The following is a 288,358-nucleotide window of genomic DNA, read 5'->3' on the forward strand; positions in this document are numbered from 1 at the left end:
TGTCTGTCCTGGAACTAGCTCTGTAGATCAAGCTGGCCTTGAACTCAGATCTACCTGCGTCTGCCTCCTGAATGCTGGGATTTAAAGGCACATGACTGCAATGCCCATTCTCTATTTCTAACTTGGTGTCCTTGCTCCAGTTCTTTAAGGTGGGATATAGGAATATTTTAACTGGATATTATAACACGTTTCCTGGGACCTTCTGGTCAGATGCCCTGGGACTTGTGTCTGTATCTACTACATATTTATAGGAGTTTCAAACTTCCTATATGAAAGAAAAGCAAGAGCTTCAAATTAAATTTCCCTTTTTAAATTCCACCAAAACCAGGTGCTTTATCTACTTAAGACTTCATGCATAGCTAAGAGCAGAGAGAGTCCCTTCCCCCAAGACAGACTTTTTTTTATATAACCCAGCCTGACCTCAATTTTGTGATCCTCCTGCTTCAGCCTCTGAATGGTGGTGATAAAGGTGTATGCCGCTCTACCTAGCCCTATTCCAGTGGTTTTTCCTCCACATACCACATTTAGTTTGTGTATTTGTAACCTGGATCTTATGGACAGAGGGCCTGCTCTTTCCTCAGTTTTCTAGGGAGTATTTGCAAAACCATGAGAACTGTCAGCCAGCAAGTGGAATGACTTTCTGAGGTAGTGTAAGTACCGAGCAGTGGACGTAAGGGTGAGCTGAGGGATCCCAGGGTTTTGCTTTGATTCTCAATTCCATAAAATAAATACCATAAATTGTCTTGACTATGTGGAATCTTCAAGATATCTTAGCTGACCACCTGCAATGCTCATTCACTACATTTCTTTTTCTCTCTCCTCTAGTTGACACCCAAGTCCAGCAATATTAGTCCTCTCCATTCGTTGTGCCTCTTATGTGGATTTCTGTCCTTTCTAAGATTAGCACTTGACTCAGCTGCTTTCTGAGACTCCACTGGTCACCTATCCCAGTAGTAGGAAGTGAATAAGAATGGGTCACAATCTTCTTCTTCATCATGACTCTCCCTTTCTACACTTGAGGAGTTGTACCGTTTATACATGGTCATCTGTGTTCCTATCCTCTCCTGGGTGGGTTCTTCTTTTTACTTCTTGTTCTTTAATTCAGTAGATTCTTTGTGTCAGGCATGCTGGTGACATGACACACATGAACTCACAGTGGCTGCCACAGCACACACAAGACAAAATCAAGGCAGCAGAAGTCCCAACATGGATGGGGGAGGGAGTTCTAGAGTCCCTCCCCTAGCAGAGGAGCTATTGCTCCTGATGGCTACTGGGAAAGATAGATAGATAGATAGATAGATAGATAGATAGATAGATAGATAGATAGATAGATAGATAGAGTCTTCAGGGATTTGGTCCCTGAGGGCCACCCATCTTTGAGCAGATTATCTTACGCACATGTCCATGCAGGTAGCACCAAGTGAACTCAGTGGGTTTTTAAAAGATGAGGACATGAAGTTAGGAATAAGTAGGAAGAAAAGGGGATGGACCGGAGAGCAGAGAGGGAGGCATGGATTTGATCAAAACCCATGAAGTGCATATGTGAGATTCTCAAACAATAAAAAAGGAAAACTTTAAAGATATAATGAGTGTTTAAAAATCTATAGGGTGTTGCTATGTTCCAGCTAGTTGGTAGCTACATAACCAGGTAGAGAAATATTCTTAGTCTGTATTTCCCCTGAATCACCTTGTGATAAGAATTCGCACCAGGGAAGTGAAGATAACCACTCAACAGGAAATTGTCAAGTAAATTACCATCGGTAGCAAGTGTAGCTCCATTACACTAAAATTCTGAGAACAGCATAGAATTTATTTCAAAATTTATCATCATCATGATCATTGGCTTCATGACAATAACCACCATTACCATCATTACCACTGGCATCATCATTACCACCATCACTAGCACATCACCATCACCAGCACAGTCACTACAGTCACTACCAGCAGCATCAACACCATCACCATCACCAACTGTTGGGCATCAGTGAGCTTAGCTCAATGCCCCCAGATGAGCTGTTTGCACAGGTTTCCTGAGAGCAAAATATCCTGTGGCTTAGTTTGATTTCTGTTTTCCCGCCTGGTGTGGTAGGGACTTCCCAGGTGCCTGACCTATGGCTATGATTATTTTTTCCTGTTGTTTTTCACACAGCCTCTAGTATATATTGCTGGTCCCCCAGTAAAGCTTTGGCATTGTCCTTATTGAATGACCTAAGTCTGTGTTTTTTGTTAATCCCCCAGGCCTACACTCAACAAGGTATGGGTGCTGTCAACCAACAATAACCCCATCACCACCGTCACTAGCAGAAGTTTCTCAAGCTCTCCCCCACAAGTTTTAATAATGCTCCCTCCCAAACAGTAAATTGCTGTTAGTTACCAGGGTAGATTGTGGTCTCAAATCACATGAAGGGACAAGAAAACTGGCATTCAGCCACCCTCTCTCCCATTTGGGAGCTATTTCTGAGGGGTTGACTCAACTTCGGGCTTTGTATGGGCAGAAGAAATTTCCTAAGAACAAAGACAAAGATATCTGCAGATATCTCGCCATGGATTGCTACTGCACCATTAGATAGAAATGTGATGTTGAGCTGAGGTCAAATTGCAATGATAATAAGAATCATAACTTTAGCACCAAGTCAATCATAAAGATGCATTAAGTAGATTAAAGTAGTCATCCACTCTTATCCTAGGCTCTTATTTTAAAATTCCAAGTTGGGCTACGTTCCGGAGAAACAGCATTACCACATTCATTTTAACAAACATTAAAATAAATATAGCATTATTTTTCACTCAGTACTTATTTCAGGCTCTGTCAAGCAAACCACAAGTGACGTCAGGAAATAACCTCCTGAGTCTCATTTGCTTCTTATAATTCCGAAGATCAATCCTCAGGCATGGTGGTGAATTGGATGACCTATGTTCTTCATGGCAACGACACATACTGTGGGCTGCATTTACTTTGGAGTGTATTCAAAAGCTGAAATTATAGTGGAAAAAAAAAAAACCCTTGACTCCTATTATAATGTCAAACACTGGTAGAAACATTTGGACTTCATCCAGAAAAATCAGTAGCTGCTCCAGACACAATAAAATACTACACAAGAAAAATAGTCTACACATCTTATGATTTTTAACAAGACTATCAGAGTATTGTATACTGTACAAGGGAAACATGTTTGCTTTAAAACACTCTAAGTGTATCCGTTGCTTTTCAATTTTCTGGAAAACAAGGTGGTGGATAGAAACCTCTGAAAAATAGTGGAGTTGTAGATATCATGAGGTTGATTTGTTTAGGAGCTGCAAAGCTGCCTCCAGCAATGAAGGACACTTATAGAAAACTCAAATTTTATTCCCAGTTCCCTCATGAGATGAGTCACAATTGTTGGTAATTCTAGTTCTAGGGGAAGTTGACAGCTTCTCCTGTTCTCCTCCAATATTTGTACAAACAGGTACATAGCCTCTCCCCAAATACATACAATTAAAGGTAAATTTTAAAAAGATGTATTAGCTTATGAGCTCACATTGTAAGTGTAAACAATGGAAATTCACTAATTTAGTTAAAATAGATTAGCTGTGTCCCTTGATCTGTTTTGTTCAATGCATCAAGTAAGTTGAAATATTCAAAATATTATAAAATTCCACTGGTTCATTTGCCAACCAATGAGCCACATTGGAAACCTTTCATTTAGAAAATTAAAAGTTAATGCACATTTATATGGTTGATTTGCATACCTGACAGAACCCCACAGAATACATTTTGGTTTTAGATTTATTTATTTTATGTATGTGAGTACACTGTTGCTGACTTCAGACACATCAGAAGAGGGCATAAGATCCCATTACAGATGGTTGTGAGCCACCATGTGGTTGCTAGGAGTTGAACTCGGGACCTCTGGAAGTGCAGTCAGTACTTTTAACAGCTGAGCCATCTCTCCAGTCCAAAAATACATTCTTTATCCTGCCTGTTACTCTACCTGTTCCTCTTTAACTCCTCAGTCTTTCATCCCGCTGCTCTTCTACTTAAAGCAGCAAAATCAGTTTTAGTATATCTATCGATAAGTCTCTTCTGATCCTAGAGACCATCACATTTTTTGTGCATTTTATCACACTGCAAATGAGTTGCCTGGTTATGAAAAAATGTCTAGAGGAAATTTGGTTTTCTCAATAATTTCTCTCCCCTCATGAATATCTGAATCAGAGGTTTTCTGTGATTTATTAATGTGCAGTATAATTGATAAACTCATTGATACTATAAAGCAAGCTTGGCAACTCCAACAGTCCACTCTTTATTATAAATCTTAGTTTCCTAAAAAAAAAAAAAATTATTAGGAACACCAGCTTGGTAGGAGAAAAAAATTCTCAAGGAAGTATAATGATTCTTCCTGTCCTGGGCCAGGTGTGAGTTAAGGATGTTGAGAGTTAGGATAGGAATAAGATCCACTTATTAACCCAAGGAAAGAAGAGTACAAATGCCCCAACTCTTGAGTGTTAAAAGGGAACACCAGTTACAACAAGTCCATGGGTTTTTAACCAGTGTAGCCTAATAGAAGCATGATGTAAGCTTCAGAAACAACTCAGATATATGAATTTCAATGTTCTTGTGGGACCATTGGAAAAGTATAAGGGCATCATAAGTGTGTGTGTGTGTACCGATGAAATTGTCAAAGAACAAAATTAGCTTAAAAAGCAAAAAGTAGCAGGTAAGTTAATTTCAATAGTATGGTGGTTGGCCCAAAGTCTATAAAATGCAATTGTTATTAATATTTAGCAATCTCTTTTCCATACTAAGCCTTTACAAGGAAGTGTGAATTTTACACTTATGAGATATTTTAAGGGTCCCCAGGCCATCTTTGCTGGCCAGCTTGGGTCTAGACAATCTATTAAATGAGTCAAATTGCCTTTAAAATCTTTGTAGGCTCTTTGACAGCCAGATCAAAGCCCTGGCTAAAGTTAAGATACTGAAACTTTGGTTTTACTATTGTGAGTCCCGATTTCTTTCATTTATGCTTAGAACTCTAGCCATCTAACAGTCATTTCTTTCTAAAGATGATGTCATCCAATTCAATTTTCTATACTCTTGTTCATTTAAGCATGTGTTAATAGCACACAGTGCACCCGACACACATATATCCTCTGATTCCCTATAGAGTCCTAGTCATGAGCCCCTAGGAATTGCTTGGGAAAGTAGAAAAATATTTTAAGTATAATTTTGTTTTGACACAAAAATTAGTGTTAGTATGTTCTGCTTTAATATATAATCTATCTTAAAGTGTAGAAAGGCTATGTAGAAGCACCTTGAAGGCCTTTATGTTAGACCAAGGACAAAGAAGCAAGTGGCTCTCCTGTGTGGAAATACCCACTGTACAAGAATTCTTTATTTTTATGTGCTGTGGACCTTTGGCTAAGTTTGGATCAGAAAGGAGACCGGGTGCAGTCTGATTTTCTCTATAAGAAACTCAGGGTAATCTATAAGAAAGCTTCTAGACCAGTATGTTGGTTTATCAAATTTATAGCATACAAGGTCAGTCAATATCAGTGCTGCTTCTTTAAGCTGACAATAATTAAAAATTGAAAACCAAAAAAAAAAATCAATAAAACCATTTACATAAGCTAGTAAAACTACAACACACTTAGGGGATAATCTGACATAGGGTATGTAGTGGTTTGAACCAGAATGGTTCGTTCCCATACATTCATATGTTTCAATACTTGGATCCTGTTGGTGGAACTATTTGGGAAGGATTAGGAGGTGTGGCCTTGCAGGAGGAGGTATGTCACTGGGGGAAGGCTTTGAGGTTTAAAAAGATTCCTACCATTTCTGGTGTGTGTATCTCTCTTTACCTCTTGATTATATCTCAAGATGTAAGCACTCAGGTACTGCTCTGGCACCATGTCTGCCTGCTACTGTGTGTGCTGACATAATAATAGTCTTGGTCTCTAACCCTCTGAAACTGTAAGCCCCAAATAAAGTCTTTCTTCTGTAAGTTGCTCTGCTCATGATGTCTTTGCACAGCAATTGAAAAGTAACTAAGACAGGATGTATTCAGAAATCTAGGAAACTTTGCTGAGAGAAATGAGAATTTGGAGGATAAAAATAAGAATAGATATTTTGCACCCAGCTCAGAGAGTGCAAATTTTTAGGGTGTCTGTTTTATCCGGGTGTATTAATGTAAGGCAAGTCAAAATACTACCAACTTTCTTTAAAAACTAAGAGATGATTTAAACACTCCCCTGGAAATTCAAATGACCCAGGAAATATAAAGCAAATATGGGAAGCAAGAATAATACTGAACTTGAGAAGTCAGCTACTTCCCAGTAGGGTTAGGAAGAGAAGAAAGCATTGATAGCATGTTTACCTCCAAATATCTTCACATGAAAGCATCTTAGTTGTATTGACATTCAGGAAAAATAAGATAGACTGGTATACATGATCTAAACCAGCAAATACCCAATGGGTTGAGGCCCATTTATATTTACTAGGTATGGTCAAAGTCAGTTAGGTAGTGAATGGTCCTTGGGATATGTTAGAAATAACTGCATTCATACTTGATAAATACAATTTTATTAACTGACATGTTTTTTTTTAATCTACTGACTTAAAGCAAATAGGAAAATGACCAGAGATTTATACTTTTTCCTATATAATTAATATCATTGTGTACTCCTCCAACTGAGTAGATAGGAGATCACTGGTGGGAACCTAGCTAAGACAGCTTCTACTCTATATTACTAAATAAGGGTAGAAGGAACAAAGGGCTCACTTATGTCTTCCTCTGTCTGGGACTTCTTGCTTATTTTAGACCTAGATAGTGCTTGAAGTACAATGGGACATTTTCTAAGAACAGTAAGAACAACAGAAAACTGAAGCTATCACCCATTCCTTCTTATGTTAGGAAATTTCCCATCATTGTTCCAAGAAGGCAAATTCTTGGGAACCATACTGCAGGAAATGCATGGTTTCGCTACATCAATGCCACATCAACCACAATGTCACACAGTGATGGCCAATGGCATCTCTGACTCAGCATCTTTCCTTCCTGAGTAAAGCTTGGCTCTTTCTAGAGAAAAAAAAAATTGGTGACTAAAGCTATGTTTCCTCTTGTAAAGATTTCTCTCTATGCTTATGAAAAATGAGAGTAGCAGCAAGTGCTACTTATAAGACAGTAGGTTAGTGTTTAGGCATGCTACTGTCTTCGAAGAGAATCATAACATTCTTGTGTGACACTTATATGTTGGGAGATGGAAGGAAATTTGTTACTGTCTGAGTCTGTACCTTCAGTATAATTATTTAGGATATGAAAAAAAATTGAGGCAGAGTCTCACTGTATAGCACTGGATAGTTTGGAACTTGCTGTGTAGATAAAGCTGGTCTCAAACTCCCAAAAATCCACCCATTTATGCCTCCATGCCACTATGCCTTTAGAGACATTTAAAAATAATAGTAAGGGAGACAAGCAAGTACCATGTTCTTCTTCTGCACTGTCAAGGTCAGCATCATCCCTGTCTTTTCTAGAATAGATACTTTGAAAATTTCAGGTTGGGTGCTTTGAAATTCCATCATTTTTTGTGCTGCCCATCACACTGTCTCCAAATGATGGTAATATGTTCCTTCTGCCTTTTCTCAGCTATTGTTTATATTCTCTAGTATAATTCATCAGGAAAGCTGGCCACAAGTACTTGCAATGTGCCTTCCACAGCTCCTTTTCTATCCTGATGGATCTGGTCCATGATTACCTAACCACATAAAGGTGTCCTGATTATAGAAACTTTTTTATACTGGTTAAGATGGAGACTTGTCAATGTCACCCTGACTAGATTTAGAATCACCTAGGAGATACACTTCTGGGTATGTCTTTGAGAGCATTTCCAGAGAGACCATCATGACTCTGGGTGGCATCATCTTATGAGCTGGGATCCTAGACCACATAAAAGGGGAGAAGGTAGAAGCCAGTTGAGTACCAGAATTCATCTCTATGCTTTCCAACTGTTGACACATGTGACTAGCTGCCTCACCCTCTTGCAGTCCCAGCTCGATCTGTCCTTACCATCACACCTGGCCTACTGTGATAGACCAAACTCTCACACTGTGAGTTAAAAGAAACTTGTCCTTCCTCTGTCAGGTATTTTGGCACACCAATGAGATCAGTAGAACATATATAGTAGACTACTTTGTGGACCTTGCCCACCTGGTTTCTATGGAGACTGTATTCCTTAAGGTTAGTGTTGCCTGGACAAGACTTGGGTGCAATGTTGGTCAAGTAAAACACAGAGAAGGCTGCACAGGAAATCCAGCAGCAACTTATGTCTCAAGGATCCCAGAGAGCAGCCTAGCATGCTTTCTGCCTCTCACGGTCAGTGGGGAAGAGGTAGTGGCTGGTGGGCTCATATTCAACCAATAGAGGGGGAACAACAAAGAAAGGCAGGAGGAGGGAAAGCTGTGGGCAAAGGCCTTTATTGGGGCGCAGTGTTATCCAACAGGGTTTCTTAATAGCTGTTCTGTTTTCATCAGTTACTCAATCATTAGTTTTACAAATTGATGAGTTTTTACTGAGACATTTGCATGCAGATTTGCATGCAGATGCATATCTTGCTTTGAGAATATGCATACATACTACCTTCCTCTCCTGTGCTCTCTTCTCCCCTAACTTCTTTGTTTTCTTTTGTTCCCCTGAAGTTGATCCTCTCCTTTCAAGTCATCATTAAAAAAAAAGATCAATTTCACATATAAGAGAAAACACACACTCCTTTCCCCCATGTGTCTGGCTAATCTCTCTTAACAGGGCAACCTCTAGTCTCTGCAGTGATTACTAATTGACTGGGTTTCCAACAAATAGTCACAAGTGTGCGGTGGTCACACTGACTGAAAGCAGGTAACTACATCACATCTAAGCCATAGTTGGGGCAGTGGCCAGTCACTGTCCCATAGAGAGATGGTCACCAGGAGGCAACTGTTCAAATAAAAAATATACTGACGGACCAAATGGGAACCCAGAAGAGGAGGAGGAAACTAAAATGTATTAGTACTGACCATGTCCTGATCTTAAGAGGGAGTTCAACTTGTGTTCATAAAAGGTACTGGAACAATATAAAATTACAGGAATTTACCATCATGCTACTGTCCCTTCCACTAACCCCATGACATGCTTCCTCTCTAGGTTCCACACTTTTGCAATGTAAGACGGCCATATGGAAATCATTTCAGTACTATATATGGCCTGGCTCCCAGCAGACTCTGGGTCTTTGCCATGTTCCATTTGTTTTAAATACCATTTCACACACAGTCTGTGTTTGGGTAACTTCCATGGAGCCTCAGTGTGCTGAGCACTTTCTTTGAAAACTTCCCAATGGACAGTAGAAATGGGATCAAGTCTCCCCATACATTACTTTACTTCCCTGACAATTTTACAGTTATTTTGGAAGACCATATTTTATAAAGATGCCCATAGCTGTCTCTCACACCCCACATGGTCCTATTTATTTTGTCCCTCAAGAAACTAGAGTTGGCAGCAGAGGTTAAGAGACTCAAATTCTTTTCCTTTGAATTTAGTAGCCAGTAGAATTGCATAGAGTGCATGGATTTCCAAGACCAGGTCAGGAAAAGCCATGTTTCTTTTGTCTATTCTTTGAAATGCTGGCTCCAAGGGATGCCAGAGATGCCCTGTACAGGACAGTTATCTCTTAGCTGTCATGCTAGAGAGGACATGGTGTCAGTGTTCCCAGCAACAGCACAGAACGGCCTGCAAGAATGTTGTCAAGCAAATAAGATTGCTCCAGATAGCCCAGCTGCAAACACTGAGCCACTGCAGCCATTGAATGTCACTATTGACACCCAAACACCCTGGCCTCTATGCCCTGCCCAACTTCCTAAGATACACAGCCATGAGCACAATCAAATAGTTGATGGAAGCTTGTAAGTTTGGGGATAATTTGTTACACAGCACCAGAAACCAAAATACTATTAGCTCAAAGGGTGTTCACTCACTTGAGATGTAAGACCTCACACTGTAAAAGCACAAAGCAGGGGCTTTTATTTCCCCCCCTTTCTTGCCATAAAACAGCATTTGGCCCATGCCCAATAGAATAGATGAAAGAGCACAGCAGAAAGATGATCGCTCTCTATTTTGGCATTTAATGACCTTTATCTTACAATTTGAGTTTGGTGACTTTGTTATGGATAGTCAGTGTGTCCAAGACCCTGCTTTTCATCTCTGTGTTCCTATGCTATTAGTCCCTGCTGTGCTTGTTTGGACCATTGCTTCCTCTAGTGGCTAAGAAAAAAAAAGCCTTGCATGATGTGAGTCTCCTCAGGAGAATCTATCAGTTGAAATTGCTGGGATAGGGAGAGCCCAAGACTAGAAGGAGGTGAGAATGGCCAGAGGCAACAGATCTTTGAAGCCCCTGAACTTGTGTGTGCTTGCTGTGACAGGGCGGTGCTAAAGCCTTGGCTCCCAGGAAATTCCTGGGAGGTGGGGATGGCTTCTAGACATAGGTCCTGGTGGAAGGTTCTGATCTTATGGGAGATGTATGTACAAAGGGAACTGTGGGACCCAGGCCTATCTCCCTTTCTCTGCTTCTGATTTGAGTATGTCACTTGCTTGTTCCCACAAGGGCAGCTGTATTGCAATCCTCATCTTGGGGTGACACAGCCAAGAAGCATGCTTGGCCTCCAACACTGTTCTTCTCATACGAACTTAGCAGTCTTGAGCTTTTTATTGCAGTAATGTGAAGCTGACAAGTGAAATGAACTTAATAAGGGCATATATCTGTTTTCTAGAACATTCTGCCATTCTTCCCATATATCCCCTGGTCATAGGAAGAGAAGAGACTGAAGAAAGGATACAGTCAACCCCACCTTATGTGTCAAGTCCTCCTCAAGAAGCACAGGGCAGGGAGTGAGCATGGGGCATAAATATGAAGATACTGTGTATCTATATACAGTCTAGCCTAGGCCAGAGGGAAGGGTGGTTTATCAGGTAAAAGGGTTTGCCATACAAGCCTGCTGATTTGAGCATCATATAAAAAGAGAATGCATATAAAAAGCCGGATGTGGTGGTGTGAATCTGTAATCTCAGAACGTCTATGGAGAGATAGGAGGAGGCAACAGGAGAATCACTCAGAAGTTCATAGGCCAGCTAGCCTGACATAGTCAGTGCAGTATTAGAAAGCGCAAGAGAGACCCTGCTTCAGCAAAGTGGAAGGCAAGAATCAACTACTAAAAGTTGTCCAAGTATCTACACATTCATGCCATGGAGTATGTACCCATCCACCCCAAAACAACCTCCCCACACTCTAAATAAATATGTGATTGAATAAATTAATTTGCTAATGAAAAGTCTGATTCATTGTCCTTTACGACGGCTGACTTTTCAACTTGACTGGATTTGGGGTCTAGGAGACACACCTCTGTATGTATGTGAAGGTGATTCCAGAGAGGTATAATCAAAGCGGGAAGAATCACCCATAATGTGGACCGCACCATCCCATGAGCTGGAGTTCCAGACTGAATAAAAATGGAAAAGAGGGAGAAAGAGAGCTAAGTATTAGAATTACGTGCTACTGATTCCCATCTGGAAATTCAACTTGAACAGCGTGCCTGTCACCATTACTACCATGGTTAAGTATGTCCTCGAAGCCATGAGTCAAAATGACCACTTTCCCCTTTAAGTTGCATTTGCTTGTCAAGTATTTTGCCACAGTAACAAGAATATTAAGTAATGCACACACACACACACACACACACACACACACACACAGAGAGAGAGAGAGAGAGAGAGAGAGAGAGAGAGAGAGAGAGAGAGAGAGAGAGAGAGAGAAAGAAACTACTTACTTATCACATTTCATTCCGTTGGGCTTGATGGTGAATACCTGTAAGGCCAGCACTTAGAAGGAGACACACAGTAGTTCTGAGGCCAGCCTAAGTTACAGAGTGTGGCCTATTTAAAAGAAAAAGAAAAACACCTTACTTTGTACAGGGTAATTTTGTGCTGGAGTAATTGCTCCAATTACAGAGGCAGAATATAAGAGAGAAGAGTAAGGAATGTGGGAATAACAAAGTAAAAAACATGATGAAGAAAAAATGGTGCTGGCTAAGTGATCTGAACTAGTAAGCTTTTTCTTTCAGGATCTTATAGATCTGAACCGGTAATAGCTCGCAAGGTAAATATAATTTCTAATTAACAGATGAGGGAAATGATGTCCAAAGAATTTGAATAGTAGCTGTGTATGGTGGCACCTTTAATCCTAGCACTCTGGAGGTAGTGGCAGGCAATCTCTGTAAGGTCAAGTCTAGCCTGGTCTACATAGTGAGTTCCAGAACAGCCTAAGTAACTCAATGTACTCAGTAAACTTGTCTTTCTTTCTTTCTTTCTTTCTTTCTTTCTTTCTTTCTTTCTTTCTTTCTTTCTTTCTTTCTTTCTTTCTTTCTTTCTTTCTTTCTCTCTTTCTTCCTTCCTTTCTTCCTTTCTTCCTTCCTTCCTTTCTTCCTTCCTTCCTTCCTTTCTTTCTTGCTTTCATTTCTTCCTTCCTTCCTTCCTTGCTTCCTTCTTTCCTTTCTTTTCTTTTTTAAAGACAAGTCTGGCTGTCTCTAAATTCCATGTTCTCCCTATTCAACAGAGATGATTGCTGAAAAAGATCCAAACACCTCACATGGACCGGCGTCCCACAGGCTTATTTGTAAGCCAAGGGCCACTTTGATTACAATGCTATACAGAACTGAACCCCCTTCTGTAGCATTTATCTGTATTTGACCCCTGTTCCCCTTCCTCAACACACTTTTATCTGAATGTCTAAGCAGAGCCAGGATCCCCTAACTAGCCTGGATGGGGCCCAGTGCCTGGTTCAACAGTTCAGTCTGCAGAATTCAAAATACTACATTCAAAACCTTACATTTTACTGCAGAGAAGATGATAAGAGTAATGCAGCAGATGGCTCCAAGCTGTAAGTTACTCCATACCCAAGAATGCATTTATTTTGATCTCAGTAAAAAAAAAAAAAAGCTCCCTCAGAGCCATCTGGTCAACTTCTTCAGTGGTATTGCTCATAGCAGCCCTGTGAGTTGAACTGGCTTTCTTAACGTCATATGACAAAGTGTGCATATGAGAACTCTGTTTACCAAGGCAACACAGTTAATGATTGCTTCACTGATTTCAGCAAGTTATAAAGGAATGACGGACCAGAACCAAGTGTCTAGGTTCTCTATCAATTTATCCTCAGGTTATAAGGAATTCTGAGGCACTGCATAACCTTGGGCCTATGCTCTCTTGAAATCAGGTTTGGGTTCCTCAAAGCATACCCAGGGTTCTATTACTGACTGATACATTCCAGATATGCAAAGCAAAGGATTGATTTCCAGAAACTTCTTTTAGGGGCTTTTATTTTAATTTTCTGATTCATCAAATATTTTCTTGACCTGATATTGTGGAGTACTCAAGTGTGCCCACCCAGAGAGCAGCAGGTAGTAGAAAACATGACCATGACTTAAAATATTTGCTGGTTCCTGAGTGTTTGTTGCTAGGCACATTTAATGTCATTTTCTTTATTTTCAGCTCAAATTATATAATACGAACTGAACATGCCCAGAGACATTCCTGTGCATTTTTATCTTGTAAAGATGTACTGGAGCTAAAACATGACTCAGAATTTGCTTCCTAAATTAGATAGCCTCAAACTAAGCATTATCAGGAACGCTAATTATTCCTTAATAAAGCCTGCTTAGTAATGTGCCTAACTGCAATGTGTTTTCCTGTGTGTATGAATGTATGCAAGCTCTTGAATAAGATCCCACACTTTCTTTGTTGAAAGCATTGTTTTGGAGATAACTCTGATGCTTTCCTTACCACTGTGGGCAGTACCTCCTTCTCTACTCTCATGTCTTGACCATTCTTGTTTTGGGACTGAACTCATCAAAACTCAAGTGCAATGTGTTGTGTGCACTTACACATTCCCGAACTACTAGGAAAGTACACAGTCAGAAGATACCTGTTATAATAGGCAGTTGCATATATAATTTCAGTTATGGATTTACTCTTATTTCTTATTACAGCATGAACTTTAAAGCCTCATTGTAAACTAGACATTAAGCTACATAGCATAAATAATCAGTCCTATTTCTCAGGTTTAACTCACTTAAGGTATCTGGTGGTTATATAAAGGGTATGTCTTTCAATAGGTCTCTGTCATTTTCAACTTTTGGAGAGGGCAGAATACAACTGTCCATGGCATATATATGTTGATTTTTTAGTTCAAAGTTAGAACACATATATTTATGTGATATATAATTATGATAGCCAACAGTTTCCATATAGACTACTGTACCAGTAAGTGGCACTTTGGCCCTTAGGTCTGAACATACTTCACACGTTCATCCACCACACTGGAGAAAAAAATACAAATAAAAATTCTACCATTTAGAGTATGACATAAGAAGGCAAATAGTATTCTCAGACCTGAGCAGTGGAGCAGCAGACTCATATGTTAGGATAAAAAGCTCCAGACTTCCTGGGGGGGGGGTGAGGGTGGTGGTGGTGGTGAAAGTTTATATTCATTCCAATGGAGAAAAAAAAGAACATTAGGAAAAATAGGAAATGAGCTTAGGGAAACAAAACATCAGCTCTCAAAGACAGAGAACTGGAGGTTGTGGAGAAGGAGGGAGAGAAGGGAAAAGACAGACCAACCAAACCAAACCCAAAGAGCCTGCACAGCGCCTGATTTACATAATCTATCATGACCAACACAGTTGTGTACTCAATGGGTTTGGTGTCATTTGCTGGGAACTAAATTGAATCCTATCTTCGTGGTGTTGGTTACTTGCATAAACCATTGAGATGGATCAGACTTCATGTTCAGTTTCCTTTCTTGCTAATGAAAGGTCAGAATGTGCAAGAACATTCTCTTGGAACTAAAAGAAAAAATGAAAATATACTGAATTATATTTTAACAATCTATTTCTCTGTCTCTGTCTCTCTCAGTTTGTCTCTGTCTGTCTCTGTGTCTCTCTCTGTTTGCCTCTGCCTCTGTCTGTCTCTCTGTCTCTCTATCTCCCTTTCCATCTCTGTCTCTCTCTGTTTCTCTCTGTTTCTGTTTCTTTGTCTGTCTCTGTCTCTGTCTCTCTGTCTCTGTCTCTCTATCTCTCTCTGCCTCTCTCTGTCTCTGCCTCTCTCTGTCTCTGTCTCTCTCTGTCTCTGTCTCTCTCTGTCTCTCTCTGTCTCTCTTTGTCTCTCTCTCTCTCTCTCTCTCTCTCTCTCTCTCTCTCTCTCTCTCTCTCTCATTAAAATCATTCAGAATGCCCTCAAATCATAAAGTTGAAAAAAAGAGTCCGAGGTATAATTGTGGCTTGATAGTTGAGTGAGTTACAAAATGAGTCAGGGCAGCAGCTATGGTATTAAAGTCAGCACTCCTCAACTTTGATATCTCAGTACTTTTCCAGCCTCCAGGAATTCTCCATCAACACCCTCATTTGTGGTCCGCTGCCACGGTGGTCACACTTTAACAGGCCTTACTTTATTGGATCTGTACTTTCTCTGCCTAACCAATGCCTTTCTCACTTGACTTCCAACTTCTAGTCATTCACCACATGAAAATATCAGACCTAACAAGCAGATTAGATGAAAACTTCAGAATAATAGCCACTCAGTATGGAACGTGCCATCGGTGTGGTGTCCGTGTAGCATATATTATGGCAAAACCCTGGTAATTGCCCGTCTGGTTTAATTTTCAGCTGAGCAGAGGGAAAATTCTTCTGAGGCTGTACTCTTTTCCTCTGTTATTCCTATTACGAGTATTCCAAACTGGTCAGGGAACCACATAAACCCTTCACTCCGGTTTTAAACTTGGCAGATTTTCCCGGGTTGGCTGCCGTAACCCTAAGGTAAAGCCGTCTCCCCGGCTCAGCTTTCCAGGGTTCTGACATTTTCGTTAGAAATGAATTTCTGTAACCTTTAGATCATCCAAAATAGGAGCTTGCTATGAAATGATAGGGTAGCTAAGCCCCAGGATAGAGAGTGGTATGACCCAGGGTGAGGACGCTGTGTCCTCGTCATCCAGTCAGTATGTGGCTTCAGGAATAAATGGGCTTCTTGCATCTTTTGCGATGGTCTTCCCACCAAACAGAGAAGGTAGTACGGTGGCTTGAGGGCAGGAACTGGGTTTTGCTCTCTCACTTTGGTACCTGCTGAAGCCATCAGCCTCCAACCTGAAGTCTGAGAAGTGAAATAAAAACCCGATGCTTTTATTTTCCAGACCTGCACTAATGATGCACTAGCAAGCGTGTAGGGCATGAGGATTCTGGGATAATCTTATAACACCAAGCACCAAGGTATGTGACTATGGTAGAGGTGCTTACAGGAGATTCTATGACCAAGTGACTCACATGACATCCATGCTGTCTTACAGCTCTGGAGACTAGAGGAACAAACAGAAGGCCTGTACAGCACCGCATCCTTTAGAGGACTCTGAGCGTGAGCCTGCCTCCGGGCCCTTTTCTACCCTTTGGTGGCCTGGGATTGTGGATGGAATTCTCTTAAAGTCTTCACCTCCCCTTCTCGAAGTATGTGTCTGGCTCTATGCTTAAATTTCTCCTTTGGCATAGAGATACCAGTTCTATTGGACTAAAGCCCACCCTAATGTCTTCAGCTTACCTTGACCCTGTTCCTATGTAAAGACAAATTTCTATTGCCAGAAGTAAGACCTCAGTCTTTTGTAAGGATCATATTTCAGTCCACATCAGAGTTCTGTTCAAATGGAGAAACATTCCAGAGACTCTGAACCTGCACAGTAAACTTCACCTTCTCTACTTACTACCCTGTTCCAAGTCAAAAATCTCTGCTGTTCAGCTGTCACGTTTGAACTGTTCCACAAGCATTTGAGGGACCTGTTTTGACATGAATGCCAACTCTAAATGCTTTCCCAGAATGTCTGTGATCCTTTTCTCCAGGGAAATATTGGATTATGTTGGTGACTTACATGTTTTGAGACAAAGGTGCCATAGAAACATATGTCATTCGATAAATATTTTGACTTTATTATTTTGAGTATGAGTGTTTTGCCTGCATGTATGTCCATGTACCACATATGTGTAGTGCCCAGAGTGTCCAGAAAAGGACATTGGATACCCAAATTAATTTCAGATGGTTGTCAGATCCCATGTGGGTGTTCGGAATTTAGCCTGGGCCTTCTGGAAGAGCACCTGTGTTCTTAACCACATAACCATCTTTTAAAGCCAGTAATAAGTATTTTTTATTCCCATTTCTTTCCTTCTGGAGCTCTGTGTGTGCATACACACACACATACACACTCATAAATATATACATATACGTACACACACATAAAGATACATACATACACACAGACACACATATATATACAGACACATACAAGCACACCTACACATACTTGCCTTCCATGAGAATTACAAATCACTAAAAAAGAATGAAATGTGAAACAAAAGAATAGAGGTTTTAGAAATCTGGTTTCCTTGGAGGTTTCCTTGGAGCCACATCCAGGTTGAAGGGAAGAAGAATAATTTTTTTTTAGAGGACACAGGTTGTGGGGGGATGCCTGAGCTACATCTTAATGTGCATGCAGCTGGATCTTTCTAGACAATGATACCAATGCGGAGAAGGAGGCCAGGGAATGGCAGACAATACTAGACAGGTGAAAAGATGGTCCATAAAATTCTGAGTATTAGGAATCATAAGTGAATAAGAGAAGGGCCATTTCTAGGTCTCGGGCTGACTGCGAGTGTTTTTCATTTCACCGGGTACAGTCAGGTCAGGCTGCTGCCACCCAGTGCCACAGGCTGCACAACTCAAGCAGCAGACCTTTGTTTCTCACACTTTTGGAAGCTGGGAAGTCTGAGAACAAAGCAGCAGCAGATCTGGTTCCTGCTGTGGGCTCACTTCCTGGTTTGTCTATGGCTGTCTTCTCTGTTCTTCCCTGGCACTCATGGTAAGAACTCCAGTCTCTTCCTCTTCTTACAAGGTCACTGGTCTTACCACTGTACACAGAGTACAGGACCACTGTTATGGTACCATCTAAACCTAATCTCTCCCAAAGGCTCAACCTCCAATTATTACCTTGGTGACCAGGGTTTCTGTATAGGAATGAGCAGGGAAGACGGGGGAAGGATGGACAGAAACATCCAGTCAAAGCACAGTCATCACTGATGTAAGATGAGAAATGGGATATACGGTTCAGAGCTTTTTGTACACCCTCCCAACCCCCATACCCATGGACTGGACCCCTACAATCCACAAGACTCTTTCTACTCAAACCCACAACCAGTTAACAGGACTCCAGTAATAGTTCCTCAGATGGTCTAAGCTTAGATCTATCTAAGACAATCTTTGGTTGTTAGTCATACAGAAACTTCTCCAGAAACCCGCTGTTGTGCCCAGCGTCCAATGAGCAGGAGGCAGGCACAGTGTTAAAGATCATAGCGAGCCTTGGGAGAATCATGTCACTCCTAGGCTGATACCACAGGTTCCCCCCAAGTGCTATGGGCAGTGTTAATGTCAGGCAACAGACATGTTCTTCCCCATCTTTTTTTTTCTGTAACTCTCAGTCCCATGTAATCTACATCTGCTACTCAGGTGAGTGTAAATGTTTCAGGGCTGAAAGTTTTTTGAGGGGAGGTGAATTGACATTTATTTTCTATTTTTTTTATGGAAAACAATTTTCAATATATTTCAATATATTCTGATCACTATTTTTTCTTTTTCCAGATCCTCCCCACCTCCCCACCCATCCAACTCCATTCCTTTTTCTCTCTCTTTAGAAAACAATCAGATGAATAGAATGGCGAACAGTCCAGAGTTAAAACATACCCGCCCACACACTCCACACATACTTACACATACACACTTATATACACGCATACACACACATCACACACTCACACACACTCATACACACACACATACATACACTCACACATACACACATACATACTTATATATACATACACACACTCACACATACATACCACACACTCACACACACACACATACACACACACTCACACACACACCACTCATACACACACACTCACAGGCACACACATACCAAACTAAACCCCGCAAAATCAGAAACCATGAAATACAAGCAAAAGACCAGTAAGGTTTTTTTTTTTTTTTTTAAAAAAAAAAAGGAGCTCAAATACCACTGAGTTAGTTTTGTGCTGGCCTTCTACTGCTGGGCATGGGGCCTGCCCTTAAGTGTGGTTTATATACCCAGTGAGACTCCGTTGGAGAGAATTAATTTTCTTCATGAGCAGTTGTCAATTGAAGATAGCTTTTTTGGTTAGGGATACAAGCTAATGTCCTCTTACACCTCCCAGTGCTGGGATCCCATCTGGCTTGGGCCTACACAATGGCTATGCATGCTGCTATAGTCTGTGAGTTCATACGTGTGTCAGCCCTGCAAAACACTGCTTCCTTGGAGGATACTCCGCCCCCTTTGGCTTTTACAGTCTTTCTGCCTCTCTGCATCGCTCCCAGAGCGCTGAGGGAAGGGGTTTAATGAAGGCATTCTCTTTGGGCTTGAGTGTTTCAAAGCCTCGGACATTGTGCTGCCGTGGGTCTCTCTCTTCATCACTCTCATCTGCTGCAGGAGAAAGCTTTTCTGACGGTGAGCTAGATGCTGACCTATGAGTATGGCGGAATATTGCCAGAAGTCATTTTATTGCCGTGTTCCTGTAGCAGAACAGCAGTAGTTGGGTTACCTTTAGCTCCACAACCTATTGAGTCTTAGGTTCGTGGCCACCTGAGCAGTGTCTGGCTTCTGTCTCACAGAGGGGCTTAAATCCAATGAAATGAGGGCTGATCTTTTGTGAATCTCCAGGAACTGAAACAAAAATGGGCGGAAGTATAGATCTCACTAGTTGCATAATCATTTGGTATATTTTTTATAAACAAAGCCTCAACGTTCTTTTACATCGCTAAGCCTATGAGAAGGAAGAGACTGATGTCATTTGTTTCTCATGTAAGTCATCAGGAACCTCAGCCATCTCTTAAACCTTAGGAAAATACCAGTTGCATGTGCTGTTTGTCATCTTTGAGCATAAACCAGTGTTGGTGGGACAGAGGGGTCTGGTTAGAGAACGAAAAAGACACAGTGTACAAGGAAGATTCTATGTACCAAAGAACAAGGTCACTAATGAGGTGGTGTGGTTAACCAGAAGTTGGCTTTGAGCATGGAGATTCCAGGCCCTTGAGCAATGTATTTCTCCTGATCCAAGTCTGTCTGTCTTGTTTTCAACTCCTTGCCTAGTGGTTTGTGGGCTGAACTGGCTGCTGGGCCAGTACTAGGGGCTAAACACCCCAAAACACTTGAGTCTTAGCTCGCATCCCCCTAGAGAGAAAGGAGAACAGGAATCTCACAGACCAACCTCTGGAATGCAGCATCATTTCTGAACAGGAAGGGAAGCTTTTTAAAAGTGCTGCCTACTATGGGTCCCTGGGTGTTTCCCTGAGATACAGTTGGTAAACCCAGAATTCTAAATTTGATGGAGAAAACAATCACTTGGTATTTATAATAAGAACTAAATGTTTTTCTCTTTTTTCCACACACAGCCATAGTTATTTAAAGGGGTCATTTATGGTTTGGATCCAAGCACAGCATGAAAAAAATAAAGCACGCACTCAACGGGCCACCAGTCCAGTAAATTCTATTGGGCATTTACTGTCTTCCTGGGATTACAAAGAACTGTTGGATCCACTTGTGTCCTATGATGAGCTCATAACCAGTCTTCAAGGCAGAAAGGCTCTTAATGGTGTGTCCATCATCCCTGTGTCTCCCACACCTCCCATTGTATTTATTTAGTAAACTCTAGGTGCTCTACAAATATTTGTCAAGTCCATGAGTGAGGTCAGCTTCTCAGAAGGAAGGCAAGTACTTTCCAGGTGAGAAGTGACTGGGAATGACTGTGCCAAAGAGACGGAATGTCAGCAATGTATTTGGAAAGAGGTAGGGCTCCACGCAGTAGTGGGAGGAGCCAGGGAAAGGGTAGCTCCTTCAGATAAGGAGACATAGTCGAGCCTGGAGACTGAGAGGCCCCGGGCATTTTCAGGAGACAGAATGGTTGGTGTATGAGGGACGCAGAAATAGGAGAAAGTGCTGAGAGGGATGGATTGCTTAGGAGGGAGAGGACCTGGGATACTCAGAGGTGTTGCTGGGTATGAGTACACAGAGCCCTGAGTGCTGTCATTGAATGTGCCCTTCATGTTTCAGCTTTAATAAAAGAAGGAAGGAGACAGACAGAGAGAGAGAGAGAGAGAGAGAGAGAGAGAGAGAGAGAGAGAGAGAGAGAACTAGCATTGAAACAGTGTAAGGAAGTATTGATGCTCAGAAATGGCTCCCCACAGCTACCCCTTGGACTTAACTGAGGTAACTCTTAGAGGGCTTTCTCTAAAACCAGATTATCACCTGAAGCCCAGATCCAACACAGAGGAACATGTCCTTCCGAAATATGCCAACAAAGGGACACAGAACTCACTCCATGGTGGGGAACCCTGAAGTCAGCCATTACTCAGAGTCCTGGTGATATGTGCCTCAGGCCATTATCAGTGTTTAAGGCCCATTGTTCCTTCTTCTAGAAATTATTTATTCATCCTCTGAGTTAGCATGACCTTCATTGCCCCTCCCTCATGGAGACAGTATGGTATGGAAACTTCTAGATTTCTTTGTACTTTTGGTACTTATCTTCTCATGATGCCCCAATGCACAAAATAGGTTAGTTTTTCTCCCTTTCATATGTCTACAGTCAGCTAATTTCTAGGTCTTACATACCAACTCTACAGAAGGGAAAGAGAATTCTCCGGCCCCTATAGGTTCAAAGGTAATGTGGGCCCAGATGGTGTCATTCCTCCTTCTGCCCTGAGAAGTTAAATGATCTTAGCAAAGCCCTACAATCTAATAGATGTCCAAACAAAAATGTTGGGGAAAAAATAGGTCAGAAGACATGGAATAAAGAAAAACAAAATTCCTAAAATTAGATTTCTCAATAAGGTGGTTACAGGAAATTACTTATAAGGCAGACAGAAGGGATAACTTTTCTATAATTAGCTTTTCTATCCATATTGCAATAATATTATTCATCTTCTCTGGGATGACCAGTCAGCCTCCCACCCCTTACTATGCTATTAGCTGTTTTCTTAGTTCCCTGTCCTTGTTGCTTTAACAAGATAACTGACAAGCTGCAAGTTAAGGAAGGGAGGGGTCATGTTGGCTCACAGTCACAGGGGATACAGGTCATCATGACGGCAGGAACCCAAGGTGGCTACTCACATTCAATCCACAGTGAAGAAGCAAACAGAGACCAGTGCTTTTGTCAATCTTACATTCTCCCTTTTATTCCAAGGTGTCAGCACAAGGAAGGGCAGTGCTGTTCTTTAGGATGGGTCTTTGCTGTCTGGGAGCTCCCTCACAGACATATCCAGAGGCTTGTTTCCCGAAGGACTTTGGATTCAGGCAGGTTGACTGTCAGCATTGACCAAGACAGGTGATCATGTCTACATCTGGTCCTTTGTCAAGTTCTCCCACTTGGGGCATGCTGGGACCTCCTCTTTCTCTGGGGGCTCAGCAGATAGTGCCCTTCATGGCTTCTAGGGAAACTCTGAACTGCAGTTTCCTAGAAGTTCTTCCTAACTACCTCCTTAGCTGCAGACAGTGGACATTCTCAGTGTCTCTTAGTCAACCATGGAAACAAATGTACACACACACACACACACAAGCACACACACACACACACACACACACACACATCACCACCATCACTACCACCACCACCACCACCGCCACCACCATCTTCCAAAAACCAAGTATTACCTTTCAAAATTGTATTCTCTATTTTAATATCAAAGACTCTGCATGCTTTCTTAATATCTATCAGCCTATGCTATGCTAATATAATTCTCTTCCATAGCATTTACACTTCATATTTATTAATTCCTTTATTCCTACTGAATGCTTCTAGTCTCTGCTAAGGTGGGCCGTAGGCCATTGTCTGCCCCTAAACTCCCAGCTAAGAATCTTGGGGTCAGTCAGGACCATCAGTCAGAGAAGAACACATAAAACCTTACAGATGCCTCTAGAGGCTGTTTGGGGACTTCACATTTCTGAGGGAGCATTTCAGAGAATCCCCTTGCTTTAGAGGAAGAAGTCAGGATTTATAAGCCTTTTGTGAGACAGCCACACACTTTCCTTATTTTGTTGGAGATGGGGGCAGTGCACCAAGTATTGTGAAGGGCGTTGACTTACTCTACTCTTCCAGTTACAATGACAAACTTCCCGTTGCATTCACAAGTCTTAGAAGTTTGAAGAAAGCAGAATGTAGGCCATTGTGCAATGATTTTGGAAGGATTCTCTGAGTCCAACGATAGAGCCAGAAGAATGAGTAAGCCTGGAGTCGAGGGAATGGGGCAGTTCTGGGTAAAGTAAGAGCAAATGCCATCAGGGCTTCTATATGGCCGCTTGGGCAAGGAGAGAAAAATTTAGGACATATGAGCTCTGCAAAGGCAGCACGTGGCCATGCATTATGTGCGCATGCACGATAGTGCACGTCCGCACACGATGCTGTGTGAACAGTAATCTTTATGTGCACACCTTGCCTTTACAATACTTTTAGCCTCTTTCCTCAATCTGAAAGGTATAGCCTGAGTATTATTAGTAATGATACAAGTTTCTCACATGTGGAAAGTACAGACGACTTAAAAGCTGTATTCCTGTCTTTGCACCCTTAAAACATTGACAGGCTCTGTAGGCACTTCCTTCTGGAAGGGTGGAGCATGCCTCTCACAGTAACGTTGTTATTGCATTTAAAAGTATCATTTGCTTAAAGTAACTGCTAAAACATGCCCTCAGCACCTAGAGGATGCTATGTTTCAGCACTTAACACTCACTTGCTTCCCCAAGCATCTTCCAATGAGGCCCAGGCTCTGTGATGGGTTAGTTAGCTGGCTCTACTTTGATGCTGCTAAATCAACAGGAAGGGCGGGGGTGGGTGTGGGGGGAAACTGCTGATCAGGGGTCTAGGAATGCAAGCAACTCCTTTGGCTTCCTGCTCTGCCCACAGAAGGGATCATTCAGCAAAGCCAACCCCCAGCTTCAGGCGACATAGCCAGCCCTTCCCCCTTTTCCCTTCCTTTTGGTGAATACCTCATAGTGTGGGATACCATGAAGCTGCCAGGCCTTTCTCAGAACTTAACCCTAGTGGGGGTTCTGTTTTATGAAGCCCGGTGGTCTATGGCTATTGAAGGAATGTATCTTATGGGATCACAAGCATGGTGACAAAAAAAAAAAAAAAAAGGAGGTTCTATGTCCAAACTTCCCTTCAAGGAGCCCTTAGAATGGTGAATGAGGAAGCTTTAAAAAAATTTTCTTTTACCCCCTAACAACTCTTCTTACATGCCTAACCGGAGTTGGGACCTATCATGACCTTTTCCCATGGGATATCACCTAATCCCCAGTCACCTATAATATACGTATTATTACTGTATTTTAACCCAAACCAACCTGAAATTTGCTAAACATAGACAACTTGCTTGAGATGTGTCAGCTCATAAACTACAGTAGTTTTCATCTGGGTGTCACTAGCTCTTCCTCTGTATTGAAGGAAGGTGTGACTCATCTGTCAATTCACTCTTTTTATAGATTGCCATTAAATGAGTGGTTGCGTGACTGGCTCTGGAAGCACACACAGCCCTGAGTAAGACAAGTTAGGGCTTTGTTATATGCTGACTGCTGGAGAGAAAATTCACAGATAGAGAATGTACCATGGGTTCTGTTTTCTGTCATTGTAAGAAAATACCTGAGATAATCAACTTATAGGGAGAAACTTCATTTTGGCTCGTGGTTTGAGAATTCAAGTCTGTGATCAAACAGGTGTGTAACTTTTCCCTCGTGTGTCCATGACAAGGGGCCATGGGGCACTTCAAACTGCTCCCTTCATGGTCAGAAAGTGGAAGAGGAGGGAAAGGTCAGAAAGAGGAGGAACTGGTCAGAGTTCCATAAACAAATGCATAATGACAATGACCTAAGGACCTCCCCCTTGACTCCATCTCCGAAATCCCCACAGGAGGGACCAAGCATTTAGCATGTGGGCCTTGAAGAACATCCAGCATCCAAATCATAGCAAGTACTATAGGGGGAAAAAAGCACAACCCAACAACAAGGAAATGGTGTATTTCTTATGACTGGACATAAAAATGACTCCGGTCATGTCAAGAGCAATTTCCAGAGCTCTGGAAGCTGTCACAGCAGCTCTGATGATACTACAATGTTCCCCCAGCCAGCATAAGAAGATCTCGTGCCAAAAATGGTGTGTATGAGTTTGTGGGAAAACCTTGCCCAAGTGGGAATGTTACCACACAGATGGATGGGATGGCTCAGGGTTACTGATTTGACCCTGAGCACCATAATTACTCCCACCTTAACTGAAAAATCAGCCTCTTTGCTTGCAAGGGGTTTTGCAAACTGATTCCTCCCAATCTGGAAGGCATTTGGAGTGTCCCATGAGGAAAGAGCTATGTAACTACGTGATTACTTGTGTTGATTTCATTTACTATGACATGACTGAGAGTTGTTGGGGGAAGCCTGCTACCAATGAGCAAATGAGTTTCCAAAGATGTGAAAAATTAGCATGGCTAAAGATCAACCACAACGTCGGGAGGCTGACAGACTCTCAATGTGTCTAAGCTGTGTAAACAGACACTGCCGTAGGAGCACGAGTTAGAGATCTGCCAGGAAGGTGGCCCCATCCTTTAGGAAACAAGCCATGTAATAACAGAACAATGTCCTTTGAGAGGACTACATGCCCCAGAAGCAGCAAGGTTTGCTAATATTTCATTTGATAGAGGATACAGAAGCTTCCCCATCTAAGTAGTTTTATCTAGTTTTCTGAGATACCTGGACATTCAGACAATGTGTGAGAACCATTGTTGGGACAGTTAATAAAACTGAGTACCCTTCATCTAGAGGAAGATGAAACTTAAAAGGAAATTAATTTCATTCAAGATCTCAACACTATTGTATTCCATACTCTGACTGACTCCATTTGAATGCTGCCCAGGGTTTACGCTGCTTTTGTTAACAAATAAAGTTTAACTCTATAATGAATTAAAGTGACAATGGCATAATGATCATTTTCTTAAATCTTATCCAAATCCATTGTATGCCATCTGAGCAAAATAACTTCTATTTTTTTGAATTGAGTCTATTAGCCAGGACTGCTCCTTGGAATCATGACCTGTCTTAAGAACAAGGCTGAGTGTTGAGGTCACTCCACAGGTGCCAGCTTGGAACCTGGTACTATGGTAGCCTTCCCAGTTTGGGTTTCACTGAACCAAGCCCCTTGTTGGACGTTGACCATAAGTTTAGCTGTTACTTCCCTCAAATAAAGGGTATCTTTAATCTGTGCCTTCTAGGGTTTGGGGACAGAGTGATGAAGGTAATACAGAACAGTCTCTACCCTTTCCCATGTGACCTTTCTTATTTCCAGTGTCCTTAGCTCTTGGGAAGGAATTTTTGTGCATGGATAGTTGCTCAGTGTGATGTTTTTGTGGGAGAAAGGCTCTGGAATAACCTATTCTGCTTTCCCCAAAAAGAACAGGTTGAATTCAACTTCTCTTGAAGAATTTCTGAAGCAATTCGGAAGTTTGATTTAAGTAAGACTTGGCGTAAAGAGGTCTCATAAATACATACTTTGGCTAGCCTTTTCTCATTGAAATTAAGGTCAATAATGGCAGGCAAGATATAGTAAGTGAGCTGATCTAAGCAGGCTTTAACCAAGATGGTCAGGCAAGGCATGCAGTTATCTGGGGGAGCAATTTGGTAGTACTGAGCAGATTCTCATGGCTGTGTGACACCACCATGATGCAGTAAGAAACCATGTGACCTTTGGCAATTACAAGACAAACAGTCACTTCTTAGGGTCACTAGTCAACAAAGTATCTCTTTTTACTCACAGACAGCAATAACTTTTTTTTCCCCATAAGGAGAAGTCCTGATCCAAGAAACTTCACTGGCCAATTCTAGCATCACTGAAAAAACACATCAGTCCTTTATTAACTTTTGAAACATAACAGATGAAGAGGGTTTGATCCATGGGGCTAGATTTACCTGATATCGAACCAGACAGAAATATCACAAGGAAAGAAAACGACCACAAACTATGTGATATTAGACCAAGTGTTTGCGTCACTCAACCCTAGGGATCAAAGCCAAAACCCAAAGCCAAGAAGTCACAGAGACAGCGAGGGCCTCCTAGCAGCAGGGGTTTTCATTCCAACACCGATGCTGATCTATGAATGGCCACAAGTAGTCTCCAGATCTGGGAGATGTTCCACTCCCATTCAGAGATGCGGTATACCAAGATTTCAAAGCTTCTCGCCTTTTAAGGAATTTTACTAATTTGTGTAACTCGACTCACTGTTGAGTTGAGCAAAATCAGGATTTATCCATTTCCACCAATATAAAACCTCCCTTCGTTATCCTCCACCAACGCAGGACTCTGAACACTTCACCACTTCATGTCAAAATCTGGACATGGGCTAGAACCCTTGGGAACCCATGGCCAAGAACTGGCCAGAACCTAGTGAAGGCTCAGCAGTTGGTGGTTCTCCCCACCAAGGCTGCTGAGCTCAGTTCCATTCCTGGAACACACATGGCAGAAGCAGAGAACCCTGCAAGCAAGTTATCCTTGGACCCACGACAGAGTGGGCTGTGATGTGCGCGCATGCGCGCACACACAGGGAGACTTACTACATAAACGGGAGAAAAAGTCTGAAATTTTCATTAGCGCTGCTGCACAACACATGATCACAGTATAAAACTTGTTTCAATAAGGTGGGTGCATTTTTTACCAGATTCAAGCTTAAAGTTCAACATTAGACTCAACTGATTGTGTCTCCCTGACAGCTTTATGAGAATGATTTAGGGAAGAAGAGCGTCTGTGTGTTCAGACCGCCTCCAGATTTTCCTGAGCTTGGAAAAACGGGATGTTTGGGGATGTCAAGATGGAGACACTTGCTGCCAAGCCTGATGACCCGGGCAACCCATGTTAGAGATGAAAAAACAATCGGCTCACTCCTAAACGCCGTCTTCAGATGTTCACACATGCACATGCCACACACATGTATTTCCCCTGCCCAGCAATAGATAAACACAATAAAACAACCGCAAGCTGTACAGTTACTAAGACTCTATTTTCACTCTCGTGCTAAACCCGAGGCTCTTGGAAACGTGAAGAAGCAGTGTGAGGACTCCTGTTTATATTAGATTCCAATGTTCCAGAGAGGTATTGCTAGCAACGTATAAAGGAGGCACCTCTGTATCATGCCTTCCTAAAGGACTAAACTTGCTTTTCCAGAAAATATACACTACACCATTTATATATATTATATATGGCCGCACACACACACACACATACACACACACACACACATATATGTATATATATATATACAGGATACACTTAAATCTCAGCAGGTGAAGACTCAGGAACATAAGGAAACTTTGAACTCCTGTTAATTTTAATGACGAGGGATTTCAAAAGAGACCTTTGTAATCCCTTGGCAATTTAGAAGACTTCTCCTATCTGATAAAGAGTCAGTTTAAGTCATTGGCATTTGCTACCATAATCACCGGGGAATGTGAAGCGAGGCCTCAAAAAGCCCCATTTCCCGCTTTTGCCCCTGAGATTAAGAGCATCCAATGAAGCAGTTATTGTGTTTGCTCTGGGACCATGCAACCAGGTAATCCCCACCGGCACCATCTGGACAATCCTCACTAATTCCATTTTAAGACTAAGAAGGTGAGGTCTGCTAATCTCTGGCAGATCTCTTATCACGTGATCAGATCTCTACCCACCCACAAGATTCTTCTTCCTACTAATGCTATATGTATAAAACACTGGAAAAACAAACAGATGTGTAAGAAAGACCCAACCAGCAGAAACTCGTCAAGTAGGAAATAAAGCCCGCAGATCATTATGGTGAGTTTATGGTTAAAAATGGGGACAACTGAAGCTGAGTGAATGGTGGGAAACACACCTATCTATTAATGTCTTCAGGCTGTAAAAGCAGAGCAAAGACCTCGCATGAAGGCAAGAATGCAGAGGGAAGCTGACCAAAGAGCTTTCTATGGAGGAACGCCCCCCCCCCCCCCACCAGACGGCACCAGGAGACTGCTCATTTTATTTTATTGCACAATAAAAAGGAAAAATGGAGAGTTTTTTTTTTATCCCCACCCCAAATGGACCAGGCATGCTCTGTGAACTCACTCACAGAGAAGCCGACATATTTTAGAGCGGACTTGTCTAAAAATAACTTGTTTCATCAGTTCTGGGACATTCTTTCAGTCCTCTGCCAAGAATCCAATTAATGTGTGTGGCTTCTTTTCTTCCAGGAAGTTTTATGGGATCTTTATATCTTCTACTCTTTTATAAAGAAAATCTGCACCAAGTCTGTATGAAAGATAGCTGTGCATCTAAGATGCTGAATCTCCTGTGGCAGCTACTCAATTCCCAGAGACTCAGGACGTTCATGGAGATTAACTCATTCATTTAAACTGCTCTTCAAGTACCGACCAGACCCCTGGTTCCTCAACTACACCCCCCCTCCCTTTCCCTGTCCTCCCCACCCCTCTCCTCAGCTCCAGCCCAGCTCATTTCTGCCTAACACTGATACTTCCCTGTGTCTGGGAGGATGGCAGCAAAGTGGCAAATGGAGAGACTAGGAGATTGGCCCCACCCTGGCTTCCATCCTTGCTCCAGTGTCTGCAGTTAGCTACCACGATATAGTAGATAGGAGAAGTGGTCTTTCTAGGGCACCAATTCCTTCCTAATTCTACAACTTTAATGATATAAGTCATATGAAATACATAAACTGGATGCCCATGAACTTCAAAAACAGAAGAATTCAAAAATTCTTTTCTTCCAGGAAGTTTTATGGAATCTTTACATCTTCTACTCTTTTATAAAGAAAATCCACATCAAGTCTGTATGAAAGATAGCTTTATTGTTGTTTTTCTTTTTTTGTTTCCCCTTTTTAATTTAGAATCTTGTTAACAATACATTATACCATCAGTAGAAAACAAAACAAACAAAACAAAACAGCCAGTTTAGAAAATAGTGTGCTAATTGCCCAATACTAGGGAAAACAGGTACCCTCGCTGGACTCTACTGGCAAATCCAGGTATGTCTTGAACTCTAGAGTCTCCAACTCAGATGGAAGCATTCAAGTAAACAGTGAGGAGTTCCAGGTGTGAGTTTCTGAGAGGTACCGCCTCTGAGGAGCCTCTGAAGTAGCCATGGACCTTCAGTTCATCCAGTATTGCATGGCCTTGGGGTTAACCACTCGTTTTTGTTTGTTTGTTTGTTTGTTAGTTTTTGTTTTTTGTTTTTGTTTTCCTGAGGAACTATGATAGTTTGTCAGCCCCAGGATTAGTGGTTATAAAACATTTTCCATATTGTTGTTTATCTAAGTGGGCCAACTTGGGCTGAGACTCTAAATGAAAAAACTATTATATATTATATATCAACCTTAAAGGGAGCATCTCTGACTGTTCATTTAGAAGAGTATCATTATTACTCTATCAAACCCCTCAACAGCATTAGCTAGGGATCCTGTATCACAGTGAACTTGCATGGGGGCTCCCTTATCTGGAATAAGGCAGTGGTGATATTGAGTGGATACACCATTGTTTCTCAGCTGACGTTCTTCCTTAGGAGTGTGACCTTCTCCTAGAAAGGTTTACTTACTCATCAATAGCATCTTGAGGGACCCCCTCATCCATCCATGCAGCTAGCTGATTCAGTTGTTTTTTTTTTCTGTAATAGATTTTTAGGTATAATCTTTAGCCCCTTTATCTTAAGCCAGAACAAAAAGCAGAAAATCATGAGCAACCCCTGAAGCTTAATTATTTTCTAGTTCTACTTTCTCCATCGCTCTGTACAGTTCTAAGAAGAATCACTCTATTTACCCTTGTTTCCTTACCTCGGTGTCCTTGTCTGCCCACTTCAACTGGCTTCTGATCTTTCTCACCACTGAACTTCCTTATGCCCACCCACTGGCTGATTTCCAATTCCCACTGTCCTTTTCCTCTCCTGTACACTCTATGCCTTGATCATCACTTCTTTAAGACACACCTGCAGCTGGGTGTGGTGGCATACACGTGTGCTTTCACTCTCACTAGGCTAACAGAGATGGCTGTGGCTATTAAGCCACACTTAATATCTATAGTCAGTTCCAAGACAGCCTAGGCCACATAGGAGAAAACAAACAAACAAACAAAAACAAACAAACAAAAAACGCTGTATCAAAAAGAGCAAGACAGGACTGGGAATACAGCTCAGTGACAGAGTGCTTGCCTAGCACATGCAAGGTCCCTACGTTCAATTTACAGCATGTACATACACAGAGAGAGGGAGGGGAGAGGATGGGATGGAGGGGGAAGAAGGAGAGGGAGGGGGAGGGGAACAGAAAAGAAAAAGGGAGAGGGGGAGGGAGGGAGGGAGGGAAAGGAAGAAGGAGAGGAAGAGAGAGATTGGGAGAAGTCATCTATATCAGAATATACTCTAATCAAGATGGTTTCCTTCCAGTGGCTTGGGCATTGTTCTCAACCTCCTTGGGAGATTATTTTCCTCCCAGGAAGCTTCCTTAGATTCTAGACCTTCCCTGGTTCTCTTTTGCTTTTGGTGACCTGGTCCAGTCATTGTAATTACAGAGGAATCATGCTGAGCTTATGTGCTTACCCACCAGGTTTCTGCTCTGCCTCGAATCATTCCCACTTCCAGTTCTCACAGCGATCTCAGTTTCAGACTCAGACTGGAGCCTAACAGTGAATGTAGAACTAGTCATGGTCTCCCCTGAAGACACAGAAAATGCAAATCATGCACCCCACTTAGAATGCATATATTAAATTGTGTATAAATATAGCAAATGCAGGTGAGGGTGTTGGTGGGAGTGTACATTTATAAATGGAGAACACCCTGGAGCTCCCTTACAATATGTAAAATAGGAGCGCAAGAGAGATAGATGGCTGAGTGGTTAAGAGCACCGACTCTCCCAGAGGACCTGAGTTCAATCCCAACACCCACATGGCACCTCCCAGCTGTCTGTAACTCCAGTTCCAGGATGCCTAACACCTTCAGAGAGGCATACACACAGGAAAACCTCCAATGCACATAAAACAAAAATAAATTATTTAAAAAATATACAAAGTAGAACCAACACAAGATCTACCTATCCTCCTTCTGGGTATGTATTTGAAAGAAATGACATCAACATATCGAAGAGATGAAGTCATGCCTATATTCATGACAGCACTAGTCACAATATCTAAGGTTCAGCATCAGCCGGGTGCCACCAACAGAATGGATAAAGAAAATGTAAAACACACACACACACACACACACACACACACACAAGAGTTGTATGCAACCATGAAGAATGAAATATTGTCACTTGCAGGACAGAACTAGGAGACACTTCTCCTAAGTGAAATAAGCCAGACCCAGCACAACAAGTACCATGTGTCTTCTTATATGTGGAAACTAAAATGCAAACCATTTTGAAAGAAAAATGGGGGTGATGAGAGAGTCAGACATGTCGGGGAAGCGTGGAAAATGTGATTGGGTTTGCTCAGTGCACACTGCAGGAGTTTATGGAAAAGATCTCACGAACACCATTAGCATGTACAGTTAACACCTGTTCATAGGGCTTTAAAATGGTTCTATTCTAGTTCCCATCATCTCAGAAAATGACACAATGAAATTGTTCTGCCACAAAAAAATAAAAACAAAAAAACAAAAAACAAAAAAAGCCATCCTCAGTTCTCCCTACTGTTATCATGCCCCCCACCCATTGACCAATTATTACTGCCCCTATTTTTATTCCTGGGACAGGTTTACTTGTCCACTTCTATACTTCTGCCTGTAGTGTTGCCTTCCTAATCAAAACAGACACCATCCCACCTCTGTCAGCAGTAATGTCCTATTGTCCACCCCTGTTCTCTCCATATTCTCTCTCCCTAAAATGGAATGATTTTTTAAAACTTGAAACATGCTGGGCAGTGGTGGCGCACGCCTTTAATACCAATACTTGGGGGGCAGAGGCAGGCGGATTTCTGAGTTTGAGACCATCCTGGTCTACAGAGTGAGTTCCAGGACAGCTAGGGCTACACAGAGAAACCCTGTCTCAAAAAACAAAACAAAACAAAACAAAAAACAAACAAAAAACAAAAAAACTTAAAACACACTCTATTTTGTTCCTACTCAGAAAAATCTTGGAAAAGCTTTGGGTAAGCCCCGCCCTCTAACTTCACCCCTGATATCTAATCTTGGGTTTTGTTGGTTGGTTGTTTTTGGATTGTGTGTGTGTGTGTGTGTGTGTGTGTGTGTGTGTTTCCCCTATCCTTATTCTTTCCTCTTCACTTGAAACATTTCAAACACTTCAGTCCTTCAGCTTTTCAGAAGTAACAGGACTTTTGTGGCGGGACCAGGTCTTCCCAAGCCTTGGGAAAACGCATGCTGTTGCGAACTCTGCTGGAGTTCACTGTGTCTTGGTGCTCTTCAGAACTTGCTAACTTTTGATGGTGTGGTTCATAGAGAGCAAGGGCTGCATCTGGTCATTTTGGCTTAGTGCCTGGCCCTTGGTAAATGCTCAGTCAGGATGTACTGAGTGAGTGGTAATCTGACTTTATTATAGATCTCTCTCTGTGTGTCTCTGCCTGTCTCTGTCTCTGTGTGTGTGTATGTGTGTGTGTGTGTATTGCTGTGCATGTATGGTGTGCACATACGGGTGTGCATGCCCTTCGTGTGATCAGGGGACATCCTTGTGGAGTCAGTTCTCTTTATCCACCTTTATCTGGGATCCAGGGATCAAGCTCAGGTCACTGGGCATGTGTAGCAAGCACTTTTACCCAGTGAACCGTCCCTCTGCACCCTCATCACAGATCTTGGCTGCCACAGTTTGAGTTTATTCCTTTATTCACAAATTGTAAGGTAGTTTTATGAGCTGCATTATTTAGGGTCAGAAGCGGTTCTTGCCCCGAAGAAACTATAGCATGTTGACAATGAAAAAAAAAAATCCAATTTCTGTTCTTTCTGAGGTAGGATAGAAAGTGAGGGAAAATCAAGAGGGTATGAAAAAGAAGCCTCCAGCATGGAGTCTAGTTTACCTCTGTTCTTGATGGGGCATCAAGAGGCACAGAGACACAACAGAGAGCTGAAACTACTGACAGAGATGTGTGCTCTCCTTGAAACATATCAGACCAGGATGCTAAAAGTGACAATTGAATGGCCTGTCCTCCTGTAGGGACAGGACAATCACGACCTTGGCTGTTACCGTATCATCTCTCTTGTCTCATCCCTAAATCTAAACAATACACCTCATAAAACTGCCTTGCAATTTGGCTTACAAAAGAAAATTCTTAGGTAAGGAAAATAAGTAAATCAGATCATATGTGTTTGCTTAATTTTAAAATTCTTACTTAATTTCAAGCTTTGCTTGGTCTCTCAACCTTGTTGTAAATTCTATTCCATGAGCAATGTAATATAGAAAAACCACAGGATCGTATACACAGCCACTGTGGAGACACTCAGACACAATTCTGTGGAGAAACCCATGCTCACATCTAGGGCTTCTCTACTGTCCTCTTTTTACATGACTCTCGGTCTAAATACTTGGTCAATTCACTAACTTTGATTCTCTCTGCCTCATCCTAAACTTTATATTTTTATTCTATATAGTGGAGAGGGGGCATCTATGTACATGCAAGTACAGGTGCTTGAGGAGGCCAGGAAAGGGTCTTGGATGTCCTGGGACTGAAGTTATAGGCTGTTGTGCACTACCTAATATAGGTGTGAGGGACTGAACTTTGGTCCTCTGAAAGAGTGGCAAGACTTGAGACAATCCCAGTACTTGGGGCAGGGGCAGGCAGATTTCTGAGTTCAAGGCCATCCTGGTCTACAGAGTAAGTTCCAGGGTAGCCAGGGCTATACAGAGAAACCCTGTCTCAAAAAATCAAAAACCAAAACCAAAACCAAAACCAAAACCAAATAAAATAAAATAAAATAAAATAAAATAAAATAAAATAAAATAAAATAAAGAAATGCTTTTTCTGTGCTATGATCAAGAATCTGGCCTTACCTGAATGGAGGTCCCTAAGGGGAAAGAGAACTCTTCAGACTACTACTATTGAATTGGACTTTGTCCTGCCGGTCCCCCAACTACTGACATGTCTATATCTTTTGGCAATTATTAGCTATATGATAAATATTTGCTGCAATGACTGAATGAATTCATGGCATTCATAACCTGACAATCACTTCTTTCTCTGAGATGCATTACAAGCTGTCACAAGACAGATATCACTACTCCTCAAGTAATTGACCCAGGGGAAGGTGTATTCATTTTTTGTGACCATCTATAAATTCTGAGATTCCCATGGGAATCTAGAAAGAATGTAGAGCCCTTGAGATCACCCACACAGGAGATGCCAGGCAGAGCTGTGTATACAGTTGGTACTCAGTAGGTAATGACTTTCCTCTTTCCCACTTTGGTCAGCTCTCTGTGACAAGACTTGACATGCTCCATTGTCCTTTGTGGACTGCCCAGGCCTTTGGAAACGTGGTTGGTGTGAGGATAGCAAGAGGCAGCCCAGCCTCTATGGTAAAGTAATCTAAAGGACAGAGCAAGGAATGTTGCCTTAAGAAGAGTGCATCTACTTAGGCACACAGCTTCCATTAGAAACAAATCAAGTAGAAACAGTGCACAGGTAAAGCCATTTTCTTCTTCATTGCTGAATCCTTTGTCCAAGTCAACAGAAGGCAGGCTGTAGGCAGTTTGCTGTCTCTGAGCAAGTGTGTGAAGGAAACTGAGCACACTGCTTTCAGAGGCCTCCTTCCCTTTTCCCCTTCCCCATTCTACCCCCACCCCAGGCCCTTTGTCCCCCATGCTGAGGCCAGAAAGTCCACTGTTCCCAGCTAAAATTTTCTCTCAAGAAGGATCTGAAACTCATTTGCATTCAAATACAAATGAAGATTGCAGCTGAGAGAGGGTCACCTCCATGCCTGCTTTATCTTAAATGTAGCAATCTTTACAACTAGCTTCAGCAAAGAGGGAGGTTCTTAGGATCATAACCTGCTAGCTGGCATTTTAAAGATGGATCCATGCTGGGAAATCCCAAAGCCCCATGTGTTTGGGATGAGATATATCAGCCTTATTTTTTGAAGGCACAAAGAATAAACAAGGATTAGGTTAGAACTCAGACTGTCAGGTGTGGCATCTTAATTTCTTTTGGAAGGAGGCATAGGCCTGGCTGGAAGTCTTCACAACATTTGAATTTTAAAAAAATCATATAACGTATGCCCATGATGGCAACCCCAAATTCCAAGATGGCTTTCACAGCATTAAACCTCCAGAAAACCATTTTTGTATAAAACATTGAGGGATCAGTTGTGGAGAAGAGTCAATTAGAAAAATTAAAGAGAGCCTCCTGGCAGTTCATGCCCGCTTCAAGAAGAGGTGGGTGCTATTTGAATTAAATCTCACTTCCTTGTAGCCTCATTTGGAAGGGTGAGTCTGACTTTGGTCTCTCCTCAACTGTCAACTGTAACCATTGCAGAAGAGCGTCTCTTTCCTCTCTGAGCCATTCTGTCCATGGAAGACAAGTTCACTGCCCTATAGAACAGTGCTGAGCATGTCTTTAGAATCTGTACTCTCACCAAGTTTATACAGCAGTATTAGCAACCTTTCTAATAAGAATGTCTTACTTCTCTGTGTGGAAGTTTCCTCCCTGCTGGCTAGTGTTCATACAGCCCAACAGTACCAGAAGGCTTCTGGGGGAGAAAAGACAACACATTTCCCAACTGTGGTCCTTGTGTGCTATAATACTGATTTACCACGCAAGATCTTCATGCTAACGCAATAGTGGTATGGTTGTTTAGGGGGCAACCAATCACTTTCTAACTGAATTGGAAGCTTGCTTTCATGGTAGGGAATGCATGACTGGTATTGTAAACCTGCCTGAGGAAATCATAGCTAGTAGGAGATAATGTTCTACTAAATGGATTGTAGCTGAACTGCCTCCTAAATATTTATGTTCATAACCAAGGCCACTGATGCCCTCAGTCTGGGTCAGAGAATAAGTCACTATTGAGTGTTCGGCCCTAAGCAAGAAATATGTATCACTCCTTCCAAGGCTTAGGGAACATCTCAGAATGGGGTGGAAGGATTGTAAGCAAGAGGATGGAGAACGTTATAAAACACTTCCTTCTGTATACAGCATGGCCACAGCCATTGTGAGCACACGGCATCTACGGCTACCTGGAATAAGACCCACAAAGATATGAATCGATGAATGAATGAGCAAATAAACAAACAGAAGATATAGGGTAGGAGGAGAACTAGTTGAGAGAAAGAAAGAGAGTCACCAGGAGTGGAAGAGGAATGGAAGGGTAATGGTAGCTGAATAGGTTCAGAATACATTCTAGACGTGTAAGAAATGATTTAAAGAGAAAATGTTCACAGTACTATCATTGTGTTATCAAATTCCTACCAAAAAGTATGTATCAAGAGATTGTACTACCGTCTAAGTATTAACATGTCTTTAAATAAAAAATTCGATAGCAAGCTGTTGATCACAATTTTTGAAGCCCCCATTCGATTTGGGCCAGGCTGCTCTTTTGACCTCCATTGATAGCATGTCTGACCTGCTTTTATGTTCATTATGACCTGGTGGATCCTGCTTCTCTGCTGGCCTCCATCTCAAGGATGCTGCCTCATGGTTCCCCGATCCCAGAATCTATCTCTCCCAAGTGTTCACATGACTCAAAAATCTCCTTCTCCTATAACAGTCCTTCGGGATCACCCATGCTACTTGCATGTTTGGGCTCATGTTTGGGTTAAGAGCACTGACTACTATTCCTGAGGTGCTAAGTTCAATTCCCAGCAATCACATGGTGGCTCACAACCATCTGTAATGAGATCAGATGCCCTCTTCTGGTGTGTCTGAAGACAGTTACAGTATACTTACATATAATAATAAATAAATCTTAAAAAGAAAGAAAGAAAGAAAGCCCTTGGCCCATTCATTTTCTCACATCTCTGGCTTTGGTAAGTACTTGGTCTTCTTGCCCCCTGTTCACTGTTGTGTCTAGATAGCAGTCAATGCGTCATTAGCTTTCAGTTAGCATGTGGCACAAAACCAAGTCTTTCCTCTCTTGAAATTCTTTCCAGGCTTTATATCATCCTTAAAATCAAGTATTCATTTCTTGATTCCCAAGTGCTTTAATGCACTCACTACACTATATTTATTATTATAGCAGTTAGCATACTCTATTAAAACCACTAGCATGGGCCTGTTCTTCAACCTTTCATCCTGAATGTGAAGCATGTGGATTTTTTTATGGAAGTATTGATTGGCATCATGTAGGAGGTTTTGGCTTTTTTTTTTAATATAGAATATAAAGCCTGGCAATAGAACTACCAAGGCACAAGAATCTGGGTTGAGTTGAATGCTCACTGAACCATGCACACACCTCCTAGTTACTAGTAGAATAATATCAGGCCCAATGTGTATCAGAGGAACTAGGCAGCATTCCACTGCATCTTTCATGGGCAGCTCAAGTTGATAGTATTAAAATATTAACTATTATTATCTGTTAATAACTATTAACTGTTATCCCTCAAACAATATTCACCTTCATTTTCCACATGGAATGAACGATTGGCTTCCATGTTTACTGAGGTGAACTCTGAAGATGTTCAGCCTGAGGGGAAGAGCCTTTAGGCAGCCACCTTGCAACAACCTGCTTAACCTGCCCAGTGGACAGTGGAGGAGCCTGATTAGAGAGAAAACCCAAATGCACTGAGAGTGTAGTAATGACAAAAGTTGATCTCCAAATGGTTGCAGGGAGAGTCGGGGACAACTGCTAGCCTCCTACTTAAGAAATGGCGGTTTAGATGGCCTCACAATCCCAGGAATAGACTGATCGTGGATCTCAGGATCTGTTTTGTGTTGGCACTCCAAAACAGATCGTAGATCTGGAATACATTGACTGCTTACTGAGTCAGGATCCCACTCCAAACATTGTTTGCATGGCCCATTCCCACTTACACCCTACTGCACCCCTCCCAGACTGTTTCACCACCTGACCCTCCTCCTTAAACCCGTGCCTCCTCCCTGGGTACAGATTTCAATCTTAGCTGATAACTGGGCTTCCTGTCTCACAGAAAAAGCAGAAGCACTCTGAAGATAATATAGATGTGCATGAACCTAAACTTCCATTCCCACGCCTGAACGCTGCCTCTCTCCTGATTAGAAGCCAGCCTCTCTGCTGGCTTCCTGTGTCCGGCTCCCTTCTGCCAGTTCAGGAACTCCATTCTAACAGTCCCATCTGCCCCTCCAGCATCATTAAACTGTCTGTGTCAGGGGCTGGAGAGGTAGCTGCCAGAGAGTGTGTGAACTTTCCGTTAGAGTGCTTTTATCATTCGGGAATATTAGGTCTCTTGGCTAAGGGAGAACAACCCCTTTCCCAGGGCAGTCACCTCCTTTGTCTATCACCCTGTTCTTCTGCTGCCACTGGCAACAAAACTTGATTGCTTAATTTTTGCTCTTGCTTGATTTATGTGACATGGGAGATTGAATGCAGAGCCGTGTGCATCTGTAGCCCTGATTTTTAGTCTTCTGAAACCTTGAACACACAGCACTGGGTATCTGCCTCAGCTTCCCTAGGACTAGGTTTATAGGTACACACCACCGTGCCCTGCTGCAAATAATTTTTGACTGTTTTTTGGTTAAAATATAAATATAGTCTTTCTTTCTCTCCCTCTTATCTCTCCCATCTTCCCTCCCTCTAGCCCTTCTCATGTCTCCTTGAAATCCCTCTCAAATGCATGCCTCCTTTTTCTGTTACACACACACACACACACACACACACACACACACACACACACACATATATGAGTACATACACATGTATAAATGAATACATACACACAAACACACACACACACACACATATATATATAAAATCATGCTGAGCCTGTTTAATGTTGCTTGTATGTGCGTGGTTTCAGAGCTGACCACTTGGGATTCAATAACCAATTATGGAGCTCACTCCTTCAGGAGACACATTCTCCCTCTCTAAACAGGTTACTTATAATTCTTCATCAATAAGTGTGTGGAGTTCTGATACATTTCCCTCTTCTATGTTGGTGTGGTCATTGGTTTTGTCCTTCTTCAGGTCTTTTTTCTGGCAGCCATATTGCTACGGTATCTTGGGTGGAGCTCTGTCTGGGAACCACAGTCTCTCAGCTGACTTCCTTGGCCTCTGGCCATTAAAATCTTTCTGCCCCTCCCCCTTAATGATCCTCACGAATTGCAAATGCGTCCATTCATGGTCCATCTTCAGTGTTTGTGTTGGTCTTCCTTTCTTGCAGACATCTTTGAATTATCACACCTGATTCTTAGGCATCATTTGCCTCTGCTGTCCATGAACAACTCCCCTGGGACACTGTCTCTTACATCATCCCAGAAGTCTGATTCTTATACTTCTGTCTCCTGTCATGACTTCTTCCATAAAACCCCACATTTATATATTTATCCCCATTCAGTTTCTAATAACCACCATCTCCAAATGAAATCTATAGTCCCATCCCCACTAAACTTTCCTTTGGTCATCTCCTCTCTAGAAATGGCAACTCCATCTTTGAGTTTTCTGGAGCCACCATCTCTAATCTGAATGAGGCTTTCCTTTGCTTCTCAAATCTAATAGGTCTTAGTGTTCATGTGTTTGATCATAACATCCTTAAGCCTTTCACTACTGCCAATCTGCCTTCATTATCTCTGGCTCTGACAATCTTGGTAGCCTCTAAAGTACAAATTGTATCTTATCCTTAAAACATGCAGTGACTCCACATCATACTCATGTGTCCACACCTAACACTGTCCCCAGTACCCACAGACCCATGCCACCCACCCCAATCTTACCCTTGCTGCCTCTCTTATTGTATTTTCTTTCTCTTGATTCTTGCTTCATACTGGTAATCTGAAGATTCCCTGCAGATGATACTAGCATTCTCTCACCCTGGGAGTCCTTGCTTCTTTTTCCTCTAGCCGTGTTTTACCCTTGGCTTGCCTCAGTGATTTATTGTTAAAAAGACTTTCCCAGAGACTCCATAATGAGCACAAGTTTTCTGTGATACATGCCTACCCTAATCTACAACAATGATTCCATTTAGTATAAGGAATGTTTTTTTTCTGATTTTTCAACATCAGTTGTGTTACCTGGGTATGAATTTCACAAAGATAGAAATCAGCCTACTTCGCTTGTATCTCCGGCACATAAAAATAATATCAGGCACAGAGTAGGCTTCTATAAATAGATGTTGATTACATGATTAGATTAAAATAGTATGTATTAAATGTCTCAAAAATGTTATGAACATGTAAATAGGAGTTGAATGTTTAGGGAGGAGAAGCTCTTAGATTGGGAATTGAGAAGAGCATTGATCAGTGACAGCAAAGTCAGTTGTGGGGAAAGCAAGAGAAACAGGAAGACAAGAAAAATGGAGGAAATAGCAGAAGAGGAGGAGGAAGAGGAGGAGGAGAAAGACATTGTAAAGGGGTAGGAAAGAAGTCACTGGAGAGAAGATAGAAGATTGACCACGAGAAGATTCAAGACCACAGGGCAAAGAAGAGTGTTGGAGAGGAGCTGTCAAGTAGTGTTCCTGCAGACATATAAGGTGAGAGAAAAGGGCAGGCATCCATTGGTTCACCCAAAGTAGTTTGGAGACTTTGATACTTCTTAGCAACCAGAGAGTAACCAGAGAATGACCAATTCTCTCAGGAAGCTGTAATGAGCCCTGTTAGTCCATTTGAATATGGAATGATCAACATGTCTGTTACCAAAGTTAACTGTCAGTGATGGGGATGTCAGGAAGGACGTGGCATCTCTTAGTTCCTAAGGCATATGCTGGATATTTTGCATATATATGCTGGATGTTTGGTTCTCAGAGTGACCCATTAAGGTAAGTGTGGTTTTCCATCCAACCTGTGTGGGAAGTGACTTGACAAAACCTCTTACAACCACCAAGGAACATGTTATGCAGGTGCATCAGTCGTCCTCACTCTGAGACCACCATTTGTCAGCACTGACATCATTTGGAAATCCTGCCTCATAACAGGCACTACTGGTTTCTTGTTCAACAGCTCCTTCTTATTCCCTCTGAAGGAATCTGAGCTGTGTTTGGGCTAGACTAGGTTTGTGGTCCAGAAATCACTAGATTCTTTGTCTCTATGATGCAGAAATTGGCTAGCTAAATCAAGTTATACCCACTTCCCTGCTTTGTGGTTGGCTGGATTTGGAACAGATTTGTGACACATTTTGAGCTCGTCAGAGTTCAGAACAGACCTGCTAAGGAATGAGGGTCCGAAGGCAAGAACCTCTAGGAAAGGAATCCTTTCTTAGAAACCACAGAGGATGGGGTGACTCTGCAGGTAAGGATGTTTCCTGCACAAGCCTGATGAGTTGAGTTCAATTCCTGGAACCCACAAAAAGGTGAAATGAGAGAGGAGAGAGCTGATTCCACAAAATTGTTCAATGGCCTCTACTTGTGTGTTATAATCACAGATACACATTATACACACATTAATAATAAATGTATATTTTTTACAACATTGTAGTGGTTAAGGAAATACAAGTCAGTGGTAGAGTACTTTCCTAGCATCAATGAGGGCTCAGCTTCAATATCTAGCACTACAATGACAAAAGTCTTTTTTAAAACAGTATGCAGAACCTCGAAGATAGGAAGGTCTGTTGTTGTTGTTGTTCATTTATTTTCATTTGGATACAGATAAGAATGTGCTGCCTAAATCTATTACAACTGCTTTTCAATCAGGAGCGAATGAAGAACTAGAGAAGCTAACATACTTTTACAGAACTAGCAAATTAGCCCATGGCCATCCTACTCACTCCCGAGCTCGGCCGTAAGGCAGCAGATTCATCTAATCCATTGTAAGTTGAGTGTTTACCAATCCAGAACCAAGACCTCTCCCTGAATAGTCTCACCAGTTCAATACCAGTGAATAGAGAGATGATTGCTCAACATGTGTGTGTGTGTGTGTGTGTGTGTGTGTGTGTGTGTGTGTGTCTTCATTGATTGCATGAAGCCTTTGATGTGTTTCAGGGTAAAAATGAACACAGCCATTAATTAACACAATAGAAAACCTGAGAGAGAACACCTCATGGGAATTCTTCCTATAATACAATGGAGCCCAGAAAGAGCTAGAAATGTGAATACTTGAGTGACAGAGTACTTGAGTACTTGAGTGACTTCAGTGACAGAGTACTTGAGTACTCCTGTAGTGCAAAGAGACCCTGGTTTTGATCCCTGGCATTGTATGCATGTGCATGCACATGGACATGCAAGTGCTCTCTCTCTCTCCCTCCCTCTCTCTCTCTCTATCTATCTCTCTTTCTCTCTCTCTCTCTCTCTCTCTCTTTCATACACACACACACACACAAAAAAACTATGGACACATAACTCACCCAAGAGCCTATTTATATATAATAATTTTTCCACCACTACAGCAGATGGTCTCCAGCAACAATATGCTAGGATTCCCTGTCAATTAGATAGGCATTTCCTCCTATGTGATAAACTAAAATAGAAACCAGCTTTTGTCCCTAGTTACTGAGATTGAAAGCCAAATCGGCCTATTAGAGCACTCTCTTTGAGTTCCATCTTGGCCTCTTGAAGCTGTGTCCTTAGCACACATTTTTATAGGGCACATCGGATGAGATTTCCACAGAAGTATTTCCTTCACCAAGATGGAGAAGGTGGCAGAGGCAGGCTTAGGGACTCCAAGGGAATGATTTACTTCTGGATCGTGTTGAGAGTCATTTTTTCCCAGTTAAGGAGACCACCCCTACTCCCACGTTCAGGGCTAATGCAGCTACATAAACATTCAGTTCAGACCTATCTACATTAGTTCTTCCAAAGGCTGATTGTCCTGTGTGGTTTGTGGGAGAAAGATGTGGTCCTTCTTACTGATAAAAAATGGTATAAAATGTGAATTTCTATAGGCTTGGGTGGCCTCTTTTGTAAAAATCAGCAATTAGAGTCTTGAAGCGCTGAGTGTAATTACTTAAACTCCTCGAGATGCCTGTGCTCAGCGTTAGCCCTGGGGACCATTCTCTTCCCCTCCCTTCCCCAACCCCACTTTCATCTGACTGGAGAAACCTTGCTGTGACTCTGCTATAGTTCAGCATTGGTATGTGCAGGGGTGAACCAAGAAAAACTGCTTTGCCCAAAGCCCTCCTCTGAGATAAGTGGCCACAAGTGATTTCTTATATACAGATGCATTTTTATCCCTTTGGTCTAGGGAGAAGTTCAAATCATATGTTTCTTTGTTGACTTTCTGTCTAGGCCACCAACCCATTACTAGAAATGAGTGTTAGAGACTTGAACCAGAGTTGTACCGTACCTGACTGTCCCTTTATAGCTATTTAGGTTTGAATATCTTCTATGTATTCTTTAGCAGTTTTGTGCAGTATAAAAACTGTCTTGATCATACCCACACTTTTATATGTATTAATACTTGATTTATATAGTTAGGTGCCCTGATGTTGGCCTTATAGTATTTATGGTTGCTAAAATATCTTGCTAAATTAAATTCTTTCAGCATACAGTAACCTTCCTTGATTCTTTTTGTGTGTTTTTATTTAAACACTATCTTTTGCCACTATTTCATACCTTGTTACTTGCAGTTGATTCTATTGGATCCCCATGGTCCTGGCTGCTAGAACCAGAAAACCTAGTCAGTTGCGAAGACAGTTATCCATGAGCTATCCCACAGCAGGACACATAACCCAATGGATGACTTCTACCCAGAAAGAATAGAACAGAACTTCTAACCCTGAGCAGGCTAAATCAGATCCTCTCATCAAGGAGATAGACATATAAATGGCAACCCAGTCCAGGATCCAAGAGATCTCATAAAGGTGCCATTGGTGGACACCAAGAGGCAGGGCACATGATGAGGAGAGCCAGTGGGGGAAGCTGGGGGTGGGGTATGAGAAGTATTCCCAGTGGCCTTAGACATAGGAAGTTTTCTATTGTATTACCAACAGAGTCTGACTGTTAAGCAATAGATAAGACGGCAGTGTCTGCAGCTGGAACAAAGTGTTACATCTGGAAGGCTTGGTTTAAGTTCATTCAAACCCTTGGCTCTCTTCTAGAACATTCTTCTTTGATCATAAATTGTCATTGGCTAAGAGTCTGGTTATGCCAGGTATTGCCCCTTGAGTTTAACAAATGTGTTTATCAGCTTTGTAACCTGGGACAACTCACTTACTCTCCAACAATATTCCTTGTCTTGTTTCCACATGTGACAGGCAGAATGACAGCCGTAAGTGTGTCCATGTCCTGATTCCTATAACATGCAAATATGTGACCTTCCATGATGAGATTTTGCAGTTGTAACTAAATTAGAGACCTGGAGATGGGCATCTCCGCTATTCCTGTTAGTCTGGTATCCTTGCATAGGTCCTTAAAATAAGATTCAAATTTCCCTAGTTGTAGTAAAGAGGAGATATGGCCAGAAAAAGGTGATGTGAGAGAAAACATAGAGGCTAGAGGCTATAGAGATGGAGGAAAGTGACACTGAGCTAAGGAATGTGGAAAAGAGGTGGAAACATTTTCCCCCATCTAGAGAAGAGGAGCCTTGACATGTCCACAGCCTAACTTCACTTCGTTAGATCTGTGTTGAACTTCTAACCCTCAGAAATATAAGATAAAGAATATGCCCTGTGTTAAACTGCCAGTTTATTGTAACTCAATATAGGAGTACAATAAAGCGAAACATTATATTAGATCACACTGAATATAGAGGATGGGGTGAATCACCAGGAAAGGACTATTAACCTGAATAGAGATACCCTCATTTCTGATAAGCACAGTAAAGAGAGCTTATTGCACATTAGAAGACCCTTGTGAACTATTTAAGAACATGGCGTCCCTGAGCTAAAAACTAGAGTATGTTCACAAATACCAGTTTCCCTCTTGAGCAAGAATGTCTGAGTGCTTATCACGGTCAACCATCTTCCGGACTCTAAGTGACCCTAAATGCAATTTGGCATTTGGGCCAGGACAATGGGAACTTTGCATGACTCAGTCAGAGAATAATGCAAAGCTGTTTCCCACGAAACCACTTTGATCTATGTGGAGTCAAATATGTGGGTCTATCATGTGATAAGCTACTGCCCTAGAGAGGGATAAAGAGGGCAGATTTTTAGTAGAGATCTAAGTAGTTTCAATCATGATTTTTATCAAATACTTACTAGACTGTGTTCTCCAACCCAAGGGAACCACCCAAGAGTATCTGCCCCACACACGAATAGATCCAGCAGTTCCACAGTTCAGCCAAGGGGTCTGATCAGGATCCTAGGTGAATTTGATGAGGGATATCCAAGGACTACATTGTAAAGTTTTATTCAGTCAGAGATGAATAAGTAACAGTTTATGTTGGCCTTAGCAGCCTTGCAACCCCGGAGATGAAGGCACCATTGTGACATTTTGTGATAAATGAAATGATCCTGATAGAGGAAAAGATAATCCTTCAGGACATGGGGTATTGAGGAACATGGCCACGTTACCAGAAGGAGAAAGACGGAGGGCTTTCTAAGCTAGGCTATCATCATGAGAGGTCACCAAATACATGAGAACAGTGTGTCACGTGATTGAAGGTGAAGGGTACTGGTGAACTGGGGTGGGGGCGGGGGTATAGGTCTCATGAATGATAGTCAAGTCCTTAACCACTGAGACACGCTGTGGCCCAGCCCTGTACAGTACAGTATAAGCATAAACCCTCTCTAGCATCTCCATCATCTGGATTACCAAGAATGAATTAGGAAGAACAGGGGTGCTGAGAGGCATGGATCCCAATGAAATGAATGCAGGGGAGGAGAAGGGGAATGGAGAGGGAGACGCAGAGAGCGTAGCAGTCAGTGTCAGCAGAAAACTGAACTTAAAGGGAGGCAAGAAGACAAAGCCAGCAGAGAGTGCACCACAGAGGGATGCGTGCAGGGAGGGTGCAGACAAAGGGCTTTGTTTCCGTGACAGGGAACTGACAGAAAGAAGAGAATAGGTTGGATTCCATTGAAATTGCTATTATCTTATTCTAAACCATTCCAAGCAGACTAAACAGAACAAACAGACGCTACTGGGGTTATTAGTTAAAAATATCTCAGTTTAAAAGCAGTAATGATTTCTCCTGAGATGGTGATGGCGGAGTCAGAGGGATGAATGAGTCGGATGAAAAGGAGAGGGGAGAGACGGAGGGGAGAGTGGACATGTATGCCAAGCATAGCACCTGGCAGTCCCTGGGGTGGCAATCGGGGTTGGCAGATGTGGGTGGCAGAGAAGAAGAGTGTTTTGACTTTTTTTAGTTGCACAGTCAAGTAGGCAAAGCAGGAAAATCTAACAAATGGCTCTATGAGATAAGAGTGATTGTTGGTATCAGGACCTCTGAAACCTGTGACATCACATAGGCAGCAGGGCAACCTGCACATCTGTTGCCAAGGCAACAGCCACCATGTTCCAGGAATCCACTTGGCTCACCTCCCACCTTCCCCTGTGACCACATCACCATCCGTATAGAAGGGCCCCTCTGATCCCTCACTCTCCTCCCCTCTTCTCTTTCCTCCACCATCTTGCCCTTTCCTCTCTCAATAAACCTCACGTGGAACTGTTTGGCCTGGTGTGGTCTTTCTAAACAGTGATCTTCAGTGCTGGATCTGGGAATCTCTTTTCAGAGCTGACACAGAGGGATTGCAGTCTTCATTTCTGAGTATTGAAGACAAACGAGCAGAGGCCAAGGAAACAGAGGAACTCAACCTTTCTAGCCCTTGAAAGCAGCAATGCAGCTTTGGCCTTTCCTAGTCTCAAGAATAAGTTGCCTTCAGGTGAGACCAGAATGGCCACTGGGATCCCTTCTCTCAGAAATAGGGTGTGACGGTGTCATTTCATGCTGTTTAGTGGGGCTTCAAGGGCAAGACTACAATGACACTGTATATGCACAAGACTGTATATGCATGACTGTCAATTCATGATGTTGCGAATGTTTCCATAAATACTTGGAAAGGGTCCCAGTGGATTGCATCTGAAACAGAAAGCAAGGGTTTGTTGTCAGAAAAAGGCACAAGAGAACTGAAATTAGGGCAGATGGTCAGTAGAACTGAAACTTGGGTTTACCAGATTAGCTTGTTACAAGAGGAATTTATTAAGTGTGGGGTTTTAAAATTTGATTTAAGAATTATAGAAAAATCATCAGTAACAAGATATTGGCATTTGTTTTTTGTTTTTTGGAGGGCTTTTTGTTTTGTTTTGTTTTTTTGTTTTTTTTTTAATCAAAAATGGTTACTATTCAGTAAAATGATTTTAAGAAAATGTAAAGTGTTGGAAGTTTAAAATGCTGGCCATTTCACTGGAGAAGACCTGTCCATCAGTAGTTGGCTTTCAAATCCCATACAAATATCTGTACATATGTCATTATATTCACTTTGCATATATTGTACAAAGTTGAATTACAAACTACTAAAGGCTAATTTTAGAATGAAAGTGTTCATACATCTTTTTATCACGTTAATTCAATGCTGTATTTTTTTAAAGAAACAAAAAAAGTACAGAAAGATATTAAAGCAATAAAGCAAAAACAAGTTACAAAGAAACTAGTGTTTGCTAGATGCCCGAATGCAAAGCAAACTGCTCTGAATACATCAGAATCCTTTAGACTCTCACCCTTTGTCTCTTGTATGTCTGCTTTCCTCTGCCCTTGCTTCCTCACACACTGGCCTCTAAGCCAGGAAGGACAGTTTCATCTTTGCGAATGTCACTTACCCTTAAAAACCATTCCTGAAAATGGTGAGCACTGGTATCCTTCTTAAGGAGTGATGTTTGATGTTACGGCTGAGAGGAATAAAGACCAGACAGAGTGATTAGTATAGTTCAAGACATAGGACAGTCTCCCAAGCCATAGGCAATGTTTATACGGAAGAGACGTTGATTTGGCAAGTGGATCTACAGTTGGAAAGTCTACAGCTTGAGCGCCAGCTCCTTTTGGTTTATGGGGAAAGCCTTTCTGTAGCATCCTAACCGGCTGGAGGCTATTGTTGTGGGAGGTAGAACACAGTGCTAGCCTGAGCCTCTCCTGTTTTTATGAAGCCATTAACACCATCAAAGGGGACCTTTCCTCAAAGCCTCAGCTAATCTCAACTACCTCCAAATGACCAACACTCTGAGAAGCTGACCATTAAGTTTCTAATACACAAATCTGCCCCAGCACATTCTGGCAATGACAGTACTGAGCCATGATCTCTTTTAGGGGACGGCTTATCTCACGAAGCTATGTCTTCACCGAGATGGAGTCAGTGCCTAGCGGACCGAGGCATCACCAATCCGAAGGGAAACATCAGCGAGCAAGCAGGTACACATGGGCATCGAACGAGCAGAGAAGAAGCTGGAGCTTGAATTTAGCTTTCCTCAACTAAAACAGAACAGCCCAACACTGTCTGCCATGGATGAGCAGGGATCAGGTAAGAAAGTGAAGGAGAACTTCGTTGTTGATGAACTTGCCAAACCAAAGCTTGAGATACTTACTTGAATTCTTCAGCGGGAAGCTATGCGCATGCGCACGTACACCTACACTACACATGTACTGCTCGACTAGCCCTTTTTTTTTTTTTTTTTTTTTTTTTTTTTTTTTGGTTTTTCGAGACAGGGTTTCTCTGTGTAGCCCTGGCTGTCCTGGAACTCACTCTGTAGACCAGGCTGGCCTCGAACTCAGAAATCTGCCTGCCTCTGCCTCCCAAGTGCTAGGATTATAGGCGTGCGCCCCACGCCAGGCTACAACTAGCCCTTTTATCTCAAGCACTTATCTCTGTTCCTTTCCTCCTCATTGCATACATTTGTCCCTTAGATAAAACATGCTTGACAAAGTCAGAGCAGCTGTCTGGGGTTAGCACCCACATAGCAGAGACTTGGAAACCATTTCCTTGTGTTCACTGAGATGTCAGCCAATGGGACAGCACCAAGAAACCAATTAAAGCGGCCAGGGAGGGTGCTTACACATAGATGGAAATGTAAACGCTGTCTTTATCACACGAGTGGTTAGAAATTTCTTGCTTGGGTTTTTTTTTTTTTTTTTGAGACCCATCTGTAGTTCATAAATATTTTTGACAAGCAGCATTACCTGCCACTAATCAACCAGAAAAGAAACAAAACAAAACAAAACAAAAAGATTAACAATCCAAAAACCCAAGTAAGAAACCACATACAGAAATCCTATATCTCATCAACTGTGAAAAAAAATTTGTTTTTCTAAAAATATTCTGATGTATTTTTTGGACAAATTCTCAGTTCATCAGATGCCTAAAAAGAAGCGTGCTCTCTCTCTGGTCTGAAAATTGCAGCCGAGGGCCAAGGAGATGGCTCAGTAGGGAAGTGCTTGTCTCCCAAATGTGATGAGCTGAGCTCAGATCCCCAAGCCCCCGCATAAAAACCAGATGTGGCTGCTCATGTCTGCGATGCTAATGCTAAGGGGTGGTCAGGAGGACCAGGGGGTTGGCATCTGGTCAGTCTAGCTGAACTGATGACCAATAGGTTCAGTGAGAGATCCTACCTTAAAACATATGTTAGGAAGTGATAAAGGAATATACTCAACTTCGGCCTCCGATCTCCACATATGTACTCCTGAGGAGGCACACCTGAACACACACACACCTGAACACACACACTCACGCATGCACACAGGCATTTATATTCTCAGCATCTCAACATAGAGAGAACCAGGCATCTAGATATAAAGAAGGATCACTTCGTAAGCTACAAAAGCCAATATTTTCTGCACACGCTGCCCTCACTTTTCCAGTATATCTAGTGTAGCACTGATTTACAAGGAGACTCTGATGACATTTGATACACTAGAAATATGTAAATTACATCTCAATGTTCAGACATTTAAATTACATATCATGATTAAATGCCTAACGAAGAAGCAATCCTTTAATAATGAGAAATGCATACAGGGATACTTAGAAAAAATATGTACATGCCTTTTCCTCTGCCCCACAAGTTCATTATGAAAACTCTGTACTATTAAACAACAACAACAACTTGCCGGGTAAGTAATCTACTCAGAGCCCAGATGAGATCTGGATACCTAGCATGTGTTTAAGAATGACTTGTAAGAGGGTGTTATCTGATTCACTTCAGATACATGTGGGAGAATAGATGGAGATGTTAGGTGTGGATGTGTTTATAAATCACTCTGCAAGTCTTGAGCTTATTTGTATTTCTCTATTTGCCCAAGTGGTGTCTGTTTATGGGTAGAATATCTTCAGTGAGATTCTTGCAATCTCAGGCTGGGCTGGTTTACTACTGAGGATCCCTCATAGAAAGTGGGGGGGGGGGGGTAAGGAGAGTCATGGGACACTCTTGAGTGTCTAGCTACTTCTCCCAACCAGTTTCATGAACTTCAGTCCTAACTGCATATGGTTCCAAAGGTCTCAAGGAGGGGCAGAACATATGTGCAGGTAGAGAAGGACTAGGGGAGGGGTCTGTATGTACACAGCCCTGGGATGGCCATCATCCATGTTGAGTACAGACCTTCCAGTGTGGCTGCTTTAATCTCACCCACATGCCTGCTCCCTACCTCTCATCCGTGCTCTGTAAGTTACCCAAATAAACTCTCTGGCTCCCTAGGGTGAACTCTGGATTGTCATTGGATCCTCATGAGGAAGGAGGGTGGGAGGTCCTTCTTCATGGGGGAATTCTCACCATAGCAGCCTAGCACTAAAGAGGAACACCAAGCATCCATGCATGTTTAAGAGCGTTGGTTGTTCAAATACTCCCTCTCTTTTCTCTTGATCTGCCATCTCTCCAAGTAATTCCCTAGGCAACTCTCAGGAATAGGAAGCCGGAGGAGGAAAGAAGAAAAAGTGAAAGCCCAGGTCAAAAGATACAGAAGAGACCCAGATAGTAACACCAGACACTCTCGTGGTCCTTGTTTTGTGCCAGATGCTAACCCATTCAATACTCAGAACACTCCATGACGTTTCCTGCTGCTCAGAGGAGGATGTGGAGGCACAGAAGTGTGCAACATAGAACAGAACTCTGGTCCTGTGGCCCACTTACCTGCCCCTCAAAAGTAGAGAAGAGGAAAGGGGGTTAGGGCTAGGTAGCTTTCAACTCCCCTCCCACTGGTTCAAGTGTTTTATTCTTACTACATTGTAAGTTGAAGATTCTACAGTGAGGACATAGCCACCCCTAGGTCATTACCTATTGTACTCCACAAACTCCATAAATACTCCATATATGTCAGAATGTTCCATGTCAGTTTACAGGAGAAACCTTCAAAGCAAATGTAGTTCATATAAACAAAAAATACCAAACCCAATGGCTTTTTAGAGAGCTTATATTTTCTTGCAACGCAGCCCTAAAAGGCCATTTCAAGTGAATTTAAACTCAACATCAAGATCACTCCTGTCTCAAACCACAGAAAAGAGTACAGAAAAAACAATTAGTTTTGTTACTTTACTCAAAATTACAAAGTATCCCCAGCTTATCGGACAGTCTGACAAAGAAAGCATAGACGAATGAGAAGGGGAGAGAAGAAAAGAAGGAGGGAGGTGAGAAAGAGGAGGAGGAGGAGAGGAGGGGGAGGAGAAGGAGAAGGTGGTGGTAGCAGTACAGAGCGGAAATGAGTTGAGACAACATCGCCTCTCAGCAACCGGAAGGAAAAGCCCCACATATGCACAGGCCACGAACAACCTAAGGGTGCGGTTGCTCAGTAGAGAAGAGCTGTCAGCTGCCCTTAGATGCAAGCCAGGGAGCTGCAGAGAGACAAACGTAAGGACGGAAGGACACAGAGGGACTAGTTCCCATCCTTGCCTGCCTACCCAGGAGAGATCAAGGTGGCCAGGGTCACAGGATGGTCTATCCACTGCGGTTCTGCCTTCGGGTGAGTGCCAGCCACTTGCTGTGGCTTGGGGTGAGGGTAGAGCTGGCATGCATTCAGATTCTTGCTTCCTGTGCTGGTGTCAGACATCCGGCCATGTCTCCAGTTAACACCCCTTAACAGTGGAGGGGAGGGTTCAGCCTGCCGGAGGCAGTTTGACTTGGAGCAGACCTGGAGTTGCTGTTTCTAGGTCACGTAAGAGTCTGATGATTTCTACTGTTCAAATTTCAGTGCTTCCTGGTGTGTATATACAGGAGTCCTCCCTTCCTGCTGCCTTCACAGAACTTACCCTGGAGGAGATAAAGCTCTTAGATTATTTCAGTCCTTTAAGCATAGATTATAATCATTTGTGTCTATGACATTTTCAGTCTCTCTCCGGGTGGGGCAAGAAATTATGACTGATAGAGTCCTGCCATATGTCACCAGTAAGTTAATTTATTTAACAGCTATCTAGAGTGTGCTCACAATTGCCAGCCATGTTTTAAATCAAAACCTATATGGAAGCAAGCTTCTACGGTAGGAGAGAAGTAGACATGAATTTATATAAGGAAGGAAGATTTGCTTTCTTCTATACTTCAAAGTTCCTTTCGCGGATAGTCTGTGAGTTAACTTGGCCTATTAGCCAGAGAAAATAAATTTAATTATATGTTACATAAAACATAGACAACTCAAAGCATCAGACAGGTGACTGAGGCTCATGTATAATCCTTGACTGCAGGGAGTCTGGATTTCTAGCAGGTGTTGGGACAATAACATGGTAATGAAGAGAAAAGCCTGCATATCCTTGATGTCCAGGGGAATGCTAGTCGCAATGAGAGGAAGGTAATGTTAACTCAGACGTATCCGGCACCTTCTCCATGGATTGATTAGAGTCTCTATTGATTTAATACTTTTCCTGGTGCAGACAACGAGACACTCCTAAGTGAGATTTTAAAAAACAGATGTAGTTTCTCATATGAATAAGCAAAGGTCAACGCTTCCATTATCTATTTCTTAAAATAGCCCCTCAAAATAGACAACATGTCATAGGGGCATATTTTAAATAGCATATCTTGGTGGATTCCTACAGTCACATTTTAGAGGTATTGTGTCTTGAACCCCAAATGTGATGAAGGCCAGAATATATTCTAGGGAAAACTGAGCCTGTCTTGGAATCAGTAAGGCTCCATAAGGAGCATGGAGATGAAAACTGGGTAAAGAGCAGGGGTTCAGGTGGCAGTCAGGAGTGGGTGGGTGTGAGGGTGTGGGTGTGTGAGGGGGTAGAACAGAGGGATCAGTCACACAAAGCTCTGAGAAGAGAGATCCACTGTCAGATGAAGAGAGCATAGAGAGAGGGGAAAGTCAAGATTGAGCAGGAATAGGGGAAGGGGCAGGTGGCATTTAGGATGCTGTAGGTGGCAGTTCTCAACCCCTTTGTTGAGGAGGTCAAACATCCCTTTCACAGGGTTGCACAGCATATCAGATATCCTGCATATCAGATATTTCCAATACAATTCACAGCAGTAGCAAAATGGCAGTTATGAAGTAGCAACAAAAACAATTTTATGGTTGGGGTTTACTACAACATGAGAAACTGCATTAAAGGGTCGCAGCATCAGGAAGGTGGAGACCCACTGCTGTAGGCTCTGTAGGGTATCTGTGTGGTACAGCCTCTTCTCCGGCAGCCATGATGAACAAAATAACACAAGATTACAGCAAGCACTAGAGATTGCATCAAGGGGTTGCAGGGAACAAGGAAGGCTGCTGCTGGGGTCATGTGATAGAATACTTTGCAGTCAAATCGTGTTGTAACAATGAGCTTTCCAATGATAAAAATGTATGGGACAGTAATTGCCTAAACCAGCAGCAGGTGACCACGAAGTACACTCAAGTTGAGTATGCCAGGCTTGGATCTGGTTGGCAGTTGGTTCACTCAGTACCTCTCTGCACAGATGAATAGTTGTAACTGTCCAGAAGCCATGGATGAACTGGGTTACCTGAAAGGGAGGCTGGAAATGAAAAAGGACAGGTGTGAGATAAAGATGAAACCAAGGCAAAGGATTCTGATCAAGGCTCAGAAGTTTATTAGTCAACACTGCGTTTATATAGGGAAAACCCACAGTCCACCCCACCCCACCCCCATCCTTTGTTTCAGCTGGATTGAGTTGCAAAGCAAGCTCAGCGGGCAGTCTGTTCCTATAAGAAATTGACTCCACCTTGGTGGTTAAAGTTCAACTGGCAAATGCTTCAGGTCTATTTAGCCTGCTCAAAACTGGGGGAAGGGCACAATTACTGTGGTATAGGACTGTCTAGTGACTGTGATCTAACCAGGGGCAGGACTTTTTCAGGCCCATTAGAATGTGATGGGGCTGAAATACATAGCCTATCGCTGACAAACATTATTTAGCATGTGACTATTATCCAATGGCCAACTGCCCTTGACCTGAAGCATTTTGGTTTTGAGATCCTCCTATCTATTCAAGGGCTGCAGTTGTGGGTAGGGGTGGGTGGTACTCATCACCCGTCTGATATCATCCTGGAAAGAGACCACATGAACAACCTTAGGAAAAGCTCCTTGTGACATGCATGACACATTTCTCCAAAAGGACACATCCTGCTACAAATGCTACCTTTCCTTTGCTGATTTGTCTCCTCCACAAATCATTTGAATGAAATTTCTAGAGTATGAAACAGCATTGTTTTACATGGTACAAGATGGCAACTTGGGTCTTAATCCAGATGATTGCCATTTCATTCTTTTGATTTTAGCCTCATGTATAATTTTCAGTGTGTATTAGCATGGTCTGTTTGGCCTCATCCAAAAATGCACATGGCTACATCTTCCTCTCTCTCTCTCTCTCTCTCTCTCTCTCTCACTCTCACTCTATCATCTATTTATCTATCCTAGGATATGAGAGAGACAGAGAGAGAGAGAGAGAGAGAGCATTTAGTAACTAAAAATAAATGCAATCTTATGATATATCTTTTCTTCTGTGACTTGGTCTTTGGGTCAACATTGTTTCCAAGGGTTAGTTATATTGATGTAGATCTCTATCAATAATGGATGTGATAGCTTGGTGGTGGAACTTGTAGGTAGCTAAAGATCAGAGTTTTACCTTTAGCCCCCAGCATATGAGAGAGACAGAGACAGCCAGACAAAGAAAGAGAGATAGAGATTGATTTTGATTGATTGACTGATGATTGCTTGATGATTAATGTTCACAGCAGCATTCTAGCGATGAACTCATGACAGTCTATTGACTGTGAATTTACAGTGTTAAGCAACTGGCAAGTATGCAGACTCTGAGTTAGGATGTCAAGAAAGTGCAATGACTCTCAAATTTCTCCCTCTCAGGCATAAAATACTGTCAGCAGAGATATAAGGCTTAACCTGAAGGTAGAGACAAGTTTTAGGAGCCAAACATAGCCGCACATCTGTTTTCTTGTCCTGGAGAGGGAGACAGAGAGCTTGAGGGTAGCCTGAGCTACTACTCAGTGAGATCCTGTCCAGGAAAAGAGGGAGAGGAGTCCAGGAGGGGAGGGAATGGATCGCTTTAAGTAGACATCAGGAGGAGATGAATTAGAAGCTGGGAAGACAGAGGAAGGAGTTTTGAGAGGAGAGATGAGATCTAAAATGGGAGGAGAAAAAAAGGGAGAGATAATGAAACGTGAGAATGTGAGAAAGATAAAGACTGCACCCTGCCCAACCTGTGCACATTTGAGGAAATTAGAAAATGAGGAATTTGCTGTTTTTCTCATCCACTTCCCCATCACACAAAAACCATAACCCTCAGTGAAGGGATCCACGTAAGGACCTCCCTTCTCAAAGCCCAGGCTGGAGAGCAGCAGATGAGGTTGGAAGTGCTGGTCACTCTGCTTGATGTTAGGGAGAGCCAGGTCTCCTAATGTGCTCGCTTGGGAGCTTCCCATTAATGTGTTCACTGCAGTGGCCTATTCCTGCTGCCCTGGGGGCTGTCCTGCTATCAGGCCATCATCCAACCGTATGGTCCGTGGACCTCTAATAACCTTCTGACTACTTTCCATGACTCTGAATTCCCCACCCACAGCCTCATTTGCAGTGAGAGGAAACATGTAGAGGAAGCGAGACTGTGGGTGGCTCTGTGTGGCCCTGGGAAGCAGAGTGGTAAGCCAGAGCCTCAGGTCACACCAAGGGACACAGCTTCAGCAAGTCATAGTCATGGACTGACCAGGGGCTGTGGCTCTGGTCACTGCTGCTGCCCAGTGTCATGAGAGCAGATCCGAACACATGGAGATGGGCACAGGATCCACACTCAAAACCAGTGAGTGTGTATCACCTTTAGACCATTAGAAAGTTGAAAAGTCTTGATTCGAGCCTTTGTAACTTGAATACCATCTTATATGTGCACACTGTGGGGGTCGGGAGAGAGGGGTTTGCTTTAGTGTAGGACTGACAGGCCTCAAGTAAGTAGGATGCTGCATTTCAAGTCCAAGGCCTTCAGATCTAGGAAAAAGAAACAACTGACTGTATGAGCCCCTCCAACATCCCTACATTATGGGTAGCCATCTTAACATATTCACAATCTAATGGTTTAAATGTAAATTTTACAAGTACATCCAAAGTAAGTATTGTCAATGTAGCTTTGGCCCTAACCAAGTTGATATATAAGATGACCAGTCTCAGATACTGTCCTGCTTTTCTGAAACTTGGTAATTATTTTCACAGTTGTTGAGGGCTTACTATGATTCAAAGAATGTTCTAGGTCCTGGGAATGTATCATGACATTGACAGACAAGCCCCATCCCTCAAGCAGATCATATACGGAGGCAGAATAGAAAGTCCAAGAAAAAGTAATTGAAGTATTTATGGTAAATTTCACACCTCCAGAAGTACTGTGAGTTAGGCTAATGTCAATCAAATTTAAATTGTCCCTGTCAAAACAGATTAGAATACATTAAGAAAAGAAGCAAAGTTTTTTTTTTTGTTTTTTTTTTAACTTTACCCACTTTATTATCTATCAGGGACAACAGGTCTAAGGGACATGAGCGTGGGAAACACATTCTAACACCTACACACAGCATGGTGTCCATTACATCGCTTTCCGTGGTACTGGCACACATAACTCAGCTGTAAGGGACCATGGGAGTGACCAAGTCACATGCAATTGTATTCAAATTAAAATGGTGAGTCATCTGTGCACACTTATTTCATGTTCTTCACAATGTATCTATTTTTTTTTATGACCATCCAGTTAAGGGAACTACCTCGAGGTGATTGCTCTAGGGAGACAGAACCCCTGGAGAGTGTGTACAGGTTTCATTTTATTAACCTCATTTCATGTGTGTGTGTGTGTGTGTGTGTGTGTGTGTGTGTGTAAGAGAACAGGCATCAGAAATGGAGGCATTAGCCCAAGTTCTTCAGAACTGGGGATCTATCTGCTTACAAGGCTTGTGTCTGTGCTGCCCTGCTGTGAAATGGCACACATGGCCATGGGCATGGAAACAGCAAAAGAGATCAACCCTTCCTTAAGGAATGCGGTGGTGGTCGGCGGCAGCAGCAGGCCACCATCTGCTCTAGCTTAGCTGCTGACCCCAAAGGTCCCTGTGGTAAAGGCATTCGTTGTGCCACTGCAAAGGTGGAACCTGCAGGGGTGAGGTTATCCGAGGGAATCAGGAGACTGGAGGCCTGCCCTTGAAGGGGAGCTGGGGACCCCAGGCATTCCTTTTGCTCCCTGATCATGAGGCTGGTGGTTCTCTTTGCCACACGCTCCCACTATTAGATGCAGCCTTGTCATGGGCCCAAAGCAGCAGCAGCATGGCTAAGCGTGGGAGGGGCTGGTTACTTTTCTGATCGCTGTGGCAGAATACTCAACAAAAGCTTATGGTTCCAGAGGGGATGCAGGCCATCAGGGTGAAGGGGGTTTGGCATCAAATGTGGCTCTAGTAGAGGAGGCAGGGGCATGATTGCATCTGCAGTCAGGAATCAGAGAGGTGACTGCTGGTCTCAGCTGGCTCCCTCCTGTTCTCCCTTTCTCTTCAGGCTTGTACCTCAGTCCATAGGAAGTGCCACCTACATTCAGGCTGTGTCTTTTCACTTTAACTAAACTCAGAAAAAAACTCTCACAGGCAGACACAAAGATCTATCACAGGCAGACTCAAAGACATATCACAGTCACACATGCAAAAATGCTTCACAGGCTCATGCAGAAAAATGCATTATAGGCACAAGCTAAGATATATCACAGGTGTACACAAAGATATATGACAGGCATATACTAAGATATATTACAGGCATACAAAATGATATATCACAGGTACATGTTAAGATATATCACAGTCACAAATGAAGATATATCATAAACACATTCTCAATATATCACATGTGCATCCTAAGACATGTTGCAGGCACACACAAAGATATGCCTTGTAGGTGATTCTAAATCTGGTCAAGTTGCTAGTGAAGATTAATCATCACAAGAACTGAAAACTCTGAAACCTGAATCAAAATAAACCTTTCTTTCTGTCTAGTTGGCTGTCTGAAGCCTTTTGTTACAGGGATGGGAACCTGAGTGGTACTACACCCCAAAGCTTCAGTCAGGATGGGAAGACCACAGGGGTGAGACTGCACACCAGCCCACTTCAGAGTGGCATTTTAGTAAAGAAATGACGGGGATAACTGACTGCTTATCATCTCCAATATCCCTACTCTCAAGCATCTCTCCTATTTGAGTGGCACAGAGAACACGCTGATGAGACAAAAATCACATTTAAGACATACCTAAGTATTCTGCTAAGTAAGAGAAACTAAACTGAAGAAGCCCTATACTGTGTGATTCCAAATATCGGGCATTCTGGGAAAGGTGAAACCACAGAGAGATGAAAGCTCATTGGCTGATAATGGCTAGCGAGGAGAAGGACGAGGGGACACAGAGGACTTTAGAACACGGCAGTGGCTTTACATGATGCTACAGACGCACCACTGTGAAGCCGGACGCTGACATTGGGGCAGCTCTGCCCCAGTAGGACAGAAACACTACTCTCTACTTTCCTTGCACCTTTGCTCTAGGTCCCAGATTTCTAGTAGAAATAGCTTTTACTTTTAAAGAGCTGAGCAGCCTCCTTGGCATTCTCAACAGGGGCCAAGAACACAGTCAGGCCGTTAGCACCCATGCTTGGTCCCTTCTTGTCCTAGTTGGTTTTACTGGATGGGGTGCTTGGTGGTTTATTTGTTTGTGCCAAGGTGACAGAATCTAGAGGTATCTGAGAAGAAGAACATGCATTTGAGAAAACGCCCACACTAGATTCAACCGTGGGCAAGCCTATGGTACATTCTCTTCACTGATAATTGATGGGGGAGGCTCCAGCTCACTGTGGGCGGTGCTACCTTAGGACTGGTGGTTGAGAAAGCCAGTGAGCATCAGCTCCTGCCTCCAGGATCCTGCCCTGTTTAAGTTCCAGCCCGATTTTCTCAATGATGGAGGAAGATGTGAAAGTGTGAGTAGGAATGAACCCCTTTCTCTCCAAGTTGCTTTTGGTCCTGGTGTTTTATGGCAGCAATAGAAACCCTAACTAAGACCTCTCTACCCAGAAAGACCCTTGAGAAACAAACAGCTGCAAGGCTGTATCCCTTGCTCATTCAGATCTAGCCCCAGTTCACCTTGCCACACCAGCCTCCAATCACAGTGCCCTTGTCACCCCATCGCACACTCCTCTTCTAACCTATCTTTCCCAGCAGGGGACACAGTAAGCACCTGTGATCTGTTTCCTCTGGGCTGTCAGTTACATGGTTATAGGATCCTATCCTTTTCTCCTTCTGTATCGACATATAGGAAGTCCTGAAGTGAATGAATGCAGGAGCAAGTTAGTGAGTGGGCGAATGTCAGAAGCTATGTCTCTAAGACAGGGAAGAGGGCTCTCTGCTCATAAGAAACGGTCCAAGGTAGCCTTGCTACAACAGGACTCAGAGAGGAAAGGTGTGAAGAAAAGGGAGGGTAGAAATGGGGTGGGGTAGGGGCGGGGCATGAGCAGAGCTCTGTGAACTTTAGGGGGCGCTTGTGAGGATGCAGGAAGACAGAGGTGGGATCTGGGATCGCCCTTTTCTGCACCTTGCCCTGAAGGGCAGGAGACCAGGCAGTGGCTGAATGATGAGAAAGATCTCTCTCCATCCAATTGTGCACACTGTTGCCAAAGTTAGACTTTTCCTGGGGAAAAGCCGATGTTGCCCTCCTCCCGTGTTGGAGAACAGCCTGTTGGATAAACAAAGTTTCAGTGAAGAATATCTTTGGACCAAAGATTTTGCAGAGAAAAATATTGCTGGCTGCTTGCTTTGACTTTCGGAAAATGTTAGCAACGTTTCATGCAGCCTCTTACTCCAACCCTGCCCAGCGCGCAGGCTCCTGGTTTCCATCAGGGATGGTGTAGCAGAATCCCCCTCCTGAGCTGAGTTTCACAGAGTTGCTATTCATCACTTCGCGGCACCCTTGGAAGTAGTCCCCGAATACTTAGAAAGGTACTGGGACTCTGTCTCATGTTTTCTCTCTGCTGATTTTTTTTTTCTGAGTAGCATAGCAGAGTGACCTGACCCTAGTACTCCTCAGCCTTCTGTAGAAGCCCTAGAACTCCTGGGTTTCTTCCTTTAGAAACTATGGCCATGAAATGCAGATGCCAATACCTGCCAGTAGGATCCTAGGAAATTACACTTTTGCCATTTCACTCTGGAGTAGTATCCTACTGTTAAAAGTTAACAGAGGACAGGGGGAGGAAGGGTTGAGTGCCAAGCTTAAGTCAGCAAACCCAGTGACACCCCCAGTATGATGCCAGCTTCCCTTTAGATTTATGTATTTTATGGGTAGGAGAATTTTGTCTGTGTGTATGTATCTACATCATTTATGCACCCGGCGCCTGTGGAGGTCAGAAGAGGGGGTTGGATAAGAACTGGAGTCATGGATAGTTGTGAGATCCTTGAGTACCAGAACCAAACTTGGGTCTTCTCTAAGGACATGTGCTCTGACCCACTGAGCCACCTTTCCAGCCACATGAGGCCAGTAGTTTTTTAATGATCTTTTATATCTATCACTATATGCAACAAAAGTCTAACATGTAGACCCAGAAATCTTTAAAAGTGGAATGGGATTACTATACAGGCTTATTTTATGCCACGGACCTTGTCAATACTCTAGAAATTTCAAGTGACTTTGTTATTTTCATTATTAACAGCAGACTCAGGCATCCCTTAATATTATATTGACATGTGTGTATATTGGCACACATACTAATGTCTATATGAGATTCTGTGATTGGGGGGGGAATGGAGAACTATTAAATTTTTGTGTTTTCTTAGTCACCATTCTACTGCTGTGAAGCGAGATCACAGCCAAAGCAACTCTTATAAAAGAAAGCATTTCATTGGAGGCTTGCTTACAGTTGAAGGGGGTTAGTCTGTCATGGAAGAAGGAATGGTGGTAGGGAAGGCAGCAGCAGTAGCTGAGAGCTACATCCTGATCTGCAGGGAGGCAAGTGTGTGTGTGTGTGTGTGTGTGTGTGTGTGTATGTGTGTGTGTGCATGTGTATGTGTGTGTGTATATGTGTGTGTGTGCATGTGTATGTGTGTATGTGTGTATATATGTCTGTAAGGTCTGTGTGGAGGGAGGGAAGGAGAAAGGGGAGCTAGACCTGACATGGACTTTTGAAACCTCAAACCCTACCCCCAGTAAAACAGTTCCTACCACAAGGTCATACCTACCCCAACAACCATCAACTGGGAACCAAACATTAAAATATATGAGCCTATAGGGGCCATTCCTATTCAAACCACCACACATGTTAAGAACTGTTAAAACTTTATAGTAAGTCTCAGATCTTTATTGTTTGCTTCTCTTGTTCATTTGGTAACCAATAATTGCCAAGATAGAGCAGAGAGTAAAAACATTTTCTAGGCTCCATGAGACGCAACAGCGTGCCCTCTGCCTGAGGAGACCCCTTTCTTTACAGCATGGGAAGAGTCAGGAAGTATTCTGCAGCAGTGTGCACTGACACATGACGGCTGAGGCTCAGAAGACGGACAGCACCAAGGGAGCTAGAGTAACTGCTGGTGTGGGCATGGGAGCCAGCAGTTTCCCAGGTTCCTACTGCACCTCTGCCACACCTGTGTCATGCTCCCTGGAGCAAGTCAGGCTCTCATCTGCAGAGGATGTGACCTAACCCCACTGGGTAGCACACAAAAAGCGCCTCCAACTATTTCTGAGATGTTAAGATGCTGGTTTCATGTTACCTTGTCGGAGTAAGTGAAGGCCTGGCAGTGCAGTTGAATAAAAGACAAGGAGGTAGGCTGGGGAGTATGGCTTAGTTAATAGAGTGCTAGCCTACCATTCCCAAGACACCCCTGCCAGACTCAATTGCCCAGAAGCATATAAACCAAACATGGTGATAGGAGTCTGCAAACCTAACACTCAGGAGGTGGAGGAAGGAGGAGCAGAAGAACTTCAAAGTCATTCTCAGTTACATAGTAAGTTTCAGGCCAAGCAGGGATACAAGTATTTGACAGAGAGAGAGAGAGAGAGAGAGAGAGAGAGAGAGAGAGAGAGAGAGAGAGAGAGAGAGAGAGAGAGATTGCATCAGAGATCATTGAAAACAAGATGAAGTCCAAATAGGTCGACATCATTAAGTTCAACTCAGCTCAGCCTCAGTAAACAAAGTCACGTGCTGTCTGGAGCAGCTGACACTAACACCAAGTAGAATAGAGGAAGGGCTCTTAAAGCAGTTTTGTTCTCATACAGACCAACTTGTAGATCAGTCACTGGTCCCCAAGAATGCCCTTGGGACTCTGCACTGTTCTGAGAACTTGTGAGCCCAACCCAGGCACGGTGATCACCAGCATCAACTTTTTCAAAGGGATTCTAGTTGGAAAGCTACTGGGCTCATTTGTTGTGGTATTGGCATGAACCCAGGTTGTAGTTTCTGCTGTGGGATTCAGGACTAACGGGAAAGATTTGGTCAAGTAGACTGTCAACATTCACAGCTCTTTTAAAAAAAATGTATCTATTAAGTGTATCTGCTTTCTCATGAGCACATGTATATGTGCTGTAACGTGTGTGTGTGTGTGTGTGTGTGTGTGTGTGTGTGTGTAGGTCAGAGAACAACTTTTGGGTGTCAGCTTTCTCCTTTGACTATTTGAGGTTTGGGGCTTAAATTCAGTTCACCAGGTGTGGTGCTAAGTGCTTCTGCCACCTGGGCCATCTGACCAGCCCTCAACACTGACAACTCTTGTGTGCTAATGAAGAATCATGAGAATAAAAAGTATTACTGGATTATGTTCATTATCTACAAATCCGGCAGATCCTCATTGCTTTGTCCTTCTTGACTATGTCTTTAGGCTTCTAGCTCGCCTCCAGCCCCATCTGTCTCCCTCTCAAAGTGCAAACATTCACTAAGGACCAGGGGAAGAGCTTAGTGCCAGGCTGCCCATGAAACTATTACTGTCATGGCCTGTCTCACTCACCAAAATATTTGGGAATAGTCAGCAGCTACTGCCTCTGACCACACCTGGGAAAAGCCCTTGTGAGGAGCTTCCTAAACTCCAGAGAGTTCTGACAGAGATACCAAACTCCTACCGCTCTATGGGGTTCATATGCAGATGATGCCAAAACGACTAGTAGTGACATTACAGACGTCTAGTGAGTCATTTGTTCAGTGGGTATTGCACACGCTTCCAATCACATTGCCATAGATGGAGCTGAGTCTGGCCTCCTGGGGAGAGCTAAAACTCAGACTGGAATTATCATAAGACTTTCCATGGGAAACCCTCAAAGAGAAGCAGAACGTCTTGCTAATTGTAGTTTATTCTAAATCTTAGGGCAGTGTAGCATTCATGAAGAAAGATCAGAGGGTTTGAATGCCAGTCATTGGTGGGGGACTCTCTGAATAAGGCAGGCATGGCAGCCTCCCTCAGTGAGGAGACAACTACGCTGGGAGCCCGTCAAATTGCCTTTCTCTGAGATGCTTTCCAACAGTAAAAATTGTTAAAACATATTCGTGCAGGCTGTATATTTCAAAAGTTCAACCTTATAATCACTTCCACCGGCACCCACACTGCCCCGCCTAGATTTTCAACATTTCCTTGATGCAGCGTGATTACAATGGGAAGGAATGCTATTCTTCTCCAGCCACAGAGAAGGATTGGTCTTCCTTTGTCTCAGAAAATAAATCACTGCTTGTGTCAGAGACCTTGACCTAAATCTTAATTAATGCCCGTGGCCTCTTTAGACTACTGTGTACAAGTTAACCAGAAGAATTAAGTGGCCACAGAAAGGAAAAGGCCTAGATTTTGATTCACCCTTCATGGGATTTATTGCAATGCCTATTCTGCCTATAATTTAGCTTTATTAAGTTAGGTTCTTGGGGTAATCCTTTCGTCTTAATGTTCAGTACAGTGAAAATTGGGTTTTTTGTTTTATGCTTAAGTGTCCTAGTTAATCTTGGCTCTAATACACGGCACTAATTTAGCCACAACATTGACTTAGTATGTCGGAGTGGCTCCTGTCTACAATCCCAGCACTTCCAAATCTGACTCAGGAGGACTTCTACAAGTTCAGGTCTAGGTTGGGCTACATATTGAGTTCTAAGCCATGCAAAACAAGAGTGAGGCCCTGTCTCAAAACAAGAACACAAAAATAATAACTGACAGCATTAGTATATCAATTATTATATTATTTATCACATGTAATTTAATAATTATATGAGTGTATGTTTGTCTCATTAACCTCCATCGCTGTATTGAATTTTCAGTGGACCTAGAGATTGTTGATCATATTCTTCTCTTTACTGATAATGAAACCAAGGAGACTGAGGTGGGAGGCCATTTGGGTAAAACTTTGTGCAGCAGCTGTGACCAGAACCCAGGGCTTCTGGCTAAGGATTTGTTCAAAGAGTTCAGCCAGTGACTAGGTAATCTCTTTACCAGGGTTTGGGCATTATTTACATCTTTGGTATGAATCCACTGATTTTCTTCAGACTAACTCCCGGGAGTCTTCCTTTATTGCAGTGTCTGACATTTCACCTCTCTCCCCAATATCGGCTACCAGAATTAACCTGTGTGAAAATCTTCCATATGTGTGAAGTGTCCCTTGGAGACTGCCAGCTTTTCTTCCTAAATCCTACACTGTTTCCCTCTCCCTCTTTGTCACTCAGTATGGTGAAGGTGTTTTCTCAAGTGCCCATCTTCCACAGGTTCCCTCAAATTTACTTTATCAGAACTGGTCTATCAGGGATGGATTTGACTCCATGGCTGCCAATCACTGTAACTCGAAGCTCCTGGACTTTCTGTTCAAAGACCATGTTTTATAGTGTGAATGAGCTCAGCTTTCTAGAAGAGAGAATTTCAGGGAGTAGACGGAGCTGAAGGCGTCTGTCTTTCCTCAGCCCCACTGCCTGCCACTCAGACAGCCTAGGTTATTGCAAGCTTGTGTCTCTCTGCAATATCATCATTATCTTCTCCTAATATGGGTCCTCACAGACGGAACTGCAACAGAACTAGTTTCCCTTTGGGAAAAAAAATGCAAGAATAGGTCCATGGGAGGCTGAGGTCATTTGGTTTTCCTCCATGGAAACCGGGTATCTCTTTATTAATCAGAAGGCTTAATCTGATTAATTAATCAGAGGTATGAGGGGAAATTGAGAAAATCCCCGCTTCAGTAGACTGAACCTTTGTGGTAAGAAAGTGTGTCCAACTGTGAGTGGGTAATAGAAGATTTGGTCACCATAAAGTGTTCCTTCTGAACATCCAGCCTGCCACTTACTGTTCCTTACAGACCCTCTAAGCTGGTATCAGAAGCCAAGAGATAGAGCATTCGGGAATTTCTTTTGTCTCAGAAAGAATTGGCCATAATAGATATCATTGAGACATAAATCATCAGGGATTGGGAGGAGTTCCACACTATAGCTCTCCCTTTCTTCAAAGCTATTTTCATTTCTCAGGAACATTGGCCAGTGGACTATTCAGTGAGGAGGTGGAAGGGATTGGGAGTGTGCAGAACGATGTAGCTATAGGTCATTAGGTGCTCTGAATGTTTAAGCAAACAGACTCACAGCCATCCTATGAGGGAGGTAGCGTTCCTACAGCTTTAGAATGTACATCAGGGTTATAAAGTCATCCATTCTGCATAGGTCCATATACTGGTTAGGTCAAAGGCCTGTGTGTAGGTTCTTAACGTCTTCATGAGTTAGCTTTCTCCCCTTAAAGTAATGCCATGATTACTTTAAATCACTTTATATAGTAATGTCGTACACATGTGGGGAAGTATACCCTGAGGGACCACCCTGATCTACAGTGACTGGTTGGAAAATGCACAGGCTTCAGCATGCAGTGACACCCATAGTTAAGTCCTGCTATATCAAAAGGATACATACCAGGATCCGCAGAGGGAGGAGACCTGGCATCTTCTGCTGGGAATCCTGTCCTGGGGAAACATGCAGGATGCACATGCCTCTTCCAACAATGACTTAGGTAGGATATGGAATGCTGACTCCTGGGAAGCTCATTAGAGAGACTCAGTGCCAGAGGATTGATTGGGGCTGGTCATTTAGACACTCTCTGTCTTAAACACCACAATCCCAGACTCTTGGGGAAAAAACCAGATTTTTGGCCTAAAGCACCTTGTTTGAGCACATAAGTGAGTATATATGGAATGGTGGGAGTCTTCTATGAGTCCCAGATGTAAGCTGAGGGCCAGCCCTACAAGCAGGGCTTCCTGAGGACACAGTCTCAGGTCTGTGTGTTCATGCCTTTCTGCACATTGCCTCATTGGATTGTTGGGAAATTAGATGAGTATGCATTCTTACGACACTACCTTATACTTGAGAAACTCTAAAACTTCTTAAGGCATTACTAGTAAATACAACAGAAACAGGGAGATTTGAAATTGCCACAAGGCCACAGTTAGCTAACTAGAATTTGAATTCTCATTTGACTGACTAAAAAACCACCTGTCCGTGCATCAGTTCACTCCACTCTAATGAGAACAAAATGGCCTCCTTCTTCAAACCACCACAAAATGGAGTTGGCCACTCACTCCTCTCTCAGGCTTTCAGTGGAAGATTTTAAATATGGGTGATGGTGTTGAGTGCATAGCTTTCTCTAGGTATAAGCAATATCACATTATAGTACAGAGTCTTCATTGCACCATAATTCATTGCATTCATAGTTAAACCTACTCCGAGTATGTCCCAGATTGATTTCAGTTTGCTCTGATAACATCATGGCCTAAAGCAACTTGGGGAAGAAAGGCTTTACCTGGCTTACACTTCCAGGTACAATCCATCATTGAGGGATGTCTGGAATAGAACTAAAGCAGAAAGCATGATGGGATGCTCTTACTGGCTTGCCTACTGGCTCATACTCAGCCAGCTTTCTCATACAACCCAGGACCACCTGCCCAGGCATGGTATCACCCACATCAGTCAGCAGCAAGAAAATGTCCCATAGACCTGTCTGCAGCCTGTCGGATCCAGGCAATCTTCCAATTAAGACTCCCTCAGATGACTCTAGGCTGTGTCGAGGTGACAGCTGAAGCTAACTAGAAGAGAGTCGATCTATGAGCTACAACTTTAATGAACCAAGAAAGCATGTTTTGGACTCTGTACCATCATTAGTGATGCTTTCCTGATGCCCCTTATTTCTCGAGATATGTATCCCAGATGCCTCAAGAATTTCTATTAGTAAGATCTAGAGGGTAGATCTTTCTGTGATAAACAGAAATCATTCAGCTATAAAGCATTTTAGGCCTAATAATTCCTTCTTCGCCCCTTCCCCTGTGGAAGCCATGATCAATTTCACTTATTATGAGATGGCTTCTGTCTCATGTTTCTCCAGGCTGGAGGGCAGCAAAAGTACCTGTGTTAGAGTTGTCTAGAAAAACAGAACTGAGAGAGTGAATCACCTTCCATCCCGTGCCTCCATATGTATATGGGATCTCTCTCTCTCTCTCTCTCTCTCTCTCTCTCTCTCTCTCTCTCTCTCTCTCACACACACACACACACACACACAATTTATTAGAATGGCTTACAAGTTATGGTCCTACAATGGTTATTCACCAATGGAAGCCCAAGAATCCAGTAGCTGTTCAGTCCATAAGGGTGGATTTCTCAGCTCGTATTCAGTACATGCCAGAATCCCAAAGAAGTATGCTCTAATGCCAGTGAAGCAATGAACTTGCCAATAAGAGGGAGGGCAAGCAGGCAAAGAGAGAACGTCCTTTATATAAGCTACCACAGGAAGGTATGGCCCAGATTAAAGGTGGATCTCTCCACCTCAAAAGATTAGGATTAAAAATGGGTTTTCCCACTTCAGACAGTTAAGAAAAAGTCTTCATAGGTGTGCCCAGGTGCTTGGGTTTCAGGTAATTCCAGATATAGTCAAATTGACAAGCAAGAATAACCACCCAGTACCCACCAGCTATCTCAACTCTAGGCAACAGTGGGACAACTCAGCCTGGCCGTTCCACAGAAATACCTTCATTAAAATGATTATAGTCAATTGAGAGAGAACTTTTGTTAAAAGCCTAGGAAGCTAGAAGGAGGGAAAGGGCTAGAAGAATCCTTTAGAAGGAAACTTAAAACTTTTCTGAAAGTGACTTCATTAGAGAATCACTGTTATCTGGTCACAGAGTATGAAAAAGCAACTTCAGATTAATAACTTATAACTTCAGATTAACTTATAACTTAATAATTTATAACTTCAGATTAATAACTTATGTTAATGTTACCATTATTAAGCACTATGCATCTATCTTTTAAAAAGCAAAGATTTTGTAAACCTCTTAGTAATTTTTATTTCCTTAGAATCTAGATTTAAACATGGCAGATGGCCAGTAAAAATCAGTTCTATTGATACACAAACCTCAAAGCACTCATCTTTGGGTTCTGTGGTGGATGATATCCCAGGTAAAGAGGTATCTATTTTCTGGATAGCTCTAGTCAGCCCAGAATCACATCTTGACACCTACATAAATCACTTCCTTTGGTAAGAAAAGTGTGGTGGTTTGAATGAGAACGGCTCGCACATTTGAATACGTATTCACCAGTAGAACCGTTTGGGAAGAACTAAGAAGTGTGGCCCTGTGGGAGGAGGTGTATCCCTGGGAATGGGCTTTCAAAAATCCACCACGGGTACAGCGTCTCTCTGCCACTGTCTGTGGATGTAAAGCTCTCACACATTGCTCTTGTGCTGTGCCTGACTGCTTCCCACCATGATGATCATGGGCCAACCCTCTAAAACTGTAAATGATCCCCCAAATAAATACTTCCTCTCATTAGAGTTGCCTTGACCATGGTACCTTTTCAGAGCAATAGGACGATTCAAATGGAATGGTCCAGTATATAATTAGAATGAAAACATGCATTTGAACTCATGCTATGTGGTGGTCATAGTACTGGGTGCTCATATCTGGGTCCTGGGGTGCTCCTGAATGATTTAAGATGTGTCAAGTCAAAGTAAGATGGAAAATGCATCAGAAGCAAAGGAAAAGAGAGAAATGAGAGTTGAAAATGAAATGATGCTGGGGTTAATTCAGATTACTCTAGCATAGAGTCACAGATTTATTTTTTGAGGCCAGAAGTACTTGATCCAGGTGCCACTGTGGTTAAGGTCCTGCTCTGGGGTAACAGGTGTTACCTTCTTGTGGTTGTGCTCTCACATCTTAAAACTGCAACAAGACAGATGAGAGATCTCTATTTTAGTCTTGTGATCAACGCACAAATCCATTCATGAGGATTCTAGCCTCATGATGTAACACTTCACAAAGGCCCCACTGCATAACACCAGCATGCTAGTGGTTAGGTTTCAATGATGAATTTTTGAGAGATTCAGTCTATTAAAGCCACTGCAATGCAATTCATTGAGATTTATTTTTCCTAATGTGCCTTCCAAAGATTCCCTGGGTATCTATAACTCTGCCTTTGCTTGGGTTAATTCTTATGTAGTATTACCAGGCTCAGCCTTCATGTGTATACACATACACATGTACACACACACACACACACACACACACACACACACACACAAAGCTTGTGTCTTCTGGATATCATTTCCTGAACTCTCCAGTCCACTCTAACCACCAATGGTCTGGCCTTCCATATGTTACAACTCTCCTCCCTGAGTGGGTACTGGAACAATCTACTCTCAAAGAATGGGAACTGGCAGAAAGGTGCTTTCAGAGCAAGGAAAAGAGGCTCACAGATCTAGTATTGCACGTTGCAATTCATTGATCAACCTACTGACAGAAATATGGTCCTAGTGTGTGGCAATGCCAGGTAGGTCTCTACTATTTGAGTCAGAAGAAGGTATATGTGTGTTGGTTAGGATAACTTCAGTGACTTCAGCCAAGGCAGAATGTACCCACTCTGCTTTGAGAAAACATTAATGTTGAATACATCCCAGAAGTCAGCATCCAGTTGAAATACCTTTAATGACACTCTAATCGTTTAACCTGCTTACATTTTTCTAAGAGACAGTGCAGAAAACAGAAAAAACAACTCTGACATCTGTGGGATAATTGTGGTGGTTCTGACACAAGATAGCTGTCCTCATGTCAAATTGAATCCGGTTTCTTTGTGAATCTCCCCTGTGTTGCTCTCTTTCCTTCTGGATGTTGTGAGGGACTGAATCTTGTTCTATTGTCAGTGTCATGAAACCACAAAATTCAGAGCTGGGAAGTGTCTATTCAATGACACTTTAGTAAATAAATAAAACCTACTGCCTTCTGGATGGCTCAGAGTGGTTACTATACATCCATCTACCATGTTGCATGGAAAGGCTTGTTGTCCCTTGGTGGTATAAAATGAATCTCAAGGTATCAAAGAACAAAGGGAATGAATCAACATCTCTACCATGAAAACATTTTCAAGGTCAAGAACATGTTTAGTGGAGTGGATGGCCACCTCATACAACAAATCTACCTGAAGTCCAAGATAAATGGTTCAGGTGATTTGCAATTTGATATAAAAGAGAAGTCTTTTCAACTCTGCCTGACAATGGATGAAGTAATCTTTGTGGGACAGATGTAATTATTCCAGTCTGCAAGAACATGAGAAAAAGGTGAAATTTGCAAAGAGTTAGAAGTTAACAGTCACTCTATCCTGACTTACATATAGTTTTTTTTTAATTGTATGAATTTGTCAGGAGCTATAGCTCTAGGAATATACGGCCTTGCAAATACAGAAAGAATGGGCAGGGTCTGTGCTTTCAAACCAGTTGGGAATATCCTCAGCCTGTCTGAAAGATGGGTAGAAGCTTCCCCGGCCTCTTCTTCAGGGAAAATCTGAGCACAAAAAATGCTGTTGTTGGATGCCTCAGAAAAACCCATTTGCTTTTGAACTCTTTCAAGTATAGACGAAAGGCTTTAGGGAAAACCCTGAATTGCTTCTCTAGCTGTTTTCCTACACAGGGATATCTATGGCTTCTTTCTCTTAAACCTGCCTTGGTCGAAATGCTTGCTATCACCCTTTCAGTAAGGGCCCTCTCAGGCCCTTCAAGATTCTTAGGGCCTGCCACTTCGCATTGTGGGAATTTTCTTCTCTCTCTTAGAGAGCTCTCTCAAGCTCTCTAAGCATTTTGGAAGCAATACATGTAAGAGTTGGGTTGCAACTGCAGATGTCCCTTACAACAGCATTTGCTTCTACGCCACCATTGGAATGACAGTCTGCAAGTTCTGCCTCCTTCTGCCCTACAAATGACAACGTGTACTGTAAATCTCAAGAATTCAGCCTTGCTTACACTCTGTTGTATGAGTGTGGCCCTGGCTTTCGGTATCTGGCTTTCCTCAGACTCTTTCAGAGAGAACTGTTCCAGTTCTCTCATAGGAACAGTTCATTTAAACTGTTCATAGGAATGCACACATTTTAAGTCAGAAAAAAAGTCCTCATATCAAGAGATGATTTAAAAAAATATATCTGTATGTGTTTTGTGCTGATGTTCCCATGCACACACCACAGCATGGATGTCGGAGAACAACCTTGGAGGTTGGTCCATCTCTTCCGTCTTGCTTGAGGCAGGGTCTCTTTTTCTGACATTGTTTTGTATTCTCCAGGCTAGCTGACCCACTGGTTTCTGAAACAGCTTTCCCTTTTTACCTCCTATTTTGCAACAGGAGTGTTGCAACTGCAGACATAAGCTACCTTGTTCTTTCGAATGGGCCCTAGGAGTCCAAACTCAGCTCCTCAGGCTGTTGGAAAGAGCTTTCACCTCCTGAGACATCTCTTCTGCTCAAGAGACAGTTAAGAGTGATGGGGAGGTCACATTCCTTCTCTCTCCTAAGTACCTGTTCTACTTACTACCCACAATGCTTGTAAAATCCCATGAGATTTCCCACTAGAAGACTACACATTTTCCCTGGAGGATGACCTGTCTCTCTAAATGGCTTCCAAGGAGAAAAACCTTCCCAAATTAAACTTCTTGAAATCTAACATTTTCCTGTCAGCAGATTTGGAGATGATTTTTGATACATAAAGATTATTAACACAGAACCATGAAGGTTCTGGTAGAACTGGGCCTATTATAATCACATGCCGATAATCCCAGAACTCAAGGATTGGGGACAGGGAGGATTATGAATTCAAGGCCAAACTGAGGTACATAATGAAACCTCATCTCAAACCAATAACAAAAATCCACCCTTCTAGAGTTTACAAAGCCAAGCCAACTGGCCCGCTTATAGCATTAAGGGGAAGTGCATTGGTCACCCAACCACTAAGTGGCTGTCCCTTAGCTGTTGAAATGTCACATCTGGAGGTGGAATGCGGAACCCACTGTGACTGTCTGGGTGAAAGGGCAGAGAAGGCTGGGTTTTGCTTATGGGCATAGACTCCGCCCTTCCCTTAAGCAGATTTTATAGAACTAATTTAGAAAGGATCACGAAGATCTCCACAAGTAGAGGATCTAATTAGAACCAAAACCCTTCTCCAGGGGGGAACCAGATAGATCCTGTTTCTTAGGGATCATCAAACTATGCACCAGCAAATTTACTGTCAGGGAAACAGGATGAAAGAGAAAGACTCTCTTTGAAATTTTTCTTACTGTCATTTGTGTTTATTTGGGGGATGCCATTTCTTATTTCCACCCGTTACGTAAAAGCTACAAAAGCCACGTAAGCACCATTCGAATGTTCCTCTAGAGCTTGGATCTCATGCTCCTTATTTAGTGGTTAATAATGGTCAGTGGTTTCTCTTCCTTTTTAACTTTATTTGGGGTGTGTCTGGCCTTGAGGTCTGGGACATGGCCATAAGTAGGTCTCTGTAGTCCAAGAAGCATTTCTTCCCCTAATGGAGACAGTTGGAGAGACAATATTGTGCTGCCTGCAGCCTTGCCCACACTGAGAACAAAAACAATTGACGGGATGTGGGATGCTCAGAGTCCCTGGTGCAACCACTGTAGTGGATTCAGAGATCATTCCAGAAGAACACTGTAAGCTTAGGAATAGGAATGAAGAGATACAGCGACCAGAATGCACTTGTGTAATAATCCTACAAATTTATTTAAAAACCAAAACACTACAAGAAGATTTTTTTTAAAAAAAGTCAGAAAGGAATTTGTGGATGAGTCATAAATAGAAAGTTATAAAGGAAAATGGAATTTGTAGAAGATCAGGCAGGATTGGCCAAGGGCCCGAGAATAGGACACAGCCACTGTTGGTGCTTTGTGCTCAGTGCAAAGTCCTTAATGTTAAAAGCAGGAAATCCTGTTGTTCCCACCCATATCCTCAGCCAAGGTCCCATGAGACTGAGTGCCTCAGAGCCAAGAGAATCAGGTCTCCTGTGGTAAAGGATATAGTCTATAGTCTTCGGGCAGCTGACTGCAAAGAAAAGATAAATGCTTGAGGTGATGGGTATACCAGTTATCTGGTTTGATCATTATATCATATTTTAAAATATCTCACTGTATTCCACAAAAAATGCAGTTATTATTAAAGCCGGGGCTTCTGTGTGTTTAGCAAATGTTCAACCACTAAACTGCACCTCCAATCTTCTCCATTCTTCACCAGTAATTTACTAAGTACTATATATATTAGGGTGAGGTCCAAAGGCAATGTTATGAATGACATGAAGAGACCCACACTAGATACTCAACTGAGTTTAGGGTCTAAGGTGGTGCTCCTAATGGCAACTGACAGCTTCTGAAAACAGTTTAAATGTCTGCACATATCTGGTCTTGCCTGGCTCTACTCTAACAGAGATAGGGTTGGATGAGGCAGCAGCCCCCCTTCTTACAATCCCCCAGGATGCATGGAAAGTTCAAGATGTACCAAACATGGTGTTAAACAATGGTTTCTGTTGGTCCTTTTAAAAGTGTGAGGAAAGCAATCTATCATTGATGAGAGCTGATGAACTGACATTTGTGAATAATTTATATTCATGTCACCTGAAAAGATTTTTTTTTAAAAAAAAAGCCAACAGAGATCTCTGGTTCCAACCAATTCTTGTAAAGCCCACATTCACAGGTGTGTGAAGCCAGCACTGTGTTTTTAAAGCTCCCCGGATGGCCTTAGGAGCCACCAGGTGCAGGAACACTGGCCTATAGGAACCCCTTGCCAACAAAACAAAAAGAAATCATGGAATTCTAGAGGGAGGGCCCACAAAGAGCAGGAGTTCCCCCAATTTAAATATGTAAGTCCCATTTTTTAAAAAAAAGACCCTTCTCTGGTTGTGACCGGAGAGGTTGCTCCATGTGCTGCTTTTCTGCAGCAGCCCCCGTAGCCCTTTATGTAGCCCTGCATCTCCAAAGGCCTGATCGAAACACCCTGAGGGCCCTGCTGTTACCCCTCTGTACACCCTTATACATTAACGATGAATCATAATTACCTGATTATGAACCAAAACCATGTGACTAGCCTTCCAGATTTGCTGGAAACTAGCATTTCCAAGACATAATATATTGGGTTTTTAATCTATCTATCATCTATCTATTTGTCTATCTGTTGTTTGTGCCCTGGACTACTCACTGCCTGACACTACCTGCCCTAGGGGTTGGAGGTGAGGTGGCACAAAGTCAACGACACAGACTCTGAAGCCACAGCAAGCTCTCTGAACACTGCTGCAAGCTCCTTTAATACCCTCTACCCACATCCCATTGGTCCCAATAAAGCATCTCTTCTAAAAAGCAGTTCCTGATTGGCTGGCCTTGTCTGCACTAACAGGCAGTCCTCAATTAGGTCCTCCTGAAGGAGATGCTTTTTCATCCCCTCCCCCCCCCCAGTGTTTACATAGAAGTAGCCTCGCTGGTCCTGCTCTCTCTCTCTCTCTCTCTCTCTATATATATATATATATATATATACATATATATATATATCTTGTCTGTCTGCCTATGTATGTATGTATGTATGTATGTATCTATCTATCTATCTATCTATCTATCTATCTATCTTGTCTGTCTGCCTATGTATGTATGTATGTATGTATGTATGTATGTATGTATCTATCTATCTATGGTGTGTGCATGCGCTGTATTGTAGGAGTGGAAATCAGAAGACAGCTTTCAGGAGTTAATTCTCTCTCTCTCTCCACCATGTTGGCCCCCAGGGAATCAAACTCAAGTCATCCAGCTTGGAAACTAATGCCTTGACACACTTGAGACATCTTGCTGAAATCAGGCTATTTAGTTTTAGACCAGAGATACTCTAGGACAAATCAGGGTGAGCTGGTCACTTCAGGTCATAACTTCTACCAACCCCATAGTTGTTGCCTTTAGGAAAATTCTTTATTGTACCAGGTGTCTTAGTTAGGGTTTTACTGCTCTGAACAGATACCATAACCAAGGAAACTCTTATAAGGACAACATTTAATATTGGGTCTGGCTTATAGGTTCAGAGGTTCAGTCCATTATCATCGTGGCAGGAAGCATGGCAGCATCCAGGCAGGCATGGTGCAGGAGGAGCTGAGAGTTCTACATCTTCATCTGAAGGCTGCTAGTGGAAGACTGGCTTCTAGATAGCCAGGATGATGGTATTAAAGCCCACATACACAGTGGCACACCTACTCCACCAGGGTCATACCTTCTAATAGTGCTACTTCCTAGGCCAAGCATATAGAAACCATCACACCATGTTACTAGAAAAAGAGTTGAGATTACTGCTGTGTTCCTTTGTAAACTTGATTCTTTGCTTTGAAAGATCAATGCTGCCAATGGCTTTCAAAATCATTTCTATTGTCCCATTATGCCTGCATTCATGTGTTCTCTGTCTCTCAAGTCTTTCCATCTAATGATATCACATGTATACAAATTTGTGACATATGTCATTATATCTTATAAAAATCTGTATATTATACACTGAGTTGCCAGTAAAAGATATCTAGTTTGCAATGCCCTGAATAAACATGGGAAGTACAGTAGTTCATGCAATAGAAAGGAGATGATTATAAAATGCCACAAGTGGTCAAATGCAGACAACTGACTATGTGGAGCCCAGCCCCAGTTGATATTTCTGTAGTACAACTCTTGCACCTAAGGCTTAAGGAACCTTACAGAAAAAGAGATAGAAAGACTCTAAGAGCCAGGGGATCAGGAGGTTTGCTTTGAGATTGTTTTCTATATTGGATGGGAACTCTCAACAGTATGGTTGGCTAGACAAGGCATAAATGGTGACAATACCAGTTGACATGCCAACATCATGTCCTAGGGAAATGTCATAAGGCCCCACTCCTAGACAACAAGTTATAGGCAATTAATGACTACTAAGAGAGGGAGAATCAGGGTCATCTATTGGTTATCCAATACCAAGTGGTCAGCCATAAACACACATATAAGGAAGCAACACTAAAAGGATTCAAAAGGTTGTATTATATATTTCTATGTATAATATTTCTGTGTATGTAGATGTGAAATGGGAATAATCGTCTTTAAGTTTCTGGCACTGTCAGGTACAGGTTCATCTTGTCTGAATTTGGCCTCTTCTGCCTCTGCTCCCTGAGATGATTTTTGGTCCCCCCCCCCTACTGGTAACAATATGGTAGCTGCAGTTGTGTGCACCTAGAATCCTCCCAGAAGACCAACCAATGTCACCTTACTCCCAATACCTTTTGTAAAATTACCTAAGTTCATCTTCTTGAGATAGGATAAAGCCAACCTAGACAAGAGCAAGTCCAATTACATTTATTTGGGGTTTCATAATAATGGCAATCCATAAAAACAGAGATTCCCACAGAATTGAAGATGTTGCTCAGAGGCTTTACAAAATGGCAACTGTACTTATTGCTTTAATCCACAATGGGGTCAGTAATTCCATTGGTTGCTATTCTGAAATGGTGAGGTAAATTTGGCTGAAGTGTCTCTGACTCAGCCTCTAGTAGATAAAAGAGGGGGCTTTCTCATAGGTCAACAGAGACTAAGAATGTTACAAAACCACCTCATGTGGAGAAGCTGCTACATCCATCTGTAGCCCAATGCAAGGTTTCAACTCAGAGGTATCTGAATGACAATGGCCTCCCAGAGAGAGATGAGGTGACATGCCCACCAGTCCAGCACTGAGGGGTCTGAGGAGAGAGGATCTTCAAAAACAGGCAAACCAGGGATACAAGTGAAGACCATTTCCCCCCCCCCCTCGTCATAAATAGTGACTTCCTAATTCCATTTTAAGCCTCCCAAACAAATGCCATTTCATTTTAATTTATCTTGTTCTCAATAAACCTTCTTTGAGTTGACTTGTGCCCATCTCTAAACCACTTTCTGATGTTGGGACAATTTAATATTCTGATGGGCTACACGATGGCCTTTCGCCAACACCATCAAACATAGACTTAGAACATCGCGTTACATCTCCCAAAGGCAGTCAGAGTATGGTTCTGGAAATGAGGGAAGACTGAAGCTGGTTAGGTAAAAACAACTGGTGCCAGGGAGTCCTGGGTGGACTTAATGGAGCCACAAGCCAATGCCAGAAGGATGATGATTTTATCACAGTGTGAAGTTCTATTTCTTTCTCCTTCGTTGCCCCACTGAGATCTAAGTGATCATCAAATACCAGGTTCTGTGGCTCCAGGGTTGTCGTCATCAGGTCTAATTTTAAAGATGTGCCCAGCATTTAGATGAAACTGGAGAAGTCCCAGGGACAATGTGACTCCATCAGGATAGTGAGGGGCCCTTAAAAGTTGGGGACAGGAGACTCATACCCCTTGTCTGTTTTTGGTTGGTTTCAGCAGGGTATATGACATGGGATTTGTGTTTTTTTTTTTCTTTAGTGTGTCCCATAGAAAAAAGACTAAAAGCTGCACAGCACTATTTTTTCCCTCTTCCTTCCTGTAAGTCATGCACAGGCCAAGTTTGCTTTGTTTAAACCACTGGCTTTTGAGTTGCTAGACAAGTTCAGACGGAGTTGTTTGTGTTATTCTTCTAGTCTGCAGTTAAGCCAGAGGGAAAGTAATCCTTGTGGCTAATTTTCAGTCTAGATTTATCCCTTGTTAATGCTGAAACTTTAAATCAAACCAGTGAAAATATTGGCTCCCTTAGACCCTCAAATTATGGACCCCTGTTATTCTTCCTGCCTCAACATTTCAGACCTTTTCCACCTTGTTAGATTATTTTCTCTTCTCTCATAGGAAGGTGGCTCACTTAAGCGTTTTTCTTTCCTTCTAAGTCACCCTGGCTCTTTTCCAGCCTGCCTTCTGCCTTCCCAGTGCTGAGGATGTAACCCTCACACAGTGGGCAAATGCTGTATGACTTAGCTGTCACCCAGCCCTCCTCCCTACAAGCTCATCTGTTTTAAAGGTAGATGTCAGAAATATTATTTCTTAAATTAAGAAGCATTTCAGTCATTTGGACTCTAGAAAGTAATGAGACTGCTGTGTCCATTTTCTAGGTTTCTTTAATGAAGTCCCATGGCTCGGGAGGACAAAAGTCTGACACCAGTAAGCAGACAGAGCCATGTTCTCCCATAGAGCTTCAGGGAAAGTCTCCTCTCTCTTCTGTCTCCTAGAGGTCCCCAGGTTCTGTGGCCTGTGGCAGCATCATTTTGACGTCTGTTTCTGCCTTTCTAGAGCTACCTTTTCAGTTTCTGTCCTCACATACTGTTAACCATCTCCCCATCCTGCTACGACAATAACTAACAGATTAGAGCTGGTCTTGATGACCTTCTATTACCTGGATGAGATCTGTAAAAAGCTGTGTCCAAATAAGGTCATATTCACAGGGATTTGGGATTAAAGCTTCAATTCCTTTTGGGAATGGAGCACAGATGAAGTCTTCACCATGTAGCTGTGAGAATGATGAGAGAAAACCAAGAGACAGAACTCTGACTCTTCAGTCTTGGAAGGAAATGGATTTTGATAGTGGCAACTGTTTTACAATATAGACTTTTAGTAATATATATGAAGTCGTATGCCTTATATATCTACAAATTTTATCTGTCAGTTATACTTCAGGAAAGGTGGAGCTGGTGAATGGATTTCACTTCTCCTATGAAGACTTTAGGATTCCCTGGGTAACATCCTCTCGCCTAACACATTCCCTTTCCACTCACAAACACACTATATTTTGCTGTGCATCCTAACCGCATAATTAACTATCTCCTTCCTGAGATGGGTAACAAGATATTGCTTAATATCTTGGTCATGTCCCTCCATCACCCACTATGTTATCTGGCACACAGTAGGAACTCAATAAGTCAATAATCTGATGCTCGTGTTACTCTAATAATCTTGCTAACTGGCTGAAGGCATTGACAGAAATGGCAGGCTACAGATCCCTAAGATCCCTTGCTCTCTGAGGATCTCTGAGCCCATCTTTCTGTTCCCACAGTTAGTCACAGAAGAAGTTACCAAGACCAGATGATGACACTTCTGCTTGGGCTACATAGGTCTACGATTTCAAATCAGGGTATTTGAAAGAGAAACTAAACAAGGAGAAAAACATAGCTTTGATGAGCCAAGAATTGCAAAATGTCAAGTTATGTCACAGTGATCCCCGGGGACTTTTTTTGGCTTGCTCGGACTATCAGATGCTGTATATATGTGGGTCAGCCTTGTACATGGACTCAGGACAAATGTATGGTTTGAGTGTTCATCTGACCTCTTTCCCTTATGTCTGACCTCTAGAGGTCAGGCTGACACATGACAACCTTGTCTTCAATGATTTTGAGATGCAAAAATGCTGGCCATGAATAAACTCATGTTTTCCGAAATGGTGGAACCCTTGACTTCATTGACCATGCAGAGCCAGCTGTCAATTCATGTGTCGTTTATTAGATAAAGCTTCAGCCTGGAATATCAAGATGAGTTTGCACCCATCTTGTACACATCCACTAGTCTAGAACCAAGAAACACCCTTGGTTGAGGCAATCTATCCCACACTTACACAGAAAGGAAGAGCGTATTCATCCCCAAAGTTGCAGCTAGGAGAAACCATGAAAGGCCTAGCATGGTGATCTTTGTGCCTTGGGGTTTCTATCCTTGGCCCTTCTTGTGGCAACACAGGAGTCCTACGATGAGCTGTGGCTTTAAGGAAGAGATGGGGAGGAGCGAAAAACAGCCTGGGTGAGGTTGGTCCACAGAGATGCATGAAGGGCAAGAAAAGAGAGTGGGGCAAGGAAATGGAGTTCCTTATGCAGAACCAGCAATGGGGACATCTGACTGACCCTTCTCCTTACAGCTCTCAGGCCACTGTTCATGGGATGACACTGGCTGACCAGAGACTTCTATGCTAAAGAGAGCTCACTCTTTCAATGTGGGCAGGCGAGAGCTGGGACCCTACCAAGTGTTAACCCTGACCCATCACCTACAGCACTCACTGGCAGAGTAATCAAAGCAAGTCAAATAGGGCTTGAAAAACTATTCTCTGATACTCCAGGGCTCCTCAGTTCCTCCCTCTGGAGAGACCAGTTAGCCACAAACAGATGACAATCTCTATGGAGATATGTCAAAGAAGAGAGTCAAGTGTTCTATGCTTGTGAATTCTAGTGTGTCCATTATAACAAGATTGACTCTACTCTGTAAACAGAGGGGACTTTGAACTCACCCTGGGGGCCACTGAACCTTTTTATGGCCATACAACAAAAGTGCACCTCAGATATTTACTTCCTTACTAAACAGCATTGCTCTGCTGGGTGTGTCCTTAATGGTTAACACTGGCCTCCATTGTTCTGTGTTTCCAAGGCTTTCCCATTATCACTTAAAACAGGGCTGGGAGAGTCTGCTGAACCAGGACCTATTACAGAACGCTTCCTTCTGTACAACATAAAGGGTAGAAATCCTGAGACAACAATGAATGCTCATTGGATGACCACTAACTAAAAGTTTTCACAGTCCAAGGATGGAGAGATACATAGGCCAAAGCAATCGTTAGACAACAATGAATGCTCATTGGATGACCATTAACTAAAAGTTTTCACAGTCCAAGGATGGAGAGATACATAGGCCAAACCAATCGTTAGATACAGTAGATTGTGTTAAGCAGTGATCAAGACCTGGAGGAAGCTGTATGTGGATGTTATGTAAGAGACTTTAAACAAGGAGCTCCTGGTATCCCTGAAGGTATGGGGTCAGTACCACCCACTAAAGAGAGTAGGTTCTGAGGTTGCCTTTGAGCAGTAGCAGTGGTAGGTGACAAACTAGGGGCAATGCTATGAGATTAACCATCTGTCTAGTGTGGTCTTCTGAGTTTAGCTAAAAGCACCTTCCACCAATGCACTGGTTTCATGCTCTATTGACATCTACAAATTGATGCGTGTTGTACTGTGTATGATCTACTCAAAGAAGATCCCACCCTGTTTCTATGGGATTGAAACGGAGGCCATGATCATCCTTCCTCCTCCAGAATGGAGCTTGTCTCCTTGGAAACTGGGGAGCAGAAGGCAGGAGGACCACAAATGATTTCACTCTTGGCAAACTGAGTTCCACTTGCACTTGAAGCCACTGCCCCCTACGGCTGAGACCAGGCATCGGGCATATGCTGGCTCTAAATGAGGAGCTAGGGTGGGTGAATGGGTGGGTGGGTGGGTGAATGGGTGGGTAGGTGGGTGTAGGCATACATTTTTTGCAACCTACTTTTAATAAGGGTTCAACCTCTCCTCTAGTCCACTACCCAGCAGAGGTAGTGGAAGAGAATAGGATATGGGGGAAGTGGACCTATTCAGCAATAGTTCTTTGGGGGCGAGCTCAGTCTTCTTGGGCAGCAGTTCAGTCCTGTAACAAACACTAAATATGATCCAGAAGTTGAGGACCAGTCCTCTAGAAAGGTAGACACCAGGCAGCTGTAGTTCACTCCTGAAGAGACCACCAGGCTTGCCCACTAGCCTGAAGCAAGCAATGGTGGCATTATCATGAGTTGAGCCCAACAATGCTATGCAAGGTAAACCAATACATGGGCTTCATTAGAATAACAGTGCAGAGCAAACCAAACCAAAGCTCAGTGCTCCTCTCCCACTGTCTGTGAGGGTCTTATTTGTACTACTTCATCAAAAGTCCTTCCACATGTCTGCTATATCCAAACACCCTTCCACCTGCATCTGCTTCAGGAAAACAGTCTTTCATGTGTTTGCTTTATACAACATCCTTTCACCTGTGTGCTCCAGCAGAACATCATTTGACACACAACTGACTTTCCAAAGAAACTAGAAGTTTCTACTTCAGGTGTGTGTTTCTGCAAAATCCCCAGAAGAACACACACAGGTATGCACGCTCGTGTGCACAGGCACCCACCCCCCACCCCACCCACAACACATCATGTTTATTATATTCACACCTGATATCTTGGTGTCCAATCGCTACATACTCCTCTGCTGTCCTGAACACCAAGGTCACCTCTTACACAAATAACTGGAAACCCTAAAGTCCTGTCCCATCATGTGAAACTGCATACTGTCAGCACAAGTCACAAATGGCACAGTCTCTCCCTGTGAAGTTTTCTCGGCTCAGGTTGAAAGCCTTAATCAGCCTGTCTTCTCTGGCTGTCATCCCTGTCCTGACTCCTGCCTGAGAAATCTTAGATGCTCCCCGACTGGATTTCTTCGTTCTCTTCCCTCAGAACCTTCGCGTTAACATTCATCTCGCTCCCAGCTCCTAACCGTGCTTCCTTACCTGATCGGCTTCCTGGGACCTCTTCCCAGGCACTATCTTTCAGGCCCTCTTCCCAGTCACCCTCTTTCAGTCATGAAGAACCCTTAGAAACTCTATCTGTCCTCATTAATATCACCCCCACTTCCATGAGAATTCCCCAGATTCCTTTTATATAGAAGGAGCTGGCTGCTGGCATTTATAACTCTAGAGTCAAAAGGCCTTGGAATGAGAAGCATGCGGACACCCCTCCTCCCACTCTGCCTCAGTCCCTTGTGTTTTCTTAAACACTGAATCTTTACCAGGAAGGAACAGAGATTTATGAAAGGATTGTGAGCCAACATGAAGAAAAGAAAGGGTGTGTGTTTTGAGTGTGTGTGTGTGTGTGTGTGTAAATGAATGTGTAACTGTGTGTAGATGCACATGTGTGTGGAGTCCAGAAGTCATTCTTGGGTGTTGTTGCTCAGGCCTCATGTCTCCCTGGGATCTGAGGCTCACCCAGTCAGGCTAGACTAGCTGTTCCCTAAGATCCGCCTGTCTCCACCTCTCCAGGCCTGGGATTGGAAGCATGTGCCACAGTGTTCAGCTTTTCTACATGAGTACTAGGAATTGAGCCTGGTCCTCATGTTTGTAGAGAAAACACACCACTAACTGAGCTGTTTCTCCAGTACCAAGAGCGGGACTTTATGTGTGTGTGTGTGGGGGGGGGGTGTTGAATGATGGACAGGAAATAAAGAAGAGGCAAAGTCTCCATTTTCTGAGTTTCAGAGGTAGGAGGTGTGCTGAGGAGATGGGGGTGTGGCCTGCCACACGAGAAGGCCTTGGTCCCGAGCAGAGTGGGATGGCATGTCACCAGTGGAAACTTATGTGAGGTAGAAATCAGAGACAGCAGGTGTCTTGCAGGAGGTAACACTGAAGCCACCCACACGAGACTCCCGCGTGTGACCTTAAAGGTTGGACTCATTTTGCCAAAAGTTTGGCCAGAAAAGACCCGACCTCACCTAAAACACTAGGGGGGGCAGGGGCTGGGGGGAACTCAATGTGCTCTTTTGTTTGAGGCGTGTGCCACTCAGGACAGGAGCGCGTCTCTGCGAGCAGCCGTTGCTATGTTGTCTCTGCCCTCTTCTGAGCCACCGTGAAGCACTCCCTCTCCGTGATAACCATCTCCAATGGGCTGTGCTTTAAGGAGAGCGGGCCAGGTGGATCGTTTTTCATCTGTCTGGAATTCAGTGCTAAATGAGGTGCTGAACTCCAGGGCTCCCTTCATGATCTAGTGTGTGCATTACAAGGGCTTATCACACATTTTAGAGCCAGAGACATGCCCGGCTTAAGTGTCGGGAGATAATGCACTTGAGTGTTTAAACACATTAATGGCCTTCAAGAACCAGGAGGGCGGGTGGGGCCCTGGGCAGTGGTGGCTGGGTGAGAGATGGCGGTGAGCTCACCCCTACCTCCTGCCACTTAACTCCACTTCTAGACCTTTCCTTTATCTAAGTCCTCAGTACCTGCCTGTCTTCTAATGAATAAAGCACAGAAATGGGTCTGTGAACATTGACCGTAAATACCCAAGTTCATATCAGAGGCCGGCTGAAGCACCTGACAAAGGCTGCTGGCACTGTCCCTGAAGCTTGTCTCTATGTGGCCTTTGACTTGCCCCTTGCTTCCTGACTTTGGATTGGGCAAAAAAAACCTGGTTTCCAAAATTTTGCTGTATGTGACTGAATATTCGGTAACCTTAGACTATGCCCTCACACTGGCATATAATAATAGTAAAAATCAATTATACTTGCCATTTCTTACTTTATTCATTTTGCTTCTGTGAGATTTACTGAGCCACTTGTATATGGCAGGCACTTAATATGATAACAATGAATCTAACCGGCCAAAGCCTTGTCCACATGAAAGTCACATCCTGGACTGGGTATGGTGGTGCATGCGCATGCCTGTAATTCCAGCACTTGGGAGCCTGAAGCATGGACTGCATGACATCACCACCAATGACAAGGTCAAAAGAAAGGAAAAAAAATCTTTCTGCATTATGTGGCATACAGTTTTACCTCCAGCTCTCCAGAGGCTAAGACCAGAGGATTGCAGGAGTTAGACATCAAGGCAAACCTAGGTCACAGCTTTGGGTATAGAAGGAGTCCCTATCTCAAAAGCAAACAAACAAACAAAGAAACAAATTAAATACTTCATCTCTTATATAATGATATGCCCCAGTGAGAAAATTAAAAATAGAAAATACTCAAAAACTGGAATCCCCCTCTTAGAAGGTACTTCTTGACCTTGTTATGACATAATTTATGTGCTGTAAAACTCACACATGTGAAGTATACAGGTTAGTGAAAAAAATATATATATGTAAACTTTTGACCCAGTTTCCAGTACCAGGGATGTAGAGCAGGCCTCAGATCCGATCAGAGATGCTTTGGTTGCCTCTGCAGCCTTCACACCACTATAACACCAATGGTCATTTTGCCTGGCAGGTTGGTGTCGTAGCACTCAGGGTCCAACACGGAATAAGACCGCTGTTGTCTTTTCTCCCGCTGTGGCCTACATAACACCTTTCGTTACTATGGAAACTAATCATAAGGGAGGACAGTTTCATGTTGGTCCCAACCTGGTTCCTCTGCAGCCCAACTGTGTTGTGTCTTCAGCGACAGGTATAGCCAACCAAAAGGAACAGCAACAGTCTAAAACCTCTGAGGTTTTCCAGACCAACAACTCACAAGAAGTATCTCATACCTAGAACTGAGATTTCATTTAATAACCCACGTCTTCTGGGGAAAGCAGTACCTACCATGCAGGGTATGTTTGTGCAAACACCTTACAAGGCAACTGTACTTTTTAGTTAGTTTATAAAGTAGTGGGTTTCTATAGGATTTCCATACATCTATCTCTGGCTTTGGTTGACCCAACATCCCATCATCTCTTTTTTCTTGTTCCTAATTAGTAAGAATTAACTTATCTATCACACATTGGTGCCTTTCTCTGTAATTAATTAACATGTTATAATTATAGGAATATACAGATTCCTATAGGATTTTTAAAATCCTTTCTTTTCAAGATGACATTTGGTCCAGCACAGGACCTGTTTCTTTTGACTATTCATTTTTTTCTCACATGGGAATGCACTTCCCACGTTTATTATTTGTTGGCACGTCTCATTTAGGACTGAAACCTGGACATTGCTCCTGGGATCTGCACATTGGCACTTCCCAATAGAACTTCCTCTCACCTCACGTCTCTCCTCTTTACAAATTTGACTCCACCGGCTGTTCACTTTCCAAGTTCTTATACATATTCATTTCGGTGTGTGTGCAGGTATATACCACAATACCGGTCTGGAGGTCAGAGGATAATTTTCAGGACTTGGTTCCCTCCTTCTCCTTACAGATCCTGGGGGTTTAACATGGCAGCAAGCCCCCTCACCCCCTGAGCCATGCCATTGATTCTGTGTTCTCAAAGCTATGTTGTCTTGTGTGTCTTGGCCACCTTTGTAACAGCTTGTGGGGGCCGCCTGGTGTGACCTCCGTCACAAGCAGCAGTCTGAGAAGAATCCCTTTATGTAGCAGGTTGTTTTGGTTTGTTTATTTTTTTCCTTTTACATGCAAGACATGAAGGATCCTTGCAGGAATCCAGCAGAGTATCAGTGGGAAGAGCTAGAGGTAGGAGCAGGCTTAGCCCCTTAGCAGATCAGTGCGGGGTCTGGGATGGGGTGGGGTGGATAGCAGGGAATAGAGCAAGGGAAGGAACCAGTTTTAGGTGCAAAGAACAGAACCAAAATGTCCCTTCAAGCCACACTAAGAGAAAATATTGTTATTTCTTTGTGTCTTCTCAAAACCAGGCAGAAACATTGTTACTCGTCGTTTTTAAACAGACCCACACACCCACCCACTTTACGTGTTGTATTTCCCTACCCTACCAAAGAACTTTGTAAAATTTGCTTTTCAAGCCATGGGCTGCATTTATTTAGCAGACCCAGGGAACAGATGAGAAAAAAGCAACAGAATGATACTTAGTAGGCGGTGGCCAGAGGTTGGATGACTAGTTACTAGAAGAGAGAGAGAAGCTACAACACCCAGAGGCTAAACACTTGTTCCAGAAGTGTTTGCTCGCAGCAGGCACAACTAACTGCTTCATCCAATAGATGACAAGACCAATAGGTGAAGAGAGGTTGTGTAAAATCATAACAATGGTGACAATAACCCGTTTGGAGAGGAAAGGCATAGCCCCAAGCGCCAAAACTGCCTGAGCAGTCATCAAAGTGGATAAACTGGCCCTTAATGAGATCCTCAAAGGATGTGGTAGGTCGGGCGAAAGCTTCACTAAATACAGCTGCAGGCTGCCAAAATCCCCAGCCTGGATCATGAGCAATGGGCAGAGACTAAGAGCTCAGTGGGGAAGGAAAGGTCTCCAGGCTGTGGGAGGCTGGCCCCAGGCCAGGCTCTGCACCTGCTGTCTTCCCCACATCCTGGGAGGGCGCGCTGGTCCTCCCTCCGACTGACTCCCTCCACCTTTTCCATAGCGAACAGAGCAGCAGAGAGGGGGTGTTTTCCAATGAAGTCATCGATACCTGTGCTGAGGCGGAGGTGGCACATAAGTCCACTGGAGGTGCATTACGAAACTTAAGTCATTTCTAAACCTTCAAAAGGCATCATTGGGGGAGGTGTTGGGAAATGAACTGACTAATTAACTGGGGCCTTTTATGTTAGGTTTGGTTTGAGTTCCATTGGCCAGTACAGTTTTCCTATGCCGAAGCCTGTTTACAAGTAGATTGGAGTTGAAGCACAAGTTGTACGGTTACTGTTACTTTAAAATGGGGTCTCAGGAAACCCATGCTTCCATCAGATTTGCTCTGTAGTTATGAATGGGCTTGAATTTGTTAGCCTCTCGCCCCTCTCTCTGCCTCTCCGGGGGCGGTACAGGTGTGCACCACCGCAGGCTCGTAGACTGTGGAAGCCAATGTGTTTTGATGACTCTCTCTGTACCCACGAAGGAAGCCTCGGAACAATCTATGGGTATCTCTTCCACTCAACACATGTCTGTCTTCCCTAAATTCTCTTCTTTGCCCCAACCTTCCTTCTTTCCTCTTTTCAATCTGTAAACTGTAGGGCTCATTTCTACCATTGCTTGCGGGGTTTTCATGTTTGTTTGTTTTGTTTTCATTAGGATAAACTACAGAGTCCGTTTTATACTATTTGACTAGAGTTAGCATTCAGTTCCCTTATATAAGATGACATTTTCATAAAATGTAATGCATCCTTCTGAGTCGAGTACATCCTCTCTGAATTACTCTTAATACCTAATACAACGTAAGTGAATTTGAAACAGTTGATCCAACTGTGCTGTTAAGGGAATGGTGACAAGAGACAAGTATGATATGTCAGCACCCATGCAGGACATTTTCAGAGTGTCCACCCACAGTCACTTAAATCAAGGGTTGTGGAACCCCAGCCAAGAAGGGAAGGCAGAGCTCTCACATTCATTCTGCCAAACAGAAATTAAGAAATGTGTCTTGGTTGAAAGCTCCACTCCCCAGACATTGACAGTACTGAAACTCCACCCCCTCCTAAAACAAGCATCCATGGACACGTGTTATTGTCTATGTACCTGGCTCAGGTGTGCTTAAAGCACAGCACCTGTGCCCCGGTCACTGTAACCTCACAGTGTAGCCGAGAAGTCTGTTAAGGAGGGAGTGAGGCAGATACAGTCAAGTTAGTCACAGAGTTCAGGGACTGTTGGGGTGGTTTCTCAGAGAAGGATGAGTGTTTTAAAAGGAAGAACACTGCATAGTATGCTGTTCTAAGAACACCTGGGTGTACCTTAGTGTCATGGGACAGGTGTGAGCAGTGCCCGCCCAATGAGCCCTCCTCTGTCCTAGAGGGAATGGGGAGACACCAACACGTTTAGGGGAGAGTAGGTGTGGGAATGGTTCGTGGTCAAAGTATTCCTGAATGGGTGGGCTGCAAGTCTGAGATAAGCCTGGGATAGAATATGAGACCATGGATACACACACGCACACACACACACACACACACACACACACAGAGAGAGAGAGAGAGAGAGACAGAGACAGAGACAGAGACAGAGACAGAGACAGACAGAGACAGAGACAGGGAGGGGGACAGACAGAGACACAGAGAGAGAGAGAGACAGACAGACAAACAGAGACAGACAGACAGAGTCAGAGACAGAGACAGAGACAGGGAGGGGGCAGACAGAGACACAGAGAGACAGACAGACAGACAGAGACAGACAGACAGAGTCAGAGACAGAGACAGGGAGGGGGACAGACAGAGACACAGAGAGACAGAGAGCAGAAAGAAAGGCAGTGAGTTCCCTGCGCCATCACTTGCTGTACCCAGCATAGTTAGAGCCTCCTTAACCTTTGAGTTGGAAGTCTGACCCAAAACCAGCCCTTCCAGCTTCCAACATGAAGGTAATGGGACTCACAACTTCAGTGGAAGCAAGATCAAAGGAAGCTCCAGATCTCACTGCGGTGCTCTCTGAGGACAAAACATATATTAAGCAGACTCATGAAATGGTGGACACTGCTATCACATGGTTTTTTTGTTTTTCACATTTACATCTTTCATCCTAAAAACTCATGAAAGACATGCTGCTTCTGGTTCTTCCTTGGGCCAGAGACAAGGCTTTTCATGTATGTCAACCTAACAATCAGCCATTGCACCCTGAGACTTGGAGCCGACCAGCTGGAAAACAGCTATTATGGTGTTTGAACTGGAGTGCTGTCCCAGTGCTGCTCCCTCCCCAGCGCATGCGCCTGGACTTGCCACCACCGCAGAAGAAGGCCCCTGCTACCCATGGGGGTATTGTGTTTCTCTGCCTGCTTCTACACCAGCAGGTAAAATATCTTAGGTCAAACACCAATGCATTAGAGACTCACACACGAGGACCGTTAGCCCCTTATTGCACATAAGAGTAGCCCTGTGACATGAACTCATTGACTTAGGTTCAAACTTGTCTGGCATCCCGTGTAGAGAGACTGGAACAGGGGTGTATTATGAAGAACAGGAAGGAGATGAATCCTGCTAGAGTGTTTTCAAGAGACTGGTTTTGAGCTTGCCTATTTTTGCATTCAGTATGGTGAACTGTCACTATCCAGAAACCTATGTAGGCTCTAGTTTTATAGCTTTTAACACTGGGGTAGGAAGTTTCTAAGTCACACATCCCAAGCACCACTACTACATTGCATTAAGTAGACTTACATGTCCCTACCCTACTTCCATCCCCTTACAAAAGAAATCCTAAATGTCATCAACTACATCAGACTTAGCAACCCTCATTGTCAGAAGCACCCCCACACTATAGAGTGGCAGCTGTCTCTTCTCCAGCCTAGGTACAGACTGAGGGTCACCGTTGCTACCGAGTCCTGTGACAGAAGATTACACTACCTTTTGCTACTTCAGGAAAATCTCCAAATTCAAATTTTCATGCCTGATTTCTATTCATTGCACATGGCTTTCTAATTGGTGTAACTTTCCCCCCTAATCACTAAATATAGTTATCATTAGGTGTAAAATCATCTGCATGCTTCTTTTGCTGTACCGAATTAATTTATTTACCATCCCTGCCTGACTCACCCTGGCCATGTACAGACTTGAGAGTTACAAATGAATTCTCTCACCATCAATTTTGTAAGCCCTACATCCACCACAACTTTGTCTCTGTAGGGGGAGGAAAAACATCCTCTGTGAGGTTCCCATATCTTATCCTGTCAACTCAGTCTCTATCCAGCCTTCATACCAATCAGTCAATTCAGCCCTCCCTCCCAGAAGTTCCAGTGTGAGCTGCATAGAAAACACGTAGGGAGAAGAGGTTGGGCTTTGATTTGGTTTCGTGTGGCCCAGTTTTCGTTCTCCATTGCTGGAAATGTGTAGATGTGGCTAGCTGCTGTGATTAGCGATTTCTCTCTGAAAATCTTTGGGCGTCGTAATATAACCGCCTGTCTATCCAATGGATTGGGGAGAAGATGGGCACTCATCATCAGCTCCAAAAGGAATACTTTGCCAAGAAGGCACCAGCAAAACCCAGAATAGCCTGGAAAGTGACTCTGTAATAAAGTACATGCCAGACCCTATGGGACACCCTCAGCATCTGAAGCATCACCACAAGCATTGGCGCACCTGCCTGGTCCTTTATAAATAATGAGAGAAAGAAATGGGCTTACGTACCAGGAGGCAACATAACATCTCAGCACTTGCAGATCTGGCCTGAGAGCTACACACAGATAGACCGAGAAGAGGAATCAGGTCTCCTTTGTTTTTGCTTCTCTTTGACTTTGGCTTCCATAGACATGCTTCTGAATAACAGTGTTGGGATTTTAACTTCTGTCCTCAGAAGAGTTTGCACACTTAAAGCAAGCAGAGGTTGCCACTCCTTCAGTCTATCCTAGGAGATCATCCCATGCCTTTGTGATAGTTCATCTTTGGTATCAATTGCACTAGATTAGCATCACCTAGGAGACACACATTGTATACTAGGGTGTTTTCACACTCTAGAGGCTTAGCTGGAGAAGGAAGCAACCTAAATATGAATATCACACCCTCATGGCCTAGGGTCCTGGAGCAGACTTAAAAGAGGACATGTGAATACCAAAGTTCATCTCTATATCTACACTATGGGCAGTCCTTCCCCATCAAGAAGGTCTGTATCCTCTCATCGTGAGCCAAAGCCAGCCTTCCTTCCTTCAGTTTCTTTTGTTGGGTATTTGGACAGAGCCATAGGAAATATCCCCATCTTTCAGCCTGCCTCTTACTCAATCTCACAAGACCCCTTCATGAATTTCCAAGTTCCCAGGACTCTCTGTTCTGGTCAAATAGCTTTCTAACCCATTATCTCTATTGACTTAGCAACTTCTGTATGTGAGTCAAAGGCCCAAACTCTCCCCCAAAGTTAAAGTCACATCAACATGGACAAAAATCTTACCTATAGAAGTAGTATATAATTACAAGATTTCAACTCTAAAAGAGAAGAAGAGCTGACCAGAGGCGGGTCATCTCTGTGTGATTGTCTCTTACATAGACTTTCACTGCTTAACAGAGAAGCTGCTAGCCGTATGTCATGATTAAGATTTCCTGAATTAAAATCACATAAGGTTAAAACCCAGATCTCCAGTCACACTTGCCATATTGGAAAAAGTTGGTAGCCATATATCTAGTGCCTACCATAGTTAGTGAACATTTCTTATGTCAGAGAGAGGTCTGCTAGGAGGTGTATACGGAGACAATGACCTTCTTGGTCTAGGCAGAAACCAGCCATACCTCTTAGTCACACATCTCAACTTTGGCTGAATAGTTTGAACTAGATCTTTCTTTGTTATAGGAGGCTACCGTGTGTGGTGTAGAACACTCAGAAGCATACTTGACATCTATTCCCTTGCCCGTTAGCAATGCATAACTCTCTCAGTTACAGCTATTGAAAAATGTCTCCATATCCCCCAGAGGGCAAAAGTGACCCCAGCTGAGAAACTCTGCTAAGATGGCAGAGGCAGCAGAGGCCAGGGAGGACTATGCGAACATGCCTCTGAGCCAGAGTTCAGGTTTGTGAACACTAAGAGGTGAAGACATGTGGGGGGTGGGGCAGGTCAAGCTCATTAGGGGTGCTCTTAGGGGTGCTCTTACAGTGCATCGGGTGAGAAAGGGGTCAGAGTGATAGTTATAGCCAGAAAAGTAGTCTTCCCTTGACTCTGGGGCTTTTCTTGATGCCAAAATGTCATGTATGTCCAAGCGCTAAGAAAAGGGCAGGGAAAATTGTAAATACAAAGAAATACAGCAAATAAGGTGGCCCAAGGGACAGATTGCAGGGTGAGTCAATTTATTCCAGTGAAGGTGAAGGGCCTTGTGTCCCTCTGAGATTTCCTCTGCTGTGTTCAACTCTCATATCCCCAAATGGCCATTTGCATATTCAGTGACCATTACTGCCTCATCTGCAACGTGAGGGCTATAAATTCCAATCCCAGGAACAGGCTCATTAAAATGTTTGCCATTCTGTGGGTCTTTGACATGTGCTGGGCCACATTTGTGTATTTGTCCCTTGGCCCGCTTGAGAGCTTAGCACTTCTCCCTGACCCAGGCAAGATTTTATGTGCTCTGCATTCCTTTCAGCCGTGACATCATGTGTGTATCTCGCCATGGGATGCTGATGCGAGGCACAGGGAAGACTTAGCAGTCTCCAGCAGCAAATGGTTTTCATTATTTGAGATTTGAAGGAAATCAGGTTCTGAAATATTTATGGTTAGCGACCCCCTTCGTGGTTCCTTCCCGTCCTGACCTCTCCTTTCAGGAGCCCTCTTGGAGACACGGAGAACCCTCTGCCTGCTCCTCATGGGACCACTAACTCACAGCAGAGCTGAGCCAACCATGCCGTGGGAAGACCACAGGGAAGCTTATTTGCCATACGGACCTGGAACCGAAGCCAGACCAGGGTCGTGGCTCAGGGAGGCTGAAGGCCCACCCTGGCGGCGGCGCGCCTGCATCAGAGCCTTAACTCAGGTCCTTTTCACTTGGAGGATGATAGCAGTGATCTCTGAAGGAAACAAAGACAGTGATTCAGCAGTTGTGATGGTACTGAGATAAAAGAGAAGCCATCCCACAACAGACTGTGTGTACTTGAGCCTGCGGTAGGATGAGTTGATGGCTGCCTTCTGCAGAGACTTCTACTTAGCTTGTTTTCAAAGAGTTGTGGGAACCGACATTCTCCACTACTAAAGGGTGTCCGTACAAAGTTGTCCAATATAACCCCAGCCAGTTTCCAGTAGCCAAATAGTTCCTTCTACGAAACAACTAAAGGTGGTTCTTAGATTCTTTTATTTTTCTCGTGGAAGGTGCTTTTGACATTTTGAATGGATACGTTTTCATTATAAGGGTGTCGTTGAGCATCCCTAGATACTGAGCAGAAGTCGCTAAGTGCTGTACTTCCCATGCATGCCTACACCCACCCACATTTCCCAACACACTGGGTGGATAGCACATCACAAAGTTTATTGCCTTCGAAACTCGAATCTTAATGCAAGTCATGAGGCATTTAGCAAGAGGTATGTCCTCTAGAAAGAGGCATTTTCCTCTTTCTGCTTTCTGCTTTCTGCTATTGTGAATCTGTGGAGATGCCCCTCCAGGCTACTCATTCCTTGCCCCATAGTGAGATCATACGGGTGGAAAAGAGGAGGCGAGAATGAGCAATTGCACAGATATTTCCATTCCCGCTCCCTGATCATATCCTAATGTGAATACACCCTAAAGAATTCCCCTAGGGGTGGGGCAAGAAACCTTACATAGGAGGGAAATTACCCCAAGGCAAAGCCTCCTCTGCCTCTGCAGGCACCTTGTCCAGGTGCTTCTGTCTCCTTGCTGGCTCTTTTATTTCTAGCTTCTCTTTATGTCTATATGTCACAGAGACAGGAAGGGCAGTAGAGTTGCCAGGGGACCATAGACATTAGAACTGGGTCTGGGTACAAAGAGTGACATCCATTAATGTGCTTTTCAACTTCAAGATGGAGAGGTCTATTGGTTACAAATATACTGGAAAGGATCTCAAAACTGCCCACATCTTTCAGAAGGATAGTAGAACTACTAGATTTAAAAAAAAGAAACCACATATATTAAAGTGTCAGGTTTCTCTGTGTTGGTTTGGTTTTCATTGGTTTGTTTTAGCTATAACTACATCAGTATTGGGCAGTGGTGATCAATTTCTGCTGACTAGTGGTCTGATTAAGACAACTTCTACTTGTTATAAATAACTTACTTGATGTGATTGTTCTGAAGCAAAGAGAACTATGTGAAGACCTTCCAACAATGGCAGAAAGGCTAGGGACATCTCAGTCTTTTTCTTCGAAAGAAGTTGAGACCTAGCAGCATTGATTGGCTTGTTGGAGGTCATACAAGTGGTGTACTATGACTGCCGTGACCATGCCATGACCAGGACAGTCCCCACAGGACCCTGTTGTCTTGGATTAACCATCACTATGTATCTTTGTCATTCTAGAAGGAGTTCTAGTTTGGAGGAAAAGTTTGATGTCACTCTGCCTCAAACTCAAGGCCTCCTAACTATGGATTCGTCACTTTTCCTGTTACACAACTCTTCTTTCATTTTCTGTGGTTCTCAAAATGGCCCCTCCTGTCTGAGGCCATCTGTCATGCTTTTGCCAATTAGTCATTCTCAAAGTTTTGGTGACTGTAAGTGACATCCCAAGTCCAGACTTCCTAAACCACGGGTCCCTTTGTTCCTGAGAGGATAAAGAAACAAGAGAACCACAGGGGTGGCATCAGCCGGGCACCCAGTAAACCCACAGCCTTGACAGCCCTAGACAACTCTCCCTGTGCGCCTTGTCCTTGGTGACAAAGGTTGGGGTGAGTAGATGGTAGGGAAAATGGTGATTTTTTTTAATATGGTGATTTTGTTTTATTTTTAATGAAATGCACACAGAGTTGAAAAGAAACTAGATATAAAATCCCACCCATTAGGCTCTGAAAGTCCCATATGTCCAATGACTCAACATGAAACTCATAGGCTGGTAATACTTTGAAACCCTCTGTGAACAATAAAAGCTAAGTATGGGAAAGGAAGGGTTTCACATATACACAAAGAAAAGAAAGATAAAAAGAAAGGGAAAAAAAGGATCCTTTCTCATCTGCCCAATGGAGTGGAAGACACCAGTGTTCTGAATCTATTTATTAATGCCACCCTAATGAATGTCCTACACATAATGTGACTTGGCAGAGTTTCTGTAGTAATAAGCCAGGAGGAGCCAGCTGTGAGCCGGGAACACCCACAGCTGTATACTTGGCTCACACCAGTTCTAGCGCCTCTGAAGCAGACCTTCTGATAGCCAAGGTCTATGGGATGTGGGAGCAACTTGTTGAAACGAAAACCCATTCTATAGAGAACTGGAAGATAAAAATGAATCCCTTATAGCCTAAGGGTCTTGGTAATGCTGCTTAATTAAAAGGGTGATATTCAGATGAATCTCTTTCTAATGAGCACTCTTCCTGACAGCCTTGGAAATAGCTACACAGCAAACCTTATTTAATCCAGGCTCAACAACAGTCTTTGCTGCCAGCAAACCTGGGTTTGACCGGCTTCTACTGACAGGGAGGAGGTGAGATCCTGAGTAAACCTCTAAACCTCCCTTAGCTTCATCTTTCCAGCTGCACCATAAAGTCATTGGTCCCCACCAGTAGATACTATTGTTATTGGAAAGGGGAGAGGGAATAAATGGTGCATATATAAAGTGGTCAGCATAAAGTCTAGCTCACCTGCACCACTATTATTATTTAAACAACCATAACTTTGGAGATCAAGTGCCAAGTATTGCATAAGACACACATGAGTGAGGCAAAAGGCCTGTCTGGAGGATCCTGTAGCCCAGGGGCAGTGGCTGATAAACACATGGATATTTATATGGGGATTCTAAAGTAGAATAAGGAAGACAAGATCAATTTTTAGATGCTGATTTATTGATTTATTTACTGACTTACTTAAAGCTCAGCCTATCTGCCGAGCGTGATGTCACTTCCTACCTGAAACAGAATGACCCAGGGAAATAGCTGAGACAATGGGTCATTGTCCTTAAGCTGCTGACTGCCATGTCCACTTCTGTAAAGTCTCACCTGCTCGGCCTCCCCGACCCCTTGTGCTTTAGAATATGAAATGAGAATACAGGACCCGGGATTGAAGCATCTCCTCCCTGCCGCTCCCCTGGGTGTCAGAGCATCTAGTCTCAAAAGATTCTCCCAACAGTTCCAGGCAGTGGGGGAAGCGCGATAGTGTTTAGAAAGATGACATTGATGTTTCTTAGCTGTGGTGATTTGTGTTCACTTTGAGAGAATCGTGGATAACTACTCTCCACATACAGAGGACGATGATCGTAAGATCCCTGCTATTGAGGGACTTTTACCTAAGTGGATGGAAAAGGCGATGACCAGCTTGGCTCTGGCTCAGCCCTCGAACACATTGTGACTCACTCTGAGAGGGGAAATAAAGCCTACTTACTATTGCTTAGATGTATCTTCCAGTCCCCTATAGAGCTGGGGACACCATGGAATTGGGAAGCATGATTTCCTGAGGCCCAAGCACCTGATCTGGGCTCACTTGGTCATGAGTGGTCATGGTCTACCGAGAACTTTGCCCATATTGGAGAGGAACTTCTTCTTCAGGCTTCTCTCAGGATTCCTGCTTATCTGAGTGGGAAGATTTTTGTTTTGGAAGTTTCAGTACACAGTTTAACTACCCTCATTGTGTGTGTATGTGTGTATGTGTGTGTGTGTGTGTGTGTGTGTGTGTGTGTGTGTTTGCGCGCGCATGAACATATGTGTCTGTCTTTCTCTCTTTGTGTATCTGTCTGTGTTTCTGTCTGTAAGTCTGTCTGTCTCTCTGTGTGTCTGCCTGTCTCTCTGTGTATATGTGCCTGTGTGTATGTGTCTGTCTGTCTTTCTCTCCCTGTGTGTCTGTCTGTGTTTCTGTGTTTCTGTCTGTGTTTTTCTCTGTCCGTGTGTCTGCTTCTTGTTGGTATTCTGTCTAAGCTCCACCCCACACTTACCTGGCAACAGCCAGGTATGCCCCACCCCATAGACCTGGCCCATTATAAAAGGGGCTACTTGCCCCTCCTCCTCTCTCTCTCTCTCTCTCTCTCTCTCTCTCTCTCTCTCTCTCTCTCTGCCTCTCTAACTCCCATTCTCTACCCTGAATAAACTCTACTCTATACCATGTCTGTGTGCGTGTGGTCCCTCACGGGGAAGAGGAGCCTAGGCATGGGCCCGCCTGGGCACCCCCTTCCCCCACACCATCGAGCAACATTCTCTAAACCCCCTTCTCTCTTTTTAAGCCCCCTTCACTTCTCTCTCTCTCTCTCTCTCTCTCTCTCTTTCTCTCTCTCTTTCTCTCTCTGTGTGTGTATGTGTGTGTGTGGGGGAGTGTATGTGCGCGCATGCGCGCACGCTGGGAATTGAACCCAGAGCATTGAGCATGCTCAGCAACAGCTCTGCTACTGAACTGTGACTTGGCCCTTTCAGCACTTTATATTTTTGAGACAAGGTCTCACTAAGTGATGGAGGATGCTGTGGACCTTGCTGGCCTCTATCTTGTGGCCTTCCTGCCTCAGGCTCTTGAGTAACTGGACTCACAGGTGTGCAGCACTAAGCTTAGATAAAGCCCAGATTTTGGGTAAGGATTTCTTCATGTTGAGGTTTCTGCCCCACAACTTGATCTTTATTTACACTGACTTCTTGTATAAAACAACTGTCTTGTTAGGAATGGGTCGTAGAACTTGGCAAGATGATAAGTTTGTTTGGAGTGTCACTAACATCAGTCCAGGAGCTGGGGCCCTGAACCTCTGAATGGTTTTAGGGTGAATGAGTCTGGTTGTTCAGAAAACAGGTGAAGAGTGAGGAATTGGGATCAGGCAGGGAAGGAGCTGGAGGAGATGCACAGTTACAGAAGTGGTTTGGGGCCAACTCAATGGGAGACTTGAAGCCAGGGTGGCAGCAACCCAGGGCTGTCTTGATGAGAGACACAGGTGCTGAAGGACTTACACCTCCGCATCTACTTCCTCACGTGCGCAGACTGTGCTTTGCCCACAGTCTTGTGACTTGCTATTTTTTTTAAAAAAATTATTTGTCATCTAATTAATGCCACTCTAAGTAAAAGAAAATTCAAAAACATTGTTAGTGTGAATCTTTCCTTTCATTTCTACAGTATCGGTTCAAATGCAAACAAAGAAGCATTGAACCCATATGCTAAATGGCCAAAAAAGATACATGATTTGCATATTCCATTCTAACTGGAACAATGGAAATTCCTCAGAACCAATCCGACTGCTTTTGCTTCACTTCTGTTGTTTTTAATTGAAAATTCATGCACTTTATTCCAATCACAGTTTCCCCTCCCCCATCTCCTCCAGGATCCTTTCTGCTCCCCCACTCAGCCAGCTCCATGCCTTCTCCCCTTCCCCCACCCCCACCCCCACAAACACACAGGTCAATAAAATATTTCTTCTTGATCTAAGCAAGTGCTACCCAGCAAAAGGGACGAAGCTGGTCTTTATGTCTTCCGTTTCCAGAGCTATCCCTTGACAAAGGCAGGCAGTACCAGGAATAAGAATGAGATAGGACTTCCTGATGCTAAGATAACCACTGGCTTCCATATTGGAGGTCAGTTTTTATCCCTGAATGGAAAGTCTGGCCTCCTGGGGCAATCAGTCTCCCTCTCCCTCCACAGCTAATTGTGATGTCGACAAAACATACTTCTCTTGACTTCTCCTTGAAGTCCATGGATTTCCACACGTGGTGAATGCACAAAATAGGGTGCTTGCAATGATGCTCTCTATAAATGGGGTAGCAAGGCAGCATAGGCAGCGCAGGCATGCATTTTCCTTGTACATGTTCCCTGTTTCTGCACATGTTGCCTTGTTCCAAATTCACTTACTACATACACTCAAATAGAAGAGTAGTGCTTTCTTTCTAGTTTTTTCAAAAACTTGTGTTTGTGTGTATGTGTGTGTGTGTTGCTGCATGCATGTATACACACACACACACACACACACACACACACACACACACCTGATTCCATGCATAGTCTTACAGCTGATCCTTGATGTGGGTGAGTCAGCTCCAAATGCATAGAGATACCTTTCTTGTGGGGCCAGCACAAGTGCTGTGTGAGCCATCAAAGCTTCCTAGTCATACCACCATTGAACTTCCCAGTCATCAGCATATGGCCATAGAGGCCAGAGGCAGATGACCCTGGAACTGAAATTAAATGTGGTCATGAACTAGGAAATCCAACTTGGGTCCTCTGGAAGAGGAGACAGTGCTCTTAACTGCAGAGCCATTTCTCCAGCTCCCAAAATAAGACTTTTATTATGAAGGCAGACAACCCTCCAGCCCACCAAAGGGTACTTATGGAACAGCACAGGTGGCCTGCTTTGAGGTTGGCTCTGCCCACAGGAAGGAAGCATGCATGGAAATAGGAAATGGACTCTGGAATGTACAAGATGCACTTGGAAGGAACACTAGTGGCTGGCCACCATTCACATAGAGGGATACACACAGGAGGAATCTGTGCAGCCAGTTCCATTGACTACAAGAGGACCCCCAATACAGGCCATGCCAGTAGAGAGGACACACGCAGAAGTGAGGAGATCAAGTGAATGAAGAGCTAAAGAAGTGGTTTCATTAGTGCTGTATCCTGGAAATTCCAGGGGAAATTGATTAAATAGAGATAAGGATCAGGGGAAAGAAAGATGCTGGTTGGGCTAAAAAATCTCTTAATCAAAAAATGCTTGAAACCCAGAGTGTTTCAGAGTTTCGTACTTTTTTCATCAATTTGTACATATTTATGTAATAGAGTGTTTCTCTGGACGTAGGACCCAAGTCCAAACATGAATTCATTTATGTTTTCTATACTCCTTAAACTCATGGCCCGAGGGGTAGCTTTATACAATGTTTTTAATAACTTCAGGAAACATGAAACTAAAACATACAGCACGGGATGTTTTAGCCCCTTAGAAGTTTCTAGATTGGTTGCTTTGGGTTCAAATGGGAGATGTTTCTCCTGCACTGGCCAGAGATTTTCAGCAATCTGTGGCTATGTGGATAGGTTTTCAGATACTGAGGTCTCTCTGTGCCACTTCTAAAACTCTTGAGGAGTGCTGGTACAGATGTGGCTCTTCAAAATGTCAATCCTGTTGAAAAATTCTGTTCCCGATCCACCTTTCCTTATTCTATCCTTAGTAAGAAACCAATATAATGCCAATAATATAGCAGCCTTCTTCCCTTGTGGAGAATCCTACCTCTGCTTTCCAAGGGTTTTCATTGCAGAAACAGGCAGGAAATAGGTGACCTAGACAGTGGCTAATGGAAGGCCATCAACTAGCCAGACACCAAACCCTACTATGTATCTGTGAGGTTTTGCAATATAGTAACTCTAAGCTGTCCTGGGGGATTTTTTACAACTGCATGACTCTGTCCATCATGCCACACACAAAACCAAGAGTCTTTTGTGTTAACTTAAAACAGACTTTCTTGGCCTCAGTCCTGCTCACATTTTGGGTGAGATAACTATGGAGAAACATTATCCTATGGACTGCAAGAAGTTTATACAGCACCTTTGGCTTCTGTGCTGCTTGAGTGGTTGTTTGTTTGTTTCTAACTTGACACAGCTAGAGTCGTCTGGGAAGGGAAAATCTCAACCTAAAAATGCTTTAATCATTGTAGAGAGAATCTCTTGTATACTGTATGACTGTCTGTATGACCTGTATCACCTGTCAATAAAAATCCTATGGCCTATTGGAAGGGGTAGAATAGAAGGTGGGACGTGGAGTAGAGCCAGGCATGAGAGGATTCACTGCCCATGTCTATGAAGGAGGACAGAGTTGGGCAGAAGTAAACAGCCATGTGACAGAACTTAGAATAGGATAACGGCATGATTCACTTATGAAGTAGTTGGGGAACAGACAAGGCTTGTGGCCAAGGTATTTGTAAATATAACAGTCTCAGAGTCGTTATTCTGGGAGCTGGGGCTCCCAGCAGACAAGCCTGTAGTGCATTTTCTTGATTGATGTGGTGGGGTCCCACCCAGTGTGGGAGTTACTACCCCTAGAAAGCAGTCATGGGTACTATCCAAAAGCAAGCTCAGTGAGCCATGGAAGCTGTCAGTGGGCAGCAACCCTCTGAGGGCTCTTCTTCAGTACCTGCCTCTAGGTTCCTGTCCTGCTTGGGTTCCTGCCCTGACTTCCCTCGATAATAGACTATCATCAGAATAAGCCAGACAAAGTCTCTTCTTCTTTATATTGGTCTTAGTCATGGTCTTTATCATTGCAGTAGAAAGTAAACTAGAACAGAGGCTACCCAACAGATACCAATAGCAAATCTTTAGTGCACTGCAGGATAGTCATGTCACTGAATATTGCCAGATGCCACCCTCTGTGTCTATGCTTCTCAGGAACACAGCTGAGGACATCAATGCTTTTTATAGTAGCCAGTGTCTGCTTTCTGAAAGCATCTCTTTATTACCTCAACCCCCCAGCTACTATGAGTGGCAAGCCTCCTTGCACTGGGCCCACACAAAGAGAGTTACATCAGCATCTAAATATCTAAAGTACACACACACACACACACACACACACACACTGTTCTAGTCACTGCTCTGTTGCTGTGAAGGGACACCATGACCAAGGCAACTCTTTTAAAACAAAGCATTTAATTGGGGACTTGCTTACAGTTTCAGAGAGTCAGTCCTTTAACATCATGACACAGGAACAGCAGCTGAGAATTACATCTGATCAGAAAGAGTGGGGAGTACAGACAGACACAGAACTTACTTACCATGGGCTTTTGAAACCTCAAGGGGACAATTTTCCTCCAGTAAGGCCACACCTCCTGATCCTTCTAATCCTTTCATATAGTGCTACTCCCTTTTGGTTAAACATTCAAATATATGAGCCTATGGGGGACACTCTTACCATTCTTATCCAAATCAACACACACACACACACTCCTTACTTGAAGCCTATGAAAGTTTTTGTTAACACACTCTCCCTTTTCTAGCTCTCTAGAGTAGTATATGTTAATATTTGGTGATAGCTTGACATTAATCAACCTTATCACATGTGTTGTATCATTTAATTCTCAAGCAGAAAAAAATAATTTTAGTAAAGTAGTATGTCCATTTTTACAGATGGGAAAGGAAACCAAGAATTAATAAGGAACTTGTCCAAGATCACCAAGGTAGAGATGGATTTGAACTTGAGCTTTAATTTTTCTCATTTTTATTTTATGTGTATGGGTATTTTACCAACATGTATGTGTTTGTACCAGGCACATGCCTGGTATCCATGGGGGAAGAAAAAGCATCAGAGTACCTGAACTGAAGTTATAGGTAATTGTGACCTGAGGATTGAACCAGGATCCTCTGAGAAAACAGCTAGTAGACTTAACTGCTGAGCCACCTCTCCAGCCCCTTGAACTTGAATTTTTTTCAGCTACTAATCTAAGACCCTTTCATTTCAATGGACATTTCTGAAGTTGAGTGTATGTGAATGGCATCAAAGGGTGCATTTTGTGTACAACGCACATTCCCAGGTCTCACTCCCAGACACTAGGTCAGCAGGATAGAACAACGCTTAAAAACCAAGACATCAACACACCTGTCTCTCGACTCCAGAGCAACTGGTCTGTAGAGGTTATAGTAGGAGTCCTGAAATCCATTTCACTATATAAAATGGCAACATTTTAGACAGCCACTGGCAAACAAAAGATTGGGAGAGAGATGAGATTGATTGGAGAAGCCAAGAACACTCTGGCAATTCGGAGTTAAAAGAGTTGATACTCTCCTTTCCATTTCATCCTGGCAGTCTTAGACAAATGTCTGACAGTGGCAATACCTTGCTGCAAATGCCACTCCAAGGGAGATGCCCCTTGCTTTATCCTGCTCTTGTATAACCAGGCACATGTGGTCTGCTGGCTGGTTCTCCAGTAGGAACTCAGGCTTCTGTCAGCTCCCTGACAGTTACTCCTAAGGCACTTTCTTTGGCTTACTTTCATTACTGGACACAACCCCATAGCAATGCATTTATCCAAAGATGCTTTAAGAAATCCTTGGCCTTCCATAGAGTCTTTCCCTAGAATCATGACTTCTGTTTGGATTCCAGAAGCCCTGGATGAGTCCCAACGTTGGATGTCTGGTCTGGTCTCTTTAGCTTTTAAGTAGGAAGGCAAAGCCAGGGCTGGGAGATACCCTGCAGCAATGTGACTTCCAAAGAAGAATATCAGAGCCTAATAGTGGTGCTTGCAGCTCAGAGTCCATTAAAATTCAATAGATCATCTAGGGCCTCTCTCAAAGTTTAGATCTAGCCAAGGGGAAAAGATTGTCCGAGGCAAGCTTGTGTTTCAAACTCCAGCCCTTCCAAGTCCCCCAAGAGGCACAAAATAAAACCTACAGATAAAAGCCTTTGCTCAGTGTACCCATTAGTTGTTTGCAAGCAATTGTATGTCTGCCCTGCAACCCTCCCCAGGGTCAGGGCACTTGTAAATAAGCATCTGTAATGTGACACACCCAGCCTTTCACCCACCCAGCTTGCTGGGAGTTGGGTGTCTCTGACTTGTGATTACATCGCTCTTCTTTCTCCAGCCACTGCTGCTGGTGACTCTGCCTCTCATTTGATGAGTTGTAGCTTCCTGGATAGGTCTGTGGCCACTCCTGTGACCCAGATTGGAGCACAGCTGCTCTACTTAATTGTTCTTCCACGAGTTCGCCATCTCCAGAGAGCCAAATCCTGTTCAAGACTGTACTACTAACCCAGCCAGGCGGGTCAGATGAAAGACAGACTGTTGACTCACTTGGGAACTAGAGCCCTAGAGATTGAGGTTCTGAAGAGACAATCCCATCATCTGTGAAATCTGCATATCTCCTCTTTCCCTGGGAGGTAGGGAGCTGGAAACTGAGTTCTTTGCCATTATGCCACTGGTTGCTGAATTATAATCAAAGCCTGCTGTGTATGCAAGGGGGACCCATGCCTAGCTCTAGGATAAACTTTCCAAGAAGTCTTTGCATGGTCGAGATTTCCCTTCCTCAGCTTCTTGCTTCTCTTTTGTCTTCTCCACCTTCTCCCACACTGCAGATCAAACCTAGAGCCTCTCACACGCAAGAATCAGCACAGAGTTCTTCTTTAATGAAGAAGGAAAGCTGAGACACTGTAAAGCCATAATGTGTGTCTTAAATCTATGTAAAATAGGCAAGGAGCTGACTTGTCTGCCTCACCCCAACCCCCTTTTTGACCAAGTCATAGGTCATCCGTGCAGACTGCTTCATAACCATGAAGATGGCTCTATCAGACTCCTCTCCTCCCTCACCACATGACCATCCTAACAGCCTTCCAAATATCCTTATGTCTGGGAGGGACAGGGAGAGCCATGTTCTGCTTATTAGAAGATTTCCTGACTCAATGGAATGCACTATTTTCCCTATTTGTGAGCCATAAGAACAGAAAGACAATAAACTCTAGTGGGACAACTGCACATTCCCTGTGAAAAACAAACCAATGTCCTATGATAGCAACGCAGTAAATGGCATAAGCCCAGAATAACATTTGTGTTTTATCTTGAGAGTTGGATATGGTGTCTCATGTCTAGAACCCTAGCACTTGCAAGGCTGAGGTGGGGAGGGGGGCGTTGCTGAGAATTTGAGACCACTCTGCACTATAGTGAGAATCTGTCTTAAAAACAAAAACAACAACAACAACAGAAGCACACAATATGTTTCTTGACACTGGCCACAGCCTGAAATGGGACCTGGAGTGGAGTGGTCTCCTTGAGTGGTGACCAGAGGCATCATGGGAGCTGGCCACTAGAGGTGCTAGTATAGCCTACGGAGGAGAGGATGATGGATGATTGTTTCTTTTGAATGACAAGAACAAAGGAGCCTCCCAGTAGGGACTTCAACCTTCTGGAGTCAGACCAGACTCCAAAGTGAGCTATAGTGACAGGATTTAGCAAAATTTGAATAGTGTTTCTTAAATGTACTTAACATATAAAATATTTGCTGCTTCTCTGAAATTCACATTTTATTGGGTGCCTCATGTTTATCTACCAATACTCTCTGGGCAATCTGAAGTAAATGGGACTATTTTTCCTTCAAGGTCACATTTGGTGGTGAAGGTGAGACATGCATGCTATGGAATCTATTTCAAGAGAAGTGGCAACCAACCTTAGCGAGTTGTGAACCTTAGCAAGTTGTGAGCCAGTTTTCTCTTTCACAGGCAGGTTGAACCCTTGAACTTGCTCTTCACCAAGGAATATGAGGTGGGATGGATCTACCTAAAATCAGGGCAAGAATGTCCTGCCTCATGCCCAATGCTCCCCAAAGGTTGGGTTGGCTTCCTTCCTGCCTCACGGAGTTGGTAGCTGCCAGCTGAGGTGGATGTAGCTGGAGATGCTTGAGAACCCAGGTCTGTCTGACACTTTCCTAGAGGGTTTATGAGGTAGTGGTAGCAGACAGGACCTGGGCATGTTCAAGGAGAAGCAGTCTCATAGGCTTTCTTTATTTAGACTCATCTCTGATGAACTATATTTCTGAGAAAAGAAAGTTATCAACTCTGGTGGTAGCCACTAGTTACCCCAACTCTTTCTCTCTCTCCCTCTTTCTTTTCTTCCACCTTATGCTTCCCACCTTGTTTCTCTATGGTGTTTTTCTGTTGTTGTTGTTGTTGTTGTTGTTGTTGTTTTATGGGTGGTTTTGCTAACATGTAATCTGTATATCATGTGCTTGCCTGGTGCCCACTAAGGACAGAAGAGGAAGTCAGATCTCCTAGAACATAGACATGATGTTGAGCTGCCATGTGGGTGCTGGGAATTGAACCCAGATCCTCTGGAAGAGTAGCCAGTGTTCTCTACGTATAATCCTGATGGACGGGAGCATGTTGTTTGTCATGGCATTGCACCAACCAGACTTTTCACTGACAATCTCACAGGGTGTGGCAATCTCTGATGGGACCGATTCCTGGGACTTTCCTGGCCTGAGGATGGAATGTGTGTGCACACTTATTTAATGAGAAGATAGGTTTCCCCATTGCTGTTACTATCAGAATCCTTAAAGCAGAGTTGTTATTGTCCAACCCACCCAGCAATTTGATGTTAGAGATGGAACCCATGGAGTGTTAGGGAGGGTTCTGCCGCTGAGCTTCTCACACAACTGTTTTAATTTCTGAAATACAACAGAACAGGTTAAGATTATTTTTGCTGCAAATAATAAAAGAGACTTAACTCAACTTGTTACTGGGTAAGAGAGAAAGGAGAAGAGGGGAGAGGTAGTAACTGTAGGGACAGGAATACATCTTGTGGTGCCACAGTAGGACAGCCAGACATTGAGGATAGCACTCAAGGGCCTGGAGACCAGAAGTCTGCAGAACACTGTTCCCCTAGCCTGCTTGCTCTGAAACATTTTCCTCTCCCCTTTGTTCAGCCTTTGACGTCAATAACAGATGTTAGCTCATACCTACCAAGGTCATGTTGGGAACGAAATGAGTGAAGGGCTGTGTCTGCACACATGTACCTATAAACATAAAACCTTACTATGGTTTTTGGCCATGAATGTGGAGCTAGTGCCCATCCCTAGTCAGAGGACTTGGAAGAGTAGAGCTCAGTAAAATTTTCTGTTTGAAATGAGAAACCTCTCAGCTCCATGTAAACAAGGCAAATCTTTGCAACATGGGTGGATCTTCCAAATGGCGCCTGCACAGGTATATGAGGTTGTTTATCTTTGCTACTTTGGTATGATGACAAAAGAAAGATAATAAAAATGGCACAGAAACAAAATGCAGCCTAACTGCCCAATAAACCTGTGTGCTAGTCAGTCTTCTATTGCTGTAAAGAGACACGGCAACTCATAAAGGAAAGCATTTCACTGGGGGCTGGCTCTCAGTTTCAGAGGTTTAGGCCATTATCATCATGGCAGTGAGCATGGCAGTGGGTAGGCAGAATTAACTTAGCATATTCAGGCAACAGGGAGAGAGAGAGAGAGAGACTACCAGCTTAGAATGGACGTTTTGAAACCTTAGAGCCCACCCCCAGCGACACACTTTCTCTAACAAGGCTATGCCTTTTCATTCTTTCAAATAATGCCACTCACTCCCTCATGGCCAAGTATTCAAATCTATGAGCCTATGGGGGGCATTCTTCTTCAAACCACCATACTGTTGATTAAACTACTCTGGTGATTTTAGGATTATCAGAGTATCATGGCAGAAATAAATTAGCTATTAACTGGACAGATCCTCACCTCTGTTGTTGCTTTTTTCCAGGTCCTTTCATATAAACCAAGTCATCCAAAAAGCTCTCTAGTAGAAAACAATGACTTGATACTGTTGCTTATGGTTTTTGAGCTAAAGCTCACTTGGTAGCCCAGGGCGGGACTCAATATATAACCCAGGCTGTCTTCAAACTCATAGGAATTCCCCTGCCTAAGTATGCTGATTGCTAAGATTGCAAGTATAAACCATCGTGATAGAATCAAAACAAAACATCACAACAGAGCAAGTCCAGAAGGCATGTGCATGTAGCCATTTTCTGTTGAACACACTAGTTGGCTGTTGTTGCTTGTTACTAATAAATGTTGGGTGTGGGGACATCCTCTTGGAGATAGGGGAGGAGGAATGGGATGAGGAACTATTGGGGGCAGAACGGGAGGGGAATAACGACTGGACTGTAAAACAAAGATTAAAGATAATAATAAAAATAATTAAACAATAAAATAAAATCTCATTTGTAATATCCAGAAAGACAGATTTCAGGGCCCCTCTCGGGAACATATTTCGATGTCATTTTAGAAGAGTGGGCTCTTCTTTTCAAAACGTAAAGACAGCATGGTCAGGGACTCAGCTGCCAAGTCCCTGGGTAACCTTACCAAGGGTTTGGTTTCTAAGGGCAACCTTAGGCTAGCAGATGCTCCTGGGTAATAAGGAAGTAAGGCAAGCCAGGAACCTCGACTTCTATAACCCCAGAAATTATATGACAGGTATAGTTCCCCATGTCATCAGGTCGCAGACAGTTGAGCAACAGCCTGCCTCCCCCCTGCTTCCCAAAGCCAGTGAGCTCCTGACCTCACCCCCACTTCCTCCTTTCACCATTACTTCTTTTTTTTGATGAGCTGTATTTTTAATTTTCTGCCCTATACCACACTTGACAATGGAGTCCATATTTCCTTTGTATCTCTCACTGTTAACCCAGGGGCATCTGGTGTCTGTCTCCACCATTCTATTGAAAGGACCTCCCCAAGAACACACATAATCTAACTGTAGGATTCTCCCTTCTTGTGGTTTATAAAATTCCAGGACACTCTGAACCTCTTCCTGCTCCTCTGACCCTTTCTGCACTATACCTTCTTGGAACTGATTCAGACTTCTTCTGCTACATTGATCAGGATTTTTACCTCCTTGGGAAATTGAATTTTCATAAACAAAAGCAACCAGACAAACAACAATAGCAACAAACCAAAAAGCTATTTTTCTAAACTTTATCTCAACATTCGACAAAAATCCCTCACTTTCTCTTTAAAATAGTGAAAGAGTCCTCCTGGTTGTTCACCAAGGCTTAGGGCCCAAGGCCAATGTGGATAAAATGGCTGAAGGGACACCCCATATTTTAACTTTTGTTCTTTTTATCAGTCAGGACCCAGGGGATGACAGGACCTTCTGAGAAAGACCTATAATGGCTAGCTCCCTCCATTCCTTTCTAAGCCCTTCTTGCCAGCATCATAAGCACTCTTCCTTCAGAATCGTGCTCACTAAGCTCCATGACTCTGAAGTCTACATTTCCACTGGCCACATCTCTCTAGATCCCAGATGCATGTGACATCCTCACATGAAACCCGAATGTCACATGTCCTATTAAGTCGACCACTGTTTCGTAGGCTTGTTTCTTAGTTTCCCTTTTCACAGTGACACCAGACTTCCCCTGATCTCCTGAGCCTCCTCTTGTGAGCCCTTCCCCTTCTTTCTAATCATACTCAAACTCTTGTCTTTTCTCTTCTACTTGTTAATCTGGTTAACAATCCTTTCTCATCTGGATGAAAGCTGTCCCCATGGCAAAATCTCTCAAAACTCCTACTAGACACCATGGATGGTACCAAGCCTCATATATACTGTGTTTGTTCGTTTGTTCTTACACACACACACACACACACACACACACACACGCGCGCGCACACACACACACACATGCCTGTGCTAACACTCAATTCACAAGCCGGACACAGTGGGAGATGAACAACAGCGGCTAAAAATAAAATGATTCTGCTGTGATGGGACTTGCCTAAGACACATGAATTGTCTATTTCTGGAATTTTCCACTTAACCTTTTAGTGCTTTAATTGACAGCATGGGTAAAGGGGGACAGCTGTACTCACATGACTTCGTAATGGATATCTCTCCGCCTCCACTCCGGGACTTGAGCACTGAATGAGGCGCACATCTGGAGCAGCTGGGACTTCAGGAAACCCAAAGGTCTCGGCAAAGATGAGTCAGAGGCCTAGTCAAGAAAAAAATAAAAATTAATAGCAGATGAATGAGGGAGGTGATGGTCAGCATGCAAGAACTATACTGGAGTGCTATGTGCTACCATATCTTCTCTTCTGCAAGATTCCTGCAAAGACCAGGAAAAGAGCCTGCATCCAGAACCCAGTAGGATACCACCTCAGAAACTTGACAACCAACTGTAACCTTCGACCACCCAATTTTCACTACCGCCATGACTTTCTTCTTGCCCAGGCTTTGGCACCAGTTTATAATATTTTGCTGTTTGTAAAGAATGTTAAAATGTGAAGTGTTTTGTTGCTATGCCTCCAGGGTGCAGAGTCCAATGCCCAGGCAGAGCTGCCTCTTCTTTGCTTTCTCTATTAAGTCTTCCCCAGTGAAAACAAAGAAAACCCTTGTTTTGTAGACATTTAAAACATACCTGAGGATTTCCAATTCACTGGAAAGCCAAGCATCTCCAAGGACCCATCTATAAGAGCTGAGGTCATTTGAAGAGCTGGATACCGACAAGATCTAAGCTCAGTTAAATGGAGCCAAGCCACCCATTTTGACTGTTTAGCCAAATTCAAGTATGTCCAATGCATTAGAATACTGAATCCTCAACAAATTCTCCTTTGGCGTGACCTGACAAGATCCCTGGTATTTATTTATTATTTTTATATAAATGGAAAACTTATATCAGAACTGGGGAAACTTCCACAGGTAACTAGGTTAGAGTGCTGAATGGGACCCAAGAGAGTGCGCAACGGCATCTTCCCTGCCAAAGAGCAACAAAAGATTTGACTTTCTGCTCTGCACACAGGTGGCTGATGGACTGTTTTACGACGGGGATAATTATCTCTGTCTTTCTCTCTTAGTTACCTACCAAAATAAACTGTGCAAATCCCAACATATTAGAAAGACTCCATCATCAGCTGGCAGGCAAAATCTTAGCAGGGCTCCACAGCCCGGGGAATGAGATGGCTAAGGAAGTCAGTCAACCTATGGTTCAAAGGGCCTGTGTTAGGTCGAGTGAGGTGCTCTGGGGGGTGTATTCTTCCTCCTTTCCTAGGGGACATAACTGATTCCCACATGAGGGTCTTTCCTGGCATCTTTGTTGCAAATGTAGCACTGGTCAGTCTTTATTTCCTCATAGTACCAATTCTTTAAAGCAGGTCAAGCAGAGAGCTGCATTGGATTTATGATGTTCAACTGGGAATGTCCCGTGATACAACAGCATTGGAAAGAGAGAAAGAGAGGGACTCTTGGCTCATGATGCTTTTGCTAGTGTTTCAACAATTATATATCCAGATACAGGATTGAAAACAGATTTTCCTTTTCTTTGTTTTTCTTTCTCTTTTCTTTCTTTCTTTTTCTTTTCCTTTCTTTTCTTTTTTCTTTTCCTTTCTTTCTTTCTTCCTCTCTTTTCCTTTCTTTCTTTCTTCCTTCCTTCCTTCTTTTTTCTTTCTTTTCTTTTTTTTTTTTTAATTTTCCATGACATAGTTTCTCTATGTGTCCCTGTCTTTCCTGGAGCTAGATTTGTAGACCAGAGGATATCTCTAGCTCAGAGATCTACCTGCCTCTGCCTCCTACATGGTGGAATTAAGTATCCACCACTACCATCCAAGAACAGATTTTTATTTGGCTCCTTCATTTTATGTATAACAAAACTGAGGCCCAGAAATGGCTACATTTCCCATGTCCCACACTTGGAGTAGATCCAGGGCCTCCAGAATTATACCTCAGTCTCTTCCTGTTGTGATTATCCTCACACTTCTGCAAGGGGCAGAAAGAGATCATAGAAGGCTGGAGGACATGGCCTACCTAGAAGCTCCCTTTGGTCCATATCATCAAGGACCTTAATGTAAGGATAAGCCATCAGGTAGATCAGACATGCTGGGGGAGATAGGGAAAACATATACTTGGTATCTGTGAGCAATGGAGTAGGGAAATATGGGCTACAAAAATTCAGGAGCTTAGGTAGAATGTGCTGAGGGAGGAGGCCATGAGAACCATCTTCTTCAGTCTTTCTGTTAACTCATGGAAATACCCATTCACAGGCCAATACAAGTCCCTGCTATCTTGCTTCAATGCCCCCAGCATGCTAATATAGCCAGACATTACAGGCAAAATGTTACCTTCTCTTTTATTTACTCCTCACAAAGCTCTCAAGAGGCAAATGTTTCTATTATACGTTCGTAGATGAGGAGATTAAGGCTCTGAGGGGTCAACAACTTCACTTGTAAGAGATGGCAGCTACTAAATGGCCAAGGTCAGTGAGTAAAACCCTCACACAGCTTCCCAGGGATAGTTTCTTAGCATCCAAAGAAACAGGGAGTGGGACATAAGGCACATAAATTCATTATCTCCCAGGGTGGGGGGCTGGAAGTTGGAGGTCAGTGCCTGCTGGGATTGGTTTCCTTTGGGAACTAAGAGGGTAAAAACTGTTCCAGACGTCCATCCTGGGCATACAGATAGATGGTACACCTCCTCCTGCCCTATCCATTCATCTCTGGTTTCCTCTATACGTGCACATTCAAATTCTCCATTGTAATAGTATAACCTCTTCTTAATTGGTGTATCTGCAAGGACAGTTTCCAAAAATCCATGGCTATCCCCAGGGGTTAGGTCATCAATATAGGAACAGACCAAATGGAGAATTCAGCCCTCAGCACTGCCTCAGTCCCTGTTTCCACAGAGGCCGTGTGAGAAGAAGTCAGACAACCAAGTGATCCCAGACTCCTAAAGTCAATCTGAGACTATAGTATCCTAATGCCATGGGAACAGAGAGAATGTCTCTGAGTAACTGGTGGAAGAGTAGCTTGGCCCAGGGGTAGGTGTTGCGGACAGCTTCATCACAGGTCAGGGAGGAGTGAGTTTGGATGCAAAGTGAATCCACGTGGAGAAGGAAAGTTGAGGAAGTTTGTTTCTGATGACATCCGCTGTTCTCTTTTTCTTTCATTACTTTTAAAAAATATATTATACTGGGTTACACAAGACTATTTTTGTGAAAGCATACAATTGCATTTTAATCATATTCATCCACACTCCCACTCTTCCCTTTTGCATCGCCTCTCCCCGTTACTTTCCCTTGATTCTTTAAACAGTTTGCTTCTACTGTCAGGACATATTCACATACATGTTGGTATGTGTTTATATGAAATCTAGAAGGCACAAGCGAGAGATGTGGGAGTCAAGTCCACCGTGGGCGGCATCCACTTCCTAAGCAGTTGGTCCTGGGCTGTATCAGAGAGCAGGTAGAGCAAGCCATGGAGAACCATGGATTCTCCCAGGGTTTCTGCTTTAGTCTTTGCCTCCAGGTTCCTACCTTGAGTTCCTGCCCTGATTTCCCTCAGTGACAGTCTGTGACATTGACTGCTTTAGGCCATGGTATTTTATCAAAACAATTTCCATGGTGGCTAGACTAGTTTGTGTTTCACTGGCAGTGAATAACAATTCCTTTTGTCTTTCTCCTTCCCAGCCCATTGTGTCCACAGTGATGCTCTGGGATATACACGTAGCTACAGAGTGTGTCAGGTCCATGTTTCTACAGTGAGATACATGAGACAGGGTGCTTATAAAGACAAGAGGGTCTATTTACACAGTTTTAGGCCTGAGTGTAAGATCAGGAGCCCCACTGACTTGGTGAGGGTGCACATCATAACAAGAATTGGGTTGGAGTAAGTGCTCATATCTCTAGCCAGAAAGCAGCAAGAAAGGGTACCACGATCCCCCCACCAGAGAGCACCCCAATAACTTAAAAACCTCCTGCAAGCCTCCCCCTCACCTCCCAGAGATTCCCCTCTCTCCCTGTAGCACAGCATTGGGAAATAAGCCCTTCTATGGGAACCTTTGGGAAACATTTAACATTCAAGCCTGTGCCAGTCCTTTGCATATCTGCACAGTGGCTGATCCCCTAGATCCATGTGCTCTGCTCTGTGGCTTCTAAAAAAAATCACAGTACCAGCAGGATCTGTCTAGAGCTCAGACTTTATCCCCTAGATCTTCCAAGACTCCACATCTTCCCTTAGCCGCTGTTCTTCAAATAGCCATGGCTATTAGGATAAATACGGTCATTGCTATTTTGAATCACACTTATAGTATGAGCACATTGCTATTTTGTATCACATTGATACTCTGTGTCTCCCAGTTACTCCAATCACATTGAGCTCCTCATGCACAGGGTATATCTGGAGATGAGGAGCCTAGAAACTTTTCAGAAAAAGAAATGATGACATATTATAGCTATTCCTAGTACAAAGTGGTTAAAGCTAAAAAGAAATATATGCCAATATAAATACTATCCCATGCTGGTGGAAACATGCACTGCTCTGGAAAACATACCCATTGAAGTTAAAAGTATATGCATATATCATGTAGCTAGCTAGCTATCTCTCAGCATTTGCACAATACAATAGGCTTCCTAGAGCAGTTCAGTGCAAAATGGCGTAGCACTAGAGAAGATTTCACTGTGCACCAGTAGGGACGTGGATAGACATGGCTGCTGTGTTCACATGCTAGGATAATCATACAAGTGCAAGTATGAGCTGTAGCCATCAGAAATAGCATCAACGAATCACATCAACCCAATCTATGTGATAGCTGGTCTGTTTCTGCCAGGTACACAGAGGGAAAGGCAGGGAAGAGACTGTAAGCTGGGAGAGATAGCTTTCAGTAGGTCTGCCACTGAGAAGGAAAAAAAAAATCAAACAGAATTGCTATGATCGCTGACTGGGGACCCAACAGTGTGTTTTTGATACTACTCTATTTATGTGTAGATACAAGATTTGTGACAGTTATTATATGTAATTAATTTTCCTTTCCACTTTCACTGTGCTTATGTGGATTTGCCTATATGTGGTGTGTGTGTGTGTGTGTGTGTGTGTGTGTTTCTGGCAGACATTGTTGGGAGCCATAAAATAAAATATATCATGCCTGATAGTGCATTTTTTCCAATAATAAATCTGGAACATCCGTTCACCCCACCCCTCCAATAAAATTGGGGGGTTTAATATAAGAGGATACATTATAGTCCTATATACTTAAGAACTATAGCTTACACCAAAAAGCTAGTAAACAAAACTTCTGTCTGGCTTTAGGACTATTGGGGAATTTACAGCTTCACGTCGGAATATGTGACACCAATGGTCCCCAGCCCAGCCACACATGTGAGCATCCCACTCCACGTTCCAAGAGCTTTGGTACCCTGGCATGCACTTCCCAGCCCTCATGTCTATTTTTACCTTATTATGCCCCCACCCCACCCCCACCCCCAGGAAGGTGAGCCAGAGGTGAAGACCTGGAAGTAGCCCAGGATTACTGGGCTGGAATTACTAATGTCCTCTGACTCGGCACATGGTCTTTAAAAGGGAGCATGGTCTCCACATTCACACCACCTCTTGGCCACAGACTCCTTCAAAAGGTGCATGGCTGGAAGAAATTCAGAATCCAAAACCCAAGGCCCTATACAGTGTCATCCTTATCTGGGGTTAAGGGCAGTTGCCTTTTACGTGTAAAGAAAATTCAGCAGAGAACCTTTGTACATGTCTAAAGTCCCAGCTGGGCCACGGGCTGAGGGAGACAGACCACAAGCTCCAGGCCAGACAGCCCTGGGAACTTAGTGAGGACTGATTCAGAAGGAAGGAAAGATGACTAGAAATAGAGCTTATTTGTAAAACATTTCCCTAGCATGCACAGGGCCTAAGGTTTAAATTCTAGTACTAGAAGGAAATTTTTAACAATACATGCATGGGGATTTCATTGTAAATATCCAGAGTGCCCGCATCACTGCATGCCTTCATTTGGGTGTCAGGTATGTTTCTTATAATCTAGTAAGCTCTACTTCTGTTTTGCATCAACATATGTCATTTGCATTTACACACACACACACACACAGACACACACACATATACACACCCAACACATAAAAATATAATTATAGAATTCCTAGTACTGTGCACTATGACTTCCCCCAAACAGAACTCAGCCCTAAGTGATTGCCTTGTAAACACACAGTTTGGCGGCTGAAATGTATGCAGGTGTGAGAGCATCTGTAGGGAAATAAACAGGATGCTGGGAACCTGCAACTCCCTGCTGGGTCTCGGCTCCCTTGGGCTGGAGAAGCTTGGTTAACCATGCATGGGTTCCACAAAACAAGGAAGTCATGGGCTGTTATCCCCTTGCCTTGCAAGTGTCTCAGAGGAAAATGCCCTTCCCACCTCCTCGCCAAGATGAGAAAATACTGTGTTAATGAAACCAAAATTCAGAAGGTTGTTCCCAGCCACAGAGAAGTAGTGGGGAGCAACTCCCATTGCCTTCTGCTTGAAATGGAAAGCTCATCTTCCTGTGAGGGAAGCTGTGTGGGGTCAGGAGGCAGTGAGCTTACCAACTACCGTAGGCCAGACCCCTTCCTCACTTTTCCACTCCAACACCTACTTCATTTTGATTTTGTTCTTGACTGGGGAAACTCTTTCCTCCTACAAAGATTCAGATTGCCAATTCTCAAACATATTTTTAATATTTTTCATAAATACAAACATTGAGAGAGATGCATGTACACAGAGACAGACAGACAGACAGACAGACAGACAGACACACACACACCCATACACACTTAAAACTGATAACTGCGGCTATGAGGAGATGAGAAAAGAAAGTGACATTTTGGCTAGCACTAGCCCTCTGGATACCCAGTTCATTTTTCTTCCAAATTAAAAAACAAAATCAGAATTTAAGCTTTGCATCTCAGCTATTTAGAAGCCACATTTCCAAACTATTGTTTTTCCCTCTTTGTGAGGGAAATCTGAAAAACACATGGCTTGAGTGATCTTCTCAAGCTACTGGTAACAGGTAAAGCAGGAACTGGGGGTGGCTTCAAATAGATAAATGCGGAAACATGGGATGTCAGTTTAAAGGAAGACCCCAAGATGTAGCAGAAGGCGCGGAAGAGCAGAAAGCAAGCAAACACTATGTCTAAAGCCCTGGATCATCTCAAAAAACAAAAGCAAAACCAACCAACCAAACAAACAAACAAAAATAAAGTCCTGGACCATGGACAGCGAAGAGCCCTTGACTTCCGTTCCTGATGATAAAACTTACAACATGCGCCTACTGCTCAAGACACACCTAATTTCCATCCTCTTTTTTCTTTGTGTTCTCTCTTGGCACCCTGCATATGTGGCCAAGGTACCTGTCACTACATGACTCACTTTGCACAACCAGAGTGTGAGCTGCCTAGGGGCAGGACTGTGTTATATGTATCTTTGACATTTAAATTACGTGTAGCAAGAACTTTCTATGGCTTTGTGCATCCATTCTTAAATGAGTGGTGGATTCCATTCGTGATGCTGTGGATTTGACTTCCCCCAACATCTGTGATGTGATCCTTCAACAACAGAAATGTCTCGACCCGCCGGGCAGTGGTGGCTCACGCCTGTAATACCAGCACTCTGGGAGGCAGAGGCAGGTGGATTTCTGAGTTCGAGGCCAGCCTGGTCTACAGAGTGAGTTCCAGGACAGCCAGGAACACAGAGAAACCCTGTCTCGGGGGAAAAAAAAACAAATAAGAAATGTCCCCACCCATTCCACAGTTGTACATGCCTTTGCATTTCTAACTTGTGTCTTCAAGGTTAGTGAACTGTGAGTCTCCAGCACCAGACGCTGGCAGAGAAGCACACCAGCATTGTTCACGGGGAGCTATGACAAGGAGGACACAGGCCAGCAGACTACAGCCCTGGGACCGTCCTGGACATCCAGAGCACCAACGCTCCTTAAGGGAAAATGTGGGCGAGGGTGAGTACTGACAGAGCACGGTTTTGTGATTCTCTTTTTCTCTAGTGTCATGGGGCTCTATTCTTCTCACAGCATGTGATGGATGGCGTGCCAAGCCTGGAATTGAATATTCTGAAGTCTCTGAAGAGAAAACACTAATTATAGGACGTCAGGTGTTCTGTTTGGTGGTTTTTCAGAGATATGCTGCTATGCACAGGGAATCTTCTTCCTAGAGTCCCTGTTGTCTGGATACAAGTGGGACTTAGGAGAGCAGGTACTTGGGCAAACCTGGAAGTCTCCAGACCTATTCAAAGAGGCAGCTTGTGTATGTGATCTTTCCTGCACTGAGCATGTTGGTTGGTTAACAATATTCATATTAAAGCACGCCACAAGAAAATGAACTCTAGGATAGTTCAAATTAAAATGATCCACTCACTGTTCCTAATATCCCAGGCTTATGACACTGCTTGGGAGGCTGAGGCAGAAGCTCAAGACCCACCTGGGCCACAGAATGTGTTCAAGGCCAGCTGAGGAAATTTAGCAAGATTGCTTCAAAGTAAAAAGAGGGCTGAAGTGGCAGTTCAGTGGTAGAGTGCTTGACACGCATGAGGAAAGCCCTTGATTCAATCCCAAGACATACTACACAGATAGACAGACAGACAGACACACACACACACACCTACCCCAGACCACACACACACATCTTCACACCACCATCACCACATACATACTACAAACACATACAATATACCACACATAGAGAGAAACAAACATACATGCATATACACACAACACCACACCACAAAGACACACTCTGCACCACATACACACCACACACACTACCCAACACAGCACACTTACACACCATTACTACCACATACACAACACACACACACACTACACACACAGATATACATACATATATACACACAATACACCATCATCACATATACCACTCACACACACATACACAACATGTATATCATATACCATACACATACAACATACCACACAGAGACATACACACACACACACACACACACACACCACCACCACCACCACCACCACCACCACCACATGCATACATAAAATCAATTAATCTATCTAAATATGGAATCCTAAAGGCTCTTAGGAATAAGTAGGAAAACTTCTGTGTGTTTTCTTTTCCTCCTGTGTGTTTTCTTTTCCTCCTCTTGAAGGAGGCAGGAATCATTGCCTGGTGCGATGACACTGGGGTCAGGGATCTACCCTTGATCTCACTCTCTTAGTAATGTCATCCAAGAGCCAGCTGCTTGACCTCTTCGGTCCCCTGTCTCAGACCTTATAAAATGGCTCTAGGAGAGTTAGTTGGAGGCTGAAAGTAAAATACTTAAAGTGTTGCACTTTAAAGGAAAAGACTGCCCCAGAAGTCATTAAAAACCACTTGAATTTTCATACCACCTCGGTGTTTTAAGATAAAGCAGCGACTTTCAACAGCAATGGCTATGATTTCCCAGACATGAAATTGTCTCAGCTTTAAGCCGTCATGCTGGAGTTGAGAATGAACAGGAGTTGAGAACAGCTCAGGGAAAAATGTTTAGCCAGGACCGTCTTTTGGGAAACGCTCTGCTGACATCATAAACACTCTCCAAACGAAGCTTCCTTCAAAAAATCCCAGTAAAGGAAAGCCGGCTCCGAGGTCACCTGTTCCACTCTGACATCAGCAAGCAGTGGAGAGGTCACACCACACCTGCAGGGCCATCTGAGGGCTGCAGAAGGGCTAGGCACCTCTCTAGGCCCAGTCTTGTTTGATTTTGATTTGTTTTTCAGAGAGCTGGGAGTTAAACATTTACCCAGGCACACCTGGCGACCACAAGGAGGCTGGCTCAGAAGGGCTGTAAACTGCAAACTGCTTTGATTGGCATTCATATTCTGCCGCCTCAAAGGCAGGCAGGAGGCCCGACCATTGGAAAGGCCAGTTGTGGTTAGTCTGAAGACAAAGCTAGACCATACTTCACAGAGACAAAAAATAGTCCACAGACACTGGCCTTCCTTCTCTAGGAGATACAAGTTCAGTGCAGAGCCAAGGTCAACATTTTCTCTGTATACTTAAGTCTGATGAAGAGGGGGATGTGCCTGTCATGTCCTAAGGAAACTTCATTTCCCCAGACTCCAAAGGGCAGCCCATATATCCAGAAATGAGCTCAAGGTGGCAGAGAAAAGCCACTGTTTCCCAACAACTTGTGAAATCAGTTCCCATCAGCCAAAGAGAGTCATTTTTACTTAGCGCTGGCAGAAGAAACGTATGGCACCTATATGCACATCAAAACCTGTGCTGGCCTGCAGCCTCTCTCAGGATCGCAAGTACCTACTTGTTACACATGTCAGAGTTCATGCTAATATCCTGGCTCTTCTCACCTCCTCCCCCCCAAAACTCCCTCCAGCTTTCCTCCTCCCCACAGCTACTCATTCATCTCCTAACCCAAGAGATTCTCAATTCTTTCTTTCTTTCTTTTCTTTCTTTTCTTTCTTTCTTTCTTTCCTTCTTTCTTTCTTTCTTTTCTTTCTTTCTTTTTCTTTCTATCTATCTATCAATCAAACGATCTACCTATCTACCTACCTATCATCTTCTATCCATCCAATATCTACCATCTATCTATCTATCTATATCTATCAATCATTTATCATCTATCAATCATCTATCTACCTATTATCTATTTATCTATTCTCTCTCTCTCTCTCTCTCTCTCTCTCTCTCTCTCTCTCTCTCCCCTCTCTCTCTCTCCTGCTATCTCACTGTCTCTACTATTCTCTCCTGTCCTGTTTCCATAGCCCTGGCCATGTTCCGCTTACTTCTTTGCTTTGGACTCTTCCAGATGCCTCTGGTAGTTCTCTCGCTCACATTTCCAATACAAATCTTAACCGTATGCAGCAGTCCTTTGGCAGTTTTTTTACTATGTTCCCCTCACTATGTTCTCCAAAACCCAGGAGAGGTGCTCATTGATCCCCTTTCAAGGGCCCAGCCTTTCATAACCAAACCAAGTTGCTGACTGACTCATATAAGGTATAGATCGCTTGTTTCCACTGCCTTGTGCCTCCCACCACATTCAACTCCAAATATCAGACTCCACTTCCTCAGCTGCTTCTCTTCCACCTGCTCTAATCATCCACCTCTCCTCATCCGCTCGGTAAGTGTACTCTGGGACTCTCTGGCTCCTGGAACCTGCTACAACCTCCTTGGTACCCATCATGTGGAAAGGCTATGTCTCTCCTTGTCTGGCAGCCGGTTGCTGTGTGCTTCTCCACTGTGACTGGGGCATCTCTTGGATAAGTCCCCTCTCCCTATATTGGAATCCTCCCTCTGGCAAGTTTTCTGGTTTTGACCTTATTCCCTAAATCTCCCCCCCATCTTCTCCTTGCTCTGTTCCCGGATCCCTCCCCATCGGACTCTGGGATCAGATCTGGAGCTTGACTCGCCCGCTTTCTCTAATCTCTTTCCCTCCTTGGACTCAGAGAGACAGTAAAGCCTCACTGTCCTTCCGCAAATGCCTTGGCCTCTGTATATGCAGCTCAGTGGCCAAACCCAGCACGCTTGATCTTCACATTCTTGCAGATTATAACAACTTCTGCCTCTGTACGAGCCAATGATCTAAAAACATCGTTTATCTCTGAACTTCCTTTGCTCCCTACTTTTGACAGTCCCACAAATCCAAGCCTTCCTGGGTCTCCACTCACTCTGACCACAGGGATTCAAATCTCTTCTGGGTGTGCCTAATGTTGAAATGTCATCACGTGCTGTTCTGCCCTATATAAAGCAGGGGTTATGACCTTTCCTCTCTAGATGCAAGCATGCTTGTTTTAAACTTGTCTCCAAAATATCTCTCCTGGGTCAGGGTGCCCACCTACCTGACTCTGACAGAGAGAAGGAGAATAAGACAGACTAGCTCCCCTGCTCCAGAAAAGCAAAAGCAACAAATAAATCAACCAATCAATGTTCCTCCCCAAAACTATGTACTTTAAAATCGCATAGTAATCCATTCCCCACAGGAATTACTGCTGCTCATCCCATATTCCTCTTGGTTTTGTTAACGACTCTTAAAAATGAAAAAGAATAACTACCGGTGTTTAACCCTGCTGACTGCGCCCCTTGCACACAATGCAGAGGTGACTGTACACATGTTTTTTAATCATCCTTTAAAATATAACTATTCGGACATCCTTCGAAGGATGTGGAGATGCTAGCTAGTGAGAGTTACTATCCTGCTCCCTTTAACCTTCCGGTTTCTCCTGGGCAAATGAAAATAATCCTGGTTTTATTAGACTTTTACAAGTTTAAGCCAAAGAGGATGCTTGACCCAAAAAGGCATCTGAGACGCGCTCGTGCACACTCTTCATTCTGACTCAAAGTGCTCCCTGGCAGCAATTGGCTGCAGTTGAGGCAGAAACAGAGGCTCCGCCTTCTAACTTGAGGGAGAATGGTTCACAAATCTTAGGTACTCAGCATCACCAGAAAAGATTGTTGGAACACAGACCTGCAGACACTACCCATTCATTCTCAGAGACTCATCCACAGCATCCTGGCTGGGGCCCAGGAATGGACCATTTTAGCAAATTGGGTGTCGTTTGCTAACATGCAGAAAATCTGAAGGCTTTCTGTTTGAGGCCGTAGGTACTAATCTTGTCCCCGATGCTACATTATCTAAGCTCCATTAGTTCCATGCTGCGAAGATGCCTACAGACGATTCTCCTGGCCTTGGCTTCATGGATTTTGTGAATGGAAGTAGGTGTGCATCACAACGCATCTCGAAAATCTCTTCCTCTTACACAAATATCCTGTCTTCCAAAACTGAACCACATGCAGGTCATGTTAGTTACAGAATGAAACTAATTCTCTTTCTTGTCCTCTAGTTTTGCTGAGGTGTAAGTCGGCCATGAAAAGCTATTTAGTACAGACAGGATTCCCTTGGGTTTGTCTGCGGAATGGGAAGCATATTTAAGAATGGAGTTGCCTTGCAGGTGTGAAGGTAGCCTGTTAAGAGGCACATCTGGATCAAGGCTTCATCCTACTCTCAGGTGGCACTGCTGAAGGGTTTCTATGTCTCATTATGACTCACAAAGTCCAGCTGTGGAAATTTCCCATCAGCAAGACAGAGCAAGGTCCAGGGAAGGCTGTGGTGCAGCAAGTGACCCTGAAGGGCCAATGAACTTACTCTCCCTGATTGAGCCCCAGCTCCTGAGGGCTCACAGCGTCCTCTGTGGCTTCCTTTCCCCACAAATAAGCCTCATTTATTCGAAACCCTGAAGCTTTAGGGAATCTCTTGAAAATGGTACTTTTACTCTGTCAAAATATGGCGAGAGAGAAATTGTGTAGAACAGACATAAGTTGACTACTTTCCCTGACCTATCAACATCCACCCAGCCCCAAGTCACTTTCCACATCATGAGAGAGATCCCAGAGGGACTCAGCAGTTAAGAGCATTGGATGCTCTTCCAAAGGACCATGGTTCAGTTCGAGTACCCATGTGAGAGCCTGCAATAATCTTAAAAATGCCTGACTCAATGGATCCAATCCCTTCTTCTGGCCTCTAACCACATAGTGTACAAACATATATACACGTAACACACACACACACACACACAGAGACACACACACACACTAAAGAAATAATATATCTTAAAAAATTCCTAGAAGCAGTCCAACAAAAATCCTATACTCACTGAGAACTCTACAATGCCCTCATGATCACCAGCCCTATATGTATATCACCAACCGGGGGATGGTGACTCCTCTTGTCCTTAGATTTATATTCCTGATAACAATATTGACTCTGTATCTCTCTGGCTTGGTAACAGGTGTTTTGGTATCGTTTCTTCATGCTTTGTCTCTATTCCTTTTTAAAAGTGTCTTCCAACTTAACTCCTGTGTTGAGACATAGACTCATTGTTACATTAGAAGGGAGTGTGTGTGTTCTTTCCCTGTCTCACCCCCAGACTTCTCAAGTTTTCGTTGGTTCATTTAGAAAAAGCGTCTTTGTGAACATAGTTTATACATAGTGCTGTCTATCCCTATTCTAACTTTTTTTGATATTTATTTATTTATTTTATATATCTGGATACCCTGTAGCTATTTTAGACCCATCCAAAAAGGGCATCTGATCCCATTACAGATGGTTGTGAGCCACCATGTGGTTGCTCGGAATTGAACTCGGGACCTCTGGAAGAGCCGTCAGTGCTCTTAACTGCTGAGCCATCTCTCCAGCCCCTCATTGTAACTTTTATCTTTACCCTATACCTTGCCATTCTTTAAGTACAGCTGGAAGGCGCATTAGTCAGGGTAATGTCATGGTAAGTTGCGGTAACAAGCAAGCCCTACCATCACAGTGGTTCCACATAATGCAAATGAATTCTTCCTTGTAGGACAGCACATGACTCTCGTGGTCAGCTATACCCAGAAAACCGGGCTTCTTCCACCATGTGGCTCTAGCTTCTCTGGGTCCCTCACTTCCAGTAGTGTTGATGAAATAGCAGGCGAGGACATATCAGGGATGAAGGCTTTAAACTCAACTCAACGAAGATAGAGAAATGGGCAGGCATGCAGGTGGCAAGATGACTCAAGACTCTGGTGTTTTCCAGAGGACGTCTGACCTGGCGGCACTAATGCTTATCCATAAGTGGTCATAAAGAGCCAAATATGGTTGACCCTTCAGTCGAGATCTTTATCTCTAGGGCTCCAGGTTGAGAAAGTCTACGATTACTCTATCCCAAAGTCACAGTTTCCAGGCAGCGCCTGTGGGTATGAGAGCTGGACAGATGCAAGAAGCAAGAAGCAAGTGTCAGTAGCAAACTCTAATTATGGGAACTGCATCCTGCTTCCTAAGGGAGGTAACAATTACTGCCGGGAAAGCAGAGAGAAAGAGAAAGAGAATGCATGTGATGCTTCGCTCAGAGGCCGTGCTGCCTCCGAAGGTTCGTGTTTTGAACTTGATTCTTTGAAGATAAGTTTAAAGGGTGGAGATACGGCTTATGGGAAAGATGGTCTGAAGGGAAGCTTGGCTAGAAGCCATCATGTGGTTTGGGGAAAATGAGTCCGGAAGGGTTGTCTTCAAGTCGGATAAAATGTGAAAAGAGACAGAGGCTTCCAAAAAGCAAGATAAAAGCAAGGAAATGGGTGTGAGCCTCCAGGGTCTCCTGGTGGAATCTGAGAAGGGTCTGGGAGAGAGGCCTCATGTGTGGCAAAAATCCATACATCCACCTCTCCTTCTCCACATCCGCCAGACCCAGGCTGTTAGTTACATGCCCGTGTTAAAGAACATTTCTGAATCCTCATTCACCATCAGAGACTGTGTACATCTAGAGGGTCACTGTTTTGTCTTTTAAAAATAAATAGGTTTTTTTAAAAATACTTATTTATTTGGCGGCATGGGTTACCGGTGTGTCATAGCACACGTGAGGTCAGAGGACAACTTGCAGGAGTTGGAACTATGTGAGTTCCTTAGATTGAACCCAAGCTATGAGGCTTGGGAATAAGAGCCTTTGCCCACAGAACCATCTTGTTGGCCGCATCGATAGGCTGTTTAGCCTGGCTAGTAAAAACCTGTATGTTACTCATTTGTGTGTATTATATGTGTAAGCATGTGTGTGTGTGTGTGTGTGTGTGTGTGTGTGTGTAACAGAATCACAATATATATCACAGGCTAGCCTCACACAATCTCTCTGTATTTATTTCACAAATTCTGGGGTTGAGAGCACATGCATGATAGGACCTGGTTATACTTTCCATACTTTTAAGGCTCTTGAAGAAATTATTTAGCATTCTGACATCTCCTATAACAGATAGAGAGGGGAAAAGTTAAAAAATATTATCTGCCACTTGTCTAAAAATGTTAATACAACCTGTACATTTCTTAACATAAAGTTAAATAACAAGCCAGGTGTGGTATCACATGCCTGTGATTTCATTACTGAGGAGTCTGAAGCAGGTGGATTGCCCTGAGTTTGAGATTGACCTGGGTCATCAAGTGAAACCGTTCTCAAGACAAATGTACAAAAGTCAAAATAATAATAATAATAATAATAATAATAATAATAATAATAACAGAAAATAAGTCTATAGTAATAACCAATTACTTTATTGTATCTTTCCCAATTTTCTTTTTATATATCTTCATAAATCTATTTCTTAGATGACAAATCAAGTATAAGAAACAGCAAACCTCTGCATCTCTAGGTCAGCCAACCTCACTACTCAGGCTTCTACTCCACTGCCTGCTTTCCATGCTAACTGTGCACACACATGCATGTGCACACACCTTTGAGTTCTTTCGGGATACCCAAGCCACCTGCCTTCTCCCCATGCCTCCCACCCTCAAAACTAAGATTCAAGCTCAGACTGTGCCATACCCAACCCACGCTCAGAAAATCCCATTAATCTTGTTGGTTTCTAAATGACTGCTAAAAAAATAAAAATAAATGGGCACCCCTGTTTCCCCCAAATGACAGAGATAAAGTGCACTTTAGAAACAATGAACTTACAGAGTTAATCTCATAAAATATTTATACAAAATGTAAAGGAGTTAGAGAGACAACCTTAATCAGTTATGGAAGTCAGCCAAGAAGCCACACATCTCAATGTAAAATAGAAGAATGTAGAGTCAGGCTTGGTGTCAGGCATCTGTTAACTCTAGTGTTCAACAGGCAGAGACAGAAGTATTCTGACTCCCAGGCTAACCTTGGCTACATAGTGAGACGCTGTCAAGAGAGAGAGATGGACTGGGAGAGGTCTCAAACTTTAATTATGGAGCATAGTGGGGAGGACTTGCATATGGTTGAAAGTTAATGAGCAGAAAGTCAGTTGGCTGATTGAACAGTTGATTCACCACAAAAGTCCTGTGAGGATCAGAGAAGCCCTAGATGCAGAGTCTACCCACATGTGCCTAGGAAAGATATCTTGATGCTCCCGTTCTTTGAAACACTGTGTATCTATCTACCCTATGGTCTAGATCGCCTTACATCACCAGCAGTCAGATTTTCAGATCTCTCTTCTGACTCTGCAGATATCCCAAGTGTCACCAGAGCTGCAAAACATGCTGGTCTACTCACCAACTGTGTGTATTACCTTAAATTAATTTCATTCTTCTAATGCTGGGTCCTGATTCCTTTGTAAGCATGCATGCCAACCAAATCTGTTTTATGAGCCTAAGAGATCTCAGGCCATTGTGTACTCCTCAAGATCAACAGAACAGTAAGAGATAAATCCACCAGAGCAGACAGAATGTTGCTTAGCAACACATCAGCCCTTCCTCTGAATGAGACTTGGGTCATTGTGACATCATCATATTCAAAGGTGGTTCTAATGCTAGAGCTGACTTCAGTGTCTGGATAAGACAGTTACTGTATAGCAAGCCAGAAACAGGCTGTGGGCTAGAGGATGCACCATTTCAACAAGCCGCTGTATCTGTGACTCCGCCATAGACAGCTTCTTCAATGGCAGCAACAGAGTAATACTTCCCAGGTTTCTCCATACCTCCTTCCCTCGCAATGGCTGTTAGGTATGAAATACAGTGATAGCTCATTGCAAAACCCAGTCTCCAGGATGAGTTACATGATCCCTCTCACCTGTTAGGTAATGGTTGTGGTAAGTCTTACCCTTGTGCCTTCTCCAGTCTGCCACTGACCCCAACTCTCTTTATTCTTGCCTGTAAAGGCAAGAAAAAATAAGTTCTAAGGATTACTCATAAAAAATAGTAGATGAGAGGGATGGTAAGCCCTATGTGCCCTGATACACACAGAGAAATACTACCGTACTGCAGAAATGCCATCAGTACCAACCATAGAAATAGAACAAGATAATGTGTGGAGTGAAATAAACCAAGCATGTTGTGAGACAAGGCAGGTCCAGAGACACCAGCTGAACCTTTCACACTCACGAGCAAGCCCAAGGAGCTGATCTCACAGAAGTGAAGAACACTGCCCAGTAGAGGCTTGGAAGGCTGGAATCTAGGGAGGAGAGATGGAGCCAGGATGGTTGATGGGTTGAGAGAGGAAGAATAACAGAAGGGTCTACAGCACAGCTGGGAACTGCATCTTATAACTAATTAAAGATAAAGAAAACCCAGTAGAGACAATGTTAGATGGACCAAGCACATTGCTATGTGTTTGAGGTGGGCAAGTCCATTATGCTGATAGGACTGTGGCCCATTTGCGTACTTGTACTGAATCCTCAACACTAACCCCATAAAAAGGAACCAATAGATGTCAATTAAAACATGGGCCATTGGGATGGGGAGATGGCTCAGCTGTTAAAGGCTAGGCTCACAACCATAAATAAATAAACAAACAAATAAATAAATAAATAAATAAAGTCACATGGATTTGGGAGGGATGGGAGAGGGACTTGAGAGGGTAGAGGGATGAAAGGAGTTAGAGTAGGGAAAGGCAGGGCGGAAGTGATGTATATGCAGCATACTCGTGTATGAAATCCTCAATAAGTATCATCCATGAATTTTTAAAAAAAGCTTTAGTTAAGTGTCTAGGAGGATTCTGAGCCCTAGTTATGCCAGAGTGTCACATGCAGACTTGGGTACCAACATTAAATACTTGTTCTCTTTAAAGAGATCTATTGAAGCACAATGGCTGTGCACGAAGATACTTGGACAAAGGGTTCCACTTTTGTAGTGATACCGTATGTCAACACCAGTGAAACTGACAACTCCATCAACTCCTCAAGTTTCCTTACACAAATTTTTAGCCCTGCCTTCTGACTCCTCCTACCTTCCATGGGCAACCTGTTTCTTACATTTTTAGGATTTCCTAGAAATAAGTGTGAAAGAAGCATAAATATGCCTGCTCTCTCTCTCTCTCTCTCTCTCTCTCTCTCTCTCTCTCTCTCTCTCTCTGTGTGTGTGTGTGTGTGTGTGTGTGTGTGTTTGTATGCATGCATGCATATGTAGTGTATATACATGCTCATGAAGGTATGTACCTATACACATCCTGGCTTCTTTCACTCAACATACTTGATTTGATTTCCATCCATGTTTTAGCACATATCCGCCATTTGTTCCTTCTCACTGTTGCTGTGCACTGCTCCTCTGAGTGGACCACAGTTTACCTGCTTCTATTTGAAAGACACTTGAGTTGTTCTCAGTTTGGGGCAGTTAGGAATAAAGTCCTTTAAATATTTATGTTAAAGTATTTGTATGGAAATACACCTTCTTTTCTCTCGAGTAATACATGGGAATAGGCCATGTATCTGATCTACTTTTGGCTTTCTAAGAAACTGCCAAACTGCACCCCCAGTCAGCAATATGTGAAGGTTCTGGTTTCTCTACATCCTTGTCAACACTTGGTGTAGTCAGGTTTTTCCTTTAACTTTAGCCATTCTCATAGAGGGGTGGAGCGACATTTTCTGAATTTCATTTGTGACTAGAGATGTTAAAACTCTATTCATGTGATTTTTGGTCACCCCAATTCTCTTTGGGGGGAAGGGTGTGCACATGACTGTGGAGGCCAAAGGTCAATGCTGTATGTCCTCCTCGGTGACTCTCCGACTTTGTTTGTGAGATAGTGTCCCTCACTGCCCTGGGGCTCACTGACCCAGCAGGACAACATGCCCCAGTAATCTTCACGACTGTGCCTCTCCGGGTCTAGATTACACATCTATCCATGTCACTGTGCCCAGATTTTTGTACTTAGGTACTGGGGATTCAAACTCAGGTCCTTGTGCTTGTGCCTCAAGCATTTTACCAGGTGAGCCCTTCCCTCTCTAGATACCCACCTCTTGTGTTCTCTCATAAAATGTCTATTCAAGTATTTCCTCTTCAAAGGATTGTTTTCTTATTTCTGAGACTGAGTTTCTTATCCATCCTCACATGGTGAAGTTGATGTGTTATGGTCCCTTCCAAAACCTGCTTCATTTACTTTATTTTATGTATTGTGTATTTGATGCAAATACACTTGGTCTAACAAAAGCCACATACATTTCCTCCCATAGTTTAGTTTTAGGCTTTAGGCTTATTACTTGATATTTATATGGTGAAAGATAAGGACTGATTCCATCCCTTCCTATGTGGGTAGGCTATTGTACTGACAGCATTTGCTGAAAGGACTCTCTCCACTGTTTTATTTGCTCCTTTGTCAAGTCGATTTTCCATGTATGTGTGGGTGGCAACCCTATTGGACTGATCCACTTGTCCGTCAGGTCCTACACTCACAAAGAGTAGGGCTTTGTGAGTCCTGACACTAAGTCATAGTATTCCTCTGAGCTCTTCTGTATAGTGTCTTGCTGTTAGCTTGCTGTGGTTTGTTTTCGTTAGTCTGTTTTGTTTATGTTTGCACACGAAGTAAAAATTAGTCTTTCAATTTCTACCAAAAGATTGCATTAGGAATTTGCTTGGGAGAAGGGTTGCCATCCTACTAGTATTGAGTCTTCTGGTTCTTGAATACATTGTGTGTCGCCATTTCTTTCTCTGTCTCCCATTTTATTTTCTCTCTGACGTTTTATGGGGTTTCGGTGTATAGAGAACTCTTGATGGGCAGTGGTGGTGCTGGCCTTTAATCTCAGCACATGGGAGGCAGACACTGGTGGATCTCCCAGAGGACTGGTGAGAGCCCTCAGCCTGGGAATGGAGGGGGGAGGAAGGAGGGAGGGAGGGAGAAGGGAGAGAGAGAGATTGATCAGCTTCCTCCTCTAGAGGAGCTGAAGGCCCAGACACTTCCTTTAGCAGCACACTATAGAGACAGGAAGGAGGGGACATTGGTGCCTGTTTTCCCAGAGTTCAGATGGCAAAAAGAAAGATCAAAGTCATGAACTCAGGCACCTGGGTCCAATCCCCACTCAGACACATCTCATACTTGGAAGATGTAGTCTCTCTAAAATTAAAGTTTTCTGGTCAGCAGCCCCTGGAAGACCTCTGTGAAAATAAATTCAAGACATTCAGAACAATTCCAGGCACATAATAACCAACTAATAAATATTAGCAGCAGCAGCTGATTTCCTTATCAATAGCACCTTCGAGTAAGAAAGTAGGCATATTGTCAGCTTGCTAAGCAGACTGGGACACTCAGTTAACAGCTTCAGGTATGCCTCTCATCTGCCTTGGCCATTATTAGCTGACCAGAATTTTTCAGAAAGAAATGCTATTTTTTGGATTATGTAGGGTAGCCACCAACGGAGCCCACCATGACGGGCACATCCTGGAGTTTACCTTTACAACTCGTTCCTTTATTTACTTGCCATATCTTGAGTACATTGAGGGGTCTGGAGGAGGCTCTAATTAGTTTCCCCTTACTACTGAAATCTAAAAGCTTGACTCCCTTAAGATGATGACTTGACCCTAGAAACTGGTTCCAGAGGCCTCATTCACTACATCAAGCAGGAGAGCCAGAGGATTCCAGGGCTGATACAAAAACCATTTGTTCCTTTGGTAAGGAGTCTGCAGGGATATAGGAGCAAAGGCATTTGCAGGAGTCGTAGTTCTTGTTGAAGAGGATGAAAGGACCTATTTGTTGGTGTCAGGCATGATGACTGTTGAATTTCCCGTTGCGTGGTGCTGCTGCTGCTGAGCTCACGGTAGACGGGAGGGGCGAGCAGCCATCTATGGCGGTCTGTCAGCCGTTTTCACCTCACACCATCAGCTAGCGCGGCAAGCGTGTAAACAAGAGGACTGGGCTGGAGAAACACAAGAGGGAAAGAAAGGTTGTTTGGTCTGCTGTCTGGAGCAGTCCATCCCAGGTCAAAAGGAAAACCGAGCAATAACAACAGGGAGTTCAGGGGCCACGCTCACTTTCGTGACGCCTTGCCTTCCTTAACGGTGCTGGGGAGCTCTCCAAGACGACAAGCCTCTGGCTCATCCTCCCCCACCGTCATGACCTGAAAAGCTCCCATCTGTCCGGAAAGGAAGGAAACGTCATCTGAGTCCGTGAATGGGGGCGGGGGAGGGGGGCGTAAAGAAGCTTCAGTTCTGCGGAAGGTCAACAGGTGCGGGTGTTTTACAAATATGTGTTGTCATCTGGAAATCCATCATTGTATCTAGTACCCAGAAAACAAAGTTAGAGTAGTGGAAGTTCAAGGCCAGTCTGGGTTCCACAGCAAGACACTGTTTATAAAAGGTGGGTGTGGGGGGGATAACACCAATGATGTAACCTTCCAGGAAAAACAAACTTTCTAAAGGACACACGTTTCCATTACTTCGATAAAGCATATGGACAATCATTCTATTTATTTAAGTGACTCAGTACATGGCTATGGTGTAATAATTAATGGTAAGGCGTCCACAGACCTAGCAGTGGTTTGCCCAAGCATTAAATGATCCCTGATCATGGTTACTTGATTTAATGTCATTTTCAGATCTTACATAAACTCAGCAAGCTCCCCTTTATCTTTAGTATGTATGGCCAGGACTCTGCTTATAGCCCCAGATATATCCATCTGTCATCTCTGCCTTCTAGCAATTACCACTGTGGACTAGAACAGCAGTTCTCAACTGTTGCAGTAAGATGAAATCCCCTGGGGATTAGATGTTCCTGGATCACATCCCCCAAGCTGTGGCTCTACCAGTATGGGGTGTTGCCTGGACACTCACATACCATAAACCTCCTTAGTTGTTTCTGTAGAGAAGTCTAGTCTGGGGACCATTAGAAATATGAAAATGATAACCTATCTGTTAGAAATGTGCATAGCATCAGGTTAACATGATCTGAGACTCTCCTACAAATAAATTTAGCATATTAACCTCCTGGTGTGTGTTAGAGAGCTCAGGTCTTGTATTCTTCCTGCTGTTACAGGAACTTGACCTCAGGTTAGGGAGAGACAGGTGAACCAGTAGTTAGATGCTTCTGACTGCAGGGCTCTGCCTAGCTTCGAATCTCAACTGTGGCACTTTCTGTGTGACTTTGAATGAGTGTTTTAACCTTTCTGTGCCTCGGCCTTAAAGGAAAAGTGTAAAGTGTGAGAAGGATTCATAGAGCCTGCGCAGAGCGGCATGTGACAAACTGTCTGTACTCCAGCTCCTGCAGGGAACTGGATTCTCTCCAGATGGTTAAGGTAGAGAGGCAGGGCCGTTATGGCACCCAGAGGTTAGCCACTGTAGGAAGCTGCATTTAACCTAGGCAGGAATGGGAAGTGGATTGTCAGGACATAGGACAAGCAGGAGCTGGGCAATTATAGCAACTGACAGAGATGAGACCCAGCCAGGCACAAACCAGCCATTCCAGCTCTGAGGAGGCAGAAGCAAGAGGGTGGTAATTTTAAGTCCAGGCTGCACTGCATCAAAAGACATTGTCTCAAAAATGGTGGAGGGAGCTGGAGATGTTGCTCACTGTGTGTGAGGTGCTGAGTGCAATCTCCAACCAGCATCCCCTCTGTCACACACACACATACACACACACACACACACACACACACACACACACACACATAGCATAATTGGAAAGAGAGAAGATGACACAAAGCAGAGAGGACATCCCTAGCCTCTTCCAGCCTCTCTCTGCTCCTCCTGGAGGCACACTCTGGCTGGCCACCCACAGAAGCCAAAGAGAACATGGAACCCACAAGCTTAGGACAGAGGAAGAAGCAGGTGGATGGGGAGGCAGATGGGATCACCAGCACAGCGAGCTGCATTCATCACCCTGGGCCTGAGATGTTCATTGGGAGCCAGCAAGGTTCCATAGAACCAGCTGTGACACCCGAGACAGACTGGTCCCCCCCCACATCTGTCCTCATTCCTAAAACTAAGATGGGCCAACACTGTGGTGGCGAATGTTCAGCTGTTTTTATAAGTGCCACACGTGCTGGTGTTGAGGACCTCAGACGTATCTGTCACCCCTGTGGACTAGTCCCTGCCCCTCTCTGTGCCCTCTTCCTGTGCTCCTCTTCCACCATCTCTCTGAAGAGCTAAACGCAGACAGCCCTCCTCCTCACTGCCTCACAAGTCCTGCTTCCTGGAGCCTAGCTGGCAGCATCCTCTGTGATGTCTCCCAGTACCACTTTCCTGTCCCCAAATGCCTCCTCTCTCTTTTTTTTCCTCACTCATGAATGTTGACCTTTAGTACAATGGAGGTTCTAGTCATCCACCCTCTCACACCCTACACAAGTAGCCATTCTTAGCTCGACTCACATTAGCTCCTTGTGAGGCGCTTCAGCAACTGCCAAGATCTGAGTGATATCAGCAGAAGCACAGGTTCTTCTGGTAGCTTCCATTATAGGTGCCAGGGCCAGAAGTGGCTCTTGCAGGAGGTATGCCTGCCCTGGGCTAGCTCCCTCTGGGCTTTGCCACTGTCCTGGTCTGCAGACCCAAGTGATCAACATTTAGGTTCCCATCAGGATCTCAGAACTTGTGATGTGTGTGCTTAAGTCAGAGCCTTTGCAATGAGTCTTTCTTCCTTTCCAACATTGGGGGTTTTCCAGATCCTACAACCACATATTCCCTTACCAGACTTGATTAAACTATTCATCTTTACTTTTTACTGAGCATCTCTCTAAGCCCGTCAGCCCCTCCTCCCCGCACACACTCGTTGTGCTTGGCCAATGGCCGTTACCCTGACCCGTTCTCCCGTTCATGTCTAGTGATGGCTATGACAATGCTTTCCCAGGGAAAGAATAGGAACCCACTCTTGGTTCCTCCCAGTACTGTGAACTTAGTGCTTGTGCAGTATGAGAGACCTCCAGACAAAGCAAAGTCTTGATGTTCAGTGAGGCTCGGTGAGCTGACATTTGGCAAGATTTTAACAAGTTAGCCCATCACACCCTGTAGCCTAAGCATTCAATCAATCTTTGTTCTCAAAGACTTGCTTTAAATTAGGAAAGGTTGATAGGGCAGGAGGGGAAGAGGGAGCTCTGATATTCTATATTATAAGGACCATTCATACTCCATGTTGTAAGAGGAATATGCATGCACATGCTATCAATACCTCAGAGCATCGCAGTTAACAGTTTGGTTGCTCTCAGTGACTCTCCAGTCATGGGATAGATAGTACTTCCAAGTAGCATCCAAGCCAAGACACCCAGGTTGAGGGAGGATTGGTGAGAGCAACATACATCACCCATCTCAGCAGTGGTTGCCCACCTAGCCCCAGGGGGCAAGACTCAGCTCCCAAATGAGTCTTCACATATCCTTCCCTGTATAATCAGCTGTCTGGAGAGTTGGAGATGAGATGGGATGCACTTTGTGTGGGGTGTTAATCCACAGCCATCTCAGGTCAGAGTTCTCTGAATAAAGGACACCTTAAAGACTCCATTCTTCACTGGCATTTGTGGCCACAGCATAAGCATTCGTATCCTGGTTACAGGAAGACGGTGTGTAATAATTTGGGTTAGCACAGAATGAATGCTGCTTAAATAGAATAACGATAACAAAACTTCATCATGTTTCAAAAAAAAAAAAAAAAGAATCCATGACATTAGCATTTCCATGAATGAAGATCCATTTCTTTTTTTTTAAAGAAAGTTTTTATATGTTTATTTATTTTATGCATATGAGTACACCACCATTGCTCTCTTCAGACACACCAGAAGAAGGCACCAGACCCCATAACAGATGGTTGTGAGCCACCATGTAGTTGCTGGGAATTGAACTCAGCAACTCTGGAAGAGCAGTTGGTGCTCTTAACCGCTGAGCTATCTCTCCAGTCCTGAAGACCCATTTCTTACTCCAGTACTATGGACTTTTTGATGGATTTCCTCATCTCTATTTACATATGCATAATTTAGGTGGCTAAGATGTGTCTCCTGCTTTTAAATTTCATGTGTTGGTTGACATTTTGAATTCATGACAGTACTGCATGCCTACAGAAGATGGATCTGTTGGTAGCTGAAGATATATCTCGAGATGGTTTCTTGGGGCTAAAACATTCTAAAGTAGGATTTATGTGACCTTCTCTTCCTGCTGACAGAGTTAGAGGTGGGGTTTGTACTTTTACCCTCCAGTTCCCCCTTCCTTCCATATGGTATCTCAGCAAAACCAGCGCCTTACCCATGGGGTCACTGCATCAATAGACAAGGAAAAGCAAAGCTTAGTTTTGAGCAGTCATGTGTGACTCCAAAGAATGTCTCAGCTCCCAGTTCATACAGATGAGCACAAATACAAGCAAACCATCAACTCGTCATAATAGCGCCTGCTCTTATATACCTGAGACTCCCTCTTCACATCTGTCCCAGCTGCTGATGTTGGCTGCTGAGCTTGCTGCCAATCATCTCATTTATCTCCCCAGTAAGAAAGGAAGATGGTAGTACATATTCGTGGTATAATGTAAGATGCTTTGAAATTATATGGAAGAATAGTTCAATCAAGTTAATTAAAGTATCCATTACCCTGAACTAGCAAACTGAACTCTTTGTCCATAGGACTCTTAACGTCTACTCTTTCAGCGATTTTTAGAAGAAGCACACATCACCAACAGAACAAAGCAGATAGAAGAATGAATCTCAGCCACAGAAGTACATATCATCAACAGAATACAGGAGATGGAAGAGTGAATTTCAGGAACAGGAGCACACATCACAAAGAGAACACAGGAGATGGACGAGTGACTCTCAGGCATATGTATTACATGCCTGAATACAAGTATATATTCCTTTACTGTTAACCATAGCTTCCATGATGGACAAAAGAGATCCCTTGAGCATGTTCATCTTGCCTACAGCTTTGTGTCCCTTGAGGCACATCCCCTCCCCACTCATCAGCCCCACCTAGTCAGCGTTTTTAAGTGCTACATATAAAATGGCATTATGGGGCTATTTGTTTTCTTGTCATTGGCTTGTTTGCCTTTGAGTAAAGTTCCACGTCTTTGCCTGTATTGTCCCAGATGACTGAGGAAATATTGAGGCTGAGTAACAGTCTGGGTGAGTGTGTGCTGTGCGTATGTGTGTGTTTTCACATCTCCTTTATCAGCTCATCTATCAGCAGACGTACAGGTCATTTCCATATCTTTCCTAGTGCAAACGGTGTGGCAGTGACGAGGATACAGATAACTTTTGACGTGCTAAGTTCATTTCCTTTGGACAGATATCGAGTAGTAGGATTATTATATCATATACTAACTCTGTTTTCAATTTTTTGAAGCATCTGCATACCATTTTTTTTTTCATAATGGCTACACCAGCTCCCTTCCATCCAACCAGGGACAAAGGTCCCTTTGTCTCTTCATTCTTGCTGGCATTTGAAGCTTGGGAGGTTTGGGTTCTGGCTGTCTGGACAGATGTGCTGTGGTTCTCCCTGTGATGCAATGGGCCTTGTTCAGCTCAGCATACCCTACTTAAAGCACAATTCTTTAAACTCAGTGGGCCCAAGGGGCAGGTGGACGGAGGCATGGATCAAGAAACTTATCAGTGGGAAATGGAGACTCCCGGGCCTTCATCCTCCTGGAAAGCAAGAAGCACATGTAGACAACTGCAATCAAGTGATCTTTACCCATAATGTCACACCCTTGCCTGTCGGAAGGACCCAGAGTATGTGATCCCTGCTGCATTAACCTTGTACCAAGGGCTGATGGCTGACTCGTGACTGGGGCATCGTTTCCAAGTCTGAGTAAGAATCTAAGGGCATAGCCTGGGTGATCCTTCGGAACAGATACAGGAGCACTCCCTGTCCATGGGGGTGGATGGAGCAGGGACCAGATCACCAGTCTGAAATCCTATCTGTGGTAATAAAACTACCTTTATTACTCCTGTAAAACTTTGAAGAGAGACTACGTGCGAACTCAACGTGTTCCAATGAAGCCCATCGCAAACAGCAACTTCAGCTCCAACCTGGTTCCTGGGTTTCATGATGAGTGGACTCTTGCAACTTACCCTCAATAGAACAGTTTGGTTTTGCTCTGAAATAAGTTTAAGAAAATGGCTCAGACAGAAGAGCCCACCGTTATCTCACTGTAGCGTTTGTCTGAGTGGCACCATTACAATGGGATAGAACAACTCTGGATGGGGAAGAGCCGTTTGCGCGGAAAGTTCTACAGTTATACACAAAAGAACACAGAGCACTTCAGATTCGTGTTCGCTCATCCTGGCACGTGTGGAAAAGAGGCTTTTCAGGGGGTGGGGAGTATTGAGGTGTTTCCCAAAGAGCAAGCCCAGACCAGGTGATGCTCTAAGAATACAGGTGCCCTGTGAGTTACTGGGTGTCCATTTCTGCCTCCAGTTGTGTAAACAATGCCTTGGGTGATGTGGATCTTGATAATATTGACTCAAAACCTTGAACTAAATGAAGTCATACTGAGTCACTCACAGGATGAACTCTGCCAGCTGGAAAGGGAGCACGGAGTTCAGCCCAGGGTGGGGCAGTGTCAAGAGCAGCTCGAGGAAGTCGGCAGAGATACGGTCACAAGCCTTGGCCTCCTGAGCCATTGTATGTGTGCGTGTGGCATTTGTCACGATCCAAACTGCCCTTGCTGGACTTGTTTTGGTAAAAGCTAAGTAGAGAGGCACTATTTATTTACAAGCCTGGTTTTTCATTTTTAAAGTAACCAGTCTTTTGGTGCTAGTTATCATAATGTTTAATGTTTTTTATTATTGCCTGGCCATTTTAGCAAAAGTTTCATTATATAGTGCAGGCAGGCCTAGAACTCACTGTGTAGATCAAGGTGGTGATCATCTGGGGATTATGGGTATGTGCCGTGTGTGTGTATGTGTGTGTGTGTGTGTGTGTGTGTATGTGTGTGTGTGTGTTTGTGTGTGTGTGTGAGAGAGAGAGAGAGAGTGCTGAGCATGGCGGCTCTCACTTAGAATACCAGCATCAGAAATTTGAGACAATCCTCCACTATCTAGCAATTGTGAGGTTAGCCTAAGGACTGTCTCCAAAATTTCCAAAATTAAAAGAAAATTAGATCAAAAACAAAAATACATCTGTTAGGTTTAAGTACTCAACACTCTGGAGGTAGATAATCATATGCCTATTTAAAACTCAATATCACAAACCTTCCAAAATATCTCTACCTTGCCCTACCTAGTCTACCTTCAAGGAACCAGGTTAATGAGGCAACAGTTAAATAATAGGCTCTTTTTCTTCCCATAGTCTGGCACAGAGCCTATGGTCCCTTTGAAGATCTGCTAATAATCTATAAAAACAAATGGAGCCTAGTGACCAACAGTCCCCAGACCTACTGCTGTAGGAGGCAGGCTCAGGCATGCACAGGCCAACGATTTCCAGGGTCCAGAGAGAAGCAGTCAGTTGAACCTGGAGAGAAGGGAAAAGCAAGCAGGCAGTTCCAAGGACTAAAAGGAGTTCAAACAATCCAGTGTGTGTATGGGATGAACAGCTCTCTTCTTTGCACCCTTGAGGGAGTGTGCATTGAAGTCTGACCAGAATGAAGCCAGCAACAGGAAGGGGACCTCCCAGGGCAGCTCCCAGCTATTCTCCCTTGAACACAGAGACTCCTCTGTGGTCTCACTTTTTTGGCTCTGAACCTTGGTCACATATTTCTAGGGGCTGTGTAAGCTAAGGACACAGCGGAGAGGGCAACAAGAAACCAATCAACCTGATGTTAGGGAGGAAAGAAAGACGTGCCTGCTAGTGTTCATGAAAAATGGGACTTCCTCTTTTTTTTTCTAGTTAATGGCCTTGAAGTAAATTCATCAGGCACAACTTGCCCAGTCCAAAGAGAGAGAGGAAACCCTCACTGCCAGTCTGGACCAATGCAGCTGTGCACATAGCAAGAGACAAGACATAGCCCAAGCATAGCAAAAGGAGGAAACAGTTGTTCCGTTGCATCTGGAGGTTTTGGGAACATAGAGCCTATACGTTGCATCTTTCACTCAACATTGACAAACATTGACAGGTGAAAGAAACATGAGATTAAAAAAATGACGGGTGGACAGATGAGACAGTTCATGGTGGCACAGACCTTTATTTAATTCCAGTGGAGATGGGGAAGGCTGGAGGATCAATACGGACCCAGTGTGTTTGAGGTTGGCCTGGCATCTATGAATGAGACGCCATCTTTTAAAAGTAAAAAGATGTGTCGATGGACGTGAAGAGCAGGATTGATTTGTTTTCACCACATAACAAGTTCTCCTTTGAGACATGGAAACCCTGACTTTTCAACTTAGACAAAAGAAAGTCCCTCCCTGGGCTGGGGATCCATCCGAGGGAGAAAGCAAAGAGGGACTTGGCAGGCCAGCTTGGCCATGGCCTGGCCTGTGAAAGGACATTGTCTACTGTCGGGGGACCACCAAGGAGGAGCTTGGGAAAATATATCAATATATAAGAACCACAGGCAACGCTGTGTCCTGCGGCTCGGGGCTGTTTGTCCACACTCCAGTCCAGTTTATAGAGCAGCGGCACGAATGCAGAACTGCATGATACGGTCATCCTTCAAGTATGCGCGTGTTTATCATCCCCTTACCAACAACAGCTGGGGAAATGGCTGGGTGACACGGGGGAGGAGAGAGCTGGGCAAGCCAGGGAGGCCAGCCTCTAGGATAAAAACTTACAGTGTCCTTGATGAGCTGGGCTTCAGAGCCAGCCACCTGTAACTATTTCAGCAGGACCAGGACTCTGCTTTTCACAGAGACAAGAGGGGTGGACTGACTACCAAGTCAGTTATCCTGCAACTTAACATCCTCCTGTCTTAGTTTGCCAAGCTCTGTGATTAGGTCCATGAATCACCATGCCTAACAAGGCGAAGGACTTTTTACCTTCATACTTTAAACTCTTACATTGATCGATTCACTCTCAGAACACTCCCCTTCTGCAGACCCAACTGTGAAACTCTTTAGAGTGCACCTTATCCTCTTGTCTTGGAGCATTGCCCTCCAAGAATTAACCAGGCTCTGTCTAAAGCTGGGCACTGCTAAGACCATCCCCAGCCACGGTCCCAAAGACTTCTGCAGCAGAGACAGACCCACTGGGAGTGGGCTCCTCTGCCCTACTGAAGCAGGGAAAACACATGAGTAAAGGAATCTGAGCTCTTAGGATTACACCCATTGAAGGCAATACTCTGGTGCCATTTATCCACAGTTAGCCTTTGTGTTCCCATCCTTGTTTGGAACACCCAGCCTCCCATCATGATATCCACCCATTCCCTTCTCTGGTCTTCTAATTTCTCTGCTTCCTGATTAAAGTATTGCTTTCCTCTTTTGGGTTCTGAAGCATCTCTAAGGATATAAGTCACAGTGAGGTCAGCACTTGAAAGGTGAATGGTAACCATCCCAGTGCCTTGTTGGTTCCATGAATGTTTCTCATGATGATGAGTGACAACTTTGAAGGCCCGTTCCCTGTCCAGCCAGCTTCTGCACACAGATAGATGCTCAGGGAGTTTCCTGACTTCAGAGCTACGTCACTGGTGGCCCATAAGACAAGTAGGTTCCTTTGGGGTCTTGGCTGTGCTGAATGTGTCTGCTTGTTTGTTTTAGGTAGGTTACTGTGGCTATCATTCTTGGGAAGGGAAGAAATGCTGGGAGGTATCGGATCACTGGAGGCTCTTTGAAAATTCAGAACAGTATGGTGGTACCCGAGAATCCCCAACACACTGAAGAGAGGAGAACTTGGTGGTACTGTGGTTGCAGCTCCTGTAGGGTCAGTCAGTCACTACTTACTATTTTGTAATCAAAGCCACTGCAGTCGGCTTGGTTTCTCAGTTGAAGTTGGCAAGTTGCTAGAAGAACTCTATGCAAACCCTTTCTTTTTTTGGTCAGGCTTTGCTTTCCCCTCTGTTTATCAATAAGGGATATTTATTTCTTAGGCTTTATTCTTCAGCGGAAGTTAAGAGATTATTCTTAGAAAGTCCCTAGGGGGGAAAACGAGTCACTGTGACTTAGCACACTCTCAGAATGTAAACTGGCACAAACCAACCAGAGAGGAAGCCATGTTACCACCACAAACTGGGTTTCTCTTCGAGAATAGGACAGAACACAGAACAAACTAAAGGGACCTGATTCTCTCTCGCTCCTTTTCCCCAAATTCCCAGCAGCTCTCTGAAGAGCCTGCAGCATCCGAGGGTAACATGGAGCTGTGTACGTGGCTGATAGCAGTAAGAATGAACTACTGCCTGCCTGACCAGAGTCCAGATCAGAGTTGTGATAAGACAAGCTCTGTAGAAGGGCCATTGTAGAGATCAAAGGTCAACTCTATAACACTGCTGCTGACATTTCAACCCTAAACTTCTTGTGTGTGTGTGTGTGTGTGTGTCTATCTGTGTCTGTGTGCACTCATACTAACATATGTGCAGATGTGTGCATGCAGAGACCAGTGCTCAACATTGAATGTGCTCCTTAATTACTCCCTATCTTAGTATTTAAGGATGGTCTCTCACTGAACCTGGAGTTCACTAATTCAGACTTTCTATCCAGCAAACCCCCAGGATCCTCCTGTCTCTGCCTCCAAGCTCTGGGATGACAGGTGCACATAGCCACACCAAAGTTTTATGTTCTATGTGCTTTATGCCACACTGAGGACCTCATGGCTATGTGGCAAGCCATCTCTCTCAGTCTCGCCTTGAGCCCATTCTCCCTCCATTCACTGAATTCATTAAAATCAAGGTGCTTGGCCCGTTGCTACACATTTCAAAGCTAGAAGAAATCAGCACTTTTATATGAGAAATGATTTTTGGGAATCCCAGCCCTTCTTTTTAAATTCAAACATCCCAATTCTCCAATCTTCGACTTTACTTACATTTCTTATAAACAAAGTCTCTCCTTCCAGTTTCAAGAAAATTAGATTTTTTTCCTCTGGCACCAGATTAAACGCCCAAGATAAGATATAATGCTCCCTTTTCAGTCAGCTGAAATAAATATAACTTTATTGCTTTTCTTCGAGCACTGGCAAATTCTTTATTGTCTTCGAGAGCCAATAACTTGAGCTCACTATTATTTGAGCTTTTATTAATAAATGTTTTTTTATAAGTGTAGTGATTCTGACTGGTGTTTATAGGTCCAGAGTTCGGATCCCAGAACCCATACTAACTATAAAATGCCTGGTGGCCTGACACCCTGCCTGTGATCTAAGCCTTAGAAAGCACAGAGGATCTATAGAAGGAGCCAGCTGGAGATACTAAACATATCAGACATACACACATACACACACACACACATGTGCATGCACACGCACACACACACACAAATAGAAAAGGGCAAAATAATGTACCGATTCTATTGTTTGTTTTGATTGTCAGATTTACGATGTTATAATGGCTGCCAGATTAAGAATCAGGGAATTCTTCATTATAAATTAACTGTGTTTGATGGTTTGGAAGAGAGTGGCCTCCCTTCCTTGGGCTCACATATTTGAATGCTAGTTCTCCAGTTAAGAAAGATTAGGAGGTATGGCTTTGATGAAGGAAGTATATCACTATGGGTGAGTGTTGGGGCTCCAAAAGCCCGTGCTATTCCCAGGAAGCTCTCTTTGCTTCATGCTTGTTGGTCAGATGTAGGCTGTCAGCTACTGCTGCAACAGCATACCATGTTCCCTGCCGTGATGGTCATGGACCCACCGTCGTAAGTGCCCCTTAAATGCTTTCTTCTATAATTTGCCTTGGCCATGGTGCTTTGTCATGGCAATGGATGAACAACCAAGTTAGACCAAATATCAGTCCATAAAAGATTGCTAGATAAGGTACAGAAACCTGTATGAGAGAGAATGGCTGGGAGAGTCAGGCAGAACCAGCATGTCACTTCTGGGAGGTAGTTATATTCTAGGAGCTGGCGCTTTGCTTTGAAATCTGAGAAACATGGTCATCTCTGTGTCTGGGGTAGTATCACCATCTTCTACTGAAACCATTCCTCACCTACGTGGCTAAGGCTAGCCTCAATAATCTTCCTCTGTCAGACCCCCACATGCTGAAATTACTGAAATTCCACAGCCAGGCAGAAAAGCACTTTAAAGATGTGTGAGGCTTCTTTTCTCCATGTGCTTGGGAAGCCTTAGGATGCTGTGGTAGTTTGAATAGGAATGCCCCCCCGCCCCCCATACATTCTTGTGTTTGAATGCTCGGCTGGTAAAGAATGGCACTATTAGGAGGTGTGGCCTTGTTGGAGGAACTGTGCCACTGTGGGGTAGGTTTTGAGGGTTCAAAAGCTCAGGCTATACCCAGTGTGGCACACAATCTTCTTCTCCTTTGGATCAAGATGTAGAACTCTTAAGCTCCTTCTCCAGCGGCATGTCTGCCTATGTCTCCAGCTATACTGGACAAGAATCAATTAAACCTCTACAACTGTAAGGCAGTCCCAAGTAAATGTTTTCCTTTATAAGAGGTGTGGTGGTCATGGTGTCTCTTCAGAGCAATAAAACCCTAACTAAGACAATGTGTGCAACCTTATCTAAAGACAGATATTTTGCCTGATTACAAACAGCAGTGCTGAGGACAGCACTGGGAGAATGGTTGTCCCTCTTCCTCCTTGGTCTTCTACACTGTAATCCAAGGATCGTATCACAGGAGGCATTTTGCATGGCACTCCGTTCCACCAATAGAATGCTATTCAAGAATGACATATGAATGATAGCTGAAGTCATTGTTGTCAATTATAAATTACCTGTTTCAAATGTCATCAATATTTGTGCATCCTTTGTATTGAACTAATATTTCCTCCTGTGCTGAACCAGTCATGAGGATGTTAAAATGAATCCAGATCTGGGATAATATGGACAAGGGTTATCTTGCTTGAGTAAATGCTGTAAATCAACACAAGGTGGATGAATTAGAGCATGTTGTGGAACATTAATCTTTTAGGGTCATAAAAGTGTGCGAAGGAGACTTGGGAAACAGCTAAGTTCCATCAGGCTAATGTTCTCAACTCTTTGCAGTTATAGTCACCCTCTGTTCCATATTCATGAGGGTTTGGTCCCAGGGCCCACAAGAATGCTAACTCTGCACTGCCCAGTGCCTTGACCATCCTTCCATGTTCTCATGCCAGATGTTACCATTGTCAGCCCTTCAGAGACAGATCCATACAAGTTTGACTTTCTGACCCACCATAAAACTGAGTATAAAACTGAGGTCAACTTGAAATGGTCTGAACTTGTTAAAGGGTGAAACCTGGGGTGCCTGAAGTGTGCTCTTTGACTGCCTTCTTAAGTTCAATGCACACTTATGGAATATGCTTAAAATCAACTTTACCTGATCTTGATTTAACATTGGTGAGTGGTGTCTGTCTAGAAAATGATACATTTTTTTGTAGATTGCTCAGCTTTGTAGAATACGGGCTTTTGAAGTTAGACCTAATGATTTTCTTCTGAAATCCCTCAGTGTCTGTTGTTTTGTCTCCCTTCTCGTTTCTGACTTTGTTAATTTGGATGCTGTCTCTGTGCCTTTTAGTTAGTTTGCCTAGGGGCTTATCTATTTTGTTGATTTTCTCAAATAACCAGCTCTTGGTGTTGCTATTCTTTGTATTGTTCTCTTTGTTTCTACTTGGTTGACTTCAGCCCTGAGTTTGATTATTTCCTCCTGTCTACTCCTTTAGGGTGTGTTTGCTTCTTTTTGTTCTAGAGCTTTCAGGTATGCTGTTGAATTGCTAGTACGGGACCTCTCCAATTTCTTTGTGAAAGCTGCAAAGCTTAGCCTAGCCCTAGAAGCTCAGCTTTCTCCCTCAGTACTCAGGTATTCTGTGTTACTCTACTACCATTGTTAAATAATACCAATTATCTAAACTATATTCGATAAACCAAAGTATGATTCCTAAGATATTCTTGGATTTTATTTGAGAATTTCATTCATGTGCTCAAGGAAGGATTAGCTTCTTATATTTGGAAAGATTTTGACCTTGTCAAAGAGTCAGGCCCTCTACTATTTAATATGCACAAGAGATACTTGTTCTCTACACTATTAGACTGGGTGATATGTCACACGCCATTTCAGGCTTAGTTCTCTTTGAGAGGCCTGTCTGCAGGAAGACAGAGCAGAATGACTGTAGCTGAAATGCAGTCACAGACATCAAGGGATACTGTTTTCAGAAAGAGTAGGTGAAGGTGGAACCTGAAAATGCTGGAGTTTTCATATGGAATCAGTTTTAAGGCATAAACCAGGCAAGGAATCCCACCATGTATCTGCTTTCTTGTACAGATGCTGTAAAATTTGTTGGGCTGACAGCAAGATCTCTTCTTAAGTACAGCCATTCTTTTGTCTGTGGGGTCTCTCAGCTGACTGAACGTACTGTGAGGTCCTTAAGTAAACAAAGGTAAAGATCATTTCCTACACACATGCCAATCAGATCCAGTCTTGCCGAATTAACTTACTGATTAATGGAACTGTCAGTTTCCCAAGGATGGCTGGGCATCCATGGCCACTTGGAAATGAGATCAGAGACCCCCCTCAGTAAAGGTCACTCAAGTTATCACTGGAAACAACTACCCTTGGTTGGATTTGCACAACTGGTTATAACTCCATTTTCTGTTCTTTTCTGATATCCTGAGTTTCTTCATAGTTTGAGAGCCTAAATAGAAGCCAATATAAAATGTTAAAGAGTGTTCTCAATAAATATGCTTAGACACTAAAAAGGCTGATGTAGGGGGATTGCTACAAATTTGAGCCCAGGCCGGGCCACAAAGTGAGTTCAAGGCTAGACTGATACACACAGCAAAGTTCTGTCTATAAACAAACTAGCAACCACACACATTCCTAGTGGCCAAGACACAAAACAAAGCAAAAGCACCAACTGTGAAAGAGCTTTCATATCTAAGACGGAATCCTCTCCTCTAGGCTCAAACTAATGAAGAAACTAATCATCTGTTTTAATAGCTTCTTTTTTTAAGGTTTTAGGGTGGAGTTTCTTGACACCACGATTAACATTCAGTTGTCTCATGCTAACCTGAACTTGAAGGGCTAATATCTCCATAGAACTCAAGAAAGCAGCTATTAAGTGATCACCACCTAAATGTTTCTCTTATCACTGTGCTAGAACAATGGAAGAAAGGAATGACATATGTGGCTCATGGTTTCAGAGAGAACTTCTGGATACAGGGGCCTCACTCAGAGCAGGTCTTCCAATTGTTGGCATCGAATATTCTCATTGACACACAAAGAAACACACAAGGGAAAGAAAGTAACCTAGATAGACAATTTATTTTCATAAAATGTGATTGATACAATCCAAATTAAGCAGCACATATAGCCAAGGTAGCTTCTGTCATTTAACCCTAACTCAAAATAGATCTTGGCTACTCCTCATTGGCTGAGGTTCAACCTCACAGTCTACTCCTGATTGTATAGTTTGGAAAGCAGCACAAAGGAGATGCTCTGAGCCATCAAGTTTGGAGGAGGCAGCCAGGCCTTTGCATAAACGAAAGTTGGGAAAGATTTAAAGATTACATTGCATAAGAGTTTTATAAGGCTGGGGAGATTTATGGAATGTTGGTCCTTGGGCTAGCCACTTTTGATACATAAAAAAGTGAACATTCATAATTAATACTTCTTAGAAACTTCTTGACAGACACACCTAGAGATGGTTGAAAAAGAAAACCTTCCTGGTCTAACCAGCTGACAATATTGACTGTTTACACTCCTCCCCTAGAAGAGAAAATATTTATGTAAAATATAAAGTATCAAAAGTTTTTTTTTTAAATTTTACCTTTGAAACAGGTTCTTCCTATATACCCCAAGCTTGCCTCAACCATGGAATTCTTATTCTGCCCCAGTCTTTGGGTCACAGGTGTGTGCCTTCATGCTCTGTCAGTTAATTGAATTTTTTGTTTGTTTTGTATTTAGTTTTATCAAACAAAGTCTCCCACTGTAGCTTGGACTGGCCAAGAAGTCACTATCCATTCTAAGCAGAGATTACACTCACAGAAATCCTCCTCCCTCCACCTCTTGAGTGTTAGCATGGATTAGCATGAACCACAAGTCTGGTGAGTAATCAATTTTTGTCTTAGTTACTTTTTTATTACTCTAATAAGACATCATGACCAAGGCAACTTATAAAAGAAGGCATTTAATCTGGGGCTCATGGTTCCAGAGGGTGGTAGAGATCACCACCATCTTGGTGAGGAGCATGGCAGCAGACAGGTAGACATGGCCCTGAAGCATTAGCCAAGAGCTTACATCTGACCCATAAGCATGTATGTGTGTGTGTGTGTGTGTGTGTGTGTGTGTGTGTGTGTGAGAGAGAGAGAGAGAGAGAGAGAGAGAGAGAGAGAGAGAGAGAGAGATTGAGAACTAATTGGGAATGTTATAATCTTTTCGAATCTCAAAGGCTATCCCCCAAGTGACATGCCTCCTCCAAAAAAGCCACACCTCCTAATCTTTCCCAACTTGGGATATAGAATTTAAATATATGAATCTATGGAGTCGGGTGGGAAGAGGGCTTCTCATTCGAACTACCACAGTGTTAGAAAAACTATTGGCTTGATAGGAAGAATGGAGTTTGGTTACTGATGGGATGATATGATTTGTGATAGAGATGTCCTCTCCTTTCCTTCCCAATCTACCCACTGGAAATTGAAAACATCCTCAATTAAATAGGCACTGGCTGCTCTCACCAATAGGTCATCACAGCTGAGCTACCCGGCACACAAAGGATGTCACTCATTTCCATTCCTCTCTTGGTTGGTCTTCTTTTTTTAATAAGGTGGGTTATGTTTTATGTGAGCTGTTCTGGAACTCACTACGTAGAACAGGCTGGTCCCAAATATTGGAGATCTGCCTCCTGAGTGCGGTCATGAAGGATCCAAGTGTTGTTGGGTCCTTTAAAAAAAAAAAAAAAAAAAAAAAAAAAAAAAAAAAAGAACTGCTGTTGCCTTTGGTGAGACTCACAAGAGAAGGCCGACCACACAAGGAAAAAAAACTTCAGTCAAGATTTGACATACGGCTTTCTAGTGAATGTGTATCAATTTCACATGGCCAAAAAGCTAACCATTCAAGTCAAATCATCCTGGTTGGGGAACTATCTGTCTATATTTACATGTGACCCTTGCACCTTTTTCTTTAGCTGCATTTCCCACAGTTGTTTGGTGTCAATTCTATTTTAAGTGAATCTATAGTCCTGAATCCTTTATTTTGACTCTTTTTTTCCCCTAACCCACTTCAATTGGTTTTCAAGACACAGTATTGGCAAATAAGACCCACAGCACTAGTTCATGAGCTATTGAACTTTGATAATTACTGCCTATGCTTTTCTTACAACTCAGCAGGAGATAGTCAAATTCCTGGTGACCATCTCTGTATTCCAGTTCTTATGGGCCCTGTTCTACCACACTGGAGCTGGGTGTCAGTGTGGTAGAACATTGCACCTCAGTCTAAAGATGCTCAGAGAATCTTCTGGGCCTGGATCCAATTTAGACAATACTACTCATTAGGTATATGATCATGGGGAATTTTCTTTAACTCCAACATGCCCCAGTGTCCTTAAAACAGGCCTAAGATAGTAGCATCTTTGTAGGGTCAAATCATGTGATTGAACAAAGTAATATAAAACTAATGCCTTTGACCGAGCCAATGTGATGGGATCCCATCATATTCTATAGTCTAGTGATGCCATTGACACCTTAGTTTGTGTGTGTTCCCTGCATGGTTCCTTTGGGGACTAAATCGTCCGATGATGTATTTCTTAGGATGTGTCCCACACTATGACTCATGACTGTGCTATTAAAGTTTATACCTTCACCTTACACTTTCTTTTGGTATTTTTTAATAGACTTTCATCCTGAGACATAAAATATATTCACAGAGTTCCTGATACGTGCTTTATATTAAAACATTACAGAATGCCTCCTTGTATAGAGGGATACTCTAAGGTGCAATTTTGGCATAATCTAAAAAAAAAAAACCGACAGCTATAAGCAATATGTTGATAAGTGCAATAAGTGTTCATACACTGTGAATGCAGTCAACCATTAGGCTGACGAGTACATGAGGGTAAATAGGATGATGTTTCTTGAAGAGTGTGGGAATGTTCCTGCCTAGATGAAAATGGTCCCAGCAGAGTATTCCATATAATCATGAGATAATAAACGCCTAGTTATTGTATAAGTTCATTTTTAGAATGAGTGAGAATATTAAGAACATAAAGAATGCATTCTCTAGTGCAGATTAGGATCCTCAGGGTCCCTTATGGGGAGAGAGAAACTGCAACATACTAAGGCAGACTAGAGATAGAAACAGGGAGATGTAGCTCCCCAGGACAAAGGCAGGAATTTGGGGTGCTTTGTCTTCTCCATTGATGGGAAGATTAGGAAGAAGGGAGTGGAGGGCCACCAGAGTCCCCGGGGTGCTGAAGGAAGGAATCTGCTCTGTTGCTGCGGGGAGGTGGGGGGAGAGAAAGGGAGGGAGAGACAGAGAGACAGAGACAGAGTCAGAGACAGAATATGAACTGTAGCATGGCCCCATGTCTAGACAAGAGGTCCCAACCCAGCCTGTCACACCTCATCTCTAGATACAGACCATATAAGGTGGGCTACTTTCCATCGTGAGTAAGTTTTGAAGGTACACAAACTTATGGAAACATAAGTTAAACTGTGGGTTACCAATAAGAATTGAACTTGTTTGCTTGCAAGGCATTCGTGGGGTGCCGTCTCTCAAGAGAGGTTCCAAGTTCCCTGGGTCAATGTCCCAGACACACACACACACAAAAAACAACAACAAAAAAAAAAAAAACATGGCACCTATTGGAGCAGACTTCCAATCTAACCAAACTGTGATCTCATGATGTCAAAGGCCAGGAATGTGAATTGGGGTGGGGGTGAAAATAACAGCTTGCTTTCACTTTCCGAGTCTAAGCCAGCCAGCCCAAGGCCGGCACTCCACAGCTCAAAGGGACATGCGTGTGCCAGACGGATTAAACACTAAGGGAATCTGATACGCACACTCCGGGGAGGGATTTTTCCACTACTCTCTAATCCAATGAAGCCTGGCCTGGCAAAGACAGTTGGATTGAAAGAGTGACTAAATATGCAGAGTCCTTGGAGGGCAGAATGCAGCCGGTCTACAAGGCGAAGGCATTTTGCCTTCAGTCTGTCTGGATTCCTAATATCTCCTGCAGACTATTAATCACACAAGCCAGACTCTTGAACCTCTTTGAATCATTTTACATTCAAAATCCTTCTTACCAAAACAAAGCTACACAACCCAGTCTGGTTATCTGAGTTAAATAACTTTCAAACTTTGGTTGACAGGGAATCTGTGACCCACACTGAATGTCTATTTTAATAACTCTCAAATGAACTTTAGATAAACAAAAAACAAAAAAAAAAACAAAACAAAGAAAAACCCACAACGCTCACCATCATATCATGAAATCAGAATTAGAAATTAGCCAAGGACGTATTGTTCATTTCCTTTCAATTCCCTATTAAAACACCGGTCACCTAAAGTTTCAGCTGTCAGGAAACAAAAGAATTGGTTTTCTATAGGACAATTTCTATCAAATTTTATTGAGTGAGAATTTGGCCCAGAGTTTACACGTGAATTTTGTGTTTTAAAGGTTGTCTGGTTTTACGAAGCACACGCAATGAGTTACAGAGCCATGTCTACCTGGAACCCTAATTACCCGTGGTTTTGTGTTCAGCCCTGTATTTCTTCTCTCCCAAGCCCAGGATTTCCCAGCTTTCTCTGGTTTCATTCTCTTAAAAATCCATGCTGTGTTGAACCCAAGTTTTCTCATTTTGTTTGCTGGGATACATGGGATAGAAATATTTTCCTCCAAGAACTTTATCCTGGAGTGACAACTGAAGCCAAATTGAAGACTGTAGACCCAGGCTGGTATCTAGACTCCGAAGCAGACCTAACCATGCCCCTCAGGCTCCCCGCCCGCCGCCCGCCACCCCCCACCCCCCCCCACACACACTCCAGCCACGTATAAATCCCTAGGTTTGCTTCCAATATAAAATTTTGGAAGTGAACAAAGTCTGAGTTTTCCCCAGAAAACTCCTCCTCAGGGCAGGGAGGGACTTGAGAATTCTGCTTTACACAAGCTAAAAGGCTGGGCTGGTGTGAGAGATCAAATATTTAGCTAGGCAGGTAGAATGTCACCACCAATTTGTCACCCTGGTAGGTAGCTGCTGACATTTCCAAGACGGAAAAAAAGAAAGAGAGAGAGAGAGAGAGAGAGAGAGAGAGAGAGAGAGAGAGAGAGAGAGAGAGAGAGAGAGAGAGAGAAAGAAAGAAAGAAAGAAAGAAAGAAAGAAAGAAAGAAAGAAAGAAAGAAAGAAAGAAAGAAAGAAAGAAAGAAGGCAGCTTTTAAAGCAGAACGTCTCCAGTGCTGGTTTTGTTTTGTTTGGGGTGGTTTTGTTTTGCTTTGTCTTGCTCTGTTTAGAGATTTCTTAATTTTCCCCTGAGCCTCCAAGGCAATTTGAGAGCTAAGTTTACACATCTCAGGCTGACAGCAAATAGACCATGGACCAATAGACCAAAGGGTTTCACTACCACAGGCCTTTCCAGATCTGATCTAGACACACAGTCTAATAGCCCTCACTGGAGACTGTTCCACAGTGCTTATAACTTTTATCTTGTCTAATTATTTTTTTAAAAAAAAAATGCTTGGATGTCAAATAATGTTAAGGAGTTTGAGAGATGCTTAAGGTAGAAATTTCCAGAAGGAACAATTCTCCAAAAACGAGTTGGAAATTCAGTGACCTTGAAGTGACACAGAATGTGCACACACTGCAATAATGATGGTGCGGCCCTCCATGAAGGCTGGTACTGGGACAGGGTGGTCTTTCCCTGAATGGATTTTCAGGTCTGCAGATACTGCAGATGTTGAGGTAATAGTGATGTGTATGTTCGAATGACAACCTTAGAGCCTGAACTCAATTTGATTTGAGCTCTTATCATCTCTGCCTGTTGTCATAAAGGCCGTCATACTGCCTAGGGTGTGTGCCTCAAGTTTTTATTAGGTAAATTAAACTTATAATTTACCTACCTAACAGTAAGTTTAATTAAATTTAAAATTAAATTAAAATTAAACACCTACTATATTACTACTGGAAAAAAATAGTGACACCTACTAAAAAATCACCTACTTTTCCAAAGCAAGGTTCAGGTTTACTGTTCCTTGAGTACAATGTATACCTTTGCATTTCTAATGCTGTACACGGTACATGGTGAAGAAAGGGACCTCAACGTGTGTCAAGGGACATGTGAAAACGAGTCAGCTAATGTGACTGGAAAGACAGATGGGAAGGTGACTATTAGCTTATGGAGTGTTATCAATTTGCTTCTATTATTGGATTTTATCATAAACAAAGACTGCAGAAACCCCAAGTTCAACCAGGCATGGTGACCCACAGTCTTCAGTCCCAGCACTTGGGAGGCAGAGGCAGGTGGGTCTCTGTAAGTTCCAGGTCAGTCTAGGCTAGTGAGACTCTGTCTCAGAACCTCAAAACAACAAAAACCAAACATCTGGATGCAGATCCTGGCTATGCAGGGTCATTGGCAAAGTTATTAAGTCTCCTAAAGGCTTGGTTTTTCCCATCTGTAAAATGAGGATACTAACTCCCCTAACTTTGCTAGTGCTGTGAGCTTTTTACATAAATCAAAGACAACAATGAATCTGAAGATAGCAGGTAAACTAAGGAAACATAAACAAATGTACATTTGTGGCATATTCATTAGGACTGCTAATAGCAGTCTTCTGGGATGCTGGGACCTCAGCCTCCTGAATCCTGCCAAAGTCAAAACCACCCCAAGTCACATGCCACATCTGCACTTACTCTTCCAAGTGGCTTCGATTTTATAGTAATTATAAAATAATTCATAACATTTTGTATTTTGTCACCACAGTGAGCCAACAAAGCATGATCACAATTTGGAAATTAGAGAGTGCTAATCTCAGAGAGAATTCCTTTACAACACACACACACGTGTACACAGATACACTCATGAATGCCCCCCGACTCATATACACACATATAGACACATTTGTGGATACACACATGCGAGTGTACACAGATACACACTCAGGTATGTACACACACTCATGCACATAGCCACACTGGTACAGCATATTTACAGCTACACACTCAGACAAACACACACACACACATGCGCACAGACCACCAAGTACCTTTTTAGCACTGAAAAATGATTGTGGTATGTGTGAAAACACACCCTTAAAAAGCAGAAATAGTTTCTCTTCTTTGATTAGCAAACTCTCTGTGTCTTCTCTTCCACTTCCTCCTCCTCCTCCTCCTCCTCCTCCTCCTCCTCCTCCTCCTTTTCCTTCTGCTTCTGCTTCAATATTGTTCTCAGCTAGATTACCGTGCCAAAATTGTCACATTATGTAGGACTTGTCATTTATGACCTACAAATGGCTATCACTTCTGTTTAGTAAATCAGTTCTGGGCATTACATGCCCAGGACTGTGCTGACAATGAGTGGGCAAGAAAGCCACTGTCTTCATCTTTATCCGTCAATGTTCACTTACTAGGTCTTTATGTTCATTGTCTCTTTCAGTCCCGACAACACCCTATTAAAGTTCAGCCCCACCTCACAAAGGAGCACATGGAGGCTTTGAATGATTTAGCCATTTTCCCAAATGCACGCAGTTTCCTACAACACTGTCTGAATACAAAACCAAACCTACCCGAATCTAAAAATCTATGTTTTAAGCACCTCTCTGCCCTGCCTGCTCAGGTGGTTTTATTACAGGAATTTTGGATGCATTGGGATAGAAACCAGACGTGGGGAAGAGAAACTTGTGGAAAGTCCTCAACCCAGGTTTGGTACTCAGTGAATTACTGTGAACCGACTGACACATAATTTTTAACCCATTTCTATACATGGCCCCATTATGCTAGGCATGCTGGTGTGTGTGTGTGTGTGTGTGTGTATGTGTGTGTGTGTGTGTGCATGTGCGTGTGTGTCTGTGTGTCTGTGTGTGTACATATATATATATGTATATATATATACATATATATATATATATATGTATATATATATATATATACATATATAGTGGTACCTGATATATATTTCTGTTCTAGAATGTAAGTAATTAATGGTGACTTAGTTCTTCCTGGAGTTGTCTGTATTTTAAAAGAAAAGTTGCATGCTGTGAGCCCAATGAATGAAACTCTAGTGGTATAACTTCCGTGCTGAGGCAGGCAGATGAACAAGCAGGGTTTACTTCGGGGGAACGTGGGAAGGTGTCATATGTGCTAGGGTGCCCATACCATCCCAGAGGCAGTCTGATGTGAGCTCTCTCCAGACCTCTGACGTCATTGGTACTCCTCTCTTCACCCTTATACTGGATGTAAGAATAGGTGGTTACTATTAGAACTATTAGAACTCCCCCTACCCCTCCCACCCCACCCCACTCCCCACAATAATAGCTATCTCTCCTGTGAAGGGAATTGAGGATTATTCCTTTATTCCTAAGAAGAATAAAGGAATGAAGATTTGGTTTTCTGGTTCTGAGGGCAAAGAGATATGCTTAAGATCATGCATCTCTCTCTCTCTCTCTCTCTCTCTCTCTCTCTCTCTCTCTCTCTGTGTGTGTGTGTGTGTGTGTGTGTGTGTGTGTGTGTGTGTGTGTGTGTGATAGACTGCTGGGGACTTGGGGTCTTTGACTCTGAATTGTGAGTATGCCAACAAAATTCCATTGCATACATGGTCCATTTTGTTAAATAATTATTTGTGTCCAGAGATCTTACACTAAATTATTACACAATATATCAATAAAATTGTGCTCACGTCTTTTGTAAGACTGATGTTAGGGGATAAGACCAAGCTCACCTTGAAAGTGCCCTCTGTCACATCAAGTGCCCTCTGTCACATGAAGCTCTCAAGCACTATATGATGCCAAATGCCTATAATCCCAATGTTTGGGGGGTTGAGGCAGGCACACACACACACATACATACACACACACAACAACAACAAAACACAGCAATGTGTGTGTGTGTGTGTTGTACGGTTCCATTGCTTTTTCAGACAATATTTATGATTATGAAATTACTTGCTTTAAAGACTCTGGGGAGCAGCTGTTTCCAGATGTGCACCGAGACCTCAGGGTCACCTCATCTAGAGACGGTGAGCCTCAGCCAGTGTCTGACTAAGCCAGCTCCAGGCATTTGTCCTTCCAGGTGTCTTGCTCTTGCAAAACAGCTCTTCCTTCCAAGCTCTGAGATAAGACACAACACAAGAAGCCCTCGGGCTGCCCAAGGCTCTTATTTTGCAAGGCTTCTCAGTCTGCCTGGGGCAGGGAGAAGAAAGGGAATGTTCTCTCTGGGTGAGGGTTCAGGCCATACCTGAATTCAAGGCCAGGTTCCCCTTTTCACCCTGAAGTCAGCTCAGCTCCTTAACAGCAATTACTCAGGGTAACTCATGAGTCCTTCCTTCTAGGACCCTTCAGTTCTGCCCACAGCCATTCTACTTGACCTTATAGAAAACCACAAGCAGCACTGGGAGCCCACAGGGAGGGATGAGATGTACAGGTTATGACTGCCCCTCCTCTGACAGGAACAGCATGGGCCGTTCCTGAGACTGCAATGTAATAGCTTAACCTTTGCCGGCCCCTCATCCCGTTGAGACATAATCAGCTCTGATGCGTCCTGTCACCCAAGGGCCACCACCCTCTGGTGGCATCTACTGGCCTTGCTCCTCTCTCCCAACCTCCTCCCTGACCAAAAAAAAAAGTCCCTGCACAGTCACCAACGCATCGTGACCTTCATGACCTGTGGTCCTTCAGACTGCAACATTCAGTCCTGCTAACGGAAGAACTTGGGTAGTGCAATGCCCTCTGAAACAGGTCACAGAGGAAAAGTAAAATAAAATCTTCAAGTGACGTGAAATTTCGATGAAAAGAAAAAAAAAAGGAAAGGAAGAAAGAAACCACAAAACCACTTCCCTTCCAATTCTTGATACAGGACATGAGAGCGTCAGACCTACTAAGGGAAGTTCAGAGAAGAACATTCACACCTTCTCCAGAGGGGCCAGCTGAGGCTCCAGGCCCCAAATGCTCTCAAGAAAAAATAAACCCGCTGACATTCAAGACGTGGCTGTGCAGCTCGAAAGCTCCCTTCCCAGGCAGGTGTCACCCCAGAGCACCCCATCGCCTGAGGCTCTGAAGTCTGTGAAAAGTTAGTAGCATTAAGAAATTGGCTATGAGTGTGCAAAATGTTAGTAGTGTGATGTCGGAGTCTGTCTTCATTGTGGGCTTTGGGTTCCCATGGTTCATTTAGAAAAGGGTCTTGGTGGCTTGCACTCACACAAGCTGTCATGGGGCCACTCCCTTCTGCGCTCTGTCTCTTTCCCAGTAGCCTAGCTCCACAGACGGTTACTGTGTGGAACTGTGAGCAGGATGTCACAAAGGCATCACATGCTGATGTGAGATGGGCTCAAGAACACGTCTGTGGGCCAGAGGGCAAATAAGAGACAGAGATACAAAGACAGAGAGGATAGCAGTATTGGGCCTCTCCATAGATTTATGTTGTCCCCTGGGGCGGGGGTGCAAGGCTTCTCTAAGCTTGCACCAAAGATATAATGGTACCTAAATAGATTCCTTTTTCTTGATATCAGAAACCCATGGCAAAGCCTCTGTTCAATCCAGAGTTGTGGTTAAGTATTAATACATGATCTAAGACTCACTAAACCAAAAGGCTCTGGAAGATGGGCTGAGAGATAGTTCATTTGATAAAGTGCTTGCTGAACAAGCATGAACAACTGAATTCAATAACCCAAATCCACACAAAAATGCCAGGAACAGCATGCACATGTAATCCCAATACTGGGACAGTATATCCATATCTATATATCTATATATATGGATATGTGTATAGATAGATATAGATATAGATATGTGTATATATATACATATATATATACATATATATCCATATATCATATATACATATATACATATACATATGTCCATACACACACACACACACACACACACATATCCCTGGGGCTCACTAGGCAGCCAGCCCAGCCTAAATGGCAAGTTATAGGCCAACAATAGACCCTGCTTTCAAAAATACAGTTGACCTTCTGATCCCTATAACCCATAAGCATCAGATATATGGGCATCCCCTCATGAACACCCCACCCCAGACACACACCAGAACCTGCACTTCTTGGCAATCCTTTTGTGAACGTAGCCAACAAGGGTGAGGAGCCTCTGTGGAGTAAGTGTGGGCAGAAGAATTGCCACAAGTAAGCCAAGAGTTACAGAACGATGCTGCCCGACGCCCCAGATACACTCGGCAGAAAGGGGACCAGTGGAGACGATCTCAACAGCAACATCTAGATCCAGCAGCTGATCTTCCCCCTCTGGTTCTATCTCCAGGGCTTGGCCTGCTGATGAAGAACACAGGGCAGCCGGCTTGTGAGCCAGCCCGCCATCTTTTCTCTGGCCTGCTGAGGTTGATATAGCCCTGTGTGAGCTCAGGCTGTTCTGTGCCTTACTGCCCTCCAGGCAAACCCAAAACTGTAGCTTGTGAAATCCTGCTCACTGTGCTGAGCCAAGACCCAGGGTCATGGACATACTGATCAGTGGCCCCATGGAGCTACCTCCATTATATGAAGAGATGAAAACAGTGTATTGCTTTACCAGATGACTGCTGTTACGGTTGCTCCTGACTTACCTTCTCTCAGATATTTGGCTCCTTCTCCACAGTGGGGATGCTGGTGGCCAGTGTAAGATCAGCGAGTTCATCATGGCAGGAACAAAGAACTGAACATCCAGGAAAGACAAGAGTTGAACGTCTGGGAAAGACAGAAGACCAAGCTATAGAGAAGGGGAAAGTAACGGTTTTATCCCTTCTGTATGAGAGGATCCCCAAGAGTGGAGCTGGGCTGTGTATTTTATAGGGTCCTGGGTCCCCCCCACCCTTTCCCTTATTGAACCTGTTTAGATGCCTATCCTCAACGCCTTTCTAGCATTTCTCCTTGCAATGTCTTCTGGGAAGAAGAAGGCACCATTTCAAGGAGCCTTCTCTCCCTCTTCTTGTCTGTCTCTGTCTCTCTAACCCTCCGACATTATAACCTTCCCTGCCCACATATGATGCTGTTCCTCCACATTTAAATGCAGGGCTCCACAGTGCCCTGAAAATTGAGATAATTCAAAATTCCAGCAGGTGTCCAAATGTTCACAGCTCTAACGGCTTGCAATCCGCTCTCCCACCATGATCCCTGTGTGTTAATCACAACTGGTCTCCAATGCTCCCGGTCCTGTCAGCACCAGGGGCTTCCCACAAGCAGGTTCATCTGCTCTGTATTCTTCTCCCTCAAGGCCCTCACCACTCCCTTGTCATCTGAATGATTCTGTTCTCCATTCACAACGTAACTCAATCATTGGCGGTCTGCACCTCCACTGCATTTTTCATACACCTTCATAGCACCATGGCTGTCTCTTCATAGCTCTTAACACATTCACAGTTTTGCACTTATTTATTCGTCCAAGTTTGGTATGTCTCTACAGAATACACAAACGCATGAGTGGATCATTCTCTCCCAAGTTGGAATGGAAACTTTCTTGGGCAACTTTCTGTCTCGTTGATGGATCTGATCGCTCAACATGGGAAGCTGTGAGCTAATATCATTGTCTATAAGAACCTCTCTCATCCCTCCATACCAGGACCTTCCTCTATTGGCACTTCACTCATCTCCAAATCCTCGCAGAATATTGCAACATCTTATTCTTTTCACCCATGGTTCTGCACGTTGTCACCAAGCCTTCCCTGAACTGGAACTTCTTACAAACAGAGACTCAACCCAGCATACTCTTTCATAAGATACTATGTATTTAGTATCAGTTCAACTGAAACACCATCAATGAAAGCTAATAGATATAACCTTGGGTGGCAACTTACAGGCTGAACCAACATCCCAACATTCCACAGATGGGGCTTCTTTTTTTTTTCCAGATGATTTTTTTATTCAATATATTTTTTATTTACATTTCAAATGATTTCCCCTTTTCTGCCCCCCCCACTCCCCGAAAGTCCCATAAACTCCCTTCCCTCCCCCTGTTCTCCCACCCACCCCTTCCCACTTCCCTGTTCTGGTTTTGCCCTATACTGCTACACTGAGTCTTTCCAGAACAAGGGGCCACTCCTCCTTTCTTCTTGTACCTCATTTGATGTGTTGATTATGTTTTGGGTATTCCAGTTTTCTAGGCTAATATCCACTTATTAGTGAGTGAATACCAAGGTTGATCTTTTGAGACTGGGTTACCTCACTTAGTATGATGTTCTCCAGCTCCATCCATTTGCCTAAGAATTTCATGAATTCATTGTTTCTAATGGCTGAATAGTACTCCATTGTGTAGATATACCACATTTTTTGCATCCATTCTTCTGTTGAGGGATACCTGGGTTCTTTCCAGCTTCTGGCTATTATAAATAGGGCTGCTATGAACATAGTGGAGCACGTATCCTTATTCCATTCTGGGGAATCCTCTGGGTATATGCCCAGGAGTAGTATAGCAGGATCTTCCGGAAGTGATGTGGCCAGTTTTCTGAGGAACCGGCAGACTGATTTCCAGAGTGGTTGTACCAATTTGCAACCCCACCAGCAGTGGAGGAGTGTTCCTCTTTCTCCACATCCTCGCCAACACCTGCTGTCTCCTGAATTTTTAGTCATTCTGACTGGTGTAAGGTGAAATCTCAGGGTTGTTTTGATTTGCATTTCCCTAATGACTAATGAAGTTGAGCATTTTTTAAGATGCTTCTCCACCATCCGAAGTTCTAGAGGGCTAATATCCAATATAGACAAAGAACTCAAGAAGTTAGACCCCAGAAAACCAAATAACCCTATTAAAAAATGGGGTGCAGAGTTAAACAAAGAATTTTCACCAGATGGAGCTTCTTAAAGGATATAGAATACAGGTGGGAAAAAGCCAGGCATGCTGGGGAAACTTTGTAATCAGCACTAAGTTTTTTCCATCTCGGGATGAGTGGTACTTTTCTTGTTCTAGTTATGAATGTTACTATTCTTGACATGTAAAGTTGCCATATTTAGCAAACAGAAAATATAAGACTCTAGTTAAATTCAAGTTTGAGACAAGGAAAGAATATTTTTCTGTAATAATAAACCCTAAATATTTTATGGAATATAATTATACTGAAAGCCAGTCATAGTTTAATCTGAAATTTGTATGGGATGGGCTATTCTGTATTTTTACCCACAAATTTTAACCACCTGCCTCATGTTATAAGTTTGATGATGCCAGGACATTAACTATTGATTGCAAATGACAAATCTCAAAACATTAAGTTTCACTGAGGATGTGGTAGTGTGCACCTATAATCCTAGCACCCAAGAATCTGACTCAACATGAGTGTCCAACCATAGACGGTGATCTACATCAACACCCCTCATTCACAGCTCAGCAGCAGAAGGTCAAGAGAGAATGCTGGAGCCAAGGATGTAGAGGAGAGCTATGAGATGCTGCCTTTTAGATACGACATGGCTGATTAACATCAACACACAGCAGCTGTGCACAAGATCAAGCCAGTCAAAATTCCAGCATGGATAGGAACCCTGACCCTAGCAAAGAGAGATTATGAATGGTTCTTGAGAGAGAGTCACTTTTGTTTGGGAATATGGCTGCTGGTAGGTTACCCATGCCCTTTCGATGAACCCATGCCCATCAAATATAGTCAACAGTAATTGCATTTGGGATGGAGTGGTGGTGATGATGATGGGACATGGAGCCAGGAAGGAGACAGGATAGGAGGTCCCAAGGGAGTTGAGAGTAGTAGGGGTGCATATGATCAAAATACATTTACAGGTGCACGAATTTTCAATTACCCTCCAGAATCCCTTGAATATCAGTGTGATATTACCCTTGCATGTAACTAACGCTTCTCGGTATTTACTTCTTTGACTCTATGTTCCTGATCTCAATGCTGGAGTCATCATTATTATCTTAGAGGGTGGTGCTGAATCTATTTTAGTCTTTTTCTAGAATCTGTGGAAGGCTGGATTTAAAGCATGTGTGTCCCTGCATGTGCTCTCTACGAAGAAGGAATGGACGTTGGTGGAGGCTGTTAACATGTAACAGAAAAATTACATCTCAAAACCATTCCCTGGTTTTCCACACTAAAAATTTTGTCTTTGAGCCATAGCAAAAATATTGAAATAGAAAGTGGTTTTGAACCTCTAACATTCAGGCCTGAGTTCAGATCTAAAAGAAAGGCATCACGCCTACACTCGCACACAGGCACACACACACACACACACACACAAACAGAGAGGGGGGGTTCTTGGAGTTACAGGATGTTTCAAGCAGAAGAAAATAAAAGGGAAGGCATGTATCCTGATGTGGTTTGGCTTTCAGCAAAAGCAGCCACTACAAGACACATCCTCCATCCCACCTCCTGGAAGAGGCTGGGATGTAGTCTTTGGAGTGGGATGTCTTGTTAGACATCATTAAACACCTCCTCTTTCACTGTCCTGCAAGGGGACCTCCCAGACACGCCCCCCCCTTTTTTTTAGTTCAGAATCATGAAAGTTTACCCTGATTAGATAGATCTGTGTAAGCCTGGGGTTACTCCCTTCTGTGAATAAGCAAATGAGTTGAGAAGCCATCACACTGAAATCTTTGCATTTTTACCATAGCCTGGCAAGGTCTGGAGGCTCTAGGAAGAACACACCCTGCTTCTTCACAATGGAGAAGCTTATAAGACTCGGATCATTAAGATGAGCTCAAACAGTGTCTTGTCCCTGCGGCTGCCCTAGAAGATATTGTTTGGCTCCTAGGCAACCATCAAGAGAGCGCGGAGAACACCTGGCACAGCAGGCTTGTTTTATTTTCCCAAAGGGAGGCTTTCTTGGTGAAGACATAGGAGACAAGCAAGGAGAGAGAGAGAGAGAGAGAGAGAGAGAGAGAGAGATGCGTTCCTGGCAGTTCGTGTCTATGCCTACATTTTTATTGGAATATTAACACCATGTGCACATGGTCAACAGTAATTGGTCTAAGGGTTATTAATAATAATAATAACAAAATAAGACATGAAGTCAGACAAGTTGGGAGGTTCCAGGAAAATTGGACAGTACATGTTGACATGTTGTTTCTGATATGGTTTGACCCCTCGAATCAAGTTACTCATAAAATAAATGTTATCTTTAATATGGGGGCTTTCTTTATTCTTATTTTCTGAGATGTTGGTTTCTTCAGTTCATCATTTTTAAGCTCACGTGTGGATGGCAGCTCTCCCCTCAGGCCAGCACTGATGGGACCAGGCATGGCAGCCTCCTCGCAGCTTCTTTCTCATCTCCACAGTGCTTCTTTGACCATGGAATGGGGTAAATCTAGAAGGCATGGGAAAAGGTCACCTCTAATGTCCAGGGTCTTTAACGCCCATTTGCAGTGATTCATGTTTTAGTGCCTATCTGGGAAAGGGGGGGGGGTCTGCTCTGTGTGCTGGCAATTTATATTCCTCTTTAAAGGCACAGAAGAGACCACCCAGACCCGCTGAGAGTTGTGGGTGCAGATTGTAGAAAGGCGCTCGGTGGAAGCAGAAATCAGAAATGTGTTGGTGTGAAACAGGGACACAAATTGCGATTCAAATAGTCCCATGGGTACACGCTATCCTTCTTCATTTGATTGGCGGTCCCTTTAGAGCTGCCAAAACCCTTTTGGATTTTTGTTTGTCTGTATTCTCAGCTGCCAGTGAACTGGAAAGTTTTTGACATGCTCAGGCTGGAGAAAGTGAGAATATCCATCATCTCTGGCCTAACTTCCCAGACACTGGACCGAGTCCTGGGACAAGATTAGTAAGAAGACTCAGTGGGTAAAGGGGCTTGCCACGGCCTAAGGACCTAAGTTTGATCCCCAGGTCCCACATGGAAGAAAGAGAGGACTGCCAACTGCAAGCTAGGCCCTGGCTTCTACACATAAACAGTGGGAAAGATCCAAACTGGAGAGACAGACCAAACGGCAGTGTTCAGGCTCGGACATGCGAGCTCTAAACAGCACGGGAAGAACAAAATATAATGTGTGTCTCACAGGAGTCAAGTAACACCCAGGCTGAGACCCTGGGGCAGACACAGGAGCACACAGCTATACTTCTGCATTTAATGTGAAAAACAAGCAGGGCCAGAGGGAAGCAGACACTCGGGCCAAGGTATAAATCAGTCCCCGGCGTCAAGCCATCAAGGGCAGCTAGAGTTCATGGGGTCTTCTTCTTCTAGACACCAAAGGGGAAAGGTCAGCATCCATCAGCTCAGCTTTGCCTGTGCTCCAGTTTGCCTCATCAGACTGTTGCCCCCAGTGTCATCTCACATCAGTGCTCTGTGTCCGCAGACAGGAGCCCAGTGAGCGGAAGGGAGTAGAGTTTGATTGGGGACCATTGCAGTCCGATCTGAAGTGGGTCCCCTGCCATTCACTGCCCAAATAGAATTCTGTCTAGGGAGAAAGGGGGGGAAAAAGAAATCAAACATGTAAATCACGCAAAACAGATGCTGCAGGCTGGGTAGTTGCATAGGAAGACTGATTTTCTTCTGCAATGTGATTGGCTATGTTGGCACTACGTACTCACCTCCCTCTGAACTCCAAAGTCTCCTGTCTCTTAAAGCTCAGCGCTTGCACTCCAACATAGATATCCCATTAGCCAAGGCCAAAGGACAAGAGAAAGGTGAGTTTAATGAATGATTAGGACCACCACAACAAACTCATATTTATGGTCCCCAAACCACTATTTTTCCTCAGATGTCAGCATGGGACTGACTAGGACATAGATTTAGATCAGTCTGTGTTGTTGAAGAGAATCAAGATCAAGAAAATATAATGAAAGCCAATGAGTTTTGTGTGGCTTTGCTTTTATAGGATTTGACTTCCTCTGTCCACTGTAGCTTATGCATTTTTTTAAAACCCAAATGAAACAGCTGTTTATCTCATACCCATTGTTTCCTTAAGATGACTTACAACAGCAAGCTTCAGGAGATGTTTTCACATATGGACCTAGAGAAATTAAATTTTCAAGTGATTTGATGTTCAGAATTAGAGGTGAAGTCAGGAAGGAATTGGCAGGTGTATGGTTTCATTTTCAACTCTAATAAGAAGGTGCATTTTAGGGCCTTGTTAAATTGACAAATAAGAACTGAAACCTTCTGGGATGATGAGTGCAAAGACATTGGAGTCTGGATAACCAGACCCCATTCTGCACTCTCAGGACAGAAGTCACAGTACAGCCCCAGTGTGTTTATCCTGTCATGATAAAGCTGAAATGGCAGCTTGACCTAGCAGGCAGATCTGGGATCTGTGGAGAAGCCATCTCATTGAGTGAATGGCATGTGAGGGAGGGGTACCAGAAACCTCCCTGGCTGTGGCAGCTCTGCCCTTCCTGCTCCACTGTACAGACCTGGATCTTTTCCTTTTAATGTCTATGACACTGATGAGAATGAGAGATGTTGGAAGCCATCCTGGGAAGAAGACTAATGGGGAATGGGGGTGACCCCGGCAAAGCCAGCATCTCTTTCTCATGGTGTGTCAAATTAGATTAGGCTTTGGCTACTGTGCTTGTCACATGGTCCTAAGGCTCCTCTAAGCCAGCAAATCACAACATTTATTTCACAGACACCATGACCTACAGGGATGGCAGACAGACAGACAGACAGACCATGTATGACCAGGGTTCTTTTTTTTTCTTTATGTGTTTCCTCTTTGCCTTTTTCTGTATCTTCTACTCCCCAATGCCTGCTTGACTCCGCCCTCAGGCACAGCCTTCCACACGGACTTCTATTCCCATAGACTGTTAAAATATGAGAGTGCTTCAATATTACAAAGTTTACTTGAGCAAGGAAAAAAAAATCCTAGGGCCTGGCAGTACTTCAGACCAAAGTCTAGTCTAGAATGCCCCCTCTAGCAAGATGGATGACTCCTTTCACACCCTGTTCATGCAACCTGCTGCCTTGTCTGTCTTTCATGAACAACTTGGCATCTCAGACTTCTACATGAGAAGAGAGTCATCCAGGGCCAAATCTAAATCTGTGGGACTCAGTGTTTGTTTTAGTGATGCCATCAAGGGTTTAGAGAAGGCCCACGATGAAGAGTAAGCTGTGTGTCTAAAGTCTGCAGACATGTCTATATTTCATCCAAAAGCATTTCAGACAGACTTCCAGAATAACATTTAAGCAAATGTCTGGGGCCCAGCCACACTGACATATTAATTAATTCAAGAGAATAGACACTATTCTGCGGACAGTGGACTGTGGAAGAATCCTAGATGAGAAGGAACAGCTTAAAGGGGAGGGCCGAGGCCAGTGGAACTCAGGAGAGTATCACAGCTTAAAGATCAACCAGAAGAGAGACAGGGATCTGGCCAGTCCTCAGAGACCAGAATGTCAGGGAGATCTAGGTACAAGAAGCTGGGCCTCCCAGGATGACAGTGAGGCCTCAGCATCCCAACAAGGAAGTTCCCAGAAAAAAGGAGGTAGATGAAATGGATTCTGGCACCAGGGAAATTCAGGATCCTCTGTAGCCTGGCCATCAGCTTCAGGATAAGTCTGGACTGAGGGCTGTGGCAGGCCAAGGGCTCCTGTAGCTTCTACAGTGAAGAACAGAGAGCCACAGGGGTCGTAAGTAGACTAGCAAAACAGAACTCCTGTGTTGCCTGGCCTGCTCTGCCGGAGGACAAAGCACAGTGCCTGGGGCTGTTTTTCTAGTGTCTGTTGGTAAAATAGCAGTCTCCTTACTGGACTGTTTTTCTTAACCAGTTTGCAGATGTATGGGCAAGCTAGAAATGTAGCTAATGGTAGGAACCTCTGGTAGTATTCAAGAGTACACAAGGTCCTGGTTTGATCCCCATGACCACACACACACACACACACACACACACACACACACAGTTTGATCATCCACAGACTTCAAGGGCAGTGTGAAATTATTAAGCATGGAACGTCATGCCAGGCTAGCTTCTGTGGAGTCCTTGCCGTGTGGTCTTGATCTGGGCCATCACCATCTTCAGCATTTGTGATGTAGAATAATTAATTCCTATCTGATGAGTCTCAATGGAGGCCGGGCAACCACTTAGCCGCATCTGGCTTAGGGGCATCTCCTTGGTGCTTACAACAGAGTCGTCATCTTGTCTCTCTTGAACCTCATTCCTCTTTTCTTTCTGAAAGCCCATTAAAGCACTGCCCATGCTGCCAGCAAAGCTTGCTTTCCTTCTCCGTATTTTATTGGTGTGGTTGAGCTGTTTCACTTTATTTTCTTGGTCGAGTGTTAGATGGATACATGGGTTCACACGTTTGAAGTATATTTTTAAGTATACAGAAAAAGAAAGAAAGAAAAACAGCCAGTCTCACGTTTGTGTTCAGCTTTGAAACTGAGTTGAATGCAAAATTGCAGCTGTCTGTAAACAGAAATGAGATAAGTTGTCAAGGGCTTGGGTACAGATGGGGAGTGGCCCAGACCAGTAAGCATTCTCATCCCAAAGTAAAGAAAGTGTCTCGAAATTCTTTGATTTACCTTCGTGGACCCTACATGAATAACTGAATCATATACTATATAAAGGTGGATTTTATGCATGTGGAGCATATCTCAATAAAAAATAATTTGCTATTGCCTACACCAAACAGGGAAATGACTACTTTTATGGTCAACTATTGTACAAAGAACTTGCTGGCCAAAAGGCACAGACAAGATTTACAATGGGACACTGTGTTGTGCCACGGTGACATAGTAGGTGGGTTGGGGCTATTCATAACACTCATCAGCAGAGGCTGCATGGAATTTCAAGGGGCTGGAACTGGAGCTGAGGAGTCAGGAAGGGCAGATGGGCCTGAACTATTGATATAAAAGACAAACATTCCAAAAAAGAATCCTTGAGGAAAAAAGAGGTCCCAGTGTTCGCTTTTGATTATTGTTTTAAATTTTCATGTCTTTATACGTTTCAGGGATGGAAAGAAAGAATGCTGTCTTAATCTGTTCTATTATTGTTGTAGCTGAATATCTGAAACCCAACAATGAGTGCTATGAGTGAGTTTGTGGGGGGGGGGGTGACTTGGGTTCTGAAAGATCAGGTGTCTGTCCCTGCTCAGCTTCCGGCAGCAGGAAAGCAGAGGGGAGGCAGGTGCGAGCAGGGAGAAAGGGGGGCGGAAGTTCTACAAAGGCTAGCCCATTCCAGCGAGAGAAAATGAGTGCAGAACCTTGTGATGCCCCTGACTGGCCCTGCCACCTTTGTCACTGGCACTCTGGGGACGGCCTCAACGTGAGCTTTGATGGGACTAGGCACATTCCAGCTGTAGCATGGGCTGCCTGGCAGTGGGTCACAAGGTCTCCCTGCGAGGGAAGCTTAAGCACACACAGCTTGGAGGCAAACAGAGAGACTGTTGGGAAGGCAGTGTCTTCACTCACCAGGCCTTTGGAGGTTGTCACTGCAAAGAGCTGCCTGAACTCTGCCTGAGGAAAATGAAACCTCTTTGTTTTAAAGAACTAGACCGAGCCAGGCTGAGGGGGCCGGTTCCTGGGCAGCCATCTTGTTTTCTGTGGGTGTGAAGCGAAAGCCCTCACTTCCTGCAGAGAACAGAAACTAACCAAAGGAGCACACTGAGCCCAGTGACCTTTAAGAATGGCTTCCTCTGCTGGACCCCTGCAGGCCAGAAAGGTTTAGTCCAAAATGAGCTTCAAAGTCTTGATTATGTCTTGAGGTGGTTGACAAATGGCCATGCTGAGTGATGTGGCTAAACTCCAGAATAGAAGAACTAAAAAGTGCTGGGGACAGAGCTCAGGGCTAGAGCACTGCTCAACTTGTGGAAGACCCAAGGTTCAAAGCACCTGAAAATGAGTATGTGTTATGTGTGTGTGACATATGTATGTGTGTATGTATATGTACTTGTTATATGTGTCTATATATTTGTGTCTATATTATAAATGCAAGTGAATGTGTCTATACTATATGTGTGTATGCATATTTATTATATGTATATATACAATATATTTATGTATATATTATAAATGCAAGTGAATATGTATTATGTGTCTATTATATATATGTGTGTGTATGTATGTGTGTGTGTGTAGGTTTGTGTGTGTGTCTGTATGTATAATTTCTTTATTGAAGGGCTAAGGATGTAGTTCAGTGATTGAGTTGTCTAGCATACAGAAAGCCCAGGATTCAATCCCTAGCATCACAAAATAGAGAAATACATTGCATTCCTGGAGCCTGAGTGGGTCTGCCTTTGCCTCTCTCTGGAACTATAGGTCCCTGTGGAACAAGTCTTGGAGCAGGGATATGCAAATCGCCTTGAGGTCCCATCAGCCTGAGCCATGCTCTGCACTGACCTCCTGAGCTACAGACTCCAACAGTACCTGTAAGATCTTCTGACAGTCCATTTGCCTGCAGTGTTCTGAGGGCTCCCTCTATGGTGTACAGAAAGTCTGGATAGGTGCATGCCTTTATCCTTTGGTGTGGATGCTATTATTTGGTCCACAGTGTAGCCCACCCCTGCCCCTGCCACCTTCACCCAAAGAAAGAAAAAAAAATACTATCTTCCCTTTAAAAAAAAGTGATTTCTCATAGTGAAAGTTTTTAAACATCCACTTTCCAGATGGATCACTTTGTTAAATAGAAAAAAAAAGGAAAAGGAAAATAAAGTCAAACCATGTGGAATGGTCTCTGAATACTCATGCTTGCTAGACTATTTCATTCCATCTTACGGAATTTTATGATAAAATATCAGCAAGCTCATAAAGAAGGCTGTTTTAAGGTCCATAATCTTTTTAACCATAACAAAAGGGGTGGTAACTATATTGTACAAGGCTGCGATGGAAAAATGTGCTAAAGTATTTCCATAAATCAAACGTAGCACTTTGGCATTAGCGAGAAAGCATTAAACTTTAGCAAATTAGAACCAGATGATTTTAAAATAGAAACTTACATAACTTGATGGTGTTTTTTTTTTCCTCTCCTGCATAAAGTTTATCTTCATGAAGTTACCTTGGCTGCTCCTGTAATCGGTATTTAAGAAGTAAGGGCAGCGTCTGGGTATTATTCATCTTTGTAACTCCCACAGTGCCTACTGTTATGTCGAGCAGTTGGGGTTGGCAGAGGGGAGAAATGAAATCTCAGCAGCTATTAACAAGGACAAAATAATCAGCAAGGAAATGGGATACTGATGTTTAAATGGCTTTGCAGGTGCACAAGGCCCTGCTCCCCAGAACCCAGCTGAAACATTATCTTGCTTTCCCTTTCATTGTTAAAAGTTTCCTCCCAACCAACCAACCAACAAATCTCTATCACCATGCTCTGAGGTGCTGTCATCCTGTGATTTCCTAATACCTGACTCTCCTTTTCGTTCCAGACACCTCAGTGATCACTTCTCCCTCTCCTCATTACACAGTGTTAGGATCCCATCCCTCCAGGCCAGGCCAAGAGTCTAGTGCAACACACTGACTGGGTGTCTCTGTCCATAAGACTTCTGTGGAAAGGACCTACAGAGTGCACATGTGCAGGGAGAGTCCCTTGCTCTCTGGTAGAGGGTTGGTGCAATGGAAAGAAGCCAGATTCAGATTGGGTTAGGGAAGAATACTTTCTTTGCCTGTCTTGGTTGGGTTTCTATTGGTGTGATTAAACACCATGAACCAAAGCAACTTAGGGAAGAGAACATTTATTTCAGCTTAAAGTTCCCCATCAAAATCCATCCCTGGGGGAAGTCAAAACAAGAACTCAAGGCAGGAACCTAGAGGCAGGAATTGATGCAGAACTCATGGAAAGATGTCGCTTACCAGCTTGCTCCTTCTAGCTTGCCCAGTCTGGTTTCTTATACAAAGCAGGACATCCTACCCAGGGGTGGTATCCCCTTCCGTGAGCTGGCTCCTCCTACATCAATCATTAATGAAGGAACTGTCCCACAGATGTGCCCACAAGTAAATCTTATGGATGAATTTTCTCAGTTAAGAGTCCTTCTTCCCAGATATGTCTAGGTTTGTAGCATGTGACAGAACCCAACCAGCATGTCGCCTTATGAGTTAGACGATCTTGGAGCAGACTTCAGGCATGGCCAATTCAGGAGACACAAACAAGGTCAGGACTTTCCATTCATTTGGTCTTAGTCTGTGCTTCATTTTGCTTAGAGAATGATCCTCTCTCCCTGTAAACACATGTTACAAAGAGGAAAAGGTATTTACTGTTAAGCATAGTGTATAGTATATGATCCAAAGATGGAGACGCCTCCTTTCATGGTACATATACAAAATCTTGAAGAAGATCGCAGATTGATTTTCTGACTCATGTGCTGAGTTCTCAGGTAAATCACTGCGGATGAGGGGGTCAGGCCTCTGCTTGGTCACACCTGAGTGGCGATTAGGAGCATCTACTAGTGGATGGATGAGAACTGGGTGCTAATTGCATATGGGGAGTACAGTCGGAGTGAGGGTTTGTCTCTAGGTGACTAAGACAATGGTCGTGTCTGATAAGAGTAGCTTTAAGCAAACAACGTTCATTCGAGGGGATTTTAGGCTTGTGTTATTCTGAGAAACAGAACTGCTTGCTGCTGCTGGTGGTAGTGGTTGTGTTGCCTGTGTTGGTCCACTTCCATTGTGACAACACCTAAGGTGATTACGTTAAAAACAAATGTTTGTTGGGGCTCAGAGTTTTGAAGTTTTCCGTCTATAGTCAGTTAGCCTCATTGCTGTAGAGCCCATGACAAGGCAGCATATTATGGTAGGAGTATGTGGTCTAGGCAATTATCTATCCCTGGACTGGATACCACACTTAGAAGGAAGAGATTGTCACACCACAATCCCTTTCCAGTGATCCAACTCCTTTCTGCTGTGGTTCACTTTCTAAAGATTCCTCTACCTCGCAATAAGCCAATAGTTCTCAACCTTCCTAATGCTACGACCCTTTCATACAGTTCCTCATGTTGAGGTGACCCTCAACAGTAAAATTAAGTCACTGATACTTCATAACTATAATATTGCTATAATATTATGGATCATAATGTAAATATCTTATCTGCAGAGTATCTCATATGTGTCACAACCCACAAGTTGAGAACCTCTGGTCTAAAACATAATTGTTTGGAAGAGGAGATGGATAGAGATGAGACAGACAGACAGACAGACAGACAGACAGACAGACAGACAGAGACAGATGGGGAATTACAACTATGTTTTAAGGAATGGCACACAGATCAAAATTTGCAGAGTGGTAGACTAAAGATTCAAGAAAGAGCTGTCACGCTGATGAAACAGCTGAACCTGAGGTCAATATAGGCAGAATTTCATCTTCCTTGGAAGACCTCAACCTGTTTTCTGTTAGCCTTCAACTGCTTAGGTGGGGCCCACTCATGTAATGAAGGGTCATCTTTATTCATTGTCTACTGATATTAATGTTAACCTAATCTATAAAATTAGCTTCATATTAGCATCTAGTATGCTAACTTGTCTTTTAAATAGCCTAGCTGGGTTGACATATAGAACTAATCACAACGTATGAACACATAGCTCTTAAAAGACATCACTGAAATATCTGGGCATGGTAGGAAATGGGTTTGTGACTCAGAACCTATGGCATGAAGTGCGGTTGTTACTGGAATAGAAGCAAGAGGATAGATCGCAGGGGAGGATTCCTAGAGAAGGGGGAAGGTGCAGAAGGCAAACCTGCTGAGGAATGCCTGCCTGAAAAGGAAACAGGAAAGAACTGGGCAGAGGTGGGAGGGGAGAAAAGGATCTGCTGTCCGTCTGGAAACCAGGAGGTGGACCTAGTTCAAGCCAGGGGAAGCGAGCAGGCACTGGGTGCAGAGAGACAAAGCGAACGGAGAAGACCCTCCAGCTTCAGCAGTTGGTGGTTCTCCATGGAGCATGGCTCTTCCGATGGGCCATGCAGGACTCACGTTGGGCCACACGCTAGGCAGAGCCACAGTGAGTCAGGCACAGAAATTAAGAATGTCTTCATTCTTTTTTTTTTATTCGATATATTTTTTATTTACATTTCAAATGATTTCCCCTTTTCTGGCTTCCCACTCCCTGAAAGTCCCATAAGCCCTCTTCCCTCCCCCTATTCCCCCATCCACCCCTTCCCACTTCCCTGTTCTGGTATCACCCTATACTGCTACACTGAGTCTTTTCATACCCAGATATCCCTCAATGGAGGAATGGATACAAAAATGTGGTATATATACACAATGGAGTACTACTATTCAGCCATTAGAAAAAATGAATTCATGAAATTCTTAAACAAATGGATGGAGCTGGAGAACATCATACTAAGTGAGGTATCCCAGTCTCAAAAGATCAATCGTGGTATGCACTCACTAATAAGTGGATATTAGCCTAGAAAATGGGAATACCCAAAACATAATCCACACATCAAATGATGTCCAAGAAGAACAGAGGTGTGGCCCCTGGTTATGGAAAGAATGTCCTCATTCTTAATTCTTTGAAAGTCTGAGAGCCATCCTACAAGAGCCATTTTATATGGTCTGAAATGATTCATTCCCCACTGTTATGGTTATAAGCTTGAGTTTCACAAACCTTTCTCATCTTCTTGTTCTAGTAACGTAAACATTATCACTGCCCTGAACGTTGCTGCTTAGGAAGATTGCAGATGGTAGGGACAGAGGCAGAGGTGTTGGCCTAGAGCTAGGAGCTAGCATGTGAGACCTGTTGCTCTGGCTGCAGAGAATGATGGGCACTGGAGAAAGATTGGTTGTCACAGGGAGACTCTGGAGACTGGAGGATGTATTCAGACTGCCACAAATATAATATACAAAAATCTAGAACTTCCACATGGCTCACTTGGCCACAAACCCCCTCTTGGATTGGCCCAAGGTTCTGTCTTCTTCACTTCCTCTACAAATCCTCTGAAAGATGAATAAATCAGCTCATGGGATCGGTCTCTGACCCCATGGGAGACATTGTAATCTGGGATAACAAGGAGCTGTTCTTGGGGCTGGGGAATACCTGAATTGATCCAGGGCATGAAAGACTATAGGGAGCTTGAGAGGAAAGAATTAAAGAACTGTCTGGAAGAAGGACTCTTCTTCCTGACAACAGGAGATATATAGGTGATGACTTTTGAGTCATTCCTTCATATGGTAGGTTCCACATTCTCCATTCAATCAACTGTGAAATTGAAAGTGCATTGTGGGGGGTGGGGTAGGGGGTTACACGTCTTTTGAACATACACAGATGTTTTACTTGTGAGTATCCCCTTTATAACCTATTTACAGCATTTACATTGCATTGGGTATAATGTATGAGCTGTCTAGAGAAGATTTAGCGCATACAGGAAGATCTGCATGGGCTCCCTGCTAATGCTAGTGCATCTTTATACAAGATATTTGAGCACCCGTGTATTCTGGGAACCATATGAGGTCTTATAACCAATTTCCGCACAGCCGCTGAAGGAGGGATGACTATGTAAGGTGATTTGAGGTGGCAAATTGGGAGTTGTGGCTTTTGCCACCAAAGGTCAGCAGAGGCCCAGAACTTGCTTCTAGTCACTCACTCCCTTCTGCCCTTCCTCAGACCAGAAGCTCAAGTTTAGAACATGAGTCATGGGAGCTGCCAGGCATCAAAGTTCGAAGAAGCCCTAGTAACCGCCTACTTGTCTGCATCTTCAATGATGAAACCACAGAGTACCAAGACTTCAGCAAATTAAGGGATCACATACTCTGTAAACCTCAGTGGTGCGCACAAGTAAGGCTGAGCAGCTAGCGCCTGCTCATTAGCAAGCACAGTCTCCCTTTGCTTTTCATATAAAGATGGGAGCCGCCCCTTATTTCTCAGCTTCTGTGGGAAGAAAGGAATGTGCGATCCGTACTCCACTGGGCAAGCAGAGGGTGGACGCTGTTGCTTCTGCCACCGCCTATGCCGTGGTCCCGCACCAGACCAGCATCTTTCTAGCAGAGGGAATGAAACATCATCAACAGCTGGAGCACTCAGCTTCTTAAATGAATCACACTCTTCAAAAGCTAGGCTGGAACTGGGCACGGTGTGCTGTGCTGTGCTGTGCTATGCTGTGCTGTGCTGTGCTGTGCTGTGCTGTGCTGTGCTGTGCTGTGCTGTGCTGTGGTGTGCTATGGTGTGCTGTGCTGTGGTGTACTGTGCTGTGCTGTGCTGTGCTGTGCTGTGCTGTGGTGTACTGTGCTGTGCTGTGCTGTGCTGTGGTGTACTGTGCTGTGCTGTGCTGTGCTGTGCTGTGCTGTGGTGTACTGTACTGTGCTGTGCTGTGCTGTGCTGTGCTGTGCTGTGCTGTGCTGTGCCTCCATCCCACATTCTTCCCCTCCTGCCCCTTCCACCAGGCCCTGCATGGCTGGGATCCCTTTTTCTGGCTCAGCAGCAGCAGCTGGCAGTATCTTGAGCTAGGCAAACAGGCCCGAGGCCCTTGGATCTGTTTGCTGTTCAAGTGAGGACACAGCGAGGGCCTTCTCTGGCAATTGGAGCAGGTAGCTTTCTTTGGGACTGTTGGGGCGGGAGATGCACCTCCAACCCATAAAGAAATAGCTAATGCCAGCAAAGTGGTCATTTGGGATTTCACCCCCCACATACCCTTCCCAGTATTGTCCCAACACTACCCGTCCCTAGAGTTACTCTGGATGTTAGATGCTGAGAGTGACTGTCAACAGCCACTGTGATCTGGAAATGGCAAAGCTCTTACATGCATTGAAAACAGAACATCCAGTGCCACCCTGCAGCCAGGGCCCTGAGTCCACAGTTTGTTCAGCTAACTCCAACACAGGCATTGGGCAGGTGAAACAGGCCAATCTCTGGGGCTCTTTGGCCAGCCAGCCTAGTTCAAAAGACTCATGTCCTATTAGATAATCAATCTCAATTAATAGTACAGGGTCTGGAGAGAGAGCACAGCAGTTAAGATTGCACGTTGCTCTTTAAGAGAGTAGTTCCCGGTACCATTTTGGGTGACTCCCAACTACCTATCATTCTAACTTAAAGCTCTGGGGTATGGGAAGGATCCAGTGCCCTCTTCGGTCCTCTGTGAGTATCCACACATGTAGCATATACATACATACATACATACATACATACATAGATTAAAATGAAAAATAAATCTTGAACAACTAAGGTAGATAGGCCCCTGGAGATGACACCCAGGATTGTCCTCTGATCTCTGCATGTACATACATACGCACATGCACATATACAAAGGAGGCACATATACCCACACACCCAGACGGAGAGGTAAATTCAATTAAAAATAGGAGAAAAGGTGTTTAAAGGAAGTGCTTTGCAGGTGTGACACTGTATGAAGGGTTAGCAAGGGGTAGAAACACATGTATTTGTCTTTATCTTTTAGAAGATGTTCTGTAATGTTATGTGGGGCAATGTGGTTAAGAGAAAACTGCTCAGTCCAGTCATGGGCTTCCCATTTATTTGGTCCTGGCATATCACCTTGAGCTTTGTTAAAAATCCACAATCTAAAGTTTCTGCCCAACCTTAGAAGGGATTCCCACAGCAGTTTCATATAACAAGTTGGACGAAGTAAAGCTTGCAAGAACAGAACACCTCAAAGCTAGAGAAAACAGGCCCACACCTTTGCAGGCAGCCTGCACACCTTTTACCTGTAAGCCCCTTAGTCTACATAATCTACAGAAATGTAAACCTTTGCATAGTTTTGGAAGACAATAAATGTAAATCTTTATTGCATGCTTCTATATTTTTCTTACGACTTCGCCCCTTAGTTAATTCTCCCACTGTTTCAAAGAAGAGAAATCCTAAGCTCAGAGTGGAACCCTGCAATTGCTTGTCATATTTCACCGAGTTGAGTGAATTCACTTAGTGTGTAATTTAAGCTGTCAGCCTTCCTTAGTTGTTTGGGAAAAGAAAGGGTGTAATTAAGTATTCCCGGGTTAACAGCATTAAACATCAGAACTTCACAGTTACAGGGCTTTACGCCATAAGTCTAGATGCTGCCCATGAGTCACTCCACTTACCATGGTGTGCCCAGCTTTATGGACACTTGGCTGGCACTAAGACATTCAACTCTACCACTGCAGTCTAGGGACAGAAGCTAGAAGTGGGGGAGGTGCTGGAGTTTTTGTTTTTGTTTTTGTTTTTTGTTTTTTTTAGAAGACTCTGCAGTGTCATGTGAAGAAAGGTTGGCAGAATATAAAACTTCATGAAGTCATTCCAGTGGGCAGTTCAGTTTCTACCATGTCACACTGAAAGAGGAGTTTCCAATTCAGAGCCCCAACTATCCCCAGGTGACCTGGCATTGAGTTAGGGAGAAATGAAATATAAAGTAACCCAGGGATCAGGACCCAACAAGCCTTTTTAATATATGCTACCCTCGTTTGCAGAGACAAATTTTCAAGAAATATCTCCTTACCGACCCCTTCAGGAAATGTAATTTATTCCCAGCTCAGTGTTGTTTATAGAGTATGTTAGTGGGGTGGGTTGAGTAACCCGTGACCCGTGATGAGTATTCTAAGCCACAATACATTAAATGGGTTGGCAGGGGTGAAGGGGTCTGTTGGGTCTGACATATAGAGAAACGGTCAAATGGTCATGGTTGTTCCTTAAGGGAAGTAGAATTTGGGAAGCCATGACCTTGGCCATAGATAATGGGAGACACAGGGAAGGATGGAAGCCTGGAATTAGAGAGTAGAGGCAGGAATGGATTCTAGGAAAAGTTTCCTGACAGAGATGGACTGCAAGCTGGGGCAAGAAGAGATACAGGTAAGCAGAGGATGAAAAGAACAAGGGATAATGAAAGGGGCCTCGTGTGTGTGTGTGTGTGTGTGTGTGTGTGTGTGTGTGTGTGTGTGTGTGTATGTCTGTGTGTGTGTATGTGTGTGTGTGTATGTGTGTCTGTGTGTGTGTGTATGTGTGTGTGAGTGTGTGTGTATGTGTGTTAGTGTGTGTGTGAGTGAGTGTTTTTCTGTGTGAACACTATTTGACAGCATCACCATATGCCTAGTCCTCCACTGAGCTGTAGACTTACCCTTAAAGAAACAATCAACAGGGCTCAGATAATTGGGCTGAAAGGAAGCCTGGTGGGCACTGGCGCTCTATTGTGAGGGCTACACCAACCCAGGAAGGAGCCCGCCTGGGTTTCTATTGTAAACCTGTCACTCATCTCTCCTGTAACTTTGTGTGAACAGCAAACCATTCCAGAAGTTTCCATGCTGTAATACATAAACTAAGAACAATCCACCTCCTGGATTTGGTGCACAAGACAAATGCTAAGGGAGACAATGTCTGTGAACAGCTACCTCAGAGCCCAGCATCTGAGAAAGCTCTGGGAAAAGGTCATTGGATTGAAAGAGAAAACTCTCAGTGACTTCTCTTTGGAGGGTTTTTGAGACTTGACACAGAACAGGAGAGCAGCATGGACATTATTCTTTGAGATGATTTAGTATATACAGATTTTTTTTTTTAAGTAAGTGATATCAAACTAGAAGTGGTAACACATTGTCCTAGCATGCCTCTTTGTTTGGGATTTAGCCTGCTTTCTCTGGTCTGTTCTTCACTCAGCTTCTGGGTTGTTTCAGATGTAGAAAGATCTGAACTCAAAGCCAGAAAAGTCTTGTCGTATTTTAGAACCTAAGTAGCACATCTTCTGTGGAGAGGCAGCCAATACTATTTTGTTTGTCGAATCTGTTTTGTTTCTGTGGGATTTATTGTTGTTTGGTTGGGGAGAGAGGGTGCCCTCAGCTCACCCACACGGATCTTGACGTTACCAAGCATTCCTAGGCGAGCTGACATGATAGACATGTGCTAGCCCGCTTGGCTACAGTATTATCTTATAATAAATACGTTCTTTAGCTTTGCAATGTTTACCAACTCAGGGGCAACCACTCAGCCCTAGCTTTGCAGCTCAGCACCCTGTACGTAAATGTGCCAACCCAACTTTCTCATGTAGACACAGAAATTTGAATTCCACATCATTTTTTACATCTCTCAAAATGTTATTCTTTTGCCTCCTCCCAAGCCACTTAGAAATGTAAATGCTATTCTTAACTCACAGAGACAGAACTGACAGCAGCCTGGCGTTGGTTCTGAAAAGGTGCATCCTGCTTCTCTGCTAGCAAATGAGAACTGGAGGGTGCTCTCAGATATAAGGGTTTTTTCTTATTTCTTTCCTGGGCACTAGGCAGAACTTGGAGATAAACATGCATTCTTGGAATTACTTCCTGGTCCAGAGGGCAATGACTTAAGCACCTACAAGGTATAGAGAGACAGATCAAGTAGCCTTTACCCTGTTCTTCCAGAACCCGCTCAAAGCTGGAGAAACAGACGTCAACACGCCCTCAGCACCCAAACATGGAAAAGCACTTTCAGAGATTTGTGATTCCAGTACAATGGGAGCACAGTCAGGGGAAGGAGGGATTTGTTCAGAAAGGGCGAGGTGGGCAGGGCGGGGGCTGTGCACACAGAAAGGGGACCAGCACACACAAAGGAATTAGTGTGTTAAGCTAGGCCTGACAGCCGACAACTAGCCAGAGCATTCTCTGTAGAAAGACCTGTCTGTGCAAAGCCTGTTAAGGTATAATATAAGCTCGGAGTGCGGAGGAAGAAACTGAACCGGGGATTGGTGAAGCTCTCATTATAGCCCACACCAAGGTGTCCCTATTCTGTTTCCTAAGGCATTAGCATATCACAAAGAAACTGTTAGATTCAATCTAAATGTCAGTCCCTCTATCCTCTGGGAAAGAAATGGGTAGTAATGCTGAAGACAGAGCGGTTTTGAGGAAGGAAACTAAAAAGAAATCTCTGAGTGGGAACTCAGGAGAGTGGCTTATCATATATATATATGATATATGGTAGGACCACACCCAGAGGGCCCAAGGTCCTGAGTGTCAGTTTGGGTTCTCCCTGAGGACTTTGACTACAGATGTCGCAGGGGCCTCTCCTCCTTGCTCATGGACTCTAGCTCTTTCACCCAGACAGAATGGCCACTGGGTCCTGCCTGAGCCATGAGCAGTCCCAGCATTGCTTGATTTCCTTCTGCGTTCTGACCAACATCCAATGGCTATGAATAAAATCCTCAGAGAGCATCGCGTGCCATTTCCCTGACTCCTGCGTGTAGGAGGGTCTAACCAGGCATGGTTTTCGCCAAAGAGGCAGCTTCTCATAGAATGCTGGTGAGTGAGGGCTGGGACTGAGTCCCAGGGTCCTCGCCAGTTCTGGAAAGGTACCAACTCACTGGTTTCCTGAATAATCTAAGTATATAATCAGTTTTTACATACTTTTCACATTCAGCATCTCAGGCAATCAATGCAGAAAGGGCTGTTTCTTTATTTACTGAATTTGTTTTTCTCAAAAAGGTTTAAAGGGAACATAACCAATAAAAGCATAATTACCTGTGCTACTTAAGCTGCGCTGAGATCACAGCTTAATATTTTAAGAGAGAAAACAGGGAAATAGATTGTTTTCTGCTCAAATTACTTGAGTGGCTTCCTATCACACTCAAGGAAAACCCCTAGCTCTCTTCCCTAGCAGGTGTGCATTATTTATGTCCTCACTTTATAAGGCTAGCATTGCAAAGTTAAGAAATGTGTAGCGATTCAAGGTCACCTGATAGGAATCAAGCCCTCTACCTTGAGAATGCAATTTCACAAACGCCTAACACAGGCTTTGGCAAACTGCTTTTGCAATGTCCAGGTTGGGTGGCTCAGCCTTGCTTTAATTCACTCATCTAAGCAGGATTCAGTCTGGCTGCTGAAGAAGTCCAAGGAATGCTATCCCCACCTCCTGGGGGACCAGGACACATCTAGGGAGAAAGACCTTTGATTTGTCCTGCAAACATATCACACTAGTGTGAATCTTCAGGGCTGCCAGGATGATCCTGCGACAACAACCTGCTTCATGCCTATTTATTCTGTGTCCAAAAGACCTTGCAAATCACACAGGTTCAATTCTACTTTGAGGTCAGGAAGTAAAAGCCATGACCTGGAAAGGGCCTGAACAGGTATGCCAACTTCACAAAGGCTGCCAGGAGCATCTTGTAGATCAAAAATCAGAGCTGCAACCAAACTCGGATTCAATTGTCAGTGTAAACCCAACCGATCCCCCAAAAACAACTTTTACGGGGCATCTGCTCTCCTGTACTTTTTGCTTACATCATTCATTTTCAAAAGTTTTAATCCATTGGGAATTTAGAGGGGGGAAGGGGGGGGCAAAACTGATTCTGGTCCAGCTTAGTCAGGAAAAAAATTAAGAGCTGATTTTTTTTTCCACCCGAGTCGTGTAGTCTGGCTGGAATGCATCCCAACTGGGGGATATTCATGAATGCTTCAAGTCCTGAGGCCCAGGGAAAAGAAACTTCTGTCTTCTCCGGAGTGATTCTCTTTCTCTATAGAAATTGCAAAATGGAACCGCTCTACAAATCATGTCCCGTGCCTGGCCAGAAAGAAGCTGTTCTTTTTAAACCAGGCTTATCAAACAGTTGCTTTCGGCCTGAATAATAAGTGTGAGGGGGCTAATGGGTCATCTGGGGGAGAGAGGTCAGAAGGAGAAGGCCTCGGTGTTCAAAAGCTGAATCCGGCAATGCCAGCGGTCAAAGAGCAGAGTGCTGTGTGGACAGGCATGATGTATAGAGTGTGTTCTATAGAACCTGCATGGGTTCTCACCTAACCTTTATCCCCATCAAAGATAGCCAAGGCCTCTTAATGTGTCTGATGCTCCTCTCTCAGAGGTCCTAGTGAGATGGTCCAGGAAAACCTGGGGTTTGTGAATTCCACTTCATTGAGGAAGAAATGTTTTCCAGCTCCTAGCAGGCTGACTTAGCAAAGTACTTTGAACACTGGAGGGGCGTGGGGGGGGGGGGGAGGCGAACAGCCACAGAAAAGGGAAGGAGAAGAGAAAAGACAGGGAGAGAGAGCTATCAGCAGGGGTGGTTAATTTTAAAAAAAAAAAAGGAGGGGGTCCTGGAGACAGAAAACCTTTTGTTCCCCCAGCTCGTTTCATGTAGAGATTGTAAGGTGAATGGCTTTGAAATGGAATGGGTTTATGAACTAGTTGCTAGGTCACAGGAAGCGCGATCGTCAGACTGCTTTGTGAATTCAGATTCTTTAAAACTTAGGTTACTATCAAAAGGAACGTACCTCCTTTGTCTGGTTCCTACGTCTTTCCTCTTTATATTTTTATTTCTCGGGGTAGTTTGGGCCGCCTCCCCACTTTCTGTTTTCTTCTCAGCTCTTTTGATAACGTGAAAAGAAATGATCGTATTACACGCTCTTTGTCAAAGGGTTTCAGAAGTTAGCGGTGGGCGGGGTGGAGGCGTCACCGCCCCCTCATCACCAGCCAATGGAGGAGAGGTATGCAAATGAGGCCCGGGCTTCCAGGGTCTGGATCTGGGCTGTGAGCTCAGAGACTGCAGTGTGCGGGAGGCGAAGGTTCTCACTTCCATCCAGCCCTGCGCTCAATGGAGGGGCGGACACTGCAGTGCCTCACTGTGTGACGAGATAGGACCCGGGCTCATCTGATCACCGCCGAGATGAAGTACAAGGTAAGAGTGCCTTTTACGCAGTCTCCCGAGAAGCTGGAGGCAGCTGTGCTGTCGCCTTTCCCACCTTGACAACTGGGCTGGGATCCCTTGTGTTGTCTGGTTTTGCTGAGCGGCGTCTGATCTCGCTTCCAGGCTTCCCTGGAGTGTACCCGCAGGCAGACATGCGCTTTCAGATCCACCTAGTTCTTGGTACACGGTTCTGAAAGTTGCTGTGGGTGGCGGAAGGCAGTGGCGAATGGTAGCATGGGAGCTGCAGTGGCCCGCTGGAGATCAGAAGGGTGTCTAGCTCGCCTCGCAGCAGGCAAGTTGCAGGTCTCTGCCTTGCCAAAGCCGGCCTGGGAAGCCATCATAAGGAGAGTCCCAGAGCTCTAAAAGCACCTTTGCAGAATTTGCCTTAAGTACTTGATCTGGGGCGCTGTCTGTTCTAGGTCCTTTCGGTAGAAGCAAATTAAAAACCCAGACACTATCATAGGGGTGATGATGGAGAATTCCCACATTCTTAGTTTGGTTTTATGAATAAATGGGTGTTAGTCATTTCTGGATAACTCTTTATTGGGGTTGAATGGGTCTAAAAGCACGAAGGCTCCGGCTGGCTTATTTTCCCTGACGCTTACAGAATGTCCTGCTCATATTTTGGCAGCCCTATTTTTCCACTGCATTTTGCACCACGGTTTCTGGGGTTACTCTTGGCAAAGTGATTCTATCTTGCTCAGCACATCCCGTCTAAGGAGGCACTTTCCAAGGGACTTGGCCCAGCAGCGGTTCAATGACTTGGCTGTGCCTACTTATGATCCCTTTTCATTTTAATGGTGAATAGATGCGAGTCCTCAACTTTTAAAGGACAGGGTCATTACAAAAATTTGTTTCAGTAAGGTGGCTTACCAAATCCAGTTAACTGGCCAAGCTAGGGGCTAACTTGGCTTCCCTCTGTGGTATGTAGCCTCCAGCCCTTCCTTTGGGATAGAAGGCTGTAAACACTTGTAATAGCAAATAGCCACTGGTTTCATGTCTCTACGTCTTATTCAGAAGCTGTGAACCAAAGCATGTGCGATAGTTGTTGGGGAAGTTCCAACAGTCTCAAGACCCAGGTATCCACTGTCGCCTCCTATCAGTTTTCCATTTCATACGTCCGTGGGGAGGGGCAGAAGAAAGGATGACTCCGGGAGTCAGTCAGAAGTGATGCAGCTTTTTACCTGGCAGGAACAGAATCTTTTTGGAAGTGATTCTCTCCGTTGCTAAATCTCCTCCTTTGCAATTGATGGGGTTACATGGTATCTAGCCTGCAATGATATTTTTTTCTCCCTTTCTCCCTGTTGTTGAATCAAGACAGCATTATGGAGAAAAGAGAAAGGATTGACTCTGTTATTGGGACATTAAATAGCTGATGTGAACTCTTGAGTGTGCAGTCTAGGTGGTGAAGTCTAAAGTCACTTTGGTTCAGTGACCTCATCATGTTTAGCTTTGCTCTTTATGGAAAGAAAATATCATGGGGACTGATGATTTGTACTGCAGATGAGAAACTGCAACTAGGGAACGCTTTGCACTTGCCTGGGTCTGCCCAGAGTTGAACACTTTGCCAAGCCATAGAATTGCTTATCATCATCATCATCATCATCATCTTCATCGCCATCATCTCATTATTATTGTAGGCAACCTCACCACCAAAACTGCTGTGCTCGCCAAGTAAACAACTGATACATGGACACCCCGAGTTGACCATAGCACAAGCCTCTTTTCCTTCCATCACAAAGTCTATTAGTTAATGAGGGATAACGGTTCAGGAGAGAATTGGCCATGCTATGCAGGCCATGCTGAGGCAGAGACATGATGCTAGAGCACTACACACAAGTCTGTCTCATTGAACTCTCTCCATTCGCTCCAAGGCACACTTATTTTCAGAAGTGGCAATTGTGGCACACAGAGACTAAGTGATTTTTTTTTTCTGATACACCAGTTGAGAAGCAGGGGATTAAAAACGATCTTGACCTAATAATACTCGTGATTTTTTTAAGATTTATTTATTTTATTTATATGAGCACACTGTAGCTGTCTTCAGACACCCCAGAAGAGGGCGTCAAATTTCATTACAGATGGTTGTGAGCCACCATGTGGTTGCTGGGAATTGAACTCAGGACCTTTAGAAGAAGAGTCAGTACTCTTAATCTCTGGGCCATCACTCCAGCCCAGGAGAGAAACAAAACCCTAAAACTGAAATCGTCTGTAACTCCCTAAAACATCCCTCTGACCTGTATGCTCTGGCCTCAGAAAGTTCAGAGCTCTTTCCTCCCAAGCACTTCCCCAGGATATTCTCTTCTAGCCTGTCTCAGTGGTAACTCTGCAAACTGAAATACGAAGTTGGCATTTATTTGTTTCATTTGAGCTACTTAAGTAGTAAAACCAGATAATTATTAGATTGTAAAACTCAGGAGTCTGGAATTATCTCTTAAACACTATGTTGCACATAAACTATAAATTTAGCACGGGCTTAAAAATGGATCATTGTGAGATTTATAAGTCAGGCTTCTTTTCTTTCTTTCTTTCTTTCTTTTTCTTTCTTTCTTTCTTTCTTTCTTTCTTTCTTTCTTTCTTTCTTTCTTTCTTCTTTCTTTTTCCTTCTGTTGTTAACCAGATGGTCTTGTTTAGCTACTTCAGAGTTCATAACCAGGGAGCAATCAACTTTCACTCAGTTTGTCCTCAAAATACACAGCTCCAGGCAGCCAGCAATGACTTACAACTTTGAGGGCCGTGGAATGCATGCTACTGCTTTAGGTAAACCTTTCTGCTTAGCACACATCTAGTCTACTTTTATTTTACTTATATTTTTGTTCATGGGAAGACTGTCATGGGTGTTTAAGGTTCCATTTCTCTTAGATGAGTCTGACTGAATGATAGTAAACTGTAAAGGCTTCCTTTGCTAAGATTCTATATTAAGAAGCCAGGCATGGTGGAGCACACCTTTAATCGCAGTTCTTCAGGAGGCAGAGGCACCGGATCCCTCTGAGTTCCAGGCCAACCAAGGCTACATCATGAGACCTTGTCTCAGACACAACAACAGAATGTTCTATATAAAATCCCTTTAATGTATAGCCTATGTTCCCCATGCCTCTGTGGCCCTGGCTTGCTTGTCCAATAGAAGATCCGAAGGTTGCTGGCAGGTATTGCCCTTTGTTCTGAAGGTGAGGCACTAGTTCCAGTCCCTCATCTTTAGCAGAGGCCCTGTTCACATAGTGTGGACCTGGAATGATGCCCAATCTCCTTCATGCCCAGGCCTGGAAGGTGTTCAGCAAGTGCAGCCTATGACTGAGTTCTTACCGCTGAGGCACCTTTGGGGCGTTGCCAAGTTTCAGAACCCTTGAGTGTCTGCAGTCAAGGTCTAATCTATTTTCTAGTCAATAGAAAGAAAGAAAAATCACTCTTCAATGGTTTGACTTTAAAAACAAAGTATAGCAGAATATGGCAATACAGTTTTTAGAAAACTTACACAGTCTGGAATTCAGATTCATGTAGTCCAATTGAATGGGAGAATAAAGTCAGGGAAAAGAGAAACCTACAGAAAAAAAAAAAGCTTCTGAGAAGGAACTTAGAAAATATTTTTATTTTCCAAAGCTGTCTTAAAAGAGAAGTTATAGCAGGCCTTTGGATTATACCCCTTTTTGCTTTGATGTTTCAGCTTTAAATATTTTTTAATAAATTATTTGTTGTGTTCAACTGAAATTTAGGAGCCCCTTCCATCCCCACCTGCTTTCTAAATTCTGTGTGTTGTCTGTGAATTTAAAAGCACCAGAAGGTGTTTTGAAAAGCGTGGCTTCATTATTTATGGTTTTATATTTACTTAGGAAACCCCGTTCAGAGGTAAAGGACTTACATGTCCAGAGATGAGGCTTTGTCGAAGTGCAGGTGTCTTGATAATAGCAAGTTTAGCACGCTACTCGACACACGCCGAAGCCCTCAGCAACCCCTTTCCTTTGGACCACACACCATCTCTGTGCCCAGAACCTTGCCTTCCCATACCCTCCTCCTCACCCCCAGTCTCAGACAAAATAAAACATAGCCAGACAAATTCCTGCCTCACACCTCTTAAAGCCTTGGCAGATTTTGTGTCTCCTTTGTGTCTTCATAACCAGTGCTGCATCTGACCTTTCTAAATGAGCACTCCTGTGTGTCACTAATACCAGATACTCGTGTGGCCCCCTGGCACCCTGCTACCCACATGGACAAGACACCTTAAGTGCACACATCTTCTACCCCTCGCCTTGGCTGCTCCTTGGACTCGTCTGTGGGGCATGTGATTTCAAGCCCACGTGACTTGAGGAACTAGTACATCCCACTTGTAAAGTCTCGGTATCCATCCACTCCATAAAGCAATCAAACCTAAACCTTTGTCTCCTCTAATCCTTGAAACAGACCTTACATTTTCCGCCCCTGCCTTACTCCGTTAGCACTGCCTTACTTATTAACCCACTATCTAAATGATACCTGCAGTGGAGCCAGTTTTAAGGAAGCCACACTGAATACAAGAGGCCCATCCTTTACTGATATGTAGGGGCAGATCAACAGACAAGCCCTTGTGGAAAGTGTAACGTAGGCTCTGTCAGCCTTGAACAGGCAGGAACTTGGCTATATATACTCTTGTAATAGAAACAAGATGGAGTGTGGAGGAGGACATTTCCATTTCTTGTGATTTAAGGCCCTGTGGTCCTGGGCAAATTAAACTCCCAGAGCGTCAGGTTGACTTGCAAATTTGAGACACTATGAACTGCTTTATACCATTATTCTAAAGTCTGGGCTAATGTGTAAAGTTCTCATCTGGGATCCTAGCACGAAGGGAGTAGACAGTGAATCCTAGCTAGTCTCAGCACTGAGTGTGTACTCGGTGGATATTGAAAGGTCAGGATTGGTTTCATGACAAGATTAATATCCAAATCCCAGTTACTAAGTTAAGCAGGTTGAGTATTATGGAGCTTACCACAGATAACGTGCACGTGGTGGGAATGGGCTCTCAGGTGGAAGGAGGCAGCAGCATGCCTGTAGCACACAGCCCCCACTTGCCAGTGGCGTACGCTTCGTTTCCTCATTGTTAATGACAAACCTCGAAATTCCTGAAATTACAGGGCCTTTCTCCCAGTGGGTGTTCAGCAAATATATTCAGTGATGAATTACAGAAAGCTATGCCAGTGTTAGATGGGCTTTTCCAAGGGTTCCACTGGTCCACAGCACATTAGGAAAAAGTATGCTCATTTCAAATCCCACTTTTGCTTCTTTCTGACAATATAATTTTCAGTTACTACTTTGGAGCATTATCTTATTGGTTAGCCACAAAAACATAGTAAGTGAAAGTCATCAGTTCCTAGCATATATGGGCATTTTATAACTAATAGCTATGTATTGTATGATATATAATTTTAGATAGAGAGATGGATGGATGGATGGATGGATGGATGGATGGATGGATGGATAGGTGGGTGGATGGATGGGTGGGTGGATGGATGGGTGGATGGATGGATGGGTGGGTGGATGGATGGGTAGATGGATGGATGGATGGATGGATGGATGGATGGATGGATGGATAGGTGGGTGGATGGATGGGTGGGTGGATGGATGGGTGGGTGGATGGATGGGTGGGTGGATGAATGGGTGGTTGGATGGATGGGTCAAAACAGATATGCAGATACATAGATATATTAACATTATACAGTAAAAGTTTTAAAAGGAAACATCTAGACAATAGTTTCCTCTTGGTAGGGGAGATGGCTCAGTGGCTAGAAGCACTCTCTTTGCAAGCCTGAGAACCTGAGTTCAGATCCCCAGGACTATAAAAAAAGCCACTGCTGCTCACACCTATAACCCCAGTGCTATGGGGAAGGGGCACGGCTACAAAAGATTGATTGTGCTTGCTGCTGTGTAGACCAGCTTTAAACATGGTGAGCTCTGAGTTTGATGAGAGACCCTTCCTCAGGGAATGAGGTAGAACGTGACAGAGCAGGACCCCAAGTGCCTTCTTTCATCCACACGTCACATGTTTACACCACACACACACACACACACACACACACACACGTACAACACTGGGGTGGGGAAGACTATTTACCATTACTGAAAGACTAGCAAGGAAAAGAAAATACCATTTATTTATATAAGTTCAATCCATAGAACATGGGTTGGGGGGCTATGTGGGAAGTTCACTTACTTTGCTGCAGACCTAGTGACATCGATATAAGAAGTACTTACTTTTTAGATCATTTAGGGTTAGGAAGCAGTGGACAAATTGATTTGGAATGCTAACCCCTAGGACAGTGGCACTATCCTCAGAAACATATAGACTTAATTACCAAGCCTCTTTGCCAGGACCAAGGCAACAGGGCCCTGGGGAACAAATACAATATTTCCAACTTAAAATGCCAGAGCTGCTGGTTTCCTAGGCAACAGCAGATTACAAAGAGCACAGGCATGGAAAGAAGACAAAAATCCCCACAGTCCTGTTTAGACTCCGTCAACAACAGCCCCTCCATCTTGTTTACTTTGAGCATTCCAGGCTTCACCCTGCGGTAGTTCTTGTTGGCTAATGAGAGCTCTGTGTGCCAGGGAATGGCAGTCTGCTGCCAGGACTCTTCCTGAAGGATTTCCATTGTACGATGAGTGGTCTTATTGGAGACCTTTCTCACTCCAAGCTGGAAAGGCCAAAATTTTTTTAGAGGGTGCTTTTAATGGCCCATGAGATCTGGGTAACTTGAGGGTTGGCATGTATGTCATCTAGTGGTAATGCAATTGGTACTCCAAAAAGTAGAGTTATGTTGTCGTGGTGGAGGTGGGGCCTTGGGGCAGCTGTTCCTGAAGATGCTGAACTTGTCAGTAGAAGGGCTGGGGAGATGGCTTAGTCAGTAAAGTGCTTGCTGCTGCACAAGCGTGATGATCTGAGTTCGATCCCAAGCACCATAGCCTACAAAGGCTATGCTACAGAGACAGGCGCAAGAGGATCCCTGAAGCTTTGGAGGCCAAGTGAGCTAGATGAAGAGGTGAGCTCCAGGTTCAGCAAGAGACCCTGCCTCACATGAACAACTACACGCATACACACAAAATCGCTACCAGAATGTTTTCCTATGCCTGGGCTTTACCATATCTACTAAATTCTATGTGTGCTTCAAGGCAGGGACCAGTAAGCTGGAAGATGTCATGTTTCTTGATAGATCTTGGTGTTGCCAGTTTGAATGTCTCCTGATACTTCTAACGTTTCAAGGTAACAATTAACAATAGGTGTAAGATGTTACCAAAAAGAAGTTTCTTGTATGAAATGCTGATGTTTGTACTCACCAGAAGTAAGGACAGAATGTGTAAAAGTGTAAGCTCTACCAACCACAAAAATGCTTGGTGACTCCTTTTGAAATCAATTTTAATTCTTTATTTATTCTTACGTGGAACAGTGAAGAGACAGGGTTCGTCTGTGAGGCTCAGTGGAAACAAAGTAATCAAAACCCACAAAGCACTCAAATTGGAGCTGTGTCTCCTCCTCTTCTGTTGAGATGCTGGGCCTTTCAACAGTGTGGCATGTCCTGCATATCTGTCCTCCTCTTTTCCTCAGGCAGAAGTCTCTGGTGGCTCCTGTATTTTAACAGCATGCTCATTGGTAGTAGCCATTGGTCTGTTGTGCTTAACTTAGTTTAGTACCTAGGCCCTTTGGCTGAAGCTCATTTAGGCTTTCTCAACCCTTATGGCTCTGCTCCTTCCCAATAAAGATGGATCCGGGCTCCTCTACCTGTCAAGGACCACCACCTCCTGGAATTAGGCATAGCATGCAAAGCCAACACTGGAATGGGCAGATATACAGATGTGTGCACCCTGGGCCCTCTTGAAGATTATTATCCTGATCCCACTCACTGTGAGGTGGATTGCTAGACAATATCTCAGAGGCTCAGAGGCCCCAGAATATATTCTACTCCCTTATTAAAGGTCATGCTGTTATTGTTAGCAATAAATATATTTTCAAGTCTATACTTTGTATTATATATATATATATCTATATATATATATATATATATATTCCCAAACAAAGGACATTATAATAATAATTATATATACACATATATGTATATGTTATATATACATGTACATATGTATATGCATATGCATATACTTTTACATATACACATACACATATACATATGCATATTTTCAAGGATGTATCCACATTTCACAAACCAAAGAACAGGACATATGGTCTGTCAGTGGGAAGGATATGTGAGACTGATGACTGTCATGGAAAGCTCAGAAACACATGACCACTCTACAGATGGTCAACATGAGCTTCCCCAGTGATCAATGAACTGATCAAGACCCTATCCCATTCCCCGTATGGCAGCATTCTGCAGAATCATATACAAGAGCGTTTTTTTAAAAGGAGAATTGGCTGGGTTCTTCACAGAGAGTCATAAGTAACCTCTAGTCATAAATAATAAGGTCCTCCTTTATATCTTCGGGCAGGCGTAGACATCTTTGGAAATGAAAGCAGGCTCATTTGGAAGTGTGGGCTTGTTTGGCACACCTGAGTGGAGGATTGAGTTCCAATTGTTCTTGCTTTTAAACCTGGTCAGGTAGCTCCTTGCCTCATAGCCTGCAGCGTCTCGCGCCTCCCTCCCACCCTTCTTATTAAGATCTTAATTACAGATGCAAGGTAGTTCATGGCTGAAGGGAAAGAATTCCCTTCTCTGAACCCTGCCTACTTTTGGTGTGGCGGGTATAATCACGATGAGATCATTTCTGGATTGTAGCCTGTAAGGACAGGACATTTTCTTCTGCAGGGGGTAAGGGGTGGGGAGGAGTCTGGTTAAGACATGACTCTCTGAGCTCAACCAGAGCACAGGAAGCTGCTCCCACCTCATAGATCCTCCTTCTCCGGAAAGAATCAGAGCTTTTTACGTATGTAAGTTCGTGAGCTCCTGTAATTCTTCCATGAAGAACGTTTGTATTCTTCTGACTTTGCAGATGGGGAAACAGAGGCATTTGTCATTAATCTTAAGTATAAGGATGGAGCCTAGGCTTTTGTATGGAGTTTAATGACCATTTACTTAGCCAGTAGAGGGCTGGTCTGTGCACGTTGCAGCATCCCAAGTCTAGATTCTGGTAACAGACATGTGTACACACACTGTTACAACCAAAATATATCTTTGAACATTGAAAGTCCACTGGCTGGGCAAGATATCTTCCGCTATAAGCTACCATTCTCTCTCTCCTGCTTGAAGCACAGAACTCCCCTCTCAGAAGTGTTGGCCATAATTTAATCATGACTGGGGTCTGAGCTTAATTGTAGCAGATCTCAACCCCAAACTAACTTCCTCCTATAGAATTAGCATGGGGATACCGCAAAAATCATAGAAGCGTAAGATCTCCCTCAGGCCAAGTGAAGCCTTCAAGCCATCTCCATGACAACCACTTCTTCCAAGTCTGGATCCATCCCTGAGTTTCTCCAGAGTGTGCATCTAGACTTAAGCACCAAAGCAAGCTGTTCTCAGGAACGAACTGAGAGGTGCTATGGCTTTGAAAATCTTTGTGACTGCTGCCCAGTGGCAATGCTGACGCTATACAAGTGTATATGCCTCTTAGCCAAGGGTGTGGATCTAAGTTTGAAAACTCTTTGAAGAGCTCACAGGATAAGTGGATAATAACAGCAAAGTAGTAAGCCCAGATCAAGTGACTTGGGGGAGGGTTTCATGTTGACATGGGTGTGGTTGTGTGTGGAGATGGGTAAAGCCCAGCATGGGGTCCTGTTCCATTAGATATCATCAACCTTGCTTGTGTAAGTCAGAGTCTTTCATAGCCTAGAGCTCACCAGTCAGGCTAGACTGATTAGCCAGCAACCTCCAAGGGTCTGCCTGTCTTTAGTTCTTCAGGATAGGGGTTACAAGTAAGTATACTGTACCCAGCATTTCTTCACATACATGCTGTGCTTTGAACGTAGGTCCTTATGCTTGCAAGGTAAACAATATACAAACTGAGCTATCTCTCTACCCCCCTTTTCAAGTAACTTCTGAAAGAGTCCCTGCAAAGGGTGAAATCCCAGTTTTACCAAATGGCCTCTGACAAGGATGGTGGCGGCTGTGGCAGTGGTGGTAGTATATTTGAATTAATGTTTTTTAAGTGTAACTTTAGGTTCATACTTTGGGATAGGGAGTTAAAGGCATGAGAATGTAAAAATAAGAGGATCTTTTCATGCTTTCAAACACTTTATAGATGTAACAGCTTGTGCATTTTGGTTTTTGAGACGTGGTATCATTTTTGGAAATACGCTATAACTATAACTGAGTGGATTGGAATCTCCTGCTCCTGTTTCAATTCTTATTTCTCTTCTCTCCATACCTGAATGTTAGCGGATTTGTCTAGACAGGCCGTCAGATATGATCCGGTGCCAGCATCGTAATGCTGGCTGAAATCCAAAAGGTTGTTTTATTGTTAATAAAACCTATCTTTTGGGTGAGTGGGTGTCAAGACTTCATCATTATATGGCGCCTGTCAGATTTATCTGGGGACAGAGCCCTAAAAAGAGTTTATGCTTGCCCCCATGTGTTTTGATCCTTTGCCAATACACTATATTGGAAATCATCAAGACCAGGCAACTTGGGACGAATACTTATAAATCCCAAGGCTTAACAGTAGCATTTCTGAATTCTTAAATGGAGCAATCTCAGGAGGGGCATCCTAGTGTGGGGAGATTTTTAGAGGGAAGTAATAGACTGTGGTCTCTGGCTCTGCTGTTAATCTAATCTATGATCTTCTGGCTATAAAACAAAGATACCTACTGTAGTCAGTTCTGGTCAAGCTATGGATGATGGGGTTAAGAATGTATAGAGGAACCAATATGTATTCATCTTCTGCATGTCCTTGGTACCACTTAAGTATAGCATTAAGGCTGTAGGCAAATTGAAAATTAAACTCTTTAAGATTGGGAGATAGCTATGATATGATGTATCAGATGATGTATGATGATATGATAATATGAGCAACATAGATGTAACAATATTATCACCCCTATAAAAAAAAACAACTAAGTCCTTTTTCTTGAATGTTGCCAGCAATCAAATTTATCTTCCATCATGAATTGTGTCACTCTGAAGTCACACATGTACTACCATATCTACCTATCTACCTATCTCTGATGTTTCTTATACAGAGAAAAGACTTCTACTCTGTTCTAAGCTTGTTTTGAAAACAGGTCTCACCACAAGACTGCTCCGTCCTCCGTGTCGTTTATTAACCTTCTATGTTCTAGTTTTCTTTGGTGTGTGTGCCTGTGTAGAGCATGTTTGTGGAGGTCAGAGGAGAGCTTTCAGGAGCTGACTCTGCTTCCACTACAGCTTCTAAGGATGGAGCTCTGGTTGTCAGTCTTGCTTGGCAGGTGCTTTGACCCCTGAGCTGTTTGGGGCCCCATATCAAATGAGAATTTCTGATAGCCATTGCAACACAGGGAAGAGGTGGTGCCAACAACATAAGAAACATTCCAGTATCCAAGATCCACCATCTAGATCATGTGGCACAAACCTAATGATCTTTCTGAGATCCATATATTAAACAGTAAAGTCTTAGGTGTCCTCCCCTCCTTCAAGGAGAACCATCACCTTGGCTTATAAATTATCAAAAGAACACTGGGTTACAGGTCACTCATCAAACAGGAATAGACCAGTATATAGATTCATAGGCCTGGGAGCTTTGTGGACACACACACACATACACACACAGTGCTAAATACATGGAATATTAATGTTGTCCCCTGCCACGTCAAAGAATCCCTGTTGGAACCTAGTATTTAATATCATATATATAAAAGCATTTCTCAGTGGGCAATGTATAAAACATTATGCATTATGAAGATTCATGAAAGGAGGGTCTAAGTTATTTGCAGAAGCTTTCCTGGTTAATAAAAGCACTTTCCAGAAAATAAAAACTATTGGTGGACTGGTTAAGAGTACTCTTCAGAGGGGAATGTTGAAGAAGCCTCCCTGTGGTCAGAAGCTTGAAGTCCAAGGTGTAGGAGCCTGGTACTGCCTCTCTGTGGGCCGTTTCCGGTCATCTAGCGGAGGTGAGCGGAAAGCAGTGAACAGTGATTACTCAGAAAACATCTCTGTCACAAGATACTGTGTCTTCTAACTCCTGCACCCCCAAAATATCAGTCTGCTACTTAATATCTAAAGGTTTCAAATAAAAACTAACATTCCATATCTTCACATGAAAGAACAGAAGTGTGAACCAGGCTTTCAAGGATCAAACTCTTGGTACTTGTAAACATCCGTACTCTCAGGCCATGGCTGCTTTCCTTAGGGAAGACTGAGTATCCTTCCAACACACACACACACACACACACACACACACACACACACACCACATCAAAGGTACCTATGAGAGGCAAGAGAGAAAAATGTAACCAAAATGGTAGGACTATCATCTGACCAGAGCTGATTTTTCGTCAGCAGAAACCAAGGCACGAGAGCCCTTTTTTCTTTTTGCCAAGTGTGCCCCAAATCTGACCTTGGCCAGTGCACCTCTCAGCAGCTTCCTTTAAGCACTGATTTCCTTGATGATGGCCATTTCCTCTAGTGGGTCTGTTTCTCAGGATCTGGTCTCTGAGTGCCTGTTCGTGCATGCATGCATGCATGCGCGTGTGTGTGTGTGTGTGTGTGTGTGTGTGTGTGTGTGTGTGTGTGTGTGCTGGAGTCCACCAGAGACCTGGGCTAACTCGGCGGGGCGGGGGAGGGGGGAGGAGGGGAGGAGTGGGGGAGGTTGGTCACAGGAAAGTCTTGTCATCAAGATTGAGGCAGCCCTGGGGCTTTGGCAGGTTCTCCTGCATAAATATAGAATGAAGTCAAAAATAATAAGAGGAAGCCAATCCATTGATGATGCTATCAGTCACAGCGAGTGACACGCCAGTCATTGTGTCTCATTTCTCTTCAAAGAACGGCATGAATGGTCATGGAAATTCCGCATCACACCTCTCTATACTGGGAGAAGCAGATAATTTCCCTGGCAGGAGAAGTAATAAGCTTTCTTGACATTTTGATAGCAGTGGGGAAAATGGGGTGGGGGAGGGAGGCGGGTAAAGGTTGTCATGTGACCGTGGCTCTCCCAGGTTTGTTTTGCTTTCTTAATTCCCCACTCCTGAGCCATAGCTCCACAACCCAAAACAGCAGAAGCAAACTTTCCGGTGAAGTGTTCAAATGGCACTCTTGTCACCTAGCAGACTCAGGGTGACGGAGACTGTTTAAAGAGACCATTGTATTTCGTGTTGCTGGGATGGTCAGTTCCTCTTGGTCTTCCTGTTTGCTCAGTAGTTGTGAGCACACAAGTCTGGTGGGGGGTGGCTCCGCCATCTGCGTCATTGTCCTGTTTAAGTAGGGAGGGGCTGGCATTTTCCTGCTGGCTGTCTCCCTTATTCTCGGGCTGTCAGGATTGAATGACTGGGACAGACTGTTAGGCTTCTCTTTGGATGTTCTTCCTGCACCTCCATCTGAATTATGTTTTAACTAAAGGCCTTGCTAAATTCTTCAAGAAAAAAACAATTCTACTTTCCATGCTGAGAACCATCTATTCAGAAGCCAGAATCCACCTCAGTTTACCAGACTATGCGTATGCAAGCTGTTTCTGACACTGGGCTCGTATTATGGAGTGGAAAAGTGGAAAAGTGGAAAAGTGGAAAAGGAGTCAGGCAGAGCATCTCTGACCTTAAGTTCACAGCCTGGGATGGGGTAATGCACACCCTGCTATAAGGAAACAGCAAACTGTGGAGAGGGCTCGGCAGGTAAAGGTGTCTGTCCCCAAGCCTACCAATCCAGGTTTGACCCCTGAGACCCACATGGTGGAAGGAGAGAACCAACTCCTGATTGTCATCCTCTGAGCTCCACATATATGTGTACACGTGTACTGCACGCCACAGTCACAAAGACACAGCATGACGGACAACCAAGTGGTTAGCGATTGGCTGGATTTTGTAAAGACAGTTATTTTGTTTCTATGGAGGGTGGGTTCTGAGCAGGGGAAGAGGCTTGATGGATTAGGAAATGCCATTCTGGGAATACTAAATAAACAAGGAACCAGTTATTGCTAAGCTCAACACCTGGGGAGGTGGGGAGGCAGGATATGGAGTCCTGACAATTCCAGCCCAGTTGTGAAGAGTACACAAACCTCAGGCTCCCTACTTGGGCAGCTAACTGCGAACTGTGCTGACCAAGAGAGCAAAAAGAATGGGAAAGGTTCTCTCATTTGGTGAGCTTGAGATTGAGATGTCCCGTTGGTTGGAGATGTGGCTAAGAATTAGAGGGCAGAAGTGTCTTTTTCTGCACTGCCCAATCCAGGCAGTGCCTGCATTCATATGTCATTACCTGGATGGCATTTCACGTAGAGAGCAATGGGATAGGGGAGAAGAGAAGTTGCAGAAGAGAGGTCCCCTGTGACCATGACTACTCAAGAGGGGAGGGGGAATGGTCTATTAATGGAGCAAAAGATTGAGTGGTCTGGAGACGAGGAAGAACCAGGAAGCAGGGTCTTGGGAGCATGGAAGCCAAATGAAGTGGATTTCTGGAACACTTGAGGTGGGAATGATAAACAGGGTCCTTTCAAATAGAATTTATAGACGCTGATACCCAATCTCCAGTAGAGTCACTATTACTAGAGTTTTTAGGGCAGAAGCCCTGAACCCTGGCAGCCTGAATAAGCTAGGGTTGGCCACCTGTCTTCCCTCCACCAATTCAAGAGCTAAGTAATTGCTCAGTTCTCAAGAAAAACAATTCCACTCTCCCTGCAGAGACCTAGAGATAAAGAGGTCAAAAGTCCCTTCCACTTAATAGGGAATGGGTGTGAGTTTTATTTCAGACACTGGGCTCACAGTTTGGAAATAGAAAAAGGAGGCAGGCAGAGTTAGTGAAACTCTGAGAGAGGAGATTTATTAAACATGGCCACATTGGAGAAAAATATAATAAAAGGGTCCAGTGAACCCCCAGGCCCTCTTCTAGAGGTGCTGGCATGGGACCGCAATGCCACCAGAGTCTGCCCTGTTGGGGTCCCATCTATCAACTGCTCCATCATGGTCTATCCCCAGTCTCACCTGCAAGACAGTCTGACAGCTTGGTAGCTGTGTGAAATCTCTACTGTTCCTCCTCTGACTGGCTCCAGGGACTAGCCTTCCAGCATGAAGATTCCTGGGGAAATTCTAACTTCATAAGGGTCCACAATCTCAATAGTCTGTTAGCTCAAAGGAGGGGCACACATGTGACCTTAAAATATCATTCCTCCTTCCAGAAGCCTATAAACAGGAGGCTTAGCTCCCCCCATTCCCAGCCCCCACCTCCACCACCTCACCACCCACCACCCCACCCCAGTCCTAAGGTCTTCTTGCCAGGTGACTTTGCCAATCATTAACTTTCCAAACCTCCCTTTTCTTAGTTGTCACGTGGCGAGTTGGACTCTTAACTTCTTGAAGATCCTTCTGGCTTTCAAGTTCTGTGCCCTGCCCCAACCAGACTCTCTGCCTTTGTAACTGCCAATCTGTGGCAGTTTGGCATCCAGCTGGGTGTAGAATTACCCAGCTCTCTTATCTCTCCTTGATTTGTTTCTGTGTTGGCTTTCAATCCCCTAGAGATAAATATCCAAGGGGCTCAGGGTTGAGAAAGAGTAGATCTTGAATAGACAACTTCTAGCCTCTCTGGTGTTTTCTTAGATGTTCAGATAAGAGCTTCTGACTTTGGGGCCTCAAGGAATCACAGCTTTCCTATAAAAGAGAGACCACCTCCCAACCCCCACCCTCCACCACCTTCCACCCCTCCCCCATCACACACACACATTTTCACAGCAGGAATTAACTCTCGATTGGCCTTCTCAGGAGTTAGTGTCCTTCGGAGATAGGGCCCTTCATTCTGGCTTTTATCTTTTTTACTGGACCACCGCCCTCTCACCAAGTAATCACACAGAAGCCATTGCCTTTTATCTGAGACTTTCTAAGTTTTACTTTTATTTTCCATGAGTAATGGGAGTTTTGTCTGCATGTATATCGGTGCACTGCCTCCATGCCTAGTATCATCAGAAGTCAAAAGAGGGCATTGGCTCCCCTGGAACTGGAGTTCCAGATGGTTGTGAGCTGCCATGTGGGAGCTGGGAATCGAACCCAGGTCTTCTGGAACAGGAGCAAGGGCTCTTAACCACTGAACCATTTCTCCAGTCCTAGGATTATTTCTTGATTGAAAACCAAGAGGGAGGTAGGTGGGAAACCTGAAGTCAAGGGCCACCCAGCAAATGAAATAAAAGCCCACAGCAGCTCGCTAAGCATCAGGCAGAACATATATACTTACTTATTTAATTCTTGCAACAAAGTCACAAGGCTCGCTAAGCGTCAGGCAGAGCATATATACTTACTTATTTAATTCTTGCAACAAAGTCACAATTGTACCCAGCCTCAACCTTGTTCTTACCCTAGGAATGAGGACGGTAACTTTCCCAAGAGGAGAGCCCTAGGAATGCATTCGGGACTGCAAACCCCAAAGAGTACATTAATTTCATAAAATGGGGTGAAGGGAAGGTTACCCTCAGAACCTTCTGGTGTGCTGGGAAGGAGCCCAGCCCAGGCACTAATGGGAAAGCTAAGCTAGCATCTGGGAGAGGGGACTCAATCCAGTAAACGGGAGTTCTGCATCCATCTCTGATACCCAAGTGTGGTCCTTGGGGAAACAATGACTTGACCTCACCAGATCTGTAACTTCATCTTCATAGAAGAGCTATAGGTTCATAAGCTCACAGGCTCTCTACAGGGCCTGTTTAGGAGAGTGACTAGCTATACACATCAATTATCTTTAGATCGCATAGAGGTTAAAGAATTCAATCTTATTTAGTCAAGGCTGATCTCTACCAGGGTATGTGGCCCGGGGGTGGGGGTGGGGCAGTGAGGGATCCTTGCCCACCAACAGCTGGGTCCGAGTTCTTTCTAAATCCCATTCTCTTGTCTGCTGTGAGAAGACTGGACAGATGTTGTGGGCAAGGGGGCAGGAAAGTTCACCAGATGTGTCCACTTTTGCGTGTTGAGGGGACTCTGGGGTTATCTTAGGAACTTCCCTCAGGCTCCTGTGCAGGCATGAGCCTGCTGCTTACCAGGCGGTGGGAAGGTCACTGGGACAGAAGACAAAGCGTATCTAGCAGACTCACCCAGGGATTTGTATCTGTCTCTAATCAAGCGTGGCGCAACGTTCCACTCAGTACCTCGTGGCATTCCAGGACCTGGAAGAGGCCCAACGGCGCAGGCCTCCTGCTGATTGCAGTTGGTTGAGCTGCAGCCCTTTGCCTGTCTGCTGTCTTCTCTTGCTCCTCTTTCTTTCCTTTGAAGCCAATTTGATGGCCCAGCTATCCGTCTTCTGCTCCCACGGGGACGCCCCAACTCAATCACTTCTGATTCCATCTAGGGGCTTCCTTTGCAACCAATTCCCAGTGCTTGGATGGGCCTGGACCAGGGTCAGCTGCTCCCTCTAAGCTCTAGAATAGGAATCCTGTGGAGTCCCTTCCCTGAGGTCATTTGATACAAAGGACCAGAGTCTTGTCCTCTTTAGACCTATGACCCCTTTTTACAGTGATAGAACACCCAAAGGATGGGGACAAACAGAGATCTTAGCATCCTGGCACATTCTTTAATGGCTCTAAAATCTAAGCAAGTGAGTTGCCTGTCTTTATCATTCTACATGTGCGTTTTTCATCGTTAGAAGGAACCCAGTGCTTTCTAGGATATAGCTGCTAAGTAAAACCTTCACCTGAAACAAAAGCTCCGAACTCCCTTCTAGCTGACCTCAGACAAATCCTATCTCCCAGTGATTTCAGCTCTATCCTAAGTTCCCTGGGGGAGGGATATTTGTGACTCTAATTTCTCTTCCTTAAATTATGTATTCATGGTAAAAGATGATTGGCTATCTGCAGAGGTATGTACCTGTAGTCCCAGCACTTAGGAGGCTAAGGCAGGAGGATTTCTTATGTCCAGTCTGCCTGGGCAGTATAGCAAATGTGTGTGTGTGTGTGTGTACACATATTTGTTTAAAGTACAAACCTTTAAAGTATATATGTTTAAAGAAAATGAAGACTCAGGTCATTGTGACCAAGGCACAATGAAACCATACACATGGTTTTGTTGTTGTTCCCGTTATGATTTAGTAGGGTTTGCCCTTTTTCAGTCAGAGAGAGAGAGAGAGAGAGAAAGAGAGAGAGAGAGAGGTTAATTGGGTAGTGTGATATGAGAAGAATCTAAGAAGACTTGGAAGAGAGCAAAAAGAAATATATGACCAAAATATATTGTATGAAAAAAATAAAAATAATTTAAAACATAATAAAAATAAAATAAACTTTATATTACTTCCAAAAAATGAAAAGCAGTGGAACTGGACTTCCTCCAACCTCCTGACCAGAAGCAGATCCCTCCCCCCAAACACAGCCCCTCTACAGTAGAGCAGGGCGCGCACACTGCGAGGCCTGTGGCTTCAGGCAGAGTCCAGGGGGAGATGATTCATACATGTCCGTCTTAAAGAAATGAAAAGCATGAGACTGGGAGATGAAGCCCACATTTTTGGAAAAGCAGGGGGCAGGAGTCCAAAGAAAAGCAGCCCCAAAGTCCACAAATATGTGATGGTGTGAAATAAAAGTCACAAACACACTCTGGCCAAGTGGCAGTTCTTTGCTCCATAACTGATTCCTCACCACAGTGACACTAAGTGCATCCAGACACTTAAGGGACATATGAGAGGGGTCACATTTAGTTTTTCTGATGCTCTCGATGGGTTCCCCATGTTCCCCCACTTGTCTGCACTCTGGGAAGGGGCAAGGCTGGCTGCCAGTGAGCTGGGAATCTTCAGAGCCTTTGAAAGCCTTCCAGGAATGTCGGCACAGACTGCCTGCCCACTCTCTGCTCAATGCCTGCTTTAACTGTCTGCTGAGGACCGAATGTGCCAGAAAGGCCTTCATACAAAGACAGAGAGTGTTCTGAGCCCGGTGAAAGGAAGGCCCAGCCTTTCGGATGTGAATGGCAAGATTTAAGTAGGTGGTGGGGAAAGGAAAGGCCCTCAGAGAGGTGTGTGAGAGACCCAGCCTATGGGCCGATGCATTCCTGCCTGGTACTCTCCACTGTCGGATCTGGCTAGACAGACTACTATCACATTGTGTACTTGCTTGATTACCATAGCATATCCGTATGCTTTTACATGTAGATTCTTCCTGCATCCAAGGCCTCCTTAATCATAAAAGATATGGTAAGCCCTGCCAAGGCACAATTATGTGTACTTCTATTTACATTGCAATGTCGAATAAAATTTCTGATTGTAGTATATGTCATTTAGAATTTTCTTTGACTTATTTTTCCCCCTAGAATATATGAAAGCACTGTGGTGCATGAACAGCTTCATTTCTTTTCTCTTCAGCATTGAGGGCAGTTAGTTCACTGTGGTGCATGAACAGCTTCATCTCTTTTCTCTTCAGCATTGAGGGCAGTTAGTTCACTGTGGTGCATGAACAGCTTGGAACATTCTTCCCATCCAGCTGACTTTGAAAAGTTAGAAAAATGCTTTGCCCCGATGACCCTTTCCTAACTCGTTAGTGATGCTAGCCTAGCTCCTTGGCAAAGCACCCACCACCAGAGGGAAATCTCTTCTGGGGGTGTCGAGCTTTTCTGAGAAGTCCATCTGATGTCACTGGTAGAAGGCACAGAGTGGCTGTGGCTGCTTCTGTCTGACCCATCTGTGTTCCTTCTTATGGGCTATTGTTCATATTTCTTCTCCTTTTCCAGGAACTGTTCCTAAAAGTATGGGCTGTAGAAGTGCTAAAGAGACAGACCTAACATTCTAACCCTGTTTCCTCTCTTCTTCCCTTCCCAGAATCTTATGGCGAGGGCCTTATATGACAATGTCCCTGAGTGTGCTGAGGAGCTGGCCTTCCGCAAGGGAGACATCTTGACTGTCATAGAGCAGAACACAGGAGGACTTGAGGGATGGTGGCTGTGTTCCCTCCATGGTCGCCAGGGCATTGTCCCAGGTAACCGGGTGAAGCTTCTGATTGGTCCAGTGCAAGAGACCTCCAGCCATGAGCAGCCTACTCCTGGACCTATGCATCAGACCTTTGGCCAACAGAAACTCTATCAAGTGCCAAATTCCCAGGCAGCATCTCGTGATACCATCTACCAAGTACCACCCTCCTACCAGCATCAGGGAATTTACCAAGTGCCCACTGGCCATGCTACTCCAGAACAAGATGTGTATCAAGTGCCACCATCAGTTCAGAGGAACACTGGTGGCACTAATGGACCCCATCTAGGCAAAAAGGTAAGTGATGAACTAGAATTTTGTTCCTTCTTTTATGTCACTCATTGTATTTAGAACAATAGAGGTCATCTCCCTAAAGTAATTAGAAATGCCCCAAGCAAACATATATTAAATGGCTTATCCCAAATATCATTATTATGTCAAATTTCCATTCATCAGCCAATGGCAATTTTTATTTTGAGACACTGTGTACATCTCGGGCTGTTTTTGGACCTGAGAACCTCTTGCCTCAGACTCCTGAGTGCTGGGATTGCAGGCATGCATTATCCTACTAGCAACAAAACTTCTTTGAATTACCATGTGCCAGTGTACTATTGACTGGCAGCCAGCATAAACGATATTTCATTGTGGATCAGACTTGAGCACACAATTGTGGCTCTTCAGTCCAGTGATGAGTCTGCTAGACTGGGTCCTGTGTGTCAATGGTATGTAGTCCTATCTACCTCTTCCTTGAGTAGTGTAGCCGCATTCACTACTCAAGCGTGGAGCCTTCTCCCTGGACCGAGAGCTAACTCATGACTCAGTAGACTGGCTGGAAAAGAATCAAAGGAAAGTAGAGGAAGTCAAAAGATTGGAGACGCATCCTATCTACCAGCTTGTTCCTTAGAGTTCTGGGCTTAAAGATAGATTTATTCAAAATTCACAGATACTAGTGGAGTTAGATCTTGTGGTGATGTCCAAGCAGACACAGCAGAGCTCAGATATTTAGGAAAACATCAAGTTTAAAAAAATACAAGAAACCTGTGAGGAATTCATCAGATTTTTATCACTATTACTGAATCCTTGAGACAGCTACCTTCATAAAGAGGGAGTATTCATTGGTTAATCTCTCATTTTCTATAGTCCCAGAGCCTGCCTCTGGCATTAGTTCAGTTGTGGCAAAGGCCAGCTGTCATCACATCTTTCAGGAGGCACTCTCCTCATCACCTCAGACCTGCCATCAGCACCTGTCTCTCAGAGGTGCTACTGACTCCCACCCTGGAGACCAGACCTTTAATAACAACAGATTTGGTTTTTTTTCAGGGGGGCAATACTCAGACCATCGCCAAACCATATGGCTAGGGAGCACCACATGGCTAGGGAGCACCACATGGCTAGGGAGCATCACATATTAGAGTCTCAACCCAGAACAATTTGAGATGAGTAGAAAGACATTCATTAAATGGTAAATATTGAGCATCTTTTGTGTTTTGATACCTGTGATACAGTGGTGAACTAAAGACTAAACTGAGTTCTCAGAGCACTTACAATGCAGTGAGGGAACAGTACAGTACCAGGTCAGGCAGGTGTGTGCCTGAGAATCCTGACACTGACTTACAGGGCAATGGCCAAGCCTGCAATGATGGGTTTTATGCCCACTAAAAGGGAGGGATTTCCTCTCTCATTTGTCAGAAAGTTCCAGTGGCTCCTTCAAGGCTTGCTAATAAGAACAGACCAATTTTATATAATAGGAAAATATCTCCAGATTACAAGAGTAAGGGTAAAGGCAGGTACCAGAAAGAGCTTGATACTTTATAGACACAAAATATAGATGTTTTGACAAATCTATGTTATGTTAAATAATATTTGTTTATGTGATGCTGTTTTCTACATGAGTCTTTTTTTAAAAGTTATCATTTTAGTTTATGTTTATGAGTGTATTGCCTGTGTATATGTATGTGTACCACATATATGCCTGGTACCCAAGGAAGCCAGAAGAGGGAATCAGGTTCCCTGGAACTGGAGTTAAAGACAGTTGTGAGCCACCTGGGTGACTTCTATAAGAAAAAAAAATCTCTTAACCAATGAGCCATCTCTCCAGTCCCTGGGACCTCTATTTTTTTTTTTAAGAGGCCAGGGGAAGAAAGATGTACTTTTGAATTCCTCAGCAGTGAATTCATTTTCTAATCATCTACGATACATATATGTGTTTTAATAAAAACACACCTCAAGGGCATATGTTCCAAGTTCTGCCTGATAGGAGAAATTCTCTAAGAAGTGGGGCAGGGCTCTCCTGCTTACGTTCGTTCCCCGGGACAGGGATCCTGGTTGCAGGCCGTCAGTGATGGAGCATGTGACCTTGCAGAGCCCTTCTTGCCCCAGTGATTTCAGCTCCAGAGGGAACGCCAAGCCTGGCCTCGTCTCCAGAGAGGAAAAGAACAGTTGAAAGGTGTAACTATAAATAAGTAACTCTCCTTCTTAGTCTCGGTTGCTTGAGCAACTTTAAAATAGCGCTCCCTCATCCGAGCTGGTTCAAGGCAGACAGAGGAGGCCCATACAGGAAATACTTGGCTGAAAGGTAGAGGGACCTCGCTCTCATCAGAGTTTATTTTGGCAGGAAGGTGACATGTTTTTCTTCCCAGGCTCAACCTTTTTGGTTCCATGTCTGGGAAGTCCGATGCTCCGGACCCCTCCCCCCCACCCTTGCTTGTGTTATAGCTGATGGCACCCTTCCCCCCTCAGCTCTCTCCTGGTCTCCATTGATGTCAGGGGTTGAGGCCCTCAGGTGACTCAGGTCCTTCCACAGTCTCTTTCATTCTGTGACTTGCGCACCTCAGAGCCTTCGGTGTTTAGCAAAGGGTAGGCAAGCCCTGCAGTAGTGAGCCACCTTCTAACAACCCCCTGCCAGCCCTCATGCAGTGCAGACCAAGCAAGGCATTCGCATCACCTGAAGCTTGCACAGTTGGTGGGGGAGGGGTCTGGCTGGCATGGGCTAAAGATAGAAAGGACAGGAAAGGTGACCCCGTGAGTGAGTCTTGGCACCAGTGAGATTTCAGGTTTCCTCTCTTCCTTTTCTTTCCCTCCTTCATTTGGTGCTTTTCTTCCTTCTCCTCTGTCCTCTCCTGTCCCTTTCTCATCTCTCCTTCCTTTCACCCCCCTCACCTCCTCACACCCTCCTCTTCCTCTTGCTCATGACCTTCCTCCTTTCCCTTCCCTTCCCTTCCCTTCCCTTCTCACTTCCCTTCCTGATTTCCTCTGTTTCCTTCTCTCTCTCTCTCTCTCTCTCTCTCTCTCTCTCTCTCTCTCTCTCTCTCTTCCCTTCTCTCTCCCTCCTTTCTTCATTGTTAAATTCTCTTTCCTGATGGAGGTGGCAGCAATGGTCACCTCTTATGTGACTATAACCTCCCAGGCAGTCGTAACTGCTTTAAGAATTTGGATACCATCTCCCCTTGCTGTTGTCACTCCCGGTGGACAGGAATCTTAATGACTTAAGTCAGACCCCAATCTCAGTGGCCAAGAGAGCAGATGTGGGCTTTTTCATTAGTTTTTGTTTCTTGTCTTAGAAGTTTAACCAGCTTGCTAAATAACTAACTCATTTTCTCTTCTAACTTCTTGGCTGTAAACAGTGACAAACTAAGGCCTGGATTGTCCCCAGTAGTCTAGCTATGGTCTTTTAAAAGCTGTCTAAGGAAAATGAGGACGGAGTGGAAACTTGTTCTGAGCTTGAAGAATTTAATGAGGTAGTCACCCAGAGAAGAAGGGACATTAAGTCAGCTGTGCATTCCCAGGCCTACCTCACAGGCCTTCCTTCTGTGGGCCTAAGCGAGCAGGCCCAAGAGCCTACATTTTCTCAAACTCTTTGCATAGTCCAGCAGGAGTTGGACCAGGTCTACACTTAGAGAGACACTAAAGAGGGACACTGGCCGGTTTGGATGTGTTCCAGTCTGACTGTGATCGGGACTTTCCATAGTTCAGAATTCTCCTGTGCTGTTACAGCGTGGACTTCAGACATTTCATCCCGTCCACTGCTGTGTCCTAATGAATCACTTTTTTAAAAAATTACTGCATGAATTCTGCCTTCTGCCCCCCCCTCCTGGAAACTCCAGCCTCCACCCACCCTCCTGCACCCCATCCATATTAACCGACAGCCAGAATTAGCTGCCTGAAGAATGCAGATGGGAATCACACACGCACCCTCTGTGAACCAGGGAGACCAGGAGACCTGTGGACAGAGCAAGGCTTTGGTTAGTCTGGCTCCTACCACACCTTTGTGGCTTGGTGTCTTCTCAGACAGACCCTGCCCCATTCGCCTGTGAAGTGGGAATAAGACGGTTCACCACAAAGGACTGTTGGGAAAATTAAATGGGATCTTAGACAGAAAGCTCCTGCATCCTGCTTACCATTGTGGGGTGGTCCTCTCTCTTGCCTTTCTCCTTTCTCAGAGTTTTGTTTGGGTTTGGGTTTTGTTTGTTTTAGACAAAGTCTCAAGTGATCCCTGATGGCTTCAGACTCCCTAAGTAGCTGATAATGACCTTGAGTCCCTGATCCTCCCCCTGCCCTCCCATGCTGGGATAACAGGTGTCAGAGTACACTCGCCCTGGTTTTCAAAGTTCCTGTGGAATCTATGGGCCTTGTGCGTTTCTTGGGACATGCTGAATATAGACATACTTCATTCTCAGTCAACGTGCTGAGCCCTTTGAGCATGCAGGTCTCTCCCTAGTTCTTTAAAAATTCTGGAAAGAGTGGTAAAAAAAAAAATCAAAGTTATCTGGAAACCTCACACATGGGCACATTTTCCCAGTTTCATTGGTCTTCGCTCTGGGTTTTATGTGTGGGGCTGTTTCATGCATCAGGCATGATGGGCAGAGTGCCCAGGGCCTGTGCAAAAGTTTGAACGCTGAATAAAAACAAAAGAAAACTTTGAGCCTCGGAATACGGAGCCTACGTGCAGAATAGAAATTAATCAACACATAGACAAACGCGTAGGAAAGAGCCGCACGCAAGGCTCATCAATTATATGTGGGATTCAAGACAATTCCGTTCCACTTGGAAAACAATTTGTGAGTGAGAGCCTTCTCCCTCTGCAGAGACTTGTAAATATGTGTTGAGATCGCCAGGAACTCACAGACAATTCTAAATTAAGTGCGTTACTCATAGTCAAATAATTTGAAAAGCTGATATTTTTGTTAAAGTTTTCAGTCTTTAAAAAGGGGAAATTCTACTTAAAATATGAGAGTTGGATTTGAGTTGGAGAGCCCCAAAGCCCTAAAAGTCAAAGGCCTACAAAGGTCTGAAAACAGCCTGCTTCTCTGCTTCAGTGATCTCAGACTGCCAAGGGACACACCCGTTTCACACTCAAGCCACACCCGGGGAACAATTTTGATTATTCTTTTCTTTTTTTTTTCTAATTTATTTATTTATTCACTTTACAACCCAATATCAACCCTTCCTCTCCTCCCAGTTAATTATTCTTTTTTAAAAAACTGTTTACATAATTTGATTTTAAAAAACCATTTATATATTTATTTTCTGTGAGTGTGTGTGATAGTAGTGTACCATGAATGTCAGAGAATAAATAGCTCAAGAGGCGTCAGTTCTCTCCTGCCATGTGAGTCCCTGGGATTGAACTAAGGTCATTAGGCTTAACGGCAAGCACCTTTATCCCCAGAGCCATCTCGTCAACCCTTGATGATTGTTCTTTTAGCCTTCCTGCTCTGACCCTAACCAACAGGATTTTGTGTGCCCTGCCTCCTTCTGAAGATTAATTTGGAGCTATCTTCTGACCCTAGAAGCCAGGAGACACAGTACCTATCTTCTGCTGTAGATTAATCATGCGGCTAAGTACCCTCACACAGGTCAGCATGGTGAATGAGTGAACTATGTGGGACAAACTAAGACCTGTACGACTGTCCACGCAGTGCGGTACGATGGACAGCAGAACAGAGTTTCCCACCACAAGGGCCCTGGATGGGCATCACTTATTATTAACTGTCCTTAAATAATAATTTGGTGCCAAAGCAAAAAATGATTGACACGAATTTAGGCTTTCAGGAGGGGGACATAGCTCCGTAAAAGAGCACTTGTCTGCCATGCATGAGACCCAAGATTTCATTAGGCACAATGGCATGTGCCTGTAATCCCAGCACACAGGAAGCAGAGGTACATATCAGGAGTTCAAGGAAGTCCTTGGCCTGGAGACCATGAGACCCTGTCTCAAAAAAAAAAGGTAAATAAAATTAAACAGGAAAATGTTGTGTTGGGCTTGTCTGAGGTCTGACCTTTTTGCCTAGTATAGACAGCAATACTGGTAAACTGTTTCATAGTCTTCTAGAGGGAAGCCATGGACTTGGTATAGTGGCTCGTGGAGCAGCCTCTTTGGATTCTATGATGACTACAATCCCTTTCCTCCTATACTGTGTTTTCAAACTGTTCATCCCTTAAAACTCATCTCCGGTCTGAAGCTTTCCCTTGGAAACCTAGTGTTCTCTTCCTGTTTTCTGGTCCCATAATGGATGCATATCTCACTTATACAATGGAGTTCATGGGTCCATTGGAAATGGGATGAGCTACCAGCATGGCCTTGGCTGGGGCAAGCACTGTTTGGTGGTGGCTACTTAGAAAACTCAAGTATTGTTGAGACCTGCCAAGGCCTGTGGAACATCTCTAAGATGGGCAATTCCAAAATTGGGCACAGGGGTGGTGTTGGCACACGTCTTTAATCCCAGCACTTGGGAGGCAGAGGCAGGTGGATTTCTGAGTTCAAGGCCAGCCTGGTCTACAGAGTGAGTTCCAGGACAGCCAGGGCTACACAGAGAAACCCTGTCTGGGAGGGGGGGTGGAATTTCCAAAATTGGGCACAGACGTATGCCAGCAGGAAGTGACTCAAAGGCTTTAGGCAGGTCTTCCAGGCTGGTTCCTGAAAGGTAATATCAGATCCTGAAACCTCTGGTGTCTGTGCCTTCTTAGACACTGAATCATTGCAGCACACATGTACATACACATATACACAGACACCCGTGGCTGCTGCCATAGGAACCAGAGATTTCCCTTGTTGGCGTGTGAAGCCTTTTGAAATCAGTTGACCATAGCAACCTCAGATACCAGCCAACTAACTGCTATATATATTAAGCAATATTATTTGTCTGCTAACAAGTGAAAAATAGATTTAGAGGAAATTAAAGTTTCCGGAAATAACAAACTCTGACTTTTCGCCTCCCTTTTGTTTCTTCCCTGTGGTTGTGTGTCTCTTTGTCTTTCTCTGCCTCTCTGTTCTCTATGATCTCTACCTTCTTTCTCCCATACACACAGTTTAAAAAGTTAATTCCAGGGCACAGAATACCCCCCTCAGTTTTTTTTTTATTATGTAAACTCAGTAAAGTACAATTATGTCCCAGATGTGTACATTTCTTTATTAAAATAAACCTAATAAATATACCTAAGTGTCTAGCTTATGAAACTGTCCAAAGAACTGAAATGTTACCTAAAATGTACCCCCTGAGAAGTCAAGGTGAGTTTTACATCTTACACAGCCTTGTAGGTCCCCAAGCAGGGAAGGGAGGAACTTGTTGAGCTCACCCTGACCTGAAAGGCACTGTTCCCAGACAGTCACCCACGCCAAGCGAATGAGCAAACCCTGACACCTCCTTAAATGAACAAAGGCCCTTTTTGTTTGGTCAATGCCAAAGTCTTCAGATTTCAGCAACACTCTGTCATAAGGCTCATAGATAATACATATTTCTGAGGGGGCGTTTGTAACTTCTCACTCACCCTCACCAAGGCAACGGAGGTTAGCCTTCCCTTCCCACTGATTGCATGGTAAGTGACTGCTTATCAGAGTGAGAGGCGGCCTGCCCCGGTGTGCCTCACTGGATGGATAATGCTTTCTGAGGGAGGGAGGTCAGGAAAACTGCATATTTTATGATAAAACTTGGAGGATCTTGTTTGAATACCTCTTGGAGACACAAAAGGAAAGAAGGAGACCAACATGCCAGAGTGCGTCCTGCAAAATGCAGGGCTAGAAAATGTCAGAGGTCAAAAGCACTTTGTTCTAAATAGCCATACCTTAACCATTGTGTCAGGGTTACAGCCAGCAGGCATGCCCAACCTTTGACATCGCAAGATGTCAGTGCCATCTACAAGTGTCTTGAGCAACACTCGTGGCTATCCTGGGATGCATGCAGCTCGAAGATTGCAGTTTGTGCATGGTTGATACTAGAGGCGAGAGGTCAGGTGGTTCAACCCATAGGACAGTGGATTCCTCAGCAGTCTCTGTTAACTTCTAGAGAGATCTAGGGGCCCCACTCTTCAAAAGAATCTCTGAGTCTGAAACATGGGGGTGGTGTTGCTCCATTTTATTCTGCAGTGAGGCTTCAAATCCTGAAGTATAGAAACGACCTTAAACTATCCCTGAGCCTCTGACCCATTTTGAGGGCATTATAGTGGCGGTGTCACCTGACCCTCCTGGCAGCTTGTAACATGCATGCTATAGCTTTCCGTCCCCTCACAAAGCAAAGCTCTGAGATTAGTCTACCAGAGTTAACTCCCTGCCTCTCACAAGCGGCTGGCCTGCTATTGAGCTCATGTCTGTCTGACTCCAACGCTAATGGGTTCTACATCCCAGCTCATAGGTGGTATTGCCAGGCCTAACACACAAGAGGGCACATTTACTTGGTTAGCAATTCCAACTCAGCAGAACCCTGGCACTAAGGAGCATGTTGTTAGCCAGGAAGAATTCATGTTGCTGCAGAAGTCTCCCCCATCTCACACCCACATAGTACCCAAAAGGCCGAGAGAGCATAGCCACAGATGTTCCAGACACCCAGATATACTTCCAAAGCACTCATCTGGGAGATGTCAGATCTGCAGTACCACAGACAAAATGGCCATGTGGACTTCTCTCAAATGACATCGATGCCCCCAAAAGATCACATAATCTCCCAGATTGGACTAGCTGTAGAAAGGGAACCGCCAATGCATAAGATACCTAAATTTCAAGCTGCATCTATTGGAATATCATATGGAAGTGGCTTTCTTTGAGAGTATTTCCTTCTAAAAGTTCTAGAAAATGCATGCCATGTGTCAGTGATATAGGCACTAGGCCGCTGAGAGAAGAACTGTAGGTGCCAACTGGAGTCCCCACTCACTCCTCTGCCAACTTGCCTTCCTGCACTCCAGCTCCCTCGACTGCAAAGCAGCCACTAAACCTGGATTCTCTCTAATAGTCTTTGCCAACATTTTAGGATCCAAATATCCTTATCAGATTCTTTCCCAGAATTGCTTTAAAGATTTCATCAAATGACCTACCTTCAAACATTGCTTTAAAAACTTCAACTTGACCCTTAAACATGGGCATTTTGTTCCCTACCCTTCTTTAGAGTCCATCTCACCTTCCCATCCACAGCCACTGTATACATTAGAAGAAGAACTTCTTCTAGAAGCTGGCAAGGGCAGATGAAAGCACAGGTATTGTTCCTAAGAAAACTCCCGGGAAGTTCCTCATTTGGAGAATTCCCCTCCTGTTTTATTAGGAAGACAGGAAAGCCCCTCTGCTTTGCTGTTTTCTACCATCTTTCCCTGTAAAAGCCTCATGGTCTGGGCAGAGAGATGTACCCAGTGCCTCTCAGCATGGCATCCACCCTCAAAACTGTCACCAAAGTTTGTAATATGTGCCGTTTGTCCCCTCAGCCATCATATCCATCCACCCCCGCACCCCCACTGAGCTGAGAGAGGAGAAGCAACACTCACAGGCATTTGGGTCCCAGACTACTTCGCTGTCACCTCCCATGCACAGTTCAGCAGGGCAGCCTTGGGCATTTTTCCAAATCTATATTAGATGTACTGCGTATGGTCCCATTGAATTTACTGAGATATCAAAAGAGCCCAGAAGCCTGTTCCTTTATGGATTCATTCAAAGGAACATTTCAGTCAACTGAAAGGGATATAAAAAATTGGCTTTCAACCCCTAATTGTCACAGACTGTATTCAGCTTTGTCCCGTGAAAGACCTTGGTCACTTGGGGAACCCAGATGTCATTTCCCACCAAGGTTTGCTGTTCGGTGATTTGCTGCTCTTTGGTGCTTGGTCAGTCCATAGCTAAATATTGCTTTAGTGCTCGCTATACAAAGAGCTTCCTGCAAGCAGCAGGGGAGACATGTTGGGGGCTTAACAATTGGGGTACTGTTTCTGTTGAGCGGTTCGCCACACAAAGCTGTGTCAAATGAATGTGACCCAAGGGAGCGCTTCCACTTCTGAGCCTTCCCCTTTGCCTTTTCCTCAAGTGGAGGGAGAGACGGGCTGTGATCTGGATGGCCTGCAAAAACTTTAGTTCCAGCATAAAATTAACTATCAAATGTCCTTGACGGAAAGTAAGTCGTGTCCCCAAAATAGAGTGAAAAATGTCTCCATTGAAGGCAAGAGAAGCATCAGGATGGGTTAGGCCTGGAGATGGCTTGGGCGGGAGTGTTTTAAAAGCCAGACTGAGTTTTCATTATATTGTTGCTATGCAAGTAAACAAATGAGTTCACTGCTGCTCCCAAGGCAGGCAGAGGGAATTTATAGAGAATTAATAAATCCGGGGCAGACAATGTGTGGCCTTTCCTCGTAGAAGTGCAAGACATGCTCTTGGATTTCAAACAGGCAGCCTGCTGTAGCTCTCAGTTCCTGAAAACTGAGCCCCGGTCCTAGAGGGCAGGCAATGGTGGTGGTGATGTTTCTTTTCCTAGTGTTTTCTTGAAAAAAAAATAAAGAGTGTAAATTGCTCATTTAATACAAAGGGTTATTATAAAGCCCAATAAAGGCGGTGGTGTCTCTGTTAGAGCTTTTTTTAAAAAAAAAAAAAATTCATTTGAATGAAATAGTTTCTATCTAATAAGCAGTTTTAGAAATCAAAACAGTCTTGTTAATGTAGGAAACCCAAAGAGAGGTAGTATAAATGAATCAAGGGGGGATTAGAGGGGCAGGCCGCAGTCTAATTATGTTTCCCACCAGAGCCAAGACAGAGCAATAGGCGCTCATCATGTGACACACTGCTCATTAGAGCATCTCAAGGCTTGTTAATGCAGGGTTGTATGTAGGGCTGCTGCTGTAGTGGCGGTTCTAACCTCTCATTAGCGCCCGAGGTGCTTTCTGAGCAGCCTGTTTCCCGAGTTGCCCGGTTCTGGTGAAGGCATTGGGGGAGAACAGCAACGCCTGGTTATTCATCTTCCTGCTCCGTTGTATCGTGATCAGTAGTTTAGGCAATGTCTAATCTCTCTCTCTCTCTCTCTCTCTCTCTCTCTCTCTCTCTCTCTCTCTCTCTCTCTCTCTGTGTGTGTGTGTGTGTGTGTGTGTGTGTGTGTGTGCACCCGTGCATTTGTAGTATGTGTATGAACGTCAAAGTAAACCTTGCAGGAGCCAATCCTCTCCTTCTAGCACCTGGGTCCCAGGGTTTGAACTTCAGTTGTCAGGTTTAGCAGCAAGCTCCTTTACCTACTGAGCCATCATACCTGCCCACATCCAAATGGCAAAGGCAAATGATTATACAACATGTGCCATTTCTGAAGCTGTGTTGCAGTGATTCCTGCAGAGAATGATGAGATACAAAATTAACTGCAAAATCAAAAGTTACAGCTGTCACTGTTGTGATTTTGTGAGTGCTGTGACACTCTTAGGAGAAAATGCTTCTGGGTGGAATTCTTTATTTTAGTTTTTAGTTTTTATTAAAATTATATTTCATGATTTTTGCTAAGAACAGAACACAGGGCCTACACAGGCTAGACAAGTACCCCACCACTGAGCTACATCCCCAACTCTAGCTTTTTGTTGTATACAAAACATGGACAATAAGTAGATGGTAAATAGGTAGATGATAGACCAGAAAACTAGAACGAAAGAATGCTTTTAAGTTTCCTATGCTCTTCCAGCCTATTTCCATGTCTCTCCTCTGCACTACTAAGGCCTTTCTTACTCAAATATTGTTCTGTGCTGTGAGTGTATATGTGTGTGTGTGTGTTTGTACACACATATATATAATTTATATTATTGTGTATGCATATATATCAAATTTATATTATTTTTAAAAGAGTACTTAGTGATTATACATATTTACAGGATATTTCTGTACTTGATCAGGTAAGAGCAGTTTGGCCTGTTTGTTCATCAGCTCAAACATTTATCATTTTCTGATGTTGGGGATATTTGAAATCCTCTCTACTATTTAGAAATATACAATTAACGCTTGTCAACTGCAGTTGCATTTCTGTGATAAAAGAACTTTAGAATTTCCTTTCCCACTGTATACATCCTGCGTGCTCTCTGCCCTGCCCTGTCCCCACCCCTTCCCCAGGTAATCATCGTTCCATTCCTTGTCAGCTTTTACAAGATCAGCTTTTCAGCTTGCACTATTTTGTTCCTCACAGCCACCGGTAGTGTGAGGAAGCAGGGAAGAGGTGAGATGATGCACTGAAGGAAGGCTTGAGAGAGATACAGGAGAACCTGAGGATTTGGGGGGTCAGGATAAGGGGAATGTGTCTTGGAGAATGATAGATGACTGCTTCCTTCCTGCTTCACTTGGGGCTCCAGTGAGCAGGCAGCTGACAGGGCAAAACCCCAGTTCTTCATTAGGAAGGTGAGGTAGATTTCCAAGGGAAGACATGGCCCAAATAGACTTGTGAAGTCTTGGCCCCGGTGGCATCCCAAGAGAAGTCATCTCTAAGGCAATGCTTTGCTCATTATACACATTGCAGAGAGCAGGCTCCGTGCCCTACTTCTTGGTGAGATCCTCTTGACAAGCATTAGCTTGTGGTCTCCCACTGATGAGAATTAAGCCCGTGTCCTGAGCCTAAGACCTCATCACCCTTCTCTCCAGAAAAGGCCTTCATCTCTAAACCCTATGAAAGCATTCTCTCCCCTCCCCCAACCCCCTGGCACTTTCCACTGGAGTATCTTGACCTACGTTGAAGATAATCGTAATATTGGCAACACTGATAAAATAATAACCTAAGTGAGTCTGCTGGCGGCCGTGAAGAAGCAGAGTCCCCTGTCATTTGTGGCTTTGCTTTGATGTCCCTGGTGCCTCCTGGGCCTCCCTTTCAATACTTCACATATGTGCAAAGATGACTCTCTGCTCATCTAACTTAAACATACAAGTTGGGTATTTTTTGTTTTATCTCCATGTTTAATCATGAAGCACTTTGAAGGCAAACAGCCTTGAAGTCTCCATACTAAGATATGAACTAACTCTATCCTGACCAGCAAGCTAACAAGGACTGGTTTTCCTCCTGTTGGTACTGGTTCTCTGGGTGTCTTGAACACTGTCATTCAGATAATTTTGTCTTGAACACTGTCATTTAGATAATTTTTTTGGAAACTTTCTTGGGTCCATGGCATGCTCTCTCCCTCCAGAGAGAATTTTGTTGCCATCTGCCAACCCCATTGGAACAGGTAAATCTAAGCTCATGCTTTTCTACATCCTGCACCTAATGGTTTACAGCCTAGCCACAGCCTTGCTCATGGTCTCATGTCTAAGTGGTCGTAGACCCACAGACAATGGGTCCAGCTCTACCCACCCCCAGATGATGCGAGCAACCATTTCCCTCTTCAGAGCCTGTGAGCTTTTCCACCTTTGGTACACAGCTGTAATGAAGGAGGATCTTTCATGCCCTGGGAACTGATGCACAGTGCTTCTTCCTGGATATTATGCTTCTGTCTGAAGTGAAGGGAGATCGAAGAATATGCCATCTTCTTTCTCTTGGTACAGCTGCCGATACATTTGTCAGTGGTTGCTGACCCTCTCATCTGTACCAAATGCTTATCTCCCATCTGCTCACCATCACCATGTCTGCTAGGAGTCCCGCCTTCTAGCCTAGAGTGTGCCACTCACTTTAAAGCTGCCCAACCTAGAAACCAAGCTTATTCTATGTAGGCAGGCATCATTTCCCTTCCTTCCAGCACCATCTTCCTTAAAATCTGCTTTCTCCAAGGCATCGTTATAAACCCTGCTGCTTATATATAAATGGATAAGAAATAGGTCCAACATCCTAAGACACGAGGTTCACCGAGAGAGTCATACAATAAGTCACATGCACTGTCAGACCTGAAGATAAAGTACTTGGAGTGTTACAAGGGCAGAGGTGGTTTGTCTGTCTGGGGAAGGCTTCCTGGAAGACAGGCATTGGGCTAGGCACTGAAAACACAATAAAACCTGAAGGTAAGGGGAGAGGAAAGCGTTGAATGGACAAAGCAGGTGCAGATGTGTGGGTGTTCAGGACATTTAAGGAAACCAGAGTCTTTCAATCTTGATAGAGATGGTATTGGTCAGAACGGGGGTGGGGGGGGGGGGGTTGAAGGTCTCAAACAAGGAAGGGGAAAGAATACACACACACACACACACACACACACACACACACACAAATACAGGTGAAAGTGAACTGGGCAGCCCAAGGGCCAGAGTGTCGCGTCCAACCTCGCCAGCAAGGAAAGACGCAACACCGGGGAGTTTCTTCTAACAGTTTATTTCGGGAACCTTGAACAAAGTTTATTTTCTTCTTTTGGCGGCCCCCGAGCCCTCTCCCTCCTGACCTTATATAGCCTTACAGCCCCGTCTGCCATAGAAAGATAGCGCGCCACTTCCTCATAGGCGAACTAAGTGAATTCTTCATTAGCATGTAAGTGTGATAACAAATACAGCACACTGCGCATGTACTAAAGTAATTTATCACCAGAGAGCTGCATCCGGCCAGCGCCATCTTGCAATGGAGATGAACAAAAGGTGGCTTACTACACCAGAGGTGTGGTTTCTTCGGCCAACACACTGCTTTAAATTTTTGAGTCAGTTTTGAAAACCAGTCATTTGCATCTGAAGACATGTAAGATCTGACAACAAAGTCCCAATCGTTGACTGAATGTAGGCATGCTCACCTCCCTTTCAGTGGGATGTATGCTTACTCCTAAGTACAGAAATATGGCTGTTTTCCCTATGCACCTATTTCCTGGGCTTTCAAGCAACTGAACGCAGAGTCTTTGCTATACCGCAGAACAAACCCGGGCAAGCTGGTTGCAGAAACATCAACAAAGAGTCCCAAGGGTCTCTCCTTCAACCCACGGTCTCTAGCCTTCTGCTATCTAAATGCTCTTTTCTTTTAACACCCGTGTGCATGACTCTCCAAATTATGAATCATGAAAGTAGATTGCTTCTCCGGGAATTCACCCCAGGAACTCCAAGGACCTTACAGCAAATGGCCTAATGCATGCATAACCTACACACATCTGCACGTAGACGTTGAATCATCTCTAGGCAACTTACAAAACCTGATGCAATTAAAGGCTGTGCACGTACTTGTTAGACTGTATTATTAAGAAAGAATGACAAAGAAATGGAAATCACACGTGTGTGGCGTAGGTGGGAATTGTTTTCATGCACCCCTACCCTAACCTGAGTTCAGTTCAGTCTGTGGGTTCAGAACCTGCAGCTACAAAATACAGGCTGTGTCAGAAACATCTTCAGAAGCAGTCCCTGCAGTCAGGATCTAAGACTCAATGCAGGAAGAATCAGCTGCCACTGAAGTGCAAGGCAGAACAGTTGAGGTTGTTCCCTTGTCCTTAGGTAAATACATTAATTAGAGGGCTGGCATACCCTAGGTCTTTGGTCTTTCATTCTTCCTGGCAGGGCCCAGCCCTAGAGATTGATTCAAAGGACTCTTCGTTTATAAGTGGTCCATGCGAATTATGTGCATGTATGAGACTACAAACCTGAACCCCTTTAATGTTTGCACTGAATGGCTGCTGAGATGACTTAGTAAGTAAAGTCCCAGCCATGCAAGCATGAGGACTTACATTGGGAATTCTGGCACCCATGTAAGAACCAACCGTGGGTATGTATATAGGGGTGTGTGTGTGTGAGTGTGTGTGTATGTGTGTGTATGTGTGTGTGTGTATAATGCCAGCACTGGGAAGGTGAAAACAGGTACAAAACAGGTACATCTCAAGGTCATTGGCCCGTCAACATACTCAGATTGATGGGCTCTGGGTTCAGTGGGAAATCCTATCTCAAAGAATAAGATTAGGATTGCAAAGATGACTCAGCCGTTAAGATCACTGGCCATCCTGGCTGAGGAGCCGGGTTCAGTTCCCAGCATCTACGTGGTGGCTCACAACTGTCCACCACTCTAATTCCTGGAGTGGGTACTCTCTTCTAGCTCCTGAGGCTACTGAATGCCCATGGCCCACATACATAAAAAACATACGGTTTTAAAATCTTTTTAAATGGAATTTTAATGTGAAACATTATTTGACAGCAGAGATTTGACCTCTAGAGCTAAGAGTTTAACCTGTTCTTCAGTCTCTTAAAACTGTTACAGACTTAAGAGGGAGGAGAGTATTTTGTTTTGTTTTTTTATTTTTGTTTTTGTTTTTGAGATAGTCTTGCTATGTGCCCTAGGTTAGCTTCAAACTCACAATCCTCCTGCCTCAGCCTCTTGAGTGCTGGGGTAACAGGTGTGTAGCACCACACCCAGTCATATTAGTACCTGAACACATAAAGCAAGCATATTATGGGCATCTATTCTTAAATTTAAAAAAAAATAAAGTAGAAAGAGGTTGAGAAGTCACCTGATGTCAGTCTTTGGGCCTCACATACATATTCACATACTCACAAACACACATACATACCACATACACACACACACACACACACACATGCACACACATATGTACACAAATACACATGTACTGTACATACATATGTGTGCACACACACATACACAAGCACACATACATGCATATGCACATACACCCACATACTCATGCATGCATGCATATGCAGATATTCCCACACGCCCCACACATACTCTCACACACGCACATGCATACAACAACTAATCAGAGTTTATTTTTGTAATGGTTACAGTCTGTTCTTTGCTTCATAGCTCTTCAGGGGGTTTTCCGGTGAGTTGACAACCGGATTTGTCATCAGGACAGCGGCAGAGCCACATGTGACCATGCAGATCACCCATAAGGGTGGTCTTAATCAGGGAAGCAGCTGTAGTTTGGGACATTCGGGGCCCTAGCCCACCTCACAGCTTAGCTCCCTGGGAAGCAGTAATGAAATGAGAGGTCAGCTAGGTAATTCCTAGGGCTAAGCCTTTGCAACTGTAAATAAATACATAGAATAAAAGGACTGCAGAAAAGAAAAACAACCAGAGAGAAAAGGGACATGAAAAACCGGACTTGATTTTATTAAGAGATTAGCATGAAGACACCCCCATGCAGTGATTCCATTCAAACCCAGGAGAACTCTTCCAAACTCACGGTCTTAGTCAGCTGTTGGTGTGCCTCCTGGGCTGGAGGTCAGTGGCTCTAGAAGGTCGAGTGTGGGGATAAAGAGTTTGATGTGTGCTCCTGTCAAGCAGGAAGAAAGAGCCTGAAGGTCCGGCGGGCCACGGACATTCCCTTGAGGAGGGAACACATATTTGGCCAGGAGAGGGGTCCTAGGAAGGGCACAGGCAAAGCTAGCTCTGAAGAAAGCTCCTGCGATCTTCCCTAAGATGCCACATGTATCACTAAATGCCCTGGACATGTCCCACCAGAGGCAAGGCTCTGGCCCCACTTCGATGGCATTACTGGGTCCGTGTGAGCTGGACTGGACAGGACCGGTCCGGACCATCGGGAATGCTGGGATGGGAAGGCTGTCTTTTATTGGCTTTTCCCTCCCGTGGTTTTCACCATCTGTGTTTTTTAACTGCATAAACAAGGAAAAATGACTGGTTTGGAATGCAAAGTTTTAAACACCAGATGACCACAGGCATCCTCTAAATGAGAAAGAGAGAGCAAGTTGGCTTCTGTGACATTTGTCAGGAAGTGGAATGGTAAATACCAAGAGGCCTGTGTGTGCCCTGCCAGGGTAGGGCCACAAAAGCCAGGGATAGATTGGTCCCCGTCCCTCTCTAAGGGCCACGCCCTGCTTGTATTCCCCAATACCACACTCAGGCTCTAGTACTGTCCCCTCTTCCTCCCAGCCCTCCAAGATGAAGAGGGATGCAAGACTTTGGCTTAACCAGGATTAACTAGTTCACTAGCATCCCTACATTCGCAGCTTTGTACAACACCCATTCTTAGAAGCTTCCACATTCAGCAAAAGCTGGGCTGTGAGCAGGTTCTATCACAAAGCTAAATAGAGAGCTATAAACGGAAAGTCTACAAGATCTTCATATCTCTTCTGTACAATGGTAAATGAAAAAAACACACACACACACACAAAACAAAACCAAAAAAAAAAAAAAAAACCGTAAATGGCATTAAAGGATTTTAGCAAACAGCCCCCTGCATTATGAAGGAAGATTTACTGGGCACAACACAATGGCCGCCTCATAAAATGGTTCCGTCACTCTCTGCCAACAAACTTAAAGCGCTGAGTTCCTTTTCTAAACCCGAGACAATGGGGAGACTGGGTGGAAATGTTTGCTGCATACTAATCCCCTTTACCTTCAATGTAAGAAATAATCAGTTGGAAGCATCAGGCATTCTGAACAAAATTGGACGGGGAGGTTTGGGAGCCCCTGGGGGTACGGACGCTGGCAAACTTGGCTGTGTTCCATTCGGTTCAGCTTGGGATGGATGTGGGGCATTTTGCACATAGTTTTATAGGCAGCCTGATGCCAGAGTTTTCACATTAAAGACGAAAGGCCTCCTGGGAACAGACAGTCCTTCCTAACTTTTGATGTCTTTTCTCAAAGACATGGTGGGCAGTGTTTGTTAATGGGTTGGGAGTGGGTGCCTGGGCAAAAATAAAAAATAAAAAAATAAGTAAGGCTGGGCAATTTTTAAGCTCTTTGAAGAGCAAATGAATTGAGCTGAGATAGTGTCTCTACCCTGTTTAAAACAACCAGTCAGTTCCTTGCTATGGACATAAGAGTCTACACTGGGTAGACTTGCTGTACAAACATGAGGCCCTGAGTTCAGATTCCCCAACATACATGGAAAAGCTTATGCCTATAATCACAGTGTGCTGGTATGAGCAGTGGGAACAGGCAGATCTCAGAGCTTCCCAAGTCAGCCAGTCTGACCAAGTGGGGAGCTCTAGATCAGTGTGGAGATAAATAAAATAAAACGGAGAGAAATAAACATATATGAGGTTGATTGACTGCTGCTCTCTATGTGTGTCTATACCAGAGAGTGCATCCACATAGACAATGACAGAGAAGGAGAGAGAGAGGAGAGGAGAGGAGGAAGGAAAAAGGAGGGAGGGAGGGAGGGAGGGAGGGAAGGAGAGAGGGAGGGAGGGAGGGAGGGAGGGAGGGAGGGAGGGAAGGAGAGAGGGAGGGAGGGAGGGAGGGAGGGAGGGAGGGAGGGAGGGAGGGAGGGAGGGAGAGAGAGAGAGAGAGTGAACAGGCCAGCCCACTAGGTAAGATTCTGTTGGCTAACTTTTGCTCTAAATGCCAGAGATCATGGTGAGTGTATTTGACTTCTGACAATGGCTGGATGTAGGTGTAGTGGGGATACTTGTTTCCCTGGGGGAAATGGGGAACTGATTAGAGACTAGAGCTCAAGACACTTGATAGCTGGGAGTCTGAGGGCCTCCTCACCAGCACGATTCCTCCTCTGCAGCATGGGTTTCACATCAGGGGAGACAACCAGCTGCAAGCGAAAGTTATTTAGAACATAACTGCATCTACAATGAAGATGTGTAAACTCATGACATTGTTCTCTAAACAACACTGCATACCATCTATTGACTTGGTGCTTGTATGGTGTTTATATAGCATTGTAGACCATAAAATCATTGGGAAAGGGTTTGAAGTGTGTCTGATGATATATGGAGGTTACATGCAAAACACGGCACCCCCATGGCCTTGAGCATCCAAGGATGTTGGAACAGGGTCCCCTGTAGACACTGGGGGGAACTGCATTTCCCTTGTCTCATAAAGTAAAGTGAACATTCCCAGGCAATTATAAGAACAGAACTGTTTATCAGTGGTTCTGTGAAAGGATTAGGGTGACCCATGGAATTTTCAGTTATAACCACAATAATAATTTCAGATAAAGAGGCATACTGGGGCAGGTATGAGAGGAATTTTAAGTGGCCAAGCTATTTGTCTATGTTCTTGACAAAAGCCTTGGAGCCTCATAAAGAACTGTAGTGCTGTACTTTGGCCATTCCAAAAGGATCAGATGAGACTTTCATAATTTATTTTTATTTTATATGCATGAGTGTTTTGATATATATACATACATACGACATACATGTATGTATGTGTATACACATATACATATGTGCATCACACAAATGCTTGGTGCTGTTGGGAATCAGAAGAGGGAATCAGTGTCCCTGGGACCAGAGATACAGATGATTGCAAGCTGCCATGGGGGTACTGGGAACCAATCCTGGGTCCTCTGTAAGAGTAGCAAGTGCCCTTAACCGCTAATCCCTCTCTCCAACCTGACTTCCATAATTTAAACATGTCTCTTTGAATATGGGTAATTGAGACTCTATTGATGAACTTTAATCAGATTTTTGGAAAAGTCTTAAGAAAGGAAATAAAGACATTTCAGCCACTTCCTTCATATTTTGACCTTGTCTCTTCCTTTCCTCTCACCCTCTCATACTTTTCTCCTTCCTTCCTTCCTTTTCTGTCCTTTCTATCCTTTCTATGGGGGATTGATGAGGGATGCACTCCTCATCACAGGTTAATAGGTATGCTGAGGACTTGGGGCTGTCGTTTGAGATCTGTTCCTATTCTCACCCACAGGTGATCACCCCAGTGAGGACGGGCCATGGCTATGTGTACGAGTACCCGTCCAGATACCAAAAGGATGTCTACGATGTCCCTCCTTCTCACACCACTCAAGGGGTAAGCAATGGGAACATCCCTAGGGGAGCTGTCATTGGGGGTAGCATCTCTTTAGGAACATACAGGAGAAAAGGGACAGCAGCCCAACCTTACCCTGTGGAGGTTGCCTGTCCAGAGGTATTACTTAAATTGTATTTCTTAGGTTTGCCTTATCAGAAAGTCTGGTCTCTTATCTGAGAAATTTCTCATCTGCTTTATCATTTTGTCACTTTATTTTCTGAAAGTGGGTTATTTAAATGATCTAAATTATAGAGCAGATAGTTCACGTAAGATTGTTTTCGGATTTAACCTAAGTCAAAGAATGCAAGATTCATAAAGAAAACATCCAGAAGCCCCTGGTGGCATGGAATGCTACTAATGACCAAGTCTGTGTATGACCTGATGACTAAATCCTTAAGGAAACAATAGCAGGGAACTTGAGCAGCACATTCTATTGCATTCTGGGTAATGCAAGTGTTTCTTTTCAGGTATATGACATCCCTCCTTCATCAGTAAAAGGCCCTGGGTTTTCAGTTCCAGTGGGAGAGATAAAACCTCAAGGGGTATATGACATTCCCCCCACCCAAGGGGTAAGTGAACTGGTAAAGCACAATGTGTGGATGGGTGCCTCAATGCATATGGGGGGGTTGGAATGTGCGTAGTTTATTGAGATAAAACAAGAATGGCAATTCTAAAAGGGAAAAGGAGAGAAAGGAGAAATGGAAAGAGAGAAGGAAGCAAGGGAGAGAAAAAATCCATTATAATTACAAATTCAGGGTCCCTGGAAATATGAAGACACCAATAATGAGAGTCCATTGAAAGGGGAGATAGTGTGTTCAGTTTGGGAATATCTAACACATCACATTTCTAGAATGGTCTACGGTTCCTCCGTCTCTACATAAGAGGTAACTCATTTGATTTTCTGTCCTCTTCTGGGCATACATGTCCTTCAAGCGCAGTTAGCTTTGCTGAACAGATAGGAAATTGTGCCTTCAAATAGAATAGCTGAACTCAGGCAGCTTCACACACACACACACACACACACACACACAAGCAGGCAGGCAGCCTGAGGACCAAGAAGGGAACACAGGTCCCTCAGCCCAGTGTACCAATGTCTTCTGTCTCTCAGCACGGATCCACATGAGTAGAACAGCCAGAGTGAATGGTTAGAAACATGAGACTGCAACCCAGTGATGGGCAATTTAGCTTGGAGGGAGGGCTCTCCACGCAGGCGAGCACCGGGAATGGTAAAAGATGCTCGGGTGTAAAGGTGAGTGCATACATCCTCTAAGAAGCGTGCTGCATGCTGGGAAACATCTGACGTAGTAAATGGTGAGAGGAGAGGAAGAAGGCAGAGTGAACAGGGCTGCGAACACAGTCTCCATCCAAGTCTCAACTGAACAAATAAAATGGCTTTTGACTTACTCTTCTAGGTCTATGCCACTCCACCATCAGCTTGCCGAGATGAGGCAGGGCTCAGGGAAAAGGAGTATGATTACCCTCCTCCAATGAAACAGGATGGAAAGCCGGACCCCAGGCCTGAGGGGGTTTATGACATCCCCCCAACCAGCACCAAGACAGCAGGGAAGGACCTTCACGTCAAATTCCCCTGTGATGCTCCAGGAGGTGCAGAACCAATGACACGAAGACACCAGAGCTTTTCTCTGCACCATGCACCCTCTCAGCTGGGACAGTCTGGGGACACTCAGAGTGATGCCTATGATATCCCCCGGGGAGTTCAGTTTCTGGAGGTACCAACAGAAACCCATGAAAAGGCAAATCTGGAAGAGAGAGACGGTGTTTACGACGTCCCTCTGCACAACCCAGCAGATGCCAAAGGCTCTCGGGACGTGGTAGATGGGATCAACAGACTGTCTTTCTCCAGTACTGGCAGTACCAGGAGTAACATGTCCACATCTTCCACCTCCTCAAAGGAGTCCTCATTGTCAGCCTCCCCGGCTCAAGACAAAAGGCTCCTGCTGGACCCAGACACAGCCATTGAGAAGCTCTACCGGCTCCAGCAGACCCTGGAGATGGGTGTGTGCGGCCTCATGTCACTGGTCACCACAGACTGGAGGTGCTATGGATACATGGAAAGGCACATCAATGAGATCCGCACCGCGGTGGACAAAGTGGAGCTGTTCTTACGAGAATACCTCCATTTTGCCAAGGGAGCTTTAGCCAATGCCTCCTGCCTCCCGGAACTGGTCCTCCACAACAAAATGAAGCGGGAACTCCAAAGAGTAGAAGATTCCCACCAGATCCTAAGCCAAACCAGCCATGATTTGAATGAATGCAGCTGGTCCCTGAATATTTTAGCTATCAATAAGCCACAAAATAAGTGTGATGATCTGGACAGGTTTGTGATGGTCGCTAAGACAGTGCCAGATGATACCAAGCAACTGACCACCACCATCAGCACCTATGCAGAGACCCTCTTTAGAGCAGACCCTGGCAATTCCCAGCTGAAGAACGGGCCCGACAGCATCCTGAACTCAAGCGAGTACACACATACGGGCTCCCAGATGCAGCCACTGCGCCCCGGTGACTACAAAGCCCAAGTCCACAGTAAGCCATTGCCTCCCACTCTAAGCAAGGACCAGCCGCCAGACTGTGGCAGCAGTGACGGTTCCGAAAGGAGTTGGATGGATGATTATGACTATGTTCATCTACAGGTAAGGAAACCAGACCTATAAACCACCCACACTCAGGGCTGATGTTCATAAGACTGTGAGGCTGGACAAAAAACAAAACATGTTATATGTATGTATGTATGTATGTATGTATGTATGTATATAGCCACTTTATTTAACTTCCCTGGACCTTAATTTTATTTTGAGAATTAATTAACTCACATGATTGTATGAGGTCTCATAGATACACCTTAGGGAAGCTGGAGGAGGCTCATTAGTGTGGTTGACTGGTGAGTCCACAAGCCATAGAATCAGTTCTTCCTCTACTTGTCTTTTATGGCACAGGACCATGGAATAGCTCATCAGAATAGAAATAAGTTTAAATATATATATTTAACAATGATATATATATATACATATATATATATATCACTGTTAATTTAAAAAAAGTTGTTGAAAATATCTGCACATAGAGAGTTTCTAAGGTTCTCTTTCAGCCTACAGCATGTGAATATGCATATGTGTGTCTGTGTGTTTGTGTGTGTGTGTGTGTGTGTGTGTGTGTGTGTGTGTGTGTAGCTGCTTACAGAGACACAAAGCTCCAACAGATATATCTAGAGGGCCCTGGGATCCTTTTCCAATTGGCCAAAAGCTTGACCCAACATATGTTAAAATCCACAAACTGCTTCCAATAAGTATAAACCGTGTCCCAAGTTGACCCGGAATCCTGAAGGCTTCCCTGTCTGCTTTGAAGAATCCCAACACTCTGCCATAATCTATTACTTAGTATTTGGCTTAGTACTTTAGACTGTCATTCTTTCCCATTGGGCTGAGAGCCACAAATTATACTGAAAGTGGTTAGACTGCCAACAGCCCCCAGATGCAAGAGAGTAGAAAGTATCAACTGGACCACATCTTATGCTGAGGAATGGCCGAGGTTAGAGGAAAGCATTGAGCCTCCCACTGGTCGTCTGATGCTATACAGTGGAGGATACTAAGGATGAGTAGAGAGATACAGGACATTCAAAGAAATCGAAAGTGAAATATGCACCCATTTTTTTAAACCTTTGTTTGGAAGCACATGGTTCACATACAGTCCATTTAAAAAGAACCATGAAAAATAATGCTTCTCAAGAGGGTGAGAAGAGGATCTTGGGAAGCTCTCCAGCTAGATCGAGCGGTGACTCTGGAGACCCACATGGAAACAGGGTTCACTTTTCAGCCTGTTTCCACAGTAATTCCAGAAGTCCCCAATGTGTGGTTTACAGGGCCTAACTGGACATGAGGGAAGTGGCCAGTGGATAATGGAGGTCTGAGTACACTTGTCAGTGAATCTGTTCCCATAAGTGACTCACAGCAAGGAGGTAATACAGTCTTTGTGTTGCAAACACCAGGGCAAGGAGGAGTTTGAGAGACAGCAGAAGGAGCTCTTGGAAAAAGAGAACATCATGAAGCAGAGCAAGGCACAGCTGGAGCATCATCAGGTAGGTTCAAGCCCAGCAGCAAGGGCTCCACTGGGTAGGGAATGGATAACTTCCAAAGACTGGGGTCCAGCCAGTGCACTGGCAGGAAGAAGGAAGTCCCGGGCAGGTAACAGGATATGAGAATAAAGTGAAGGTGTGTGACCTATGACTACAGCTTGAGTGTACCTGGAATGCAACCAAATGTCAGGGTTTTGGTCAGACTGCCTGTTCATCTATCACACATTAGGACTATTTGGGTTAAAGCTTTTGGTCTCTGGGCAGTAACGGACCATAAGGTATAGATCTCAACATTGCAAACAGGAGAGAGAGTCTTCATGAATTTTCCATTTTGAAGAAAGAGAAAGGGCCTTGCCCAGGAAGTAGCAAACTGTTGATTTATTTGACAGAAAAGTTGCTACATCTGGTTTTCCCTGGCTGCCTCTTTACAATCAAAAACCATTTACATAGAGCCTACAATTCACCAAAGACTGTTTCAAATTTTGTGAATAATAGTATTTTATTGAGCCCTCATAATGGCATAGAGGGTGAGGCTGTTGCCTTCCAGGCAGAATGCAAAAAAGACAAATGGTGTGATAACAGAAGATCTGTGTTGGAGGGCTCCCCTAGGGATCCTCTTCCAGTGTCCACATTGTACGATTTAGGAAGCAAGGCATCCTGGGCAAGGTCTCCCAGCTCCTAAGTACCTGGCATCTACTAAGGATAAAGCTGGTATCTTTTGACCCCACACCCACATTTCTTTCCCTTTACAATGTATGCCTTGCCCTTAATGAAATCTGTTCTCTTCCTTCTAGCTGAGTCAGTTCCAGCTGTTGGAACAAGAAATCACCAAGCCCGTGGAAAATGACATCTCCAAATGGAAGCCCTCTCAGAGCCTCCCAACCACAAACAACAGTGTGGGTGCTCAGGATAGGCAGTTGCTTTGCTTCTACTATGACCAATGTGAGACCCATTTCATCTCCCTCCTCAACGCCATCGACGCCCTCTTCAGCTGCGTCAGCTCAGCCCAGCCCCCACGGATCTTTGTGGCACACAGCAAGTTTGTCATTCTCAGTGCACACAAACTTGTGTTCATTGGAGACACTCTGACAAGGCAGGTGGCTGCCCAAGACATTCGAAACAAAGTCAGGAACTCCAGCAACCAGCTCTGTGAACAGCTCAAGACGATAGTGATGGCGACCAAGATGGCCGCCCTCCACTACCCCAGCACTACGGCCTTGCAAGAGATGGTACACCAGGTAACAGACCTGTCCAGAAATGCTCAGCTGTTCAAGCGTTCCTTGCTGGAGATGGCCACCTTCTGAGAAGACAGAGAAGTGGAAAGGACTGGGTGAATAATTACTAAGGAAAACTGGAAATACTATCTAGTTTTTGTAAATGTTATCTATTTTTGTAGATATTTTATATGAAAATGAAATGTTTTAATGTTTTTGTGAGTTAGTCGATTTTCATCAATTCAGGGAGCTGAAGTCGGAATTTATTTTGTTTCCCCTGTGTGATTCTTATATAACCATATAAGTGTCTAAGACATAAGTTGTACAGAAATGTCTCCACATTTGTGTATGCCTATGTATCCGTATTTGTTTATAGATGTGTGTCTGATATGGTCCATTAAAAACATGAATGGAGAAGCACCTTAGTAAGCACCTTCTAATGCTGCATTGTTTGGGTTTTGTAGAAAATTATACCACTTAGTTGTAATATTGCTCTACATGTACTAGTAGTGGGCTGAGCCCAGCACACCCAACTTTCTTGTCTGAAACCCCTTTCAAACAAACTTGACTTGTCCTTAACACAGTGGTAAATCTGACTGAGAGAGAGGAGAGAGAGAGAGAGAGAGAGAGAGAGAGAGAGAGAGAGAGATTTTCAAAATATACATTAAGGTCCAGTGTTTCAGGTGCTAGAGAGAGGCAAGGTATGTGTACTGTACTAAGAGGCCATGTCTACAGGGGCTATTGTGTTATTTCAATTCTGAAAGTAACTACAATAGAGAATACTTGTTTCCCTGGGGCTACATTTGTGAGTGATTCAGTCATGAGGTTTTCTAAAGGATGATTTTAGAGTTGAATTTTAAAAAAATAAATATTTGCAGCAAGAATTCATGCAGATACATCAGAACTGTGATTGTGGACAAAAAGAAGTGATATCTCCAACATCCAGTAGTTAAATAAAGACCTCTCTACCCTCATTATCTAATGGAAATGGCCAATTCGTTAGTCACTGAACTGTGGAGCCACCAGGCCCTGTCCTGCTCTCTCATTGTTTGATGGATCCTACACCAGTCTAAAACCTTACATAAGCAGACCAACACTCCAAACAGCTGCAGAGATCTGACCTTCACATCCCACTGTGGCCATGGACCTTGTAGATAAGCCTCATTACCATATGTCATCTAATCCCAGAATTGATCCTGTGGTCTGTCCCTTCACACCTGCTGTGTGGATACCACCCAGGCACCAGATTCATCTTGAGCAGATAAACGACTTCCCTCTTCCTTTATGACCAACTCAAGAAATATGTTTCTTGTAGTCTCTGATCTATTTCATTCCAGGCCATTTGAAAATGTGTTTTTATTTGTTACAGATGTCTTGTCTGAGTTAACGTTATTTGTTTTAAACAACCAAATTACAAAGCCAAGGAGGGGCTTAAGAACATGTGATCTCATGTGATTTTTTTTTAAATAAATGGAAGATATCAAAGGAAGGGTGCTTTTCAAAATAAACTGTAATTGTAATACTCAACTTTCTACATTGCCAGAAGATGAACAGCTGAGCTTTGGAGAGCATTTCACTGTGTCTGGTGTGTGGAGGAAGAGGGTCCTGCAGTATCAGTACCATTGCAAGGAGTCAGGAAGGGGACGCTTGTAGATCTTACTACATAATGTGTGTCTGTTGGGTGATTGCTGCCTTGTCCTAACCTGAGTGATGACATTCCACATTGTAAAAACCAAACTATTCAACTTGTATTGCTCATCGCCATCTTGTATATTCAAACCATTAAATGTTTGGATCTTTCTCTTTATAGCCACTGGGTTTCTTTTCCTTGTGTCTGTCTTATCACAGAATTGAATATTGGCCCATCTGAGTATAGAAAGTCAAATTATGATTTTTTTTATGTATGCTATACCTTTGTGTTGAAAATTCTGTAGCATGTGGATAGCATCAAATTAAATATCTGTATCTATTTTTGTTTTGTTTTGTTTGTTTTTGGTTTCAGTATCAAGTGCCCACAGACAGGAGTTAACTATGTAGTCATAGCTGGCCTGGAACTCTCTATGTAGACAAGGCTGGCTTTGAAGTCACAGAGATTGGCCTGTCTCTGCTTCCAGGGTGATGGTATTAAAGGTGTGAACCACCACATCTGGCTCCAGCACCCACACACTTAATGTGGGCAGGATGATTTCTAGTCCTACTCTGTGGCCGTGGCTACTCAAGTAGAGTAGACTTTTTTTTCATTCATTCTGGAATAGGCATAAAGAAATGATTCAAAGGAAATTATATTAGAAGAAAAAGATTGCTAACTATGAGAATTACTATGGGCCATATTGCTTTTAATTTCTCTCCCTTTTATTCAGATAACCCTCTGAGGTTTAGAAAACACTTTAATACAACTGTATATTAATTGTTTCTCTTGTGATTGCCATGAAGTATCTTAGAAGCAATAGAGGAGAGATTTCTTTTGACTTTCACTTTAGAGGGAGCAGTCCCTCCATCCTGGAAGGTCTGGGTATTGACCTTGTTCCTGGTGGTGGGAGCTTGTGGCATGGCTTGCTAGCATCTTGTTGGATCAAGAAGCAAATAGAGGACCCAGCCAGGCTGCAAGTGGGGCTACAGTCACTCTAGGATCTGTGTCTATGGAGTACCCACAACCTACCAAACTAATACTGAGAGCTGAGAATCCAGTGTTCAAACAAGTGCACCTGTGAGTCAAATCACAACACCTGAATCATTTTGTCTATATATAGAAAGGTGGTAGATGATTTTTGACAAAAATAAGATATGCCAGTGGATGAGATAGAATATCTTTTGGGCAGCAGAGTGGGCAAGGATATGCTAAATCGACAAACTGTAGGAGAAAAATCGCATGGTCTTAACTAGGCTAGTTTCATAAATAGTTAAAAATAATTCATAAACATCATCAAACTTAAAAAATTTGGCTGGAGAAGGAATCAGCAGTTAAGAGCACTGACTACTTTTCTAGAGGACAGGGGTTCAATTCCCAGCCCCCACATGGTGGCTTACAACTGTCTATAACTCCAGTTCCAGAGGATTCAACACCCTCTTTTGGCCTCTGTGTGTATTGTGTACTGCACACTCTTGGTGCAAAGACATCCCTGCAGGAAAAAAATACTCATACACATAAAATAGAAGTAAATAAATATTTTTTAATGTTTACTCTTCTAAAGAGACTGATAAGAAGGCAAAATTATTTCTGGACATGATGTGGTCCCATTCTCATGTGCTCACAGAAGCTAAGGTGGTCTATACAAGACCACGCCAAGAAGATTAGATGATATCATATGAGGCAATGCTAATTGGACCCAATGAACCAAACAAACAAAATGGGAGAGGACACAGAGTGTTTAGTGAAGCTTGTTAGGAATACCTGTGACAGGGGAGTTGGGTGTGATCAAAATATATTGTATGTTGTCAAATAATAAATAAAAGATATTCTACTTCAAAGATTGATTGGTTGGTTGGTTGGTTGGTTGGTTGGTTGGTTGGTTGACTGTTTAGTTGGCTAGTTGATTGGTTTGTTGGTTGGTTGGTTAGTTGATTGGTTAGTTGGGGCCAGCAACATGGTTCAGTAGGTAAATGTTCTTGCCCCATAGGCCTGTTGATCAGAGTTTTGTTCCCATGCCTCACAGAAAAAGGAGAAGACTGAGTCCTGCAAGCTGACCCCTGACCTCCATACATGAATCTATACTTTCTCACACTCACATATGCACTCACACACTCACATCACACATACCCACAAGGATAATAAGTGAAAATTAAAAAAAAAAAACAAGAAAACAAAATTCAAGCCTCATTACAGTCATAGGGTTTGTGCCACAGACATCTGTCATGGGTTGTGTTCAGTGAGAGGACAAGTATTTTAATGAGGTAAGAATTCCAAGAAGAAACTTCACAAGATAAGACATAAGAATGGGTAATAAATAAACTAAATAAAAACTACAGCAAATGCAGTGATTGAAGAAATAAACTGTTGCAAATACTGGTGAGGAAAGGAAGAAAATTTCACCCTCACAACCCTTGGAAAAGGGACTGGCAATCAAAATTGAAGCTTTGCCTGCTGCATTATCCACCAAACTGCTCCTAAGTACTTAACCGAAAGAAATCAGATGCATATATACAGAGGCTTATGTAATAACTCATTACAGTTATGTACATAGCAAAAAAAGGAACAACCCAAAGACCCATCTTTGTAAAGGCACAAAGCTATTCCCATCTCCCCACACCGTGGAGCAGGCCTGTCTTGGGTTGATTTTAATGGCCATGACCCAAGCTAGAGCTACCTAAGAAGAGAAAAATCACAATTGAGAAAATCCTCCGTAAGATTGACCTGCAGCCGATACTATGGGCCATTTTCTGTCTTAGTGATTGATATAGGAAGGCCTTGACCATTGTAGGTAAAACCACCCCTGGGCAGGTGGTTCTGGAGTGTATAAGAAAGTAGACTGAGAGAGCTATGATGAGAACAGCAGATGAAGCACTTCTCTGTGGCTTCTGCTTCAGTTCCTGCCTCCAAGTTTCTGCCTTGACTGCCTTCTATGATGGATTACAACTATAATCTTAAAAGAACTCTTTCCTCACTGTACTGGCTGGTTTTGTATGTCAACTTGACACAGGCTTGTATTATCACAGAGAAAGGAGCTTCAGTTGGGGAAGTGCCTCCATGAGATCCAGCTCTGGGGCATTTTCTCATTTAGTGTCAAGGTGGGAGGGCCCATTGTGGATAGTACCAACTCTGGGCTGGTAGTCTTGGGTTCTATAAGAAAGCAAATTGAGCAAGCCAGGGAAAGCAAGCCAGTAAGAAACATCCCTCCATGGCCTCTGCATCAGCTCCTGCTTCCTGCCCTGCTTGAGTTCCAGTCCTGACTTCCTTTGGTGATAGATGAACAGCAATGTGGAAGTGTAAGCTGAATAAACCCTTTCCTCCCCAAGTTGATTCTTGTTCATGATATTTGTGCAGGAATAGAAACCCTAACTAAGACACTCACAATAGTGATCATAGTGCTTTATCAAACACACACACACACACACACACACACACACACACACACACACACACACACCAATAGCCAAAATAAAAACCCAACATGGACAAATTTCAAAATTACTATGATAAAAAAAGATGACCAAAAACTCCATAGTAAGTTGTATAGTTCCAATCCTACAAGACTTTAGAGACTAATAACACCAGGCTATGTTGTACCTGTAATACCAACATATAGGAGATAAACACAGAACACAGGAGTTTGAGGCCAGCCTCAACTAGAGTTGCATTTGAAAAAAATTAGAAGCTAATGTATAAAAACAGAATATCAGTTGCTGCCTGGGGAGAGAAGGGTGGAAGGTATTGATTTTTGTAATTCTTTAAGGGATTTTTGTGTTTCCTCTTTAAGATCTTCTACCTGTTTACCTGTGTCTCTTGTATTTCTTTAAGGGAGTTATTTATGTTCTTCTTAAAGTCCTCTATCGTCATCATGAGATGTGATTTTGAAATCAGAGTCTTGTTTTTCTGGTGTGTTGAGGTAACTAGGGCTTGCTGTGGTGGGAGAACTGGGTTCTGATGATGCCAAGTAGTCTTGGTTTCTGTTGCTTATGTTCTTGCCCTTACCTTTTGCCATCTGGTTATCTCTGGTGTTAGATGCTCTTGCTGTCTCTGACTGTGGCTTGTCCGTTCTGCAAGCCTGTGTGTTAGTACTCCTGGGAGACCAGTTCTCTCTGGGAGGAACTTAGGTATGGAGAGCTGTGGTACAGGGTCAGCTCTGGGGTGCAGACAGAAACCAGAAGGATCCTGTCCAGCTGATCCTTGGTTCCTGTGTCCTGATGACTCCGAGGGGGTCCCTCTTGGGCCAGTAATTTGAAGGGAAGTGGTAGTCATACCTGTGCTTGAAGGTGTGTAGGCACTCCTGGGTAACCAGCTCTCTCATGACAGTATTTGTGAATGTAGCTCTGTGGCCCAGGATCAGCTTTGGGCACAGATGGAAATAGGAAATCAGAAGACTCCCATCTCAGGCCACCCCTGAGGGGTGTGGTTTCTGTGTACTGAGGGTCCCAGGCATGTCCTCTGAACAGCAGTGGTGGTCCTACCTGTACTCACAGGCCCGTCCTCACGCCTGGGAGGTGAAATTATCTCCCTGCACCACCTGGGTATGGAACCCTGTGGCAGAGGATGGTCTCCAGCCACAGATAGAAACCAGAAGGCTCTCATTCCAGGGCACCCCTAGGTTCCTGAGAGGTATTGATTTCTAAGGAGCCTGGGAGAAGGCAAATGATGGGAAATGTTCATTCTCTAGATGTTATGGATGGTTTCACACATGTGAAGATAAGACAGTAGTGTATTATCATCAAATTATACACTACTGTATATAGACTTAGGCCTTCATTGAAAAAATCTCTTTTTAAGTAAGTAATCATGATACTACCGTTAAAGAATGAAAGAGTCAAAAGTGTAGCTCTCCACCATGGATGGCTTCTGGTGGGCACGTGTGTGGAGGAAGAGTGGAGTCTATGTCCCAGTAAGTACATATACAACACATATTAGACTTGGTTTGTTTGTTTGTTTGAGGGGGTGGGTCACAGGAGTCAGGGAGTAGACACTGGAAGCACTGAGAAGTTATGTGGAAGCTCCAAAGAATCAATAAAAATATTTTCAAAAAGAGCAAAAGAATCTTAGACTAGCTTTTTCTTTCTTTTAAGAGCAAGGCTATTCCACCCCCATTTAAGTTAAAATACACAGATAACAGCAAAGGAATGGGAAGAAATATGCAATGCACATTCTAGCTATAGATAAGAAAAGCCAAGGCAGCTGTGTTATAACAAGTAAAAGTCAGCACAGAGCCAAAAGGCACGTGTCTTGATGCAAGAATCAATGTACAAAAAAGGCCAAGCCTTCCTAAATAGCCACACACCCAATCTCAAAGGCAAAGCCTCCCTAAACACCCACATACTTGGACACAAAACCTCAAAACACAAGAAGCAAAAATTAAAGGAGCTAAATGCATAGAAGTACAACTCTGTGATGATAAATGGAGATCTGGGCCATTCTTTATCAGTAGCAAATGGAATAAGTAAACAAATCAGTAATAATTGGTAATAACAGAACTTTGACATGCCCCTAGATGGAAGATAAAAATGGCATATCTACTACAGAAGATGCTTGATTTATAACCTAGCAATTCCAATTCTCAATACTTATGAAAGGATGAAACAGACCTCTAATTATTTTGTCATTTTTAAGTGTTATGTGTAGGGTGTTTTGCCTGCATGTATGTGTGTACCATGTTGATGTCTGGTGCCCAACATGCCTAGGAGAAGGCATCTGATCCCTGTAATTGAAGTTACCATTGGTTCTGAGACTCCATGTGGGTTCTGGGAATGAAAGCCAGGTCCTATGGAAGAGTAGCCAGTTCTCTTAACTACTGGGCAATCTCTCCAGCATTTCTTTCTTTTTTTTTTTAATTATAAAAGATTTTAAAGCAGTGAGATAGACCTGCAGGAAAGAATTCTTGTTGCCAAACTGGACAACCTGAGTTTGAGCCCAGACGGAAGAGCCACATGGCAGAAGGGGAGAATCAACTTCTGTGAGTTGTGGCATGTGTGAATGTGTGTGTACATACTGCACACAAAATCCATAACCATGGAAAAAGGTTTTATTAACTTCCTTTTAAATTATAATCATATCAAAGTAGAAACAGTCCAGATGTCTTCAACAGGTGACTGGATAAATAAACTGTAGTGGAGTACAATTCAGAAATAAAAATCTGTGAACTAATTATTTACGTGACAGTGTTATTGGATCAACATGAGCACAAAAAAAAATACTAACGAAAATCATGCACTCGCAATTAATGATAAAAGAGGCCGTGTGTTTGAAGAAGAGGGAAGAGTTGTATATGGAAGTGTCTGGAGGGAGGAAAGGGACCAGAGAAACATGCTAATTACCATCTCAAAAATAAGAAATTTAAAAGAAATGACAGATGCCTGTAAACCACGGCCTGAAGCATTCTGGGAGAAGTGAAATACGGAGAAGAGATTGGCTGTGAGATTGTCCAATTGCTATTAAATGAAGTGAACCCACTGCTCTCTGTACTGGATCTGAAAGAAACGCCCCCCAGAAGCTGCAGAGGAAATTACTCTAAGACCGTGCATGAAGGAAGCTGCGCCAGCTTCCCTGTGAATGCGCTGTGTCTGTGGGCTTGTTCCGAGGCATGCACTCGGCATTGTATACATCTATAACATACATCTCAAGGTCTGCTTTTCCCCCCTGTGATAGTATATCCTCCCATAATTCCTCCAATCCCAGGCCACCCTGGAAAGCTCTGTCCCACAAGAAACTCAAATAAACCCTACCTCTGCTGAGTCCTCAGTGGCTTCTCACCAGGAAGAGCCACCCTCTTGTGTTTTTCTCAATAAGTCTCTTGTGAGAGGTTTGTTGTACGGCGTGATTCTGTGGTATTCCTTGACTCCCAACTACCCAGATACTTTTCTCTTCAGAGTTGTAAACATTTAGAGGAAGGAAGGTTGGATGGATATATACATATACATATGCTAATACACATACATATGCATATGCTAATACATCTACACATGCACATTCATATAACCTGTATATCATATGCATATCACGTGCATGTACATTACATGTACATGTACATAGACATATACATCACAACCCCAAAAGGATTTTAGTTAAGTAAAGGTAAAAACGCAAGGGATAAAATTCAGCAAACACTAGTACCTGTGTTGCAAAAAAAAAAAAAAAATCCTTTGCAACAAGGATAGGGGGAAAAATCACTTCAGAGACTCACAACATGATTTCAGCCATTTCCCAACTACTATAATTAAGAAAAACTGAGTTAACAGAAAGAATATCTTATGTTGTCTTCTCTTCTCACAGACAATTTTCCAGGGAGACAAGTCAGCAAAGAATCACGTTAAATGAAAACACACCCTTAATTTCTTCTGACCTCCCTGGCTGCCTAGGTACAGGCAGCCACCAGATCCTCCCACCTCCCGCTGGCCATCCTTCTGAAGGCACAAATGAGGCGCCTTTATGACAGAGCTGCCTAAAGAGGGGTTTTGAGACCATCCAAGATCTTTGGGACTTCAGTCCCTATGCAAGAGATTGAAACTTCTAATGACAACGGGTGACCAATAAGACGTTTTAGAATTGGTCAGAAGGGCACAGAGAGTTAGTTCAGAGTCTTGCACAAGGTTGAAGTACCAAAGCAAAAGACTGTGTGTGGTGTGTGGTGTGTGAGGGGGGTTGTTTTTAGGAGGACAAGAAAAAACAAAAGCGAACAACCTTAAGTTATCCTTACCCTCAAGCAACGACTTCCACCTATCTGTCTAGACATCCAATCCACACAGGCAAGGGCCTAAGGTTTGACAAAAGAGGGTTTGGGTTTAGTGCTAGTCCTGTTTGCAAAAGGCAACCAACAAGAAAAGGAACAAAAGCTCTGGGAGGAACACTAGGGCTTGTAGGGACCTGTACCTAGGAAAACAGGCTGGAAACAAAGTAGCGTGCTCTCAGCAGCCGGCGAAGGACCGAGGTGAACGTGGGGGTGTTGGTCCATTTCAGACGGCTCACCCTGTTGGGAAAGGGCTCCCAAGAGTTCGCTCTTATCCTCCAAGGACGGAGAACTAACACCCTTTCTCTTCAGTACCAAGCTCTTTTATGCATTTTGCTCGTATGTTCTCTGGGAGCCCGCTAGGGGATGCTACGCGTGGTGCCCCCTCGTGGTCCAGTATGGAAAACTGGAGCGGCATCTCAGGGAAGCTGCACGCAGTGCCCCCTTGTGGTCTGGTGAGAATATAGAGACACTGAGGTGGGGTGGGTTATAACCAATTCTTCCACCAACCAGCCTGTGAAATAAGGTTGCTAGTGAAGGCTTGGTTCAATGCGAGGAAAACAAGGATTTAGTATTCTAAATCTCCTGAAATTGTTTTTACTTATTATATTTAAGAATCTTCTTCCCGTCACTCACACTGGGTGACTCACAAACACCTGTAATTCTAATTCCAGGGGATCAGACTCCCGATTCTTGCTTCTCCTGAAATAAATGCTCCTGAAACATATAAAATACTATTGTTTTTGGCATAAGCATCGTGTGTGTGTGTGTGTGTGTGTGTGTGTGTGTGTGTGTATCATATCTAAGGCATCTTGGACCACGAGTTCATCTCTGCCTTCTGATGTGGTTCACACAGTAGCTCATTCCATGTCTGTTGACTGGCTAACCAAATGAATGATCCCACCTCCATATGCGTCTCACACACACACACACACACACACACACACACAGACACACCAATTCCACATTGGAACAGACTTTTTTTTTTAAAGCAAATAGGACTTCGCAGAATCTTAAAATATATGTATTTTCTTTTATTTATGTGTATTTATCTGAGTCACAGAAGCAAGAATCGGGAGTCTGATCCCCTGGAATTAGAATTACAGGTGTTTGTGAGTCACCCAGTGTGAGTGACGGGAAGAAGATTCTTAAATATAATAAGTAAAAACAAAAATCCCTTCAAAGGACAGGATGCCCATAAGCTATTGCTGTATTGTTTCCCTTTGTGGAAGCACATTTCCATGACGAGTTAAGTTATTTTTGCATCTCTGTGAGCAATACCACACAGAAACAGCTTAAGGGAAGAAAGCTTAGTTGAAGACCAAGGTTTCGGAGAGTTGCAAGCCAGCACAGTAAGCAAGGCATGGAGAAGTCCACGGCAGAAGACCAGGAAATAAAACCAAGGGACTGAGTCAAAGGCTCACTCCGACAGCCAGGCTCCGTAGCCTTCCAAACAGTGCCCACACTGCTCCTGAGCTTCCAAGAGAAGAGTTTGCAGAGTGCCTCTCCTGTAGCTGGATAACTGTAGTCTCCGTGCTGTGTGTGGGAGCTAACGTTAACCTGTAAGCCCCACCTGCACACAGTCGGTTGCCTCAACTGCACAGGATATGTTTGTTCACACATATGCAGGAGATGTATGTCCGGAGGTATGCCTGCCCCGTGGATTCTGCCTTTATGAGCACCTGACTAATCCAGCATAATGCCACACTCTAGGAATCTTGAGTATGAACCTGGAGAGTGTCCATCATCCTGGCCAGTACCAAACAGACAGTCATGGGTTTGGTCTTCTTGCAATTTTCAGGCTTAACAGTGTATCCACTGCTCCTGACAGACTCCTGTGTATTGCTTTGCAAAGAGGGCATAAGCAGAGTGAGCCTACCTCTGGATTTAGTTTTCATGTAAGTCTGATGTTAATCACCCCAGGCACTGTCTCAACATGGTCAGTACATTTGTTCCCCACTTGATCTGGGGACTTCCATACATCACGGACTTTGAACCAGGATACCAACAGGTAAAATGGTTAGACAGAAAGCCAGCAGAAGGCTAGCCAGAGAGGAACAGGCTTATTACCCACGAGCAAATAAGGATGTGTGTGTGTGTGTGTGTGTGTGTGTGTGTGTGTGTGTGTGTGTGGTTTCTCCTAATAAATTGATATGCCTTTTCTCTTTTTTAAAATATTTTTTCCTATAGAAATTAGACTTTTGTAGCTAACAGATCACTTTTTTCATTTTTTCTAACTTACTATCTGGGTCAAAGGCCATGATGCTCAGTGTACTGGATAGCCCCATAGTTCACACATCTCATTTCTAACTTTTCTCTTTAATCATTTCTACCTGAATTACTTTGTACTTTCTCTTTAGATACCACCGCCCCCCCACCTTGAGTCACGCGTGATTACACATGGGCATGGCTTCTACCTACACAGAAGCAAAATGTTCAGTGCGAGCCTGGGCTGGGCTGGGCTGGGCTTGCAACCCATAGCCAATTCTCTTCAATATATATATACCCACCCCAAGAGTGCTGGGCAGAATAGCTCATTCTCTCTCATGGATTTGGTCTTCTTTTCTTTCTTCCCCTCTCCCCACACTTTGGCTGATACCTGGGATTGAACCTATGACCTCATGCATGCTGTTCAAGCACTCTCCCACTGTGGTACAGTGCCCTCGACTGCATCTACCTTTTCATTTGTACATATCCCATCAGCCTTGCCCTGCAGATTCCTCCAGACTTTCATGTAAGCCCAGCGAGACTTCCCTCATGCTTATCATCCATCAGCCTTCGGGGAGGTACCGCCCTTTCCTCAAGTCTGACCACCGGCATCTTTTAATATAGTTTTCCCTCAAAGATGGCCACCGAATGGTTCCACTCCTTTTTCTTTCAGGACATGCCTTGGCCACCTTAATAACGTCACACATGCAAGCTTGAGTCACCAGAGCCTGCAAACATCCAGCCCCAAATGCTCTGGCTGGATCAAGGCTCTAACTAAATGCCCGTGACAGGGGCCAGCCTCTGTCCCTGCAGCAGACACTGGCTGAAGGTTGAGAGTGGGTGTGGCTGCCCTTGTCACCTTAAGAGCAAGAGCTCTGGGCCCTCACGGGAGTCAGAAAACATACAGGTTGTGGCACAAGTTCAGCAAGGGTATGACGCAGTACAGGAAGTGACAGCTGGAGCATCTTAGAAGACACATCTGGGGACCGGCAGCCCAGGTTGGTTACCTGGAACTCACATTAGATGGAATAGAATAAACGGAGACAACTTTGAGGTGGGAGATCAGTTCATCTAGATTAGTACATGACACTTCTGCACTGATTGGGGGTAAGAGCCTGACAAGTTCATAGGTAAACAGGGCAGTAGTTCTCAACATGTGGGTTGTGACCTCTCTGGGCTCCAATGGTAGGTATCCTACATAGCAGATATTTACATTACAATTCAAACCAGCAGCCAAATTACAGTTACAAAGTAGTAATGAAGTGATTTTATGATTGAGGGTCCCCACCACATGAGGAACTGTATTGAAGGGTCACAGCATTGGGAAGGTTGAGAATCACTGAGGCAGGGTACAGTAGCCCCTAGTGGACATGATGCCGCCTGATTAAAGTCGCTACACACATCTGTCAGCTAGCTGATTAATGGATCAACTTTCCTTATCTTTTTCCCCTTTCATCCTCCAGCCTTTCTAATTAGGTTTAAGACAAATCAGAATCCATTGTTGTTGTTGCTGCTGCTGTTGCTTGCTGTTGTTATCATGACTGGAAAGAAATACACAAACACACTCCTATCTCGTATACACTTTGTCTGGTTGCAAGAAATAAAGAAAAAAGAAAAGAAACAAAAATGTTGATCACACAGTGGAGAAATCAGATAGGCCCTTAGCCAACTAAGGCTGTCAATGTTAGCCTCAAGAATATGGAGCAAAGACACCGTGGGCCCCGGAAGGGAGACCCTGAGATGGTCGGTCGCAGGGTCATCTTGAATAGACAAAGACAACATGAAATGTGTGTTCTAGTTTTCAAAGGCAGAGGAAGCACGTTGTGTAAAGAGGGCATGGTTACAAAAGATGAAGAGAGGTCATGGCAATGTTTCTAATGACCGAGGGCAGGGAGATGTGGCAGCCGGGCACAAAAGCCGGGCCCCCGAGCTGGATCCGATCTCAGGGGAAATTATCAAGGGCACTGTTGGGTCAACTGTCAACATGGAAATACAGATGGTAAATTAGGCAAATTGAATCAGCATCCAATGTATTCAAGCTGAGAAATACTGCGATGCTCTCTTAGGAAAAACTCCAGTCTTAGCCCAGATGCAGTCCAGTGTCACCCAGTGTTCTAAGATAAAGCAACATGTTATACATGTTCCAGACACATGTTTCAGCAAGACAGCATGTTACAGGCCTGGGTCTCAGCAAGGGGATTTTATGGATGTTAACAGTAAGGGAATCTCAGTAAACTATGTGTGCTACTATTATTCCCACAGGTTTTCTGAAACTTAGAATAGTTTCGTTTTATTTTACAGTGTCCAGGATTAAACCCAGGGTCCTGTGCATGCAACACAAGCAGTCTCCTACTGAGCCAAGGTCTCCACCTCCTGGGAATTATTTATAAATGAAAAGCAAAAACAACACTCTCTTAGTCTTATCTCAAGGGTTCAGTTTTCAGTCTCAACTCTATTAGCTCTGTGACCTGGAGTTCCTTTCCTTCCAACAATCTGTAATATGTCACATGGTAACAGGACTATGGTAGCATTGACTAAATCAGGGTTGGAGAGATGGTGTGCATGCACAGAATAATAAAAATAAATTAAAAGCAGCATCTAAATCAGAAGCATATTAAAAGACTGCAAACTATAAACTGAACTGGTAAAGCATTTACCAATATCATTACATAAACATTTTAGTATTTAGGGTTTCCTGTTTATTATAAATTAACTAAAACTGTACAAACCTATGGTGTACAGAGATATGGTTTATGAAAACAATGTGTAACAATTAAATTAAACTCAATAGCATCCATTACCCCAGAGAACATTTGTCATTCATTTTTAGCAATTTTGAAATGTTTGATTTTCTACCATCAATTATATCATTATGTTATTGTTACATTGTATAATATAATTTAAAAAGTTCTTCCTTCCTAATGGAGACTTCTAGACCTTTGATCATCATCTCTCAATCTCCCCAGTCCCCTACGTATATAAATATCTGATAAATATATCACTCCGATTGTGAAATTACACACAAAACAGGCAACATGAAATTTTTACTGAATCTAAAAATCCCCCATTGGGATTCCCCAGACTGATTACAATATGACTGGTCAACGTTTTCACAGATTTAACATGAACTGTTTGTTAAGGTGCCAGTCGAAGTCAAGCAGGGTTAGAAATGAAAAAGGCTTTAAAGTTCCCCCAAGGAGGTAGAGACCACCCATCCCTCCAGCTACTCGAAACTTGATACTGATCTATCCTGCCCCCAGTAAAGCCTGGAACAGACAGCCTTGATCTCCAGATCCCAGAATTGTTCTTACAGATCCAATACCCTAGCCCAGCCCTAGACAGATGTACAAAGAACACCCTTCATCTCAGTTCTCATTTCCCCTACATTACAATTTTCGAAAAGAAGGTCATTTAAGAACAGTAAGAGCCAGGCAGTGGAGGTACACGCCTTTAATCCCAGCACTCGGGAGGCAGAGGCAGGTGGATTTCTGAGTTGGAGGACAGCCTGGTCTATAGAGTGAGTTCCAAGACAGCCAGGGTTATACAGAGAAACCTTGTCTCAAAAAACCAAACCAAAAAAGAAAGAAAGGAAAGAAAGAAAGGAAAGAGGGAAGGAAAGGAAGGAAAGGAAAGGGAAGGGAAGGGAAGGGAAGGAAGGAAGGAAGGGAAGGAAGGAAAGGAAGGAAGGAAAGGAAGGAAAGGAAGGAAAGGGAGGGAAGGAGGGAAGGAGGGAAGGAGGGAAGGAAGGAAAGGAAGGAAAGGAAGGAAAGAAAGGAAGGGGAAGGAAGGAAGGGAAGGAAGGAAGGGAAGGAAAGAAGGGAAGGAAGAAAGGAAGGAAAGGAAGAAAGGAAGGAAAGGAGGGAAGGAAGGAAAGGAAGGAAAGGAGGGAAGGAAAGGAAGGAAAGGAGGGAAGGAGGGAAGGAAGGAAAGGAAAGAAAGGAAGGAAAGGAAGGAAGGAAGGAAAGGAAGGGGAAGGAAGGGAAGGAAGAAAGGAAGGAAAGGAAGGAAAGGAGGGAAGGAGGGAAGGAAGGAGGGAAGGAAAGGAAGGAAAGGAAGGAAGGAAAGGAAGGGAAGGAGGAAAGGAGGGAAGGAAGGAAAGGAAGGAAGGAAAGGAGGAAGGAAGGAAGGAAAGGAGGGAAGGAGGGAAGGAAGAAGGGGAAGGAAGAAGGAAGAAGGAAGAAAGAAAGAACAGGATAGTTCTGAGATCTGAAGTTCTGAGATCTGAAGGTCAAAGCAGTCTGTTCCAGGCATGGCTGATGGTCAGATAGAAAAGAGTGAGGTTTAAAGTAGCTGGAGGGATGGGTGGTCTCTGCATTCTCAGGGAACCTTTAAAATATTTTTTTTCATCACTGTCTCCCTAGGGCAGTAACCCAAGGTGGCGAGGGTCGGGTTGGGGGTTAGGGTCAGCCCAGTTCTGGAAGTTTGCCGACCGCCTAGTCTGCTTAAGCAGCCCTGAAAGAGAAACAGTGAAACCCCGTCTCAAGCAGGGTGAAGGGCGGGGACTGATCGCTGATATATATGGTCCTCTGACCTCCGCACTGGCACTGCGGTGTGCGAGCCTATCTGCATTCCCATACACGCATGCCCCCCCCAATAAGTTAATTAATGAATTTTATGGACAAAGGATAGCACAGTAGGTCTGGTCCAACACACCAGTTACTATGAGTAGGAAGAAGGACAAGGATAAAGAAGCCATGAGTGCAGGTCAGGTGTTAACGACGCTGATACACAGCATCGCAGCAGAGGATGCATCCATCCTTCACTTCTGGTCCAAAACAACATGCTTTGCTCTCCCATCTTCAGTGGCACCTGTTACTGATTATCTGCCCGTGAAATTGGAATTTTCTCTACCTCCACGGAGATCCCTGGCCATCCCCACGAGGCTTCATTCATTCAGTGCCGGTGTTCTCTGCTTCTAAAATGGGAAAATTCTGGCCTATCTCTCCGTTCCTGGTCCTGACTCTTTTCTGACTCTTTTTTTTTTTTAAAGCCCCAACTTAATGGAATTTTAATATGACAAATCAAAATTTTGTGTTTTGCGAAGTGGGTGGCCCATGATGTTTTGATACACGTATGCATTATGGGATGGTTATGCGCCCATTGTGGAATGCTGGGGTGCCCTAACGCCAGGGGCAAGCAGCTCAGGGGAGGCAGAACACAGGCCATAAAGGGGGAGCGGGTCCTCAGTCCGCGGTTCCCAGGGTGGAAAACAGCAGCGTCTGGGACAATTGCTGTGGTTCCCTGTCTTCTGTGTACCCAGACTCCACGGGCATAGGGCTGGGAGTTAGGAATGGGGGTCTGTGGTGTGCTCGCTTCCCCTTAGGGTGTTTACCTGTTGGGCAGGAAGGGGAAAGGCAGAGCCTCTGACTGGGGAGGAATCCGGTTTGATGGAGCTAGGAGAGAGGCAGGCATCCTTCACCTAGAGATTTAGACACAGCTCTTTACAAGGAAGTCCCCACACCCCCTTCCACCCCCGCATTCCCTCCCTCCAAGGATCCATGATGGAAGTAGACAGTCATCGCTTGTCCAGACTGTTTTATTTAGTGGTGGATATGAATGCATACGCCCTACTCAGGGTGAACCAGGGATTAAATACCTTTTTAGGGAAGGAATGCCCAGGAAGGGAAGCTCAATGGCCGAACCAACAGGCCCTATCTGGATACCTCATTACCATGGAGAACTCCAGGTTTTTATGCTACATGACCGATTGTTAAGGTCCTCTTAATGGAGCGACATGGTTACATGATCCAGATCAGGTAATTTGGCAGGGAGCTGGCTCCACTCCAGCCCTCCTCAATTCTGAGATTCCCCGGATCTGAGCCTGCTCAACCTTACCCGTTCTTCTGTCTGGTGGCCCCCCAGTCCACCTGCCCCAGCTTAATGGGGGTACAATACGCCAAGTCAAAATCATGTGGTTGTGGAGTGGCATATGATCATGTTTTGATGCACTTGTGAAATGATTTTATCAGAGTCAAAAATTAACATATCCATCTTCCCATTTAGTTGGTGCGTGTGTGTGCACTGAGAGGATATCCAAGAGCTATTTTCTTAGCAAAATTCAAGCAGGCTCTGGTTTTATTAATGGTCATCTTTAAGCTACATCCTAGGAGAACTCACCCTGCACCATAGGCATCCACAGAAGGAACCTTGGTGCTCTCTGACCAGCATCTCCTCTCCACCTTACCCTCCGTTTTCTTTGGGTATTGCATTAAATTAAGTGAGACCTGGAGACTCTCCATTTTCCTGGACACACATAATAGGTAGTGACAGGGAGAGCTTAGGAAGGACTGAGAAAGGGGGCCGTGTAGGAGAATGGAGCAGGCATGCTATTTCTATACAACTGTTCTGCTATATGTAAATGTCCCTATGTAAGGGCCCCTGGGACATTTCTCTACAACCTGGAAAAGCTACTATTCACAAAATATGGGATTCCATCAGTGGATAAGTGGATAAAGAAAGTGTGGTGTTTATACAAAATGGAAGGTAGAAATGGTGGCTTGACAGTGTAATTTATCCACTCAGGAGGCCAGAGAAGAATAATCGTGAGGCCCAGGTTATCCTGGGCTACATAGTGAGACTTTGGGTCAGGAAACTTCCGCCAAATAAGTAAAAACTTAAAAATAAACAGTATGATTCAGTCATTAAAAAGAATGAAATCTTGTCATTTACCAAAACATAAATGAAACTGAAAGCCATTGTGTGAATTAAAGAGATGGGACAGCAAAATACAAATACACGTGTTCTTACTTCCTGGTCAAAGCTGACAAAAGTTAATCTTACAGGAAAGGTTAGTGTTACCCATCGTAACAACTATCTGCATCTAAGCTAACATCCTTTGCACCATCAGGTAAATCCTTTGGGGATGTGTTAACTTAGCCGGCCACCAACCCTCACTAACCGACAGACTAAGAACATCACCTGGTAGCCTTTGAGACCTACAATGCAGAGTCACTTGGCTATGCTGTCGCCTACCTACCTGGTGTCTCCACCGGCGTGTTTGGTGAATGCATTGACTTATGACTTTCGTTTCTCCTATCGCTTTAACTGCTTCCATGATGGAACATGGCATTCAGTACCAACTCACTCTGTGTTCCCAGGCCATGGTCACTCATATTTGGCTTCTTCTACCTGGTGCAAGCTGCCTCTTCCTACTCTAACCTTCTTCATCAGTGCGTATGAATCACCTCACGAATCCATCTGGCTCTCTGACCCTAGGGACTTTGTGTGCTCTCTCCCTGACGTGGGAGTACCTGTTTCACACGTCCTCACCAGCTCTGGAGTGAGTCATTACACACACACACACACACACACACACACGATTCCCACAGCGACCGAGTTCTTTGCTTGGTTGTCTTCAGGGTGGAAGGACATCTTCCGATCCCCATCCCCCACCACCTTCTTTTCCATGGAAAAGGAGATGCTAAAAGGCAAGAGACTTCTCAAAACCCCAAAGTGAACCCGAGTAACAAACAGATGCCACCGAGTAAGTTATGGGTGCCAGGCACAAAAGGACATATAAATAATCTAACCTAGTGCAGAAGAGCCCTGCTGAGTAGCTCTGTTCTACAAGTATCCGCACACCAGGGCTGAGTCGCAGAAGAACAATGAAGAATGGTCCTTCAGTTGCCCAGTAGGAGCTGTGAATGCTAAGGTCACAGACTGAAGTTCATGGCCTCTGTTTCCAGTAGCTTTTGAAGAATTAACCTTTCTAGCCAAAGTGTTCTTTGTCTAAGCTTAAATTTCATTCTGGAAACTCCAGGGCCAGCTCTCTCCAATTAAAATGAATCATGTTTCCACATTATGAAAAAAAAAATCTTAAAGGTTTCTGAACAGAGTTGGTGGGCCTTGGGAAAGTATCTGGTTAAAGGGAACGGGAGCTGTCATGTCGTTTTAGTAAGAAAGATTGGGGACCGTACAATGAGGCTTGTGAAGGAGCACTCTATGGGGACTCGTACTTCTTTGGAATGGGCAGTTTTAGGAAATGGAATCTGAATGATCCTACACTCAAGCAGGAATAATAGAAATGTAGCCATCTGCATTTCAAGTCTCCATAGAAAGTCACCTAGTTTCTACAGCGACAGCTTTTCCTCCTACAGATCAGTCAGATGTTAATGTGAATCCCCTCGGACTCATTCCTTAAACATGACTCAGCCACACAATGATGTTTTCAGGTCTCTTCAAAAGGCATCTATCTTCACAATCATACTTAAATGTAGAACAACATCTCCAAAAAGGCAAATGGATATTAAAGAGGTAAAATAAGTGATTTTCACTCAAAAAGAATTAAAGGTGAAGCAAAGAATTCAATAATAGAAATGAAAACAAAAAATAAATAAATTCAAGATATTTTTGTTGTTGTTGTTTAAAGTAGAATTTGTGGGCCGGGTAAGATGCTCAGCAGGGTACGGCTCCTGATGCTGAGCCCGGTGACCTGAGGTTGAGACCTGGGACTCACATGGTGGGTGAAGAGAACTGACTCTGGAAAGTCATTTTCTGACCCTCCCCCCCCCCACAGGCACACTGTAGTATATGTATCCCCCCGCCCCCACAAGATAAAGAAGGAAATGATTTTCTAAAGTAAATGATTTTCTGAAGTAGAAATGTAGCCGATGCTGACACTTTTGTCTTTAAGCGTGTTACGGAAAGAAAATGCCTGACAAGTATGTGCAGGGCAAAGGTGAAAACCCGAGTCTCTAGCACCGGATGAGACCTATATACAGGCAGAGAGGGATGACCACACACAACTGGAGATCAACGTGTTACAGACTCTGGCTAAAGAAGCGAAATTCCTAACAGAGATTAACTATCAGGGTGAATAAAAAAGTAATAGGAAATTATGCAGAAAATAATCCCTAGAAGGGAAAGTGAACATTTTCAAAGAATGGCCCTCAAGTAAGACATTAGATTCAGATGAATTTTAGAGTTCATGCTACCAAAAACCTGGCAAAGATATAAATATGTCCTAAATGAGTAAAAATATTCCAGAATAAAGAAAAACATGAATAGCTTCTATTTAAAATCTGAAAGGATTGTGGGATTTTGATACCACAATAAGAGAAAGAAGAAAGAAATCTAATGAGACAGATGCAAATGTTCTGAATATGTTTATGGGTTAAAATAATAATATATATTCTGTGCCTTAAAAGAATTACATACCATAACGACATAATGTTTATCCCTGTTAGGATGGTTAATAACAGAAGGGACATTGTTAGCATGAATTATCACAAAGAAGGATTAAAGCAAAATAAATCGATATAATCATCTCTTCTTTTACTCAAAAGATTTTCCAAATAATTCCACACCCAACCATAACATAAAGATGGTTTTCCTATTCCATGGTAGAGAGACAAATCCATAATCTGGAACATCAAGCAACCATCATGAAAACTAATGAAGTAGTGACATCATTTCCACAAAGCTGGGACACAATTGTTCTAAATCAGCACCCCACAATCATGAAAAAAAAAGCACTGATTTTTTTTTTAAACCAAATATTTAAAACAATAAGAAAAAGGAAGTAAAAGTAAATTTCTTACAAAGATTAAAAAAGAAGAATAGGAAACAGGTGTGTCTTATAAGGAACTAAAACCAGAAATTACCAGGGAACAGGGCATCGGACTGCTAATCTCAAAGTCTCTGCTTCTGTCTTTACGTGAGCAGCAAGATCGAAAATTTGATTCATTCTCCTCAGGGAATCTGTAACTCATGCTTATCCGTGTCATAATCTAAGGTAATCCAAAATTTTGCTCAGCCCTCAAAGATACAAACAGCATGTCGGGCCTGGTGGCTCACACGCTCTCGGAATAACTCTATGCCCCGTTTTGATTCCTGTCGGTTCTCTCTGTGCACCCAGTTAAATGTGTACAGAAGATTTTCATGTAATCTGCATCTCTTACCTCCTTAGGTACCATGTATCGTTTTGTCTTTATGCACTTCTCCTAACTCGTTGCTCAGTTTGCTAATTCTTTCTTCAGCCGTGTCTAATCTTGCTGTGGTAAATTACTCTTTGCCGCTATTTTATTTCCCAACTCTATAGTTTTAAGTTAGATTCTTGTGGGTTTGAAAAGTACAGCTTTGTCAGTCCCTAACTGAAATTATATTGTGATTCCGATGTGTGGTGGCTAATGCGACTTTTCATGTTACTTTAATTAGCTATAATTATTCCACAATAAATAGCTTTCCCCCCATCAGTCATTCAGTGATTGGAATTGCCTAGGGAAAGACAAAATTAATTCCAGAGGAACAGCCGATGCTCCCAAAATCACCAGAGGAATTCAAAATGTTTTTCTTTGTGGCATTCTAAAATTTAAGGACAATTTTATTGAAACATATCCAATAATGTTCACCACTTCAGCTGTAACATTCCAGAATTTTTCATGTGTTTACAGAATTATGCAACCACTTTCTGGCTGTGATGGTACATGCTTATAATACCAGTATTTGGAAGGCTGAAGCAAGAGGACCATCGCAAGTCAAGGCCAGCTTGGGCTGCAGAATGAGCCCCTATACAATCAATCAATAAATCAATAAATAAATAAATGGAAGGAAGGAACAAAGGAAGGAAGGAAGGAAGGAAGGAAGGAAGGAAGGAAGGAAGGAAGGAAGGAAGAAAGGAAGGAAGAGACTTACACCTTTATTGCATGGACTGCAAAATGAGCCCCTATACAATAAATACATAAATAAATACATAAATGGAATGGAGGGAGGAAGAAGAGAGAGAGGGGGGGAGAGAGAGAGACTTATGCCTGAATCACTATAAATGGTATAAACAGTGCTGAGGAAGTGTAGGCCAAATCAACCCTTTCCTCCTCCTCAGCTTGCTCTGGTCATGGTGTATCATCATAGCAGTTGTGACCCTAACTAGGATATCTTCCAGGGTGGGTACCCCAGAGCTATAGATCAAGGAAAAGCCTGCCTTCCTTAAGCTCCTGCCGGCAGGGTATGTTACCATAGCAACTGGAAAAGGAACTGACATGTGCCTGTATCTTGTTGTTACACTAAGAAATTGCTGCACAATACAAGAGTATAAAGACACTTGTGAGTGTGTATTCCTTTGTGAGTTCACAGGTTTGTCTCTTCCATATAATCTATGGCCCATTCTAGGGTCACTATTATGTACCGTGCATATACTATTCATTTCCTCTGATTCTATTTCTTGGGGAGGGGGAAACTATTATTTTTGCACTGAAATTCTTTGGTTACTTTATAATAAGTTGATCATAACTGAACAGACTGATTTCTTGAGTCTCAATTCTAGTTTGAGTTTATCTTGTAAGCGTACCCCACTGTCCTGGCCACCAGAGTTTTGTGGTATATTTAGAAGTCAGGAAGCTGTATACACCCACCTTGCCTTTTCAGCAATGGGTAATCCTGGTGTCCTTGAATATCCACAAGAGTGCTGAGTGGGATTGCGAGGAATCATAGATGAACCAGAGCTATTGATATAGGGATAATAGCCGATCTTTTTTTTTTCTGTTTTTTTTTTATTCGATATATTTTTTATTTACATTTCAAATGATTTCCCCTTTTCTGGTCCCCCACTCCCCAAAAGTCACATAAGCCCCCTTCCTTCCCCCTGTTCTCCCACCCACCCCTTCCCACTTCCCTGTTCTGGTTTTGCCTTATACTGCTACACTGAGTCTTTCCAGAACCAGGAGCCACTCCTCCGTTCTTCTTGTACCTCATTTGATGTGTGGATTATGTTTTGGGTATTCCAGTTTTCCAGGCTAATATCCACTTATTAGTGAGTGCATACCATGATTGATCTTTTGAGACTGGGTTACCTCACTTAGTATGATGTTCTCTGCTCCATCCATTTGCCTAAGAATTTCATGAATTCATTGTTTCTAATGGCTGAATAGTACTCCATTGTGTATATATACCACATTTTTTGCATCCATTCTTCTGTTGAGGGATATCTGGGTTCTTTTCAGCTTCTGGCTATTATAAACAGGGCTGCTATGAACATAGTGGAGCATGTATCCTTATTACATGCTGGGGAATCCTCTGGGTATATACCCAGGAGTGGTATAGCAGGATCTTTCTGAAGTGATAAACAGCAATCTGGAACTGTAAACTGAATAAACCCTTTCCTCCCTAGCTTGCTTCTTGGTCATGATGTTTGTGCAGGAATAGAAAGTCTAAGACAACTCCCCTCCCCCTGCCCTGAATAAACTCTATACCACCATGTGGTTTTCTGTTCAGGAACTTTCCCCCTGTACCGATATCCTCAAGGGTCTTCCCCAGTTTCTTTTCTATTAGCTTCAGAGTGTCTGGCTTTATGTGGAGGTCCTTGATCCATTTGGAGTTGAGCTTAGTACAAGGAGATAAGGATGGATCAATTTGCATTCTTCTGCATGCTGGCCTCCAGTTGAACCAGCACCATTTGTTGAAAAGGCTATCTTTTTTCCATTGGATGTTTTCAGCCCCTTTGTCGAGGATCAAGTGGCCATAGGTGTGTGGGTTCATTTCTGGATCTTCAATCCTGTTCCATTGGCCTGTCACTGTACCAATACCATGCAGTTTTTAACACTATTGCTCAGTAGTATTGCTTGAGGTCAGGGATACTGATTCCCCCAGAATTTCTTTTGTTGTTGAGAATAGTTTTAGCTATCCTGGGTTTTTGTTATTCCAGATGAATTTGAGAATTGCTCTTTCTAACTCTATGAAGAATTGAGTTGGGATTTTGATGGGTATTGCATTGAATTTGTATATTGCTTTTGGCAAAATGGCCAAATCCTGCCAATCCATGAGCATGGGAGGTTTTTCCATTTTTTGAGGTCTTCTTCCATTTCCTTCTTCAGAGTCTTGAAGTTCTTGTCATACAGATCTTTCACATGTTTGGTGAGTAACCCCAAGGCACTTTATACTGTTTGTGGCTATTGTGAAGGGTGTCATTTCCCTAATTTCTTTCTCAGCCTGCTTATCCTTTGAGTATAGGAAGGCTACTAATTTGCTTGAGTTGATTTTATAACCTGCCACTTTGCTGAAGTTGTTTATCAGCTGTAGGAGTTCTCTAGTGGAGTTTTTTTGGGTCACTTAGGTAGACTATCATATCATCTGCAAATAATCTGATGCGTTATCAAGGGATATGCTCACACTATTTAAAATTCTCTAGATTTCTCCAATATTACTTTTGTAGTTTCCAATGAAAAAGGAATCTTTCCTTTTGTCTCACTTTAAGTCAGATTTAGAAATCTGCACTAGGGTTAGAGATGGAGATGCACCTGGGTTTTCTTCTACTATTTGTGCAGTGTGTATATACTTGTATGCACATTCACATGTGTGTGTGCGTGTGTGTGCATGTGTATGTGTGTATGTATGTGCAAGTATGTGTGTTTGTGTGTGTGTGTGTGTGTGTGTATGTATGTGCCATTGTAAGGCACATATATGCAAGAACATGTGGAGACCTGTCTGTTGTAGAAATTTTTTATCCCAATCAAGGGTTTCCAGCCGGCCTTGATCATTCAATTCCCAGATAAAAGATGCACACCCCTTTATATTTACAATAAGCCTTAAACAGAGCAAGAGCTGGGCAGATGTCTACTTTTTGTGCTATTAGAATGTACTTTCCTATAGATAACCATGAGTTATTACTTACTACTTACCATGTTTCATCTGGGCTTCTCTTAACTCTAATTGGCCAACCCTCAGGGCCACATTTCCATGAACTCACCTAACCCTTGGCGGCTTCCTCTTCACCGTCTATTCTCCTTGGGGGTTCTCCTCTGACCCTAAGCTTGGGAATCCTAAACCCCACCCATGTCTCTTCTGCCCAGTTAGTGACTGTTGAAATCTTTATTTGCCAATCAGAAATAACTTGGGGGCAAGATCAAATAGCGTCACTTGGATCTACGTACAAGTTCCAGGTCTTGGGGGCCCCGGACTTAGCATTACAATAAACAGTGGACCAAACCTCAAGGTATGTCATTCCTCAGGTACTATCCATCCTGGTTTTTGAGACAGGGTATCTCATTGATCTAAGACATACCAATTAAACTAGGCTAGCTTACTAGTTAGACCCGGAATTTGCTTCTCTCCTCCTCTCCAGTGCTGACATTACACACACACACTTGCTTCTGTTGGTGGGGGTGGTGGGGGTGGTGGTGCTGCTGTTTATATTTGTAATGCTTTTGCGATTTACCCTTGAGTTTCACCTTTTTTAAGATCCAATTTTAACTGCTTCTTTATAGCAGTCAGTTATCCTAACACGATAGACGCCAGGGCTTCCTCTCTACCACCAGGGCTGGCTTTGCACTGGTCTTTTCCTCAGCTCACTGCTTTAATCTGAAGGATTTACGGGCATTTTTGCTAAAGTATAACAGGATACGCCATGCACGATCGTGTGGTCTTTCTAAGTATTTCCCGCTTAGCTTTGTGTGCTTGCTCTTGCAGGTAAACTTTTAAATCAACACATCTCATCTCAGAGTAGAAAAGTCTGAGAAGCTGTGTAGCCAAGAGGTGCATTAAGTCTGTAGGAATTTTAGGGCAGAAATAACATTTCTATGGCGCCAGAGGTTTTTCTATCCAACAGCAGAGTATAAAAGCCAGGCACAGTGGCACATCTCTGTGATCCCACAACTGGAGAGGCCGAGACAAGAGGCTCAGAAGTCCATCCTCAGCTACATGGCAAGTCCAAAACCAGGCTTGGCTGCATGAGACCTTGTTTCCAAAGATCAAGGCAGGCAGAGTGGAGAATGCTTCCCAGTTGTTTAAAGGTATCATTACACCTTTCAAAAATGTCTTATGGTTTTCCTGTATTTTGCATATGTGAAGCTATGAATTCTACATTGTGAAATGTTTCCCATGGTCTTGTTAAGATACCTAAAGTTTCTTTGTCATTTCAATATACTAATTTATTGTGCCTTTACCTTAATTTTTTTGTATCTTTGTATTGTGTCCCTACTTTGGGGGTTTTCTTGATATATAAGTGTATTTTCTGTACAGGAAGGTATTCTGGCACTTTATTTTCCAACATGTACACTTCTAGTGGTCTGTCATTTTACTGTTTTGGCTAACATTCCAAAGCAATGTGACAGGATTGGAAAAACAGTGGCCATAGTTGTCTAGGTCCTCCTTTGGGAGCAGGACTCCTGCCTAGCATGTTTGACATGTGAAGGTTAGGAATGAGGCTGCATGTACGCACATGCGCACACACATACACACACACACACACACTCACTCTCTCTCTCTCATACATACTTCATTAGGTTAAAGAAAAACTAGCGAACCATTTTCTAATTGCATGCAACACTACATATTATACATATTTATAGAAATAACATGAGACCTAGGATCTCTATCCTGCTCCACGAAAAGTTTTCTTGCTGTCTGTGCCACAATTTCAGCAATCCAGACTCCCCATATTATCTTTTGATGAATCGATTGAAGAGAGGCTGTGACCCATACGGAGTCCGTTTAGTTCTCATCCATCCTTCTTTCTGCAGGCAGCTCCTTGGCATTCCAATCCCAAATTGTAAATACAGGCACAGCTTTTGTGCCCAGACCTCACCTCAAGGCACTTTCAGAAACACAGCTCTGGCTGTTCCTAACTTCTAGTCCCTCACTCAAGGCCTGAAAATGTTTCTTAGGGAGTAGGTTTGCTCTCTGGATCTTGTGAGCTCCAAGATTTGAACCTGTAAACGCTCATTCCATTCCTAGCTTTGCAGTAGCTCTCACCCTACTCATTCTGACCAATGGCTCGGCATCTCTCATGCTAACAATCTCTAGTTGACCTCTGAATGCCCCTGAAACAGACGACTCTATGGAGCCTTCCCACAGTCCTATAGCCCCCTTTGACAAATGGCTGGCACTCCGATTGGGCACAAAGCAGTGGTTTTGATTGTCCTAATCACATTTCCCTGCCTCCCCGCCTGAATTCCTCATTGGCTGAGTTCTTCAGGGACATACAATCTTCCCAGTGTCTAGAACTATCCCCTTCCCAGATTCCCCATCCTGTTGTTTGTGGATTCAAAGCTTTATCAAATTTACATCCTGGGGCTTGAGAGTTCCTTTTTTTCTGGCCCTGCATTCAGCCACATATTATACTGTCTGTAACTTTTCAACTGTAGGATGAAGAGAGAAACCCTAGAACAAGCAGGAGCAGGATGCCAGCCAGAAAAGACAAAGGCCTAGTAACCCCTTCCTATCTGTGATTCTCTGACCCCTTCTGGCTCTCTTTTAAATTCATGGTCTCTTTTTAAATTAGTTGTTGTTACATGCATATATATATATATATATATATATATATATATGCCTAAATATAACATGCTAAGTCTGTTTAATGTATTGGATAACCAATTGGTGTGCTCTTCCCCGAGGAAGACTATCTCTCCCACTCTCCGCGTTCCTTAGTTCCCTGTAGTTCCCCCTGTAGAGTTTGAGGCCTCATTCCCTGTCCACTTTGGTTTATCTATTGTTGTTCTTAGTCAGCTAATGTTTAGTCAGTCATGACAGTGAGACGTTATGGGTGTAGCTTCTGATGTGACTAAGAGACACAGTCTCACAGCAAACTCCCAGATCCTCTGGCTCTTACAATCTTCTGCCCCCTCTTCTACAGTGTTCCTCGAGCCTTATTCAGGAGTGGATTTGTAGAGGTTTCCACTGGGACTAGGCTCTACAACTCTGCATTTTATTGATTGTGGTTTTCTGTAATGGTCTCTGTCTGTTACAAAAAGAAGTTTCCTTAATGGAAGGTGAATATTGCATGTAACTATGGGAATAAAGACAAATATGTTGGGTGTAGTTAAGGATTATGCTGGTGTAATAAAGTGGTGATTGTAGGTCCTCCTCTAAGATCTATGACGTCACTAGCCCCCCCCCCCCCCCCCGCCCCGGGAAGGTAGGTAGATTCCTCTTACTGAGCAGGCCTTAAGTCAAACCACTACCACACCCTTAGGGCTATCATGCCATTCTGGTCATTACTGTAATTCTTAAGGCTCACAGCTGGGTAGAATAGTTGGGTGCCTCCCTCCTTTGGAAGCTTGCAAGGTGTCTTCCGATATCATGAAAGCTAGTACTCAGGGTGGACTCTTTTACGTCAGTTCCGTCTTAGGAGCCTCTGGGCCCTGTGCCTGAAGTTGCTATGTGGCGTCTTCAGCAATGTGGATCCCATTGCTAGGGGCGGATCCCACCATTAGGAGCAACCAAGAACAACAGTGATAGTCTATAATGTTTTGGGAGTCCCTTGAACAACCCTGAACAACGACTCAAAAAAGGGCTTCTCATGCCTGGTATTAGTAGTTTTACCAGGTTTGTCTTCGGCTCTTTAAGGAAACATTACCAGACAAGATGAGAAAATTTTATTTAAACTATGGATGCATAGTTATACCAAGATTTACTGTATGATTAATGAACTCTAAAGGCACCATATACTGAAAATGACCATAATGATTTATTTCTAACAAGAGTAACCAGTGCAGAGAGCAGAGGCTGCAGACACAAATAAAGGGGGTCTGAAAAAATACTTATCAGGCCTGGTAGACACAGGCGATGAAGAACTGTCACATTCCTGGACTCCAATGCCTCGTGATCTGGTTGAGTCAACCTTTAATCCCTTCAGCTTAGGTCCTAACGGGCACCATTAGGGTGCACAACTTGGAAGATACTCCTGCTTGCTGCAGTCATTTTTAATTTCTTAATTAAGTGTGTGGGTCTGTCTGTCTGTCTTCTGTCTGTGTCTAGGGGCACACATTCGTCAGAGTACATGGTGGACTTCAGAGGACAGCTTGTGGGAATTGAGTCTGTCCTTCCGTCATGTGGGCACCAGAGCTCCAACATGGTTAACAGTTTTGGTGGCAAGTACCTTTGCTCGCTAAGGCATCTGCCTGGCATTTGTGCCGATTCTTACTTGGAATGTGTAACAAAGTGAATGGCAGAGAGGCAGTAATGAGTGGCAAGCATCTTGTCTACCCGCTCAGTGTAGCAACCGATGTGCTATAATATAATATCATTAATGCCCCCCTCCTCATTCCCCTTCCCTTCCTCTTTCCTCCTTTCTCCCCCTCCCCTCTTTCCCAAACCAAACCAGCTTCCACACCATTCAATGGCACCTTCTCTGATCAACTGGAACTCTTGTTAGTCCAAGTCCCACCGTCAACCAACGCAGTGGAATCAAGCCCTCCATTGGCACACACTGCGGGCCTCAGCTTGCCTTTCTTCTACAAGACAGGAAAGGCTGCTTTCAAAAGGACAATTTGTACCTTTCAAATATTTCCCATCACCAACAACAGGTGCCAGAAGACAATGGAACACTAGTTACAGGAAATGGCTATTACCTACGATCCTACATCTGTAGGGGAAGGCAAGATAAGACAGGCTTAATTAAATAAAGAATAAAAGTGGGCCAAGCAAGTCTGCCTGCCGTATTGGCTCACGGATATCAAGTCTCCCCTTAGTGTTTGCATCCGAATATGTTTTCCTTTGTGTTGGGTGGTACAAAGTGACCTGGAAGCTTCTAGAACAGAAAATATTTACCTAAGCAACAAGACAAGAGCCCAGGGACTTGGCACTTAATCATGACATCCACGGCTAAACCACTCCACCTCCTGGGACCTATTCACCTCAGTTTCTTTACCTGTAAGGATACTATCTTCTCTGCTCTCTATACATACAGCAAAGCTATGAGGTTACATGAAGACAATATAGGAAAAAAAGTATCTTTTTTTCAAATGGAAGGCACTGGTCAACAGAAGCATCATTTCCACGCTCCCATAGGGCCTTCCAGTCAATCACCCTTTTTCTCTCATCTTCCAAAAGTCTCTGCTTTCACCAGGAGATGAGATTTTAAATCTCTGACTTGTCTTTTTTCCTCACATTTCAGCCCTTCACCAATGGGAGTCACCTGGACTGGAATTACAGCTACCTGGCTCACCTGTGCTCTAGATGGGGCGGGAGGCTGGCCTACCTGCTGCTCTGGCCCAAAGCCGTGTTCCCTTGACTCTGTTCTGCTTTAAACAATGGCTTTCACATTCATCCTCAGCACTGTATGCCTGCTTAAACCTTACACCCATAGCCCCAGATAGGATGCCATAGACTTCCAAACTTCTATCCACAGCACCCTTTTTTTTTTTAAACTAAATTTTTTTTTATTCGATATAATTTATTTACATTTCAAATGATTTCCCCTTTTCTAGCCCCCCCACTCCCCGAAAGTCCCGCAAACCCCCTTCTCTTCCCCTGTCCTCCCACCCACCCCTTCCCACTTCCCCGTTCTGGTTTTGCTGAATACTGTTTCACTGAGTCTTTCCAGAACCAGGGGCCACTCCTCCTTTCTTCTTGTACCTCATTTGATGTGTGGATTATGTTTTGGGTATTCCAGTTTTCTAGGTTAATATCCACTTATTAGTGAGTGCATACCATGATTCACCTTTTGAGTCTGGGTTACCTCACTTAGTATGATATTCTCTAGCTCCATCCATTTGCCTAAGAATTTCATGAATTCATTGTTTCTAATGGCTGAATAGTACTCCATTGTGTAGATATACCACATTTTTTGCATCCACTCTTCTGTTGAGGGATACCTGGGTTCTTTCCAGCATCTGGCAATTACAAATAGGGCTGCTATGAACATAGTAGAACATGTATCCTTATTACATGGTGGGGAGTCTTCTGGGTATATGCCCAGGAGTGGTATAGCAGGATCTTCTGGAAGTAAGGTGCCCAGTTTTTGGAGGAACCGCCAGACTGCTTTCCAGAGTGGTTGTACCAATTTGCAACCCCACCAGCAGTGGAGGAGTGCTCCTCTTTCTCCACACCCTCTCCAACACCTGCTGTCTCCTGAATTTTTAATCTTAGCCATTCTGACTGGTGTAAGATGAAATCTTAGGATTGTTTTGATTTGCATTTCCCTAATGACTAATGAAGTTGAGCATTTTTTAAGATGTTTCTCCGCCATCCGAAGTTCTTCAGGTGAGAATTCTTTGTTTAACTCTGTACCCCATTTTTTAATAGGGTTGTTTGGTTTTCTGGAGTCTAACTTCTTGAGTTCTTTATATATATTGGATATTAGCCCTCTATCTGATGTAGGATTGGTGAAGATCTTTTCCCAATTTGTTGGTTGCCGATTTGTCCTCTTGATGGTGTCCTTTGCCTTACAGAAACTTTGTAATTTTATGAGGTCCCATTTTGGAAAAAAGATAGCCTTTTCAACAAATGGTGCTGGTTCAACTGGAGGTCAGCATGCAGAAGAATGCGAATTGATCCATCCTTGTCTCCTTGTACTAAGCTCAAATCCAAATGGATCAAGGACCTCCACATAAAGCCAGACACTCTGAAGCTAATAGAAAAGAAATTGGGGAAGACCCTTGAGGACATCGGTACAGGGAGAAAGTTTCTGAACAGAACACCAATAGCGTATGCTCTAAGAGCAAGAATTGACACAGCACCCTTTTAAAGCACGCTTTCCTGACCTCACTGGAAAAGCAGCAATGCTTGATCCTAAGTCTTGAAGACTGTCGCCACCTTGTGGTCAAACACTGCTGTTTATTGAACAGGATCTTTTGACCTTTTCCTAAGGGAGTGAAATGGACAAGAAGTGGAACCAGGAGCTGGCAAAATGAACATCTCATTAACATACTCTGATGACCGTTGGTTACAGAAAGTGTCAAGGTTACAGACGCTGAGGCAGGAGTTCAGGCTTGGATTCCAACAAGAAGGCTGGATACAGCAGCCAGCAGGCTGAAGTGTTATTTTGATATAAGTCCTAAAATGTATTAAAATATTATTAGTTCATCCTAGTAAGGATGGTGGGTTTTAGGTAAATAAATCCACCAGCAGACGTTGACTCCTTGCCTGCGATTTGGCCTGAAAAGGGAAGGAAGTCAGTTCTCTGAGACTAAATAACAGACAAGGGGTCTAGAAGGGGTGATGGATATCCAGAAGTTGAAACAGGGAGAGTGACCAGAAGGTGAGGTGTGGGGAGCCAAGTGTTCACAGCCTGTGAGAGGACTACACATTGGCACAAGCAAGATGCCTCCCATGACTGTGTTCATAGAGACGAGAGGTAGAATCTAATCCTAGAAGGACTCGTCTATGCAATCAGGTAGAAAGGCACAGAACACATTCAGACTTTCAACCTTTCTTTTCTTCTCTTCCCATAAACCAAAAGGAACCCATTCACGTGTGATAAGCAAAGGGGCAACAAAGTTGGGTTTCAGAAAGATCATTCTGAGGAGAAACCACCAGAGACAGACCATAAGGATCCAATACACTATTAACATAGTCTAGGTGAGCAGGGCAATGGTAGGAAACGCAGGACAGGGTAAACACATCATCTGCTCTGAGTCATGTGATCCCTGTAAAGCCACGTGGAATATACTGATCATTACAAAATCCATCTTACAGATGAACGGTGGCATGCACAGACAGCCAATTCCCAAGATGGCGCCTGGAACCACTGTTTTACAAGCATTTGCTATAGTACAGTAGGTAATGGTGTCATGGATAAAGGTGTATTGAATTATTCCAGAAGGAGACTCAACAAGGCCCAATGAAGTTGGATATAGGATACAAGGCAGAGAGGTGGGTGGGACCACACTGTGACTGCTGAGCAATTTCTTTAGGGACATTGAGAGAACACCAGGTTAAAAGGGGCCATACATACAGTTGAGTTTGACGTGTGTGTGTGTGTGTGTGTGTGTGTGTACCTAAACACATATGGAGGTATGTACATGCACATGTGTGGAGGTCAGAGGTCAATGTTGAGTGTCTACCTTGGTCACTTCATTTTTAATTTGCACAGAGCCACACCTTCCTTTTCTTCCTTCTCTTCTCTTTCTTTCTTTCTTTCTTTCTTTCTTTCTTTCTTTCTTTCTTTCTTTCTTTCTTTCTTTCTTTCTTTCTTTCTTTCTTTTTTCCTTCTCTTCCTAACAATGTCTCTCCCTGACCCTGGGGCTCACTGATCTGGCTAGAGAGGTTAGCCAATGAGCTCAAGGAATCTACTGGTCTCTGTCCCCAGGACATTAGGGCTACGAATACTTGTCAATCTGCACACCTCCCCCCACCATTCAGACTTCTCAAGACCCCAGCGCTGGGTACTAGGAATCTGAACCCAGGTCCTCATGCTTTAGAGACTTTCTTTCTAAACAACCACCTTCCCAGTCCTTCGATCAGTATTTAAGACAGCCAAAAAAGAGATACTAAGATTGTTAGCTCAAAAGAGAGAAGCAGGATCCCAATGCTGCAGAGACATTTGAGGCCACGAGTACAATGGCCCAGAGAAGGAGCACGGGGTGAAAACAGAGCTAGAGAGCTCTGAGGCTTGAGAGCTGTGAGGTGGAATGGGGCCGGGGCCAAATGAGCAGAAATACAATCCAGAATATATGCCATGTACGCCAAGAAAAAGTATATTGGAAGGGAGGGAGGGAGGGAGGGAGGGAGGAAGGAAGGAAGGAGCAACGGCAGGAAGTGTCCAGGTGGCTCTGCCAGTGATGTCACAGAGGCAGCTATTGAGCAGGGTCTAGCACAAAGAGGTGTTGGACCGCACTACGAAGGTCCTAGTCTACTATGTCTGGACAGCTTTCCTGATCTTGGCGCAAAATGGAGGACTTCATTTCCTTAGCGGGCTTCCTCTTCTCTGCCTGATCTGGCTAGCCTGACCACCACATCTTCTACACGAGCAATGTCACATAGTCCTTGGCAACATACAGGTTCAAAGTCCTTTCTGCAGATAAGAACCTGCTCAGCAAGCACCTGGGATTCCTGGAATGGCTCTTCATGCAAATGAGGCATTCCCAGTAATTAAGCTCCGAGGGCCAAAGATTTCCAATCACCCTGAAAACTCCTTCCCACTCTCCAAGGTTCACCCACGGCCCTTGTTCACCCTGAATAAAGTGTTTGCGCACACGCTGTTTCACTGAAGATTATCTAAGAGAGCCATAAAACTAAAACCAAACCCTCGGGGAAAGCCTTCTCCCACAGCTGCACCGACATCCTGCACACACCGGTGCTGGGCCTTGGTGCTGGGCTTCATCCTTCCAACCTGGTGGGTAGTGATGTCTAAACAGTCTCAGAGAGGAAACAGACGTCAGAACCACAGCTGGTGTCCATGGTGTCCAGAACCTTCAGTCGGTGGGGGGCTGAGTGTCCCTGTCCCTGAGCACCCCACCCCAGCCTTTGGCATCAGCCCAAAGGCCCAAGCCTCCACACTCTGAGGGGTGACACCCACAAAAGAGGCCTTTCCTTCATTCCTTCAAGGCAGAAAATGCTTGGTGAATATTTATGTTGTAGGGACTGATCTACTTGATGAGAGAAGTCACTGGTAGTGTCAGTTTGCAGGAAGGAAGGAAGGGAGGGAGGGAGGGACACACACACACACACACACACACACACATCTGGACAGGCAGAGGGTCTGTCCTGCATTAGGAAGACACAGGCAGGAGGAGATACAAAATGTGACAGACTCCAGGCTAGAGTTCCCACTGGCTTCTAAACAAGATGCCCAAGTCCTTCCTAAGCAGGACAGGAGATCTGTATATGCTCACAGATCTGTTCTCGCTAATGAGTCTCATATTTAATGAAACTGGTTCCCAAACATGGAAGTGCATGCTCCACTTACCTCTGATGCTGTACTCAAACACTTCAGATACCACAGCAAATGTGAAGAGAGGTGATGTTCCTATGGAAACTTGTTTGAACATGCTGGGCAATTTTCAGAAAAGCAAGATGCTAAAAATCCTGTCCATCCAAGCAGTTAAATTTAAAACACACATGCTGAGCCAGGTGCAGGGCCTCGCATTTCTAATCCCAGCTTTAGGGAGGCAGAGGCTAGCCTGAGTTACACAGTGAGCCCCAGACCACTGTAGGACAGAGTGAAACCTTCTCAAATATATGCACATAAACATACTACGGAATCATGGATATTAAAATAAAAACTCTCTGCAAAGGAATGTTCTTATTTGAGGAAACAAGATTGAATCACAGAATTATATCTGAACCTTGCAAAGGCAAGATGAAACTCAAATAGATTTGCAATAGATCAGGGTTGGGGGGGCGGGATGTATTGGTCTTACTCATAACTACTGAATACATGTTCTGTGACTTACTCTTAACTGACTTTTTAAATGAACCGAACAACTCCTGGACCAAGCTGTCCCTAAGACGACTTCAGTTGCAAAGGTGAATCAATAGCAGGACAATCATGGCTTGTTTACATATTAATATACTTAGTGAATAATTAGTGAATTAATATACTTAGTGAATAATTAGTGAATTAATAAATATACTTAGTGAATAGTTTTTTTTAAAAAAATCAATTTTATCTCTTCCATTTAATAGACCAGGAAACAGTCTAAACAAACTGTCAAGGACCAAATTATGGGGTTTGGATCAGATCTCAGTTCTCCTAACTTTTAACGTAGGATCCAGATTGGTCATTTTTATTACTGTCTCATGATCTGGCCTCACTCTCAATCTGTCCCTTCCAACATGTTTCATCCCAGCATCCTGCAGCAGCGAACCGCCGTCTCATCTGTGTTCTTCACCTGTCATATCCTATCACGGACCTTGTCAAATCAAGTCTCCCAGAAAGGTCTTCTGACCGCCCCTCTCGGGGCTTGTATCTTAGGCATGGACCATTGGATCCCGTTACCAAGTCTTGATGGTCAGACTGAGCGCCAGCCTCAGCGCCACCCCGCGTTCCTCCTGCCCTTTGTTCTGCTTCCCGCATCACCACTCTTCTGTAGGTGTGCTCCCGATTCTCTGTCGGTCCTCCTCAGCATCCTAATGGACTTTTTAAAATGTCTGACATTAGCGATGTTCCTTAGGGACCACAGAAGACGCTCGACTGGGTGATTTATAAAGAATGGATTTCTCACCGTTCCAAAACCGGAAGTCCAAGATCAAGACACAGGTGGAGCCGCGTCTGATCCCAAGATCCCCTTTGCTATGTCCTCACATGGTCTAAGAGCAGAAAAAAAGAACGTGCCCACCCCCTCAAGCTGGCTGTCTTTACAGTGCCACTAATCACTCATGAAGGCAGACTCGTCAGGAGTCAAACACCTCTCCCCACAGGCCTCATCATCATCCAGCACTGGCACTGGGGGAGGGGGGCAAAGCTGGAAACAAATTGTCAAGGAGGCAAAAACAGTCAAACCACTGCTGTGCCCTGTTGGGTTATTTCATCCAGTTCTTTCCTGGGCATGGGGGTGGGGTGGGGAGTGTTAGCATTCTAAGCAGTGCCCCACAGTTACCTGGCAACAGCCAGGTAGGCCTGACTCACTGCTTGCCCCCTCCTAGCTCGCTTGCTCTCCCTCTTGCTTTCCCTTCCCTGCCTCTCTCCACAAGTCCACACTCATGCTCATGGCCAGCCTCTATTCCTCTTCTCCTCGCCCTCTCCTCTCCTCCCTTCCTCACCTTCCCTCCCTCCCCCCTCTCTTTTTCTCCCCCTTTCTCTGACTCTACTACCCTCTTAACTCCTGTTCTGGCTGGTTGTGTGTGTCATCTTGACACAGGCTGGAGTTATCACAGAGAAAGGAGCTTCAGTTGGGGAAGTGCCTCCATGAGATCCAGCTGTGGGGCATTTTCTCAATTAGTGATCAAGGGGGGAGGGCACCTTGTGGGTGGTTCCACCTTTGGGCTGGTGCTCTTGGGTTCTATAAGAGAGCAGGCTGAGCAAGCCAGGAGAAGTAAGCCAGTAAGAAACATCCCTCCATGGCCTCTGCATCAGCTCCTGCTTCCTGATCTGTTTGAGTTCCAGTCCTGACCTCCTTTGGTGATAAACAGCAATTTGGAACTGTAAATAAACCTTTTCCTCCCCAACTTGCTTCTTGGTCATGATGTTTGTGCAGGAATAGAAACCCTGACTAAGACAAATTGGTACCAGCGTAGTGGGGAATTCCTGTGACAACCTGACCATGTTTTGGGGAGGACTGTGGAAGGACTTTGGAACTTTGGGCTAGATGGTCCATCCAGTGTTGAGACCTCTGTGGGATGTTGTGTAGGAGCTTGGAAAAATAATGTTGAGAACAGTGCCAATGGAGGCTTGGCTTGTGAAATTTCAGAGAGAAGATTCAAGACTCTTATCAGGGCCGTTGCTGTTTTGATTGTGAAGATTCTGTGGTTTTGGTTAGCTGGGACTGAAGAATCAGCTGTGATTAACAAGATACCAGAACCACTAAAGCAAACCTTTGTGTTACTGGGACTATTGTTGCTGGTTAGCTGGAGCTAAGAAATTAGCGGTGATTAAGAAGAAACCATCATCACTGAGTTAAAATCATCTGGGAAGTGTTTTATGAGCACACAGAGGCTGTGTTCCAGAGATAGCCAAGGTTGTACCTCATGCTGTAGCAGAACTTGGTACCATGTAAGAGTCACCCAGATGGTACTGGCTTTGAAGGCATGAAGGGGTCATGAAGAGCAGCTGAGGCTCTCGGCACTGTGAGAGGCCGCGGAAGGCCATTGGTGAAGGTGCAAACTCAGTTGCAACTGATGGCCCAGGACTTGAAGGAGTCATGCATAGGAACAGCGGCTTGTCACCATGAAGAGAGCCTATGAGAGGCTATTGGTGAAGCCTAGTTACAGTGAAAGACAGCACTGTTTTGGAGATACCAGTACTATGAAATGATCACCAAGAACAGCAGCAGCAGAGTACAGGCAGCTGGAGCCTAGAAGACAAGCTGTGTGTGACAAAGGGCAGAGCTGGAAAAGTGACCCAAGCCCTTGGAGGAGCTGGGCAGATTCGTGAGTTGGATCCCAGACACTGAACCATTAGAGTTTGAGTTTTGCGTTTGGTTGTGACTGTGCCTGATATATTTCCCTCTTGAAGGAAGAAGGTATTTTAGTGGAGCCCACAGTTAAGAGACTTTGAAGTTTTAAAAGACTTTGAATTTTAAAAGATATTAGACATTTTAAAGGGGTTGAACTTTTAATATGTAAAGACTGTGGGACTTTTAAAGTTATTTAGATCTTGGGGATGAATAAGAAAGTAAGGGTTGAGGGTTAATAGTGGTGTGTTTGTGTGTCAGCTTGACAAGGGGTCAATTGTACTAGCTGGTTTTGTGTGTCAACTTGACACAGGCTGGAGTTATCACAGAGAAAGGAGTTTCAGTTGGGGAAGTGCCTCCATGAGATCCAGCTGTGGGGCATTTTCTCAATTAGTGATCAAGGGGGGAGGGCCCCTTGTGGGTGGTACCATCTCTGGACTGGTATTCTATAAGAGAGCAGATTGAGCAAGCCAGGGGAAGCAAGCCAGTAAGAAACATTTCTCCATAGCCTCTGCATCAGCTCCTGCTTCCTGACCTGCTTGAGTTCCGGTCCTGACCTCCTTTGGTGATAAACAGCAATCTGGAACTGTAAACTGGATAAACCCTTTCCTCCCTAGCTTGCTTCTTGGTCATGATGTTTGTGCAGGAATAGAAACTCTAAGACAACTCCCCTCCCCATGCCCTGAATAAACTCTATACCACCATGTGGCTGGTCCCTCAGGGGGAAGGGATGCCTCAGCATGGGCTGGCCAAGGCCTTGCCCCATACCTCACTACACCTCCATGGGACATTTCCCCCCTCTCTTTATCTTTTTATAAACACATCAGGGAAGATATGCTATCTTTGCCTTATTTCTTCAACTGTATCCATATACTCCTAAATATTGAGTTAATACTGGTGCTTCATGCTAATTCAACACTTTGTTCATTATTTATCTGAAAATGACAAAAAGCACCCCCAAATCTAGTTGGAGGCCTTCGACTTCCACCTTCCAATACTCAAGCTCAGATCTATCCCTACATGCATTGCTCAGTGTTATCAACTGCAAATCTAAAATGTTGCCATTCTCACCCGGCCCCTGCCTTACCTTCAGGAACCAAATCTCATTCTTCATCCTCCAAGGTCCCCATAGTTATGACTCCTGTCCAACTGGCCACAGTGTCTCTGCACAGGCTGGTGAAAGAGACATCCTGTTTACAGCATCGAATCTATCCTCATCTGTAACATGATCTTTCTAAGCCTTCTGCATCCAGCCCAGGTGCCCAGGAGAATGGCCATTCAGAATCTTAAGAAAAGCTATGTTCTCGTTTTTAAAATAGTTCAAGCCTGGTGTGGTTGTGCAGGACTGTAATGCCTGCACTAAGAGGCTTGAGGTCAGCCTAGGCTATATGAGCAGCTGTCTCAAAAATATTTCAGTGTTATCGCACGTGGCTTGAACGTCAAAGCCTGTGTCGTTACATACAAGGTCTTTTGTGGTCTAGATCTTTCATGTACTCCTTGCATGAACCATTTGCATCCTTGATTCCAGAAACATTTATACATGGTTCTACAAGCAAGAACTCACCTTATGTATGCTTTTCATGTGTAAAAATAATATTCTGTATATATTCATGCTGGAAATTAATATGGGGCAGTTACTCCTTGACCAGCTAGTTTCCCAAATAATCAGAGAACGTTTAATATTTCAAAGCTTAGGCTTTATCTGGGCAGACTCTCAATGGCTCATCTAAGTTAACCTGACCACCTAGCCCCACCTAGCCCCACCCAGCCTCGTGGTAAGCTACATCTTCCAAGCCCTCTCCTCTGATATCTCCTGGTCAAAGAGCCTACCTACTTCTTTTCAGAGTTTCCCATTCCTTCCAGGAAGTCCCACCTTCCTCTCTCTACTGCCCAATCACAGGCTTTAGCCTTTTATTGACCAATTAACTTGGGGAGCAAGGTTTGCACAACAGAAGCTGGTATGCATGAGAATTCCCTAGTCTTGGGGCAACCAGATCTTGGGGTACAGAATTTAGCATTTGAATACAAAGCAGCACCAGGCCAGCCCCAACATACATGTGAGATCCTCTTCTTGTCCACAACCTGGGAAACACCCACTAAAGCTTTTACTGGTGTCCCCTCTTCAAGTCCTCCATAAACATCATCTTTATGCCAGGGTATTGGACCACAGGGGTTGGGGGCACTCTCATAGCTCCTCCATTTAAGTGCTACCCACCATCCCAAACCTTGGCACCAGAAGCTAATCTCTTAACCAGCCCAGATCCCAAACCAATCCCCAGTAATCTCTAAAACAGACCTGCCCTACCTACAAAACCAAGGCCTGGCAAAGTCTCTTTTTCTATCCTGTGTTCTTGGTGCCTGCGCACGGAAGAAAAACATTGGCTCGCTGGAATCCATAGTTTTCTAGCTCCATCCAACAGGTTCTTACAGGGCCTCCTGCATCTTCTCACTTGGTAGTACTCAGTCCTTCCTGGCAGTCAGTGCTAACAAAGGTGAAACATGGTCTGGGCCAGGCAGATCAGCAAGCCCTCGGGGTGCTGGGTCGAGGAGGACTAAGTGTGATCATACACACCAGGACTGTGCTACATGTCTATTAGGATCTGTGTTGATCAACTTCTTAGTATGACGGATGTTATGGCTATCTTCCCAATTCTTAGACTTTTAGAGCTGGTGGAGTGCTGAAGGCTGGACCATAAGGGCAAAAAATGGCTTTAAGATCCCATCATGCCCAAAGTACCCATCACAGTCATTAATCAATGAGACACATGTGTGCTTGTTTTCATTCTCATTTATTCTGTGCAGTTTAAAGAGGAAGTTAAAACATACAAACCATGGAAGCTTTAGATATTATCCTAAGACAGGAACACCATTCATTTGCATATTCCTCATTTCTATGTTACATCATGTTATACGTAGGTACTATCAACACACACAGTTTCAATTCCTCACAAAGTATCTGTCAAGCAGCAAGATGACAATGCATCACAGCACAGGACGGAAAGGCTCCTGTAAGAAACCACAGCAGCAGTATCTGGCGAATGGTTATGCATAGAACTGGCGTGGAGGTTAATGCTAGGAAGCCCTCAACAGGTAGCATGTGTGCTAACAAATGGAGACGCAGCTTCTACAAATACAGGATAAAATGGAACTAGTTAGAAGTTTCAAACTCTGGGACACTAACAGAAGACAATACAAGGTTCCTTAATTCTATATTCTATAACCCAAGGCCATTCTACAGTCACCTGAGCAGCTCCATGCTCTGAGACTGCTAATGGGCTTTATGAAGTCAACCTCAAATATAAAAGCACTTAGTTTACCAGCTGAGATCTGCAGTTACAGTGGTTACCAGTCACAGTCAGACACCTTCTGAGAAAAACTGACTGAATAAAGATTGCACTGTGGACTCAGAAGAATGTCACAGATTATTCTTCTTAACAAAAAACATGGACTACTTCGAATCATGTTTAGATGTCAGTACGTACTTATCCTAAACTTTTAGCAAAACACCACTTTGAAATTGTTTTTAAGCCTAATCTAAAGAAGGGTCAAGATGTCGACAAAACGGCTAACCAGTATCTACTTCCACTGTGAGAATCCATTCAGTTCAAATGTTTTCCTCAGGCATGTGCTTAATGCCTCAGCTGTTATACAAATCTTCAGTGTATTTGGCATTTAAATCTGAGCCCTGCCACCACATGGGCAATTAGAACACACACATGCACGCATGCACGCGCACATACACACCTCTAGGAAGGGCTGGCTGAGAAGGAACTACAGCAATCTACCTGAGTCCTCAAGTATTTAATTAATCCTCAGAGATGATAGCATTATTTTTGGAAGGGTACAGGCAAGACTCTTGTATCTGCATGTTGTATCTTTAATCTTTAAAGTTAAATACATCCCTTGCACTGAGAGCCTGAGAATTCAGGTATGACAGTTATAACAGCTATAAAGCTCCTAAAACAAAACAGGAAACAGGACAGGAATCCACAGCACACGAGGGACCGTGCGGGGACGATGCTTTCTCTTCCCTCTCTTGGTCAGGTAAAGGAGGCCCAAGAAGTCCATCTAACACAAATGACTATGCCTTAGACTCCTCCCACTGGCATCCAAAATGTTTTTACTTAGGTTAAAACATGCCAAGTATGCACTATTACACCATAAGGTATTATTTCTTGGGCCAAGAACAGTATTTATTACAGTTTTATAAGATATGCTGGAAACATAAATACCAATAAATAATGCCCTTTATGTAGTTTTACAGGAATTAGTTTGGGCCTTGTTATATATTGGAGGGGGGCAGTTACACCAGCCATCATTCTTTAATACTGATACAACAGAGAGCTCACCTGCCGCTTAGTTTCCCTATTGGCATCTAACCCTTAGATATCTACCACAAAACATTAGCAACAATGAAAACTTGAAGTTCAAAACATTAGATTATGAAAAAATCTAATGTAAACATCCTCCCGGTACCAAGGTGCCTTGGGGCATCTTGACTGGTTTGAAAATAGTATAAAAAAATACTAGATGCTAAAGATCAATTCTAGGAACAATGTCACTGCCTTGTGCCTTCTAGACATGTCCCATAAAGAAGACAAAAGGGCTGTACCCCACTCTCAAGCTATTGGGGATCTTCCCCAGACAATGTACAGCCAGAGGTTGTCTCCTAGGGCTTCCCTGCCAGTGTATTCAAAGGGTTACGATGTCTACATCTTTAGGAACTCACCTTGGGCAGTGCCGGTAGACAATTAACAAACAGCATCTGCCAGAGCGAAAGATGAGGTAACAAATGAGATTAAACACGGCCATGAAGAACAAGAATGAGGAAGGCCCTTGGCCCTGTAGCTCGTTTCCGTACAGAGCAGACAACACTAGAAGGTTCATCCATCCATCCATCGCTCTTCTCTAGTAAACAGTCCAAAGTTCAGTTAAAACAAACGTGGACTCTGGCAAGAGGCATCTGACAGTCAAGCAGGTATTTCCAACCCGTTCTCTCTCAAGCCCTAGGACTCTTGAGGTCTTGTCACTGAGTTACTGTTCGTGAAGTACGTGTCCCACAACACGAGCCCAGAACAAAAGTCTCCATATAAAGGAGGGGCTGATGACATTCTCCATAAAGGAGAAGACAGCTCTTAGATTCCTAACTACAACGCTAAAACTCCAAATATGTTTTCCCTAAAGGTATTTCATAAAAAATAACTGTTAACACTGTAAGATTTATACTTAAATTCTCCAATAAATAACTGCTATCTTGAAAAGTAAATTTACATATTATCACTTTTACTTAATCTACATGACCATCTATTAGGATGCACCATGTGTATCTCTGAGAAAAAAGCATCTCCCAATAAGCAATGGCCTGTGCCTCGTGTCACAGAAATGTTTTATTTTGCATTTATTCCATGTTCTAAAATATTTTTATCATGTAAATCTTGTGCCTATGTAACGAATGTGTGAAACAAACTGGTTAAGTCATAACTGTAACTTCATATTCCAAGTCCCCCTCTTCCACCACTTCTCAGATTAAAGGAATCTGTACTAGAGCACTGGCCACGCAGCATTTCTAGAAGGGCTGCTCGCCACTGCCTTCTAATACCAGCAGGCAGCTTTGGATAAAACCTTAGATGTCTTAATGGCAGTGCTCTCCGTGAAGTGGTCACAGGAGCCTCTCTCTGCTTTGAATTTTCTTAGATCAATTCTGAGGATTTTGGCAAATTCTCCTGCCTTTGCCTGCAATCACTTGGCATAAAGAAAGGCAATTGCTTTGCAAGCGCCTCACTGACAAAATATAGCACAACTTCGTCAACTGGTGGGTGTCTTCCTTTCTCAAGTCCTGAAAAGCATTTTGCTGTTTCTTTGCAATAAAATATATATAGAACTGTGATCATTTCTCCATCCACAAATATTGGCATCACTAATATCAAAAATGTTCCAATGTTGTTTCCATGGTTTCGACACACACAATAACCTTTCATTTCAATGCTGAGTCAGTGTTGTCTTTTTTAAAACATTCTTAAAATGCCAATTAAACCTGAAATATTTGACACCAACAATATACACATCAGCTGAGGTAATGACACTGTAACAAGCTGCAAAGTCACATATGCATGAGTTAGGATGATGACAAGACTATTACCTGGTTGACAGTAATGAGATACGTCCCAATTTCTGACAAGTTAAAATGTCAAGAAAAGAGTACATTTTAATAACTAATAACATATTTTTTTCAAGCCTGAAATGTTTACAGATTTATACCAGTGCAATTTAAAAAAAAAAAAAAGAAAGAGAAAGAGAGAAAAAGAAAGAAAGAAAAGATAAGTCCAGGAGCCATCAAGTAAGTGTGTTAAGGAGACCTAGTGAAGCAAAACATCCAAGATGAAATCTGCGATGGCCCAATTTGGTTTAAATTCCCTTTATTTCTATATGGCTTACGTGTAAATCTTTTTTTTTTTGAATTGGATATAAATCCAATTGCAAATGTTCCTCAGTCACTTAGTAACTTTCAAAGCTAGGTCACTAAGGACAGAGGCTCGTAACTGCCCCAGACCACATTCTGAGAAATTGCTGTGTCTGCTCAGTGGCCGTCGTCAACAGGTAGTCTTCGCTGGCGAGCAGATCTGATCTTGTGTGGCGAAGCTGAAGGGTCTTCTTCTGTTTCAGACCCTGAAGGCTGCTCATTGTCTCCTTCCTGGGACCCTGTGTCTCCCACCAGCTCCCGTAGAAACTTGAATTTAGATAAAAATAGATGCCATACAAAATACCAACCTAGAGAAAGACAAAAATATTAAGACAAATTATTGCATTGTTTTCAACTCAGAACACTACGGTTTTCTGAAACATCTACTATAAACATGTAGTCTGTATGCTACATTATGCATCCATCCATCAAATGTAAGGACTTATGATGTGAATGGCACAAGGAGAAAGTCTAGGATTATACAGGAGAACAGCTTCCTGCTTTCATGGAATTTAGAATCCAGCATTAACATTAGAATGATGTGGGGGATGGTCACACAGAGACTTGGGGGCTGAGCTGGTAGATGTCCAGTTCAGCTAGCCTAGGCTACATGGTAAGATTCCAATCTCAATGCCAACCCTCTATACACATATTTATGAGATTGAGACTACCCATTGTACTAAGATCAATTGTGAGAATATTTCTGAAGAGAAGAGATACACGTGACTACTGAGTGGACATATCCTATCTCAGCTCTACTCAAGGTGAGGCCGACTGAAAGGATATCAGGCCTCACGAGTCAACTGTGCCACAGTGAAAAGAATGCAGGTGACACCAAAACAGCCAAAAAGTTTACAGCAGTGCTACTCAGCCTTCTGAACAAACGCTGTGACCCTCGGCACTAGTTTTTGCTTCACACTGTTGATTCAGAAAGGCCAGCGGGCCACCGCATTTTCTGATGACATGGACATCATAAAAACAGCCCAACGTCTCTTCCCCCATCTTAAACTAGGCCACAATAATGGCTGCCTGCAGTATTTACCTTGTCTTGTTCCTTGCAGTCATCTATGAAAAAGAAGTCAACATTCACTCTTTCCTACAAACAGACCAACCTTGGAGACAGTCCATTTCTTGGGTTTTGCCTTCTTTTAAGCCTGAATTCTGCATGTTAACCAGAGAACACCCTGATACTTTTGGTCAATTATACACATAAATGCCTCAGCTTTGTAAAATCATATTTTGATGACATTCCCAATTTGTTTTGGTTTTTGGTTTTTGGAGACAGGGTTTCTCTGTGTAGCCCTGGCTGCCCTGGAACTCACTCTGTAGACCAGGCTAGCCTCGGACTCAGAAATCCGCCTGCCTCTGCCTCCCAAGTGCTGGGATTAAAGGCACACCACTGCCCACTGACATTCCCAATTAACATGCTCTGTTTTCAACCAGAATTCTCTGTGGCATAGCTGAAGCAATTAGAGGAAAGACCAGGGGACGGGGGACCCTGCTCTGACCCGAGGCACATAAAGCTGCACTTGAGGACTGGAGGAAGAGCCACCTAAAGAGCTCAGATGCCTGTCACTGAAAAGGGTCCCCATAAACCGCCCACCTGACATGAAGTCAAATGCTAACAGGGCAGAGAAATCTCACATAACACTTTTTTCAAATTATATTTTTATAGATATGATTCACCTATCAAATTTATCCTTTTGAAGCATACAACTTAATGGCTTCTGAAATAGTCATAAAGTTGTATGATCAACATTTATTTCTAAACTCCAGAGCAAGCATACCAACACTGAAAGAATCCCCAAGCCATCCGTGGTTGAAGAAGGACCTCTGCTGACAGAGAGCTCGTCTGCCTGGAGAAAGCCCTGGGTTTAGTTCCCAATGTGGCGATGCACACCTATAATCCCAACACATGCAAGTGAACGCAGAAGGATCAGAGGCTGAGGCGTATTCTTGATTATATAGTGAATCTGAGGGTAGCCTGGGCTCCATGAGACTTTGTCTTCCAAAATAAAGCAAAACTAACAAAAAAGCAAGCAAGCAAGCAAGCAAGCAAGCAAGCAAACAAAACCCAGAAAAAGAACCGTGGTACTTTGTAAGACTCCCCCAGCATTGCTGGAGGGGATGACTCGAACCTTCACCCAGCACCTGAGATACATAGCAAGTAGATGTTTGTATGTTCAAGGCCAGCCTGATCTATATAGAGAGCTCCAGACCAGCCAAGGCTACACAGTGAGACACTGAAAAAGAGAGGAGGGTGGGGAAGAACAAAAACAAAGAAAAGGAGAAAATCTACAAAAAGACAAGCTGGAAAGGACAGCAGTTGCCAGAGACTTTCCATTAGATTTCACCAGCTCCTCCTCCCAAATCACACAGCCAGTAACTCCAACAATGTGAGAATGCCTCGGTGTCAGGCCAGCATTCACAAGGTAGCACTGGCACAGCAGCCATGCACCCTTCTCGTGCCAGCAGTCAGTAAGCGCATTATGTCACTGAGGATTTACCCACTGGGAGCATGGGACATAAATGGCCTCATTTCTCACACCTTTTTTCAAGGTCCATCCTTGGTGGTGGCTGCACTACTGTACAATCTCACCAGCGGCGTGTGAGTTCCCGCTTCCCCATGTCCTCACCAACACTTCATAACCTACTAGGTATGAAATGACTCACTGGAGTGGTGTCTCTGATTTTCATTGATCTTCATAAGTAATAATAAGTTTCCAGGTTTTTTAACTGTGATTTGTTTTTTGTTTTGCTTTTGAAAAATGTCTGTCCAATTCTGCTGAGGGTTTTATTGTTGCTGCTTTGTTATTATTGTTGTTGTTGTTTTAAATTCTTGTACTGTAAGCTCTTGTGTTCTAGACAGTAGATGTTCTTCACTCGGTGTCTTCACTATTTTGGAAGGACTTCTGCAGAGCATGTTTAATTCTGATGTAATCCAGTAAATCACTGTAACTTGGCTGCCGGGGCTTTTGGTGTCACACTCAGGAAACTACTGGCTAACCCAAGATGGTTAAGATTTACACCTGTCAATCTTCTAAGAGTCCTACAGATTTTAACACATTAAGTCTTTGGCCTGAGAGGTGGTTCCAAATTTACTCATTAGATTACAAATACCAATTTGTGCCAACTCATTCATTGAAAAGACAGTTCTTTTGAAAGCCTGGTCATAAATGGCAATTTTCTTCTAACTTTTAATTCCCTATATGCCCATCTTACCATCTTATGCTGACATACCATCTGAAGTCCAAAGCCACAGTCTATCCACCAACTCTGCTTTTCCCAAGATTGTTTCAACACTTGGGTTCCTTGCATTTCTAGGTGAGTTTTAGAGTCAGCTAGTCAGTGTACTAAGCCTTTAAGTCAGAACAGGGGCCAGCATTGGTTCTGCAACGCCATTCTACTCAACTAAATGTCCCACAGTGAGCATACATGGTTATGTGCATACACATGTATGTGTACACACAAGAGTAGCTTGAAAGTGTCCATGACTCCTGTTCTGGAGGATCTGACACCCTCATGCAGACATACATGCAAGCAAAACACCAATGTGCACAAGACAAAAATAAATAAATTAAGAAGTAAAGAATACGGAAAGAGATAGATAACAAAAAGAACTAACAAGCCCTGAAGACAGTGACAGCCCCCTGTGGGATGGTCAAGAGAAGGCAGTGCCTGGGACAGAAATCTACAAAAGGATAGCAGCAGTCATCAGACGTTTTGGACATGAAAACACACTCTTGAATCAGACTCTCCTCCTCTCAACGTGAACAGAACTGAGATTCAACCCTGGGGTTAGGGGTGGGGTGAGGTTCAGTAGAATCCCGAAGGCTATGTTTGCCATGGCTGCTGCATTGTACTCCCCATTGTCACACGTGGCCTGCTAACCCACCCAACCACTCACACTTCTGCACCACATTTAGACAAACTCACAAAACAGGCCTCTAACTCCCTCCGAGGAGGGGTAGAAGGTGAGCACAGGCTGGTGGGAGGCAGGGAGGGACTCAGGGAGGGACAGTGCTTCCCACAGAAACACTGAGGGAAGGCTCCTGTACCTTGAACACAGACCTCTCATGCTGGCCAGCAGCCAGAGAGGAGGGGCACCCACTGTGCAGTGGCTGTGACGGGCAGGAAGTGCAAGGGAAAGGCAAACTCGCACGGCAGCACCACTCAGTGAAGTGGGGGAGCCAACAAGTTGTCCCCGTGTGAATCATATCTGTCCTGACCTTACGACAAATAAAGCCTAAGTAGAGCCTTCAACTAGTTCAAAAGGCGCTTGTAGTTTACGTAACAGAGACTCTAAGACCAAAGGGGGAGTTTCGTAAAAATGTACAAGGGTATGGGAGACCCCCTGGCGGTTAGCTGGTTAGTGAACTTGATTAGTCCTCATGAACCAGTCGTTCTCTTGGTATAATCTGTTTTTCCCTGCATGTTTACCTCAGCACTCCTGAGAAGGAGTGGGTAGTTTTAGAAATCTGAAAGTAATGGACAGATTAGTTTAGAGAAAGAGCCTTGGTAAATGCCTCTATTAGGCAAGACCCCAGGGCAGACTCCACTACAGAAGCTGCGCGACATACCCAGGCAGGTTTGGTTGGCTTGCTTTTTGAGATAAGGGCTCACTTTGTAGCCCAGGCTGGCCTGGAACTGGAGGTGTAGTCCTGACTGGTGTTACATTTGGGGCAATTCTGATGTACAAGCCTCCTAAGATTACAGACACACATAACACAGCCAGTTCACAGACAAATATGCTAGCTAAAGTTTATCTAAAAAGCTGAACCTGGTGGTGGCTATTGTCATCCTTGGGAGGTGAGCTCGAAGCAGGAAGACAATGAGTTCCAGGGTAGCCTGGGATATAGCAAGACCCTGTATCAAAAAACAAAAGTGACAAAACCTTCCCGGATTCCTTTAAAACATCAGCACACATTACCTATTAGTGAATGTCCACACTGCATGAATTTCCAACCTACACAGCAGAGCAACTACTTGGTGTGAGGACCCAGGTCGGCCCATAGGAGGGTGAGAGGCATATTTTTCCTGAGGTACAAGGTTCACTGTAAACATAAAACATAGTCAAAAAGGACCCAGTGTAACGACCTACTTAAAGACTCCGGACTGCAGCAATTCCTAAACGGTAAGGCTGAACCTGTGCACTTGTCCCAGTCGCTGGGGTGGGTTCTCAGAAACGAGAGCCTGGAGGGGTCGTCCCAGAGACCCCAGTCAATCTGGAAGCTACACTTATTTTTCTTTGGAGACAGAGTCTCATTACGAAGCGCTGCCTATCTTGGACCGCATATAGACCAGGCTGCCTCACCTGCCCCCGCCTGCAGAGTGCTGGGATTAGAGTCGTGCGCTACCACGCCCAGCAGTGCTTACTCATCCGAGGCTCCATGAAGTCCTGTAATGTACATACAAGTTTGGAAAGCACAGAAATGGATGTCAAGATGTGAATCAATATGACTGGCCAAGGAAAAGGAGAAAGGAGGGGTGGATTCACTGAATGCCCACAGGGAAGAAATGATAAGAAACTGCTTCAGAAGACTCCATTTCCAAAGAGGCAAATTTGTATTAATGTAGTTATTTAGGAAGAGGAAACCTCAGCTGAGAAATGTCATCCCAGACCTATGGGCAAGCCTGTGGTACATTATCTTGATTGATAATTGATGTGGAAGGGCCCACACACTGTGGGCAGCGCCATCCTTGAGTGGTTATCTGAAAAAGCAGCCAAGCACCCCATGGGGAGCCAGCCAGTGAGCAGCACCCCTCCACGGCCTCTACACCAGCTCCTGCCTCAGGCCTCTGCCCTGACTTCCCCAGATGTTACAGGCTGTAAGCTAAAATAAACCTCCGCCACCACAAGTTGCTTTTGGTCACAGTGTTTTATCACAGTAATAGAAACCCTACCTAAGACAGAAGACTATATAAAGAAACTGCCCAGCAATGGAGGTTATAATCCACTGTCTAACATGCGTAAGGTCCTAGTTTCAATATCTAACACAGCAATTAAAAAAAATTTCCCCTAATATCTCCAATGAATCAGGTGATGTTATAGGAAGCATGTGGATGTAATATCTGATGTAATGGCCAGAGCTGTTTAAATATCCCCTCCAAAACTCATGTATACATGTTTGTGACATCGTAACAATAAAACGAAGGAATTATGACATATTAAGAAACGAGTTAATGAGCACAGAAAGAACACATGGATAGATTTAAGTCCTGCATTTGCCCTTCCACCCCATAATGCCACAACAAAGGCACGCTGGGTATTAGGATCACAGTCCTTCGCAACAGTGCATTCAATAAACAACTATCATTCATGATTTACCTGGTGTGTGGGATTCTACGGTAACGGCAGACAATGGATGAGGTAGACTGTCAGAGTTAGACGTAAAGACTGAGTATGCTCTAGCTAAAGTTGTGCTGTGTCTGCTCCACAGGACTGTTTAATGAGAGCAGTTGAGAGCTCACTCTCCTGTACACTCTGCATGTAGAAGCTTCACTCTTCACCCTTCACAAACACACTAAATGGGTGTGTAGGAGGTGTGTTGGTTGTAAAGCAGGACACAAAGAACACAATGAACAGCACTGCCAGATCAGATTCACAACATCCACTTAGCCTCAGAGTAGAATGGCCTAGTCTGGACTCTGGGTTCTAGGATACGTTCTTCAAGATGTGTTTGCATGTACTGGGGGAACAGAGGATGGAAGAAGAAACCACAGTAAGGCCCAGATGACCTCTGACTGACAAGTCTGTACTCCTAGACCCTACAGCACATGAGCTAGCTCACAGAAGCACAGCTCACTCACCAAACCCTTCACACACACACACACACACACACACACACACACACACACACACACGGAACTAACTTCTTGCTTACTCTTGTTCTATGGACACGGGAACTGTACCATGAACCGGGATTTAGAAAGAAAAACAGGAAGGAGAGAAAGGGAAGAGAGAGAAATTCTATTTACACGTAATCAAACACCAAGACTGACTGTTAAAATGAGTTCTTCCCAGCTTTTGAAAGGGTAGGTTTGGGCCTTGTTCCACCCTTAGACTGATAAGCAGTGTAAGGCAGAAAAACTGGCAGGCACCAGAGGCCCTGGGTTCTGGGATAGTGAAAGGTGACTCACTTGTGTGCTGTAAATCTCAGCAGCTGCTGGGAAGAAGGACTCAGAAAAGGGGAAGACAGTCATGCTCTGGGTTAAGGTCCAAAGAGCAGGGTTCAGCAGTGGAGGTCAGCAGGAAGCTGCACTGGGAGGAGCGGGAGGAGCGGGAGGAGCAGGAGGAGCAGGAGGAGCAGGGGGAGCAGGAGGAGCAGAAGAAGCAGGAGGAGTATGAGCAAGTATGCTTAAGATCTGGGCCATAGCTAAAGAATGGGAGGAAGTGGGGAAAGGAAAGTTACTTTTTGAGTAAGAACTCAGAAAAGCAGTCTTACAAGTAAAGATCTGTAAGCCACTGGGGTTGGTTGCCACCTCCCCCCACCCCCTTTTAAGACAGGGTCTTACTACAGTAGCCCAGACTGGCCTCAAACTTTGACATCCTCCTGCCTCAGCCTCCCAAATTCTGGGATTGTATGTACAAGTTAACAGCTATTAAAGAGAGCCAGCAAGCTAACTGTAGAGAGAATCTCTTGTATACTGTATGGATGCAGCACCTGTCAATAAAATGCTCACTGACCGATAAACTTAAGCAGGAAATAGAAGGAGGGACATCTGGTAAGGAGACTGACTATTGGTATGGGGATGCAGGATTCACTTAGGAACATGGGAGGCAGACAGAAGCATGATGGGAACTGAGCACAAGTAACCAACTACCTGGCAGAACTAAGATTAGAATAAATGGGATATTAAATTATGATCTAACTGGGGATCCTGGCCTAGGTGTTTGTAGATACATTTTAAGACTCTGAGTCATTATTCTGGGAGCTGGGGCCAGGAAGAAAGACTCTCATTTTACAGCTAACTTAGGCCATGATAAATTTAAGTATATCAAGTTCTTGGGTTTTTGTGACAGAAGTATGACAAGGCACTGTTTCAGGGACAAAGCATGATCAAATTCCCTGCACACACTATAACAGTCCCCAGTGTGACCCTGTGGAAGGGGATTAGGTTAGGGGGTACAGTGCTCCTTACAGAATTAGGCATGGTCATCCATACTGTTCTGAATAGTGTATTCTGGATTTTGTAGTTTCAAGTCTATTTGACTGATAGTATTGTTCTGTGTAAAAAGGCACCAGCAGTTTGAGGTAGATTCTGCAGTTAATATACAGTCCAGTAGGAATCTCCAGTGTTAATACTGGCATTAAATAGTCAGTTGATATACATGTGTCTGTTTAAATCCTTACAGGTGTTCTCATGTGATGGAGTATGCCTCTAATCCCAGCAGTCAGGAAGCAGAGGCAGGTGGATCACTTTGAGTTCAAGGTTTGCCTGGTCTGCATAGAGTTCCATGCCAGACATTGCAGAAGCCTGGGCTCTGGGTACACACTTGCACATCAGTGTGCTCAGGCTGAACTGGCAGACACAACCTTGTCAACGCTGGAAGGAGAGAGTATGTGACCCTCCTCTCCTCGTACAGGTCTACACTCCAACCTCCTAGGACCTATGTTGCCCTGAGTTCTGAATCAGCCCTAAAGCTTCAAACCGCATGTGCCTGTCCCTATGACAAAGCAGAGATGCCATGTGATGGTTTGTATATGCTCGGCCCAGGGAATCTCACTATTAGAAGGTGTGGAGTAGGGGTGTCACTGTAGGCATGAGCTGTAAGACCCTCACCCTAGCTGCCTGGAAACAGTATTCTGCTAGCAGCCTTCAGATGAAGATGTAGAACTCTCAGCTCCTTCTGTACCATGCCTGCCTGGGTGCTGCCATGTCCCCACCTTGATGATAATGGGCTGAACTTCTGAACCTGTAAGCCAGCCCTAATTAACTGTTGTCATTTTTAACACTTGCCTTGGTCATGGCATCTGTTCACTGCAGTAAAACCCTAACTACAACACACCACCACTGTTGCTGAGTCAACTAACTACAACCTCAAAGCCACTGTCGTTCCAATTCTACTATTGTCCCCTTGGCTAAAACTGTCATCAGCCCAGTGTAATCCTCCCAACTGTTTCCTGCCTCCTGGGCTATAGCTCTATGGGCCTGGAAAATCCAAGTTCCCATGAAACCTCTTAGGGCCGGTATCTCTACCAAAATCTTGATGCCCCTGCGTCATCCACACATCACCTCACCCCAGCTAAGGGGCTGAGAACCCATTCATTGATTCACTGATTCACTCAAATATCTGTCAGGGCCTACTATGATCCAAACACAATCATGCTGCAGGACATTTGTCCAATGACAATGAGATCTGTGAAGGGGAGAACAGGACGGGGATGGTCAGGTGCACACCTGGGAAGCTGCTATCCTCAGACGCTAGAGAGCCTTGCTGGCAACTGAGAGGACAAAGGTATCACTGAGCTGGAAAGAGCTGTAGAGACAGCGTGTGAGCTGCAGGCTCGGGTGTGCTATGTCTGAAATGCTCACTGCACTCATGGTTGGAGAGTGTGGATGGCTCAGGCTCTATGCTTCCCCACCCCCATCAGGAAGCCAGGCTGAGGGGCTCGCACTCCCCACTCTTCAATCACATGCTTGATGTGTCTGCTGACCAGTCCTCACCCTAAAGGAGTCTAGGGGTCCAAGGGACACTTCCTGTGCATAAACCTTAGTCCAGATCACATGCCACTGTTATCACACAGGCTAGTCTAAGGCAACTGGGGTTTCAAGGGCTTTGTGCCAAATCTATCTTTCATGATATCGCAGAGATAAACTCGGGAGTGTGGGGCAGGGATCTGTTTGAAAGGAGGGTGCTAAAAGAATGGACATTCATGCCACCTTGATGACCTCATCTGTGAGGAGACTGTACCCACATTAACAGACTTTCTTAGACACCTGAAATGTTTTTAAATGACCAAGCTGAATCCCTGTCCAGCTTGTGGCATAAAGACAGAACCAGATTGTGGTTATCTTTGTACCTCAGAAATCACATCAGATATTTAGGTATGGCACCTAGGGCACTGAGCAGGAAAGAAGGAAGACAGACCCATCCTGCAGGGTCTAAAGGAAACTGGAAGTGTGATTTAGGTGAAGCTCAGAGCTGGCGAGACTGTCACACACCAGTATTTTACATAATTCAGATTCTGCCACGCATGGTGGGCAAAGCCTTTAATCCAAGCATACGAAGGCAGAGGCAGGTGGGTATCTGAGAACTCCAGGGCAGCCAGGGCCATACACAGTGAGACCCTGTCTTAATCAATCAATCAATAAAAATAAAATTGGTCCAGATAGATAGATAGATAGAGATGCCAAGACATTTCTGGTTTAGTAGGAAGCTGAGCTAGGAGCTCCAATAGTAACTCACAAAACAATGGAAATTCTTACCTTATACAGACATTTAAAGGAGAGGGATCTGAGTTTGCAACCAACCTAGTGAAGGTACAAGATAAAACAAGGCATCCTCTGTTCAGGGGCAGTATCTGTAACCTATGACCTATGACCTATGACCTAAAGCCTTGGTGTTACTAGTTACCTGCAGTTTGTCTTCCCAACTGAAGGATGGCGTCCTTGGGGTCATAGATGCTGCTTTGTTAATTTGGATACCCATGACCACCTTCTCCAGCAAATGCACCTAAGAATCTAGTAAGTATATTTCACTAAAAACAAGAATTACCAGGCTGAGTGGTGGTGGCACACGCCTTTAATCCCAGCACTTGGGAGGCAGAGGCAGGCGGATTTCTGAGTTCAAGGCTAGCCTGATCTACAGAGTGAGTTCCAAGATAGCCAGGGTACACAGAGAAACCTTGTCTCGGAACCCCCCCCCCAAAAAAAAGAATTACTAGTGAGGCAATCCTGGTTTATACCACACTTAATGATTATTATTGGAATTCAATGATTAGCAGAGGGATTTTCCTTCATTCTCCAGATGAGAATCTACTACGCTATGTGCCAGCCATTACTCTCGGATCTACAATGAACCAAGCAACTTAAGTCTCCGACAGCACAGTGCTCACATTCTAACTGGAGGAGTTGAATAATAACCAGACTGCCATTGTTCCTACTAACCCTCTGAACAACCAAACTGAAACCAGTCACTTCTGCCTAAGCTGCTTGTCCTGAGGCTGAAGCTAAACTATTTACCTGACCTTTCTCAAGAAATCAGGAGTACAGCAGGTGTTGGAGAGGGTGTGGAGAAAGAGGAACACTCCTCCACTGCTGGTGGGGTTGCAAATTGGTACAACCACTCTGGAAAGCAGTCTGGCGGTTCCTCCGAAAACTGGGCACCTCACTTCCAGAAGATCCTGCTATACCACTCCTGGGCATATACCCAGAAGACTCCCCACCATGTAATAAGGATACATGTTCTACTATGTTCATAGCAGCCCTATTTATAATTGCCAGATGCTGGAAAGAACCCAGGTATCCCTCAACAGAAGAGTGGATGCAAAAAATGTGGTATATCTACACAATGGAGTACTATTCAGCCATTAGAAACAATGAATTCATGAAATTCTTAGGCAAATGGATGGAGCTAGAGAATATCATACTAAGTGAGGTAACCCAGACTCAAAAGGTGAATCATGGTATGCACTCACTAATAAGTGTATATTAACCTAGAAAACTGGAATACCCAAAACATAATCCACACATCAAATGAGGTACAAGAAGAAAGGAGGAGTGGCCCCTGGTTCTGGAAAGACTCAGTGAAACAGTATTCGGCAAAACCAGAACGGGGAAGTGGGAAGGGGTGGGTGAGAGGACAGGGGAAGAGAAGGGGGCTTACGGGACTTTCGGGGAGTGGGGGGGCTAGAAAAGGGAAATCATTTGAAATGTAAATAAATTATATTGAATTAAAAAAAAAAGAAACCTTATGCAACATGGAATTTATATACATTAATAAAAAAAAAAAAAAGAAATCAGGAGTAAAGAGATGTCAAGAAATCAGTATTAGAGAACAGCCCAATCTCCAACAGGCCAGTTTCAATTGGCAAGATAACCAAGTTCTTTCTGCCTTAATCCTTCGACAGACACACATACATAGACAGACAGACACATGTAGGCGCGCGCGTGTGCGCGCGCACACGCACATGCACACACTCCTACCTACCACTTGAGTAAGCTATTACCCAGTCGTTTTCCAAGTGTTCTGCCGTCTCCACCTTACAAGGCAATCAACAACCTGCTGTCTAGAAAAGCCAACATTTGTTGCTAAAGTCATCGCAACACATACTTTGTTGAATAAATACCTGATTCTGGAACAAAAAGTAAAGTTGATCAAGAAACACACACACCACCATGTTTATCAGGGATACCACTGAACTACAGTCTTCCAGCCCTCTGCAAAGTCTTTCTAAGGTAGCTGTCCTGACTCACTGTATCCATGGGACAAGTCAGTCAGGAAGCTACACCATAGCTATGCTTTAGGTACTGGAAGATACCAGCAAAACCAAACTTGTCAATTCACTGGATTACAATTCACCTAGCCTCCAGGTGGAGTCTCTGGAGATGAGGGACCTAGCCAGAGATGCAAACGGAGAAAAGAATCGGGTGAGACCACCTTGGTGACACTCTGGACTGCGGTTGCTTCTGGGTAAGAGTGCATGAGTGGCTGCCACGGGCTCCTGACACTGCTAAGCAGGCCTGAGTCCTCCAGTGCAGGGGTCTAAACCAACCCTTAATAAATTATCAGCTGTTTTTAATAATCTTATTAAAAAAAAAAAAAACCTTGTATGGATGGAGAGAGATAAGGGAGCTTCACAAGCTAGCAGGTGTGAACTAATGCCAGCAAAGACTACTCCCCGTGCAGAAATGCGTGTCAGACCTGGCCTTGAACCCCTGGGCAGCCATCATCTGTTCACATACACACCAACTGAGCGTCCACCCTCAGTCAACCCAGGATGTTTCTTATGGATACCCTCCTAGCCCAAAACCTAGGCTCTTTGTGATCCCCAGCCTTCCGGCTCCGACCAGCCTAGCGGAGCTGCTGCTATGGAACTGATCTTGGCTCTCAGGTCCAACTGCCATGGATCCGTGAGAACCTCAAAGTCTGTCCCAGGACTCAGTTTGTTCAGGATAGATTCTCTAAAAGTTCATTAAGCCATTCTCTGTCAGAGAATCTCCGCACTCAATATTGGTTTAATCTCACTATAAACTTAATAGCAGAGAAGGGCATACCAGTTAGAAACAAATACATTCAAGAACCACAGAAAAAGGTAGAGAAAAGAAAAGCAACTGGCTAAAGTCCACTCACATAGGCAGGTAAATTTATAATATCCAAGTAGGAAGAGAAAGTGTTGATACTCTCGAAGAATAGATCTCTACATTAACAACAGAGGGTGTGTGTCAAACAGACACTAAGTTATTAGCAAATCACTGTGCATGGGTAAGTCTACAGCTACCAGAGAACCCATGGGTGTTTCTTGTTGTTTTCTTGGGTTATTTGTTTGAGACAAAGTCTCTCTGTGTGTATCCCTGGCTGTCCTGGAACTCACTCTGTAGACCAGTCTGGCCTCGAACTCAGAGATCCACCTGCCTCTGCCTCCCAAGTGTTGGGATTACAGGTGTGTACTTCCACAGAGCTAGGTAAGAACCTATTGTTTTGTTTTAATTACCTTGCCCTTAAATATGAACATATCAAAGACATCTAGAGCAAAATTCTCTCTAGATGTCCAAGAACAGGGTCCAGGGTAAAAGCCTGGGTTCAGTGCCCAGGAGTGAAGGAAAGGAAAAAAAAAAAAGACTAGAGTAATGAAGACAACTCAGAAGTGAAAAAAACACTTATTTCAAAGGGAAGTAGGAAATTAGGAAATGATCACTTATCTAGAAGAAAATACTCCAGAAATGAAGAGGGGTTCTCAGTTGTGTGTGTACCGTATACATATTCTGACATTTCAGTATACCAGTGATGAGCAGGCTATGGAAAGTTGTGTGTGTACCGTATACATATTCTGACATTTCAGTGTACCAGTGATGAGCAGGCTATGGAAAGTTGTGTGTGTACCGTATACATATTCTGACATTTCAGTGTACCAGTGATGAGCAGGCTATGGAAAGTTGTGTGTGTACCGTATACATATTCTGACATTTCAGTGTACCAGTGATGAGCAGGCTATGGAAAGTTGTGTGTGTACCGTATACATATTCTGACATTTCAGTGTACCAGTGATGAGCAGGCTATGGAAAGTTGTGTGTGTACCGTATACATATTCTGACATTTCAGTACACCAGTGATGAGCAGGCTATGGAAAGTTGTGTGTGTACCGTATACATATTCTGACATTTCAGTGTACCAGTGATGAGCAGGCTATGGAAAGTTGTGTGTGTACCGTATACATATTCTGACATTTCAGTGTACCAGTGATGAGCAGGCTATGGAAAGGCACCTGGATAGAGAAACCAAGTCACCTGAGCATACAGAGAAATGAAGCACTAGGTTTCTCAAAATTAGCCCTAGAAGCTGAAA

The 288,358-nt window shown here is 43.8% G+C and overlaps 2 protein-coding genes and 1 long non-coding RNA gene across 4 annotated transcripts in view; 1 reads left to right on the top strand and 2 right to left on the bottom strand.

Moving 5' to 3' along the window:
- Positions 1-46,474: 46,474 nt before the first annotated feature.
- LOC127665060 (uncharacterized) lies at positions 46,475-53,052 on the bottom strand. Its single transcript, XR_007973305.1, has 3 exons — positions 52,955-53,052; positions 48,897-48,965; positions 46,475-48,159 (listed from the first exon to the last, which is right to left on the bottom strand). It is a non-coding gene; the product is annotated as an uncharacterized LOC127665060 (long non-coding RNA).
- On the top strand, positions 52,918-230,920 carry Nedd9 (neural precursor cell expressed, developmentally down-regulated 9). 2 transcript variants are annotated; one of them, XM_052157428.1, is made up of 8 exons: positions 52,918-53,016; positions 118,641-118,804; positions 202,839-203,282; positions 223,703-223,804; positions 224,272-224,373; positions 225,217-226,458; positions 227,811-227,900; positions 228,692-230,920. In XM_052157428.1, exons 2-8 carry the CDS (start codon positions 118,793-118,795, stop codon positions 229,199-229,201), a joined length of 2,502 nt encoding a protein of 833 aa, XP_052013388.1. In that variant the 5' UTR covers positions 52,918-53,016; positions 118,641-118,792; the 3' UTR covers positions 229,202-230,920. The 2 variants fall into 2 exon arrangements, with proteins under 2 accessions (XP_052013388.1, XP_052013389.1); XM_052157429.1 differs by lacking the exons at positions 52,918-53,016; positions 118,641-118,804 and adding an exon at positions 182,832-182,973.
- Positions 230,921-270,157: 39,237 nt separating this feature from the next.
- Smim13 (small integral membrane protein 13) overlaps positions 270,158-288,358 on the bottom strand; it is a 24,119-nt gene continuing 5,918 nt past the window's right edge. Inside the window, exon 2 of the mRNA XM_052157444.1 lies at positions 270,158-274,157. Coding sequence (XP_052013404.1) covers positions 273,967-274,157 — 191 coding nt within the window. The 3' untranslated portion in view covers positions 270,158-273,966. The remainder of the gene's footprint in view (positions 274,158-288,358) is intronic.

This window comes from Apodemus sylvaticus, chromosome 14 (assembly GCF_947179515.1).
Source record: "Apodemus sylvaticus chromosome 14, mApoSyl1.1, whole genome shotgun sequence".
NCBI lineage: Eukaryota > Metazoa > Chordata > Mammalia > Rodentia > Muridae > Apodemus > Apodemus sylvaticus.

What these genes read in the sequence shown, in the direction of transcription:
- Nedd9 (XM_052157428.1), top strand. An exon ending in ACATTCCCCCCACCCAAGGG is followed by an intron (nt 224,374 to 225,216) that starts GTAAGTGAACTG and finishes TTACTCTTCTAG; the next exon opens with GTCTATGCCACTCCACCATC. An exon ending in CACAGCTGGAGCATCATCAG is followed by an intron (nt 227,901 to 228,691) that starts GTAGGTTCAAGC and finishes TCTTCCTTCTAG; the next exon opens with CTGAGTCAGTTCCAGCTGTT.